General features: G+C 41.4%; 2 protein-coding genes across 6 annotated transcripts; one reads left to right on the forward strand and one right to left on the reverse strand.

The window, feature by feature from the left end:
- Positions 1–1,301: 1,301 nt before the first annotated feature.
- LOC125460862 (doublecortin domain-containing protein 2-like) lies at positions 1,302–168,837 on the forward strand. 2 transcript variants are annotated; one of them, XM_048548998.2, is made up of 10 exons: positions 1,302–1,762; positions 5,118–5,169; positions 27,292–27,368; positions 31,658–31,789; positions 38,221–38,367; positions 42,517–42,571; positions 67,071–67,260; positions 126,289–126,386; positions 150,208–151,218; positions 163,084–168,837. In XM_048548998.2, exons 1-10 carry the CDS (start codon positions 1,476–1,478, stop codon positions 163,201–163,203), a joined length of 2,169 nt encoding a protein of 722 aa, XP_048404955.1. In that variant the 5' UTR covers positions 1,302–1,475; the 3' UTR covers positions 163,204–168,837. The 2 variants fall into 2 exon arrangements, with proteins under 2 accessions (XP_048404955.1, XP_059509058.1); XM_059653075.1 differs by lacking the exons at positions 67,071–67,260; positions 126,289–126,386.
- A 1,273-nt stretch (positions 168,838–170,110) lies between these two features.
- Positions 170,111–179,907, reverse strand: nrsn1 (neurensin 1). 4 transcript variants are annotated; one of them, XM_059653081.1, is made up of 3 exons: positions 179,791–179,907; positions 173,220–173,429; positions 170,111–170,827 (listed from the first exon to the last, which is right to left on the reverse strand). In XM_059653081.1, the coding sequence occupies exons 2-3, from the start codon at positions 173,406–173,408 to the stop codon at positions 170,423–170,425; spliced, it is 594 nt and encodes a 197-aa protein (XP_059509064.1). In that variant the 5' UTR covers positions 173,409–173,429; positions 179,791–179,907; the 3' UTR covers positions 170,111–170,422. The 4 variants fall into 4 exon arrangements, with proteins under 4 accessions (XP_059509064.1, XP_048405934.1, XP_048405944.1 ...); XM_048549977.1 differs by lacking the exon at positions 179,791–179,907 and adding an exon at positions 179,556–179,731; XM_048549987.1 differs by lacking the exon at positions 179,791–179,907 and adding an exon at positions 179,305–179,731.
- Positions 179,908–288,358: the final 108,451 nt, after the last annotated feature.

Here is a 288,358-nt window from a genome sequence, read left to right on the forward strand (position 1 = left end):
ATAAATTTGCTCAAAAATTCTGCCCATAATGCCTCTGCTGCAATTTTTATGAAAAGTATGTTATCATTTTTGAAGTCTGCTCTGCAACCATTCAGACGAAAAACAAAATCAGTTACGATAGTCTGGAATGAACACTGTGTCTTAAATGTTGGAAAGCATCTTCTTCACCAGATCTCATTCCCTCAACTTCCAAATAGCCAGTGTTCCAGGGAAGAAAAAAATATACATTTCAAAGATACTTTGAATCTCTCTTTGAAGCGTGGCAGCATTGACATTAATGATTGTGAACCGCTTGCTGTCAATTGTTCAAAATGTCAACCATTGTCTATCAAGTTGTATCTTGCTTTGCATACAAATACCATTATGATGAAGCAAAGTGGTAGCAGAGGAATGAAAAAGAGGCAAATCCGCATCTCAGGTTCCCACTACTGGGTGGGACATTCTGCATTTGGTTTTGTGCTCAAAAGATTTGTGGCTAAAAATTGGGTCTGACTAGTCACATGGAGTTCCATAGGATGACCACATGCCCTTGCATAAACCCAAACCATGAGTAGCGACAGTTCTGGATGTTTTAAATGATGAGAGTAGCCTTAAGGTGGTTGTGACACTGCACCATGTGGACCAACTGTATTAGCAGGCTGTTTCCTATTTGAGAGATATAGGAACTGCAGATACTGGAGAATCTGAGATAACATTATGTGAAGAAGGATCTCAGCCTGAAATGTCAGCTTTCCAGCTCCTCTGATGCTGCTTGGCCTGCTGTGTTCGTCCAGCTTTACACATTTTTAACAAGGTGTGGAGCTGGATGAACACAGCAGGCCAAGTAGCATCTTAGGAGCAGGAAAGCTGACATTTCAGGCCTAGACCCTACACCTTGTTATCTCTGTTTCCTATTTACGATACTTAAGCCAGATGATTTTAGAATGCAAGATACATGCAAACATTTTCCTAATCAACCTGTTCAGCGATGTTATTGACACACCTTTGGAGCAGGTGGGGCTCGAACCCGGGGGGGGGGGGAGCTACTACACAAGAAATAGGAACACGATCTCTACACCCAAATGAGCCCTCACATACAATATGCAGATATTATCTAAGCCATACGGCTGGAAGCGAGCCTGAAAGGGGCGGGGCCGCGGCACGGATGCGGGACCAGATGTGAAGGCGGGGCCCAACGGTAATGGGCGTGGTCTCATGTGAGGGGCGGGGCCCGTTCTCAAACACACGTGCGCCTGGCCCCTCCTCCGCCCATCCCCCAGTCGCCTTAGAAACGATGGAACGCATACAAAGTTTCCCGGGAAACGACAGCATGTTACAGTTCAAAGCCACTACCTGCAGTGGCTGCAGTTGCCATCCAACCGTGTGTTGATTCAAGATTACCCCGAGGAATTTGGAGGCTGAGTGCTCCATCCCAAATGTAAAAGTTGATTTTATTTAAAATTAAACAATTCGTTTTATTGCATTTCTCCCGTGTCATGGCAACGACTAAGCCGACTTTCCTGGCGCAGCCGGTGGTGAAGTGCGTGCGGGTTTACCGCAACGGGGACCCCTTTTACGCCGGTAGAAAGTTCGTGATCAACGAACGCCAGATCTCGACCTTTGAAGCTTTCTTGAAGGAGGTTACCAACGGTTTGGAGGCACCATTCGGCGCCGTCCGCAACATTTATACCCCGCAGCAAGGCCACCGTGTCTTCCAACTGGAGGAGTTGGACACCGGCAAGCAATACGTGGCAGGAGGCAAGGAGAGGTTCAAAAAACTCGAGTGAGTGAGCATCAGTAATATTATCATTATTACTAATGCTATTTAAATATGACTGCAAATAAGCAAAACTATATGTGGAACATGTATCTTTCGGTAGTTATACAATCTTCGGTGACCGCACTATAAAAATAAACAACTTCTTTTATGTGCAATCACACAGCATGAGTTTGTTTGGCAAGTTTGCAGGAGTACACGCTGATTTATCGAATTCCAGGTGCATGCAGAAAAAGATCTGTTACAGTTGTGTTTTTTCAACGTATAAAATCACATCAAGAACAACATAAAATGATGAATTCTCTTCGTCCTTTTGTTATCATTTAATTAGATCCCGCTATTAGAATTAAAGGTAATTTTAAATATTATTTAATCGTACAAATAGAGAAAACTGGTTTTAAGTATTATTTTATTTTAAAACACTAATCTAGGTTGCCTGAATTGCTGGATTCAAATCATCTGATCAGTTAAAGCATAAAACACTAAACTTTCACTTAGCTGTACAGTTTTCAGAGCAAAATGAATTTTGAATTTTCAGAAAATGCAGTTATGAAGAGTTTTCCACGTTTTCTTCCATGAATACAATGTGTACGTAATATTAAAGTAATATTTAATTAAGACAACATTGTTACAAAGACTCTTAAAAGTTACGAACTCAGAGCAAGTGTAACATTCGCCCTTTCCAGATTTTAGGCTACAGTATCCTACTTTGATAGGTGTGAGGAGAATATACATAGCTATATCAAAATCGAGGTTCCCACTCCATGGCATGCTACAGAAAGGCATTTCGTCTGTGTCTACTAACGTCCATTATGAATAAATTATTCGTTGCTACAGAATTTAATCAAATACGGATTCAACCTCATTGGCAAGAAAAGTTGATTTTTTTTCTTAATCGTAAAGTGAATGAAAACAATTAAATGTTTCATTTTGCAGTATAATCTACCCCACAGAAAAAAATCCAGCGAAGACGATTGTTAACGTGTTGTCTATCCTTTGTATTTCAAAATTAATTAACTAATGATGCATTTTTCTTTCCCTGGAAATATTTCAAATGAAACACCCTAAAATATTTTTTTTCTTCAGGACTATTTGAGGCTCAGAACCAGTTCTCTATTGGTCAGTTAGAAAGCAATGATATAAATTGGTTTAGGTATTACATCAGTGCAAACTGTGTAGTGTAATTTGGGTGTGAATCAATTGAAGTACGTGATTTTGTACTCTTTCTGTCACAAATATAGTGCAACAGGTGAGAAACATTTTTGAAGTGCCATAGGACTCACCTTACAACTTTTATAGAATTAATATTTAGTCCGAATGTAAATAAAATAGTGTCCCTCTTCCCATTAAGTTGTATCTTGATACTATTGTATGGAAATTGGTTCATGTAAGGAAATGCATACATGTTTTCTTTGGTTGGCAAGTAAGGTAAAGCTTTAGTATACCTATGATCTCAGTGTGGTACCTTTAGTATGGCAAAGCCCTTGGATGGATCAAAGTAACATGGAACAAGGGAAAAAATAACTCACTGACCTTCCTACCCAATGCCCTTGTTGAAGACTAATCTCTCTAACTTTTGTTCTGTCCTACCCATCCCTGTCCCTTTGGTTTTGCGGAGTTGAACAACAATCACTTCCCTCTCAACATTTCTTTCCAGGAAGCCCTTACACTCATAGGCAGGACCCTGTCTATCTCATGTTCTATTGTGACAGAATGCTTGACCTCTTAGCTTTGAAACTCAGCTCACCGGTTTCAATTCTTCAGTTCTTAAGAGTCATGCTGGACTCCAAATGTTTATTCTGTTTTGCTCTCCACAGCCGCTGCCACACCTGCTTGTTTTACCAGCGCTTCCTGTTCTTATTGCCATACCTTTCCTGTTATTTGAGCCTTCCAGCTAGGTGATACAGTCCACCACCTGCCTTATCCATGCAACCAGTATGATGGTGTGCCCCTCTCACCTTAGCCTCTCCCTGACTGCTCTGGTATCTAATTTTCTTTTCTAGTGCCTTGAAGTGTTCCACTTCTCTTGATGACCTCTGCCACCCTGCAAACCCCATTCAGAGGTTCTCTGTTATAGCTTTCCTCCTGTACAGTGTGAGACCTGGTCCTTCTCACATAATTTGAATCATTATCTCATAAGGTAATTCTTCAAATACTAAGTTTCCACTTTGCTGTTCTGTTTACTTTGGTTTATTCAGCACAAAATTAACTTTCAATCAGAGAACAGACTGCCCTAATGTTTATCATTGCATTTACTGATTTACTTCTTGATTTTTTTTCTACGTGGCGGAACATTCTTGAATGGCAAAAATTTTTCATTGTACTCATTAAGTAAATGTAACTGTATTGGCAGTGTGGTTAACTCTGTATTTGACCTAATTTCTTAGTAAAGAATAATCACACTTTATGATCACTTCTCAACAATGTATTTTTAAAATAGAAAAGGCCACAAAGTGAAAACCTCAATCTGAATATGCAGAGTCTTCCCGCATGTTTCAAAGCTGTATAGGATAAATAGACCAGTAAAGGATTGACATATTCATAACATTCTCCCTAACTTTGCCACATACTGTCCAATTTATGACAATGGCCCTGATTCAAGATGTGATCATTTCTGACAATGTCTTCTATTCCTGACCAGCCGTATTCTTCATTTCTATTCATCCTCATGTATTTCTACATCTGCTGCCAAGTCGTTTACCATTGCACTTTCAAAGTGCTAATTGCTTTGAGAACCAATACAAGGAGCATCTTGATGCCCCCTTATTCTGTTCAAGATTGTTTGGAGACCTCTGCTGTTCCCCATCATCTCCTACACCAATCACCCCACTGCATCCTTCTTCATATTAAAATTTGCTTTTTTATCATGTCTGTCCTGCAGCTCAACAACTCCCAGATTTCTGTTCGTCTGATTATTTCTGCTCCCTTTACCCTACTATCGTTTACTGCGGCTTCTTCCTCCTTAACCCCAGACTTTGGAATTCTCCTAAGGCTCTCCTTAAAAGACAGGTTATTGACTAAGCATGTTGTACGCCTGTCCTAAATGCCTCTTCCTTTGCCAAGGTATCCATTTCTAAGATATCGCCTTTGTCTCTGTGAAGAACCATGAAATATCTATCTGTGGTAAAAATACAATTATAAATGTGAAAGTTCATTAAGTCTCTTTTTGGCTCTTTGACTTTTTGTTCCTCTCTGCTTATTTCTTGACAGATTTCTTTTCAGTCAGCCTATGGTCCAAAGTTAGCATCACAAATGGGAGAATTACAAATGTGACTCTTAGTCCTTTACTTTTTTTCATCATTTTAAAATTAATCTTTGTCAACGATCTGAAGAAAATCAAGTAACCATATTTTCTTTTCAGCTATATTCAGATCGGAATAAAGAAAAAAAAGCCACTGCCAAAGGATGTTCAGGTATGTCCCAAAAATATATTGCAGTTTATTTTCAATGCATTTCAATTGTCACTGTTAATTTTAATCTTATTGTTAAATAAGTATTGTTGAATTCAGTTTTTTAGAGAATGTCAATATTTGCTGTGAAGTTTGTGGTTAATTTCTGTGACTAAATCACTTCTGTGCTTTACAAATCTCTTTTTTAAAAAAAATCATTATTTAATGATTCCTGCAGATAATTTACAGACAATTGACATCAATACAATTATCTACATTACAAATGCTACGGAAATGTGTTTCAAGGAAATTAATCCATAATGTTGCATGTAGATGACAAAATCTGTGGCCCATGGAGGGGTTGTAAAATACAATCAAACAGCTATTATAAAACTGCAGGCAGTGTTTTGTTGTGACCGTAGACAACATAAACTCTTGGTTTGCGAAGAGTGTGTCATTTTAATGACAAGAAAAGTGAGACTGTTGCTAAAGGTGCTGTAAAATCTATTCAGTGGAATGACTGTAATTATCTGTAATTATATATTCAAAAAAAAACAAACCATTGAACACAAGAAACTTTTTGGGTTAAAGCAAGAAATTGATTGCAATCTATCAGTACTAAGAAAAAAGGTGAGTGAATACATGAAGTAATGACCTTTTGAGACCTGCAAATTTAGCATGTTCTTATTAAGTGTACTTGGTATAAAAGTCTATTTACAATGTAGTCTAATTTCATCTCACCAAGCCAAAGATGTACTCCTAAGAAATGTTGAGTTTGAGCATTGAACAAATTCTGAAAAAATGAATCAGTTTTAAATGGCCAAGACTGGCAGTGAACTCAATCAAAGAAACTTATCCAATTTAAATTCAAGGAGGACAAATTTGAATACAGTGTATTCTGATGATGGCAAGAAACTAGAAACTGTGGGAATGCAAAATAATTCATTAAAAAGATATAATAAGAAAATTAATGCAATATTGAGTCTTGAGAACTAGGAGAAATACTTTAAGGATTCAGACCCATCTCCTAAAGGGCCATGGAGATGGTGCAGCTCAAATTCATCAGAGTGATGCCAGGCTTAGGACATTGGCATGTTTGAGGGATGATCTAATTGAAACATTTAGAATGATTGAGAGGATATAGGAGGACATTGCAAAATTTTTATCCAGTGACACTGTGGCTTGGATGAGAACTTGCAGGCAGTGGTATTCTCCTGTATTTGCAGCTTTTGTCCTTCTGTATGGTTACGATTGTGGGCTTCAAAGGTGTTGATTCATGAAATTTTGCAACATGTTAAGTTTTCATTTGCTGTCATTTCAAATGGTTAATCTGACAATCTGCAGACCTGAAAATCTGGACAAATGTACCAAAGCATGACATTGAGTCGCAAAAGGAGGTAGGAGCCAGAAGCCTGATTGAAGAGGTGAGTTTTGATGAGAGCCTCTGAAGTGAAAAGTGGGGTGAAGAAGTGTAGTGAGGGAATTCTAAATCGGGGGGCCTGGTTAACTGATGGTCAGCTATGGTGGGAAACAGTTATGACTGGCAATATGTAAGAAGTCAGAAGTAAAGGAGCATGTAGAGTTTGCTTGTTCTACCCATACCTGCATGGGTTTCCTCTGAGTGCTCTGGTTTCCTCCCACACTCTGGTTTCCTCCTACAGTCCGATGATGTGGAGGTCTGGTAGATTGGCCCTGTTAGATTGCCCCGTCGTGTCCAGGGATGTGGAGATTAGGTGGATGAGCCATGGGAAATGTGGTGTTGCAGGGATAGAGGGGGAGGTTCACTCTGGGTGGGATGCTCTTCGAAGGTTTGCTGCAGACTTGACGGGCCACATGCCCTCTTTCTGCATTGTAGGGATTCTGTCACCGTGAGCCATTGCAAGAGCAGTGCAAGTACAGTAGTCCATTAGATGTCCCATATCCATTTGAATGTTGTGAATTGTCTGCTGCTTTGCTATAGATAGCACAATCAGTTGCACATGAAGGAGGTGTTAGTTTCTTTGTGTTGTGTGCCAGTTATCCTGCCAAGTAGTTTTAAGCCATCACTTACTAAAGTTGATACACCTTACCTCTAGCAGACAGGCTGCTCCTTCAGATCAGTACAGTTTCTTACACTGCCTTCCTCTGTTATTCTTCCTGTTTCTGCCATGCTCCATTTTGGACAGGAACAGGCTTCTTACAATACATATCAAATACTGCAGAGCTCTCAATAATAACTAATTACCACTACTAGTCACAGTAAACATAAAACAATATACAGTACTAAATCACTATTTAATCGCTATTTTTGGTGAAACAATGACTGTAATTTTGATATACAATAGCAAGAGAATTACTGGGCAGGTCCTAAACCCTCAGCCAGCAGGAATGTTCCATTGTAACAGGTTTATTTATGATATGTATGTAAAGCAGATAAGGTGCAGAGTTTAAAGCTGCTGTTCCTGCTTCTTTGTTTACCTGAGGAAAAGAAGAAAGCTTCAATAAATGGTTCTGTTTAGTTGCTCTAAATATTCTTTGATCTTTGACTGTACTCATTCAAAAACATGGCTGTGGAAAAGATTACTCAAAAGGCTGTTCAACTTTCATAGCCGCAGTCTAGTTACTACAGAGGAACGGGAACCTATAGTCAAACGTGCATGTTTACAGTTCTGATACACCAGTTTTCTGTAGATCATGTGTATTATACAGAATCATGTCACACCGCCTAATCCATGTATTAGGTGAATATTCCAAGTAGTTTGAAGCTGCTTTGAATGTATCCTGTTTAGTTTGAAGAAACTGCAGAATCCACAGCTAAACAGGGGGTGGCACGGTGGCACAGTGGTTAACACTGCTGCCTCACAGCGCCAGGGACCTGCGTTCGATTCCAGCCTCAGGCGACTGTCTGTGTGGAGATAACAAGGTGTAGAGCTGGATGAACATAGCAGGCCAAGCAGCATCATAGAGCAGGAACGCTGACGTTTTGGCCTAGAGCCTTCACCAGAAAAAGGGAGTGGAGTTTGCACATTCTCCCCGTGTCTGCCTGGGTTTCCTCCGGGTGCTCCGGTTTCCTCCCACAGTCCAAAGATCTGCAGGCTAGGTGGATTGGCCATGCTAAATGTTCAGTGTTCAGGGAGGTGTAGATTGGATGGGTCTGGGTGGGATGTTCTGAGGTTTGGTGTGGACTTGTTGGGCCGAAGGGCCTGTTTCCACACTGTAGGGATTCTATGATTCTATTCTAAGTCAGAATCACATAATGTTCAGTAGCCTGGCAATTTCAGATGGTGGCTCAGCATTTGACATTGAGGTAACTGTTGATGGTGAGTCGGAAACTAGTTGGGCAAGTCAGTGGGCTTTGTACATTTTTATGTTGCAAAAAAAGTTGGAAAATGCAGTTCTTGCAGACTTAGCATGGTGCCTCATGCTAACAGGAATTATGATTGTTGTCCTCACAGAATTATACCACAGCCTATTCTAACCTCAACCCATTGTCCACCTAGCAAAACAAGGGCAGCAGATTTATGAGAATGTCATCACCTGCAAGTTCTGCTCTGAACGCACACCATCCTGACTCAGAACTATGTTGCTGATCCATTGTTGTCGCTGTGTCAAAATCCTGAACTCCCTCCCTGATGCATTGTGGGTACACCTGCACCATGTGGACTGCAGCTCATGAGTCAGCTGAACACCACCACCTTAGTTAACGATGGGAAGTAAAAATTGTCCTTGTTGGTGATGCCTGCAAACTATGAATGAATTATTTTTAAAAAGAGGACAGAATTAGATGTGTGCGGATATTTTGGAGAATAGTAGGGAAGAAGTTACGTAAATCAGGAGGGGCAAAGTTGTGGAAAGATTTGTAAACAAGATGAGGAATTTTAAAATTGAGACATTGTGACGAGTAGCTAATATGGGTCAACAAGAACAGGCAGGGATGTTCAGTGGAATGATATTTCTGGTGTTTAACCCTTGTAGCAAAGGGAATACACCAGAAGTTTTACAATGTGTTGCAAGTAAATGTAAACATTTTCCTTCTACTTTACAATATTGATCTTTTTCTAATTCAAACTTTATTTCATATCCAAACCTTATTTCCAATCCAAACCTTGTTTATTTCCGATTGAAACTGCTTGTCCTTGTGAGCATTTTCAAAACCTGTCTTGCATAATTATGTTTGGTCTATAGCTTGCCTTTGTTCCTACTTAATTGGAACATTTCTATTTGTAGGTATACACCTAAGTGTTCAATTGAAATTCAGTGTTTATGCACACGAATATGAGCCAATAATCAAGTGTAAGACATGCTTACATAGCTCTACATCGTGCAAATGTGAGATCACAGAAATGTGACAACCAAAATATTCTGTGTTCAAAATTTATTTTGTCAATTGTAAATGAAAACAGAGGCAAGATATTAATGGCAGTGAGGGTACTTTATTAAAATGCTTAAACTTTGAACGACATTAAAATGTCTTGGGCTGGATTTTGTGAGGAGTGACAGTCCTGTGTGCTTTAGTACTCTGGCCCTTCCTTGTTATGAAAGAAGGGAGCTCTGCACTGCTGAGAGGCTATTCCATCCCGGTCTGCTTCAGAAATGCAGAGGCATGCTTCATTTGTAATAGTTCTTTTGTAGTGTAGAACTGAGAGGAAGGCAAACCAGATTCCCTTTTCGCAGCATTCAGCTGCTGTATTCTGAAATGCAAAAGGTCCTGACAGTCAGTTTGTCAACTGCTGTCTGACAGTAAATGCAGCAAAGTGATGCTGGGGTGCTGTAGGGTGCCAGATGAGTGGAAAGCAAGGATATTATTGAGTAGGTGTGAAGGGCATTGAGTGCCAGGGTGCAGGTGGCAAGGGAAGTGATGCAGTGTTTGGGGTAAGAAGGGGTGGACGGAAGAAATTGGGTCCAGCTGGTAGGCAGATTGGGTCAGCTCCAGAGGGGATTAGTGGGTAATTAGGTTTTGCCCAGTGGGTGGTGTCAGGTCACCTTGAGTTTGATGGAGTAGGAAGAGGATATATGTTGGGTTGAGTAGGATCCAGTGGCAGTAGTGGACAGGGTCAAGAACAGGGCTGGGTCCAATGTTAGATGGGATTGCATGCATCGGGTTGGGTTTGGCGAGGGGATTGGGTCGGATTTAGCTGTGTTGGGTAAGGGCCTGGAGATGGGTGGAAAGGGTTGCTCGATTAGTTCCAATGCTGGATGATCTGGCTTGGCTAAGAGGGCATGTGTTGTTATGTAAGTATGGGGCCAGTCTATTTATTTTCATTGGAACCAGCCAAAGGCTCCCATTTAAGTGGAGACTTTTGGAGGTTTCAGTCATAATGGAATTCCCTAGTGATTATTTAAGGTGTGTTTTGACAGGGATGCCATTCAGTCCCTGTACGTAACTCCTGTCAATGTTGGCATAATGACTGACTGGCTAGTGGAAAATCTGGGCCCGTGTTCTTTAAGAAACAGGAGAAGGCTTCATCAGAAGTTGCACATGGAAGGAACACTCAGACTTGTAGTCAGATCCATGGAGACTTGATTCAAGTCTGATATTGAATGGAAATCTTGGATAATGTATTGTTAAATGTTTAGATGAGACAGAAGAAATTATTTGGGGAATAATGTTGCTCGCGTGATAACAATAAAATTATTGAGAGGATTTAACCTCAGCAGATAGTAAGATTATTTACTTTGAGCCTGTTAAATTGAAGCTTGTGACATCAATAATTCAGCATTATTATTGAAAGGAAAGGATTGATGTGAATTTACTTTATGACAATCTAATAACAACAAACAGGAGATGTGAACTGAGTGATTTTAATTATCTTAAATTGGAGTGAAAGCATTCAAAACATTTAAGATTCAAGTTTCTATGCAATGTCTTTGAATTGAAACTCTCTCATCCTTAAAACCTCACAGTACCTTAAGCAACATGTTTTATATTTGACTTTGTGCCACAGTAATGTCTACCTTTGATGCAAAATGGTTAACATTTAAGTTATTTGTCTGGCGACCCTGAGAATTGTTGGTATATCGTAATTACAATACTGACTCTCTGCAACAGTCAAGTAATTAACTAACAGTAGGCACACTGAAACAATTTTGAAATAAAAATGTGATCAATGGACTAGAAGGTACAAATGCTAAAAAATCCTTTCCACTCTTAGGATTTGGATTCAAATGCAGCTCAGATTGATGTACTAAAGTCATCTCTCTTATTACCGAAAAGAGTCATGAACTCATATAGCAATGAAACAGGCTCTTTGGCCCAATTGTTCCATGCTGACCAGGTGCCCTATACAGAACTAAACTTGGGTTTGGCCCATATCCTTCCAAACCTTGTATTTCCATGCATCTATTCAAATGTCTTTTAAATGTTGCAGTTGTACTGACCTCTACCACTTCCTGTGGCGGCTTGTTCCATAGACGTACCTCCCTCAGTGTGAAAAAGTTACCCCTCCATCTTAGCTTTATTTTGCACCAGCGCCCCAATTACTTTATCGGCCTTCCACTCTTGCTCGTTACATTTCTGTCTTTGTTTCTGCTTTCTGACTCCCTGCTCAGGTTCCCACACCCTGGCACTATGATTAAAGATAGTATTACCATTAGTATTTAAAAATTCCATAATGCCATCTCTTATCAAGCGTTGAGACATCTCCCTTAATGATTTTAGATTTGATGAGCATCGATACTGTACTGCTTTTCCTTCACTCTTCTTGAAGGAAATGTATTTTTACATAAGCAATGCTCCAGCTCCACAGTATAATTCTCATGCTTTAGGAAGGCTAAGATATATGCCCAGAGTCTGTGAAACCTTCATTTGAACAGCCCAAACTGACAGCCTTCAGACTGCAGTGACTTATCTCTATACTCTGTGCCTACACCAACAGCTTAAATTTATGTGGCTTGGTTCCACAACATTTATCACCATTGCCTTAGAAATCTTTGCGATCTCTCATTTAATTTTTTCATTTGAGCTAGCCTCAACAAGATTTTGAGGGACATAAAGTGCATGACATTTTAACAAGGAAAAACTATATAATTTCTTTCTAAACTTTGCCTGAATTTCTTGTTGTTCAATTGTCTAGAATTTATCTGTTCCCAACTTCTGTAACTTTAAGACCAAAAACAAAGTTGCTGGAAAAGCTCAGCAGATCTGACAAGAATCTGTGTAGGAGAAAACAGTTAAGGTTTCGGGTCCGGTGACCCTTCCTCAGAACTGTTGTTGTTGTTGTTGTCACAGAATTTGCAGTTCTTTTGGTTTTTATTTTTGTAGCTTTAAATTCTGTGTATGTCACTCATTCTTTGCTGAATGATTTGTTACTAGTATTTTAGCCAATTTAGTCCTAAAGTTTTCAAAGTCTTTTTGAATTGCGCCCTCCGTTTGTACATTTTGTTTACACTTACTTTTTATGCACAATGGACTTTCCTTAACTTAAAGACTCTGTATTCTTACAAATGTGCATTTGAATTCTAGGTAGTAATTAGATGGAATGAATAACCACTTAAACCAGATTGACATAACAAAAGGAATGGGCGTTGAGGGATTTGAGCTGCTGTACATACTAACTGGTTTTTACTGCTGGAGTTTCTTTGTTGCCTGTTTTTTCCAGTATGTTTTGCAACATGGGGAATAAACTGATGGTAATGAACTGCTTCATGGAGAGTAACTTAAGTATTTCAAAGTGCTGTTTTGAAATGAGAGCTCAATTGAGTAACCACATGCTTCACAAAAAATACGTATAGTGTTGTCTGAAATTTGCATTTTTAAACAACCAGCAATTCTTTTCCTATTATTTGTGAATATTTTTGAATAAATCTGCTATCTGATTAAACAACAGACAGTTTTGAAATATAAATTTCATGATGGCATCAGGAAGAATGAGTTGGGCCATTTTCTGACTTTGGAAACCCAAACTTATTACCTTCATCAGAGATGAAGGGTCTAGGCCCGAAACGTCAGCTTTTGTGCTCCTGAGATGCTGCTTGGCCTGCTGTGTTCATCCAGCCTCACATTTTATTATCTTGGAATCTCCAGCATCTGCAGTTCCCATTATCTCTGTTTATTTTTCTTCCCTAGTCTCATTATTTTATAATTTTCCCAAAATGTACCATTTTCTGCACATTGCCCTTCCTTTCAAACTTATTCAGATTTCCTAACATTTGTATTACCTCTTCACTTATTGTTTGAAACCACTCCAAATTGAACAATTTTGCAAATGTAACTAGTTTTGCCATTACTTTAGGGCTGCAAATCATTTTTCTACATTTTAAATTACAATATCGTACGCACTGATTCATATGATGTCTGCCTTCTGTAATTTAGTGGTTTCAGAGGCCCATCTCCTATTCAATGCTTTCTTCCCTTGTGCGGCACAATAACAAAAACCTTGATGTGTATCTGTAGAACTGCTATGTTCTGCTGTCACTTCTTCCCTAACAAATGCCAATAAATTTGCTAATTAAGATCTCCCTCCCTCAATTTCATGTTGACTCCCTTTTAATATCCTCTACTCAATTTGGATGTTTCATGTCCCTTTCTTCAATGTGTCTTCTGGGGAATATATTAGAAGATACATTGTAGGCTACAACAAAAACAGAGGTTACTGGAAAAACTCAGCCGGTCTGTGGACAGAAATCAGAGTTAACATTTCTGGTCTAGTGACCCTTCTTCAGGGGGCTTATGGACTTACTGGGTGATAACTCCACGGATCCATGTTGGTTTTAAGGAAAACGAGCCCTAAATTAATTTTTAAAATCTCCATCCAAGTCTGGTGCTGGAACTAATTGCAGCATCCTGCTGCCTGCTATCTCTTGCTGAGGTTGGCTAATTAGACATTGTCTGGAGTCTGAACCTAGGAGAGATTTGGCCAATCTAGTTCAGTGTTGCATCACATGCTGCATCACCCCTTCAACCATCAGAGGAAACAGGTGACTCACAAATTAGATCTTTTGACACATTAACATGAAATTGGATTATCAGAGTTGAATGCATTTTCTGGTTTGATGCTATAAAGTTATGACTATTCCCTCCTCAAGTCAAGTATATTTGCTGCTCAACTTTTATAAGGGTTTGAGGTGGCGTTTGGAAAGCTATCTCTTGACAAACTTTGATCAAATAGTTGTTTTGTTTAGTAAGTTTGCACTTGGGACCTCAAAATTGGAGGTGTAGTGGACAGCGAAGAAGGTTATCTCAGAATACAATGGAACCTTGATCAGATGGGTCAATTGGCTGAGGAGTGGCAGATGGGGTTTAATGTAGATAACTGTGAGCTTCTGAATTTTGGAAAGGCAAATCAGGACAGGACTTATACACTTAATGAGGAGTGTTGCTGAATAAAGAGAACTTGGAGTGCAGGTTTCTTGTTCGTTGAACATAGAGTCACAGGTAGTTGGATAGTGCAGTAGGCGTTTGGTATGCTTGTCTTTATTGGTCTGTGCATTGAGGAGAGGAGTTGGGAAGTCATTGTTGAGGCTGTACAGGACATTGATTAGGCCACTTTTAGAATACTGTATGCAATTCTGGTCTCCCTGCTATAGAAAGGATGATAGGAAACTTGAAAGGGCTTAGAAAAGATGAACAAGGACGTTGTCAGGTTTGGAGCATTTGAGCTTTTTTCCTTGGGGTGTCGAAGGCTGAGGGGTGACCTTATAGGGATTTATAAAATCATGAGGGGCATGGGTAGGGTCAATAGCCAAGGTCTTTTGCCTGGGGCGGGGAAGTCCAAAACTAGAGGACATAGGTTTGAGGTGAGAGGGGAAAGATTTAAAAGGGACCTAAGAGAAAACTTTTTCATGAAGAGGATGGTGTGTGTATGGGGTGAGCTACCAGAGGAAATGATGGAGGCTGGTACAATTACTACATTTAAAAGTCATCTGGATGTGTATATGAATAGGAAGGGTTTAGAAGGATATGGGCCAAATGATGGCAGATGGGACTAAATGAATTTAGGATATCTAGTTGGCACGGATGATTTGGACTGAAGGGTCTGTTTCTATGCTGTACATCTCTATGACTCTATTACCCTTGGGTTGGTGATCTTGTGAATTTTCCTAATAAGTGCAAGATGAAATGCTTCAACAAAATGTGTCTTTCTTCAGCAATGCTCTAGTTCAGTCCAACCAAACAAATATTTATTATGTAGGTTCTGGACCGTGTTAACCAAATAGTTTCCATTTTTCATCTTAAAACCAAAAGTCACTCTGTGGATTAAATCTTTGAGTCCATTGAGTGCTGTTTCTACATCTTAAGACTGTGTTAACTGTAAATCTTTGTAGACTTTTAAGGGTTGCAGTCGGCCTGGGAAACTATCATATTTCAAAACTTCCTGATCTTTTGAAACAATCCAGCTAGGATTCCTCTACTGATACAATGTATTAAAGACTAATAAAGAAATAATCTCTCAACTGTGCCCTTTTCATTACAGAATTACACTCAATTATGCCTCCCAGTTTGATGGTAAAAATGATTAATTTGACAAGCTGTTTGAAAGTACAAGACCCAATGAACATGAGTATCAAGTGTTAATTTGTCATGCATTAAATGAACTGTACTTTGTTTACATTTTGCTTTCTGTTCTGGATAATTATCTTTTATCAGCCACCCTTTGGCATTGATCACGATGATCTAAAAGGCTATGTGCAGGGTGGGGCTAGAAATAAAATAGAGGTAATATATGAAAAGTGATAGGCGGGCAAAGACCTCCTGCCAATCTGGCTTGAACCCTGCAATTGTGATGTATTGCAATGCAAAATATACGAAATTTACACTTCCCTCTCCATTCTGCAATTTAATCTTTGGAGAGGTAAAAACCTGGCTTTAAAAACCTGGGCTAATTCTTAAATTTGTCTCTGACCCCCTTACTAATCACAATTAGTCCAAGAGACCTCTATGCTCTCTAATTTTAATGTTATTTGATGTGTATGCTTCCCTTGGCACAATTTGTTCTCTGCCTTAGCAAGAAACTGGTCCAGTTTTTGCCTGAATGAATCCAATGAATAAACCTTCACTGCATGAATTGGCATTGTATTCTCTGGGAAAATGTGGAGAAGTACCATTATCTTGATTTCCCATCTGTTCTACAGTGATAAATGCCAAGAAATTTTAAAACATAGGCTTAAATCAATTTGCATCCTTTCTTCATTATCAAAATTTCTGTAACTGTGCTCAACCTTATCAAAATGTTCTACTTTCCATAATGTTTAATTCCAACTTTGGGCTGGTATTTGCTGAGTTGGGAGGCTTTAAAAAATGGTAGCAGGGCCTGATCTGAAATTTCCACCCCATTCTCTTTATGAGCAGTTTTTGTTGATAAAGAATTAAGGGTGCAGTTGGCTGGCCTGTACCCAGCAATCTTCCTCTTGCTGACTGAGTTGAAGGTGTAGCTATTTGAAACAAGCTGACCATTTTGATGCAATTGGGTCTGTTTGAATAATAATGTGGTTCACAACCTTGGTACTTCTAGAGGAGTTGTGAACAATGTGGAACCCTAGTTTTGAGGCACCAACCAGGATGAGCCATTCAGCATTCCCAATGAAATGTATTGTTCCTCTTTCCTTCTCAGAAAGCTTTTGTTTTTCGCAATTGTAACCATTCACAGTATTAATTTCATAAGTCTTATCCATTTTACCTTTCTCCAAATAAATACATAGGCATGAAGAAAAATAAATCAGAGAAAAATTAAGTAACAGATATGTCAATCAAATAAATCTTGCACTGTCCTTCATGCTTTATAAACATTGACTAATGCACTTAGTTCAATAGGCTTTCTTGGAGGTCAGCCAGGCATTCATCTGGCAACGTCATCAACAGAATACACGAATATAACATAAGGATAAAACAATGGATACAAGCTGGAGGTAGACCATTAAACCATTGAAACTGGTCCTTCAGTAGAATAAAATCCATAGTTGATCTGATTATGGCCTTTACTTTTTTCTTCCTGTTTTTCCATAATCTTCAACTTGCTTGCTGGCTTCAAAAATAATCTGTCTAACTCAGTCTTGAATATATTCAATGATCAACATTCACTGCTCCCTGGAAGAGAATTCAAAAAGTTAACAAGTTTGAGAGGGAATTCCTCCTTATGTCCATCCTTCATGGGTGACCCATTATTTTTAAACAAATCTCCCTAGTTTTTGACTCTCCTAAGAGGAAACATTGGCCCAATACGTACCCTGTTAAGGCCCCTCACTCTTATGTATTTCAGTAAGGTCACCTTTCGTTCATTTAAACTCCAATGAGTACAGGCCCAACCTACTTAACCTATCCTCAAAGGACAGTACCTTCATCTCAGGAATCAGAACAGCAAACTGTCTTTAATTTTAGCCTGTGGCATGTGGATATTGCTGGCTACATGAGCATATATTGTCTGTTCTGAATTGCCCTGAAAAGATAGTGGTGAACTGCCTCCTTGACCTCCTGCAATCCATGGAGATGTAGATTCATGCACAAAGCCATTGGAAGGGAATTTCCAGATTTTGACCCAGTCACAGTGAAGGGACAGCAATATAGTTCTCACGTCAGGATGGTATGTGGTTTGTGGTATCTTGCAGTTGGTAGTGTTTCTGTGTCTGCTGCCCTCCTCCTCCTCCTCCTAGCTGGTAGAATTCACATGTTTGAAAGGTGTTGTTGAAGAAGCCTTAGCACTGAAGATGCATTGCAGCAACTCGCTGTGAACCTTTTAAGTGGAGAAAAGCTGTAGAAACCTGCAGCACTAAGGAACTTGTCAGTATTTGTGCACAAAACACAAAAAGCTAGCAAGCAGCAGATAATCAGGAAGATGAATGGAATGTTGGCCCCTTATTTTAATGGGATTGGAATATAAGAATAGGGAAGTCTGATTGCAAGTGCACAAGGTACTGGTGAGACCACATCTGGAGCAGTGTGAGCAGTTTTGTTCTCCTTAATTAAGGAAAAACATTATTGCATTGGATGTAGTTCAAAAAAAGTTTACTGGGGTGATTTCTAGCATGGAGGCATTGTCTTATGAGCAAAGGCTAAGCAGATAGCGAGGGGCTCTACTCATTGGAATTTAGAAGACTGAGAGGTGATTTCATTGAAACATGTAGCATTCCTAAGAATGTTGACAGGATAAATGCTGAGAGGATGTTTCCCTGCATGGGAGAGTCAAGGACCAGAGGGCATAGCCTCAGAAATAAGGTGTACCAATTTAAGACTGAGATGAGGAGAAATTTCTTCTTTGAGGATTGAGAGTCTTTGGAACCGCTTGCCACCAAGAGCAGTGAGGCAGACTTCTTGTGTGTATCTAAGGCTGACTTGGATTCTTGATCAGTAAAAGAATCAAATGTTACCGGGAAAGGCAGGGAATTGGAAATGAGGAATATTAAATTGATCATGATCCAAGAGAAATGGCAGGGCAGGCTCAAGGCTGTTGCTGTTTCTTATGGTCTTAACTTTTTCTGAACTGTTTGGGAAACATGCCTATCCATCCTTAAGTAAGGAGATTAAACCTGTATGCAATCCTCTACCAGATGTGGTGTCATTATGCTCTCTGCAGCTGAAACAAGACATTTAATACTCCATTCCCCTTGCAACTAAGGCCGAAATTCCATTTGTTTTTCTAATTAGATGCTGTATCCGCATGCACGTTTTATGATTGCATTTTCAAGTTGGGGCAGCACAGTGGCTCACTGATTAGCATGGCTGCCTCACAGTGCTAGGGACCCAAGTTTGATTCCACCCTCGGATGACTGTCTGTGTGGAGTTTGCACATTCTCCTGGTGTCTGTGTGGGTTTCCTCTGGGTGCTCCAGTTTCCTTCCACAGTCCAAAGATGTGCAGCCTGGGTGGGTTGGCCGCACTAAATTGCCCATAGTGTCCAGGGATGTGTATATTAGGTGGGTTATAGGGGAATGGGTCTGGGTGGGATTCTGTGAGGGTCGGTGTGGACCTGTTGGGCCAAATAGCCCCGAATCACGCTGTAGGGATAACAATGTCCAGCAGCTTTCCCAATCTTCCCACTGAAGTGGACAGTTTTACACTTTCCCATATTATAGTTTTTCTACCAGATATTTGTCCAGTCGTTTAATTTCCCTATATCCCTTTTGCAAACTCTTAATATTCTGCATGTAATTTGCTTTCCCATTTATTTTATAGCATCAGCAAACTTGATTACCGTATAGTCTGCTCCAATTATAAATAACTGGGCCCCAGCACTGATCCCTGCAGTACTCCATGAGTTACAGTTGCCACCCTGAAAATGATCTATTTATCCTGTCTTCTGACGGGTAGAGTTTTTTATATATATACATGCTAATATATCACCCTTAAGACCATGGACTCTTACCTTGAGATAAGCTTTTATGATGAACCATATTGAATGCCTTTTGGCAATCATTTACACCAAATCTCAGGCTCCCTTTTATCCACATCCTCAACAACTCTAGCAAAACAAAATTGACTCTGCAGACCGTATTATGATTTACTAAATGACATGCTGCTTCCTCCTCCATAACTTAATCGAAACATATGAAATAATCAGAGGGTTAGATAAGGTGGATAGGGAGAGCCTTTTTCCTAGGATGGTGACGGTGAGCATGAGGGGGCATAGCTTTAAATTGAGGGGTGAATGATATAGGACGGATGTCAGAGGTAGTTTCTTTACTGAGAGAGTAGTAAGGGAATGGAACGCTTTGCCTGCAATGGTAGTAGATTCGCCAACTTTAGGTACATTTAAGTCGTCATTGGACAAGCATATGGACGTACATGGAATAGTGTAGGTTAGATGGGCTTGAGATCGATATGACAGGTCGGCACAACATCGAGGGCCGAAGGGCCTGTACTGTGCTGTGATGTTCTATGTTCTATGTCCATAATGAATTCCAGCATTTTCCAAATTATAAGTATTAGAATGACTAGTTAAATTTCAGGACAATACAATGAACCTGGTATCTCTGGCTGAGACACCTGGGCAAAATAGGCAAGGCAAGGCAATACATTGTTGTAAGCATCCAGGTAGGCTGAGTGAGTACTAAGAAAGCAAATGAAGATCCTGGAGATGCTGTTGGATCCAGTCCATGAGCTAGGTGCCTACCTGTGAATCCAGACTTACTTGCTGCAGCACTGCAGTGACGGTTGGTGGTCCAGCCTGATGCGCAGAATTGAAGTACAGTAGTGTCCTGTAAGTGGATTGGAGATTGCCATAAGAATTGTTAAAGGCTGGCACATGTTGAATGCCAATGTTCGTCATAGAATAAAGAACAGTACTGCATTAGACTAAGCGCTTTGGCCTGCAAAGCCCATGCTGTCACATGATGTCTTTCTAAACAATAAACCTTTTGCCTCTGCATTGTCTGTATCCCTCTAATTTCGTTTGTATCTGTTAAGGTGCCTCTTAAATGTTGCTACGATCTCCTCTCGCAGCGCTTTCCAGGTACTTACCAACTTCTGTATAAAATTAAAACTTGCCTCTTATATCTCTAAACTTTTCCCCTTTTACCTTAAACCAAAATGCCCCGTAAGTGACGTTTCTACCCTGGGAAAAAAACTTGAACTATCTATTCTATCCAAACCTCTTAGAAGTTTAAAAAATTATCAGGTTGCTCCTCAGCCTGAGATATTCAAGTGAAAACAAAACAAAGTTGTCCAATCTTTTCTGGTAGCTAAGGCCCTCCAAGCCAGGCAATAACCTGGTAAACCTTTTCTGCATCCTGTCCAGGGTCTCCACATCCTTCTGGTAGTGTGGCGACCAGAACTTTACACAATATTCCAAATGTGGCCTAACTAAAGTACTACACAGCTGCAGCATGATGTCAAGTTTTATACTCTATTTTCTGATGAAGGTAAGCATGCCATATGCCTTCTTGACCACCTTAAACACTTATGTTGTCACTTTCAGGGAACTGTCAACCTGTGCATCCAGACCCCTTTGTATGTTAATGCTTCTGAGAGTTCTGTCATTTGTACTTTGTACTTTCCTCCTACTTTGGATCTTCTAAAATACATCACCTCACGTTTATCCAGATTAAATTTCATCCTCCATTTCTTTGCCCATGTTTCCCACTACCTATATCCTGTTGTATTCTCTGGCGATCCTCCACCACACTATCCATAGCTCCTCAAATCTTTGGTTAGTAAGTTTTGCAGATGACACAATCAAGCCACCTATACTCTCTTTCAAAACAGGGGTCCCAGCCCGGATCCCTTTAGAACACCACTGGTCACAGATCTCCAGACAGAAAAGTACCCTTTCACTGCTACTGTCTGAATTTTAGGACAAAGCCAGTTCAGTATCTGTTTTATTGTTCACAGTGGATCCCATTTGACTTCATCTTCTGTATCTGCTGGCTATTAGGGACCTTGTCAAAATTCTTGCTAAAGTCCATGTCAACAACATGCTTCATCCTCCCCGTTTTAGTCCTCCTAACTCCTAGTTTAAATTCTTTCCTACTTGCTTTGTATTTTTTGAGGGCCCTGTCTTCAGTTTCCTACATCTTATGAATGCCTTTGTCTGTATGGCTTAGCTCTCAATTTCTCTTGACAATCCTTATTCATTTTGACAGGAACATGCTGGTTCTGAACTCTAATCAACTGAGCTTTTGAAAGATTCCCATATGATGGATGTGGATTTACCCTCAAGGTGTATGTGTGTGCGCATGTGTACATGTGTGTGCGTGCGTGTGTGTGCGTGTGTGTGGCCCCATATGGCATGCCCTGAGATGTTGGTATATGGTGTCCAAATTAGAGGCCCTTCAGAGAAGGTGCCGAGCTGGAGTCATTAGTTCCAGACTCCGACTTCTGTGCCTGGAATTCTCAGCATCTAAGCTTTGAAGTGAGATCTACAGTTAATAAAGTAGTTAGCAAGTAATAATCTCCTGTTTTAAAGGCCAACTTCCTATTCACTAGTTAGAATCTCTCACTTTGAAAAACTGAACTTCATTGTTCTTGAAGATGAGGTAGGCTGGAAGCCTCATGTTATATTCTGCCAAAATTCTTTCCATAGCCCACATCATTCAGGCCCCGATAAGATTCTCGCTACTGTCCTTTCTGTTTTGCACTTTTTGATTTTGTTTCTTCTGTTGTCTTGTTTGATTTTGTGTACTTGCTGAAGGCCAGCATTTGTCTATCTCCAAATTGACACAGAAGATTTAGAGTCTATGATTTTACTTTATTCTGATCAATATATCTATTCAGTTATTCTTTAAAAGTAACATGTTTTTGCTGTGAAGACAATGTTACGAGTTTCATTGTCACATTTAATTTGAATTCAATAACTCAAGTGTCATTGAGGATAAAGTAATGCTCTTCAGGCTCTATTTTTATGTTTTATGTTTCGTGTTTAATACAGAAAAGTTTTTATTCTAGCTATGATAGAAATAGTTTATTAAGAATTCTTGTTATTTTCATGATGTGTAGGTGTCAGTGTTGGAGTGGGTGGGCAATGTCAGAAGTCACATGACATCAGGTTATTGTCTAACAGGTTCATTTGAAGTTGCAAGGCATGGAAACACTGCCCCTATGTCAGATGAAGTGAAGAGAAGCACACAGGCACACAGTTTATAAGCAAAGGTATTAATTGGCAGAGAGGTCAACAGATCTCCACAAAATTGTGTGAGCGGAATGTCGATAGATTAGATTAGGTTCCCTACAGTGTGGAAACAGGCCTTTCAGCCCAACAAGTCCATACTGCCCCTTGAAACATCCCACCCAGACTCAGACCCATCCCCCTATAACCCACTCACCCCTGAACACTACAGGCAATTTAACATGGCCAATCCACCTAACTTGCACATCTTTGGACTGTGGGAGGAAACCGGAGCACCTGGAGGAAACCCACGCAGACACAGGGAGAATGTGCAAACTCCACACAGACAGTTGCCCATGGCTGGAGTTGAACCTGGGACCCTGGTGCTGTGAGGCTGCAGTGCTAATCACTGAGCCACCGTGCCGCCCCTACAATAGGAAAAAGGGCTAAGTAATAAGTCTCTGCCGGTGATCAAAATTGTCAGACAGTGTGAGTAAAGTGTTAACAGCTAAATAGTTAGTGAAATAATGGCCTATAATCTGATTAAATGAGGCAGAGAGATAATCTCAACAGTTAAAAATAAAGTGGTGCTGGAGACAAACCAAATGGCTGGAATAACATGATAGGTATGAGACGCATGCCGAAGGTCTAACCAAAGTAATGTGATCTTGAACAGTACAAACTAAGTAAGGTGGAGAGATTGTTACAGGTTATCAAGGTGATGGTGTCAAAACAAGACAGAAAGAAAGATCTTATAAATACACAGGAAAGTATGGCAGGGTTACATGTAGCACGACATGAACTCAAGATCACGGTTGAGGCCACCTTCATGGATATGGAACGTGGTTATCATCCTCTGCTCGGTGATTCTGTGTTGCTGTGGATCTTGTAGGCCACCTTGGAGAATGGTTACCTGAAGATCAGAGGCTGAAATCCCTTCACCACAATGTGTTCCCCATCTGGGAGAGAATGCCTCTGTCTGGCAATTGTTGCGCAGTGTCCATTCATCCAATGTTGTAGCATCTGCATAGTCTCACCAATATACCATGTCTCAGGGCATCCTTGCCTGCAGTGCAAGTGGTAGACAACACTGGCTGAGTCACATGACTATCTGCTGTGTTCATTGTGGGAGGTGTTCTTATGTGTGATGGTAGCATCCGTGTTGATGATCTGGCATGTCTTGCAGAGGTTACCGTGGCAGGGTTGTCTAGCATTGTGGTAGATGTTGTCCTGAAGCCTGTAGTATTGTGACAGAAGCTGGGGTTTCCTTGCACAATGGGTTTCATGGTGCCCTCGACACAGCCAGAGAGGTTCTCAAATAGGATCCCATTGCCTGATATGATGGAACATCCAGATGTGGTGGCTTTGTGTATCTTCAGAAGGTAGTAGAAGTCTCTTTTGTGAAATGCACTCTCATCCTGTGTACTTCTCGCATAGGAGACTTCTACACCTCCATTTCTCATCTTCAAACAACCGCTAAAACCTAAGCAGACCATTATTAGCAGTGAACTACCCAGCCTTCAGGACAACATTGACCACAACACCACACAGTCCAGCTATGGCAATCACTGCAAGACATGTCAATCATTGACATGGATACTATCATCACACATGGGTACATCACCCACTACGTACATGGCACATACTCGTGTTACTCGGCCAATGTTGTCTACCTCTTACGCTGCAAGAATGGATGCCCCGAGGTATGGAATATTGGCAAGAGCTGGCACAGGCAATGCCAGTGGATGAATGGACACCATGCAACAATTGCTGGTCAGGAATGTTTCCTCCCAGTCGGAGAATACTTCAGCAGTCAAGACAGTCAGTCTCCAAGGCAGACTTTGATCTAGACAACAAGGCAGCATCGCTGAGCAGAAAGTTGATACCAAGCTCCGTACCCACAGAGACTGCCTCAGCCGTGATCTTGGGTTCATGTTGCATTACATGTAGCTCCACCACACTGTTCTGTGTATTTGTAAAAATCTTCCATGTTGTCCTGTTTTGACACCACCTATGATCTCTCTACCATAATTACTTTGTACGGTTCTGGGTTGCTTGTTACTTTGGTTAGACCCTCGGCATGCAACTCTTATACCTATCATGTTATTCCAGCCATTTGGTTTATCTCCAGCACCACCTTATTTTTAGTTTGTGTAGTTATCTCTCTACCTTACTAATCAGACTATAGGTCATCCCTTCACTTACTATTCAGCTTAAATCACACTGCCTGACAAGTTTGATCATCTGCAGAGACTTATTATTCAGCCGGTCAACATTCCACTTGCACCATTTTTATGATTTTTTTGGCCTCTCTGTCCGTTGATATCTCTGCTTATAAATTGTGTGCTTTTCTTCACTTCACCCGACAAAGGGACAGTGCTTAGAAAGCCTGTGATTTCAAATAAACCTGTGGGACTATAATCTGGTGTTGTGTGACTTCTGACTTTTTCATTTGTTGGTGAGACATTTGAAAGCAGCAGATCATAATTTACTGCATGACTGACCTTCCATGCTGCTGGTCATAAACCTGCTTAAAAATCTTGCACATATTGGAGCTGTAGTCTTGTGTTTTGAATTGCATTAACTGATAGTGATTGGTCCAGGAATATGTATTTAAAATTGCATTCTAGCTCAAGGGTTCTGACATAGACATATGCCACCAGTAAATATTGCAACACAGTTATGGAACATAAAATATTATTTTACAGTTAACACTAATAATGCAAACAATTGTCTTGATTTCAGTACTTAAGTTGTTTTTGGAGGTTTGTGTTCAACTTTCGCCGAGTAGTGTTCATACATGCAAATTGTTTCCTTCTGTTTGCTGGGCCTGTACAGCAGGAAGTCCACATCAGAATACCCTCCACCCTTCGCCCACCAGCTGAGGCAGAAGCCTTGGCAAAGAAGCGGGATGCTATTGTGTTTGCTCATGGTTGGCATTCCTGCCAGCTGGGTGTGTGCTGCGGAGCTGCAAGGGGTGATTCCATTCTATCCAGGTGGGTTCTGGGAATAGTGATGGCATCTGGGTGTAGTCCTGGGGAAGGAAAGAGAGAGGAGTGCTGTCAGGTGGTGCAGCGTTTGCAGGGGTTGGCTCTGTTTCTGCCTGGTCCTCTGGGGCTTCTTAGTTGTGGAGGTTGAGGGGCAGTGGGGTGTGGGTTGAGGGGGGAGCTTGCGATCCACAGTGCAGGCCTTGGGGAGCTCTGCAGCCTGAGGAGAAAGATCAAGTCTGTGTAAGAGAGACAGCGACAGAGATCGCGCCAAAGTAGTGCCAACCAAGTGCCGAAGTAAACAGCACAATTAATGTAGTAGATAATAAAGGATGAATTGTGTGTGCATTACCTTGTAGGGGTTGGGAGTGGGGTGGTGGGGTTGCAGGGTGAGGGAGGTTGGTGGTATTTTGTGATTGGGGGCACTGTAGGTGAATGACATTCACAGATTCTAAATCCTCATACCACACACAATATTTAACATACTTTAAAATGAATTGCTGTCATCAAAAGGATTGTTTTCATTTACTGCAAATAGAGAGCTGATTCAGTGCTGAATGTGTCCTTTGGCTGATTTTATGACAGTGTGCCCACTCTACTATTATTGGCTAATTAAATAGAGCCCTGTAAATGATTTTAAGAAGTGCCTTCAGGTTTCAAAACAGTTATATATATGTGAGTAGCTGAACATCACAACCTCAAATGGCTTAGATATCATAGTCATTATGATGGCAGTAACTTAATTTTAATAATGTAATATTTTTGACAGTCATTGCATTTTTAATCATTTGATTGCGGAGCTAAATGGTGTGATTTTGTTCATCCTCCCTTAGAGATTTGGCTGCTGAATTCCTGTCAACAGCTAGCACCTACTTATTATTTTGCACTGGTAGTACATTTCTTGCCATTGACGTTCAGGCCAAAACATTGGTGTGCAGTGCTTATGCCTAAAACAGGTATTAGGACCACGTATTTACACATATGAAGTGCCTAACACCTTCCTGAAATTCCCATTGCAAATCATCTCAAAACCAGACTTCCACGTGACCTATTACCTGATTTGCTATCCTTCCTTGTATGCTGCTTCTTCTTTTTTTTTAGAGCTCAGTCTTCAAGTGAGTTGCCCCACATTATAGCTACCCAACTTCATGAAAGTGAAGTTGAGATTCTATACCAGGAGTGCCTTGGGCCTCACTACACTAATGCATGCACTCCCCCACTACCACCCAAATTTCTACGTCCATGGGTTTATGTATATATTGAGAGAGAGAAACCTTTTGAATTGTAAGCCTGTTTTGTTCATACACGTAGTGCACAAACTAATTCTTTCCCCCTAGTTATTAATTTTCAGGCCAGTATCCATGCCCATACAACTGTTTCTTGGTTATTTTTTAACTGAGTAATTTACATTCTATTTAGTCTGGTTCTCTTCCCCGACCCAGTGATTACTGCATATATTTTTGGGGGGTTTATAGAGGACAAGGCATGTAGGCCTTAACTGTATGTAAGTGGTATATTAGCAATATAATCTGTACTATGCACAGATACTGTGCAGGTTTCAAGGATTAAAATACATCTCAGTAATTTTACACCAATTTTATAGTCATAATGAGCAAATTTTAAAAATTGTAAAAAAAATTTAAGAGTTTGACTGGAAGTCCTTATTCGGAAACCAATGTGACAGATGACACCCATGTTTTCTTTGTTCAGATCAAGCCAGTTGCTCACAGCCGGATAATAGCATCAGCAAGATTTCGAAAGCCTGCTCAAGAGCCATGCATTATTTGGTGAGTACAGAACCAAGACTGTTTTAGAGTCATTGGTTAAGTTGGAATGATATTGCATACAATTATCATACTCCATGGATTGATGATGTGCAGATGGATCGATGGTGCCAAACACATCTTATTTTTTTTCCACAAAACTGCCATTGGTAGCATTTGATTAGTGTGAGCACGAGATGTGACATCCGAAGCTAAATCACCACAATTTATTATATTTGTTTGCCGAATTCTGGTCAATAGGCAATTTTGAACTGGTTATGAGTTGGGTGTTGCTTTGAAAGGCACGACTGATTTTTTGTTTGTGTTTGTGTTGTTTCAGAGTTCTTTTGTGTCCTAGTTAGGGGTCTCCTACCTGGAAATTTCATAGAATCCCGACCAATGTGGAAACAGGCCATTCAGCCCAACAAGTCCACACCGGCTCTCCGAAGAGCTTCCCACCCAGACTCAACCCCTTCCTCCTTTAGCTCCATCCCTATAACCCTGCATTTCCCATGGCTAATCCACCTAACCTGTAAATGCTTGGATTGTGGGAGGAAACAGGAGCACCTGGAGGAAACTCACGCAGGTACAAAGAGAATGTGTGAAAACTCCATGCTGACGGTTGCCCAAGTTTGGAATTGAACCCAGGTCCCTTACGCTGTGAGGCAGCAATGCCAACCACTGAGCCATTGTACTTGGGCCACATTTTTGATGATCCTAAACCTGATGACTGAAATCATCCAAATATTCAATCCTAACATTAACTCTGGGAACAACTGGAGTGTTACACCAACTTCAGGCTCATGCTGCCTCTAGATGAGAGTGAGTCATGATTGATAATAGAAGTAACCTCTCCTCAATTCTGATTATAAATTTAGTTCATTGGTCTGGCAAAGCACTGCATCAAAAGCTGAGCTAAAAGGGTTGAACCAAGGGCTCAGCTTGCATTAGATTAGGCTTGTACTCTCTTAAACAGGGAAATGAAATGGAGATCTAAGCAGAAATGCTTTAAGTGGTTTTAAAGGATTTCATAAGTTAGTTGGAAAGAAGTTATTTTCTCTGATACAGGAGTCCAGAAAGATAAGGCATTATTTTAAAATTGAATCCATTAAATACAGGGTTATTCAGGTACTTCTTCGTAAAAGGGGGAATAGAAATCTGAAACTCATCCCACAAAAAACTAGGTCACTTGAAAATTTTGAAGAGTGGATTGTGGACTTTTCTTATCAAAATATTAGAAGACATGATAGATTGAGATGAGATGCAGGTCAGTCATGATTTAGTTGAATGGTATGACAGATGCAAGGGGTTGAAATCGCCACTTTGTTTTTTGTTGGAACAGTGAAAGTAAACACTTTAACAGAGTGAAATCTTTTAAATTACCAATAGATATTATCTGCTAATTCTGGCATTTGATGAACAATTCAGTTGAAAAGTAAGAGGTGCCAACCTCACTTTATTTTTTTCTTGACTACTTTTTGGTTATTATGTGTTTAAGACTGGAGTTATCTTGTAATTTGTATTAAATAATGTGAGCAATGAAGAATTTTTTCATGATTCAGACTTGAACTTGAACACATAATTTGCATTAAATGACTTCGAAATAAGTGCTTACTTGGGTATGTCTGGGTATAAGTTAATCTTGAGCGATGGTGCAAGATGGCTGATATGAGCTGTTTGTACTATTATGTGGTACCTGATCTTCTTTATATATTTTTGATGGTGAATTGAAATGAGAAATGGATGGCTTTATAACTAAGGATTGTGGAAGGAGTTGTTGTACTTTTTAAAAGCTAGTTGCTGAAACATATTGTATGCGGCATTTACATTGATGTTTTATGCAACCAGTGTTAAAGACTGATTGCCGGCTGGGTGGTGTCAGCAGGTGCATAAAAAGTGAGATTTGTCCAGCAAAACATATTTGATTTGTTTGATGGAGTGGTGATCAGTTATCAATGACAAGATCAACCTTCCAACAACTATGTGCTCGGTCCCTGGGTGCTGTGAGTGATATTGTGAGAAGCCCTTGGAACTCCTGAAGGTAAAGATGGATGTCGCTCTACAGTAGAAAATACTTGAAGCCTGAAAAAAGCCAGTTTATTTTCCCTTGTCAGTTGCTATAAGCTGTTGCTTTTAACCAATAAATCAGAGAATTTATGATCTCTGAACCACTCCTTTTGTACATTTCACAAGGAAGTGAAAAGTACCTGGTGAAGAGAGACTGAAGAAAACAAGTCCTGGCAAGCAAAAAGATCACCTCGGCAAATTTTGTTAACAGGAACTTTTGAACTGCCTTCCCAGTCTTTTTTCTGTTCCCACACCCCAACACCCTTGTCTCTGTGTGCATGTGTGTGTTTTTGGGGAAGGGGTTTACCAGAGGACTACAATTTAAGAGAGTTATATGTCAACAGTTCATATTTGCTTATCTATCGGCAGAATCTATGCTTTCAGTTCACCTGGTTCTAAACAAGCTTGTAAATTGGAGAACTGTTGCAATACCTCGATAAAATCTTAAACCGTTGTGATGGCTTCAAGAATAGCATATATTGGTTTCCCAGTAAGCTAACCCGAGTGAGGTGTGACATGTACCATTGACTGCAATAACCCCCGTTATACTTGGGAGAGTACAAATCATGCTGGATTTGGGAAAAATTGTTTGTAGTCCACTTAATAATGCACCTTCAGTGGAAGAAGTGTTGCAGGGGGAGATTTTGGTTGAGAATTACCGTTCACTTCATTATCTACCTGAGGGAAAATAGTCACAAAAATGACCTTTCTTGTGGAACATTATCATATGCCGTGTTTGCACAAACCCACCATTTCCAAACTTTTTATCCTTTGAGTTGCTCCAGGGTTCTTGGTGACTTTGTGAAATCCTATACATCTGAATAGTTCAATTAATTTCACTAAGAAGTTATAATTTATCCAACCTGAGAACAAGAAGGTGCCCCTTGTTAAAATATGTTTTTGATTTTATGCCTTTCTACTTTTCTTTATGATACTCCCAGTGAGTTTGTTCAGTTATCACTGCAACAAAAAGCCTCTGGTGTTAAACAAAACTCTATGTTCATTCTGCATTTTGCATTGACTTGGTCAGTTGAAAATGTCTGCTGTGATGCCCCTTTACTCTAATGGAAATGTACATTACATAAGCACACAGGATTTTACTTTGGGTCACAAAACCCAGTGATCTGTGCTCAGCTAAGTTCCACACTGTTACCAGGTCACTGCCTGTTTACAACAGGACTTGTTTTTCCAACTCATTGACCCCATTCTAATGAATGCATTCATCGCTCCCACATAAAATTCTCTCTGTTGTATCTGTATGCAGTTAAAAGCCTATATGCTGCCAGGGCAAGTAAACACCACCTTCATGAAATGGCATTATTTCTTTCTGCATTTGGTGAATGGACAGTTTATCACCACATGCATGTGTGCACACTAGGGTGCAGACTTCCACACCAAAGCCAGGGAGTGTACGCTGAATAAAGGGGTGCCAATTTAATACTGAGATGAGGAGAAATTTCATCTGAAGGTTGAGAGTCTTTGGAACTCCTTGTCACAGAGAACTGTGAGAGCAGAGTCTGGTATATACTTAGGTTTGAGATTGATTCCGCTACCGCTCAAGAATCAAAGGTTATAGGGAAAGGTAGGAAAGTGGAAATGAGGAATGTTGGATCAACCATGATCCTATTGACTGGTGGAGCAGGCTCGAGGGGCCGAATGGCCTACTGCTGTTCCCATTTCTAATGGTCTTAAAATCAATATTTCAACTTTAGTTTAGAAGTTTAAAATTTGAAGGAGAAGCCTCCTTCCGATTTCCATGGAGGCAAGTTGGGAAGCGACGAGATGATCCGTTGCATGTTTTAATAGGGCTGAGTGCCTACATTTAAACAGCAGTTGTTGCTTGTCAGAATTGGCCAGGTCTCCCAAGCCTGAGTAAACCTGGCGGTATAAAAGAGACTAGAAGGGTAGAATCCAGAAGATAAATGCCTTTACAGCATAGCTTGTGGGCAAAGAAGAACAGAAGTGCTTCCTCCAGTCACTACAAGTTTTGCCATAAAGCTCCATGCCCATGATCCCTCTGCTCCATCACCACTATGATCTGATTTACTTCTCATCTGAGCCGCAAACCCTGACCAGATAATAGCTAATCTTCAGAGAAAAGAAAATTGTGAATTTTGGATTACAGAGCTATGAAATAGGCATAAATTTTGTGGTGTAAAGATGTAATACTGACATTTTGTCCTTTTTGTTGCGATATTCTGAAAATTTGTTTTCATTCTTGCATGTTTGCCATTATTTAATTACAGTGTGTTCTCAAATGGGGACTTCTTAAGTCCTGCTACTCGACTGCTGATTCCTAAGAGAATACTGGGCCAGTGGGAACAGGTCCTTTCTAGCATCAATGAGAAAGTGAACCTTAGAACTGGAGCTGTAAGAAAGTAAGTTTCATCTGTAGTAATTATTGAATATACTGATGCTCAGGGTTTTGGTAGATGGAAGATGGTTGTTCACTAGTGATGTGAAATTGTGTTGCTTTGTTTGACTGAAGAGTTGTACTTTTTCTAGCCTCAATTGTTGCCAATTCATTTGGGATCAAAATCAATAAGCTGTCCTTTGCCAATTTTTGGCAAATGTTTTCTTGAGTTAGACTTACGGCGCATAGTCCACTATTGACTATAATGACTTTTCTCATGTATTTTTTGCTTAACATCATATCAACTATGCAATCAGTTCTTTGGTGACACCTTGTGAAATTGTTCTGCAGGAGAAGTGGATGTGCTTGTTGCTGTCAGGAGTTTGCAAGTTTCGTCCCAGTGGCATTATATTTAAAGCCATCTGTGCGACAATTCAGACACTCTAAGCCAGGGGCTGCCTTTCCCACTGATGTTCTGCACCATTATCTATGGAATGCCCCCTTGAGCCTGCTCCACAATTCAATAGGATCATGGTTGATCCAACATTCCTCACTTCACTGACAAGGGCCTGGAGGTACTGGTGGATGGGATGATGAAAAGGAGGGCAATGAATTTTTTATCCTTTGAATTGGCAAAGGAGGCTACGTCACCTGACTCAGCCAACCTGGACTATGGCAACAGTCCAGAACAGCACAGAATCTCGGATGATATACAATGCATGCCAATGTGGGAAGAGTAAACACTAACATCTTCTCTCTGCCTCACTCTAACTGCCACTGCAAAAGCCTGCAGCAGGACTGATGGCGTACAACTCTCACTGTTGTATGTGTCATGTTCATTCAATGCCTTTCATCCACCTTATCCTCCCAAACTGCTAACCCTGATATGTTGTGCTTTTGACTCACTCACCTGGGGATACTTCACCACCTAGGCTGCTCCTGCATCATCACTGCCAGCTCTCCTATCCACTTCCATCATACACAATGCACATGTCCACCCTGCCAAAAAGAAATTTCTCACAACCAGGCTGAAAAGGCGAAGAGGGATGGACATAAGGCTCTTCACACTATATAAAGAGAAGAAGAAAAGGATCTGGCTAGAGAAGAGTGCTACCACTTGTGGGGGTGACCTCCAGGGACAACCTATCCAGTGAGTTTCTCACTAAACTAAAACAAAGAACTGTGGATTCTAGAAATCTGAAACAGAAACAGAAATTAGCCAGACCTGCTGAGTTTTTCCAGTACGTTTCTATTTGCTGTGTTGTGCTATGCTGCACTGCTGTCCCATTACTACCAATGCTAAGCCATGGTTAACTTGCACTAACTTTTATCTAGGACACTTAACTGCCTGTCTTGTCTTGTGCAGTCAACAGTGGCACCCAGCAAAGCTCTATTCTCAGGAGGCCAGTGCTGGATACCCACCTCCACCCCAGCTCAACCTCCACCTTTAAAGAGGAAACCACTGTTGGAGGTGGGACACTAGCCCATGAGGAGAGGTCTTACACACTGCAGACTCCACCAATGAAGCGATTTGTACTGCTTATCCATGAACCAACTGGAATTTAATGTGGCTCAGTGTTTACATGCAAGTGGTGTGTTTTCTTTTGTTACTACAGCCATCAGTTTTCATTCTTTTACAACAAAAACTGGTTGATGGAGCTAAACACAAAATGCGGGAGAAATTCAATGGGTCTGGCAGCATCTGTGGAAAGAGATAATGTTTTGACTCCAGTATGACTTTTTTTAGAACAGTCATACTGGACTCGATGTTAGCTCGATCTTTCTCCCTCCACAGATACTGCCAGCCCTTTGTGTTTTAATTTCAGATTTCCAGCATCAACAGCATTTTAGTGATTTGGAGCTATTGTACTCATCATAATCTGACACAAAGCATCCATAAACCTGGTTTCAACTTAAGCAAAATATTTGCAACAGGATCAGTTAGACTGATGTTTGTTTGTGTTGTACAAATCATCAAGTGTTATTTAAACAAAACATTCTATTTGTGAAATATTTCATAAATGCTGACACAAGGTTGATGATGGTCATAGTCATAGAGTCATAGAGTCATACAGCATGGAAACAGACCCTTCGATCCAACTAGTCCATGCTGACCATGTTCCCAAACTAAACTAATCCCACTTGCCTGCACTTAGCCCATATCCCTCCAAACATTTCCCATTTACGTACAGATCCAAATGACTTTAAATGTTGTCACTGACCCCGCATCCACCACTTCCTCTTGCAGTTCATACTACACATGAAACAGTATGTGTAAAATGTTACCCCTCATGTCCATTTTAAATCTTTCTCTTTTCACCTCATAACTATGCCCTCTTGTTTTTAACTCCCCCACCCTAGGGAAAAGACTACCCATGATGCAGATTTCAAAGAATTATGTACCTGAAGCTCTAGGTCTTTCTGCTCTACTATGCCACCTAGGGCTTTATCATTAATTGTATTAGTCCTGCCCTTGTTTATTTTACCAAAATGGAATACTTTGCGGTTATCCAAATTGAACTCCAACTGCCACTCCTCAGCCCATTGACCCAATTGACCAAGATCTCTTTGTAACCTTAGATAACTTTCTTCTCTATCCACTACACCAACAAGTTTGATGTCACCTGCAAACTTACTAACCTTGCCTCCTATATTCTAAAGCAAATCATTTATATAAATGACAAACAAATGTGGAACCAGTACCGATCCCTGCAGAACATTGCTGATCACAGGCCTCCAGTCAGAAAAACAACCTTCCCTCACCACCCTCTATTTCCTACGATCAAGCCAATTTTGTATCCAATTGGCAAGCTCACCCCAAATCCCATGTAATCTAATTTTTCTAATTAGTTTATCATGCAAAACCTTGTCAAAGACTTTACTAAAGTCCATATAAGTAATGTCTATTGTTCTGCCCTCATCAATCTTCTTGGTTACTTTCTCAAAAAAGCTCAAGTTTGTGAGACACAATTTCCTTCACACAAAACCATGCTGACCCTGCTTAATCAGCCCTTGCCTCTCCAAATGCATGTAAAATCTTATCTTTCAGAATCATCTCCAACAACTTACTCACCACTGGTGTCAGGCTCCCAGGTCCATAGTTCTTTCCCCGAGTTGTCTAGCCACTGTTTCTTTCTCCACAGTAAAAACTGATGTGAAATATTCATTTAGTATCTCTCCCATCTCCTGAGGTTCAACACCTTTATCTTTGAAGGACCTTATTCTCTCCTTCTAGTTGCTCTTTTGCTTTTAATGTACTTGTAGAATCTCTTTGGATTATCCTTAATCTTATCTGCCAAGGCTATATCATATCCCTTCCTTGCCCTTCTGATTTCTCTCAAGAATTCTCCGACACTCTTTATACTCTGCAAGAGATTCATTTGACACCACTTGTCTATGTGATTTCTTATTCTTGTCTAGAACGTCAACATCTTTACTCATCCATAGATCCCTACTCTTACCAGCCTTACTCTTCTCTCTAAGAGGAACATAATGCCTCTGAACTCTCATTTTCACACTTTTAAAAGCCTCCCATTTGTCTGTTGTCCCTTTATCTGCAAATGGCCTGTTCCAATCAATTTTTGAGAGTTCTTGTCTCATAACCATTAATATTTGTCTTTTGCCAACTAAGCACTTAAACTTTTATGGAAGGCTTATCCTTTTCCATAACTATCTAAAAAAATTAGAATTAGGATCACTCATCCCAAAATGTTCCCCTACTAACTTTTCAGTCACTTGCTCTGCCTTATTTTCCAAGAGAAGGTTAAGTTTCCTTCCTTCTCTAATAGCCATATTTACACATTGATAAAGAAAATCTTCTTAAATGCGCTGAATAATTTCTCCATCTAAGCCTTTAACACAATGAAAGTCCCAGTCAGTGTTTGGAATATTAAAATCCCTGCCAATTACAACCTTATTATTCTTAAATGTATCTGAGGTCTCTACACATTTGGTCCTCAATTTCCGTCTGATTACTAGGGAGCCAATAGTACAACCCCATCAAGGTGATCATCCCTTTCTTATTTCTAATTTCTAACCATATAGTTTTATTGGATGATCCCTCAGAGGTATCCTCTCTAAGTACAGTAGTAATGTTTTCCTTAATTAAAAATGCCACCCCGCCACCTGCTTTTCTATCTTCCTATCGCATCTAAAACCCAGAACATTGAGCTGCGAGCCCTGTCCTTCCCTCAGCCTAGTCTGTAATAGCTATGATATCCCAGTTCGATGTTCCTATCCATCCCCTAAGTTCATCAGTCTCACCCGTAAGAAACCTTACATTGAAAAAAATGCAGTTGAATTCTTCAGAGTTAGCTAATCTTTAACTTGCTCTTGTCTGCCTTTTTTAAATTAAATTGCTCTTTTCTGATTTAGAACCACTCTAATCCTATTTCTATTTTTTTGACTACTTCATAGGAAACAACCCTATGCCCTCCACCCACAACCAAACACATGTTTCAAGGTTCTTGAAATAGAACTGGCAAATCTCACCGCCAGGATATTGAACCTTCTCCAGTTCAATTCTTTTCTGCCCCGAAACAGATCCCATTCATCCAAAAATTTGAATCCTTGCACATTGCATCTCTTCAGCAATTTATTTATGTGCCTTTTTATTCTGACTGTCATCAGTACATCACAGTGAGAGTAAACCAGAGATTACGACCTTTGAGGTTCTACTTTTTAAACTTACTTAACCTCTTATATTACTTCTGCAAATGCTTAACTTTTTCCTGGATTATGTCATTCCTACCAATATATACAACAATTTCTGGCTTCTCACAGTTGCCTTTGACAATATGCTTCAACCATTTTGCAGTCCTTAACACTGACGCCAAGAAAGCAACATACTATCCCAGTTTCTCACTCACAGCTGCAGAATCGCCTGTCTGTGCCCATTACAGGAGAGTCCCCTACAACAATGATTCTTTTAAATTTTGACAAACCACACTTAACTTAAGATTCATTCTTAGTGCCCAAGTTCTGACTGCCACTTCTAGTTTCCTCTGAGAGAATACTCCCTTCCAGCGTACCCAAAACAGAATGTCTGTTTGTGACACGAATAGCCACAGGTGACTTCTGAACCACCTTGTTTTCTTTCCGGACAGCCACCCACCTATCTGACTGATCCTGCTGTGTAACCAGCTCTCTAAATCTACTAACCATCACACTGTGTATCTTGAATGCCCTCTGTGACATTAAGTCTAAAAAGAAACTCTTAAAGGTACCTTACATATAAATAAAAACTACCCTTCCTTACACTTAGATTTTAATCTTAAGCATGCAAATGACAAAAAAAATTAAAATCTAAAAAAAGTCACTCAGCTGAAACTCTCATCGACTGAATAAAAAGTCTCCTCCTCATGTCCTCTATCAGTCAGCTTTCAAATCTCCAGATAAACAGAAATAAAAATCTCCCTCTACAGCTGTTGAACAAACATAGACCTCTCCCACAAATGCCTTGTGTAAAAACAATCTCTTCTCTTTTGTATATTTATTCATTGAGGATATTTGATGTTTTTGAGATTTGTAGCTTGGGTTTTGGATGAGGTTGCAGACTTGCTCACTGAGGTGCGTTTGATTGCAGACATTTCGCCACCCCGCTAAGGCAACATCGTCAGTGCCCCTCTGATGAAGCGCCGGTGCTCCGTCCACCTGCCACCCATATGCCTCGGTTCGCTGGGGCGGCTGGTATCACCTCCGGCTCTGCTTTTCAATGTCTTGCACACTAGGTCAATTCATATTAGCCCCGTTTGGGACCTAAGGCCTTATTGTTTAGTTCATAACTCCATAGCTTTATTGTTTTAACACTCACACTTCTGGGCTGGAAAACTGCAAGTAGAATGTGTTTTGTTACCCATTGACCTGAGCACTTGAAAACTATCATCTTCAGTAATTTGAAAGACATGAGGATTGTGTACAGAATTCTTCTTATCTTGTGATTTAAGATTGTATGCAGCCTATGACTGGTAAGATGTATGTGGTTTGCAGTCCTAGATTGCAATTGACCTGTGTCTGGTAAGTGTTCTAGTTGCTCTCATTTCATGAGTAGGTATTGAGAAAATATAAATATCTTGCAGAAAGCTGTAACTGTGTACACCAGATTTCTGAAAATTGTCACATTTTTGAATGAGCTTTTAACAGCTGACTGAAAAGTCTAATTTATGGGATGTGAGTGCATTTTAATCAATCTTCTTCAGAGTTCTAATACTGCTTTTTTGATGGCAAACATAGCAAGCTAACTGAACATAGAGCAGCTGAATGATGAGGCTGTTATTACACGCTCTCTAGGTTGCATCTGTAATTCCAAATGCTAATTAAAAATGTAACTATTGGTGCATTTATTTCATTATTAGTGCTTGCCAAGCTTTGAACAGGTTCACTATAATGCAAAATCAGAATGTACATTATATTATGTTTCACTATGATGACTTGATGCTTCCACTTATTTTCTTCTAGGCTTCATACGTTGGATGGAAGGTCCATCAGTGATGGCACAGAGCTCGAAAATGGTGGCTATTATGTAGCTGTGGGCAGAGATAAATTTAAGAAGTTACCCTATGGTGAACTTATTTTCAGTAAACCATGCCGAGGAAGATCTAATGGGTAAGTTTAGCCCTATTTGTCTACTGCTTATAAGCTTTCCATCTTTTGATGGAATTACCTGAATTTGTATCTAGGATAATTGTTATTAGTCCAATATAATCATAAGCTACAAGAACAGAAGTTGCAGAGAAAGGGTCACTGGACCCAAAATGTTAATTGTGATTTCTCTTTACAGATGCTGCCAGACCAGTTGAGCTTTTCCAGCAAGTTCTGTTTTCGTTTCTGATTTACAGCTTCTGCAGTTCTTTTAGGTTTTTAATTAGAGGGTAGTTCCTTTGTTGCATTTTTTTGGGGCATGTTAAATATCCAAAAGACAACCTGGTAAAATATTAGGCACTGGATCCAGGTCGGAAGGACCAGGTTATTGAGATAGGCGCAAAAGCAATTTTAATAGGGAAAGTTAACATGGATGAGGATTTCTTTGCGATGTGTTCCCACCCTTAGCAATTTAGTGTGAAAGACTTCTTGCCTATCAAACCAATAAACCATTTAAGTAGCCCATCACACATTGTATTATAAAGGTGGAATTATTAGGAAATAATATACACTTTGTCCTGCAGGGAAATTTGGTTTGTCCAGTACCTACATTATGATAATGGCATAAAGCCATAAGACAATTTTCGGTCAAAATTGTGCAGGGCTGATCTTCATAGGTTATGGGCTGAATAGTTATACGTTCAAGCTCTCCTATTCTGGAATTGGGTGATTGGGTCAATTTCCAGAATGAGGACCAACAAAGTGATAGGAAAGGAACTGGCAGGGGGAGGGGGGAGTGTGGTTCACGGGGGTGGGTGACAAAATTCTGTGCATCATCTGTTAAAGGGCTAGCATTAAAGCCATTTGGCCAGCTAAGCTGTGCACTTGCAGTTTTTAATCAATTTTTAAAGTTCTTTCCTAAAGATTCTATCATGAAAAGATAACTCAAATAACTCAAATAATTGTGGGAACGAGAAATTGAGACAATGACTTTTTAAACAAAAAATTCTATTAGCCAATGATTTGGAGATACTGTAGAACAGGATATGATTGAGGGGCACCGTCCCGTTCGTTCTCTAGGATACACCTCAGAGGTAAGAGCTCATGTGGCATGTCTGATGGTGGTGCTTCACTCTTTTCCATAAGATCTGTTATCAGATTTGGAAGTTGTAAGGTTTGATGAAACCTGTCAGGATGAAACGAACAGTTAGTATTATTTCAGTGATAATGGGAACTGCAGATGCTGGAGAATCCAAGATAATAAAGTGTGAGGCTGGATGAACACAGCAGGCCCAGCAGCATCTCAGGAACACAGTATTATTTACTAGCTACATACCCAAGTAGTCACGCTGAAAAGTGATGGCTGTTGGCCTGTTAGGTACATACTGCTGTTCATCTGAAGCACCATGCACAATGCTTGCAAATCTACTTATACCCGCACTCCATGAAACTGCAGTTGAAAATCTCTGCATTTTAAATTTTTCATGTCAAATTATTGCAAACAGTCAAGTTGCTTCATACATGTTTGCTTCCTGAACCACAAAATCATGTGTTTTGTCTTGTGTGACTCTTCCACATATCTGATTACTGCTGTTTTATGGGACATTTGTCTGTTAGCTAGTTGCATGTGTATATATTTTCTTCCCCACTGATAGATTTGCAGATAACTAAATAGTGATTAATGACATCAAATACAAATTAATTTGCAGCTGCTTAGGCAGCAAAGTCTCCCAAGTGGAATTAGAACAGAAAAACTAGCTGATATTTTCAGGATAGAAGGCATAGAAAAAAACTTGTGGGGAATTAAAACATCCTTTTTATTCTTTTTCAAGATTTGGGTGTCACAGGCAAGGCTAGGATTTATACAGATCCTTTTTGCCCTTGAAGGTGATGATGAGCTACCACGTTGGACTGCTGCACTCTGATATGGACGTGGAGTATAGAGAACTCCAATCCCTGTTCACCTCCCCTTTTCTCCATTGGCAATGTCTTGTTTTAAAGGACGATGTGCATGGTTCATAAACACCCCCAAGTGTGTGGAGATTTTGATACCAGCATTAAGTTTTTGTAGGTTTATTCATTCTGACAGTTTGTAATTTTAACACTACATCATATATGCATGGACCCACATGCATATGTACATTGGAGGAACAATGCAGTCAAAGAGAGTAGTTATAAACAAAAACATTTATAATTGAAGTGATTGCTTTATCTTGGAATGTACATAAAAATAAAACAAAGAGCTGTGGATGCTGAAGGTCTAAAACAAAAACAGAAATTCTCGGAAAAATGTAGCAGGTCTGGCAGCATCTGTGGAGAAAAAACAGAGTTAAGCAGGTTCGAGATGGGGGTGCTGCAGTGGAGTGATAAAGGATTGAGGGAATAGATGCAGATGGAGCCCGGAGAGGGAGACAGAAAGTTAGGCAGACAAAGGATTGGTTAATAGTAAGACATGGAGGAAGAAAAGCTGATAATGAAGGTAATGAGTAGGTGAAAATAGGCTGCTTTCAACAGAGCTAAACTATGTGACAGGGCCTGGGGTGTGTGGTTTGGTAAAGGATCTGGAAGGAGGTGTTCAAGTTCAGGGGAAGGGTCATAATGAGCTTGGAATGTTGGCTTGGATTTTCCAGATCCTGCTATCATGAGAAAAATAGTTGGTGGGAGAGTCTATTAGTTAAGAGGCCAAAAAAAGTTTCTTGCTACTGATTAGGTTCTCCCATTCAGGTGGCAGCTCCTGTACATTGTTAACAGGTAGTGAGAACTCCATCTAGTATGCATTTGCAACTCACTCCTGTCAAAACTCACTGGAATTAAGAGATAACAAGGCGTGGAGCTGGATGAACACAGCAGGCCAAGGAGCAATTTAGGAGCAGGAAAGCTGACGTTTCGGGCCTAGACCCTTCAGAAGGTGCTGCTTGGCTTTCTGTGTTCATCCAGCTCCACACCTGGTTATCTCGGACTCCCCAGCATCTGCAGTTCCTATTATCTCTCACTGGAATTAACTTGGCTTTTCCAATTAAATTGATACATTTGATAAACTTGATGCTTCAGAGATCCAATGGCAAAGAGCACCTGTGTACCTGAAGAACAGCTCTTTCTCAGCTACCTGAGTGTAAGCACTTGCTGTTTAGTCCTTGTAGCAATATTGCTCTAAATGATGCTCAAAGTCACTTGCACTCTCATTTCTCCAAGAGCAGCTGCCACACTTGAGCAGGCCCAGACGCACTATCTCTGTACCAAGCACATTTGATATAGAGCAGATAGGGGTCAGCCTTTGACTGAAAAGAATGGAAGTACAAAAACAATCAACAGGACAACGCAGCATAAGGTTGTGCTCCAGACGTTCTGTGGGCTGTGCTTCAGTGTGCCTGGGTCTTGTTGGCCTGCAATCATTTGGTGAAGAGTTTGTGTAGAGAGCGTCAGTATGGATGACAAACTAATGCCCAGGCCTCAGTTTGGGTTAGGGTTAGGGTTAGAGTTGGTGAAGTGGAGGGAATTATCACAAGAATAGGGGATATTCACTGATGTAGTTAGAGATTCGGAACTGTAGGGGCAGGGAGCATTTGGTTTTATTGGGGAGGGGGATCATTAAAGAGCAGGTACCTTTGATCATGAGACATGTAAGGCTCAGCAGGGCTATGGGGATCGGTTAGGCGTCTCACTGGTGACAATGATTGCCAGCACACCAAGGAGGGGACTATGGAGGGTGACAGGTCAGCAGGGATAGTGAACTGGTAATGATAGAACAGAAGGTGGTAGCGAAATGATGGGTCACTGAATTGATCTGTCTGCAGGTGAATGAAACATGATGCACAACACTTTATTGAAGCAGATTGGCTGCAGCCAAAATGGGAGAAGATTTCGTGGGGATGTACAGTGGAATTGCATCTTGCATGTTTTGTCCATCCATCATGACCCCTATTATTCATGTTCAACTGCCGTCAATTGCAGCAATAGCAGCCACTGAACAATACTGAGACTCTTGTGGTGCAGTGTCAGTGTCCCTAACCTGGGCTTAGAGGTTTTGGTTCAAATCACCCCAGTCCCAGAGATATGACAGAGGAAGTTGATGTTGATAATGTTTTTATTTATCAGCAGTACTCAAATGTGAGATATCTTGAACTCATGAAGCCCTGCAATGATCTAAGAGTTAATCTTTGGTTTCTATCTTAGATCAAAGGCTGCTTCACTTCCTCCAATTCTGGGATCTAAGAAGAGTAAGGAACACGTGAGTTGCTGTGCTAATAATGCAATAAATTTAACTTATTGTCTTTTTATTGAAAGATGATAAATAGGAATTGGAAACACATGATTACATTAATTGTAACGTGGAGTTACTGGTGTTGGACTGGGGTGGACAAAGTCAGAAACCATATGACACCAGGTCATGGTCCACCAGGTTTGTTTGAAATCACAAGCTTTTGTAGCACTGTTCCTTTATCTGGTGAAGCTTGTGATTTCAAATAAACCGCTTGGACTATAATCTGGCTTTGTCTGACTTCTGACTTTGTCTATTACTTAGTATTTGGGAGTAACTGTAAGGTTGCTTTCAAACTTATTATATCTGTCTGTTTAGTTGGAATTCCAAAGGCACAGAGTAACTGTGGTTAAAAGGTTCAATGGGTATCCTCCTCTGACCTCCATCAATGCTGTTCTAAAACTGGATCTCACCAATATATGAGAATGGCAGTAATGACATGTGTTTCACTCGGTGGGATAAGACGAGCCTACATTATTATATTGCCAGCCTTAACCAATTGCTGAACAGAAAACTGGATTACAGTCATCATCTGAGGTTTCACCAATTTGTGGCATTTCGTCAAATTGTATTGGGAGATTTACATCATTTTTTTTAAAGGTCAGGACCTAAAACTGAAGTCTAATATCTGAGGAGTTTACTGATAAGGGTATGGTGCAAGAAGAAGTAGTAGTGATGTAAACAATCAATTATGACTGTATTGAATAGGAAGCCCTAAGACTCCAATGCCTCACTCCTATTCTTGTTTCTTGTTTACTTGTCCTAAAGTTTAAACAACTGAAGATGAAATTACACCCTTAAATTAATTTTTTGCTGTTGGAGTCATTCTGAAATACTTGTTTCTGGGTAACGATCCTAACCGTAGCATTATTGCCCATGACAATTTTGTTGTAATTCTTGACATGTCAGATCCCAGACTAATACATGGCTTGATAGACAATAAATTTTTTTTTATATTTCGCTCTGTGTTTACCATGATGGTCAGCCAATGAATGTTTTCGCAAGTGGCTGCCAGTATGCTTTTAACAAAAGAGCATCACAGTTTTTCTTTCATGTGTTATAAACTAATGTTAGACTATCCAAGAACTATTCCAAGTGGTCTTATTACAACTAACTGAAATGCATGTGAACCTTTTTATTCTTGACAGCCTTACGGACATTGGTGTGATATCAATGGTTTTCTAAAATTAATGTTAAAATTCCTTTTTAATCAACATGGCTGTAATCAGTTTCTTTTTGGTAAATTTCTTTATTCACCAAATACTATTTTCTTTGTTTATTGTCGCTTCCTCAGACCCTTAATCTGTGAACACAGCACAATTACTACTTAACATAGATCCTTAAACTTGTGTCTTCTAAAACTTTCTGCTTCAGGAGTTTTTTTTGTCAAAGCCACTCAGGACGTTCTTTAACCTCAGCCCTGACTACTTTGGAGACTTCAAATAATAGCATTTCTGCTGCTGAGGCCCTCTTCTATCTGCCTGAAACATGCAAAATTTTCTCATCTTCTGGATAGTCCTGTCTTTTGATAATATTAGACTCCTATTGCTAGGAAACAGCAAGTTTTGTTTGTCTGTGCTTATTTTCTAATGGACTGAACTATTATCTCAAAGTTTTAAAACCTTTATTGAATGAATATATAAAAAAAATTGTCATCACCACTCTGAGCTCAAAAAGCAAATTCAAACTATTGTCTCCTTAACTCACAATACAGAAATACCAATGAGATTTAGAGTTTTACATTGTTCTGCTTTAGAGTTGACATTTTTTACATAATTATATATCATGAATCTTCATTTCATCCTTGTACTGGTGTTATTGCCCCCTCATTAATATATATCACATGTAAAGATTGGAGATACTGTAGCCTTTCTTCATTAAAAGTGACGTTCAAATCAAAGATAAATATATATTTTTCAAGAAGTTGATTCTGATTAAGCTGAAATTACCTAAACAAAATTCAATGTTAATACGAGCGCATTATTTTAAGATGAGAGGCAGGAGATTTAGCAGGGAAGGAAAGATTTTTTTTCAGCCAGACGATGGTGAAAATCTGGAATGCACCTTGACCTTTGAAAGAATGCTTGGAATATTAAAACATTAGAGGCAATGGGCCAAGTGCTGGCAAATGGGACTGGTGTAAATTTAGAGTAGCACTTTGTCAGTGCAGAGTCGATGGGTCAAAGGGCTGTAGCATATGGTTCTAAAAGCAATCCTGGATTTTATGTGGATGGAAAAGTTCCTGGTTTCTTCTTTACCATTTGTTTAATTCTTTGAAAGCAATACTTACTTTGAAGAGGGAACATTTTTCATTAAAAATATTTAATTTTATCTTTGTACGTGGTTCATTTGCATTGTACCCAAAGGGAGACAGTTTAAGTGTAGCAAGAAGTATTGGGTTTAAGTTTAATTAACAGAAGCAGATTAAAGCTAACGCAGGATTGAGAATTGAACAATCTTGATTAAAAATATGTACTAGGGCTAGAGTAGTCAAATTTGAGGGAGGGATACGGAATTAATCAACAATTGAATAGCACAGGAAGTTACTATGAGCTATTCAGATTTACAGGAAGTTACCATGAACTATTCAAGTTGTAGTGAATAAGAATAGTACTGAACAACGTCAAGGAATGTGGTCAAATATGTAAAAGAATTGCAAAGTGCAGGTTAGAGTTTTAACATTTTATATAAATGAAATGGAAACACTAGAGAAGATGGGGGAAAATATCTACTGAAGTAATTTCCAAGCTATGACATTTATTGGAAAAATATGAAATAGGGGAGTCTTTTTTTTGACTCTTCCCTCCCCCCCACCTCGCTTGGAACACTGAAGGTGAGAGCCGACATAATTTAAAGGTTTTGAGATTGTGAAAGGTTTTAGTAGGTGAAACACAGAAGTTTCCATTTATCACGGAGACCAAAGTTGGGGGAGGGCATTAAATAAGATAGTTGCTATTAAAACCAATTTGGAATAAGATAGTCGCCATGAAAACCAATTTGGAAGTTTGGAGAAATGTCTTTTTACCAAGATCATGGATAGAATGTGGGCTTTGCTCACAGGAGGAACAGAATGGTTTCACGGGAAATTGTATAAGAAAATTCAGGGAGAAAAGAGTAGATCGTTATACTGATGGGTTAGATGAAGAAGAATGGGGAAGGCTTGTGTAGAGCTAATTGGGACTGATTGGACTTAATGGCCTTTTTATGTGCTCTGTGTTCGACATGATTTCATTTAATGTCCTATTCCCTAATTCAGTCTGTTTTTTGCACCTTTGCAGGCAGTGCATTCTAGATTATAAAATCTCAGTGCCCAAAAGATACCTTGCCTCATGTCATCTTTTGACTGATTGACTCTTAGCATAAATCATTCCCCTGTTTACTGAGCCTGTTAATGGATGGAAACATTTTTCTATATTTACTTAATCAAAACCTGTCTCCTATTTAAGCACCTCAATTAAATCTCTCCTTATTCTCCCTAGAGCGGAGAAGATTAACCGTAGCTTGTCTTGTCTGTTTACATTTCAGTTCGATGATCATAACAAACCAAGATCAAAACCTCTAACTGACATCACTTGAACTTTGACAGAGTATCTTGTCATTTGGCCTTGATCTATATATAAACATAATGGAATTAATCAAGTTGTGATATTCAGCTGAGGTACATTTGATTACAAGTAAAAGGAGGTTGTTACAAAATAAAAACGAAAAGAAATGTGGATGCTGGGAATCAGAAACAAAAACAGAAATTTGCTAGAAAGGCTCAGCAGGTTTCGAAACATCTGTGGAGAGAAACCAGAGTTAATGCTTTGGGTTCAGTGACCCTTCCTCAGACCAGCATCCACAGTTCTTCAGGTTTTTATTCAGTATTTATCTCTTTGCCACATCTGTTCCTGATATGGAACATAGAACATTACAGCGCAGTACAGGCCCTTCAGCCCTCGATGTTGCGCTGACCTGTGAAACCAATCTGAAACCCATCTAACCTACACTATTCCATTATCATCCATATGGTTATCCAATGACCATTTAAATGCCCTTAAAGTTGGTGAGTCTACTACTGTTGCAGGCAGGGCATTCCACGCCCTTATTACTCTCTGAGTAAAGAACCTACATCTGACATCTGTCCTATATTATCACCCCTCAATTTAAAGCTATGTCCCCTTGTGCTAACCATCACCATCCGAGGAAAAAGGTTCTCACTGTCCACCCAAGTAATCGTCTGATCATCTTGTATGTCTCTATTGAGTCGCCTCTTAACCTTCTTCTCTTTAACGAAAACAGCCTCAAGTCCCTCGGCCTTTCCTCATAAACCTTCGCTCCATACGAGGCAACATCCTGGTAAATCTCCACTGCACCCTTTCGAATGCTTCCACATCCTTCCTATAATGCGGCAATCAGAACTGTACGCAACACTCCAAGTGCAGCCACACCAGAGTTTTGTCTAGCTACCACATGACCTCATGAACTCAATCCATCTACCAATAAAACCTAACACACCGTACGCCTTCTTAACAACCCTATCAACCTGGGTGGCGACTTTCAGCGATCTATGTACGTGGACACCAAGATCTCTCTGCTCATCCACACTGCCAAGAATCTTACCATTACCCCTGTACTCTGGATTCCTGTTACTCTTATCCAAAGTGAATCACCTCACACTTTTCCGCATTAAACTCCATTTGCCACCTCTCAGCCCAGCTCTGCAGCTTATCTATGCCCTTCTGTAACCTGCAACATCCTTCCACACTACCCACAACTCCACCCACTTTAGTGTTATCCGCAAATTTACTAACCCATCCTTCTAAACCCTCATCCAGGTCATTTATAAAAATGACAAACAGCAGTGGACCCAACACCGACCCTTGGAGTACACCACTAGTAACTGAACTCCAGGATAAACATTTCTCATCAACTACCACCCTCTGTCTTCTTACAGCTAGCCAATTCTGATCCAAAATGCTAAATCATCCTCAATCCCATGCCTCTATATTTTCTGCAATAGCCTACTGTGGGAAATCTTTTCAAATGCTTTACTGAAATCCATATACACCACATGAACCACTTTACTTTCATCCACCTGTTTGGTCACTTACTCAAAGAACTCAATAAGGTTTGCGAGGCACGACCTACCCTTCACAAAACTGTTTGACTATCCCTAATCAAATTATTCCTTTCTAGATGATTGTAAATCCTATTTCTTATAACCCTCTCCAACACTTTACTCACAACCGAAGTAAGCCTCACTGGCCTATAATTACCAGGGTTGTCTCTACTCCCCTTCTTGAACAAGGGGACAACATTTGCTATCCTCCAATCTTCTGGCACTATTCCTGTAGACAATGACGGCATAAAGATGGAAGCCAAAGACTCTGCAATCTCTTTGCTAGCTTCCCAGAGAATCCTACTTTAAATCCCATCTGGCCAGGGGACTTATCTATTTTCACACTTGCCAGAATTGCTAACACCTCCTCCTTATGAACCTCAATCCCATCTAGTCTAATAGCCTGTATCTCAGTATTCTACTCGTCAACATTGTATCTTTTTCCTGTGTGAATACTGACGAAAAATATTCATTTAGCATCTCTCCTATCTCCTCGGACTCCACGCACAACTTCCCACGACTGATCTTGACTGGCCCTAATCTTACTCTTGTCATTCTTTTATTCCTGGCATACCTATAGAAAGCTTTAGGGTTTTCCTTGATCTTACATGCCAAAGACTTCTTATATCCCCTCCTGGCTCTTCTGAGCTCCCGCTTTAGGTCATTCCTGGCTAACTTGTAATTCTCAAGCGCCCTAACTGAGCCTTCACGCCTCATCTTTACATAAGTCTCCTTCTTCCTCTTGACAAGAGATTCAACTTCTCGTTCTATGTTCTATTAGTAAACCATGGGTCCCTCGCTCGACCACTTCCTCCCTGCCTGACAGGTACATACTTATCAAGAACACGCAGTAGCTGTTCCTTGAACAAGCTCCACATTTCAATTGTGCCCAGCCCCTGCAGTTTACTTCCCCATTCTGTGCATCCTAAATCTTGCCTAATTGCCTCATAATTGCTTTTCTCCCAGCTATAACTTGCCCAGTGGTATACACTTATCCCTTTCCATCGCTAAAGTAAATGTAACTGAATTGTGGTCACTATCACCAAAGTGCTCACCTACCTCCAAATCTAACACCTGGCCTGGTTCATTACCCAGAACCAAATCGAATGTGGCCTCGCCTCTTGTTGGCCTATCCACATACTGTGTCAGGAAACCCTCCTGCACACTCTGGACAAAAACTGACCCATCGTAAGTACTCAAACTATAGCTTTTCCAGTCAATATTTGGAAAGTTAAAGTACTCCATAACTATTACCCTGTTACTTTCGCTCCTATCCAGAATCATCTTTGCAATCTTTTCCTCTACATCTCTGGAATTTTTTGGAGGCCTATAGAAAACTCCCAACAGGGTGAACTCCTGTTTCTAATCTCAGCCCATACTACCTCTGTAGACGAGGCCTCATCAAACATCCTTTCTGCCAAAGTAATACAGTCCCTGACTAATAATGCCACACCTCACCCTCTTTTTCCACCTTCCCTGATATTAGTGAAACATCTAAACCCCGCAATGTGCAACAACCATTCCTGTCCCTGCTCTATCCATGTCTCCGAAATGGCCACAACATCGAAGTCCCAGGTACCGATCCATGCAGTAAGTTCATCCACCTTATTCCGGATGCTCCTGGCGTTGAAGTAGACACACTTCAAACCACCTTCCTGCCTGCTGGTACACTCCTGTAACCTTGAAACCTTATTTATGACCTCACTACTCTCATCCTCCTGTACACTGGAGCTACAATTCAGGTTCCCATTCCCCCTGCTGAAGTAGTTTAAACCCTCCTAAGAGCATTAGCAATTTCCCTCCCAGGATATTGGTACCCCTCTGGTTCAGGTGTAGACTATCCCGTTTGTAGAGGTCCAAGAATGAGCCCCAATTATCCAGGTATCTGAATCCCTCCCTCCTGCACCATCCCTGTAGCCACGTGTTCAACTGCTCTCTCTCCCTATTCCTTGCCTCGCTAGCAAAGGTTACTGAACCCAGACAGTGGGCTGGAGACACAGAGAGGGAAAGGACAGGACGGTGGGTTGGAGACCTGGAGTGGAATGGGATGGTTGGATGGAGACACGGGGTGGGATGGGATGGAGGGTTGGATATGGAGATGCGGAGTGTGATGGAATGGGACGGTGGGCTGAAGACGTGGAGCGGGATGGGACGGGATAGTGCGTTGGAGACGCGGAGCGGGCAAGGACAAGATGACGGGTTGGAGATGCGGAGCGGGACGGGATGGGACAGCAGGTTGGAGACGCAGAACGGGACGGGACGGCGGGTTGGAGATGCAGGATGGGATGGAACGGCGGGCTGGAGACGTGGAGCGGTATGGGATGGGATGAGACAGCAGGTTGGAGACCCAAAGGGGGATGGGAGGGGACGGAATGGCAGGTTGGAGACCTGCATGGGGACGGGTTGGGATAGGTCGGGACAGCGGGTTGGAGACCGGGGTCGGGACAGTCGTACACTAATTAAACTAATTATAGTGCTCATTCAATAATGAACTTAAGAAATCCTTGGCCTAATGTTGGTGTGAATTGTACATCAAAACACATAATAGCACAAAAAATTCAATTCCTCATCATATCAGGATAATACCTTGACTGTCAAGTGTTGATTTGTTATCTGTGAAGGACTAGGATTGACTTTACATGAGATATATGGAAAATTCCAGTTTGTTTGGCCAAAAATAGATGGCCGACTTTTACATGAGATTGAGTTTTACTCAAGTATATATGTAAATAGCTTATTAAATGGACAGCATGAGAAAATGCAAAACCTCAAGAATCAGAAAGAAAAGTGCTCTTTGGGGGACATAAAATCTTGAACCTTTGCTGCTTTAGGCTCTTCCTCTTTTCAACCCATTAGAACCTGCTAAAACCATCTGGCACTGCAAGGTGGGAGACTCTGAACAGCCAATCGTAGCTGGCTGACTGTCTGTTGTATTCTTGCTTATCCACGCATGTACACTATTACTTAAAATTCAGGAATTACAATAATAAAATACATCTGTCATGCAGTTGACTCAATCTCAGATTTGCTCATTTATCAATCTCTTCAAATTCCCTCCCCAGTACAATTCCTCCTGTGACTTGTCTGGAATTTTGCATTAATTTGACAATGCAAAACAAAGACAAGCTTGACCAAAGCCCACGTGAATTGCAACCATAATTCGACTGCAATTTTAAAATTTACCCCAGGGCAAACTGCTGTACTATCTACAATCTAACAGGCAACATGTGACTGCTGCTGTTGATTTGTGTAAGTCTGGATCTAGGGGTGACCAGTTTCCATCCTCTATTCCCAACTGTAGTGACCACGATTCAATGTTGGCATCCTTCTATGATGATTGATTACACAAATACATTTCCTGTTGTCATCTTGTTGAATTGTCCAGTGATTGACAACCCTTTTATTCTTGACACATTTCATCCCCTGGTCTAGACAGGACTGGATTGACATAATGTTGTTTCCATAGCAGAAAACAATGCAATCCCTACCCTGTGGTAAGGGATTGCAGTCCAGGATTGATGAATGTTCCTTCTTTCACATTTTTTTTGTGATATCGCATTTGGTCTCTTTAATGTGCTCAGTGGTGTTACCCAGCTGTGGGGTTACATGTTACTCCTTCATGCCTGTTTATCTAAATTGTTTTCATATTATTTTGAGGTTTGGTTATCCATATTCCACAGTTTGAGGTTGTGTCCATGGAGTTGGTGTGGCCAGATCTTATGATCTTACATTTCTGGAAGGTCATACGCTTCACTGTTTTTATTTGTTTCGGGTCGACACGTGAATAACAAGGTGTAATTGAGACACAGAAAGTAAAAAATCTAGGCATCAGATTGATGCTGCTGGGGAAGAGCTTGACTCTTGATTTGTATCTCATCTGCCTCAAACTTTCTACTGGTTCAAATGTACCCTTATTGTCACTTTGTGATAGAATGGGTATTTCCTAGTAGAAGCAACATTTCCAGCTCATGTTGAGTCCCTTCAAAACAGGATCTACTTCAATATTTGGGCAAGGATGAAATTGAAAAGTAGAAATATTGTTTCTTCCAAGTAATATGGACTAAAATTGTCATGCATTTTTTTTTGATCTTCACTCTTTCTGGAGCCTCCACAAGTTTAGAAGTTGTTTTAGATTAGATTCCCTACAGTGTGGAAACAGGCCCTTCGGCCCAACAAGTCCACACTGCCCTTGAAGCATCCCACCCAGACTCATCCCCCTATAACCCACACACCCCTGAACACTACGGGCAATTTAGCATGGCCGATCCACCTAGCCTGCACATCTTTGAACTGTGAGAGGAAACCCATGCAGACACGGGAAGAATGTGCAAACTCCACGCAGACAGTGACCCGAGGCCGGAATCAAATCTGCGTCCCTGGCACTGTGAGGCTGCAGTGCTAACCACTGAACCACTATGCCGTGTTGTGAATGAAGTGGGAAAGACTCCCTTACAGTTCAAGGCACCAATATCCATCTGTTAGAGTACTGAAACACATAACAGTTTTGCGAGCTATGTTGTTCGTCCGAGTACTCAGCCCCATTTTTCTGCCCACGTCCCACAATTCCCTGTGAGTATTGGCCATTCTTGGCCTTTCTATCCCTGATAATGACTTCTGGAACTGCTTATCAGAGGGCCAATGCAATTCTGTAGATAGCTTGATTTCTCACCACTCCTCTCTGATCTTCACTAGCAACCTGTTGTAACCACTCTATTATGATTAAGGTATAAAGCCCCATATTGTGGATATTTTGGATTTCTTGTCTCTGGATGGTAAGCACAGATTTTTGATCAACTGTATTTGGAGAAGTAAAATTACTTGCTTGGTGTAATCTCTTATGGCTTATTTCAATTACATTAAAGCCATCAGAATTTATTGGCACATTTTTAAACTGTTTTTGATTTTCTTTAATGTGACCTCACTTCCTTAGATTTGTGGAATTTAATTAACAATTGTGTTATCTTTCGGACATAGCCAAACTTTTGATGGATCCCATTTGAGTACTGTACTTCTCAAGGAGCCCAGAAACTGCAGAAAGTGATTATTATTTAATTGTGACTGATAGCAGGCAACCATGTGGCATTTTTAAGAATGAACAATTAATCCAGTGTTGCTGACAAACTGATGTCGTGGCTGCTGCAGTATGAATCTTCAATTGCAAAACATCAGTGTTTTTGTTGCATGACTGTGTTGCCCTCTGGTGTTCACTATTTGCTTATGTATATTAAGAAATGTCATGACTTTCCTATTAGAGTCAAAATCAACGGTGATCATTGCAACCTCAGAGAACAGAATCTCATAGAATCACTACAGAGTGGAAGCAGGCCATTCGGCCCATCACTTAGATGTCTGCTCACGGTACCATGTAGCTTTGATGGTGCCCATAAATTTTGTTGGCTCTCCTGTTCCTGCTTCATTCCAAAGGTCAAATACAAGGGTGGCTGCTGGGTATTAGCTATTCTGTCCAACTGTGGCTAATAATTCTGCTACACAAACCCGTGACTCTGGTGGACAGGAGAGGATAATGGATGTGAGCTCTGCTCTTGGTTCTGAGGTTTTTCTCAGTGCTCAGCTGGATTTACTCCCTTCCTTGGGGCTGTAATTGCTGTTTTTTGTTTACATGTTTTGTGTTGTTTTTGAATCTTTTAAAATAATTTGAATGTCCCTAGAGACTAGGCAGGAAGTTAATAAGTAGGTTCTCAACTGGACTACTACTAGTGCCACATGCTAGTTAAAGTAGGAACAGGAGGATGTAACAGATGAATGCGTGGTTGAGGAGCTGGTACAGGGAGCAAAGATTCACAGTTTTGGACTACTGAGATCTTGTCAGGATAGAACTGATCTATTATAAGAGGGATGGGTTCTCCCTGAAGTGGAAGGAGACTGATACCCTTGTGGGAAGATTTGCTAGTGCTGCTCGGGAGGCTTTAAACTAGTGAGGGGGATAGGAACCAAAGCAAGAAAAGAGTGAGGCTGTTCTAGTAGATAAGGGGGAGCAAATCAAATAGTTAAGGCAGATGAGAACTTGGCAAAGAAGGAGTTAAAACTGCATTTACTTCAGTGCAAAGGCCTGACAGTTATAACAGACGAAATTTAGGGCATGGTTGGGAACATGGGACTGGGATATCATAGTTATTACAGAAACATGGTTCAGGGATGGACGGGATTGAAAAAGTGCAAATATAATGCCCTTATTCAAAAAGAGAGTAGGTAGAAAACAGGAAACTATAGAGCAGTTAGTTTAAAATGTTGCTGTTGGGAAATTGTTAGAATCCATTATTAATGAAATAATAACCAGACATTTGGAAAGTTAAACCAGAATCCATCAGTCAACATGGTTTTATGAAGAGGAGATTGTGTTTGATTAATTTACTGGTGTTCTTCAAAGATGTTTCAAGCAAAATGAGTAATGGGGATCCCGTAAAAGTAATATACCTAGACTTCCAGAAGACACTTGATGTGGTGCCACACAACATGTTTGTACACAGGATACGATAATATGGGTTTAGGGGTATTTTCTTAGCTTAGACAGAGGATTGACTAACCAACAGGGTCAGGATAAATAGTTGCTTTCTGGTTGGAAAGGTTCAAGTGGAATGCCTCAGGTTCCCAAAAATATATAATCTATATAAATAACTTGGATGCACAGATAGAATGTAATGTAGCCAAATTTGCAGATGACTCTAAAATAGGTAGGAAGGTAAATTCTAATGAAGAACTAAGAAATTTGCAAGTGGATACGGATAGATTAGGTAAAGGGACCAAAATGTGGCAGATGGAATTAAACATAGATCTGGGTGCTTATTATCTAAACTGAGAGAAATGTCAGAGTGCTTCAGTGCTCGGGGCTCTGGGTGCCCTTGTACATGAATCGCATAACTAATAAGCAGGTAATAAGGAAGGTAAATGGATATTTGGTACTTAGTGCTAAAAGAATAGAGTATAAATGCTGGGAAGTGTTGTTGCAACTCTAGTGAGATGGTACCTGGAATATTGTGTAGAATTTTGGTCATCATACTTGAGGAGAGATATTGTTGGATTGGAGGAACTTCAGAAGAATTCTAGAGGTGACCAGTTTGTTTTATGAAGAGAAATTGAGCAATTTATTTTCCATACTTGCTGGAGTTTCAAAGTATGATAGAAAATCAAATTGAAGTATATAAGATGCTAAAGGGGATTGACAACGTAGATGCACAGAGAATATTTCCTCTTCTGGGAAAATCTACAATGAGAAATCATAGTTTTAGGATAAGGGATAGGAAATCTGTAACAGAGTTGAGGAGAAATTACTTCTTGCAAAGGTTCATGAATGCTAGAACATCGAGTAAATGTAAGGAGGAGACAGATGGATTTTTAATTGGTGATGGGTTGAAATGTTATGACGAGTGGGCAGGAAAGTGGTGTTGAGACCAAGATGAGATCAGACATGATTGTACTGACTGGTGGAGCAGGCTCATGGGGGTGAATTGCCTACTCCTGCTCCTAGATCTTATGCACTTATGTTGATTCTACTTGATTACCTGGGAATTTTTTTTAAGTGCCGCAGTATAACTTCTTTAATAATTACTTCCAGCAACATCCCTGCATACAAAAAACTACTAGACGCTTTTCAGCCCAGCTTGAACATCACCCAGTTGTGACAGCATGCGGACATGAACTTCTACATCAGGAGGAGTTGTGAATGGAAACGACCCCCAGTTTTGATTTTATGATGGAGGGAAGATGAATAATGAAGTTGCTGCTGATGGTTGAGCCAATGCCACTACCCTGAGGAGCTCCCGCAACAATGATTTAGAGCTGAGATTATTCACCTCCCACAGGCCCATCCACCTTGCTTTGTGCTTCAAGCCGGAGGAGTGGAGAGCTTGGACACAATTTGGTCTGTAGTTTGCTTCTTTTGACCATGTTTGAATCAACGCTCTTATTGTGGTCAGCAGACAAATGTTTTAATTGAAGGAGATGGGAGGTGATAGCCCAGTGGCATTATTTGCTATTAATTTGGCTCAACCCAGATTCAATGGACATGCAGGAGGACTTAGCAGGAGCAGGACAAGGCACACCTGAAAATGAGGTGTCAACCTGGTGAAGCTACCAAAAGAGGACTACTTGCATGTTGAACATAATAAGCAACAAATGTTAGACAGAGCTCTCTCTGCATGGACGCTGCCTGACCCACTGTGATTTACAGCACTTTTTGCCTTTAGTGCAGACTCCGGCATCTGCAGTAATTTTCTCTTCCCAATCTGTGGACTGTAGATGCATCTGTCGAGGACAGTATTGGTAAGAGTGATCACTGCATGAAATCCTACCTCCCCCACCTCCACATTGAGAATACCCTGTATTATACTGTGTGACACTATCACCATGCTCAATGGCTCAGACTGTGAACAGATCTGGTAAGTCTAAACTGGGCATCCATGGGATGATGTAGACTATCAACTGCAGCAGAATTGTACTCCACAATCTGCAACATTGTTGCCTGGCATATTCCCCACTCAACCATTACCATCAAGCCAGGGGATCAACCCAGATTCAATGGACATGCAGGAGAACTTAGCAGGAGCAGGACAAGGCACACCTGAAAATGAGGTGTCAACCTGGTGAAGCTATCAAAAGAGGACTACTTGCATGTTGAACATAATAAGCAACAAATGTTAGACAGAGCTAAGTGATCCCATAACCAACAGAGCAGTTCTAAGTTCTGCAGTCCTGCCGTGCCCAGTCACGAGGGGTGTTGGGCAATCAAATAACTCACTGGAGAAGGAGGCTGCATATATATCCCCATTCTTAATGATGGAAGAGACCAGGATATCAGTACAAAATATAAGGGTGAAACATTTACAGCAATCTTCAGCCAGAAGTACCAAGTAGATGATCCATCTCAGCCACCTGTAGTGGCCTCCAGCATTACAGATACCAGTTTTCAGCCGATTTGCTTCACTCCATGAGATATAAAGAAACGGTTGGAGACACCGGAAACTGCAAAAGCTACGGTCCCTGACAACATTCCAGAGCTTGCCACTCCCTTAGCCAAGCTGTTCCAGTACAGTTACAACATTGGCATCTACCTGACAATATGGAAAATTGCCCAAGGACGTCCTATACATTAAAAAGCAGGACAAATCCAACCTGGCTAATTGTTGCCCAGTCAGTCTACTATCGATCATCAGTCAAGTGATGGAAGGTATCATCAACAGTGCTATCAAGCAGCACCTGCTCAGAAATAACCCGCTCAGTGATGCCCAGTTTGGGTTCTGCCAGGATCACTCAGCTCCTGACCTCATTACAGCCTTGGTACAAACATGGACAAAAGAGCTGAATTGCAGCTGTGAGTTGAGCCATTGATTGCAGCCGAGTGTGGCATCAAGGAGCCTGAGAAAACCTGGAATCAGTGAGTATCCAGGGGAAAGCTCTCTGCTAGTTGGAGTCATACCTGGCACATTGGAAGATGGTCATGGTTGTTGGAAATCAGTCATCTCAGCTCCAGGACATCTCTGCAGGAGTTCCTCAGGGTAGTGTCCTTGGCTCAACTGTCTTCAACTGCTTCATCAATGACCTTCCCTCCATCATGAGGTCAGAAATGGGAATGCTCACCAATGATTGCACAATGCTCAGCACCATTTGCAACTCCTCAGATTCTACAATAGTCCATGTTTAAATGCGACAAGATCTGGACAATATCCAGGCTTGGGCTGACAAGTAGCAAGGAACATTCATGCCACATAAATGCCAGGTTATCACCATTATCAATGAGACAATCTAACCACTAATTGGCTGCAAAGCACTTTGGTATGTTCTGAGAATTTTAAAACTACTATATGAATGTAAGATAATAAAATGTGAGGCTGGATGAACACAGCAGGCCAAGCAGCATCTCAGGAGCACAAAAGCTGACGTTTCGGGCCTAGACCCTTCATCAGAGAGGGGGATGGGGAGAGGGAACTGGAATAAATAGGGAGAGAGGGGGAGGCGGACCGAAGATGGAGAGTAAAGAAGATAGGTGGAGAGAGTGTAGGTGGGGAGGTAGGGAGGGGATAGGTCAGCCCAGGGAAGACGGACAGGTCAAGGAGGTGGGATGAGGTTAGTAGGTAGATGGGGGTGCGGCTTGGGGTGGGAGGAAGGGATGGGTGAGAGGAAGAACCGGTTAGGGAGGCAGAGACAGGTTGGACTGGTTTTGGGATGCAGTGGGTTGGGGGGAAGAGCTGGGCTGGTTGTGTGGTGCAGTGGGGGGAGGGGACGAACTGGGCTGGTTTAGGGATGCAGTAGGGGAAGGGGAGATTTTGAAACTGGTGAAGTCCACATTGATACCATATGGCTGCAGGGTTCCCAGGCGGAATATGAGTTTCTGTTCCTGCAACCTTTGGGTGGCATCATTGTGGCAGTGCAGGAGGCCCATGATGGACATGTCATCTAGAGAATGGGAGGGGGAGTGGAAATGGTTTGCGACTGGGAGGTGCAGTTGTTTGTTGCGAACTGAGCGGAGGTGTTCTGCAAAGCGGTCCCCAAGCCTCCGCTTGGTTTCCCCAATGTAGAGGAAGCCGCACCGGGTACAGTGGATGCAGTATACCACATTGGCAGATGTGCAGGTGAACCTCTGCTTAATGTGGAATGTCATCTTGGGGCCAGGGATAGGGGTGAGGGAGGAGGTGTGGGGGCAAGTTTAGCATTTTCTGCGGTTGCAGGGGAAGGTGCCGGGTGTGGTGGGGTTGGAGGGCAGTGTGGAGCGAACAAGGGAGTCACGGAGAGAGTGGTCTCTCCGGAAAGCAGACAGGGGTGGGGATGGAAAAATATCTTGGGTGGTGTGGTCGGATTGTAAATGGCGGAAGTGTCGGAGGATGATGCGTTGTATCCGGAGGTTGGTAGGGTGGTGTGTGAGAACGAGGGGGATCCACTTCACCAACACCTTCCACCCCAACCTTCAGTTCACCTGGGCCATCTCCAGCACGTCCCTCACCTTCCTGTACCTCTCAGTCTCCATCTCAGGCAACCATCTTGTAACTGATGTCCATTTCAAGCCCACCGACTCCCACAGCTACCTAGAGTACACCTCCTCCCACCCACCCTCCTGCAAAAATTCCATCCCCTATTCCCAATTCCACTGCCTCCGCCGCATCTGCTCCCACGATAAGACATTCCACTCCCGCACATCCCAGATGTCCAAGTTCTTTAAGGACCGCAACTTTCCCCCCACAGTGATCGAGAACGCCCTTGACCGCGTCTCCCGTATTTCCCGCAACACATCCCTCACACCCCGCCCCCGCCACAACCGCCCTAAGAGGATCCCCCTCGTTCTCACACACCACCCTACCAACCTCCGGATACAACGCATCATCCTCCGACACTTCCGCCATTTACAATCCGACCCCACCACCCAAGACATTTTTCCATCCCCACCCCTGTCTGCTTTCCGGAGAGACCACTCTCTCCGTGACTCCCTTGTTCGCTCCACACTGCCCTCCAACCCCACCACACCCGGCACCTTCCCCTGCAACCGCAGGAAATGCTATACCTGCCCCCACACCTCCTCCCTCACCCCTATCCCAGGCCCCAAGATGACATTCCACATTAAGCAGAGGTTCACCTGCACATCTGCCAATGTGGTATACTGCATCCACTGTACCCGGTGCGGCTTCCTCTACATTGGGGAAACCAAGCGGAGGCTTGGGGACCGCTTTGCAGAACACTTCCGCTCAGTTTGCAACAAACAACTGCACCTCCCAGTCGCAAACCATTTCCACTCCCCCTCCCATTCTCTAGATGACATGTCCATCATGGGCCTCCTGCACTGCCACAATGATGCCACCTGAAGGTTGCAGGAACAGCAACTCATATTCCGCCTGGGAACCCTGCAGCCATATGGTATCAATGTGGACTTCACCAGTTTCAAAATCTCCCCTTCCCCTACTGCATCCCTAAACCAGCCCAGTTCGTCCCCTCCCCCCACTGCACCACACAACCAGCCCAGCTCTTCCCCCCCACCCACTGCATCCCAAAACCAGTCCAACCTGTCTCTGCCTCCCTAACCGGTTCTTCCTCTCACCCATCCCTTCCTCCCACCCCAAGCCGCACCCCCATCTACCTACTAACCTCATCCCACCTCCTTGACCTGTCCGTCTTCCCTGGACTGACCTATCCCCTCCCTACCTCCCCACCTATACTCTCTCCACCTATCTTCTTTACTCTCCATCTTCGGTCCACCTCCCCCTCTCTCCCTATTTATTCCAGTTCCCTCTCCCCATCCCCCTCTCTGATGAAGGGTCTAGGCCCGAAACGTCAGCTTTTGTGCTCCTGAGATGCTGCTTGGCCTGCTGTGTTCATCCAGCCTCACATTTTATTATCTTGGAATTCTCCAGCATCTGCAGTTCCCATTATCTCTGATATGAATGTAAGTTTTGTTTTGCTTTATTTAATTGCAAAGACATCCTCCAAATTGTTTACCAGGTCTCAAAATTCTCATCTGCTGACCATAATACATTTCTTCCTTAGAGCACTCAGTCAGAAACCATTTGTATGAACCACTTCCTTACATATGACTGCCAAATTCTAATTAAATACTGATTTAGTTAACACATTAGGGATTCAGACTCAATTGTCATGTTTGAAATTTATGAAATAAAGCCTAGGTATAGGGTTACTATTGAATGACAGAGCTGGAAGTGATTAATGAAAGAAATCCAGAAATATCAAAGCAAAACAATTCACTCATTCATCAAGACAGCCCTAGATCATCTGCTGTAGCTCTGATTAACCCTTAATATGTTTGTCTATTCCTCCAAATCCAGCGTTAAGATACTCATGTTTGGGAAATTTAACTCGTTGTGCTTTGTTGACATGAACCAATGGACATCAATGACTGTAATGATTCCACTTCACTTTTAGGTCTGCCAGTCAGCACCAGCCTTAAACTCCTCCATTTTAGATATCGGCAAATTCTGTATCCACAGCTTGCATCAGTGCAAATCCCTCCAGTGCAGCGGGAGTTGTTCAGAGCCTGTAGCAGCAAGGAGACATTTCAAGCAAAGCAAAAAGAGTATGAATTGATTTGAGATTGGCTTCAGGATCATGGAGGAAAGAGACAGAGAAACAATGATGAGAATGTTAATCTGAACCCAGACATGAAAAGGAGGAGCAGGTGGAATTGAGTGCTAATAACAACAGGGGACAGAACAGAATAGCATTGTTAAATTCTAGGGGTGAGATGGTAGTTGCAGCTGAGGGTAACATGCCAGCATGGAGTGGACATTTAGTATGGAGAACAGGAAGGTCAAGGATACACTGCAGGTCCTAAAGGACATAGCTTCTAGATTGGTCTGTGGCAGGGTTTTCAAGACATCACTGTGGAAACCATTGACATATGCATAATATGCCATGATTTCACCCTGTCACATGAGGGATAATGTTGCTAGTTTGTCACAATTCTTGACTAAACAAGGGGAAAAATGCTGCATGCAAAGGTCACTTAAGCAATCCTGTATCCATTCTCCAATCTAATTTAAATGTGAAGGTGTGCTGTTGACTGTAAGACTATATTGGTTTAGTTTAGAAGTTTTAAAGAGAGAATCATTTTTTCCAAAATTGGTTACACTTTGTTATTTTTCTAGGGATGGCATGCATAAAGCCCTGGGGTGAGCGGCAATAAAATTGTCCAGGAAAGTAGATAAATGTCATAATAAATGCAGAACTGGATTTTCTGACCAGGCTTTAGCACAAAAGGTTTACTGCATGGATAAACATGTGAAAATGACAAAAGGGAAAAGAGCTAATGTTCGCATGTATCACAGAATCCTCTTCCCCTCCCCCATTTCTGAAGAAGGGTCCAGGCTCGAAATGCCAGCTTTCCTGCTCCTCAGATGCTGCTTGGCCTGCTGTGTTCATCCAGCTCTACACCGTGTTATCTCTAATGTTCCATCAAGTCTGTCCCAGACAGTTGTGATTCCTTATGAATCATGTGCATATATTCTGCACCTCACCCAGAGACTAGTAATCCCCAGATAAGGCAAACAAGATTTTAAAGGATGGACCAATTTACAATGTTTGTAATGAAATGAGACTTTTTGCTTACTTTCATGAGGAGACCTATGAATGTTTAACTTTTCTTGGGGACGCCATGAAAAGAACACATTGAAATAAAGAGTTTCATTATTTAAAAGGTATTACCTACAGGGTCAACGCGGACTGATGTAAGAATGAATATTTCCTGCAACAGTGCCTCAAACATCATGCACTTCAGTGATCACAGTATCTGTGTTAGTTAACTGGCCGCTTTTGTTGACTTAAGCCAACTCAGTTTGCACACAGTCAAGTAATCCATCACTATTTTCTATTGAATCTCTGGGCTGAACAGATTTATAGGCATTTGGATGTTTTGATCTGAAATACATGTTTGCAAATGTACTATAATGCTCACCGTAAGAGTGTTTTGAACAAGTTCAAAGCAGAACATCCTTTTAGTACAGAAATCTGAAAATCACTGCCACCGCCTAAAGCGTAAGCAACTTGAAAATAAAATGATTTTTGAAATTAGATTGCATGCTGAAAGGAACTCTGCCAGAGTTTTCAAACCAAAACTTTGCTTGAAATTTTCAAGTTAAAGCGAGATTTTCCACTTCAGCATTCACAGCATGGCAGCACACATTGCAAAACATTGCCTGCCTGACCATGACTTTCTCTTCATGTTAGACTGTTTTCCAGTCAATATTCCCAGCAGATTTGACTCTGTGCCTGCCATGCAGAAGTATCAAGATCCAGCTCAAATGCCACCAAACAGAACCTGTTGTCCTCCAATTCAAAATGGCAAGTTTAATAAAAAGATGTTCAAACTACTCCTTTCTCTTTTGTTGTTAATCTTGCTTTGATTGAAATGAAGAACGTATTCATTTAGCATCTTTCAGTGCTTAGGGATGTCCCAAAGGTGCTTCACAGCCAATGTGGTTCTTCTGAAGTGCAGTCAAGCTTACAGTTAAAGGATTGCCACACATTTAATTTGTGTATTTAAGCGCTTCAATTGCATTCCAAACATAACAAAAGTCCTTCCATATGGGTGGTTTATTATGACAGTGTACATTCTTTCATAACATTCAAGAAATTCATCCAGATTGATTGATTATTTTGAGGTGTTATTGCAAGATCAGTGGTACAAATGTTTCAACATAGCAATTTTTCTCAAATATTAATATCAAACCTAAAACCACTTTCACACTGGGGTTTAGGTTTCAGACAGGAAATATGGACATTCAGTTTTCCTGCATATTACTGCATTTTTAGTGTCAAAGTTTAAACTTCAGGGTTGTGATTGACATAATTTATTTTTAATAGGAGAGATTTTAGTCAACATTTTGTGACTTTTGTTTCTTGGCAGGAACAAAGTGAGCCCAATTGACAGGCTTGACCTCCAGTCAGCTGGGGAGCATTCCAGTGCAGGATGCAGCTGGGCACTTGTACAGAGAATACAGGGTTCGGGGATGACCTATGGAAGGATTAATCTCAGAAAAGGAATTTAACTTTAGCAGTGAGAGAACTTCATCTTTGACTCTAAAGCAGTTGCATTTTTATTGGGATATTGGTACCACTGACTGGTCCAACATTTATTGTTCATTCCTATTTACCCTTAAGAAGGTGCTGGTGAGCTGTTGAGCTGCCACCTTGACCTCCAGCTGTACTTGGGTAAGTGCATCCATCGTGCCATTAATAAGTGAGTTCCAGGACTTTGACCCTGCCACTGTGAAGGAACGACTATGTATATTTCCCAGTCTGGGTCATCAGTTGCTTGGAGGAATACTTGCAGGTGATGGTGTCCCCATGTATCTGCTGTCCATATCCTTCTAGATGCGAGTGATCATAGCTTTAGAAGATGCTGTTGAAGGAGCCTTGGTGGATTTCTGCAGTGCGCCTTGTAGGTAGTACATACTGCTGCTACTGAGTATCAGTGGTGGAGGGACTGGATATCTGCGTATGTGGCGCCAATCAGGTGGGTTGCTTTGTCCTAAATAGTGTCAAGCTCTGTTGTTGGAGGTGCAGTCATAAAGGGAAATGGGGTGTATTCTATCTAATTCCCGAGTTGAGCTTACAGAGAGTGGACAGCCATCAGAGAGTCAGGAGGTGAGTTGTTCACTGCAAGATTCCTAGCCCCTGACCTGCTCTTGTAGTCACAGTACAGATATGACTAGTCCAGATCAGTGGTATTCGCAGAATGTTGATAGCATCAGCAGTGTTGATGCAATTAAAGGTCAAGGGATGATGATTAGATTTTCTTTTGCTGGAGATGGTCATTGCCTGACACTTGTGTGGAGCAATTATCACTTGCCACTTGTCAGCTCAAGCTAGGATATTGTGCAGGTCTCACTGCATTTGACATGGATCACTTCAGTATCTGAGGAGTAATGAATGGTGCCGAACATTGTCTAATTACCAACAAACAACCCACTCCTGATGTTATGATTTAGGGATTGTAATCGGTGAAGCAGCTGAAGATGCCTGGGCTAAAGCCTCTACCTTGAGCAGCTCCTGCATTGAAATCCTGGAGCGGAGATAGCTGACCTCCAAAAACCACAACCATCTTACTTTGTGCCATGTATGACTCCAACCATCAGAGCTTTGTCCCACTGATTTCATTTTTGCCAGAACTTCGATTTAAGTGTGGTCTTGTTGACAAGAACAATCACTTGCACCTCAGCGCTGGGTTCAGCTGTTTTGTCCATATTTGAAGTAAGGTTATAAGCACCACTTAAGCGATTTGGGTGAGGAGAAGTGACAACATATGCTGGCTTTACACCTCCTGGGGATTTGTATTCTTTTTGCTCTTCTGTGCAGTGAGGGCAAAGCAATCATTTATGCCCATTTTTAGTTGATCCTGAGGAAAAAGTCTTTGTTGAACCATTGCCGCTCATATGATACAGGCACGGCCCAACAGTTAGAGAGCAAGTTCCAGTATTTTGCCCAGTGCCAGTGCAGGAACAGCAGTTATATCAGGATGATGCATAGCTTGGAGGAGGACCTGCAGGGAATGGTGTTCCCAGATTTCTGCCAGCTTTGTCCTTTGGAGTATTTGAGACCATGGGTTTGGAAGATGCTGCCCAAGAGCCTTGGGAAGTTGCTGCAGTTTATCTGGCAGATGATACGTTCTGCTGTCACTCTGCATCAGTGGTTGAGGGAGTGAATGCTGAAGGTGGGTTCTGTTGGAAAACCATTGATGGCAGAAAAAATATGCAGTATGATAGTCCACCTGGTGCTTGCAACCTACAAGGGTGCCAAGAAGAGAACCTTTTGTCTTAAAGGACAGTACTGGATTTTCAATCAAGTCCGTATAAATCCTTGGAGGCAAAAGGACGTTGTTGCAGCAGCAGGAAGTTGTATAAGATGATCAATAATATAAAGAATGAAAGACAACACTGTAGCTATAATTTACTGAATCCATTAGAGAATGATGACATTGTTTGGCAGAACTCTTCATCGAGCTAGATTATGCCTTTTTTTTGTTAATGGCATTGCTGATGGTGTACTCGAAGTTTGTTATGACATTAGGTTTTGAAATATGAGCAGTTGTGGCTAATTTAGTGGCTGTCAATACAAGTTAGATAATCACGTTTCATGGCTTCAAATATAACAGGCCCGAACATCTGCCTGTGCAAATCATAGGTCTCAATAACGCTTTCATTGATAAAGGGTTTCTTTTGTAATCTCTCACCAACAAGGTGATTCAAAACCAGAATGGGAGTAGGAGTTTAGGCAGGGATCCGGCAGGAAAGGAGAATGATAATCATTGCTGAATCTGATTATATCTTCAGACTTCCCTCGGAAGCAACTGGGAATGGGAATCCTGGTTGTCCAACTCCTTTGTCTACCCAACTGCTCTTCTGTCTCCTTTGGACTCTATCCTTTATCCTATTGTTTACTCCCTGCCCCAACCCATTCCCTTTTTTATGCATACAAACAGCCATTTTCCCAGCTATCATCAGTTCTGAGGAAGAGTCATTCGACCCGAAACGTTAACTCTGATTTTTTTCTTCACAGATGCTGCCAGACCTGCTGAGCTTTTCCAGCAACTTCTGTTTTTGTTCCTGGTCGCCCATTCCTTTTTCTGTGTTTCTAGGTATGTGTCACCAGTTCATGAACTGGAGTTAAATTCATTCATGTGAAGCCTCAAAATGGCGGGCAAGAAGCTTGCACAGCTTTCTAGTGAAAAATATGCCCTAGTGGGAGAATTGGGGCTGAGGGAGCAGCAACAAGAATAAATAAGAAAGATATAAACAGGTCACACAATTGGTGCCCGCTCCTAAGTTCTCTGAGCACCTGCCCCCCCTTTGCCCTGCCTATGACAACTAGTCTCCTGGATGTTCCCAATTCACTTGCATTGGTCCAAATCTGTACCACTACCTTCCCAGTGCTGTCCCATCCTGTGGCCGTCTCTTAGTTGTGATGTGATATAAGGCTCATTACCTGGGGCTAATCAAACTCCACCATTTGTGAGTGATGGGTTATAAGAGAATTTAAGTGTTGGCATTGTGGGGATGGTGGTGGGCATGGGCATGAGATTGGGCATGGACATGTGGAATTGTGGTTTCTTTTAAACCAAACTGTTGGAACAACCATTCCAGTAATGTACAAGGGTTGATTTGGCTTATTATCTGTTTGCAAACCTATAAAATACGGTGATGATAATATAAAAAATATTCTGTTATATTAGGTACGCACACATACACGTAAACTGAGTAAGCTTATATTACGTTGAAAAATTGTTGATTCTATTATATGATTACTCCAGCAGTTCAAATATCCAATCTTAATCTTTTGTGAGCATTGGAAACTAGTTGCCGTCGTTGTACTAGACCATAAAGTTGGTCTCTTATTAGGGAGAGATGTCTAAGTCATGATTTAACTTGAGGGTGACCACACCTCACACAAGAGGAGAGATTGAGAAGGAGAGTCCTTGACGGTAAACTCAGTATGAGAATTAAGCCCACACTGTTGATGTTACTCTGTATTGTAAATCAGCCGTCCAGCCAACTGATCTAACCAGCTTCCTATTGGAAACTAACTAGAAGTGCGGACCAGTTGGACTGAATGGTTTTGTTTGTTTCTATTCCATTGTTTTGGCCCTTGAATTATGCTCCATTATCATTATTTTTACTGAGGTTATGACTTCTGGCACTGCCCAACAGCTGAATAGCAAGTCTGTAAATTGCTTGGGCATGCTCAGAACTGCCAGCCACAGCCCCTGCTGTTTCTGAGCAATAGGCTTCCCTCAGCCTGTGCAGAAGATAGCCTTCAATAATTTGCATCCTTGTAGATGTAAATTTTTTTTATTGAAAAGCTAGTACAGATTCCAGTGAAATGACCATTGATTTCACTGGGGTTTGCTCAATTTAACAGGCAGATCGCCAAGTTCGTTCGACAGGGACCACAGGTGAAGTATATCCAATGACTTCACCACAGCCAGCAAAGAGGAAGGGAAAGAAGGAACAAGTGACAACTGGAGGAGAATCCGTGTTCCATGCAAAACCCATCAAAGTGAGGAATGTGAAGGAGGATATTGGAAACTCAAAACTTAGTCAGCACGATGGTAAGTTATTCTTTAATATTTTACATTACATTTTGTGCAGAGTTTTGTCACAGCATTCGAAGAGAGTCTCAGAAATTTAACAGTGCATGTACCAATCAAAGATAGCAAGAACTGTACATGTTGGAGTCAGAGATAACACAGTGTAAAGCCGGAGGAACACTGCAGGGCAGGCAGCATCAGGGGAGCAGGAAAGTTGACATTTCGGGTCAGGACCCTCCTTGAAAAAAGGGTCTTGACCTGAAATGCCAGTCATCTGGTGAAGGGTCCTGACCCGAAACATCACCTTTTCCTGATCCTCTGTTGCTGTCTGGTCTACTGTGCTTCTCCAGCTCCACACTGTCTTATCTCTATCAATCTATATATTTTCACCACAGCCACTTCTGTCACTCAAATTAAGTCACACTCACTGAAGCAGTAACATGTATGATGGAGGCAAATTGTGCTGGGGCAGATAATGGACCCCATCCATAAACAAGATTTATCTCCACTTATTATATATCTTGGTTGTCACTTTCTTGAATTCTCTGTCTAAAGGCAGGTCTGACCTATAACAGCATGATCTCCAACACCAGGTGGGGAAAGGTAGCAGCTCCAGAAATCTACCTGAGCCAGAATTGGGATTAAATCCCATGTGGTTGGCATCAATGTGATCCACACACAGCCATTCAATCAACTGAAACAACAGCCTCCTCCTGCCCTCCCCATCCCAGAGGAATTGAGTTGCTCTCGCAACGTACACTTTTAAACGTGTTTCAAGCCATAGCTGTGAATTGTGACAACGGAGACTCCAATTTCTTAACATCATATTGTTGACCAGGACCAATGCCCTCTCTTACCACCTGCTACTGGTGTATGTTGGAAATATTTGCAAGCTGATTCTTGATTTGTCTGTCCATGTCATGAATGTGCCCTCCTTGACTAATGGCCCTTAGAGGGGGACTTAAACCCAGAACCTCTGGATCAGAGGCAGTGACACTACCAACTGCATCTCAAGACTTCTTTATATCCCATACATTGGGCTGGATTTCACAATCAGAGGTGAAGCAATAGATTTTGCTGCTAACTTTAAAGAAAGCTGCCCATAGAGACCTAACAACCTAATGGTATGGACTTGCTTTTTCCTATTGCCAGTTTGAATGGGATGTTGAGCTAAATGATCTCCAGGTTTGCTCTCATCAAGCAAAATAAATGACCAATCACATTGCAGTATTTCTTACAGCCATCAAAGCAAGAAATTGAAAACTGATTAATTCCTTTGCTTCAATTTTAAGTTTTACAGTTCGTGAAATAAATGATTGGGACATGCACATGGGATTAAAATCAAACTAATGTATCATTCCTAGCTTGTATAATATGTTTAATGTGGTATTTCTGACAATACTGGAAAAATTTGATATTCAACAAATATACATCACACTTTCAGGGCTGGTCAGCATGTATAACAGTCATTATGAACTCAGCCCATTGTTAAAGTCTTCAGCTACACTTCATTGGGCACAGTGTAACAGAAAACGGGAAACTCACACTATCGTGTGATAGCCATGTTATTTGCTCCTTCTTAGCCTGGGCTTAAATGTTATTCAGGTCTAGCTGCATGTACAGTTTCTATGGAGTTACAAATTGCATTGAGCACGCTGTGATCAGTAAATGCCCTCCCTTCTGAATTTTGATTGCTGGGAAGTTCATTGATAAAACAGCTGAAGGTGGTTTGGCACAGGATGCTTTCAAGGTTGAAATGATTATCCTGTATTCTTCCATACCAGAGGAAACTTTTTCTCGCAATTTTTTTTCCCAATTGCTTCAGCTTCAGTAGGGGTCCTCGTTGTCAAACGCAGCCAAATATTACATTAACTTCAAGAGTAATCAGTCTCATCTCACCTCTGGATTTCAGCCCTTTTGTCCAAGGCTCTAATGAGATCTGGAACCAAATGGTCTCGGAGCAACCCGAACTAAGCAGGTTATTGCCATGGAAGTGCTGCTTGATAACATTGTCAGTTACACCTTCCAGCACTTTTGGTGATTCACAGTGCTCTGATGGCATGGTAATTTGCTGGATTAGATTTGTCATGCTTAGTGTGCACAATCTCCTGCCTTGCTGGGGAGGTACCAGTAATGTAGCTGTACTGGAACAGCTGGGCTTGGGATGTGGCTAATTCCGGAAAATGTCTTTTGCAATACATGCGGATGCTGGCCAGGCCCTTGGCTGTTGTTAGATCCAACACACTCAGCTAATTCTTCTGATCATGTAGTGTGAATTGAATTCATTAAAGACTGTTATTTGTGATGTTGGAGACCTCAGAAGGAAGTTGAGATGGATCATCCACTTGTCACTTCTGACTGAACTGACACAAACATGTCAGCTTTCTCTTTTGCACTGATGGGATTGGTTCTTCCAACCTTCAGGATGGAGATATGTGGAAAGAAGCCTCTTCTTGTTCGTGGTTTGACAGTCTACTATAATTCTCAAATGAGTATTGCAGGACTGCAGAAAATTAATCTAATCTGTTGGTTGTGGGATCACTTAAATCTGTATGCTGCTTTTTCTGTTTTGCACCTCCTGTCATCCTGTGTTGTAACTTCATCGGGTTGATGCCTCATTTTTAGTATGCCTGATGCTGCTCCTGGCATTTCTTCTGTGCTTCACATTGAACCAGTGTTGATTCCATGGTTTGATGTTAATCATAGGGGAGATGGACCTAGTATGCAATTACAAACTATAGTTGAACACAAGTCTCTTGATGTATTTGCTGGCCAATATCACCTCAAGAATGATCAGTTCTGAGTTGCTAGGTCTACTCTGAATCTATCCTGTTTAGCACAGTCATATTACTGCACATGGTAGAGGGTTTTCTCTCTTTTGAAATCTGAACTTTGTCTCAACAGTGACCATGATCAATGGGTATCCTGCTGGTACTCTTGTAATTAGATGAATCTATGATGGCTAGATTGGTGAGGATGAGGTTGAGTAAGTTTTTCCCTCTAGTTGGTTCTTTCATCATCTGCTGTAGACACAATCTGGCAGAAACTTCTTTCAGGACTCAGCCAGGTTAGTTAGTACTGATGCTACTGAGCTACTCTTGGACATTTGAAGATTCCCATCCAGAGTACACTCTGTATGCTTGTTACCATCAGTGTCTTTTCTAAGTGTTGTTTAGTCTGGAGGAATGGTCAGAGAGATGATAGAATCCCTACATTGGGCTGAATGGCCTGCTTCTACATGGAGTGCTGAATCATCAGCTGAGGGTGAGCAGTAGGTAGACATCAGAGGCTTCTTTGCTCATGTTTGAATTGGTCCTATGAGGCATCATGGGATACACACTCAATTTTGATGGTTTCTAGTGCCACACCTTGTTGACTGTGTACCACTGTAGCAGTACCTCTGGTTGGTCTGACCTGATGAAACATTTTGGGAAGTCCTCAATGGCACACTTCTGGTGAAACGCTGAATCGTGCACAGTAACTTCTGGATTTAACTGTTATGACTGTGGATCTGTGGACTCCAGCAGTTACTTTCAGTTTCTGAAGAGCAGTGACATTGAGTCATTATATCACTGTTTGTGAGAGTTTGCTGTGCAGAAATTAGCCCCTTGTTTTCTCCATTACATCAGGAATTACGCTTCAGATGTGCTTAGTTGGCTGGAAAGTACTTTCCACCTTTAAAAACCAAATCTTCCAATAACACAACTCAGCTGCCTTATCTCTTTCCCTCTTGCTGTATCAAAGTCCTATCATTTACTTTGGTTCTCTTTTGTGCAGTTCCCTTCATACATCAAAATCCTATTTACAAGTGGTTGGTCTCTTTACCTATCATGTAACGCAGACTTGAATATACAAGTTAGTTCATAGTCCATATCTTGAATTTTATTTCATTGCTGCAATAGTGACAATTTTCAGGAAAGACCAGGACATCTTTGTTGAAAAAACTGCTAGCATTTTCAGAAAGCCTTTGTAAAAGACTGAAAGAGACTTGTGTTGTATCATGAAAAATATTCAGTGAAATTAAATATCCCTTGGAACTTGTATTTATGTAGCATCATTCATGGCCTCAGGATATCTCTGTCATATGGAGGACATGTATTAAAGGAAATACAGTTGCCAATTTGTGTGCAGCAAGATCCCACAAACACAGATCTTCTGACTGTTATCTTGTTTGAGGGGTAACTGTTGGCCAGGACACCAGAAATACTGTCCTACAGGTTGGAATAGGAAGAAATTATTGATAATTAATGCCCACGTGAGGGGTCAGAATAGGCCTTGACTTAATGTGACTTCAGAAAACTGAGTCTTTCAAAATAATGTGAACTGGCCGTATGCAGGTTCCTTTCCCCATTGCTTTCCAACCTGATTATAGTAATCGTTTCAAGGTTATAGTATTGTTCCAAGTCATCATATAATTTACAAACTTGTAGATAGTTTTCTTTATCACCTTTGTCATAGTAAGAAGTAACGTTATGAGTGTCAGCAGTCCTGGCAGGATTTCAATGTTAACTAGTTTTAACACAGACCCTTACTGTTAATAACCACCCTGCACCAATGAGAACAAAACCAATTGCTTATCCAATTCAAGCACTATTTCATTACGTTCTATTTAGTGAAGGAAGATGTGTGGAGAATTTTATTTTAGGTTTAAACTTTGAATGTTCTGTCAGAAATAATTGTCGGAGCAAAATGCATACAATGGCAGGTGGTAAATATTTAAAAGAAAATTGGAAAAGAATACTAAATAAGCGGTAAGGGCAGGAGTGGAAGATGAATGATGGGATCTTTCCAGGAATTAGCACAGACACTTTGGACCAAATGACCATATTCTGTGTTTTAAAATTCAAATGAATGCCTTTAAAAGATGTAGTATTGAGATTCGTCTGAAGATGGCAGTGAAGAACTGTTAAATGTATTGGAGACATCCAGGACTGTACATTTGCAAGCAACTGTGAATAATATTCTGAAAATGACAAACTAGAAGTTAACATTTGTGATTGATTAGAACATTCATCTTGCTTTCCTTATCTGAATATTTAAAAATTTTATTATTTCTTTTAAAATCTGCTTTCAACACCATTTGCTCTACATGTACTTGAAGTGACCATGGTACCTCCAAGACCAGGCAGTGCTTGCATCACCACACACTGCTGACCTTGCAGTTGAGTGCAGAATTGACCAAGACAGATGGCAGGCACCCTGGGCACAGTCTCTAGCCGTCGCCTGAAAATGTGTTTTCAATCAATGGCTGAGGCTGTGTCTGACAGAGTACTGAAGTGAAAACAGCTGGGATGGTTAGTTTGGGGGACTACTGTGCCGCTGCAGAACTTTAATATTTAATTCCCTTTGCTGTGTGAACAGCTCATAATCATTTTGTGTGCCCCTGTTCAGCTGCTGGATGGGGGTAAAAGAGACCTCTGATGGAATGCAGATAAGAAAACGGGTTAGTGAGGCAGAGTGAATGGTACGATGTTAGGTATGTTTTCAGTCTCATTTGATAAATCTACGTAAACACCTTATAAAAATTTGGAGGGCAGTGGAAATGCTTGGAAAGAATACATTTAAAACAGGAATGGGCAAGGGAGCCTGCTATTTTGTGCTTTGAAAGTCTGGCTGGTAACTTTCGTGATCTGGATATGTGCCTCAGAGTTGCTGGTATGTTTAGTTAGATGCCAAATGAAATTGAAGGTCTTTTGTGTCTGTGGGGAGAAGAAGTGTCCTTTTAGGCAAACACGTTAGGTAATGGTTGCCATTGGTGATAGTGACATTGATTTATATTGACAATTCAATTTTGTGGGGAGAGTGCAGTGGGAAACCTACTCCCATCCTTCATCTACCGAAAGCATTTTCATTTTCTTCATGGAAATCAATTGTACTCCTTTCAGACTTTTAAAATGTTACATGTCATAATTAATATATTTAACTGCATTTGTTATTGTATTATAAACTTTGTAAAAAAGAATTGTGCCCTGTGCTTTTTGTTAAATTCTTAGTTTAGACAAAAACAGAGTCCTTTGGTAAGTATTTTGAACCATGAACTTCAGTGTTGTGGAGAAATCATAGAATTCACAGAATCATGTATCACAGAAGGAGGCCCATCATGCCTGTGCCATTTTGAAGAACTTACCGGCTAGTCTTTTTCTTCCCCACAGTCTGTAAAGATTTTGCATTAAGTATAGACTCAATATCTTCTAAGGTTTTGGAAAAAGAAAAGAGGAGAAGTGGCTGGTGAATGGGAGTAGTCAATTTGCCTTTTCAGGGCCTGACAAAGGCAGAAAAGGTCAAATTGCCTCCTCCTGTGCTGTAACTATTTTATAATTCTAAAATGAGGCCGAATGCATAGAGGTAAGTCTGTTTAATGCTTGTACCTATTTGCCAAAAATAGTGAGCAAAGGAAACTGTATTCTCAAGTTTTCAGAATTCCATTTTATTTCTACAATGCAGCTGCATCTCCTTCACACACTGCAGAAAAATGGCCTCTGTGTGTTTCATGTACAATATCATAAATTGGTTTATAAAGAATGTCATCAAATTAAAATTATACTCACCTTTCAGCCATTTTTAAAATGTCTTGGACAAGATCATTGCAGACCTACAGTTCCCTCCGTAAAGGGTCATACTTTTAGCCCCAGCCAATGGTCTACATTCTGTTTTGTTCATATTAAATGGTCCCTGACGTATGCAGGTCTGTACCTCATTGTTTTTGTATCCCATTATAGTTAATCATCACTTCTGCTTTCTTATATTAAGTCAGTTTTAAAACCAGCTGGTTTAATTTCCTTGCCAATTCTACAGGCTTTTTAGCTTTTCTGGCTAAATTACTCCTCTGAAATACTGAAAATCGGATTATATAATCCCTGTTTACCATTTAAAAGAATTTGAAGAGATTTGTGCGGCATGGTCTCTTGCCTTAAAAATGTATGATCAAACATGGATTCAACATTCCTTAAATCAGCATTGGTAATGTCCTACAAAATGCTTTTTAAGCATTTTCTTCCCTTGTAACATTTGCTAGCTGACCTGTGTTTTTTTTATTCGTGCCTCATTACTTCTGACAGCATTGGAACTACATTCACTATACTGCTACCATAAGGGACCATACCACTACAGCTGCAGCATTGATCTGAAGTGTGTGAAGTCAGACTTGGAGACAAAACTGATGCTGTTTCAATCCAAGGTAGACAAACAGGAGGGTGGAAGAACACAGCAGGCCAGGCTGCATCTGGAGGAAAGGAGCTGTCAACATTTCGGGTATTACCCTTCTTTAGGACTGGATGTGGGGATAGGGGAAGCTGCAGATAAAGAGATGGGGGGGTAGAGGTGGAATGGTGCTGTTTCAATCTGCTGCTGCTCCTGTTTCGCTTTGTTGTTAACAACTTTGTACCAGTGTAATGCTTGCAGCATTAAAAATGTACCTTAAAAATTGTTAAGCAAAGCAACATAAATTTCTTCACCCAATTACTTGAGATTCTGGAATGTATTGAGCTTGGTTCAGGTTCAGGTACACCTTCAACATTTGAAGGTAACTTTCGTATGTTTGTGCTTCACAAAAGCCCATGCTCCGCAGGCACATCACTGGAATCTGATTGTGAAGTTTACTTTCCCTGTGGAATTTTCCATTCAGGAACTTTTATGGAGAGAGAATCCTGCAGGGCCCTAAAGATGTTTTTGGATCCACTGTGCCTGAATTCTTGATCGTAAACACCTAAACCACTCAATCTTTTAGCAGCTTGAATCATTTTTCATTTTGATTTCTTGCTTGTGTTAAAGATTTCCCAGCCAACTTCAACCTGGCCTGGAGAATTCATGTATTCACTTGTGAAACATTTGACGCAGTAGACATTTCACAAAATCACATAGTTGATAGAGAACTGAAGGGGATGATTTTGGCCCATTACATTTGCTTTAAAACCAGCATTATGACATTCCACCATTCACCCAACTTTTCCCCAATCCCTCCACCACACTTCCAGGCAGTGCATTCCAGTGGTGAGACACTTACTGCGAAAAAATTCTTGCACTACATTTGCTTCATTTGCAAATCACTTTAAATCTGTGTGCTCTGTTATGAACATACAAAACCTTAACAGAATCACAGAATTGTTAGATATTGTAATAGTTTCCTGATCATTCATTAGTATTTCCACAATAGTTAGACCTTGAATAACACTGAATATGTTTCTTTCTTCATAGCAAGATAGAATTTTATGATACAGAAGGAGGCCAAATGGCTGAATCTGCTAAATTGAAGACAGTGTCCAATTTAATCCCACTCTCCTCTTTCTTGTTGACCTTCAAATGTTGTCCGTTCAAGTATACAGCCAATTTTCTCTTGAAAGATCCCGTTAAATCCCCTTTTACCACCCTTTGAAATAATGCATTCTAGGTCAGAACAAAACAAAGCGGTTTGAACAAAGTCTTCTCATCTCACCCCTGGTTCTTTTCCTAAATGTCTGCTAACTGTGCCCTTTGATTTCTAGCAATTCATCCACTAATAGGAATTTCTCCTTATTTACTTTGTCAATTCCCTACCAAATTCAAACTCCTCTAAATCACCAGTCTATGAATTTGGTTCTGTTAGCAACAGCAGTTTATATTTGCACAGCAGGCCAGTTTAACATAAAATATTCCCAACATTACAAAACAAAAGCTGGCATAGAGCTTCGTAAGGAGATATTGGGTCAGATGAGCAAAAGCTTTGTTAAAGAGTTCGAAGGAGTATTTTAGAGGAGCAATGTGAGGTGTAGGTTGCACATTACAGAGCTTAGGGCTGAGGTAACTGAAGTAAGGGAAATGGATGACGGCAGGTCAATCAACATTCCTTTTCAGCAAGGGAGTCACTTAGTTGGTATAAATATTGAAACGATTGTTTAAACTGGAACAGAGTGTGAAATTTTCATAAAGAATGTCTGAGTGTGAAGTTTCATTTCAATAGTCAGGCCCTACGATTGAGCTGTGTTGTTACAAAACCTGTTGTGTTCCCCTCTTCGTTTTCTTCAATCTTTCAGCCAACAGATTGGATTTATGAACTGTTTGAGGCTTTGGTGTTTTGGAATCTTTTGTTAAAGCTGGCTAGCACTAGGTTTGAAAAAGAATAACTAACTTGTCTTTGTTTTTGTCGCGTTTCTTTGAGGGTTTCTCCCTGCAAGGATCAGTATGTTTTCTCGTGCCATCTTTCCAAACGTGCCTCATTGTCTGAACACCGTGCCCTTATGTCACCCCACTTTTCATGTTCTCCCACTCCCTGTAGGGAGTGTTCTCCCACTCACCATGGATGGGTCATCCTGGAATTCCTGGTGCAGGTGCCATGTGTACAGGCAGTTGCACAACTTGTTCATTTCTAGCATACTATAGCTACCAGCACATTGTGTTTTATTTGCCTCTGACAAGATAGGCAAGGGAAAATTGGCATCCTGCTTTGTGGACAGGGACCCAGTGGTCCAGATGGATGCGGTAGTGAGGACCAGCAGAGGAGAGCATGACACCAGATGCTGCCATGCTGGCTTGAGCTTGGGTTGGTGTGATGTCCATTGTTTGAATAAAGGCTCAGCAGTGTTGGAAGAAGGTTAAAGATGTTCTCTGCTGTGTCTAGTTAAGTGCCACCATCTTCTCATTGCTTCCCAGGCTCATGGTTTACTGTTCTCACCATTGCATGCAACATCTTCCCTCACTTGCTCTCATTCACCTCCTCAGATCTTTACATTCGTAAGCCTGCATAGACTCTGCACTGCCTATTCATTCAGTCAGGACACTTAATCACCCTTATCCAACCTCTATCAATCCTGACAGCTGTATCACCCACTTTTTTTTTACTCAATCCCTTCCCCCCAGGAGAAAATGATTCATAATAGGATGAAGAGCACCAAGACAGATAGTGGAGCACCTGATATTTGGCCCCTCATGCCTTACAAAGAGAGGATTCTGTGAGGTTGGAGACTGCCCACATGGTGATTCAGAAACATCAATTTCCAACCAACAAGTAAGAAGCATTACCTGTTGCTGTGCCATTTTCTCATTATTGCCATTGTAGAGTATTCCTAATGGGCTTGAACTTCTGCCCCTTGTTGGTGATGCTTTCTCTCTTTCGTTTCCTGCAGTCACTGATAGCATCAACACAGTCTCGAAGTCCAACACGCCAGCCCCACAATACACCACCTCCTCCACCTCTGAGAAGAGTACATAGAATCCTCAGATGCACCAGCAAGGCTGCCTCCTGACCCTCTACTAGCTCTGATGCTGCCACCTTGGTCAACGTTTTAGCTACATTAGAGTCACAAGCTTGGGCAGCCACCCCAGTGCAATAGGTTGAGGAAGAACCGCCCAGGTTGTGGTACTCAGAGGACATTCAGAGACCAGGCACCTGCTCAGCCCCAGGCAGGAGAGTACTCCATTGTGCTTCATCAACGTACACAAGCAGACAAGGGAGCAGCAGGCAGGCTTGTGAGAGACAAACAATGGGAAAGCTGATGGAAATGTTACAGGACTGCATCAGTACAGTTTATACCATGTTGCCTCTGGCATTTGAATGTCTGGGTGCCTGTCTGGACATGTTGAACTGCAAGGCTCAGTGCTGTTAACAGCTGCTGGATCTATGCATTGCATGTGCAATCCACTGCTGAGCTCCAACAGAAGATAGCAGGGAGATGATGGATCTTGACCTCAGTTTAGTTGCCCCTTGCTCACAAGGAAACAGGACAAATAGGCACAATTCAACCCACTGCTCCCCCCCCATTATATTGTGTGAAGTGCAAGTAAAACACTGCTTCACCTGGAGGGTATGTTTGGGCCCTTGGACACTGAGGAAGTATTAGATAAATGGGCAAGTGTTATACCTTTGGAACCTCCTCTGCCTGGCTGAGCTTGACCTCACCCTTTACAACTTCTCTTTTAACTCCTCTTGTTTTCTTCAGTCAGAGGAGTGGCCATGGGTGCCCACATGGGCCCTTGATATGCCTGTGTCTTCATGGGGTACATGGAACATTCCTTGTTCCAGTTCTATCCCAGCCCTCCCCCACAACTCTTCTCCGATTTGTCAATGATATCATTGCTGCTGCTTCCCTCTCTTATTCTGAGTTGGAAAGGTTTATTGATTTTGCTTCCAATTTCCACCCTTCCCTCCATTTCAACTGGTCCATCTTTCATTCCTCCCTTCCCTTCCTTGACATCTTTGTTTCTATTTCTGGGAATAGACTGGTCACTAATATCCACCATAAATCTACTGACTCCCACAGTTACCTGGATTATACCTCCTTGCACCGTTTCCTGTAAAGACTCTGTTTCATTCTCCCAGCTTCCCCTTGTCCACTGCATATGTTCCAATGATGCCAATTTTGACAAGACAGCCACTGAAATGCCGACATTCTTCCTCAACCAAGGATTTCCCATCATTGTTGTGGACGGGGCCCTCAATCAGGTCTGACCTATCTCCCTCACCTCGGCCTTCACCGTCCCTTACCCTTCCATAACAGCAATAGGGTTCCTCTTGTCCTTACCTTCAATCTCATCATCATCCTCATCCAGAAAATCATTAGCCACAATTTCTGTTACCTCCGACAAGATGCCACGACCAGACACACATTCCTGTCCCCACTTTTGTCCACCATCTGCAGGGACTGTTCCCTCCTGGACACCTCTGTCCACAGCTCTTCCACATCATCCGCGTCATCTCACCCTGCAATTTCTGAAGGTATAACAGGTGCCCATTTTCCTCTTCCCTCCCCAGCATTCAAGGGCCCAAACATGCACTTCACCTGGAAAGTCTCACACGATCTGGTCTAGTGCGTAGAGTCTAGGAGTCTCTCCCAGTTTTTTGTGCCCCTTTCATCAGTCAATTGTCTCTCTCCTGGATTTGAAATCTACCAATGTTAATGGTGAAGTTTCGAATCTTAAAGTAAGTCAATGAAACAAAACTTGAGTAACTACAGTCCTATTTGTCATACAGCGTAAATGACAAAATAGCATCATTGTTCAAAGTGAGCAAAATTGACAGCTACTAGCCCAAAGAGTGTTATTGCCCTTGCCAATGTTGTTATCTGTGTAAATCAGCTGGATTCAGAAATGAGAATTAATTAAATGATACTGGACTGAAGAGGTCAGTGGAGTTTGATAAAACAGTGGAGAAATTATTGGAGAATTGAAACCACCTTCTCAAGTGCAGAGATTAAATTTAATGTAGATGTAACTGGAAAACTTTTACGTATTAGAAAGACGATGGGGGTGGGTTGTATTTATGGATAAATTGCATTGACTTAGTTCAAGAAGAGACTGTCTCAGACTGAAGACTTTCCACTGTGGTCGGGGTGCACCTTGATATTTTTATGGTCAATTCTGATCATTGAGTCAAGGGAAATATTCAAGACCTGGAAGCAGTGTAGCAAAGAGCTGTGCAGTGATTCTAATCCCTTGTGTTAGATGACCAGGAAGAAAGCCTAGAAGAGAAACTGATGGTCTTCAACCCTGCGAGTAGGTCAATTAGAGAGACCTTTGTGGTATGTAAGCTGCTAAATGGATCAGGAAACATTAATCCTGAACATGGTTGCAAGTTGTCCATAATAAAATTTATTTGTAACCTGTCTGGACATGTTATGACATATCTTCAGGAAAGATGAGCTATCTATCCAGATAGGGATACCTGCACAATGCCACATGACATCCTTACAAGTTAGCCAATTATGACAGAAGAAGAACACAGTAAAATGTCACATTCAGCCTGAGAATTGTTGGCTATGTTAAAGTGATGTTATGATTACTTAACTTGCATTACAAAAATAAATGATTTGGTTTGGAGAGCTTGAGGCTTCATAATGCAATTTGAAGTTAATTTACTTTAGAAATGTAGAAAGTGGTTGTGCAGTTGCTTTAATTTTAATTTATTCTGTTTAAGTTCATCAGAAAAATAAAACATCTCTGTTATCCATCTGCTGTACAAAAGGTAAGGGCAATGCTGAAAGAATTTTAATCGATTTTATAAAATTGTCACTAAAGAGATTTCACTGGTGCAAATAATTATGAATTGGGAACATTAGTTCAGTTAGGTGGTTGGGGATTTGTAATGCCTAGATTTGCGTTATACTGTTATAAATCTACATGAACTAAGTGATGCATAATAAGCAATCCGAACTTTCCGAGGTAACAGCAAATAAGCTTAAAGCTGTCAAAAGCAACATACCTTAATTATTAATGGAAAACAGAGCTTTTGATGCCAGTATGTGTAAACATTTTGCCTGTATTTTTCAGGAAGGCGTAATATAATCATTTTTGAATCCCCTACTCTGACTTTATTACCTGGGAGCTATTAAAGCAAACAGTGGACAAAATTGGAATTCTGGGAAGGGATTGGGAAGTCTGTGTATGCAAATGTAGTAGAGATGGATCAAGCATGGGGAAAAGTGACAAGGACAACCTTAAGCCAATTGGTTCTCAGTTGGAAAGCTCAGGGAGACAGTATAATCTATAAAGAATCTATAGCTGGTAGCTGTGAAAAGTGCTGTATAAAATATTGTTCTGCTTTCCTAAATTGTGATCTTAGCAATTGGATTTTGGATTGTTTTGTCATGAGAAACCAGGAATGCACTCAATAGCCCCATGCAAGGACCATATGTGAATGACTCCATAGGGAATAATGTAGAACTGAAGCTTTTCTGATCTTACATGCTGATCAGGAGGTGTGTGAGCCAAGAAATCATTGTGGGTTGCTTCCATGCTGTGTATCCAACTGCTGCTGTACTTCCTATCCTCGATGCTGGCTGATCAGCATCTAAGGCCAGAAATTAAACTAATATACATTACTTCCTTTGGAACTGATGTCAACTATGTGGTGAAATTTCTCTGCAGGGAGGGAGCAGGATTTAAAATCTCTAATATCTTTTGATGTTGAATGTTTTTCTGTTTTAGCTTTATAGCATGATCAAAAAATGTTGGAACCATGCATGTACTAAATGTGCGAAGATTGATGCTTGCTACACATTGCCTTTATATTGACAAATTTGGAGCATTCATAGTCCAATCCATTTAAGTATTAATTCTATTACTGTATTGATGTGTGTATGTATCGCACTTGGGATTATAAAGTGGGCTGATTGATCCTAGTGGCAATCTCTCATGAGGGCGAATGCTTCATTGCTTCAATCACGCTGCTGTCCTACTTGCCCAGATATTTCACAAATGGAGTGGATTATTACATTTCGACTTGAACCTCTCGAGTTCGAGAAAATTGGTGAGTTGTTTTGTTGTGACCTGTAGTGACACATTGAATGGACTCAGCTGTTGATAAGGCATAATTCATTTTAACTGGGGTCAGCTGTAAAATCTTATCCATTATTGTGTAATGTTGGCGGTGTTTTTATTTTAGTACACATCTAACAACATTTGTACAGGAATGGAATTTTGACCTGTCCCTTTGGAAACCTCCATATAACAGAAAGCAAATTGACGAAAATAAAATGACATCATGTTGTGAAAATGCCATTTTCTATGCTATTTTGCTTATGCGTCTGCCTCAGGACATTCCAAGACATTGGACTGCTGTCCCATTGCATGAAAGCACTGACTCGTAATTCTCACAACTGAGCATGCAGCAGATCTAGGGGATCCTGCCCCTGCTCTGGATTCAATATGTTAGCTTGGCAGAAGGTTGATGGTGCTAGACAAAAGTCTGTCTCTAAACCTTGCCGAGGCTACACAACAAAAAATAATACAAAGAAGACTTCACCCTTAATGAGTGGAAAAGACACTTCATACTTACTCCAGCCATCAAAACATGTGCTGCAGATGATCTCATCTGGACCTCGCCAAGGTTCTATGGCAGCATTTCCATCATCTTTCACTAAAAAAGGATATTAACCAATCAACTCATTCACTACTTAACTCTCAAACTCTGCCTGTAAGATTTCCAGCTTCTTTAGCTGGTTAAATGCTGCAAGTTGTCTGCTTTTGCCTTGCATCATGTTTGCAATCTATCAGTAACACTTCATTTATGTTAAGTGGAAGATTGGTAGCAGGTCTGGGGAGGTATGAAAAAAGATGACTTGGAGTATGTATGGAAGAGAGAAAGGTGGGAATGAAAGGGCGATTTATGTGAAGGCAAGAAAGAGGAAAAACACAAAGAAATGAAGTTTAAAAAAAGTAACAATTGAGGAAAGCCAAGAATCACTTCACCGGCTTTGTGAATGAGCATCCCCCAGAAGACAGGAGATGTCCTGTGCATCGATAGTTGCAGTGTGTTTAGCTTCGTTCACTATTCTTCCAATAAAGATGCAAATCATGCCAGCATACAGAAGACCTGGATAATATTTAAGCATGAGCAGGCAAGTGCCAAGCAATGCAATTCATTCACGTGTTAGGTAATGACCATCTAAACCTTGAGAATCTTCCAAAGGGCCCATTCCCAGCAATGCCTTGGAAGTCATCATTGGCTAGAAGCTGAACTGAATCAACCATATAAACACAATGGCCACAAGAGGCAGAGACTTGGCATTCTGCAATGGGAGCCACAGTCCAAATTCCGGTAGCCTCGCCATCATCTGCAGAGCTTAAATCACGTCAGGTGTAAAACAAATCTTTGCTATGATATGGCAAATAACATTCAGAAGTTAACAATAATTCAGAACACATAGGTTACTCAATATTTGGTTGCATTTCCAGCATCTCCACCACTCTCTCAATATGTACAATCTGCAGAATGCACTCCAGTATGTTGTGGTGAATATTTTGACAGCAGTTGCCTTCCCTTCCACTTCTGCCACTGAGAATTATGAACAGCAATGTGGGGACTCTGCTGCCTCCTGCGACAGATCACCTTGACATGGAGCATTCCTTCATCGAAAGAACACATCTTTGGGAACAACATCAGCTCAAGGTCTTGCGACCACCACTTTGCCAGTGTGGCTTACCTGAAAAATGAAAAGTGCATCTGAGAAATGAAGAGGAGAAAGTAAAATGTTGAGATTTTTCTTCATTCAGAGACTTCCCTGTAACAGGAATAGATCCGAGCCCAATAGTGTTTGTAGAAGCCACATGTTAAGTATTCAGGTGCAAACATCATTGCTGCATTTCAGACTAGTGGTGCCACACATTAAGGATTAAATTGGATAGTTCTGGAAATTGGGCACAGAATTAGCAGTCATTCAATATGCAGGCAGCATGCCAATTCTTCATGCTGTCTGATAATTAGCATTTTGTTTTGTAGCTTGTGCTGTACTGTCCATTGACTAGACATATCAGTGGGGTTTTGATATTGATGATAACTTAAAAATTAGCTACTAAAAGTTAGCCCACACTACTTAATACTAGGTTGCACCTCTTTTATAGTGAGTTGTATTGAAAATAGAGAAAGTGCAGGGAGTTTTTCTGCAACTGAATTGACCTGGGGCGAAGGTGAAAAATAGTTGACTGGAAGAAAGTTTTCAGATACTTCACTACACTGGCTTCTTTCCAGGCGGTCCTTAAGATTGCAATGAGAAGGTTTTGGGAGAATTTTGTGTCAGGAGGTTCATGCCCAGGGTGTAAGAAGTGTAATAATCCCATGAGTGGTCAAGGCCAACAAATGTAAATTTAATCGCCATAACTTTCACCATTAGCTCAATTCATCACACCCATATCAGTAATCATCAATTTATTCTTTCGGTTCCTGTTGTATTTCCCCTTCTTCACTTTTAGCATCTTCCCTTGTTGCTGTTCGAAAGAGCTGGTTTCTCATGATGGCAAGGATGTGCTGCATGTAGCACACCACCATAAATCTTCAGACTAGCTCAGCAAATAAAGATTCTTCCAGAGGATTTCAGTCAGTAAAATTACCATTTCAGTACCAGTGATGGTCTGATCTTACAGATTACATACAGCAGTTTGGCTTTCACTGGACGGGTGCTACTTGCATGTACATGGGTTGCAGGTTAGTGTCAGAAGCCATGTTGTCAGTGGACAGTCCTTGTGTCTCATTTGTCTCCCTCTGATATACTGCAGTTGTTAAAAATAAAACTGGCACAGGGGACCAGTTGTCACAATGAAAGCTACTTTACTTCATGTTCAGCTGTGAGAGCCCAAGTTTGGAGTTTGGAGTTCCAAAATGGCAGCACCAATACCAAATTAGCTCTGCAACCACAATAACTGCTTGTGCTGCCTACTTCTGGCAGATGTTCAAGTATGCTCGCAAACTGCTTTCCCAAAATAACATCTGGCGCACTTCACATCAGAAGTTTTTGTAGATAACGTGTCCATCTTTTTTTTAGAACCCTGAGAAGTCTTGTCATTCCTGAAAGATGGTTGGTACTGACCCCATTTCATCTCTTCTATCTCTCACTCTTTTATTGAATCTAGGCATCGCTGGCAAGGCCAGCATTTACTGCCCATCTCTAATTGCCTTGGAGAAGATGGTGGTGAGCTGCTTTCTTGAACTGTGATAGTTCTGAGATGTCGGAACACTCATAAGTGCTATTAGAAAATTAATGCCAAGTCTTTGACTCAGTGGTAGTGAAGGGATGGTGATATATTTCCAAGCCAGGTAAATATGTGACTTGGTAGTGAGTTTGCAATGGTGTTCCCATGCATCTCCTGTCATTGCTGTTATAGGTGGTGTGTGTTGGTGGAGCAGTGGTGGAGTTACTACAGAGCAACTTGTAAATAGTGCACCCTGCATTCACTGTGTGTCAGTGAATATTGAAGGTAGTAGATTGGATACAAAGCAAGCAGGCTCCTTTATCATGGATGGTGTCAAGCTTCTTGAGTGTTGTTGGGGCTGCACTCATCCAGGCAAGTGGGGAGTATTCCATCACTCTCCTCTCTTCTGCCAGTGTGGAAACAAGTGGTGAGTTACCCACTGCAGAACCCCTAACATCTGACCTGCTTTTATAAGACAGAGTACTTATATGACTGCTGCAGTTCATTTTCTGTTCAAAGTAATCCATTCCTAGGATGTCAATACTGGAGGATTCGGCATGGTAACACCATTGAAAGTCAAGGGCTGATTGTTAGATTCTCCCTTGATGGAGATAATCATTGCACGGCCTTCCTGTGGAGTGAGTGTTACATAAGAGCTTAAGTCCAGATATTGTCCAAGTCTTGCTGTATTTTGACATGGACTACCTCGGTATCTGTAGAGTAACAAATGGTTTTGACTGTTATGTAATCGTTAGTGAACATGTCCACTTCCGACCTTCTGATGAAGAGAAGGTCATTGATGAAGCAGCTGGAAATGGTTGGGCTTAGGAGCGACCCAAAGGAACGTTTGCAATTATATCCTGGGGCTGAGATGATTGACTTCCAAACCCCACAAGCATTTTTATTTCTGGTATGTATGACCCCAAAAACATGGACTACCTGCACCTCCTCCCCCAGTTTCCATTGACTCAGTTCATGTTCTATTTTTGAACTAAGGCCACATGGGACCCTGTTGGAACCCAAACTAAATGTTAGTGAGCAAGTTATTCCTTTGCACACGTCACTAGTTAACATTTCCGACAATCATGTCCATCATATCACTGATAATTGACAATAAATTGATAGACTGGTAACTTGCCACTTTGGATTTGTCTTGCTTTTTGTGCACAGGATGCGTCTAGGCAATTTTCCACAGAGATTGAGTAGATGCCAATGCTGTAACAAAATTGCTTTTATGCTATCAAGGTATAATGAACACTAGCGCAACTGTACCTGGGAAAGATTGATCCAATAATTGTTAGTTGAAGCAGGAGTCATGGAGAAATCGGTCTTTCTGTGGTTGTGTTGCCACCATCTACATCAAAGGAGATTAGTTCGGCTCCCTAGCTTTGTAATAGTTAGCGCACTGTGTCTCTAAAGTAGAGTGTAATTTAAATCATAGAATCTCTGCAGTATGGAAACAGGCCATTCAGCCCATCGAGTCCACACCAACTCTCCGAAGAGCATCTCACCCAGACCCATCCCATCCCTGTAATCCTGCATTTCCCATGGCTAATCCACTTCGCCTACACATCCCTGGACACTATGGGTAATTTAGCAATCCACCTGATCTGCGCGTCTTTGGATTGCGGGAGAAAACCAGAGGAAACCCACCCAGAGATGTGGACAATGTGCAAACTGCACCCGTATAGCCACCCGACGGTGGGATTGAATTCGGGTTCCTGGTGCTTTGAGGCAGCAGTGCTAATCACTGAGCCACTGTGAAGTCCCTGGAAGAAAGGATTCACGTCTTAACTCTGTAAAATCCCTTATATTGTCTCAAGCTTAGCTGTAGCAATAGTGATTGTGGCTCCACTTGTGTTTGAATGTCTCAGTATGAGCCGCAATCAGAGTGAAACTATATCTGCTGAGTAAAGCAGGCGATAATGGCTTCAGTCCCCATAAAGAAACCCAAGCAAATGTATTTAAATTGAACTCAAGCTGATAGCAGCAAGGATTATTAAATACAGAATTATGGTGCAGTCACGTCTGCTTATCAAACCTCCATATGGGGGAAGGCAGAAAGAAGAAATGGCAGGAACACCAAGAAACGAATCTGTTCATAAATGACAGGCAGAGAAGACATCTCATTGGCCCTCAGGAGAAATTAAGCAGAATATTTTCTTTTCTCAGGTTTGGGTTGAACATCTGCAAACTTGATCAGCATTTGTTATTATTCATGTGGGGATTTCAGTTGTAAAATTTTAACCAAGTGTGTCAGATCTTTCACACAAAAAAGAATTAGGGCACTGCACGTGTTCTGCATGGCTAGATCAGGAACCTAATCTCATGTGTGCTCTAAACGACAACTCAATAAAACCACTGCAGAGTTGCTGCTCTGTCTTGTTGAGATAATGGCCTTAGGAGATTTAAACTGTGTTGCTGATGCACGCCATAGAAATTGGTGTTGATGAATCTTTCACAGAGCTTTATGTGTAATTATTCCTATTGGCTATGTTTATGTAATTCTTTAATGGTATTGAATAGCTCTCTTTTGAAAAAGTGCACAGCTTTTAATAGGAGTTTCAGTGCTATTTTATTCAGTACACTTTGTTAATTTCAATGTCTTGGGCTAAGCAGAGGAAAATCTAAACAAAATGAACTTCAATAAATTTGCAGTATTGCTAGGACTTTAATAGCAAGCAGGAAGAGGTCAGGAAGCTTCATCGATTAGCACAATAACCGTGTGGCTGTCCTTTACTGGAATCTGTGAGTGAATGCACGACCTGTGCCAGAACAGTGACAACCCATTTGTCACAGCTTGTCATTGGCTAGAGAAAGAGAGCCTGCCCTATTCAGTATATAACCCAAATCCCAGAGGACCCCAGCATGGCAGCCAGTGCGACCCTAACCCGAGTTGGGCCCCACAAACACTCTTAATCAGCCAATGGCTGCAGAAGCCAGTCACAATTTAGCTCTTGGGAGGCATGTTCTGATTTGTTCCCCTGTTGTGACATGGTAGCAATTTAGGAATTTAAAAATGAATGCTCGCCTTAAGAAATTGCTTTCCGCTGCACGATCTTATTGTTAGAAATGGATCCTTCATGTGAAAGCGTTAAAGGCATTGCCATTCTGTTATTTTATCGGGAATACACCTCCCCCAACCTCCCAAAAAATTTCAATGCAGTACAATTAATATCTGTCAGAGGTAATAAATTACACTTTTCACACTGTCTGAAGCTTCTGCAAATGCTGCTTGTATGTGTCATAATTATGCACCATGCTATATAATTTGACCTTATGCCACAATGATAGTTTTCTGTGCACAGATGTACTTATTTGTCACAGCTCCACAAATGGAACACTGCTTTTGTGTCCGCTTAATTAACGTAAACCTGGTATGCAACGATACCGATGAAAACCTGGATTAAGAGCTTGTTGCTGTAATGTGGGTTAGGTTCTGTAGAAGTTTGGAAGAGAAGCGTGCGTTTTCCATCATTACATGTGCAGTAACTGCTTCTTACAAAAGGAGGAAAATAAAGATATGATTTTAAGGAAAATCTTGTGCTGGTTTATCTTAAACTGCTGGACTGTACTTTTTAATTTGCACTTTATTCTACAGTACAGATCGTAGCAATCAAAAGTATTTGGTTTTCTTTTGCTCTAAGCAAAAATGCATTAAAAGATTGTTGCTGAATCTAGTTTTTCAGTGATTGATTTGTTGTTCATAGTACAAAGCCATAGAATTGATTTTGACTTGTTTTGCAGCAACATTGTCACTCACAACAATTTTAATTTAAATAGTACCTTAAATTTGTAGGATATTTGAAGACACAACATAGGAGAGTTAAGAGGGAGATTTTAAGGAGCAATGTGCAGGAGATGTGAGTGGTAGAAAAGCAGAGAGATTTAAGGGAGGAATTCCTGTTTTGGGGATCTACACAACTGATGGGATAACCATCAGCAGTGATGAAAACTGAGACGTACAAGAAGCCATACTTGGTCTGACAAAATAGAAATGTGCAACGTTAACTGCCCCCCACCAGTCAATATTGATGTCAGCCAGTTAAAAATGGTTTGACATCTCCAAAGTGTGCATATTGTCACATGACATACCAGTCTGTGCCACAGCTGTGTCAAAAACCTTGGGCCAAACTTAATGAAAAATCAGCTAAGAACAATTTCTGGTGCCTTCCTGGAGGGTTTCATGCTACTCTCTGCAGCTTACCTGGTTAGCTGTGCACTACATCTGTGCCACCTCATTTGCTTTTGTTCAGCAATAGTGCAAGTGCTCACTAATGACACACCATTCATGGTTCCTGGCACCATTTTTAAAGTCCAGTCATGCACCAGGTCAAGGGTTGCTAGCCAGGAGCTGTCTTTCACAGTGCGCATAGCGGGAGGGGAATGAAAAAGAATAGTTTCTGACGGCAAATAGGTGGGGATGGTGGACTCATCACTGCAAATGCAAGCTTACATTCAGAAATGTATTGCTATTTTACATCATTACCTCTGTGATCAACAATCTTTGTAACTGTGACAAAAGAATGAAAGTGCACAGGTTACCCATATTTTATAGTTGTCTAAGAATCCCATCACAGGGATCACTGCTGTTTCCTTAATGCCTAGCATACTATAACATCATCTTGTTCAATGTGGAACAGTCACATACTGGAAAGTTCTCAAACAGTTGAAAACAACAGCAAAAGCGAAGAAAAGCTGTGTTTGCATCTGGGAAGAGGTTCTTGCCTTTTGAGCAGCGATCAATACATAGTCAATGAGTGATCGCTACATCTATCTCACAGCTACTGGAACAAGGTGTCAATTAAATCCTGTCTGGCTTTATGCATACAACTCCGCAGCACGCTATCATGCTTCATATCCTCATATTCACTCTCAGAAACCTGGTGCTGTGCTCTTTGCTCTTCAGTGTCCATCACATCCCCTTTGCATGTTCTAGTTGTGCATAGCACAGAATGCGTTCTGCCTGGAATGCATTGCAAGGCATCCCCAATCCTACACAAGCATTGGAACCTCACCTTCAGTGGGCCTATTAGCTCTACCTTGGATCACAGTGGATGAACGGGCTGGGTTGTTTCTTCACTCAGTTTAAGTAAGGTGATATGGTGCTCTCAACTTGATGTGTACACACGCAATAGCACTCTGTACCTGGGAAAGCCAGCAATTAGCAAAGTCAACTGCTATTGCAGCAATAACAGGAACTGCAAATGCTGGAGAATCTGAGATAACAAGGTGTAGAGCTGGATGTACACAGCACGCCAAGCAGCATCAGAGGAGCAGGCAAGTTGACGTTTCGGGTCTAGACCCTCCTTCAGAAATGGGGGAGGGTAACGGGGAGGCGGATAGAAGATGGATAGAGGAGAAGATATTTTTTCTCCCCCACTCTTATCTGCTGTACTTTGGGGGAACCAAACGGAGGCTTGGGGACCACTTTGCAGAACATCTATGCTTGGTTCGCACTAAACACCTGCACCTCCCAATCGCTAACCATTTCAACTCCCCCTCCCTCTCCCTGGATGACATGCCCTTCCTGGGCCTCGTGCAGTGCCAGTACGATACTACCCGAAGGTTGCAGGGACAGCAACTCATATTCCGCTTGGGAACCCTGCAGCCCAATGGTGTCAATGTGGACTTCACAAGCTTCAAAATCTCCCCTCCCCCGACCGTATCCCAAAACCAGCCCAGCTCGCCCCCACCTCCCCAGCCTGTCCTTCCTCCCAACTATCCCCTCCTCCCACCTCAAGCCCCACCCCCATCTCCTACTGCCTAACCTCATCCCACCCCCTTGACCTGACCATCCTCTCTGGACTGACTTATCTCCTCCCTACCTCCCCACCTACACTCATTTTTACTGGATCCATCCCCATCTCTTTGATCTGTCTGTCTCCTCTCCACCTATCATCTCCTCTATCCATCTTCTATCCGCCTCCCCCTCTCTCCCTATTTATTTCAGAACCCCCTTCCCCCCACCCATTTCTGAAGAAGGGTCTAGGCCCAAAATGTCAGCTTTCCTGCTCCTCTGATGCTGCTTGGCCTGCTGTGTTCATCCAGCTCTACACCTTGTTATCGCGATTGCAGCAACATTGATTTCTTCAAGCAGGAATGAAATGGTTTGATCTGGCACAAGTTGCATTGGTATAGTTTTGATACATTGTGGGTGAGGATTAAGAGATCTTACACAGGCCCCAATATGTCCTTTGAAGCAACCAGTTGCATAGAAGTTTAATGCGACAATCATCTTGACAGCCATTGGGAAAGAATAGGCACCTCGTCCTTCAGGTCATCAATCCTGCTTCAGCACCTTGCATATTTGTATGATGGTTGATCACTTTCTGGCTTTCATGTCAAAATGTGTCCCTACCTACTTACTTTCTGACCTGCCAGAGAATAGGAAATTGCATGTTAATGGGGAAACGTTATGTTCTAATGGCATGCTAATACATGCACTTAGGTGTCTTGCTACTCACCATCCAGATTCTCATCTTAGCATTTGATTGCAGAATCTGACTTCTTTTTCTTTTTAATGTCAAAAATCTCATTTCTGCTAATCTCACCACATTTTCCCAGCTGACTTGGTGGAAGAACAGAATGATTAACTGTGTTAGAATTGATTGGGAAGCGTGAGAGGATAAGGTAAGATGTGGATGCACTTGCACAAGATCTTGTAGTTTAGAACAGAGTCAAAAAGCATGGGTACTATGAAAGAAGATGGACAAAACATGCTGTCCACCTGGTTAATGGGTAAAGCAGATGTGATTGACTTCTTTTAGCTTGTAATACAATAATCAGATTTTACAGAAAGAGAGAGAGCTTCCATTTATATATTGACTGAATATTAGAGTGTATTATTTTTTAAATCCCAAGCCATTGAAGCTTGAATAAAGGTCCATGTTAGCCAAAGTGACAGGGCTGACCGAAAGCTTGATCAAAAAGTAGATTTTACAGAGAGTCCTGAAGGAGAGGAAAGACTGGGAGAATTTAATAAGTGAGTGATCTCATGTGGCTAAAGAAGACGAGGCTCTGGATGGTGGAGAGAGAACAGTGAGGGATCCATGAGGCTGTATTTTGGCAATTGTAAATTTTAAGGAGAATGGACGATTAGAATGAGTGCTGTAGCAGTGAAACTTTTGAACAATTAGATTCCAGCTTGTAGGTTCTGAGAAACTGAGGTCCATGTGATTCCATGAGGAAGAGGGTGTTTTGGATAAGATACAAGTATCAAATTCTTGGATGAGCTGAAGCTCATGGAGCTTGGAGCTGGGAGACTAGTTAGAAGAACATTCAGTCTGGAGCTGACAAAGACGTGAATGAGGTGATAGTCTGAAATAGGGATGCAGGTGGTTTAATAAAAGAAATCGAAAGTAAACATTTGTGATGAACATGTTAAGAGTTTGCATCTTAGTTTGAGATTGAATGGGATGCTGAAGTTTCCAACAAACCATTTTAAGCACAGAGTGTCGGACCTGATTCAGTGGCAGAAGAATGTGGTAGGGACTGAAACTTATGGCTTTAGTCTGACTGTTGTTTATGTGGTAAATGTTTGAGCTCATTCAGAGCTGAATATCAGACTCGTAGCCTGAATAACAGTGATGAGGTTAAGAAATTGATGAAGTACTAGATGTGTATGTCAACAGGACTTCATTTTGTTTGATTTATTCTAGTTGCGTGTACCTAAGTACAATGAAAAGCTTTGTCTTGCGAGCAGTACAGATCATAGCAAACAAGGACATACAGATCATAGGGTGCCGAAACAGAGTGACGCGTACAGGTTACACTGCATGGGTGCATAAAGCAAGATCGACATTATTTGAAATTGGAAAGGTCCATTCATCAGTCTAATGACAGTAGGGAAGAAGCTGTTCTTGAACCTGTTGGTGCATGCGTTCAAGCTTCTGTATCTTCTGCCTCACGGAAGAGGGTGCAGGAGAGCATGACTGGGCTGAGTGGCGTCTGAGATGATGGCAGCCTTTCTGAGGCAACAAGAAATGTAAATGGAGCTCATGGATGAGAGGTGGGCTTCTGTGATGGTCTGGGCTTGCTCATAATCTTCTGTAATTTCCTACAGTCTGGCTTAGAGCAGTTGCCGTACCAGGCTGTTATGCAACCAGATAGCAGGCTTTCTGTGGTGCATCTGTAGAAATTGGTGAGGATCCTTATGGACATGCCAAATTTCCTGAGCTGCCTGAAGAAGAAAAGGTATTGTTGTGCCTTCTTGACTGCCACATCTATGTGTGAGGTCCAGGACAGGTTGTCGGTTATCATCACTCCTACGAACCTAACACTCTCAACTCTCTCAATCATCGTGGATGGGGGTATGTCCTCATCCTTTCTTCCTGAAGTCAATGATCAATTCTTTTGTTTTGCCGACATTGTGAGAGAGAGAGAGAGAGAGAGAGATTGTTATCATTGCACCATAACACCAAGCCCTCTACCCTTACTGTATTCTAACTCATCACTGTTTGATATCCATTCTACCATGGTGGTGTCATCAGCAAACTTATAGATGGCGTTCGTTTGGAATTTCGCAACACAGTTGTGGATGTACAGGAAGTGCAGTAGGGGGTTGAGAATGCATTCCTGGGGTTGGGGCTCCAGTGTTGAGAGTAATTGTGGAGGAGGTGTAGTTCACTGCGGTCTGTCAGTCAGGAAGCTGTGGATCCAGTTGCAGAGGGTGAAGCCAAGACCTCTGTCTCAGAGTTTTGAGATTAGTCTGGAGGGGATTATGGTGTTGAAGGCTGAGCTGTAGTCAATGGGTATGAGTCTGAAGTAGGTGTCCTTGCTATCTAGATGTTCAGCGAGGAGTGTGCTAGGGAAATGGCATCTGCTGTGGACCAGCTATGTCAGTAGGCAAATTGCAGGGGATTGAGGCAGGCTATGAAACTAAGGTTGATGTAGGCCATGACCAGGCTCTAAAAGTATTTCATGATTATGCAGGTCAGAGCCACTGGGCAGTAGCCATTAAGGCACATTGCATGTGCTTTCTTAGGTGCCAGAATGATGGTGGCCTTCTTGAAGCAGCTGGGGACTTCGGCTTATAAGAGGGAGTGGTTGAAGATGTCAGTGAATACTTCTGCTGGTTGGTCCACAGCCTGTCTGAGCCCATTGCTTTCTTTGGGTTGACTCTCAGGAAGACTGATCTGATGTCTGCAGAGGAAACAAGTGCATCTGGGGCAGTTGGGGCAGGTGACAGGACGGCGCTGGCGTTCTGCTCGAGCGGAGCATGGAACATTGAGCATGTCAGGAAGTGATGTGTTTTCATGATCTATGGATGAAGAAGTAACAGAAAATGAGGAAAATAACTGGGCCAAGAAAGGACTTGTAGGACACACCTCGGGCAGTGGTGTATGGGTATGAAAGAAGTGGCAACATGATGGCTCAGTAGTTAGCACTGCTGCCTCATGGTGCCAGGACCCAGGTTTGATTCCAGCTTTGGTTGACTGTCTGTGTGGAGTTTACATGTTCTCACAATGTCTGTGTGGGTTTTCTCTAGGTGTTCCAGTTTCCTCCCACAGTCCAAAGATGTGCAGGTTAGGGAGATTGGCCATGTTGAATTGCCCATAGTGTCCAGGGATGTGCAGGCTAGGTGTGTTAGCCATGGGAAATGCAGGCTTACAGAGATAGGGTGGGGGGGCGGTGGGAGCCTCTTTGGAGGGACCAGTGTGGACTCGATAGGCTGAATAGACTGCTTCCACACTGCAGTGATTTTATGATTACTGAAGATACTCATGCTACATTTGGATTTTAATAGTGGGGTCAAATCTGTTGACCCTTGGACTGAGGCATCAACTGACATGCCAGACAAAGGGACACTCAAGCTAGTGTCTAGCAGAACTTAATCATTATTAGTATTTAAATCACTGATAACATACAAGTATCTCATTAATTCTAGACATCTTTGTAGTCAACTTACTACTCTAGACTGCTACATGTTGCACCATTCAGCATCATGACTTGAACTTCAACATTACCCATGTTTGATGAATTGGCTAGGCTTTCTCCAACTTACAGTATTCCCTTAGTTGCCTTGATGTCTCTGATGTCCTTTTAGAATGTTTGATGACATACCCATTGATCAGAATCCCCATGACTCTGAGATTCCAAGTGTCATGTAAAAGGAGACATCTGCTTCTATTGTTTCTCTGATCATTTGTCCCTTTTTGCAATTACAGAGGTTGAATGACTCTTAGTGCTAGCCCTTTGCCAAGTTTGCAACCCGTTTTACTACTTGCTTTCTCAGAAAGCTGACTTGGTGTTTGCATAAAGTTAACATAATTTCCTAACATGCATTTAAGCATCAGCTCTGTTAGCCAAAGGGTCACAAGCCGATGACAGTCCACAGACCTGGACAAGTGAGCAGACATTGGGTAGCAGAAGCAGTAGAAACACATCTTTAAACTTGCAAAAGTGTGCACTGAAATTGCTGCTCAGCAACAGAACTTAGTCCCTTAGTAACGTAATAGTGTTCAGGAAATATTGTATCAATTTGAAGCAACCACTTAAAACAAATGAGTTGAAAGCTAAAATCATGTACTGTACCAAGATAATTGAAGAGCTCAGTAGTGATTTATAATGTTCACATCTTAACATCATGACATTCTTAGATCAAGTGGGTGTGTCCTACTAAATTACTTGAAGGGAAGTCAAGTTACTCGTGTTTCTTTTAAACATAAAATCCCTGGTGTTCTGAGGCTGACTTTCTCTTTTTCATTAACTGTTTGTGGTTTAGTATTTTTTAAAAAATTGTATTGGTGGATCTGTATGTGAGATGGAGACGATGTGTGAATCTGAATTCATGTGAGTACTTAGTACTGACAAAGGCACTTATATGATTTCTTATTTAAAAAATTGCCACTTTATTCAACTTGCTTTGTAATTAATTTTCCACCAGATTTTGTTTTTGCATCATCGATAGAAGTCAGATTATTTGATCAGCCAAATAGGCTGTAGCAAGTAGTGACAATAAATAAAAGTATTTTTTTGTTTACTAACTGCCAACAATTTTCTCACTATCTTCCATTCATATAACAAAATTACATAAAGATTGTACTAATTTTGTTTTGTTGCTTCATTTGTGGTCTGTAACTGTCTTGCAAAAACATGCCAACTTTCCTTCACATAGTTACTATTTTGTGATTTAGAAAATGCCTGGACTTGAAGTGATTTCAAAGTACAAAGCAGAGCTTTGATATTAATCACTGCACAGCTCTTGTCCAATCTTGAGACTTATTTTGTCAAGCACCTGACACTAAAAGGTATGTTTGCTTGTGGGTTTTTTCCCCTGCCCAAAGATTCTGTGAGAAGGACAGATGCTTGCAGCATGCACTAGTATTTTATAAACAAGGCAATTATTAATGCTCCAAGTGAATTTTAGTTTGAGGCATTTAAGACAGAAGTGACCATAGTTTGCTTTGTTTGCCAGCTGTAGTGAAAGAGTGTACCTAATTTAAAAATGTTGTGGTAGGAAATACTCATGGGCTGTTTCCTCCAGAGTAAAGTTGTGCTCCAGGACTTTGATAGTAAGAAGGACATTGCAGGCCAGGGTTTGATGCTTTGGGCTTACATTCTGCATGCTAAAATCCTTGGGATCGCTTTTGCATTTCAATTGTTTGACAAACGAACGCGACAAGTTGTGAAATATTTGACTATTTGAGAGGAAGTATGCCCATTCCTCCCTATTGTTACAAAGAAGTGATTTTTCCTTGAGATAGTAAGAACTGCCGATGCTGGAGTCAGAGACGACACAGCGTGGAGCTGGAGGAACACAGCAGGCCAGGCAGCATCAGAGAAGCAGGAAAGTTGATGTTTTGGGTCTGGACCCTCCTTCAGATTTCAGAGTTCAGATGTTAGTGCTGCAGAAAAGAAAGACAGAATTAACTGGCGGAAGGACAGGGGATGCAATGGCCAAGTGGTATTATCGCTGCACTGTTAATCCAGAGAGCCAGGTAATGTGCTGGGGACTTGTGTATGGATCCCACCATGGCAGCCGGTGGAAATTGAGTTCAATAAATATCTGGAATTAATATCTAAAAATGGCCATGAGCCAATTGCCGATTGTTGGAAAAAAACCCATCTGGCTTCCCCTTTTGGGAAGGAAACTGCCATCCTTACCTAATCTGGCCTGTGGGTCTGACTCCAGACCCACAGAAATGTGGTTGACTCATGACTGCCCTCTGGGCAATTAGGGATGGGCATAAATGAGGGCCTGTTTTTGCAGCCTTAGTTTTGCTGATGTACCACACTTTTTGACAAAAACCATTTGGCAGTCTTGCCAGCTTAATGTCACGAAAAATTGCTTAAAATGCAATAAGCTGTTGCTCACTGTATGAAGAATTATCAAAGTCTCACAGAATTCTTTAATCATGAATTAAAGCTAAGCTTCATTTGACCCAAACCTATCTTCATTCCTGCTCTTTACCTCAATGGTTACTTATAGCTTTTTTGTATTAAAGATTATGTTACATAAGTTGTGGCTGGTTACACCACAATTGGAATGCCATACGCAGTTGTGGCCACTTCATTTATGGGAAAGATGTGATTGCACTAAAGAGGATGAAGAGGAGATTTGCCTACAGTGCTGTCTGGTCTAGGAGCTCTGAGTTATGCTGGCATTGTTTTTCATACATTACAGAAATACATAGTACAGATATAAGTTAAGAAAATAAAAAATGAAGCTTAAAAAAATAGACGTGAGTCTTTCTATAAGGTCTCCCATGTGGTGCAACTGGGCTCCACTGGTTCCCAAGTAGAAGTCATTATTGTTCTTGTCCTGCTGGCTGCTGGTTTGACTGCTGGCTATGCCCCACTTCGCTCTAAGCCATTGGCTGTACCCACTCTGTGTAGGCTATTGGCTGTCTTCTCCCCCCTCCGCTGGATTCCGTCTCCCCCCTCCGCTGGATTCCGTCTCCCCCCTCCGCTGGATTCCCTCTCCCCCCTCCGCTGGATTCCGTCTCCCTGTTCCGCTGGATTCCGTCTCCCTGTTCCGCTGGACTCTGTCTCCCTGTTCCGCTGGATTCCGTCTGCCCACTCCGCTGGATACCGTCTGCCCGCTCCGCTGGCTGTCCCTGCTGTGTTCCAGGCCTCTGGCAAAATAGGAAAGAGATGAGAGAGAGAGAAAAAAACATGAGGGAGAGGAACGATAGAAAAGTAACTGATGGAGCTGGAGGAGACCCAGAGGGTACATGCTGCTGTGTTGCCATCTTGGATCTAGGTATGTGGTTCTGCATGGCCCTACCTCACATCTTAAGTTGGACCCCTGATTTGTTACCATCCAGAGGCCAGAATATTTGGGTGCTATATGATCCACCTCTTATTTAATGAAAAAGAGGAAAAGCCTTCATTTTCTTTTTACTTATTTCCTGACACCTGACTGCCCCTACCTTATTTCCCAGCCCACCACACTATTTTTAAGGGGAAAGCCTCCTGTAGCTGCAATCTCTCTGCAATTATAAAGCTTTGGAAGCCCTCAGGTTGGATTTTTTATCTCCCTGATGTGGTGTGAGAAATGGCAAGAAAGGTGGCAATATGCAGAGAGCAGAAAAAGATCTGAATCTCATAATTGTCAATTTCTTTTCCGATTTTTCTCATTAAAGCTTTAAATAGTAATTTCAGAGTCTTACCATTCAGCGATGACTATCTTATTTCCATTCATTTGCATCTCATTAAAGCCCCCCAACTTACTTCATTAACATACTAGGCTTTAATTCTGGCTTCAGATGGGTGACTGCTGGAAGGTCCTCTGTCCCTTGAGCTGTGCAATTCCTTGAAAGGTACTAAAGAGCTCGGGTGTATAATTGATGATATGAAGAGTGAATGATTGAAGGGAAAAACATGCTGCAAGCCATGGCTGGTCGGTCACCATGAGTCTCACTCAACAGGATACATTAACTGAAAATAGGAAAATTCCATCCCATGGATCGGTCACTTGTGATTATTGAGTGCTACACTTAACAGGTAATATCAGTCTGCCATGTGTTACAATGTCTAACCAGGATGTTAGAAATTGAAACAAAAACAGAATACACAGGAATAATGCAGCAAACCAGCTAGAAACTGGAAAGGTGATAAATTTCAACAGCTGGCTCTTTCATCATGAGTTGGCATAGTTTGCCGAAATCCTGAAGTAAGAACAAAGGCTTGTAGCCCTTGTTTTCTGTTTACTTTATATTTACTACTAGTGTTAACGTACTCATTTAATAAATATCACACAAAATCTGGGCTCAGCAATATTAGTTATTTCCACGCAGTGATACGTTAACTGGTATATAAAATAGGACATTTCTAAAGTTATGATCTAGAGGAAGATCAGATACAAATATCAGGGGAGCTTGGAACATTCAGTCCAGTGCACACATATTTCTCATCCTTTGCCTTTGAATGGGATACTGGAGACCAATGCACACCACATAAATGATTAATTATATTTCTGACTTCTTTAAAAAGCTTGTGGATCACTGTCACTTGGACTGGTTCCCAAAGAACATCATCATGCTGTATTTCCTGTAGGTTATTGAATTATTGCTAGTCTGATCCTACTGTACAATTGTTCTCATCCTATCTGTTGCATGGCTAATATCATTATTGTCTTTTCTTGAATATGTTGTAATGTTATATCTTTGTCCATATCTATATCTGGTTTACAATTCAATGCACTCAGTATGCCTCTTTTTTAAAAATTGTATTTCTCTATGATTTTACGTTATTACAGAATTGCTTCATTTTACAAGTGTGGCACTTTCTAAATTTTAAAATCTCTCAAAACAATTACATTGGTTGAACATTTGATAATTTTATGGGGTTTTCAACACATTATTTTCTTCTCTTTATCGGGAATTTTAGGGAAAAGATTGAAGCTTTCCATTGTATTTTGATTTCTGAACAATCTTACAGACATTTCTACTTGAGATTTCTTGTGGTTTTCTGGGAACTGATTTGTACGTTATGAACTGAGAAAGGCATGCTATTAAAACATGTTGATGTAAGGTGAATGCAGTAATGTAAGACTGATGCAAGGAGGATTATATTGCCAATTTTGGGCCAGTTCACTTGGATTCAAACCCTGCTTGCTCCAGAGGGGTATGATAACATTCCTGAATAAGTTGTTGACAATATCTATTACATTTTTAACAACTTGGCAAAGTGTCACGGAGTGCCTGGGTTTACCCAAGATTTACCTTCCACCTGATAAACTAGCACAGCTTAGTGCCATTGTGGAGAATACTCCTTGTTTTCTGCTCCTGTGGTTACTTAGGAGTTTAGCAAATACGAATTCCAATAAAACTTTCTTGTTTTGGCCAAACTCACATAAGGTTAATGCTAAAAACACAATAATCATGGCACAAGTAAACTTTCAAGCTGATATTCTTTAGGGGAGTTTGAGAGTTTAATTGTATTACTTAACATGCTAAGCGAATTGTTGCTTAGCCTATTGGAGCAAATGTATTTGTCTGATAGACAGGCATAACCATGGTTATCTCATTGAGCTACTTATTGTAATGTAATTGCTGGCAAAGTGACCTGTTCCTCTCAAACTATCAGACCTAAACATCGTCATCATGTTTGTCCAAGAAACTATTTCTTTGATTTTGTTTTTTCAAGCCATGAAACTACTCTTTTCTGATTGAATGATAGAAATTGAAACGTGAGTGAACTCCTCATTTGCAGTAGATGTTAAGCGGAAGCTTCTGTAATGCGAAGTGGGACATTTTATTAAGTTCAGTTTGCTACATAAATATGAGATATCATTGATGTCACATTGCTAATTTTGGCACCTTAGTGTCCACAAAATTTGCTGCTGTGTTTCATATGTTACAGCACTGACTTCAGTTCCAAAGCACACTTCTGTAATGTGTTTTGGGACACCTTGAGAGTCCAAAAAGTGTTGCATATGTTTAAGACCCCCTCCCTTGCTTCCATCCAATTTTCCTGTCAAATTATTCCAATAAAATACAAACACATTTTTTACGATGGCGATAAATTATATTGATTTAAAGAACAATGAGGGCAAGTACGAATTGCTGAATAATGTGATTACCCCTAGGTTAGAGACAGCAAACATTCTTGATTTGTCCTCAATCTTAACTTGAGAAATGCATCCGTTGCTGTAGGATTTTTTTTTAGCTGCTGCATTTTCTACATGTTTTTCTGTGGCTTCTGAGTGGGACAAGAATTGCTGAATTAATAGAGTTTGTGGGATCGTGTTCAATATTGACTAAAAATGGCTAAAAGCCTCTTTATTGAGCATCCACAGTAGCACAGTTTGAGGCACTGATGGAATCCAAAGACAATGGGAACTGCAGATGCTGGAGAATCCAAGATGACAAAGTGTGGGCTGGATGAACACAACAGGCCAAGCAGCATCTCAGGAGCACAAAAGCTGACGTTTCGGGCCTAGACCCTTCATTTCCCCATCCCCCTTTTCTGATGGAATCCAAAGTATGGTTTTACAGTAGCCTCTTCTATTCACAGATTTTACATACATTAAAATTTTAGCATTATAGTGTCACATAGTTGAATCTTTTGTGTACAAGTTGCATGAGATCTGTCCTGGGGAAACAGGAGATAGTCTAAATACTTGCTAAATGCTAGTTAGTCCTGATGGGGTTAGAATATCTGTCCAATCTGAGTTTGCATAATTAAGAGGTGTTAATCCTTTTGTCTTTAATGTTAGTAATATTAGTGGAAATACTAGAACTATATGATCTAAATAAGTGAGAAGTTATATGTATACTAAATAAAAGTACAGAGGATGTTAAAATGATCTCCTGCAGCTGAGTCATAAGATTCCATGTATTATCGCCAGTCTTTGACAGCATTCGTTCACACAGTTTAACAGAAGTGCTGTTTCGATAGTAAGTTCCTCAAAGGGGATAATGGCCTGATTTGATATGTATTTAAAAAGCACTTATCCGTATGTTATTACAAGATGGTACTCCTTGATAAAAGTCAGAAGTAGGAATTACGGTGTTATAGGACCAGGTAGAGTATAAGGAAATTTCAAAGCGATAAAAAGCAGCAGACTCTGTAGGGACATGCTGGTGGAGGAAACTGTTTGATGTCATGCAGCCTTTTCAGGTCCTGAGAGACTGTTACTTAATTAATTAATATTGTAGTCTTTCCATAATTTCAAGTGAGCTATGGAGCCATGATGGCAGGAATGGCTTTATTCTAAGGAGGTTACAGTATTAACACTTATTCAGGAGTAGCCTTTGATACAGAAACAGGTCTAAACAGTGCTTGCAGCATGAGGCTGATAAGAATTGAAAGATGTAAAGAAACAATAATGTGTTGGCACCTTAGGAAGGGATGTTTAATTTAGTTTATCTTTTAAGAGTAAACTGTGCTACAAAAACTTGGTTTTATGAATGAATGAATGGAAATGCGGTATAGTAAACATAGAGCACTAAATGCAGATTTATGAATGAATAAATGAAATGCATTATGGGAAACATGGAATGATTTTGAGTGAGTTAGTCAAGAGAATCATTATACAATATCTCACAAATTGTAAGCAAATCATTTTTTCCTCAAACCAAGCCATTGTCATTTTACTTCCTAAGTTAAAATCAAGTCATTTTTAAAATAGAAGTGTCTCTATGACTGTCAATGAATTTCGATAGCATTTGCTTGCTTTAAGTCAGTCTTCGGAAATGAAATGAAAGTTGCCATTTTTTTTTAAAACTCACCCATGAGATGTGGCATTGGCCACAGTTTTAATGCAAATCTTGAGTTTCCTATGACAATGGTGGTGGTGAGCTGTCTTCTTCAACCACTGTAGTTGGTATATATAGGTAGATACACACTACCATTATGGAATGAGTTTCAGGATATTGATTCAGTGACATTTAAAGAATGGCAAAATATTTCTAAGGCACGATAGTGAGTGGCTTGGAGAGGAGCTTACAGGTGGTGGTGTTCCCATGTACCTACTGCCCTTGATCTATTAGATGGTAGCAGTCATGAGTTTGGAAGCTGCTGTTAATGATCCTTCTTGAATTTCTGCAATACGTCTTGTAGGTGGTGAACATGACTGTTACTAAGTGGTGGAGAAGGGAGTCCATGTTTTTGGATGCAGTGCTAATCAAGTGAATTGCATTGTCCTGAATTGTGTTAAACTTGTTGAGTGTTGTTGGAACTGCATTTGTCCAGGGTATTTCATTGAATACCTGACGTGTGCCCTGTAGATGGTGGACAGAATTTGGGAGTAAGGAGGTGACTTACTTGCTGCAAGATTCCTAACCTCCAACCTTCTCTTGTACTACCATACTTATATTTGCAAGTCCAGCTCAGTTTCTGGCCAATTACTTGGGGATTCACTGATGATATCTTAATTGAACAGCAAGGGACGATGGTGAGGTTCTGCCTTGTTACAGATGACTATTGTCTAGCATTTGTTTGGTGCGAGTGTTATTTGCCACTTTTCGGCCCAAGCCTGGATATTTTCCAGGCCATGCTGCATTTGGTCATGGACTGCTGTATATTTGCAGAGTTACAAATGGTGCTGAACATTTTCCAGTCATTAATAAACATTACTTTTCTGACCTTACAATGGAGGGAAGGCCATTGATGAGGCAGCTGAAAATATTTGGACTGTGGACAGTCCTCTGGGGAACTCCTGAAGAGAGGTCCTAGAGCTGAGAAATCTGACCTCCAGCAATCACAACTATATACCTTTGTATCATAAATGACACCAACCAGCAGAGGAGTTTTCCCATGATTCTCACTGAGTCGGGTTTAGCTAGGGCTCCTTGTTGCATTTACATGAAGAGATGGGTGACTTGTACAGTATCGCTCAGTCATGCATTCACAAATGTATCAGCAGAGTATCTGATAGAGAGTTTTGAGAAGATTTGTAGCTCAGGTTGAGGTTCTGGATGTGAGATTGCTCGCTGAGCTGGAAGGTTAGTTTTCAGACATTTCGTCACCATTCTAGGTAACATCATCAGTGAGCCTCCGACGAAGCGCTGGTGTTATGTCCCGCTTTCTATTTATCTGGTTAAGTTTCCTTGGGTTGGTGATGTCATTTCCTGTGTTGGTGATGTCATTTCCTGTTCTTTTTCTCAGGGGATGGTAGATTGATTTGGAGCCAATGTGTTTGTTGATGGAGTTCCGGTTGGATTGCCATGCTTCTAGGAATTCTCGTGCGTTCTCTGTTTGGCTTGTCCTAGGATGGATGTGTTGTCTCAATCAAAGTGGTGTCCTTCCTCATCTGTGTGTAAGAATACGAGTGATAGTGGGTCATGTCGTTTTGTGGCCAGTTGATGTTCATGTATCCTGGTGGCTAGCTTTCTGCCAGTTTGTCCAATGTAGTGTTTGTCACAGTTCTTGCAAGGTATTTTGTAGATGACGTTCGTTTTATGTGTTGTCTGTATAGGGTCTTTTAAGTTCATTAGCTGCTGGTTTAGTGTGTTGGTGAGTTTGTGGGCTACTCTGATGCCAAGAGGTCCGAGTAGTCTGGCAGTCATTTCGGAAATGTCTTTGATGTAGGGGAGAGTGGTTATGGTTTCTGAGCCTGTTTTGTCTGTTTGTTTGGGTTTATTGCTGAGGAATCGGCGGACTGTGTTCATAGGGTACCCATTCTTTTTGAATACGCTGTATAGGTGATTTTCCTCTGCTCTGCGTAGTTCCTCTGTGCTGCAGTGTGTGGTGGCTCGTTGGAATAATGTTCTAATGCGGCTTCGTTTGTGGGTGTTGGGATGGTTGCTCCTGTAGTTCAGTATTTGGTCCGTTTGTGTTGTTTTCCTGTAGACGCTGGTTTGAAGTTCCCCATTGTCTGTTCACTCTACTGTGACATCTAGGAATGGCAGTTTGTTGTTGTTTTCCTCCTCTTTTGTGAATGTTATGCCAGTAAAGGGTGTTATTGATGGTCTTGAAGGTTTCCTCTAATTTGTTTTGTTTAGTGATGACAAAGGTGTCACCCACATAATGGACCCAAAGTTTGGGTTGGATGATTGGCAGAGCTGTTTGTTTGAGTCTCTGCATTACTGCCTCTGCTAAGAACCCTGATATCGGAGATCCCATGGGTGTACCGTTGGTTTGTCTGTAGGTTTAGTTATTGAAAGTGAAGTGGGTGGTGAGGCATAGGCCCACTAGCTTGATGATGTTGTCCTTGCTGATGAGGTTGGTGGCGTCTGGTGTATGTGTCTTTGGTTCTTCTAATAGTGTAGTCAGTGTTTCTTTGGCTAGATTGATGTTGATGGATGTGAACAGGGCTGTTACGTCAAAGGAGACCATTATTTCATCCTCTTCTATCTTGGTGTCTTTGGTGTTCAGGAATTCTTGGGTGGAGCGAATGGAGTGGCGGGAGTCTTCTACTAGGTGTTTTAGTCTTTGGTGTAGTTCCTTGGCTAATCTGTAGGTTGGTATTCCAGGTAGTGACACTATGCGTCTGAGGGGGGCTCCTGGTTTGTGAATGTTTGGTAGTCCGTAGAAGCGTGGTGTGTTGGATCCATCTGGTTTCATTTTTTGGAAGTCTCTCTTGTTTAATTCTCCAGATTTTTGAAGTTTTTTGAGTAAGGCTGTGATTCGGTTCTCTAGTTGTGGGGTCGGGTCTATCGCCACCTGTTGGTAAGTGTCGGTATCTGCAAGCAATGCGTTCGCTTTCTCAATCCTAGAAGCATGGCATTCCAACCGGAACTCCATCAACAAGCACATTGATTTGGAGCCAATCTACCGTCCCCTGAGAAAAAGAACAGGAAATGACATCACCAATGCAGGAAATGACATCACCAACCCAAGGAAACCTAACCAGATAAATAGAAAGTGGGACATAACACCAGCGCTTCGTCGGAACCTCACTGATGATGTTACCTAGAATGGTTTCAGACGAAACATCTGAAAACTAACCTTCCAGCTCAGCGAGCAATCTCACATCCAGAGTATCTGATGCTATATGTGTACGATCAAACCAGTTCATTCCAATTTGCAATGATGTCAGTGTTGCAGCCCAGGTCATAGGTTTCAGTAACCTAGCTGTGTTTCTCAAGGCGCTGGATGCAATCATTTAATGGGCAACAAGGAAGGCAAGTAGAATGTTGGCACAAGTCAGACAAGAACTGGAATAATGTGAGAAATTTCGCTCCCCTTATGTAAGTAAAGGTATACTGGCACTTAGGCAGTCTGAAGAAGATTCACTGAGCTGATACCAAGTTTGGAGGGACTGTCTTATGAGCAGAGGTCGGGTAGATTGGGCTGTATTTGTTCGAATATTAGAAATATGAAACATGACTTTATTGAAACATTCAGGATTCTTTGTCAGCTAGACAGGCTAGAGGCTGAAAGTTTGTTTGTTCAGTGGGAGAGTCTAGGACCAGAGGGCCTAATCTTAGAGTAAAGGGTCATGCAATTAGGACAGAAATTAGGAGGAACTTTGTGTCCCAGATGGTAGGGAATCTGTGGGTATTCCTAATTACAGTGGGCCATAGAGATAGGGTCGTTAAGTGTGTTCAAGTCTGAAATAGACAGACTTTTAATCAGTAGGGGAATCTAGGGTTATGTAACAAAGGCAAGAAAGTGAAGTTGAGAATTATCAGCCCTGACCTTATTGTGTTGCAGAACAGACTCAGTTGGTTAAATGGCCTAGTTTTGCTTTATGACTTATGGTCTTATTATGATTGAGGATAGACTGATGGGGCAACAATTGGCTGGGTTGGATTTGTCTGCTTATTGTGTAAAGGACATATTTGGACAGTTTCTCACATCGTCGGTCACATGCTGGTGTTGTAGCTGTACTGGAACAGCTGGTCTTGTGGTTCAGCAAATTCCTGAACATATGTCTTTAGTATTAATGCCTGAATGTTGTCAACGCCCATGGCCTCTGCAGTATCCGTGCCTTCAGCCTCACTTTTGATTAAGCCTGGTGTTGCAACAGGTATGCCCTGAAGCATTGAAGACTTCATTGCAGCTTTTACTTTGCTCCCTTTGTCAACTGAGCAGTCATAGTCTGAGTCTAAGAGTCTATTCCTGTGATTAGATGAGCTTTGCATATGTCACAGACACAAATTGTCTTACATTTCCAGGGTGTTTTTTTTGTATATTAGCCTGATCATTAAAAGGGCCTCATGCAATCATTCACGATTGAAAATTCCAGTGACAATCATTAAAACTAATGCAGTATTTGAAGTTATTCAAACCTGTGCATTTGGAACAGACAGCATTTCTTCAGACTATAAACCAGTGGACAAGGGAGGCGCAGTTGTGGTATGGCGCACTGATCTCTACATTGCCAAAGCAAGGTGCTAACTCTCCGACACCACCTCCTACTGCCCCTTGGATCGTGACGCCTCCCCTGAGCACTAAACCATCATCTCCCAAGCCATCCCCAACCTCATCACCTCAGGTGACCTCTCACCCACAACCTCCAACCTCATTGTTCCCCAACCCTGCACCGCCCACTTCTATCTCCTTCCCAAAATCCACAAGCCCGCCTGCCCTGGTCGACCCGTTGTCTCCTCCTGCTCCTACCCCACCACACTTTCCTCCACCTATCTCAACTCCATTTTCTCCCCCTTGGTCCAGGAACTCCCTACCTACGTCCGTGACACCACCCACGCCCTCCACCTCCTCCAGAACTTCCAATTCCCCGGTCCCCAATACCTCAGTTTTACTATGGACGTCCAGTCCCTATACACCTGCATTCCCCATGCAGATGGCTGAAAGACCCTCCGCTTCTTGCTGTCCCGCAGGCCTGACCAGTCCCCCTCCATCGACATCCTCATCCGCCTCGCCAAACCTGTCCTCACCCTCAACAACTTCTCTTTCAATTCCTTCCTCTTCCTACAGACAAAGGGGGTGGCCGCGGGCACCCGCATGGGTCCAAGCTATGCCTGCCTCTTTGAAGGTTACGTGGAATAATCCCTCTTCTGTACATACAATGGCCCTAAACCCCACCTCTTCTTCCGTTACATTGATGACTGTATCGGCGCCACCTCGTGCTCCCAAGAGGGCTCGAACAGTTCATCCACTTCACCAACATTTTCTCCCCAACCTTAGGTTCACCTGGACCACCTCTAACACGTCTCTCACCTTCCTGGACCTCTCTGTCTCCATCTCGGGCAACTGCCTAGAAACCGATGTCCATTTCAAGTCCACCGACTCCCACAGCTACCTAGAATACACCTCCTCCCACCCACCTTCCTGCAAAAATGCCATCCCTGATTCCCAACATCCTTCACCTCTGCCGCATCTGCTCCCAGGATGAGGCATTCCACTCCTGCACACCTCAGATGTCCTCATTTTTCAAGGACCGCAACCCCCCCCCCACCTCCTCAGTGGTCGAGAACCCCCTCGACCATGTCTCCCGCATTTCCTGCAACTCATCCCTCACACGCCATCCCCACAATAACAACCAAAAAAGAATCCCTCTCGTCCTCACGTATCACCCCACCAACCTCCGGATCCAATGCATCATCCTCTGACACTTTCGCCATCTGCAATCCGACCCCACCACCAAAGACATTTTTGCATTCCCACCTTTGTCTGCTTTCCAGAGGGACCACTCTCTCCGTGACTTCCTTGTCCGCTCCACACTCCCCTCCAGCCCCACCACACCCAGCACTTTTCCCTGCAACCGCAGGAAGTGCTACACCTGCCCCCACACTTTCCCCCTCAGCCCCATCCCAGGCACCAAGAAGACTTTCCACATCAAGCAGAGGTTCACCAGCACATCTGCCAATGTTGTATACTGTATCTGCTGTGTCTGTTGTGGCCTCCTCTAAATCGGGGAAACCAAGTGGAGGCTTGGGGACCGCTTTGCAGAACACCTACGCTTGTACAACTGCACCTCCCACACGCGAACCATTTCAATTCCCCCTCCCATTTCTCAGACGACGTGTCCATCCTGGGTCTCCAGTGCCACAATGATGCTACCCGATGCCAGCCGAAGGTTGCAGGAACAGCAACTCATATTCCACTTGGGAACCCTGCCGCCCAATGTGGATTTCACCAGCTTCAAAATCTCCTCTCCCCCCACTGCATCCCAAAACCAGCCCAGCTCATCCCCACCTCCCTAACCTGTTCTTCCTCTCACCTATTCCCTCCTCTCACCTCAAGCCGCACCTCCATTTCCTACCTACTAACCTCATCCCGCCCCACTTGACCTGTCCGTCCTCCCTGGACTGACCTATCTCCTTCCTACCTCCCACCTACACTCACCTTTGAATTGCCTGTCTCCTCTCCGCCTATCTTCAGAACCCCCTCCCCCTGCCCCATTTCTGATGAAGGGTCTTGGTCCGAAACATCAGCCTTCCTGCCCCTATGATGCTGCTTGGCCTGCTGTGTTCATCCAGCTCTACACCTTGTTATCTCGAGGTCTGGATAGAGTAGATATGGAGATACTATTCCCACTCGTAAAAGGACCAAGCTGAAAGGACACAGATTTAAAGTATTGCAAATATAGCAAATGTGATGTAGGGAACAAACTTTTTACATACGGAGTTGTGCAGGTCTAGAATACACAACTCAGAGGTATGGTTGAGACAGAGTTAAATGTAGCATCTGCTGTCTATTTGAAGGGCAATAGTGCGTAAGATACATGATGCTCAATAGAACTGGTACAGACACAATGAGCCAAATGCCCACTTCCTGTTCTGTAACAATTCTGTCATTCTATGTACTATGTGATTTTTGCCCTGTGAACTGCCAGAGATGTTTGGCTTTGGTGAAACTATATTCTTAAATGAATAAATGTCATTGCAATGACTGAGGACAAGGGGTGGTTGGTTTGTGGTGAAAATGGATGATATCAGGTTGGTTGAACATTATGAACTTGACCTGATTCTCTTTCCTGTTGAAGAAATTAAAATGTCTTCCTGCCGCCATATCCAGCTGCCTGCTGTGTATCCATCAGGGATACATATATTAAGAAAGGTTAAGGAAAGAGGTGTAAAATATAACTTGCACTTTTGAGAGCCAAAGCACCCACTTTCATAATGAAAAGTGTAAACCAGTTTTCTCATATGAAATATGTAGATCTACTTATTTAGATTATATTATTGTGACACAAGGAGTGAAACTTTGTTTACATCTCTGGAGTACAGCATAGGGGATGTGCTGTTTACTTTTCTATCGACCTGACTATTCAGCTGTCTCTGATTATATTTGGTAAATTGTTATTTGTAAATCCTTCCTGTGATTGTCTCTTCCCTATTTCAGCCCTACACCGAACAATGATTTCCCAACATTTCCTGATTTCCTTATCCTGAGCAAATGCTGAATTTGTCCAATAGTCTTACTAATTTGATTTAGAATTTCTTTAAAAGTTCAACGCCAATTATTGCATTCAGTGGACAATATATTTCACTTTTGACAAATCAATTGTTGTGGTTAGGAAGAAACTCTGAAACTCGGGCTAATGTAGGGATACTTTACTACACATGCACATTGACTAAGGACTGGTGTTGGTTAGGCTCTTCATTCGGAGCCTCAGCTTGTGATGAGATCAACCTCTAAGTCAGGCACTATTCTTATTTGGATATATATCATTGTTTCTTTGTTGCCAATGGCACAAAACTGTGGAAGTGCTGGCCTGAGGGGAATATGATAACACTTTTATCTATCAGACTACTGCAATTCAAAGACAAGGCTTTCGCAAATTGGGGAGTTCGGACATGCAAATTAAGAGGCTGATTCAGCAGAATATAACTTCTGCAAGTCCTCTCCCTATAGACTTCTGTGAGATTTAATGTACTAAAGGATTTATTTTTGATTTTAGTTCTTTACACTTGATCTTTCAGAATGTTTTTAGTTAACATTATCTTCAAGGAGTATGCTCCAGTACTTGGGAAGCAAGCTAATAAATATGAATAGTTTAAATAAAATATTCATAGGAGTATTGTTTGAATAATTTTTCTTCATTTTTAAAAATAAACTTTGCTATTGATGTTGAAGTGTCAAACGTCCATATAATATTAGAATATGTGCTACAGTAAGCCTCTAATTGAAGTTTGGTTTAGAACAGAATGTCAACACGCTGAGTAATTCTTCATTGTGCATGATTTAAAAGCTGCAGACTGCTCTGAACTCAAAACCCATAAGGCATCTGTTCAGTATTTCATACATTTAAGTAATTAAAATTAATCGGAACAATTTTGAGAGTCTGGTGAGGGCATGCCAAAGCTCAACAGCTTTTGAAAGAAATGAAGTTTGGATTTCATTCCCAAGTCAGGAGTGCAAAGCCAGTCCATTTCCGGGTCCTCAAACCCAACCTGGGAGAAGGTGCCCCAGAAGCTGGAGTGACGGATTTCCCTTGAAGTCAGGCTGGTGACCCTGAAACACAAGTGGAGGATGCTGGATGTGGTGACAGGCTTAGTAGAAGCCTTTTGTCCACACATCAGCACTCTGTTGAAGTCTATTTAAGAAGATAAAACAGCCATCACCCCAATGATCATCTTACCCAACCGCCATGCCAACACAGCTTATGCTCTGTGTCTGGGTCTCACATACCTTATATGCCAACCTATTTCCCCCTACCTGCTAACCTTTGCACCTTTCATGCCAACTCACCCAGTATCCACTATGGATAGATTTCAGAACCCATGCAGAGCCAAAGCAAAATAGAGTTTGTGTATACCGCAGACCACTATATTTGAAAAAAAAATTCATAAAAAATCCAATTACTATATTTACATTCATTCAACTACATAATACCTTCAAGTAACAAACATTTCAATCAAATGTATAATCTCAGAACAAGAAGTATTGGAATTCAGTTGTTAGTAAATCATAGTCTAACTTTGAAGAGTTTATAAGTGCTTATATCTGTCAATCAAACTGTGAATTGTAGGCATCCTTGTGTCATTATTGGATAGTTGTAAAATCAGTCAGGCAGCACTTATCTAGTAATAGAACCCCTGTGGTATAGATAATCAGACAGAGTGAAATAGCAAGCAGATTTTTTTTAATATCTTCCAGAATTTGGATTTAAAAACTTAAAGATATCTCCCTTAGAAAGTAGCTTATGACAGTTTTGTGTGACACTTTTGTTAGGTCTCTTGGCCATTTTTCTTCACACTTTTTACAAAAGTTATTGACAGATCTTATGTGCTTCACGTTTTTGATTAGTTTATACAGTTTTTGCACACCTTTATACTTTTGCACAAACATCTCAAATCAAATAGTCAGATTAAAGGGCAGCTTTGTGGTGTAGCAGCAGGGAGATTCAGACCCCATTCTATGCATGATTGCAATATGAACTGTACATCCATGCAGTCAGAGTTGATGGCTTCTATAAAGGTTGGGGAGCAAGTCATCTCTGGCCAAATATTAGAGCTGCATGATTAGATGGGTATGTATAATGTATTTAATAGGAAAACAATGCAGAAGGAAAGCAGATTAAAATAAATAAATGCCTTGAAGTAGAAACATGAGAAATTACAAAAAAAAAATTCCAGTAGTCATATTGTAACCCAGTATGGCCAATATCATGTCAGTTCATATTGGACATGTTCACCTGAAAGGGAACTTCATTGGGGCTGAGCTAACTCTAGGCAGAATCCATTGATGCCATTGGCCTGGAATTTAATTCATGAGGTATGTGTGCAGAGTCAGGAAATATGCTTTCTTCTCAAACCTGACTTGGTTTAAGAAAAGGCTGGATTTTTACTTTGGGAGGACTGGATAGTGTTTGGAATGCTGACCCCAGAAACTATACCAACGCAGAGGCAGACCATGAGTAATGCATCTTTGCCCCAATCAGAATAGAGTTATTGCTCTGAAACAGGACATGGATGTGAGAGTTGCTTGTGCTCAGATGGCATAGCTGGAGATGGTCTCTGCTGTGGGCACAGCAGAGACCATGCCTGAAGGTGGATTCAGTGTAGGAAGGGGTTCCATAGCCTGCTGCACTCTAGCAAGATGAATTATTTGGCACAATCACAGAGAGGTCCAAATGATGGTTCACAACTGAATTCTGCACCTACATCATTCTAGAAAAATGCTGTGACAACATAAAAGCCTAAATTTCTTCTAATGGCTCACACAGATCTTGACACCTCCTGCTTTCACTCACACATCAGGAGGAGGGACAGCTATCTGAGGAGGTAGTGTGTCACATCTGAATAGCTCACACTCCACCAACTCAGCACTGGCACATTCGAGGGATGTGGTGCGTGTCTAATCAGTGACTGCACCAGGGAGCAGGAGTAGTATCTGAGTTAGAGACGTGCTTTCTCAGTGAGTTGGAATTTATGGTCTAAAGTGAGCCCCACTATTCCCAGAATTGTCTCAAAAAATATTTATAAGGTACACAAAGTTCTCCAGCTTACATGATTTTAAGATGCAGATTGATAGAAAACACGCACCTGGTTTCTAGTCTGAACAAAAACACTGCTTATTGCAAGTAATTATACCCTCGCGATTATAAAGCATTACTAATTAAAATTTCTTTCTCATTTCATTCCACGGTTTTTAGAAGCACAAAAATTAAAACAAAAACATGGTCCTTATACAATTAAAAACAAAGTTGCTGGAAAAGCTCAGCAGGTAGCATCTGTGCAGAAAAAAACAGAATTAACGTTTTGGGTCCAGTGAACCTTTCCTCAGAACTGATGGTGGCTGGGAAAACATCAGTTTATATGCAGAAAAAAGTGAGGGGGATGGGTTAGGGAGTAAACGATAGGATAGAGCCTAAAGATAGAGAAGAGCAGTTGGACAGAAAAAGAGTTGATGATGATGGCTGGGAGGGTGATTAGTTGTTAGTGGGAACTATTAGTGACTAATAACATGTAGTGTGTAATGGCGGGCTATGTGGTAACAAGGCCTGGTGTGTGGGGTAGGGGCCTGGGTCATGTGAGAGTTTAGGCCTTAAAATTATTGAACTCAGTTTTGAGTCCTGAGGGCTGTAACGTCCCCAAGTGTAAAATGAGGTGTTGTTCTTCTAGCTTGTGTTGAGCTACACTGTAGGGGTACTATGGTAAAAGTCTCTAACTCCCTTATAAACTCCCCCTTGCACACAGTTGCGAAGTTGGTATAGAATAGAATCCCTACAGTGTGGAAACAGACCCTTTGGCCCAACAAGTCCACGCTGACCCTTAGAGCATCCCACCCAGACCTATCACCCTAGAACACACCTAACCTATACATCTCTGAACACTATAGTGATTTAGTATGGCCAATCCATCGAGCCTGCACATGCAGACACGGGGAGAATGTGCAAACTCCATATTGACAGTTGCCTGAGGGTAGAATTGAACCCAGATCCCTGGCGCTGTGAGGTAGCAGTGCTAACCACTGAGCCACCGTGCCAACCCACTTGTAGATTGGAAGGCAGGATGTTCGAGTTTGTTTGTAAATTGATGGAGTGGAGAGTGCATGGTCTCTTTAAAAGGTGTGATTTTTTTTGGCCTGGCGTTTAATAAAAGTGTTTGCAGGCAGCAGCAGATGCACAGAGTTCTTGAAATTGAAACATTGTATCAAAAACTATACAGTTAGCTGGCGAAGCAACATTTTTACCAAGACAACAGTTTTTTGAATTTAGCTAATTAATTTGAAGCAGGCCCTAGGTATTAAAGCCCAATTAAATTTAAATTTGATGGTTTTGACAATCTTGGACCAATCCTATTATCAGAAATTAACAGTTCATCAAGGGTATTAAAGAAGAGGGCATTTGAAAATTGGTGTGAGAGGAAACTGCCACCTGTTAAGAGAACAGCTCTCAACAGCCATCAGTTCGAAAGAAAGAGAAAGTCGCTGGCTCTCACAAAAACCTCTAAGATCTCAGAGTAAGCACCATCTAAATAAAGGTGCTACAGCACTCTTAGCTAATATTCCTGACACAAGAATTTGACTGAGGATGACTGGAGGACAACAGAGAAGACAAAGAACATTCCAGAAGACTCATCCTGGCTGTAATTTTGAGAGATCAAGCTTTAATTTATTTTTATTAGTTTGGTTTGTATAAGTGGGTTTTGTAGCTATTTGAGCAGTATACCATGAGAATTTAGTTTTATTCGGGAATAGTTATCAGTTAAGGGGGAATTGTTCGGTTTGTTAGTAGCTCAGTTAATTTGTTAACTGTTAGAGTTAGATAAATAAATTGTTACTTATTGATTATAAAGTGAGTATGAGGGATTTCTTTCACTTAACCACCTCTTTAGTAGATTATAAGGTATGGTGAGCTTCTCTGAGTGTTTTGGTTTTAGTTATGGGGGGGGGGGGGAGGGTGTTGACCACTCCTTTGTAACACACACACACATAGGCAAACACGGGCAAGAAAAAACACATGGGTGTTATTGATGGAAGGAAAAGGTAGGAAAGCAATTCAGTGTTATCTGTTTGTAGGATCTGCTGAGATGGTTCGTGTTCTTGTTAGCACTGCTTTATGGTCTTCCTTTTGTGGATGCTTTCACTGGTTTATAAGTGGCACAGGACAGCTGATTCATATTTATAAAAGATCTCTGGTTTACTAATTACAAGTCATACTTATAGCAACTGCTGAAGGATGAATAAACCTTTTATTTCAAGCTTAAGGAGGATTTTGCTGCAGAAAATAGTCGCAGTCCCTGAGCTAGTGGAGATATGATCGCTTCTCCCTAACTTGTTCTTAACTCCAAGCTATTCAGCTACTTTTCTAAAATTCTTTTTTATTCATTCATGGGATGAGGGCATTGCTGGCCAGGCCAGCATTTATTGCCCATCCCTAATTACCTAGAGGGCAGTTAAGAGTCAGCCACATTTGCATGGGTCTGGAGTTACCTGTAGGCCAGAGCAGGTAAGGATGGCAGTTGCTTTTCCCTGAAGAACATTAGTGAACTAGTTGGGTTTTTCTGATGGTTGATGATGGTTTCATGGTCATCTTTAAACTTTTAATTCCAGAACTTCTTAAAATTGAATTCAACTTCCACCATCTGCCATGATAGGATTCAAACCCTGGTCCCCAGGACATTACCTGGGTTTTTGGATTAACAGTCTAGTGATAATACTGCTAGGCTGTCATGTTTCCCAGTGACATACAATCATGTTGTTGGCAGGCAGAAGGCCTATGTCATTGACATCTGGTCACTGGTTCATAGACCAGTCAGCTTTTATCGTCAGCTAAGTCTTTATTTGTACATACTCTTGGCTCCATCTTGCCTGCACCTTCTCCTCCTACTGTTTAAAGCAACAACTTGTCAACAGTGCTTGCAATGAGAGTTAGGTAACTTACAAACTTTCAAAAGCTTGCAGCAATCCTCCAGCAGTCTTTGATTTTGAAATTGTTCTTTTCCAGGTTCAGTCCAAAAATTAAAATTATGGAAAAATCAAAAAATATGTCCTTGCAACATCACTTTTGACAAAATGGTTTTCCTCTGCTTTGGTACCCTTAATCAGAATGTTTACAGAATGGAGGTGGTTCTTATCAGTGACAGTGAAGACTGCATGCTGAATACCACTTCTCATTGACTCACCCGGAGCAAGGATTTCACCTTGCAGGTCAGGCAATGACAGACCGGAAAAGGTCTGATTTTCTTCTCCAGATCTTCAGTTGAGGTGCACTAAGGATTATGAATTGAGATGTTCCTTTCTGCATCTATTGTCCATCAGTTAATATCTTTAAGAAAGGATTAGTCAATCAGCTTTTCAGGTGCACTTCAAGCACGAGTGCTCTGCTGAAGGTAGTCATCTAAATGACTGTGTTCCACAGTCACTCACTCAACTGGATCTTTCACATAATAAAAAGCAAAAGAACTGTGGATGCTGTAAATCAGGACCATTCTGAGGAAGGGTCACTGGATCCGATACGTTAACTCAGAATTTTTTCTTCACATTTGCTGTCAGACCTGCTGAGCTTTTCCAACAACTTCTGTTTTGGATCTTTCACACGTCTCAACATCACTTATCCTCCAGGAAGGAAGCCTGCGTTGTCTCGACTACATTTGATGCCTTTTCAAGATGGTAGACACCAAGGGGTCACTATAGATGGAGTTATTTGGCAATATTATATGCTATGGATGTCTATGGATAACCTGCAAAGTACTAGAAGGTGTTGTTCTATGTCATGCAGCACAGTTAGCACATCCGATTATATAGAGTCATACAGCACAGAAATAGACCCTTCAGTACAACTCATCTGAGTCAAATGAGTTTTCCAAACTAAACGAGACCTATTTATCTGAAGGTCCTGGGAATAAGGTCACGCTACCTACTAACACTCATGGCATAGTTGGCATAGTTTGACCAAGCACAGGATAGTGTTTTCTTCAACTCATTGACAACTTCTAGCATGTATGTGAATTGCCCAGAATGTGAAAGAATGCACTTGTGCAATATGTTGAAGTGAAGGGTTATGATCTTATGGTTTCAGTCATGACACTGGCTTTCAGTGTGTTCTATTGGTTTTCACTGGAGACAGGCATTTTCTGAGCAAGTGTGGCTTCCATATTAGAGGTTTATTATGTGGAAGCAACCCAGTAGCTAGTATCTGATGTAACTGGTGACATTCAAAGAACCTAGGATTATCCACTCTGAATTAGCAGGCTTCTGCTGAAGACCCCCTCTTATAAAGAATCAGCCATAGGTATGTGTATTTACCCCACAGCTGGTCACTTATTGCCATCCTCTGATTGTTGTATTTTTCTAGTGACAGTTCTGAATTCTGACCTTGTACATGACAGCTTTTCAATCACAAATGCATATGCAGTGTAGCCTCTCCAATCCAACATGCTTTGTTAATGATTTTGGAATTTTCTGGATTGTATAATAACATTAGAATACCTATTCATAAGTCTAAACTAGAAATAATTATGTACCAGACATTACAAACTTTTCAACGCACTCATCTGAGTGCACATGACAATAATGGAAATTCTATTCTATTCATGTACTTATCAAAATGTCTTTTAAATGTTGTAACTGTACCCACATCCACCACTTCCTCTGGAAGTTCATTCCACGCATGAACCATCTCTTTGGAAATAAATTCCCCCATGTCTTTTTTAAATCTTTTTCCTTTTGCCTTAAAAGCATGTATCCTGCTCTTGAAATCCCCCACACTGGAGGAAAGACACCTACCATTCACCTTCTCTATGCTGCTGATGATTTTGTAAACCTCTGTAAAATCACCCCTTAACCTCTTAAGCTCAGTAAAAAAATGCATGCCAGCCTATTCAGTCTCTCCCCATAACTCAAACCCTCCATGCCTAGCAACGCCCTGGTAAATCTCTTCTGAACCCGCTTCAGCTTAGTAATATCTTTCCTGTAATGGAGCATTCAGAACTGGACACAACACTACAGAAGAGGCCACACCAGTATCTTGTACAACCTCGACATGACGTCCCAACTCCTATACTCAAAGGCCAAAGAATTATGTATCTGAGCCCCTAGGTCTCTCTGTTGTACAACACTACCCAAAGCCTTACTTTTAAATGTATGAGCCCTGCTTTTATATGTTTTACCAAAATGCAATACCTCACATTTATCCAAATTAAACGCCATCTGCCACTCTTCAGCCTATTGACCCAATTGATCCATGCACAGGGATTCTGAATAAAATTGAGTAACACCTGAGAGTGAGGAGCCCACTGTACAACAGCTAGGCAGAACAGAAACATAGCCAATTTTGAAGATGCCTCTCATCTTTCTGCTCAGATACACCGCCTGCTGGTTTTTCAAGAGCCCCAGACGTGTCAGTCCATCACTGAGTTACACTTGCCTGTCTCTTCCACTGCACAAAAGGCCTAGGCCAGCTCAACACTCACTGATAATACTGTTTCCTAAGGTTAAAGTGCATTTTGGGTTCACCACCTGACCCTTGTTATTTGCTGGCATTGATCCACTGGGCCTAGGACTCGTACAATGCCATGAGTAGTGAAACTAAGAATTGTATAGGGCAACTGGTGCTTCTAGATTTCATAGTTCCAGACTGCAGAAGCTACATCAACAATAGTTTCCCAATTTAATTGTATTTTGATATACTTTAGAGAGAATAATTACCTGCAGTCAGAAAATTGAAATGTTGAAGCCAGGGCTATTTGGAAAACCCCTGACCAATCAGGCTAAGATTACTTTTGGGGACAAGGATAATTATATGCTACTGATTGCTTCTGTGCAGCTACATGATGATAGAATGGGAGTTGTTCCAAATTTGGTATGGCTCCTGAAATGAAATTTTAATTATACCTTTTGTGTCTCATGTTGCTACTATATTTGTGTGCTGTCTCTTTGGGTAGACATGACCACAATAGGAGAGGATCAGAACACACAGTTAGTAATCTGTAGCAATTTTCATGCAATGGACAATGAAGTAAATGCAATTTTGTACACCTACAGGGTCAGCAACATCGCGACAAGCGTACAATTTACTTACAATCTTCTCTGCTTTGAGGGCTGTCTTGCTTTTTTTCCTTCTGACCTTGAACACACAGAGTGCTCTTCACATACTTTTATGGTTGTAAAAGCTTGGATTGCTTTCTTTTTTATGTTTTTATCCCCTGTGCTATGATCTGCACTTTATTTGTTTAGCGCATCTCGCTCAGTATGCAAAATTGCAGAATTACCTCTTCCTTGCATTCTTCTCTCACTCTCTCTTTCCGTGTTGGGATAACTGGAAAGGCTAGCAATTGTAGTCCAGCTCTAGGTATCCTTGAAATAAATGGCTTTTTAGCCCATTTTGGAGAGCAGTTAAGAGTTGACCACATTGCTGTGGGCCTGAGTCACATTTGGGCCAGACCAAGGAATGTTGGCCATTTTCCTTCCCTAAATGACACTAGTGAACTGGATGGTTCTCTACAAAATCAACAATGACTATACAAAATGCATTAGACAAGCTTTTAATTCCACATTTCATTAAACTCAAATTTCACAAATGTGCAATTCGAAGCCATGTCCCCAAAATATTAGCCTGGGGCTTTGAATTACTAGTCTATAGGCAATACCACTACAACACCACCTCACCCTGATGTAGCTCACAGATAGAGACAACTGGGGAACTTTTGATTTAGTATCTACTATTTTGTTACCTTCAATGGCACTTTATTCACTTCAGCATTCAATTGTTCATGATATTCAAGTGAATTCAAATAGAAATGGACAGGTGTGATTTTGAACAATAGTGTAAACCAGGCAATATTGGATCAACTGCTGTTCAGACATAATTCCTTATCAGAAAAATGGAGTTTGCAAGCAACTGTAGAACTTTGGTGAACAACTTCAATAGCCCCCAGAGCTGGTGCAGAGATTGTGGTCTGTTCCGTCCGATGCAGGTTGCAGGCAAACTTACTGCCTGTTAATTTACATGATAGTTGCGTGCAGCCAACACTAAATGCACAGTTGAGTGGCTGAGTACCTCTGGCCAGAAGTTAATGCAAGGTTAATGACTTAAAAGCTAAGCTAGATGACTTAAAGGCAGGAGCCACATAATGGCTAGGTAGTGCAGTGGAAGCTCAGACACATATCATGTATGTTTAGCCTGCTGCCATGTTATCTCAACCAATTGCCAAAGTAGCTGTAGATACCAGTATGTAAAGCGTCTTTCAGGCTCTCACAGCAGTCCAACAACCCATCTCACAGAAGTTTGCTGGGATTGCTGCAGAACTGTGCTGTGGCAGTGTTTGATGTAGCACAAACCTGCTGCACTCCCTCAAGATGATAATATTTACCCTCCCATCACCACCACTGCAGGAATGTCTTTGCTGTGCACTCTTATCCAACTAGACTGCTGCCACTGCTTATAGGTATCCTGCCAGTCACATTCCACTGCAAGTCAGTCTTGTTGGACCATGTTGCAGCCACCAGGATAGCACTGTATAGGAACACCAAGTCAGGCAAATGTACAAAGAAAGTTTGCATTGACGGAATGCACAAAAATGATTTTGGATCATTTTCAGTTGAGATCATTTTGAAATTTGGTGGCTTTACGTTAGCATTCTGACCAGGAGATGCTGTAATGTCAGTGACAAAAAGATGTTAAAGTGTAAGATGGTTGTTGGACATGGAATTGGGATTTCATTCACTGATACTGCTATCAATTGAACCAGTCACGACAAGGCAACAAGAAAAGGGGCTTGTGGGATGTTTTCCCCATTTGTCCTCCTCCCTCCCACACACCACTTTCATCTTACTCCTCCTGTTCTTCTTGCTCCTTGTTTGCCTTGCTGTTCCTCTTTAGCTGCTTGCCATATACCTGGTGACACTGATAGAGTCTGCATGGTGACATTCTTTTGCAGCATGTAAAATACCACTGTGCATTATGGCAAGTGCTATGGTGAGCTCCATAGTGGCCCATGCCATATATCATGGCCAAGTGGTCAGCACGTAGCCCTGGTCCCCAGTAACACACCATCTGAAGAAGGGTCCAGATCCAAAACGTAAGCTTTCCTGCTCCTCTGATGCTGCCTGGCCTGCTGTGTTCATCCAGCTCAACACCTTGTTGTCTCAGACTCCAGGATTGGCAGTTCCTACTATCTCTAAGACGCCCTCTAGATTGTGTTGTTGTTCAAATGGAAATGGAACTGTGGGCTACTGCAGAATGAAGGGTTCTTGACCCCAGATATTGATCTGCATGAGACACTGATTATGATTACATATTATTGAAAGAGTGGAATCCTTTCTGGCTTTAAGAGACCTTAGAATTGCTACAAAGTGACTTGTGTGCCATCTATATTACCTTGCGCCACCGGGAAGCTTGCTTGCTTTGCAATTGTGGTAGAAGTTCTACAGGAGGCCATTCGGCCTGTCAAATCCATTCTGATCCTTTGAAAACCACCCTTACCAGGCCCATCCATCTACCCTATTGTGTAACCCTGCATTTCCCATGACTAATTCATCTAGCCTGCACATCCCTGGACACTATCGGTAATTCAGTGTGGCCAATCCAACTAACCTGCACATCTTTGGATCGTGCGAGGAAACCAGAGCCCGGAAGAAACCCACGCAGACACGGGGAGAATGTGCAAACTCCACACATTCACTTGGGAGTGGAATCGAACCTGGGACCTTGATGCTATGAGGTAGCAGTGCTAACCACTGAGCTACTATGCTGCCCTAAATGTGTTTACATCTTCTGCAATTGAGGTGAAAATTCTTGCCCATGCTATAATCGAGGTAAAGATGCTTGCTGACTCTGTAATTATGTTAAGGTGTTTTGCTTGCTCTGCACTTGAAGTGAGGATATTTACTCATTCTGTAACTGAAGTGAAGATCCTTGCTCACTCTGTAATCAAGCTGAAGATCCTTGATCACTCTGTAATCGACTTGGAGATGTTTCCTCACTCTACAATCGATATGAAGATGTTTGCTCGCTCAGCAATCATGTTGGAAATGCTTGTTCTCTCTGCAATCAAAGTGAAGATGCTTGCTTGCATGGCTTGCTTCTCTCTGCTGAGAAAGGAATAATGATCTCTTCTGTCATCCTTAACTGGTCTGGGCTACGTGTGACTCCAGACCCACAGCAATGTTCTTGACTCCTAACTGCCTTCTGGGCAATTAAGGATGGACAATAAATGCTGGCCCAGCTAGCAGCACCCACATCCATGAGCAAGCATGAGAAGACTCCAGAAACTCCCATGATTTAAGCACAAAATGTAGATATTTTAATTGGGTAGTGTTATTAGCTCTTGTCATTAGGGTTACTTAGAACATGGGAAAATCTTTGGGTGGCTTTTGTGTGATTAACTTGCCCAAAATTCTGTATCTCATTCATTTGGTTCTAAAGTGTCAGTGGAAGAAAAGCCATTCTGGTGTTAACCTGGCATCTTGACCCAGATTTTGCGGTTGCTGGTAAAGCAATACTGCTCACAGCTGACTGTGAAGAAAATTGCCAGCAAAGATCAGGCAATCATTATTGTATGGATTTTCCATTTCCTCATAGTTTGAATAAGGTACTAAGTTAAAGGCATCTTCAAATGTTTAGCAACACTGATATTATTAAAGTGAGTAGGCAACCAGTCACATTGAAGAACTCTCAGAGACAGCAAATCAGGAGAGGAGAAATAAAGATTGGGACCTAACTCATTTATATAAGTGAATGCAATGAATTCTTTTAAAACATTTCTTCAAAATTATAGAGACTTATCTCATTATTTGGCATTATACAAATATAAAATTAATTTTCCAACTCCAGAGAGGTTGGTTAGAGTAGTTATGATTTTTTGATTAAAAAGTCATTTATATTTCAGCAACAGTGCCTGACTCTTACAGGTGCCTCTAAAAGTGATACTAGAACATAAAATGGAAAGTTCTAGACGGTTCATAATTTTGAAAGATTGCTACCCAGGAGGCACTCAACAAGACAGCATGTGGAACAATAGGAAGTCAGTGATTTAGAAGTAGCAACTTCTTCAGTTCCAAGTTTATTACAGTTGGACAATTGGACCAACAATTCTTAATCCTATGAAGATATCATTCACTGGGAGCTTTTAAATAGAAAAGGAAAACAATTAATGATGTTGTGATATGTCATTGCTCATGCTTGCCTGTTGGTCTTGAGGGGAAATCCTGGAGGAAGTCAAGGTAATCAATTTAAAGTTTACCATCCTTGAGAGGTGGTGTTTCAATAGAATTGGTTTGCATAAATTAAGGTGGCTAGGATTGCAAACTGCTGTTCAATACTGGCAAATATTTTGACATCTGTCAAAACAAGGCTATCATGCATTAAAAAGCACACAATAAGACTTTTAGATAGCTGGAAAATTTGTGTGTATCCTTCAATGAGATATAATACTGAACAGAAACAAAGGATGATTGATGAATCAAGGGATATGATTTATATTCTATACTGAACTATAGTAAATATCATATGTGAAACAAAGACCCGTTCACGTCACCCAACGAGACTTAAGAGGGAAATTGGGAGGGCAGAAAGGGAATGTGAAATAGACTTGCAGATAAGGTTGAGGAGAATCCAAAGACATTCCACAAGTATGTTGAGAGTCAAAGACCAACTAAGGAGACAGTAGGGCCCCTTGTATATTGATGAGGCTGTTTGTGTGTGGAACCACAGGAGAAGCGTGAGATACGAAATGAATATTTTGTGTCAGTATTTACTGTGGAGAAAGACATGGAAGCTAGGGAACTTGGGGAAATAAATATTGATGTCTTGAAAACAGTCCACCTTAAAGAAGAGGAGGTGCTAGACATCTTGAAATATAAAAAGGTAGATAAATCCCTGGGACCTGATCAAGTGTATCCCAGGAAATGTGGGAAGCTAGGGAAGAAATTGCCAGGCCCCTAGCAGGAATATTTTTATTATCTACAGCCACAGGTGAGGTGCTGGAGGAGTGGAGGTTGGCTAATGTTGTGTCTTCATTTAAGAAAAGCTGTAAGGAGAAGCCTGGCAACTACAGACTGCTGAGTCTGAAGTCATTGGTGGGAATTCTGAGAGACAGGATCTACATGCATTTGGAGAAGAAAGGAATGACTAGGAACAGTCAGCATGGCTTTGTGCATGAGAAAGCGTGTCTCAGAAACTTGATTGAGTTTTATGAGGACATGATCAAGAGGATAGTTGAGGGCAGAATGGTAGACATTGCCTACATGAACTTTCGAGAAAGTTCCACATGGTAGATTGGTTAGTAAAGTTACATCACATGGGATCCAGGGAGAGCTAGCCAGTTGGATACAAAATGGGCTTGACGGTTTGAGATAGTGTGGTAGTACACGGTTGTTTATCGGATTGGAGGCCTGTGACCAGTGGTGTTCCACAAGGATTGGTGCTGGGTCCATTGTTGTTCATCATTTACATAAATGATTTGAATGAGAATATAGGAAACATGGTTAGTAAGTTCATGGGTGACACCAAAATTGGTGGTATGGTGGACTAGTGAAGAAGGTTATCCAAGAGTACAATGGGATTTGATCTGCTGGGCCAATGGGCGAGGAGTAGCAGACGGGATTTAATTTAGATAAATGTGAGGTGTTATGTTTTGGTAAGACAAACCTACACAGTTCGTGGTAGGGCCCAGGGGCGTATTGTTGAACAGAGACGCCTAGGGGTTTGGATACATAGTTCCATGAAAGTGGCATCACAGGTAGATAGGGTTTTGAAAAAGGCATCTGTTACAGGTGTCGTCATAAGTCAGAACATTGGGTTTACAGGTTGGAATGTCATGTTGCAGCTGTACAGGACATTGGCTAGGCTACTTTTGGAATAGTGCATACAGTTCTGGTCACCCTGCTATTGGAAGGATGTTATTAAATTGGAAAATGCACAGAAAAGATGTTACCTGGACTAGAGGGTTTGAATTATAAGGTGAGGCTGGATAAGGCTGGGATTTTTTTCCCTGGAGCATAGGAGGTTGTGGGGTGGCTTTATAGAGGCTTATAAAATCTTGAGAGGCAAAGATAAGGTGAATAGCAAAGGTCTTTTCCCGAGGATAGGGGAGTTCAAAACCATAGGTTTCAGGTCAGTGGGGAAAAGTTTAAAGGTGACCCAAAGGGCAAATTTTTCACACAGAGGGTAATGTTTATATGGAGTGAGCTGCCAGAGGAATTGGTGGAGGTGGGTGCAATTACAACATATAAAAGATATTCGAACAGATAAATGAATAGGAAAGATTTAAGATGGATATGGGCCAAAGGTAGGGAAATCTGGTCTGCGTGGATGAGTTGGACCAAAGGGTGCGTTTTTGTGCTGTAACACTCTATGACTGTTGTAGAAATCAGTCAGTGATTGATCTGAAAGTAGTTGATAATCCATATTATGGCACTGGGGGGAAATCTTTTCTGCTGCTGACTGCATGTGAAGCCTTGTGAAGTTAGGAGCGGACCTTAGCTGAATTGTTCAGCAATGACATCAACTTACCATTACACACCATGATCGTTCTTTGTTGTGTGCATCTGTTGCATTGGGATGGTGGTGGCCTGATGATATTATTACTGGATTACTAATCCAGAGACTCGGATTCTATTATGGGGATCTGGATTTGAATCCCACCCATGGCAAATATCTGGAATTAAGAATCTAATGATAACCATGAAACTGTTGTCGATTGAAAAAGCCCCATCTGGCTCATTAATGTTCTTTAGAGAAGGAAACTGCCATCCTTACTTGTAACTCAAGACCCATAGCAATGTGGTTGACTATTAACTGCTTTCTGCTAGCAGATCACATGCTGAGAATGAGTTTAAAACAACTGTTCCTGTACTAATGTTTAATGCCCTTACCAAAATGGTTACCTGTGCCACCAAAATACAGGCACTATACAATCAAATTTTGTGATCACAGCGACAACAGTGATTGAAAGTGTGAGAGGTAAAGAAAGCCATAGTGGGAAACAGGCAAAGACAAGGCAGATGTGGAGAGTGGCCCCAATGCACAGACACAATTGCAGCAAAAGTGTAAGAGTTTCCAATTTTGCCTAGCAATGTTGTGTACTGCCCATTTTTACTAGTTACATTCAGAATGTTTCAATGTTGTGATAACAGCCTGCTGTTGTGATCATTACTGGTTGGATCAGTTTGATAATGTATTTTCCATTCTCACTGACCCATATTTCTTCAAATAATAAATAACAATGATGTTCTGTCAAACATGAATTGGAAATTTACACATTTGTCTCAATCCCAGCACCTTAAAAGATCTTTTCTTTATCCAAGTTCGTTCAACATGATCAAACTGCTGATCAGGTATCCTTACGAAACGTTTTTTCATCTGTTGCTGAAAGCTGAGGTGCAGTTCTTGCCTTACACCACAGATAGCCACTGTTGTATCATTTTACATTCTCTGGCATCGGCCACATTTCAGCTATTTTCACTTTCTTTTCGCTCCTAAAGGCTGTGTGTTTAAAGCTTACGAGGAAAGAACAGAGACCATGGGTGCAACAGAAGTTCAAGAAGATAACCAAACGCAGGTGGAGCTGCCCATTGATCAGGTTAGCATGAATTAATCCTACAAAACGTATATTCATGGTTGACTTGGTAATATTGGTAAAACAAATAAAATTTGCATTTATTAGCACTTTTCACTAATTTCTGGACAAGGGGTTTAGCATGCTTGCCTTCGTTGCTTAGACCATTGAACGTATGAGTTGGGACATCCTGTTGTGTTTGGACCACTTTTGGAGTACTGTGTACAGTCTCAGCCACCCTACTGTAGGAAGGATATTATTATATTGGAAAGGATTCAGAACAGATTTACATTATACAATATGATAGGCGTAGGCAGGGTGATAGCAAAGGCCTTTTCCCAAGGGTAGGGGAGTTCAAAACTAGAGGGCATATTTTTTAGGAGAAAATTTAAAAGGGACCAGCAGGGCACCATTTTCACACAAAGTGGTTCATATGTGGAACGAACTGCCAGTGAAGTGGAAGATGCCTGCACAGTTACAACATTTAAAAAGATATTTGGACTGGTACATGAATAGGAAAGGTTTAAAAGGGTATCCATATACAAGCAAGTGAGACTAGTTTAACTTGTGAAACTTGGTCAGCATGGACTAGTTGGACTGAAAGATCTGTTTCCAGATTACATGATTCAATGACTGTATGCCCCAAAACACTTTACAGCCATTTAAATACCTCTTGAAATGTAAAGTCTCTATTATAACATCCAATGTGCAACAGTATTTATGTGCAACTAATTCCTATAAACAGCAGTATGATAATGCATTCCCAATAGAGTGGCCTATTTTAAGAATGCCAGTTATCAAAATGCCATGACACTGACAGAAGTGCCACTAATTTTCTTTAATGTATTCATGAAGGATCATGAGGGTTTTTGTTATGCCATTTGGAAGTGCAGGCAGGGTTCCAGTATAACGTCCAATCCAAGAGACAGCAGATAGAATCTTATGCCCTCCACCATGGTGACTTTGTTGGCAGACAGGCTATTCAATCCAGCAGGCAGTTGGCAGGTATGGGTACCCCTCTGTCTTCTTACCTAATTAAACCTGTGGACAGCCTTCCTACCCCACTGTCAACCAAGGCCCTCATACAACCCACCACTGCTGCTATTCATCCAGTGTGAGATGGAGACTTGTTGTACAGAAAGTATAGCAGGCAAAACCCAGGTAGAATTGCTAGTACATTCCTGGGATGTGTGAGGAGAGGGGAGCAGGGAGAATTTCTTGTTCAAGGAACTTGGTGCCTGATTAAAGCACCCTGGCTTAAGAAAATGTGAGAGTTACAACGCTGTATCTTTGTTGCCAAATCCTTCCCACCTAGTCCCCAACAACAATCACCTGTGCTTTGATCTCGCCTCAACCCAAAGCCTTAGGTGGCCACTTCACACTAGAAAAAGCTACTGTCTTTGTTGTTGCAACCATTGTTCAGTAGAATCAATAAACTGTAATTGACTGGCAGAAACCCGAGTTGGCAGGGCATACATCCCTGGGCACTTGATTGACCTGTCAATAGCTTGATTGGCACTTCTTAATGGCATGGAACTCTCATCAGCCCTCCAGCCAATGACTGAGATCTCTGTTGCCTGCACAAGAATTGTCAGTATCTTGGCAGTGTAGTATGCCGCTGAGGAATCTGTGTACTCCATTGGCCTTGTCCATTGAAAAGGGTCTGAATGCATAATCTTCCGGCACAGAGGTGAGAATGTTCCCACTGAGCCATGCAGACATACGGTGTTGCCGGTTCAAATAGTGACCAACTTCTCTCAAGTAACATTGGTTTTCAAATTGAATGGAGGTGTGAACACACATTATAGAGTCAACCTTAGCTGGCCCCCACCAATGTGATCTATTTATATTGAGGAACGTAGGTGCTTATAACTACTCACTTCCAATTTATTGCATAGTCTTCCTTTGGCCTACAACTTCTTTTTAAATTAAAAGAGAGTGTTCTTGACAGAGATAGGATCACTGAATTCATTTCGTCGGTGTAATTTATTCATAGAAGGAAAAGCTGCATGGCCAAGTTTAACACTGTAGAACTACTGGAAGATCCTTCAGTGCAAAGTAACTGATATCCTCCAGGGAGTAGTTGCCTCATGTGTACTCAGTGGGAAGTAAATGTTTGGCTATGTGTGGAACCAAAGTTCTTAAATTAAATTACACTTGATTGACTTTCAATCTGTATTGTCTGTGATGTGGGATGAATCAATCTATTTTTCACCGCACTGTTCTGGTCTCAGTGTTCTATAAATCTTTATCAAAGGTGAGCATGATTCAGAAATGACTATTTCTCTCATTAGTTCTGGGAGAGAATTTATTAATAAAAATACAACAATAAATCAGTGTAACTATTTAAAGGTATCAGAGATAATGGGAACTGCAGATGCTGGAGAATCCAAGATAATAAAATGTGAGGCTGGATGAACACAGCAGGCCAAGCAGCATCTCAGGAGCACAAAAGCTGACGTTTCAGCTTTTGTGCTCCTGAGATGCTGCTTGGCCTGCTGTGTTCATCCAGCCTCACATTTTATTAACTATTTAAAGGTGTTCCTTTTAAAGCAAAGTATTTGTGGCTTTATTGTCATTCTACTTTCTGCTATCAAGATTAAACTTTCGAGTTCCGTGTTCCTCTCTGTCCTGTACTAACAAGATATTTTAATACAAACGCCCCATTGTATTGATTTGAATTTCTTCCAATTCCTGCACCAACCATCATCATTAACCTCAAACAGAGGTTGTCTTTTGTTATCCATTTGTGTGCTGTAAATGCTGGTGGTTTATTGCCTATCCCTGGTTTCTCTTAGGAAGGTGTTGATGAACTTCTTGAACTGCTGCAATCTATGAAGGGTAGGTACACCCCCAGAGCTGTTAGCAAAAGGACTTCCAGGATTTTGACCCAACTAAGGCAAACTGAAGCAATAGTGAAATAGTTCCAAGTCAGGATGGCATTTGGCTTAGAAATGAAATTGCGGTGCCAGTCCCAATCTCAGTTTTAGGCAAGTCTTATAGGACGGACATCCAAATTGTGAATAAAGCTGGAAGCATGAACATGACAGAGCTGGTTGGAGAAACACAACAAAAGTTTCATTTTGCTTAGCTGCTTTGTTGACTCTCTTAATCTAATTCATTGTTACTGGGCTCTGGCACCTTTGTTTAAATACTGAGTCAATAAATCGCATGACCTAACTGATAACTTAATCGCTAACTTCAGGACAAACATACAGAGGATAACATTCAATACAAATACAAAACTGTTCAAATATGAACAGAAATTGACCAGAATTGGCCAAAAAATTTCAAGTTAATAGCTTTAAGTGGACATTAAAACAAATAATGACAAGGTAATACATCTCTCTGTTTGAGGCACTGCATTGTTTTTTTCCTGCTGTGGTAATAAGGGATGTGCAGGAGGAATAAATGCAATGTAATCTTTACCTTTCTAGTTTCAGCAACACCATATTCCACAGTAGCTCTCAGGGCACACACACATATACTTATCTGGCTCTGTCCTAAATTTGCTGAAACAGCCCCTATTCTCTGTATAGCAAGGTCGGCAGGGAAGAGGGATAGGATATTCTGTACATTCACTAATCTTTGTAAATTATGATTAAATCTTCTTATCACCCTTTTTATAAAATTGAGGCAAGGTAGCATTTGAAGAACATGATAAACACCATGAAATGTAAACCAGAACAGTTGAAAGGGAGTGTTATTATTTCAGAGTTTTCTGGTGGCTTGCAGATACAATATATGATCGACATTCTAGTCTTTGACCAGTTTTGTTTGGATTGGCAAGTGCTTGCAATTCAATGTGATACATTGAGCTGCTTAGGATTGGCACTCTGAGTGTTGCAAAGCTAAACACAAACACTGGGAAATAGAAATATTAATTCAATGTGATTCAGGAGAATGTGCAGTTGTAGCAGTATCAACCAGTGATGTGGCAACCTTTTTATAACTTGCGCAGGTAAAATTGAAACAAAGTTGAAACATTTTATTGAAACGTATTTCCAGAATAATGTGCTACTTGTTCTTTCACTTACATGACTGGAAATAGTTATCTCAAAGTGAGCAGTTGTATCATGATGACATTAAACAAAAAGAAGTCTCCAGGGCAGTGGGTAACGCACTGTTTGGGTGCTATTCATTTACCTCCAGGAACTGGCTTTAAATCAAGCCAAGACAGATGGGCTTAAAATCTCCTGCTCTCCAATGGCTGATAAGGTACTAAGTGAAACAAGTTCTGGCAGTCTAATTCTGCTTCCCAGTGGGCATGACTTCAGATCACAAAACTGCCTTCACAATCACAGTTGGATGGAAAAAGAAACAAAGAAAAACTAACTACCTAAAAGGCACTAATTGTATCCCTACTGACACGAGGTACGGCTGCCTCAAGAATGTCACAGACTATAGCAATCTTCTAATGCTATATTTTCTGGTCACACAAATCTTAAAGCAGCATTTTTCATAAAACTTTTTAAGGATGTGAAGCATTTGTTTGACTTAGTGTGATGAACCACTATGATCTTAATGCAGGGCACCAAGGATTTGTTTGTGTCATGACTAATAGAGCAGCATCAAATGCCAATAGATGACTGATCAGTCTGTTGAATTTCCGCATTTTGCAATGGCTTGTCAACACAAGATTAATGGCCTTGGAGAAACCATTGTTCCAGATTGTCTGATCCTGTATAACCACCTTTAACTGCTCCTTATAGAGACAGGTTATATATTAACAGTACCATTGATCTTCAGGGTCAGATAATGCAGCAACAAAAGAACAAAACTCAAGTTCCTATTTATCCATGAACACCCAACATTAGATTGAAATGGAATATACTCATTACCACCTCTCAAAGACAATTAGGGATGCAGTAAAAAATGCTGCCTTTGCTAGCATTGCTCGCATCCTTCAAATGATTGAGGAAAATTGTGAAAGTAAAAGGAATAATTTTCAGTCATAACCATAATAGGAATAATTTTCAAATTCACAAGCATAAAAAGCTTGCAAATCAGGATCCCACAGTGATTCTGATTCTACCAGTGTCTCCCAGATTTCACTATTGCTAGAATTGATGATCTTACAAATGTTTTATCTGGAAAGCAGGTACATAATATGTTGCAACAATGTAAATGTGCCTGCTTTCCAGATAAACCATTTGTAAGATCACCAATACAGACTGTGTATTTCTAAATTTGATCCTTCTCCTATACTGTGCTTCTGCTCCTGAACAGGATAATAGTGGAAGTGCTAAAATTAACCTTGGATTAGGACAAGGAAGAGTTAGCTGCGGTTCCTCATCAGTGTTGCTATTGTTCAACATTAAGCTGCACTTGAGATAGACTGAGCTTGATAATAGCTATTAACTTTCATTGCAGAGTTCACATATGAGGACTATTTGGAGGGCTGTTAGTGTCTGTAGCACCACACTATTTGCTATTCTCTGCCAACCCCCTACTTCATCTTCCCATCTCCACATTAATACACCTATAAAAGAAGGGGGAATTGAAAAAGAAAAAAAATCACTTCATATCATTTAATTATGACATGATTCTTTAGTTTCTACAATCACTAAGCACACTCTAAATCTATCGCAAAAACCTTTTAAGGCACGACTGCAATGCTTTTAGTAGATTTTGATCAATATCAAAAATGATAAAATAAGACAAGCTGTAACTGACTGGCCTTGAACATTCAATATTTATAATTTTGTTAGTGCAGCATATGTTCTGTTGTTCAGATTGCCAGCTAAAAATTGGGTCCTGAGTAGATAAACTCAATTTAGTTAAGATTTTTTCATACCTGTTTGTAAAGGGGAAGAGGTAGGCTCTGTTTCTAGAAATTTCTCATGCTATAATCCAACGAATCAATTTTGCACATCCTGAACTGTGAATCAAGATAAATTTTTGTATTTAAAATATCTACATTGTGTGACTACATTTTAAGATGCCAACATATATTTTGTGTTGACTTAATTATGTAATTAATGCAGTAATAAAAGGTGTTAAATATGCCCAGGTACAGAACACACAAGAAGCTCAACCGATGTAACTACAGCAAACTTTGTCTTTAACTGGCTCCTTTTGAACTGGCACTCTTGATAAACTGGCAAATATTATACACCTCAAAAATCGCAAAGTTTACTGTATTATTCTGTCCAGTTGTTATAGTTTTTAAAATTTATTTACCTCAATGTAAATGTGTTTGTTGCTCAATCAAATGGCCACACGAAATATCAAATTGATTCAATTTCGAGTCAATTTCTCCTCAAATACTGCAGGGTACAAGTGAGAAGGCTCTCTGCTGCAGGAGCAGTACCTCATATTCTGCTTGGGAACCCTGCAGCCCAATGGTATCAATGTGGACTTCACAAGCTTCAAAATCTCCCCTCCCCTCACTGCATCCCAAAACCAGCCCAGTTCGTCCCCGCCTCCCTAACCTGTTCTTCCTCTCACCTATCCCCTCCTCCCACCTCAAGCCCCACACCCACCTCTTACCTACCAACCTCTTCCTGCCCCCTTGACCTGTCCATCCTTACTGGACTGACCTAACTCCTCCCTAAGTCCCCACCTATGCTCACCTTTACTGGCTCCATCCCCGCCTCTTTGACCTATCTGTTTCCTCTCCACCTATCTTCTCCTCTATCCAACTTCTATCCGTCTCCCACTCTCTCCCTATTTATTTCAGAATCCCCTTCCCCTCCCCCATTTCTGAAAAAGGGTCTAGGCCGGAAACGTCAGCCTTCCTGCTCCTCTGATGCTGCTTGGCCTGCCGTGTTCATCCAGCTCCACGCCTTGTTATCTCTGCTGATAAGTTTTATTTAAGGCAAAGTTTCATTATTATTCAATTGACTTATGCTGTAAATTAAGTATAGAAGTGATGTGTATACCCCCTGCATTATGTTTTCAATCCTGAATATGTGTTTTTACATTGATAATGTGGACCTCTTGATTATTTGGAATATTTGATGAATTAGCACACTCTGGATAATAAAATGCTTACTGTATGTTATTTGCATAAAACAGTAAAGATTTTACCATAACCGCTTCAGGAATGTTGCAAACACACAATTGTTAGCTTGTCCCTAATTATTTTAGCCTACAGCCTGAAATTTTGAGTGTAATTTAGTAAAGTGTAATTCAGAGAGTCGTAGAGGTGTACAGCGTGGAAACAGACTCCTCAGTCCAACTTGTCCATACCGACCAGATATCCTATATAAAGCCAGTCCCATTTGCCAGATTTAGCCCATACCCCTGTAAACCCTACCTATTCATGAACCCATCCAGATGCCTTTTAAACATTATAATTATACCAGCCTTCACCACTTCCTCTGGCAGCTCATTCTGCATGAAATAATTGCCCCTTGGGTCCCTTTTATATCTATCCCATCTCACTCTAAACCTATGCTGACTAGTTTTGGACTCCCACCCCCCCTCCCCTGGGTAAAGACCTTGCCTAATTACCACATCCATCATCCCCCTCATGATTTTATAAACCTCGAGAAGATCACCCCTTAGCCCTCAACGCTCCAGGAAAAATAGTCCCAGCCTAATCAGCCTCTGTAGCGCAAGCCCTCAAACACTGGCAACATCCTTGTAAATCTTTTCTGAACGCTTTCTAGTTTCATAACATCCTTCCTGTAGCAGGGAGACCAGAATTGCACGGAATGCTCCAATAGTGGCCTAACCAGTGTCCTGTTACAGCCACAACATGACCTCCCAACGCCTATACCAATAAAGGCAAGTATACCAAATGCCTTCCTCACTGTCCTATCTACCTGTGACTCCACTTTCAAGGAGCTATGAACCTGCATTTCAAGGTCTCTTTATCCGAATGCCTTATTTTAGTAATGGAGCAGAAGTGATTAGGGGATAAGCTAAATAGGTTATTTTTTGTTTACAATTTGAATTGGCGCAATTATTTTTCTGATGGGCATTAATAGGCAAACACATGAGAAAGAAAGGCAATGAATATTTGCCTGTTATTCCTGCTAATCTGCGTTTTGCAATGGAATGCCTGGAGAAGAAGAGAGAAAAAAAAACTTTTGAGGTGGCGGTCACTGAGAAGGTCAAATGTGAACAGTGCGCTTGAACTCACAGGCAGGATAGGAATCTGGTCCTCCTAATAAAAGTCAAGATTAGTAGCTAATATTTGTAGCTGAAAAGTAATCAGTGCTAAATGTACAAGAATACAGTTTCTGGCTGGCGGACCTGATAGTCACAGAAATGGTAGGAACTGCGGATGCTGGAGAATCTGAGATAACAAGGTGTAGAGTTGGATGAACACAGCAAACCAAGCTGCATCAGAGGAGCAGGAAAGCTGATGTTTTGGGTCGAGACCCTTCTTGAAGAATGATGTCCACCATTAATAACAAATTCATTGTGATAAATGAATTAGATGAATTAGATAGGGTGTATAGGGAGAGCCTTTTTCCTAGGATGGTGACGGCGAGCACGAGGGGGCATAGCTTTAAATTGAGGGGTGAAAGATATAGGACAGATGTCAGAGGTAGTTTCTTTACTCAGACAGTAGTAAGGGAATGGAATGCTTTGCCTGCAACGGTAGTAGATTCGCCAACTTTGGGTACCTTTAAGGCGTCATTGGATAAGCATATGGACGTACATGGAAGAGTGTAGGTTAGATGGGCTTGAGATCGGTATGACAGGTCAGCACAACATCGAGGGCCGAAGGGCCTGTACTGTGCTGTAATGTTCTATGTTCTATGTTCTAATTGTAATCGGCTTTGGTCCTAATATTAACAGGGAAGGACCTCCTTAGTAGGTAGTGTGGGTAGGGGCAGTGGGGAAAGGAGTCTGAGGTGAGAAATTTGATATTTTGGTTTCCCAAAAACTGTGGAATTGCAGACGTATATCAGTTTTCATTTTCCTTTCTCCCTTTTTAGCTTGGAAGACAGCAGATTGAAGTCTTGGACCTTTGTCAGATAGAGATAGTTCCAGATGACCATGAGTAACTCCATAGCTGGCAAGGTTATGGGCCAAGACCTGGAAAATGGGGTTAGAATAGATGGAGGCTTGATGAGTAGCACTGACATGATGGGCTGCAGGATCTTTTTCTGCTCTGTATGAATGTTATGACTGTGAAGGTGCAAGAGCAAACAAGGAATGTCCTACTGTGTTGATGGGAATGTGCACGTCTGACAGCTGATGAAAGGTTTCTTCAGTGTCTTTGTATAGTGGTGATTGTGTACTTAATACATGCTCAGATGGCGGAGTTGAAGTGGCATGGGAGAAATCAGATGCATGGGGTGACAGCTATAGGCGCCTATAAAGCATGCATATAACTTGGGTTGATGTACCAATACATGGAGATGGGCCTTCTAAGCTGCCAGTTTCACCAGTCACCCCATTGCTGCCTCTGACCTGTCTACCACCCCAGGATAAAAAAGGTAGTTGGACTCTTCCAGTTTGGAAAGGGTTGGAAAACTTCCTGACTCCTGATGCCCAACTCATTGACAAAATTCCAGCTCATTGAGTCTGGAGATGGCAAAAGCACCAAGGAGGCATTTAATGCCAAATGGGCTGATGTTTGACAAGATGGATGATGCTCCACAGCTGGAAATAGGCAGTGTATACAACTGGGAATGTAGGATTGGAAACTTTTGGATCAAGCTGGATTCTGAGGATGCAAACATTGTAGGCAAAATCTTCCCTGGCTTCTGAAAAATGTGGCCCCTGGCAAGAAAGTTGGAAAGTTCATGTGATACCCACCAAGGACCTTCTTAATATTGAGAACAAAAGAATTTCCATTTTCCACAAGACAAGATTCTCACATGAGCAATGAGAGGCCTATTTCCATGAGTTATTACTTTTATCCTATCACCTCATTACTACCAAATCTCACTGCATTCATATACAGTTTCTCATTCTCCCAACTCGCAGATGGAAACTGGATACTGAGATTCCGAACATGAAAGTCAGAATGCTTACCTGGTGACTCCAGCTCATCATTTAGTCCTCCAGACCTCCACCTTGGACACTGATAACTTTAGGCACGGAAAATAGCTGCATGCACCCCATTTCCTTGGACATTGACATTACACAGACAGAAGCCTCACGTATTATCATGGCATATCTCTGGTCCACTTCCAGTATGGTTCTTCACTTTGGAACACACCAGCACCTATCATTGGACTGCAGCTGCAAGAGCACTTTCTATGACAGGGACAGGGTCAGGGGTACCAAGTTCATGGTTTGCATCTTGGTGCTCCTTATTTCCTCGCTCACTCACTTTGTGCCTAATTTGATGTTCACAGCAGCCCTGCCTTGCCTTGCATTTTTGTGATTTGCTCCCATACTTCTGGCACAAAGCCCGAACGTTTGTTATGGTTGTCAGCTGTCATCAGTCACTGGGGTGGACAAGTTACTACAATACCATGCAGCATCATGGTGAGCACTGCTGCTTCGCAGTAAGCTGTCACCAGTCCTAGGCGTCCATCCACTAAAAGTTAGGGGGCTTTGTCAGGGACCTCTGCTGTGGAAGGGAAGCTGGGAAACTTAATTGCAGAGATTGGAGGCAACATGGTGGATACAGAGAGGAATTCAGTCATGAAGGCAGGCAGCTCAGTGTATAAGTGGGTCAGGGGGAGATATGAGAATATAGAGCATTGAAGCAAAAGAGGTAATGGGGTGTAACATTGACACTCAGCAACCTGGGCTTCCACGGAGGGACAATGCACTACTATATTTGGCATTTTTGTGTGACATACCTGGGGCTGGGGTTTTTTGTGGGAAAGGATTTAAAGTAGGGAGTTGAAGGTTTGGAAAGACACACTGACTGGGGAATTGGGAAGTTCAAAGCCAATTGGGTTGACAGAAAGGCCTACCAATATGAGAATATGTGCATTTAGGGTTTCACCAAGGAGAAGAGGCTGACTCTGAAACTCACTGCGGGAGGGGTGATCACTGACCACTTTTGCTGTAAATAACAAATGTACAATGGAGCTTACAATGCCTGTGACCACAGCGAAATGGGTGGGGTAAGTGCTTCATTCTGTGAGGGCGGGGAGGGGGGGCTTCAAATTTACGTGATGTGAGGCCTTTCAAAGGGGAATAGCATGACACAGACACCCACACTGAAGCTAAAATATACCTAAGAGCACTACATGCTTTGTGAACCTTGAGCATTAACCTTCCATGTGCAGTCTAAATGATTGCTCCGAGCTTTCTTGACCACATCAGGAATCCATTCTACTCACAGCTGTAATGCACAATCAAAGTTTTGGAAAAATTGACTACGGCTGCCAAAGCAGCAATCACCTTCCACATTCCCCATCACCTGCACTTTGTACAGGAGTTAGTCACCATTCAAGATATTGTGTAACACGACGGGTGGGTAGGCTCTGTACATTTAGCGTTCTTGTTACAACTAGACTGACATTTTCGCAGAGAGCTGATGAACAAAAGTGAACATATATTTATTAGTGTGCTTCTGATGTATTTCCCTGTGCCACATTTGTGCCCTTCTTCTTACTTTCTCTTTCACTATATTTTGGCACAGTCCCAGGCACTGCAGCAGTGGCAAAGGGAGCCTGCTGTGCAGTAGAGCCTGTTGACCTTGGAGTTTAGGTTGGGAGACCCCAAGCACGTTAGTGGCTAGAGGGCCCAGACACGCAGAGCTGACCCTGACTCTCATCTGGCTAACATTCCTCCTGATGTGTTGGTATCTGAGCGTGTGTTGGTGTGTGTGTGTGTGTGTGTGTGTCTGTGTGTGTGTGTGTGTGTGTGTGTGTGTGTGTCAGTATCTGTGTGCGTGTTAGTGTGTGTGTGTCAGTATCTGTGTGCGTGTTAGTGCATGTGTGTCAGTCTCTGTGTGTGTGTTAGTGTGTGTCAGTATGTCTGTGTGAGTGAGTGTCAATGTGTGTGTCTCAACATGTGTATGTTTGTGTGTGTCTCAGTATGTGTATGTGTGTGTGTTAGTGTGTGTGTCAATGTGTGCGCGTCAATGTGTGTATGTTAGTGTGTGTGTGTGTCAGTGTGTGTTTGTGCGTGTGTGTTAGTGTGTCAGTGTGTGTTTGTGCATCAATATGTGTATGTTAGTGGGTCAGTGTGTCTGTGTGTGAGCCTGTGTGTGTGTGTGTGATACAGTGAAAAATACTGTTTTGTGTGCCCTACAGGCAGCTCGTACCAGACATTGTGCATTAGGTGGCAGAACAGAGTGCAGAATATAGTGTTACAGCCACTAAGAACGTATAGAGACAGAGATCAACATTAACATTTGAGCTGTTTGTTCAAAAGTCTGATAACAGTGGAGAAAAAGCTGATCTTGAATCTGTTCATACGTGTACTCAAACTTTTATATCTTCTGGCTGACAGAAGAGGGTGGAAGAGAGTACAACTGGGATGGAAGGGACCCTTGATCATGCTGGTGGCTTTGCTGAGGCAGCAGCAGGTTTGGATTGAATCAATTTTCCTGTGTCTCCACAGGACTGGTTCTGGTGGTTCTCAGTGGCTGAGGGCCGAGATCCTGTCCCCAGTAGGAGGTGATTTGTCAAATGTTGAGCAACTCACGAGTTCTGGCTTTCTTGGCCGTATTATGGGTTATTTTGTCCTGGAATGTGAGAAAGGGCAGGATGGAGTGAGATGAATGTGGGTGGTAGTGCTGGTGCATGTGGGCAATAGGTGGTTAGTGAGTGAGTAAACAGTGCAGAAACCATGCAGTTTTAGTAGTGTGGAATGGTCGAGTTACACATGAGTGAAGGAAGAGGCTGCATGCAATTGAAAGATTGGTAGCGCATGAGATAGACTGAGAATGGAGTATCAGAGAGATGTTGGCCACACTTACCCTGGCAGAGTGAAGGAGGACCTTGACCTCCTTATGGCGTTGCTGCATATTTCTCCGAATCCGGAGACCACACTGACCTGATTGGCGACTGTAGAGTAACTGGCTTGGTGTGATGCCATGGCCTCTTGTCCCTGTCCTGACAAAGATGGCTCTGTCCTGCTCTGTCTTGTCTGGCAGGTGCCCATCTGCAAAGTGGGAGTGACAATTTCCCTTTGCCTGCTGCGTCTGGGTCAAATATCTCAAACTGTGCAAAGCAGCTTTGGATTGCCAGGTGCACAGTAGCCTTTTAAATGTGATGCTGATGTCAGGGATCCTGAGATATCATGGTGAAGGCAGGGATTTCCTTCTCCGGTGATTGGGAGAATTGGGCTAGAATTAGATAAATGGGGTGTCATAGTAATATGGTACTGAGTTAATGAGATGAGTTTGGAACAATAGCATAAGAAAATTTACCATGACTAGTAGAAAGGAACCTCCTGTGAAACTTGACAAATATGACAGCTGATTTCTGGTAGGTTTACAACTCGAGTCAGCATCAATTGTGGGAGGTGTGTACTCTGTGATGGTACTTGTGTTTCTGACAGGGGATGGAGACAGTGTATTTAGTCTTTTATGTGTGGAGATTATTTTATTCCAAAATTGGAATCTTAGGAGATGGTTTCTTATCCAAAGTCCGTGGAGGTACCCATCAGTCAAGGACAGCCTCCTGTACAGGACCAGGAGATTTGGCCATGATCAGGCATCTGGTCACGGTGATTTCGGTACAGGGTCCGTGCCTCTGCGACCCAGCCTTTAGTGGACATTAGTGAACCAGATGGGTTTTTCTAACAATCGACGATGGATTCGTGGCCATCATTAGATTCTTAATTCCAGATGTTTATTGAATTCAAAGTCCACCATTTGAACCCGGGTCTCCCAGAACATTATCTGGGTCTCTAGTTTAACATACCAGCAATAACACCACAAGGCCATTGCCTGCCTGTCGGTCATGACTGTAGATCAGTCATGGTCAGTCTTGTGGCCCCACAATCTGGGGAAATAGGATTGTTAAACAATCCTAATAACTCTTTGAGTTAAGAAGTTTCTCTTCATCTCAAGCTTAGCTTTCTCACTCATAGTCTTAAAATAGTGATCCCTAGTTGCTAACGCACCAACTAGTGCAAACAGAATATCCTTCTTTTTGGGTGGCATGGTGGCTCAGTAGTTAGCACTGCAGCCTCACAGCACCAGGGACCTGGGTTCAATTCCAGCCTCGGGCAACTGTCTGTGTGGAGTTTGTACATTCTCCCCGTGTTTGCGTGGTTTTCCTCCGGGTGCTCTGGTCTCCTCCCACAGCCCAAAGATGTGCAGCCTAAGTGGATTGGCCATGCTAAATTGCATGTAGTGTTCAGGGGTGTGTGGGTTATAGGGGGATGGGTCTGGGTAGGATTCTTCAAGGGGTGGTGTGGACTTGTTGGGCAGAAGGGCCTGTTTCCACACTGTAGGGAATCTCATCTAACCTATCAAAATTGTTCATCATTTTGAACACCTCAGTAAAGTCACCTCATAATTTTCTTTGCTTTACCGAGAGTCTGCCCAATTTCTCTAATCTTTCCTTGTATCTAAAATCCCTCATTGCTGATATCAGTGTAATAAATCTGCCTTGTACCCTCTCCAGGGCTTTAATATCCTTCCTAAGCTCAAAGAAATCTCAGAGTTAAAGAGGGTCAACAGGACTAATCATTTGTGAAGGAATTAGCAAAATAAGAATACTGAGCAAATTATTACCAAATCAGTGAAGTACTAACTTGTGATTATTCTGCTGTAGCTTTAACTTATTCCAACCAGACAGCACTTTTGGCAGTATTCAGCTCTTGTCACTGCAACAGGAAGGTCAATGGGACTAAATTGGATTGGGATATCTGGATGGCTTGGATGAGTTGGATCGAGGGGTCTGTTCCTGTGCTGTACTGTTCTATGAATCCAAGGTGCTGGTAAAGATATAGATGCTCATTGTAGAGATGTGAGGATGCTTTGGAAAAGTTTGTACTCCTCGCCTTTAAGTACTGTAATTTGTGATGGATTGTGACAAAGAAGGTAAGATATTGCAGTAATCAGGAATGATTAATTCTGATCGAGTGCGACAATGATGACAGAGCAACAGGAAGTAGGCATAAACTGGTAAAAACAAGCTGAGGATCAATGCTAAGAAAGACATCTTCATAGAGATTATGATTAATATCCGGAATGATCTTCCATTTGGGAAAGTGGAGGCAAATACTTAATTATTTGAAGACGCAGTTAGGCACAGTGACTGCAGTTTGTGTTTTTCAGCAGAAAATAAGATGGGTGGGAGTGAATAGACCTATTCATGTATACTTTATTTCTATTTGTGGGAGAAAAGGGTGGAATATTACAGGAGTCTGAATGACATGGGCTATGGCAGAATTTGTGGCAGAACTGAATGGGATATCAGCTGAGACCTACCTTGATACTGGAGCACCTTGCAGAATGTTTTATGCTTTTCAAATATAGCATAGCAGGTTTCTCATTAGGCAACAGCAAAGCACTAATTAAAGGGGGTGGGGTTGTAATTTGTTGAATGCCTTATTGACAGCCAAATTCACCTCATTAATATTCAGCTTTCTCCAATATCCCCAAATAGACTACAGTTTGAGAAAATTTGCTATGGAAACCAGAATGAGTGTTTGGAAGATGTGGCTCACAATTGCTCTGAGCAATCTCTGCGTTGCATACTGGGAACCGAAGTCTCAGGGCATGCTGTTGGGTCATTGGTCACATGCACCCCACCTCCACTTACATTGGTATCCGATACGTGCCACCCTCTATGTGTTCTCATAACACATGTCCAGTCCATTTACTGGAAATTGTACCCAACAGTGCCACAAATCAGGGAGCAACAGCTTCTATCATGATAATGCTGCAACAAGGACACTGTGTGTTCAGGGACAAGTAGCCAGTTGAAGGACTGGACCAGGCTGCATCTCCAGGATCTTTGTTTACTGTCATAGTGCTCACTCACTCTGAGCCTACCTGTATGTTCACAGCATCCCTTCTTTGTTTTGCCTTGTGTTTTTGCATTTTGCCCTCTCAGTCAGAGATACGATGTTCATGTTACGTATGTCCTGCCTTCCCTTTAACGCATACACAAAGGAGGGAAACTGTTAAAGTTGTCTGTAGGTGTCACTCAAGTCAAGTTCTGAGGAAGGGTCACTGGACCCGAAACGTTAGCTCTGTTTTCTCCTCCACAGATGCTGCCAGACCTGCTGAGCTTTTCCAGCAACTTTGTTTTTGTTCCTCACTCAAGTCAAGAAGGTTATCCTTCTCCCAGGGCAACCCAACACGCAGAGTCATGGGCTATTGTTAACTATTGATAAACTGACTTGACAGACGATGAGTGAATGATCTTCAACTCCCACAACAGCATTAGAAGTTGTACAAGTAATGGGTTGCCTTTGGCCCAACTGGCATTTTTTTTACATCATTCATGTTATCCTCAGCATTATTGAGATGCTATTGTTCAATTTGCAAGTGCCAGTTCATGTTGAAAATTGTCTCTTGACCAGCGTTTGACTCCTAAGCATGTTCACTCTTCATGCAATGCAAGTGGGCAATGAAATAATTACAAATGAAATGTTGCTGAAGTTCACAAATGCGTATTTCATGCATTTGCCCACTAGTTATCCTAGCAGATGTGTAGCTTGTGCTTTCACCCATCAACATGACACTGACGCTGTCCACCCTAGGCCTTGTCCCAGCTATTTCCCAATTGCATTTCACAGCCTCAGAACTGCAAATGATAACAAGAATTTCAACTCATGGAGGACAGTCAGCACCGGACTCCACCTGGTCACCAAGTAATCCACCCTTCCCCCAAAATCTCCATGTACTCTTTACTTCGTACTCACCTCCCAACAATTGATTTCCACCTAACCCTGTCACATGGAGACCTGACATATTGAACCTAGCCTTAAACTGTGCTCCCTGCCCCAAACTTTAGCATTACATCTTAATGATGTCCTCTTTTTTGCCTCTATGCTCTCCCTGTGCAGACCACAATGGTGATCACATCCAGTGAACACTCTCTTGGCCTACTATGTCCTCTCATGCTTTTCCATGTACCACCCCTCTCCCTATTTACCAACACTTTGCCCAATCAATGTGCATGTTTGCAACTCTACAAATGCCTCTGCTTCTCCACCCCCACCAACTCAACAGCCCCAGCCTTTTTGGCAGCAATCCCCTCACTGCCCCTACAGGATCCCCTTGCACATTCCTTAATCAATGCTCAGACCTCCAACACCGTATGCACCCAAGACCTTTGACCGAATTTAACAAGCAGATCATAGCTGCACTGATGAGACCCCTGACATCTGACTTTGCAGCTGCTCCCGGACTGGCAATGAGTGATCATCCTGAGGGCTGGTGCTGGCTGTCGTGAATTCTTCTGCCCGCATTTGGATCAGTCTCCTGACCTTGAGTGTCCCAAGTGGGTCTCTGACTATGGTAAACTCCCTGGATTGTATATGGACTGACCAACAGAGGCCTATCCTCTTGTATGAACTGAAGACTAGCCCCACTACTTTTCATTGTGGCAATTTGATTGAATAAATGTGCGGTGTGTTTGCCATGCAGGCAACTAGCACATACTTTAGTTTGATTGATATTGTGTGCTGTATAGCAAGATGTCCCAATTACCAACACACTGGATAGACAGATCTATATTGATAAGCAGCCTGTGTATGTGTCTGTGCAAAACAGCATGCCAACACACCTTTCGCTCTGGCTGAAGCACCATTGTGCTAACAAGCATTGTGAAGCAATGCATGAAAGCTGTGATTACGTAGTTGGGCACTCAGTGAGCAAGGGCTGTGAGAGCAAGCAAGCATCCCTGAAATGGTCCAGTCCATGAGCTGGGTTTCTGTCCCTGTGAGTAAAGTTTCCCTGATGTAGCCTTTCAATGCGAGTTGTTGGTGTACTGTGCAATGCCAGTGTATGCTTTGTAGGCAATCTCCAAGTAGATCGGAGAGGTGCCATGATAGATGTGTGACATTGGCAAATTCTGGATGCAAATGCCCATAGACAAGGGGTACTTACGGTTGGTGCCAATTGGATTATGCTCTGAGATGCTGTTTGTTTGCTGTGCAATGTGGAGGTTCCTCACTACCAGTGGTAAGCAGAGGTTTCTGGGTACCAACTTTGACTTCCACGTCAGGAATTCTCAGCATCTCGCTTGTTTGGCAGGTTTCGTGAAATAGGAAGCTGAAAATTAATAAGGTGACTTGTGGCACTAATAAAGCAGTTGTAAAGATATCAACAGCTCACCACTGCCTACTGAGAAACTGACTTCACCGCTTGGCAAATGCATAAAGGATGCAGCGATTTCTTCCTGACATCAAGATAGGCCTCGTCAGACATCTCGTTCGATTCTACCACAAATGTCCCCAATAGCCCATATCACTCAGACACCTGTAAGATTCCGTGCTTCAATTGTTTTTACTTCCACCAGTGAAACGGAAATTGTTTCATATTAGTTCCCATGATGGTCCTCAAACTAATCTGTTATTCTGATGTGCAATCTTAATTTGGTAAAGATGTTATATAAATGGAGTTATGCTACATTCTGTGTCTTTGTAGTTTGATTTTAGTTGACTATGAAGTGCTAATTAGTTTATTGTTGTGCGATGTGGGGAGGTTTATACTTTGAACATGCTCTTGATGAAATTTTCAACGGGAAAGTAATTGAGTAATTTAAGTAATCAGTATAATGCTGTATACATTAAATATGAAAAATATTACTCAGATGAAAATATTGTAGATTGCATAAACTTAGCAATGTTGCTTAACATTCTTCCTTCCAGTTCAAAATTGAAAATATGTTGTGCAGTAAGTGGAAAATTGCAGCACTGAAAGTGCAATATTCATGAAAAAAAAGCAGCGTCATTGGTGTGACGGTCTAAATCATTTCAATCTTTTCTATAACAATGGTGTTCCAGAAATGATAATATCAAAACTTGTGTGAAGGCAGACCAAACTAGTATTCTCGTGTGATGTCAGTGCTGGTGTTTAGGTATTGCTATGGATTTCCTTCCCAATGGCATTAAGAATTCTATCATCATTGATTTTTTTTTCCTTCAGACACCATCTATAGTAGTATTTCTTTATATCCTCATTTTCCCAGTCAAACCAAGGATTGAAATTGCTCCAAACAATCTGACTGACAATGCTTCATGCAAAGGACATGAAACTCAATGTTGGTCAAATTCCAGTGCTGCCTATTTGTAAACTTCTGTTGGTCATATGGTATATCACAATAAAGGAATATAGTTATCTTTGGGAGGGAAAAGAAACCACTCAGGAACAAGAACAGATGTTGTTGGAAATGCTCAGCAGGTCTGGCAGCATCTGTGGAGAAACTGTCAGAGGTAACGTTTCAGGTCTGGTGACCCTTTCCTCAAATGGAAACCATTCAGTCTCCACTCATTGTGTGAATACCTGTTAATGTTCATGATTCGGCAATGTGGTGGTTGAGCCTAATTTATTTTCATGGAAAATCAATCAGTGTCAGAACATACAATAGGCTAATTATTTGTGAGAAAAGAATTGTATTAAAAAGATCTAGAAATTTCTCTGCATGGACTTTATGAATACATATAAAAATAACAAAGAAATCAAAAGAGATCCAAAAGTATTAGTAAAATTAATGCTTCTAATGACTGCATTGTATAGTGCTGTGGTCAGTCTCCACTGTTAATGCCATGTGCAGCTTCTGTAACTAAGACAAAAGTGTGGTGTTTGATGCCTGAGGGCAAATTAACAGTGTTTTTACAGAAAAAAACCCCATAATATTTCAAATCTATAGAATAAAAATGATTGTTGAGCCAAGAAAACATAGAAGACTGATCTTTACCATGAGGGAGAAGTAGGAAAAACGTGGGGTTAATTTTACATTTAAGTGAAATTGAGAAATTGGAGCAAAATAACTCTCAGAATTAATCTAGAGAGAATATGCTTCAAATTCATACTAAAATTATTTTACAGTCACAAATGTAAAATCTGAAAAAATCAGCTCATTTGCGAAGTGTAACAAAACTTCTTTCTTTTAACAATTATTCTCTGATGTATTTAAGGATGTAACCCACAGTTTTATGAATACAGTTGAAAATAGGTTTAACACCAGAAAGTAGGAGTTTAATGAGGATTAGCATCCAACGGTGAGCAGCCTGAATTAAAAATTATAGAAAATTACTTTGAACAAATGTGCAGAATTGTTGAACAGTTTCACAGTTGTCCTATAGTTTAGTTTCTTATTAAGCAAAATATTTGGTGTGAAGTTGTTGAAACATGCCTGCTACATGCCTCTTGGGCTTAAGAAAACACATGTAGTGGAAAGGTCCTTCCGGAGCCAGCGCAGTTGGAAGAAACTAGCAATGCTGATTGATCTGGAGTGCAGTCTGCTGCTTTGAACAATGTTATCTGGATTGCGCTGATATCGCTATTGGAAACAGCAAAACCTCTTAACCCATGACTTCAACACTCAGAGCTGAATCTTACATTTTATAGCTCAGTTTGAGTTGTGAAGTTTTTTGAAAGAATTTCCGCCAAAAGGCCTAATGATTTTTCTTGCCAAACTTGCCTTGTTGACCACCTGCCCTGCCCCATGTCTTCCCACCGATTCCTAAAACTTCATGCAGCTCAGCAGACAACCTGAATCCACAGGCATCCATTGCACCATTTCTAAGAGCCTGTTGTGTACCTGGTTAAAAAGTGTCAGTCCAGCATTGCCTTGCTTGTATCCTGATATTTTCCCTAGATGTGGTGGATGAGTGGTGCCTACTGAGTAGGCAGAAAGGACCTGGAGCTTCTGTTGAGTGGGGGGTTGGGGTGATGGAGGGAGTGGGGGGTGTGGTGCAGTGGAGGTTGGCAGGGGGGATGGTGGTTTGTAAAAAGTGGGACTTTGTATTGCCAGAGGACTGGAGGCCAGGACACCAGACTGATCTGAGGTTGACACCCATGTCAAAGCAGTGTCAACTGTCTGCAGTGTAGTTTCCTGGTTTGTGATCACCCCCAGATCCCTGGATCTGATATTCAACTTATTTAGGAATATGAAATAAAGAAGGCAGTAGACAGGTGTTTCAGGGCAAAAGAATCGCTGTGTTAAATACAAAAAGTAAGTATAATACAAGAACTAAAGGGAAATGTCGTAAAACAGTGAAACCGATACAATCAGCTGTACAGAGGACAGCAATAAATACACTTTAATTTAAAGATAACAAGGCGTAGAGCTGGATGAACACAGCAGGCCAAGCAGCACCAGAGGAGCAGGAAAGCTGACGTTCTGGGCCTAGACCCTTCATCAGAAAATCCTGATACACTTTAAACACAGATTAAACACCATTAGAAGCTAAACAGCAGTCTTGATAACAGAAACTTTAATCAGGCTTTCTACCCTTGGGGCCCCTGCGCTGTCACCATCCGCCTTCATCTCCCTGATAGCTAAGTTGTAAACTGAAGAGTCTTGGGAGTTTCAGTTCAGCATTGATGAAAATACAGTTTTAAAGTGTGTCTGTTTGCTGAGGTTCTGGCTGTCGGCTCTCTTGGTCTGGAGCATGTTTGTGTCTGGAAGCTGTTTTTGAATAGTGCTTGGCTGGCTTCCCTGCTCTTGGATGTCCCTTGTTGCGATGATGCTCTTGGGTTGTCTTCCCAATTCAGCTTCCCTATTTGGCCTCTGTGGTTCTTTATTCTGAAGCTCCTTGTTGGGGCTGGAGCCTGTGGGGAAGCTGTTTCTGCAGGAGCTTATTATTGAACAGGGTCTCCCTCTCTCCCAGATCAGGGCGAGCAGCTATACAGACTTTGTGCTCCATTATGTCCTCTCAAATGTGTTTCTGGTATCCACTTTGAGGTCCAAGATGGTAGGAACTGCAGATGCTCGAGAATCTGAGAGAGAGCAGGAAAGCTGATGTTTTGGGTCTAGACCCTTTTCTGAAGAAGGGTCTAGGCCCGAAATGTCAGCCTCCCTGCTCCTTTGATGCTGCTTGGCCTGTTGTGTTCATCCAGCTCGACACCTTGTTGTCTCCACTTTGAGGTCAGTTAGCTTCCTGATAGTTAAGAGTACATGTAAATGGGATCTGATTGAAGTTGAATGCCTGATATTTCTGTGAATGAATATTGATTGAAGTTGCTGTGTTAGGTAGCCAAAGATGTTAAAGTTAGTTTCAGTGGAGAGTGTTAGGTCTGGTTAATTGTTCTCTTGGAGTGGAGGTCTATATTGGAAATCCAGCGTGAACATTAGTCCCTGACTTTAGTCCCTGACTGAAATCTTTCTGGCTCTGTGTGTGTGTTTTTTGCAGCCTGAGCTCAGACTTTTGTCCAGTATTTTAGATATTAGGAAAGACCAGGGTTTTTGCCAGTATTTTAGATGATGGGGATTTTTGCTCAATCCTACATTAGGAACACACAGCAGTGCAGGAAGAAGATTAGTGACCTTCTCCACCCTTTCAGCGTTTGTGCTACTATCTTCTCTCTGATACCGCACACTCACTCTATCTCTGCTACCGTATGCACCCCCACCAAGGCTCATGCTCAACCGGTCTTACCAATGTCAGTAAAATCTTCTGTCACTTTCTGTCACCCATCCCAACCGCTGACACCACGAACTCTGCATATCCTCTGTGTTATTCCCACTCACTCACTAGGGACACCGCTTCACCTGCAACAAAGGTAACAGCAATACCACCCACGTTCATCTCCCATAATACCTGCTTCTTCCTCATTCCAGGAAGAAAGCAGCCCCCAATATGGTGGACAGACTTGGACGGATAGTGGGCTGCCTGACATTCAGTTCCTCACCCCATTCTGTGGAGAGCACCCTAACTCTGACCTCTCTGAGTGGCTGATTTACTGCGTGGACGTAGGGCCAAAGTGAGAGAGTACTTATGAGAGTAAACAAAGAGTCCCAATCAGCAGCCTGGACTAGTTCAAGCCGTGGGTGTGTGCCCCTGAGCACACAGTGTCCTTGCTATACAATTAGAATGATAATTGCTGGTGCAGCCTTGAAGTACAGAATCATCCTGTCAAGTGAATCAAAGATGGGCCATAAGGATCCTTAGAGTCTGGCACATGTAGGATGGGATGCCCATCTCCGTGGACATGGTGTGTGTCTGTGGCTGTACCTTAGAAATTGTGCTCTGAGGTATTGGTGCCTGATGTCCAGCATGGAGACTGTTTGGAGCACTGGTGAGTTAATTTCACAAAGTATCTACTTTAGTTTCATGCCATCACTGTGGAGTTTGGTCCTTCACTGTTGCCAGTGTATTGTGCTACAGTTCTGATTCCCCAAAACCTTACTGTGACTGCTCACAATTCCAGAGGCAGGGGTTAGCAACTTTAAACCTGATTAATACTGGTTCCTCATCCACTGCATCAACTGTGCTATGTGCATGGCACCATTTTTAATTGGAGCGGAGAACAGCTTGGTGCCCATTTAGGAAGGAACTGCCAGTTTGGTACCAACATCTAGGGCAGACAATGGCTGTAATGGGGCCTGTTACTGCATGCTGAATACAGCAGGCAATTCTTCAGAGAGGCAGCAGCATTAACACAGAGGGATCTGGTCATGCAGGTAAAAGAAGGGTGCTATGGTTGACTCAGTACAAGATGCCACATGAAGTAATGTCCTGGATGCAGGGTTTCCAGTTCAGGAAAATTGTAACTTGGCATCTTACCCTGTTAAAACCTCAAATAATTCTATATATTTCATTGAGATCATCCCTCAAAATTCTACTATCTAGAGTGCGCAGGCCATTGCACTGAAACCCCCCTAATAGGGCATTCCTGTCATCCCATGAATCAACTTGAGTTTTCGAGAGCTGAGGCCATGTCCGTTTTAACTTCCTTGTGCATCCCTGATTTCTGGTGTAACACTATTTGCAACAGTACTTTGACCCGATTAGAAAATTATTTGTCTCTTTTGCTGCTGACCAGAAATGCAGATGAAATACATTGGCTTGTTATGCGTGTGTCTTCTAACTTTTCTTTTATTTTGCTCAGAGGCCTGCAGAGACTGTTGATGAGGAGGAAGATCTACCAGAGCTATGTAACGAACAAGGTAGTCATGAAGGACGTGAAGATTCTCCAAATGTGGAGCAAGAAACCTGTAATGATGCATTTAATGAAGAAAATATCCTTAAGATTGCTCATGTAGAAGATAATCTTCATCGATTTGATCTTCCTCACAGAGAAATCAAGACCAGTGAGAAAAGTGAAACTGATCAACAGGAAGAAGAAATTGCTCATCTTACAGAAGAAGAGGTGAAAGATCAAACGGAGGAAAATCAAGATGATAAATATTTTAATCAGAATAGTCTTGCTCATAAAGAACAGATGATGAGTAAAGAAAGTGAAATTGATCAACAGGAAGAAGAAGAAATTGCTGACCTTGCAGAAGAAGAGGTGGAAGATCAAACAGAGGGCAATGAAGAAGATAAATATTTTAATCCGACTAACCTTCCTCATAAAGAACAAACGCCAAATAAAGAAAGTGAAATTGATCATCAGATAGAAGAAGAAATTGCAGACCTTTCAGAAGAAGAGTTGGAAGATCAAACAGAGGGGAATGAAGAAGATGAATCTTTTAACCAGAATGATTTTCCTCATAACGAACACTCAACAGGTGATGAAAGTAAAATTGATCATCAGATAGAAGAAGAAATTGCTGACCTTGCAGAAGAAGAGATAGAAGATATTGATCAAATGGAAGAGAATGGAGAAGATAAATCTTTTTATCAGAGTGATTTTCCTCGTAAAGAAGAGATATTGAGTGAAGAAAGTGAAATTGATCATCATGTAACTGAAGACATTTCTGACCCCACAGAAGAAGAGGAGCAAGATGTCGATCAAATGGAAGGGATGCACGAAAATAAATATTTTCATCATAAACAGGATGAATTTCAAAAAGAAGACTTAGATCAAGAATTAGAAGACAATCTTGCAGATGGAGAAACCCCACTGGAAGAGCCTGACAAAGAGATTGAAGTGATTACCACAGAAGAACTTGGCAAGGTAATGAGTTTTTGATATTTCTGTTGAGTGCTATAACCCTCAGATGTGAAACATCCTGTGACACTGTTCAGGAGAGAGTGAGAGATTTTCTCAGTGACCTAGGCAACATTCAGCCCTCAAAAAACACCACCATAGTAGCTAAATTAGAAAAATAACTTCTGTTTGTGTTTTAAAGCTTTATGGAAGTTTAATTATACAGCTGTGATAAACCTTCAACAGTAATTTACTGGTTGTAAAATGCTTGAGGATGTTTAAAGGTTCCATTTAAATATAAATTCCTTCTTTATTGTCTTTTTGCACTGAAATCTTTCCTTCTGGTTTGCTGATGTCTTGTGGAAAGTAATCATCTCTTTTCCTAAGCTACATTACTGGAAATTCTCTTCAATATGGTCTTTGTTCAATTTACAAAACAAAATTAATCAATCTCCACAATTTGATGAAACCAACAATTTAGAATGGTACGAATATCCACCCTCCATTGTTACATAACAGGGACTGAGTTTTGTTTCATTTATTTGTTAAGATGTATGCATCACTGCCAACACTGTATTTATTCTGGAATCCCCAGTTGACCTTGAGAAGATGGTGGTGAACTGCAGCCTTGATCTATTGCATTCCATATGGTGTAAATACACCAATGGTGCTGTTGGGGAGGCAGTTCCAGGATATTAACTTACTAATGGTGAATGATATACTTCCGCTCAGGATGGTGAGCAAGTAGAATAGGAACTTGTAGGTCATGATTTTCCAATGGGTCTGCTGCCCTTGTTCTTCCAGGTGGAGAGATTTAGAAAGTGCTATCATAGGCGGTTTGCGTGTTGCTATTAATCTTGTATGCAGTACATGCTGTTATCATTGTGCAGCAGTGGTGAAGGGAGTGAATGTTTGAGTTGGTTTATGACATGCTGATCATGCAGGCTGCTTTGTCCTAGGTGATGTCAAGCTTCTTGAGTGTTGTTGGAGCTTTATTTGTACAGCCTTGTGGAGAGAATTCCACAACCTATACTTTATAGATGATGAATAGGTTTTGGGGAGTTCATGAGTTACTTGCCACAGAATTCCCAGCTCCTGACTTCCTTTTGTAGTTGCAGTGTTTACTTGGCTGGTCCTGCACAATTTCTGGTCAATATTTTAGCCCAGGATGCTGAAGGGCAAAGTTGGGTAGGATGAATCAATATCCCAGCTTACACTTTGCAACATCTTTCTTTTCCAGAAAAAGAAATGAGTTCAGCTGCGAAACAGGGCACTAATTTATTATAGATAATAAAATGTGAGGCTGGATGAACACAGCAGGCCCAGCAGCATCTCAGGAGCACAAAAGCTGACGTTTCGGGCCTAGACCCTTCATCAGAGAGGGGGATGGGGTGAGGGTTCTGGAATAAATAGGGAGAGAGGGGGAGGCGGACCGAAGATGGAGAGAAAAGAAGATAGGTGGAGAGGATAGTATAGGTGGGGAGGTAGGGAGGGGATACGTCAGTCCAGGGAAGACGGATACGTCAAGGAGGTGGGATGAGGTTAGTAGGTAGGAGATGGAGATGCGGCTTGGGGTGGGAGGAAGGGATGGGTGAGAGGAAGAACAGGTTAGGGAGGCAGAGACAGGTTGGACTGGTTTTGGGATGCAGTGGGTGGAGGGGAAGAGCTGGGCTGGTTGTGTGGTGCATTGGGGAGAGGGGACGAACTGGGCTGGTTTTGGGATGCGGTGGGGGAAGGGGAGATTTTGAAGCTGGTGAAGTCCACATTGATACCATTGGGCTGCAGGGTTCCCAAGCGGAATATGAGTTGCTGTTCCTGCAACTTTTGGGTGGCATCATTGAGGCACTGCAGGAGGCCCATGATGGACATGTCATCTAAAGAATGGGAAGGGGAGTGGAAATGGTTTGCGACTGGGAGGTGCAGTTGTTTATTGCGAACCGAGTGTTCTGCAAAGTGGTCCCCAAGCCTCCGCTTGGTTTTCCCAATGTAGAGGAAGCCACACCGGGTACAATGGATACAGTATACCACATTGGCAGATGTGCAAGTGAACCTCTGCTTAATATGGAAAGTCATCTTGGGGCCTGGGATAGGGGTGAGGGAGGAGGTGTGGGGGCAAGTGTAGCATTTCCTGCGGTTGCAGGGGAAGGTGCCGGATGTGGTGGGGTTGGAGGGCAGTGTGGAGCGAACAAGGGAGTCATGGCGGGGGTGGTGTGTGAGAATGAGGGGGATCCTCTTTGTGCGGTTGTGGCGGGGGCGGATTGTGAGGGATGTGTTGCAGGAAATGCGGGAAACGTGGTCAAGGGCGTTCTCGACCACTGTGGGGGGAAAGTTGCGGTCCTTGAAGAACTTGGACATCTGGGATGTGCGGGAGTGATATGCCTCATTGTTGGAGCAGATGCAGCGGAGGCGGAGCAATTGGGAATAGGGGATGGAATTTTTGCAGGTGGGTGGGTGGGAGGAGGTGTATTCTAGGTAGCTGTGGGAGTTGGTGGGCTTGAAATGGACATCAGTTACAAGCTGGTTGCCTGAGATGGAGACTGAGAGGTCCAGGAAGGTGAGGGATGTGCTGGAGATGGTCCAGGTGAACTGAAGGTTGGGGTGGAAGGTGTTGGTGAAGTGGATGAACTGTTCGAGCTCCTCTGGGGAGCAAGACACACCACCCCACCAACCTCCGGATACAACGCATCATCCTCCGACACTTCCGCCATCTACAATCCGACCCCACCACCCAAGACATTTTTCCATCCCCACCCTTGTCTGCTTTCCGGAGAGACCACTCTCTCCGTGACTCCCTTGTTCGCTCCACACTGCCCTCCAACCCCACCACACCCGGCACCTTCCCCTGCAACCACAGGAAATGCTACACTTGCCCCCACGCCTCCTCCCTCACCCCTATCCCAGGCCCCAAGATGACTTTCCATATTAAGCAGAGGCTCACCTGCACATCTGCCAACGTGGTATACTGTATCCATTGTACTCGGTGTGGCTTCCTCTACATTGGGGAAACCAAGCGGAGGCTTGGGGACCGCTTTGCAGAACACCTCCGCTCATTTCACAATAAACAACTGCACCTCCCAGTCGCGAACCATTTCAACTCCCCCTCCCATTCTTTAGATGACATGTCCATCATGGGCCTCTGCAGTGCCACAATGATGCCACCCGAAGGTTGCAGGAACAGCAACTCATATTCCGCTTGGGAACCCTGCAGCCATATGGTATCAATGTGGACTTCACCAGCTTCAAAATCTCCCATTCTCCTACAGCATCCCAAAACCAGCCCAGTTTGTCCCCTCCCCCCACTGTATCACACAACCAGCCCAGCTCTTCCCCCCCACCCACTGCATCCCAAAACCAGTCCAACCTGTCTCTGCCTCCCTAACCGGTTCTTCCTCTCACCCATCCCTTCCTCCCACCCCAAGCCGCACCTCCATCTCCTCCTACTAACCTCATCCCACCTCCTTGACCTGTCCATCTTTCCTGGACTGATGTATCCTCTCCCTACCTCCCCACGTATACTATCCTCTCCACCTATCTTCTTTTCTCTCCATCTTCGGTCCGCCTCCCCCTCTCTCCCTATTTATTCCAGAACCCTCACCCCATCCCCCTCTCTGATGAAGGGTCTAGGCCCGAAACATAAGCTTTTGTGCTCCTGAGATGCTGTTGGGCCTGCTGTGTTCATCCAGCCTCACATTTTATTATCTTGGATTCTCCAGCATCTGCAGTTCCCATTATCACTAATTTATCATCTCCTTTTTTGTTTCACTGTACCAAAAGTTAAAATGACCCAAAACCTCAGTCACACATGCTTTCTAGATTGTACATTATGCCAGGACATGTTTGTAAAAGAACAGGAAGCAGATTCATTGCAGCATTCATTATGAAATTGAAAGGAAACATTTGCAGGATTTTAAGTGTGAGAGAGTGGCACAATGGGCTACAGGGCCAGCTTGTCCGCCATGGAATTTATGATGAAAGCTAATTTGCTAACTCACCATGTGGTACAAATGAGCCTCCTTCAATTGCGTCAGCTACTCTCGCAATGTCACATCGATATGTACTTCACCATTTTCAAATTGAAGGTGGCCATTCAGTCTACCGTCTCTACTCTGGCTCTCCAATGAGCAATATGACTTGTGCTATTCGCCCACCTTTTCCTTAAACCTTGTACCTGGTTTCTATTCAAATAAATCAGTCATTGTCAACTTTAATGCCTCAGTTGACTCTGCTTCCACTGCACTTCCAGATAATGCATTCCAGATGTAATTTTTTCTTCTTGGATCACATTTGCTACGTTTGGAAATCTTTTTAAATTTTAGATCCGTTTGCGAGTAAGAACAGTTTCACTCTGTCTATGCTATCCAGATCTCTCATGATTATGAGAACATATATTTGATCTCTTAGTTCTTTTCTTCGATGGGAACGAGCCCAAACTTCTGCCATCTGTCCGCATAACTGAAGTTTATCATCCTGGAAACCATTCTTGTCAACCTTCTTGCATTCTCCAGCGCACTCACATCATTCTCATAGAGAAAATAGAAAAATAGTTCATTATTTAAATAGAGATGTATTGCATAAGACTGAGGTATAGAGGGATCTGGCTGTCTTAATACATGAATCACAAAAGGTTGGTATGCAGATACAACAAGTGATAGAAAGGCAAATAGACAATGTCAGTAATTGTAAGGGGATTGAAATATAAAGATAAGATGCTTTGCTGCAGTTATTTAGAGATTAGTGTGACCACATCTAAAGCCCTGTGTACAGTTTTGGTCTCCTTATCAAAGAAAGGATATAATTGCATTAGATGCATATAGCGAAGGTTCACTTGGTTGACTCTCGGAATAAAGGATTTGCCTTAGGATGGAAGGTTGAGCAACCTGGGCCTCTACCTGTTCGAGCTCAGAAGAGCAAGAAGTGATCATACTGAAGCATTTAACGTCCTAAGGTGACTTGACTGGGCAGATGCTGAAAGGATGTTTACTGTTATCTAAGAGTATAGATCTATGAGATGTGAGAATGGGTTCTGAGAGGTGAGTTTTTTTTTAAATTAAAGGGTTGTTTGTCTGTGAAACTTTCTTCCCCAGAGAGCAGTGTAGGCAGGGTGATTTTTTTCAGGCAAAGTCAGATGGATGCTTGTCTCTCAAGAAGATTGCAGTGTATAGGAGAGGGACCACAATCCTTAGCAAATTGCGGAACAGACTCAATGGCTCATTCATCCTCCTAATTTGAGTGTTTGTATGACAGTCCGGGCTTTTCATTAAATATACTATTGTGCCAACAATTTTTTCAATGTAGCACAATGTCTTGATTTACAGTTTTTTCCACTTTCACAAAGCATATTGTAGATTTCTGTCAGCTCCTTCCTTTTATAAACAGCATCAACATCTCTTCACTTGCATTCCACTCTTCTTAACCTTGTGCTCCATTTCTACTACAACTGGGAATCAGAATTTGTCTGCCCATTAGGGACAGTGATGGCCTAGTGGTATTATCTCGAGACTATTAATACAGAGACTCAGCAAATATTCTGCGGTTTGAATCCCACCCTGGCAGATTTTTAAAAAAATCCTGGAATTGAGAATCTACTGAAGACTATTGCTGATTGTTGAAAAAACTCATCTGGTTCACTAATGTCCTTCAGGGAAGGAAATCTGCCAGCCTCACTTGGTCTGGCCTACGTGTGACTCCAGATCCAAAGCTATGTGGTTGACTCTCAACTGTCCTCTGAAATGGCCTCGCAAGCTATTCTGTTGTGCCAATCACAACAAAGTTTCAACAAATAATGAAACCGGGCAGACCACTTGGCATCAAGCTAGGCATCAGAAAAGACAGCAGCAGAAACGGCCCTGTTGACCCTGCATAGTCCTTCTTACTAACCTCTGGGGGCTAGTGCCAAAATTGGGAGAGCTGTCTCAAGGGCCAAGAAATAGCTTGACTAAGCCTCTTGAAATAGCCTCTCTAAGGTATGAATTCATAAGTATGACTTTGTCCCAGATACCACTATCTCCATCCCTGTAAATGCCCTGCCCCATTGGTAGGACAGACCCAGCAGAGATGGAAGCACAGAGGTATACAGCTGGGAGTGAACTACCTGGGAGTTCCTATCATTGATTTTAGACCCCATGAAGTCTCATGGCACCAGGTTAAACATGGGTAAGGAAAACTCCTGCTGATAACGATGTACCAACCTCCCTTGGCTAATGAATCAATGCTTCTTCAGGTTGGACAACACCCAAAGGAAGCACTGAGGGTGACATGGTCACAAATGTACTCTGGGTGGGGGAATTTAAAGGTACACCACCAATAGTGGCTTGGCAGCAGCACTATTGGTCAACCTGGACGATCCAGTAGGACATAGCTGTTAGACTGGGTCTGTGACAGGTGATGACAGAAACTACAAGAGGGAAAAACATACTTGACCTCAGCTTTACCAATCTGTTGGCTGCAAATGCATTTGTTCATGACAGTACTGGTAAGGTTGACCACCGCATAGTCCTTGTGGAGACAAAGTCCTACCTTCACATTGAGAGTACTCTTCATATGTAGCACTATCACCATGCTAAATTAGATAGACTTCAAACAGATCTAGACTTGGCACATAAGACACTGTAGACCATTAGCAGTAGCAGAATTGTACTCCAGCACAATCAGCAACCTCACAGCCTACTATGTTACCCAATCAACCATTACCATCAAGCCAGGGATCAGCCCTGGTTCAACGGAGAATGCAGGAGGGCATGTCAGAAGAAGCACCAGCAGATGTAAAAATGAGGTGTCAACCTGGTGAAGCTACCAAACATGACAACTTACATGCCAAACAGCATAAGCAGCGAGTGACAGACAGAGCTAAGTGCTCCCAAAGTCAACAGATCAGATCTAAGCTCTGCAGTCTTGTCATACTTGGTGGTGAGTGGTGGTAGATATTTAAACAACTCACTGGAGAAGGATATCCCCATTTTCAATGATGGCAGAGCCCAAGATGTCAGTGCAAAAGATAATGGTGAAGTATTTTAGCTAGAAGTGCAGAGTGGATGATTCATCTTGGCTTTCTCCTGTGGTCCCTTGCATCACAGGTTCCAGACCTCAGCCAATTAGATGCACTCCACGTGATATCCAGAAATGTTTGGAACCACTGGACAGTGCAAAGGCTATGGACCCTGACAATATTCCAACAAAAGTACTGAATCCTCGTGCTCTAGATCCTGCTGTTCCCCTAGCCAAGCTTTTCCAATAAAATTACAACACTGGCATCTAACTGACAATGTGGAAAATTGCCCAGGTATGTCCTACAGATGAAAATAGAACAAATCTAATTTGGCCAATTACTGATCCATCAGTCTACTTTTGATCATCAGTAAAGTGATGGAAGGTGTTAGCAACAGTGCTGTCAAGCAGCACATGCTCAGCAACAACCTGCCCAGTGACGCCCAGTTTGGATTTTGCCAGGACCACTCAGCTCCTGACCTCATTACAGCCTTGGCTCAAACATGGACAAAAGAGCTGAATTCCAGAGGTGAGGTGAGGTGAGATTGACAGCCTTTGATATCAAAGCTGCATTCGACCCATTGTGGCATCAAAGCAGCCTGAACAAAACTGGAATTAATTGGTATCAGGGGGCAAACTCTCCACTGATTGGAGTCATGCCTGCCACTTTGGAAGATGGTTTTGGTTGCTGGTTGTGTCAACTGTAGAATATCTCTAAAGGAGTTCCTCAGGGTAGTGTCCTAGGCCCAAACGTTTCAGCTGTTTCTTCAATGACCTTCCCTCCATTGTGAGGTCAGAAGTGAAGTGTGAAAGTGATTGATACTGGTAAGGACCAACTTGAAGGCAAAACAGAAACATGTGACATGACAGAACACTAACTAATGAGATCCAAATCAAGGGGCATATTAAACCATTTTTTAAAAATAAGATTGCCAACATTGGTTAGAAATGTTCTAGGAGATGTTGTCCACTCTTAGATTCCTGCTATTGGTTGTCCTTCATGTGTGCCATCACAAAACCCAGCCTTCTGAAGGCATTTCAATGTGTCCCAGCCATGACTTTTGGAAGTCTAGTCACTCTAACTTTAAATTATGAGGTGTACCTTCAAAAAGGCAACCATGAACCAGTCTGACATGTCACAACAGATGGTCTCCAGTAGACTCAGAATAAAACTAATTAACATGTTAATTCCCTTGAGAATGACATATGATTGTGCACCTTTAATTAGAATTGATACTCCTCTAAATTGATTCCTGTCAAGACCTTTCTGATTTACTCTGTTTAATCATTAAATGTTAGGACACATGTAAACCTTCAGCCAGGATTGATACACTAGACTCACTTCAGTCAGTCAGAAAAACTGTAGAGAAAAAGCCGAACTAAAATTCAAAAGATTACCTGCCTTGGTGAGAATAGTTTCTGATCTTGAATTCAGCAGCATTTTACAGAATAATCCACAATGAATAAAGATCCCCATCCCCAACAGGCTGGTTGAGAACAACAATAGTAGTGGTTAAATCTGTATTTTCATTTGTGTCTCTTCCATTTATTTGTCCAGTCTCTGGTCTTTCTCAAATTACAAACTCCTTAGTAATGCAATAAACATAGAAGAAATGACAGTGGAGGCAGAAAGATATCATAAAAATAATCTAAATGTAGCATTTCAATTATTTTTTAATTAGATACCACTTTCCTCTTACTTAATTGTATTAACCCACTCGATTGTTTTTAACGTATGAGGTCGCTGAACTGTGAAAGAACTGAGGAATTTTGTGCATATAAGTAAGAAATCCAATCAATCAACTGAGCTGTTTCGTTGATTTCTGTGTTCCAGTTTTTAATAGTTTTGTGCTCTCTGAGATTAAATGTCATGTCCTGCACCTTACCGCTAGTGTCATTTTTGTGTTTAAAATTGTTGTGTAGTTTTGTTTTGTTTGAAGTTGGGTTTGGTCTCATTGATGTACAGCTAATTCTGCCTCACTTTCTACTTGATTTTCGTCTATACTCTGTGATTTGATTAAAGTGAATATGATGTATTTGGAAGCTAGTAATTCTTGCGGTATTGCAAAGTTGGCTTATGGCATCAAGGAAAGATTGCATTTATGTAGCATTTTCCAAAATGCATCAGATTGACCTTTTATGCTCACCTGAAAAGGGGTACAATTTAGAATTTATGTTTGGGTGATCTTTGGACACTGATAGTCCAATGGATTCTTTCCATAGTGGAGCACATGGCCAGGAATCCACCCCATCATGTTTCAGTGCTTCACTGGCTGCCTCCTGTGGCCCATCGCAAATAAAGGATGGCACCTCTGACAGTGCAGCTCCCCTTCGGCGTGGAGTGTCAGCCTTGATTTTGTGTACTCAACTACAGTGTGTCCCTTGAATCTAGAATTCTGATTTCTTTTTATTCATTCATGGGATGACAGCATCGCTAGCTAGGCCATTGATAATGCCCCGAGGGCAGTTAAGAGTCAACTCCATTACTGTGGATCTGGAGTCACATGTAGGGCAGACCAGGTAAGGAAGGCAGTTTCCTTCCCTAAAGGACATTAGTGAACCAGATGGGTTAGAATGTTAAACTCAAATGAGCCTGGATGAGTTGCTATAAACAGTGTACAGTTGCTGTAAACTGTTTAGTACAGTGCTGCCAGTGAGCTTAAGTAGTAAAGTGAGTAGATTTTAAAGGTGGTGCCTATCAAATGGGTTGCTTTATCCAAGATGGTGTCAAGCATCTTGACTGTTTTGGTGCTGCATTTGTTCAGGCAAGTGAAGAGTTGTGTTGGATAGGCATTGAGGTGAGTTACGTGCTGCAGAATTCCAAGCCTTTGACCTGTTTGTGAAGTCACAGTAATTAAATGCTGGTACACTTCAGCTTTTGGACAATGACAACCATCATGACATTGATAGGAGGGCATTCAAAGATTTTAATTCCATTGATGTGGCAATATGGTTAGATTCTCCATCGTTGGACATGGTCATTGTCTGGCATTTGTATGGGGCAAATGTTATTTGTCACTAATCAGCCCAAACCTGAATGTAGTCCACGTCTTGCTGCTCATGGACAGCAACTCCTTTAGATTGTGAATGGCACTGAACATTTTGCTATCATCAACTACCACCCCAACTTCTGACCTTATGATGGCGCGAAGATCATTGATGAAACAGCTGAAGACGGTTGCCCTGAGGAATTCGTCTAGTAATGTCCTAGAACTGAGATAGTTGACCTTGTCTATCACAACCGTGTCTCTTGATGCTGAATATGAGTCTATCCAGTGGAGGGTTTTGGCCCAGTTTTCATTGATTGCCTTTAAACTAGGGCTCCTTGATGCCACACCTGATCAAATTCTACCTTGATGTCAGAGGCAGTCATTCTCACCTCACCTCTGAAGTTTGCCACAATTGCCCATGTTTGGACCAAGGATGTAATGAGCTCAGGAGCTGAGTGGCCCTGGCATAACCCAACCTAGTGCCAGTGAGCAGGTGTTTGTTGAGCAAGCGCCACTGTTGATGTCCCCTTCAATCCTTCACTGATGACTGAGAGTGGACATGATCGGATTTGCCCTGCTTTTAGTGGACTGGTCATACCTGAGCATTTTTTCACATTGCCAGGTAGAGTTAAGCTGTACAGGGACACAGGTTGCACCATTGCTGGAAAGTTGTCAGGGCCTCGTGTGACTGCCTGTGGAGAGTTTGCATGTTCTCCCCATGTCTGCATGGGTTTCCTCCGGGTCTGGTTTCTTTCCACAGTCTAAAGATGTGCAGCTAGGTGGACTGCCATGGGAAATGCAGGCTTACAGTGATGGGGTAGGGGGATAGGTTCGGGTGGAATACATTTTTGATGGTCAGTGTATATTTAATGGGCCAAATGGTCTGCTTCCACACAGTAGGGATTCTATGATTCTAGTCCAGTTACTTAGACAAGGCCCGTCAGAAGCCATTTTGTATTTATTTTTGATCTTTGCTCTTGTTTTACAAATTGTTTTTGATTATCATAGATCATATCATCATCATAGAATCCCTACAGTGTGGAAACAGGCCCTTCGGCCCAACAAATCAACACCAATCCACAGAGCATCCCACCCAGACCCATCCCCATCCCCCTATAACCCACACACCCCTGAACAGTATAGGCAATATAGAATGGCCAATCCACCTAACCTGCACATCTTTGGACTGTGGGATGAAATCAGAGCACCTGGAGGAAACCCAGGCAGAGACAGGGGGAATGTGCAAACTCCACACAGACAGTCGCCCAAGGGCGGAATTGAACCCGGGTCCCTGGCAATGTGAGGCAGCAGTGCTAACCACTGAACCACTGTGCCTCCTTAGGGTGAAAGGTGTGCTGTGGAATACCAACAATTAAATGTTTAATGGAATAATCCAGAATTCCAACTGAGCTTAACAGAGGCTTAAGTAGCAAAGTAAGTAATTTGAGAGTAATGTATTACATGTATTCACGTGTATCTTACAGCATAGAATCAAGGCCTTTGTCCTTTTAATTAAATTTCACCCTTTGTTTTCTCACTCAAATCTTGTTTCAATATTTGCACAGTGGCACATGCGGGCTTTGTGCTGTTGGTAAATTATTCTAAGTGCTGTTTTGAAATTTCTATGATAAAATGTGCATTTCTGTATGTTAGTGCATGGATTGTGTGCCAGAGAGACATACACTCAACGTACATTTATTTTAAAATATGTTGGTTAATTTTGCCTTGCAATTAAGACCGAGGTGATTAATTGTGCGGTATAATATATGTAGACTAGTAACTTAGTACATACAGTGCTTATATATAGCCTAATATTACATTAATTGAAACATTATACCCGATGTAGAGTGTCACTGCAAATAAAATGCATCTATAACTATTGATTTTGTGCTGTTTCTTTTGTTTTTCCTTTAAACAGGATGTTGACAATCTGGGAGAAGTATTATCAAGTCGTGCGGAAAGTATACCAAGTCCACTAGAGAGTGATGGAAATGAAACGATTCAGCCCGCTACTGGACATGCTGTTTTGGCTCAATGAATCTTGAAGTCATTGCAAGTTAGCAAATGTAGCACAGTTCCTTATCTTTTATTTTGTTATCCTCTCTGGTGTTGTTATGGTTCCACCCCTAGTTTCAATAGTGAACAATTGTCTGGGCAAAAGTGTTTCATTGGTTGTTGGGGTTTTTCTATAGTTGGCCAAAGCACTTGCTTATAATTAAATACAGTACTTTTTAAATGCAGGCTAGGGACTAATTTGACCAGGCCACATGAACATAACATGAAAATAATACTGTTTCTAAAGACCTACATTTCTACTATAAGCTCCAATGTCCAAATTTCTCTACAGTCTTGCCATGTATAATTACACCTTCTCTTCCAGAAGTGGAAATAATATGGCTTTTAAGAAGGAGGATGTAATTGATGCAAGATCTGTTTACATAAGCAGTTTTCATCATAAATGGGGATTTAGAAATTAGTAATGGTGAAAGTTGGCCAAAGTTTGCCTGGGCGTACTGTTTACTTCACATAATTTAGATGTCCTGCTTGTGAGAGGTCCACTCAAAAACTAACAAAAGTCCTATTACTAATCAGAGACTGTAAATTGAAACAAGTAAGTGCTTTGACCCTGGAACTCCAAGCCAGTGAACATGTGGTTCGGATGTTTGTATTTGGCTTTATGAACAGTTGGGCCACCAGGTATGCTTGCTGTGAATTCTTACAAATATCATTGGCATTGGCTTGCCAAGAACACATTTAATTAGTTTTACCCAGCGACATATGAGTGAGCTTTTTAGTCTCATCAGGATATTGATTACCAGTCAAATGTGTTGTGATATTTTGACAGCCATGTACTGCACATAGGCACAGGTTTAAGCTCAGAGGCAATGCAAGGAACTAAAGGTTTCTGACAAACATGCAGAATAACAATATTGATTGCCCAGTTGAAAAATTAGCTGATGGTTTTGAACAATTTAAAACACAGTTGCTACCAAAGCCTCACCTACATCTATTGGAATCATAGTATGTAAAGGCAAGTGCAGGACAAGCTGCTATAGCCCTGTGGAGGGGGTTCACCTGCAGCAGTTGTAATTATTAGGGATCGAAAGATAATCTCAAAATATTGAGTGCCGTGGGACACTAAAAAAAAAGCCTTTTTATACCAAAGGCTACAATTAAATGATTATTATTAATATAAATGTACTATACAAGAAATTGAATTTGATCAAGCCCCTGTCGGTTCTATAACATTCGTTGATTCTATATAAATTAAAGCAGACTGACTGTTACATAAGCTTTGATATCTTAGATCATTGTGACAAAATGTTAAATTATTTGCTGGTCTTAGACCAACACATGTCCATGAAGCAAAATGTTATTTTGAATCCTGCAGCTATCAGTGTACTAGTTTCTAGCATTTCCCTCACCGTATGCATTTGGCATGATTGGGATTAGTGGCTAGTGGAGTCCAGGAGGCAGAGTATATTCAGAGGTGTACAGGAAGTACTATCTGAACTAACCTTGGTGCGCAGTACAATGAAGTCAGAGTCAGGGAATAAATGCATTGCAATGACAGGGATAGCACTGAGAGGAAGTAAGTGGTATTAAAGACAAAACTCTCTGAGCCCCTGTGTTAACAGTGAGTTCCTGCTCAAATCCCCCATTAATTTTCCACCCATTAATGTCAATGAATGAAACACCACAGGAATGACGGGAGAATTCTGAAGTTATGTTTTATTATGATCTGAAGTGGAATTTCTGAAAATGGTGGCAGAAGCAGATTCAATAGTAACTAACAAGGGAGAAATTAAATAAATACGAACATACAAACATGCAAAATTGGAAGAGAAGTAGTCCGGTTGGCCCTGTAGGGGGCCTAGTCCACCATTCAATAACACCGTGGTTGATTTGCTGGTGTTTCAAATTCCACATGCCTATCAACCTTCGTAATCTTTGATTCTCTCACCTAACGCAAATCTATCTACCTCTGCCTTACAAATATTTAGTGATTCCACCTCTACTGTCTTCTGAGATAGAGATTGTGCCCTCTTAGAGATAAAATTCTCCTTTTCTAAAAGATGACCCCCTAATTTTAAAACCATGCCTTTTAGTTCTGCACTGACTTACAAGTGGGAGCATCTTTTTTATGTTCACCTTGTTAAGACCATTCAGCATCTTATATACTTCAATCAAGTCACTTCTCACTCTTCTTAACTTAGTGGAAACAACACCCAATCTGTCCAATGTTACCTCATAAGACAACTTACTCCTTCAAGTTATCAGTCTAGTAACCTTTCTCTGAGCTGCAATCCAATCTGCACATAGCATTTAAGATGTGGCCTCACCAATACCCTGTTCATCCGAAGCTATAACTTCCTTATTTTTATGTTCAATTCCTTTTGTAATGAAGGATGGCATTCCATCAGCTTTTTTGTGCTGCAGCTACATACTAACTTTTTGTGACTCATGAATGAGAACATCTTAAGCCTTCAGCACATCAGAATGCTGCATTTACTTTCTTTATAAATAATACTCTTTTTTTCATTCTTCCTTTCAAAGTGAGCAACTTTGCATTTTCCCACGTTATACTTCAACTGCCCAATATTTAACCATTCGGTCAACCTGTCTATGTCTGTGTGCAACTTCTTTATCTCTTCTTTGCAATATACTTTCCCACCTATTTTGATGTTGTCAGTAAATTTGGCTACCATGCTTTTGCTCCCCTTCTTTAAGTCATTTATGTAAACTGTAAGAAGTTGAGACTCTAGTACAGACCGCTGTGTCATTATCATATTGTTCCAGTCAGAGACACATTAATGCTGATTTTGTCTCAACTAGCCAAACTCTTTCCATGCTAATATGTTACTCCCTGTGCCATGAGATGTTGTTTTCCACAGAAACCTTCAATGTGGCACATCATGAAATACCTTCTGGAATTCCAAATACAATACATCTACAGACTCTCCTTGATCCAGTGTATGTTACTTATTTGAAGGAACTGAAATAAACTGGTTAAACATGATTTCTCTTTGACAAAACAAGGCTGACTCTTCCCAATTATATGGAGTTTTTCTAAGTGCACAGCTATATTCCACATCAGCATTTTGAAATATCCCCTTAATTATCTGCCACTGTTTCTACATTTGTCTATCCCTTATCCAAACATGCTGGTTCACTTCAGCCAGCTCAGTTTACATGGCCACATAGTTGGTCTTATTTAATTTAAAACCTTAGCCTTAGACCTGTCTTCTGTTTGTGAATAAAAGAATGAACGGGGGAGCAGCGGTTATTTGAACAGTTCTTTGAAAGAATCACCACATACATGTCGGATAAAATGGCCTTATTCCATGCATTTTGAGCCACATGTGCTCACTGTGTGCTGATGTCATTGTGTTGGAGGTCTGGCCAGGCTTCAGGTTTTCAATTCAAATGTTTGAGAGAATTTAATTTTGAAAAATAGTTTTTCTGCATCGTCCTGCAACGACTTCACTCTTTCCACACCCTCAGCCAACACACAGAACCATGGCCTACTGACTGTGTATTGCGAGTTCCCATGCTTCCAAGCAAAGACACACACACAGCTGATGGAACTTATGATTCTTGCTTCTATTTGCCATGATTATACTTTCCTTGCCAGTTTCAAAATCTTCCTGCTATATTGTTAGTAGCTAACACAAGATAGAAAAGAACTATTCCATGCTTTTAGTCTCAGTGTAGCATTGATTGTATTGCCTGCTCCTACGGTGAAATACTATAGATACAGGAAGAACAATTATAATCTATTTGCTAAATACATGCAAGTTTATAGGATTATTTATTCCCTGCTTAAATTCCTGAGTAGTGAGCAGTTACCAATACGAACATAAGAACATAAGAAATAGGAACTCAAGCCATTCTGTTCCTTGAAGCCTGCTAAAATCATAGCTAATCTGATTTCAGCCTTAATGCCAGATTTCTGACTATTTCAATATTGTTTGTCTTCCCTATAGTTAAAAGTGTTTTGTCTATCTCAGCTTTGAATATATTCAGTTCCTTAGCTTCCACAGCTCTCAAGGGTAGAAATTTCCAAAGAATCACCGTCCGATGAAAGAAGAAATTCCTCCTCATCCCTGTTTGAAAAGGGTGGCCCTAGTCCTGAATCTGCACCATCTAGTTCTGGATTATTCCATGAGTTTGTTTCAAATGCCAACATATGCTTGGTAACCAAATTTCTCAAAATGCAATATTCTACAATTATAGGAGATCCAGCAAGAAGTAACAGCTTGACTTTCTGGGCAGTGCCCTTCAGAATTGATGGCTGAACAGACAGCCTTTTAATAATAGGAAGGAGAAAATTTCAAGCAGGGCGAGGAAGGACCTTCAAGCTGCTACAAAGGATAGGAACAGATTTTGGATGATGCAACAAAATGTTTTATTTACACTGAAGTACCAAGTTTAAAGGAAGTTAAGCACCTTAACGAAAGAAAAACACTTGCAAATAGCTAAAAAAGTAACCCAAGTAAAAAGGCAAGTAAGTGGGAAAATAGAAAAAAAAGTGCTGGCAGCCTCTAGGTGCAGAACTGAAATGAGAGCAATATGTGGGAAAAATTGAATGGAGTAAATTTTATCCTGTTGACACTTTTGGAATTTGCCTGCAGTTGACGCTTATAGCATTTCATGCAGAGGTCAACAGAATACATAACTGGGAGCTCTCCTCCTCAAGAGTGGTGGGAATAAGGGACATGAAAATGTGTTCTGTGTTCAGAGTGTCTCAGTGTCATATTAAAAATGTGTTCTTTCTTTCACCTAGTAACTATCTTAACATTATGCCTAAAAATGAAAATTGGACGAGAATGTCCAGTGACTTCCTACTGCAGGTATTGTCCTGGCCTTTCTGTATGAGAGTTAGTTGCACAATTTAGGTAGCACCGTGCTGTGCATGCTGGGACCTAGAGTGGGATTTCAATGGTGTATCCACTTTCAAGAGTTTTGGCACAGTTCCAGAATCTGAACAATGGTGTTCTTCTCCTGCACCTAGCCAGGAAGACCTTTTGAATTTGACTGAATCATTTCACTTTTGACTGTTAACCGTCGCACGTGTAATACTGACTCTCTGATTTTTCAGCTTATATTCTAAACCATTATAACTTTTATTTCAAATCCTTTTTCTATGACTTTGGTGTATATCCCTATGTGACTGAGGATGATTTTTTCATTTGATGAAAATGTAAAATGTCACTTATTCATTCCAGTTCTATCTAAAACCCAGACTTTTGATTCCCATGGCGAGAGTGAACCTTGGATGGAATGGATTTCAAGTATTTTTGCCAGTGGAATAGGATCTCTTTGTTGCAATGGATTACTCATCAGAGAAAATAACAAGCCACCATGGGTGCAATATCCTTACACCCTCAGTTGAGGTCTGGACTGTGGCCATTGATGGCCTGTAAAAGATATGACATCTGAAGAAGTTGGAGAAACTTTGTCAGTTTGACAGCTGTGAGGAAAAACTGATTCATTTCTTTGCACATATTGTTCATGTTAATTTGTCCACATCATACGCCTTGAACTGAAAGTACATGGATCATTGAGGCATTTTTGAAACTGTGTAAATAACGCTATTATATCAGTTTCAAGGAATTCACCAATGTAAAATATGTCATTGCATATTAACACTTTATCAATATTTGTTGGCCAGGTGATTACAGATGTTGTACTATATTTTACTTTATGTTTCTGTATTAAAAATGAAGTGAATCAATGCTGTTTTTGTTTCCTTATGCCGAGGACAGTGAGTTGGCAAAATTAAAAACTACCTTTCCACTCCCAGAAGACTTGCTGGACAAGATTATAGGGAGAGGGAACAAGGCAGAGGAATGAGCTTTGGATTGCTTTCAAAAAGGTCTGACAAAGGCATGAAAGGCCAAATGACATCCTCCTGCATTGTAGGTGTAGGGGCCACAATGCTGTGGGTCGAGCACATTGCTGTACAGTTTCACAGTTATTTCTTGGGATTGTGTTCATTGTGCACATTATGTGGCACTCAGGAAGCTTTGGAATTGTATCTTAAATGGTAATCCATGGAACAAATTAATTGTATGAAAAAAATTACAATCAATTCCATTAAGCTAAATAAACACATTTGATCTCCAGCTCCATTGGGCACACATATAGCGCACTACTTTTATAGTCCTTGTTTGGATATTCTCTTAAGATATCCTTTGTTTTATAACACTCCTGTGAAGCACTTTGACACACTTAATACATTAGAGGCATCACATAACTACCAGTTGTCTTTTTAAACTGAGAGCAGCTGAGTCTCAGCTATTCTGAGTCTCAGTACGGTAACATTTGCATGTTAAGCACTGTGTCAGCATCAAGCTTGTGAAAGCAAAAGCATAACACAGTTAAATGCAGCTTGCAGCTCTCTCTACTCCTCTCCAATGGTGTGGATTAGTCATAACCTGTGAAAAGCACCTCTGCATCAATCGATATTTTCACTTCGCTGTTCTTGTTCAGACTTAAAGCAAATCCAAAAGTAGGGACAGATGGTCCAATGTACCCATATCCCAAGAATGGGGTGAAGATTGCCTTTACAACCAGCAGAGAAAAAATATTTGAATCCAGATCCCAAGGTTAACCCAGTGAACTAACCACCTGTTCACAGCCCCCAGCTATATTTCATTCTTACAAACGTAGGAGCAAGGACCAGGAGCAGGGCATCCAGTCCCTCAAGCATGTTCCACCATTCTGATCTGATCGTAACTTCAAATCTGCATGCCCATCAATTCTGACAACCCTCCACTCCCTTGCTATAAAGGCAAAGATAAATAAATTCTATTTTCAGATCACTGATCCAATTTTACTTCTGAATCAACTCTAGAATTCCCTGGGCTGACTAATAATTAGAAAATAATACATACAAAAGTAGGAATCAGAGATACTAATAGAACTTCAATTATGTCATCAGTTATACTTTATTTAATTTATTTCAAATATACATAAAAGCCATTTCACATTAGACTTGGAAACAAAATACATTGCAATTTGGCACTTTCTAGAGCTTGTGAATGTTAGAATGATATTGGTGAATGTACAATTGAGATGCAAATCAGAATGTCTCATTAGATTCTTATGTGATTCACTGAATGAAGGCATGAATCTGAAATTTAGGAGTTGAGCACTTATGCTACTTCTTTTAAACCTCTATAAAATGTGATAAAACATTTACAAAGATTTGAGCTGGTCTAGCTAATTTACAATAGGCTAATATTTGCACTTCAGGTTTCCGATGTGGGCTGTACGTTGTGTACTTTAGATAAAGTGATGGGGATTTTATGTTCACCTGGTGCTGGTATCTTAGTGACAGGCTGGAAGGAAGCCTGGGCTTCTGCAATTCTCTCTTTAAACTTCTGCTGAAGGTATTTTTCTTCCTTAGAGTAACTCGTGGCAAAGGTGGACATTAGAAGGCAAGCAGCTATTATTATCCCACCAATGCAAAAGAGGATGGCCCCTGCCAGCTTACAGGTAGCCAGTGCCACATTGAATTGAACAGCATGACTATCCACTACCAGAAAATTTTCATTCTCCTCTCCAAATTCTTCAATCTTCGGTGGTACCAGATAGCCAGCTGCAATCAGTGCCAATCCTATAAGAAGTATGGTAGTCCCAGACGTAAGTCCAATCTATAAAATCACAATAAAACATTGTACAGCTGATTAATGCTTCACCAATTCAGCAAGACAGTTTGCAGTTACAACTTCCTCAAATATTGCCAGTTCCAGAATCAACCTCAAAATACAGCATATTAAATAAATTACTTTGCTGTTGTAATTCAGTGCCAATTAATGTTCGGAATGTGGCTTAAAAGGGTGAGCTGACTTATTTTGAACTATAAAGGCTCTTTTGTATTCAAAAGATCATGTTAATTTACATCGCTATTGGGCATATTCAAATATTAGTGAAATGTGTGTTGCCTTAATATGTTCGTACCTTTGGGAATAAGTAGTTTTCCCTGTTCAAGGAAAGTAACTACTGCAAGTTTTCTGTTTTTTGAAAACATTACATAGATTCTGACATGAAACGTGGATCATTTACCTTTGGGTTTCTGTCCTAAATATATTATAGATATTCTACCATATAATGGCAGTTTGTTCGAGTAAGTTCCCACATAAGCATCATATATTCTATCCGAATATTTTATATAGTGCATTGATTTTGTACCGTTATTGCCAAATAACTGTGGTCAAACCGAAAGCAAAGAAATAAGACTAAGGTGCTTAGAAATGGAAAATGAAGGTATCGTGCTGCCAATGCTGGTAAGAGCACAGATTGCAAAGTAATACTAAATAGAAAACGGAGACAAATGGAACAAAAAGCTTGATATGGGAAGTGCACTAGTATTTAACACTTTAATGCAGAAATATTCTGTTTTGCCCAGAGACTAATGAAGCATCACATCTCATAGTGTTTTTTTTTAACCTAATCCATCAGTTCAAGTTTTAAACCATAAATTCAAACCAATTGAATTGATAATGATCCAGTGATGCCAGTGGATGCCTGGAACTTCCTGAACATTAGGACCAATGCTCTTTAAGCAATAATATTTAAGGATAGGAAAAGAAGCAGCAAATAATGGAGACGAAAATGAGATGAATTCTAATCAAGTTAGAGATGGAAAAGCAAATTAAAAAGTATTGAATTAAGTATTACGCCACATAAGGTGGCCATTTGGCCCATCATGACTGCTCTGGCTTGTTAAGGAGCATCATTACTGAGTGCCATCATTACTGCTTGCTCCCCATATCTTTGTATGTTTTTTCCAACCAAATAACTATCCAGTAAAGGAAGTGAAAGCAACAAGAAAAAAGACAGTAAGGAAAGGTGAGAAAAGAAATTACATTTTAAGTTTTCAGAAGTTGCAGTAACAAATTATGATCAGAGGAGTGTGATGCCTTACTTTCATTGCTGGGCCTCCAAGATTGTGTTTTATGTCAGGATCGCAAATCATATAATTGTCTTTATGATGTTACTTACCAGGCAGAAACAATTGATATTTATTTTGTACATTCAGCAATTTAATGACACAATTAGAAAATGCATAGCTGGATGGTGTTTTTTTTTCTCAGTTTTGGAAGAATTAAGCGTGGAAATTTTCCAGCAATATATGGCATATCAGAACACAGGATGTATCTTTTCCCTTTATTATCAATGAATATTAGTAGTTCCTGTGAACTTACAATTATCTTCCTGTAATTTCTGAGCCATTATGCTTAAAAATTGAAGAAATATTGAGAACAACACATGCACAGTGTGGGAAAATGTGAGATTATGCACTTTGACAGGAAGAACAGAAGAGATTAATATTATTTAAATGGAGAAAGACTGTGGAAGCACTGAAAATTAGGGGGCGTGGGGGTGGTTCTAGTGTGTGAATCACAAAATCTAGCATTCAGTGGGTATTGGGAAGGCAAATGGAATGTTGGTCTTTACTTCAAAGGGAATGGAATATAAATGTTGCTAAAACTATACATGACACAAATCAGTCCACAGCTGGAATACTGTGAAAAGTTTTGGCCCCCTTGACTAAGGAAAGATATACGGGCATTGGAGGCAATGGAGAAAAGCGCCACGAGGCTGATCCTGGAGATGGAAGGATTTTCTTATGGGGAGAGGTTCAGTAGGTTAGTCTTGTACTCATTGAATTTTGGAAGAATAAGAGGAGACCATATTGAAACATTGAAAGATTCTTAGGATACTTGGCAGAGTAGATGTAGAGATGTTGCTTATGGAAATACGTAGAATTAGAGGGCAGAATCTCAGAGTAAGGGTTGCTTGAGGGGAATTTTTTTTTCTCTCACAGGGTAGTGAATCTGTACAGTTCTTTACCACAGAGGGATATAGAATTTGATTATATTCAAGCCTGAGATAGACAGATTTCCAATCATTAAGGGAATCAAGGATTATGGGAGAAAGTGCTGAGGATTTTCAGATCAGCCATGATCTCATTGAATGGTATTGTGGACTTGACGGGCTGTATGGCCTACTGCTGATTTGTCTGATAGTCTTATGACATACCTTCCAGACAACAGAAGTCCACCTGCTTGGAGACCTCTTAATCTGAAAATCATCCTCATGCTCCCAGATCGATGCTGTACAGTCTTCATAAAACTGATGCAGATATGATCGTACTCCATAACGGTGATGTAACCAATCAGCATTATAGTTAGAGTTCTCCGACTGGCAGTTCTCTGCACACAAACTCATCGTTTACAACTGCATTCCAGCCTGTAAATCACAAAAGACTGAAGTTTGATAAAAAGGGTAACCCAATACATCTATTACGAAAAATTGAATAATCTGAAGCTACATTTAACTGGTCTAATTCTATAATTGCATCATAACTCTTGAAGATATGCTGCATACTACTGTTATTTACAATGTAACCTGTTTTAATATAGATCATTATCATTCTCAGTTCTTGCTCACAATAACATGACAGTCATAAATGCTACTGATATATGAGAAAAAATCAGAGTTAAGTATTTGCACTTTGCGCTTCCCCTGACAGCATGTTCCATATACACACAATCCACTGCATGAAAAAGTTACCTCTGTGGTTCTTTTTAAATCTTTCCCCTCTCACTTTAAACCTATGTCCTCTAGTTTTGGGCTCCCCACCCTATGAAGTAGAAATAGTTTTCTATTTAAGAATAATTAGCCTGAAAGACCAACAATCTTGGAACAGAATAGTGAATTCAAAGTTGTTGATTTTTGATCAATTAGTTAAGTGGAACCAAATTTGGACATTTTGACATTAACATGATCATTTAGTACATATAATAGAACATAGAAAAGTACAGCACAGTACAGGCTCTTCAGCCCACGATGTTGTGCTGTGGAATAATCCTAATTCAAAAATAAAATAACCTACACCTCAGTTCACTGCTGTCCATGTGCATGTCCAGCAGTCGCTTAAATGTTACTAATTACTCCACTTCCACGACTACCACTGGTAAACTATTCCATGCGCTCACAACTCTCTGAGTGAAGAGCCTCCCTCTGACGTCTCCTCTATACCTTCCTCCTAACACCTTAAAACTATGACCCCTTGTGGCAGTCAATCCTGTCCTGGAGAAAAGTCTCTGGCTATCGACTCTATCAATGCCTCTCATTACCTTATACACCTTGATCAGGTCACCTCTCTTCCTCCTTCTCTCCAGAGAGAAACGTTCTATCCTCCATATGGAAGATTAACACAAACAGCCTGTTCATATTGTCTGCCACTATTGACTATTATTAATTCCCCAGACTCATTTTGCAATATGTAAAGGATTTGGTGTTCTCACAGAAGCAGATCTTTGTTCCCCGTTCTAGTACAAGGTTACAGCTGTTGAAGCAAATGGTGAGAAAGAAAGAAATTTTCTAATTATCTCCCTTCCTCTCTTCATTTTAAGACCTTCATTAAAATCTAATTCAATCATTTACCACTCTTCCTCATCTTTCTTTCCTTTGGCTGTGCAATTATTTTTCTTTTATATCTTTGTGAAGTGTTATGGTGACTTTCTATACTAAAGGAACTATTTAAATGTAAATTATTGTTGTTTGGAGATTAAATGTTCAAATGAAACTGCCTCTTTTTTTTTCTATTTAACAAAGTAGAATTGTATATTATATGTGCGCTTTTTCAATACGAGAGCCCACAGCTTGCATCTCTTGGATCACATAATGGACAGAATATAAGGAAAAGCTTACAGTGATTTATTTCAATGCTGAGTTTAACCCTGCAGCTCAAATGCCCAGTGTGATCCTCATCTACTCCCCACATCAGCGTCCTTTTGTTTTTTGAGTAATGTTACACATGCTGGTTTAATTATCATTACTCCAGTGATTTGGGCAAAATCCATCAAAGCTGGATTGAGTCTGTTTAAAATGCTTTTAATGTTAGCTATTACAGACAGCAGAGAGAATAAACTTTCTTTTCATCAGTCCAAGCTGGCATTCTGATATATTGCAAATGATCAGCCTAGTCATACAGAATTTTTTTTGCCAGCTCACAAGACAGAAAGAAAAGCCATCACAAATTTATGCAATCGTGGAAATAAATTCTGTTTTGCTTGTATTTGCAATTATTTGTGATGATTAAAGGTGACGATGAGACAGCATAGATAGAAATAGATTACTTTCTCCAATGGAGCGGTCTGGTCCAAGGAGATACAATTTTAAAGTTAAAGCCAGGCTGCTCACTGATGATGACAAGAACTACCTTTTCGTGTGGATGGTTATAGTGATCTGGAATTCTTCCCTGAAAAGCTCAATTGAACATGTAAGAACAAATTTTTTTTAGATTTTATTCAGCAATGGTATGGGAGATTAGAGAGTCAAGATGGATAAATGGAGGTCAGATGCAAATAAGGCATGATTGAGCTTAATGAGATACTAGACTTGAGGGGCTGAATAAGATACTTCTATTCCTATGTTTCTACTTTTATATACAATGAAGTATCACAAACAGCAAACATTGCAAACTGCACGCACACAATATGAGATGCATGTGCAATGCGTACTTTCTACTCCAGAAAGTAAGGTTATTCTAAAGATTTGAATTTGACTCCTTGTGAATGAAAAGGTGCTTAGTATATTTTGCCTGGCTAAGGAAATTTGTAACAGGAAGAAATGCATCAGCGGGTCTTTGTAGGAATTATTGCTAAATTGTGTTGCTGTTCTATTGATTTTATGCTAAATTTGACATTGTACAAAATATCAAAAGCTCTCCATCTGGGTCATGAGTTCACACTTCATAGTGAAATAAGCATATCATTTAGACTGATGCTTTTATTGCGATATGGAAGGAGTACTGCAAAATGGTTTGCTTTTGGCCAGCTGGCTGTTCAGTAAACACAAAAATCTGAGTAGAATGTGAAGAGTATGAATTCTTTTTGGCATCATTGCTAACAGTTCAACCTTAACAGGTACCACTAAAAACATATGGCAGATCATTTATTAATTTATTATTTTTACAGTCATGCTGCACCCATATTAAGTTACCATATTTATCTACACAACAGTGACTCCACTTTAACAGTAATACATTTCTGTAAAATGTATTGGGCTGTCCAAATATTTATTTGATAGACTCATACCTAGCACAAAGGAAGATGATTGTAGTTATTGAAAGTGAATCATCTCAGCCACAGGGCATCAATGGATATTGTCAGGAGTTCTGCAGCTGAATTATCAATGGCCTTTCCTTCACCATAATGTTAGATGTAGGTTATTCACTGCACAATTATCAATTTTCAGTACCAATCCTCAGATAGTGAAGCAGTCCAAATCCAAATGAAGCAAGACCTGGACAACATTCACACTTGGGCTAATAAATGGTAAGTAACAGCTGTACCACACAAGTGCCAAGCAATGACCATCTTCAAGTGTTCCAGCCATATAACTACTGTGGCTACAACAGCAGGCTGTGGGTTAGGAATTCTGAAGCACGCAACTCACCTTCTGACTCTTCAAAGTATGTCCACTATCTACAAAACTCAAGTTACAAATGTGATAAAATATTCCCCTCTTGTTTGGTGAGCGCACCTCCCACAACAGTCACGAAGTTTGACCCATACAGGAAAAAGTAGCCTGATTGATTGGCATCCCACCTAACATCTTAAACATTCACTCCACCCACCAGTTAAGCACAGCAACAGCAACGTGTACCATCTATAAGGTGTACCTCAACAACTCAGCAAGGCTTCTTAGACAACACTTTTCAAACATGTGGCCTACATGACCCAGAAGGGCAAAGGCAGCAGAGAAATGGGAATGCTATCACCTGTAGTTTTGTCTCCAAGACATCATCTTGGCTTGAAACTATACCACTGTTCCTATACCATCAATGGGCCAAATCCTGGAATACCCTTGCTAACAACACGTTGACCTATACCGCATGGGCTGCAGCAGTTCAAAGAAGGCAGTTCACCACCACCTTCTCATAGGTAATTAAGGATAGGCAAGAAATGCTGGTTCGGCCAGCTAGGCCATATTCCATGAATGAATCGTAATTTTAATTGCAAACTCACAAAACAACTGGATCAGTTGAGTAAACAGTACCAGATTTCAATCCAGGAAGTTAAAATGCATTGCCTATCTTTTGCCATGGTAGAATATCATTAACAAATAACATTTTGCTGTCAACTAAATATTATGTTAAAACAAATTTTAACTATTTGATTTCTGTTTTCTCCTGCATGTACTTGAATAGGGAATCAGATTGCAATGTTGCCTCCAAGATTTTCCCTGGTTGCAGCTAATTACTGGAATTGTCAGTGATGGTCTATGGTAATGATCCTTCCAGCTTTTCACAACTATATATCAAGACATGTTTCACTTGTTCTTGCCATCCTCCTTTTACATTGTAGTTGCTACTGGGAACTCAGTGTCTAAACAATAGAGTTTTCTAACTCCAGTGTTATATTAATAGTTTTCTGAGGTGCTGTTATTGAATGACATAATTTTATGGGAAGCAAGATCTATATTTACTTGTGCTAATGACAATAGCTCTACTTCTCTCCTTTACTTACCAACTATTTCTATACTTATCACTCACCAGGTAATGTATAAGCAAAAATCCAGTGATTATCTTAATGTGAGCAAGACTGAAATCTGTTCAGTTTCAGTCAAAACCCCCACAAACTAATTACTGTTTCCATCCCTTGTAGGGTTGAACCTAACAGTGATCTTGTTTGAAATAAACTAGAACTTCAAACCCTACCACACGATGATCAACTCCTTCCAACCTCTGTAGTCACAATTCCTCTGACCTTCCTTTAGTTTTACAATTACAGAGATTCTCATTCACACTTACATCCTGTCCAGGTTTAAGGATGTTTTAATTACCATTTTCTCCACTACTTACCTCCATAAAGTGCAACACTTCTAAAGTTCCATTGTTTGCACACTTCCATCTATGTTCTTACCAATCAGCAAATGTTCTTCATTCCCCGGTGTATTCAATACAAAATGCTTATCCATTGCTGAAACACTTGCCCATTTTCACTTTTAAGTGTCCTGACATTGACTTATTTTGCACAGTCTCCTCCCACCACACAACCCCTGCCATTTCAGCTTCAGACATCTCTGTTTCAACTGAAATTCTCTATCAGACCATTCACCTAATTTTCATACTTTGTCAAATAATTTTCGATTTTTGGATCTTTCCTTCAGCCACTTGTCCTAATTCCTTCAACAACAATGCCAGGTTATCATCTGGTGTAGCACTATGTGACAAGTTGTTAATTAGTGATGATAGTTGCAGTTATTTTGTCACAAATACAGCAAATTCTTATTAAATGCATCAAAGGTTATACCATGGTTAACGCTTAAAAACAAATCCTTCTGAAGAGCCCGGCTAACTCATGAGAAAGTTAAGACATGGCAACATTTATGCATACAGATGACCGCAATCCAGAATATACATTGTTCTGATTTTCATTCTGACATGTGACAGCATGTCTGTAGATTTTTAAGGTAATATTTCTCCATGCCTATATAATACAGAAGATGGATAGTGTAGCCAAGGTTATTTGTATTGTAGCATTTACGTCTGGCTAACTTTTTAAAGGTTAAATTAAATTGCAAACATTTCGAATATAGGGGGTTAAAATTTTCTTCAAAGTGGAGAATACACGTGTAAACCATCTGCGAATTTCCGAAGCAACTATACTTCAGGCTCAAATGTTAATTTGCAGAAGTGATTGGCATAAGACGCATAATGCATGAAACCTTATCTCTGTCTTGCTATTACAGTTACCCGATTGCTGTTTATCTCCACGGTCCGCACAACATAAAACTCTAGAAAAGGGGGAGAGCCGATTACCTGATGAACTCAAAACACAGGGAGCTGCTGATGTATCTGTCCAAGGTGCTGAAATTCCCATGGAACGTGTGATGGCCGGAAAATTAACCGGCGACCTGCAAACATGCCATTCAAATGCAATGCAAGCTCCATACACAGCACTCTAAAATCAAATGACCGCTATTTCACCTTTGTTCCTGGTAATTACTAAAACATTTTCGGACTCCACCTTATGGTTATCTCCATATCGTATTCAAAGTGAGTAAATGTAATTTACAAACAAGGGTGTAAATATTAAACATTTAATGTTACCAGTAAAGTCTGACACGGATCAGTTTTCATGGAGGCTGGAGAACTTGTGAAACAGAAACGATGCCCACGTTTCCCAGGCTGTGGACGTGGGCATCCTGCCATAAGCCCAGAGATCTCCTGGAAACAGCCCCTCGGTCACAGCACACCGAAGCCCGCTTCTCAGAAGCAATCCCTCTCCAACCAACTAATAGCCACTCGCATCGCGGCCCGTTTGGAGCTGCTTTACTTTTTATTTGCACTTCTTTTTTTACCTGTTCCCCACAAAACGTGACTTTGCAGGGGTTGGGGTGGAGGACTCCAGTGTGTGTGTGTTGTGTGTGTGTGCGCGTGTGTCTCCGATCCGCCGTCGTCCCCCTCTTCTTCCTGGTCTCTTTGTTATTGCCTCGGGTGCCCTCCAACCCGGACACCAGGCATTCATCCTGCATCTCAGCACGCCTGCGCCTGCACTGCTAGGGGGCGGGTTCCCGAGCTAGCTTCCCTACTCACCGTCAGGGGCTTCCAGTGCAGCAGGGCAAATAGGGAGGTGCTTCTTTCTCTGAATTGCCCCCTTCCAATTTAGGATCTCCATATGCATTGGCAGCAGCTGCAGGACCATTCAGCATCCGTCTCCTATCGTCCATCTGGAACATAGAACTTTGCAAACGATAGTTTATTAATTTGGAAAGTGCATTGGAACAGAATAAATACTATACCCAAAGGCTAAAGCAAAATATAACACTGGGTCACATGAGGAGATGTTAGATAAAATGATCAAAATCTATGCGGAAGAGATAGTTTCAGGAGGATCCTAAAGAAGATTTCTGGGGAGAATATTTCCTTGACATCCTCTTACCCAAAGGTAAATCATCAAAAGGTGGATGTTAGGGTGCAAGACAGACAAGAATTACCACAGACATATTTGGCAGATTATGGGGCTAGAGAAGATGAGAGAAGCTGGGAGGGACGACATTGGGATTTGAAATTAAGGGCGATAATTTCAAAACAAAATCATTGCTTGGCTGTGAACCAGTGAGAAGAGGGGTGGAGGAGGGAATGGATCTTGCTGTGAGTTCAGACAAGGACTGCAATAGCTTGGATGATCTCAAGTTCACAGAGGTTAGAATGTGGAGACCAGCCAGGAGAGTGTTATGTAGTGAAGCCTTAAGGTAACATACTTCTGAAGGACGGTTTCAACAACCAGGATCATGTCATTCAATGTCTCAGTGGTGAATTTTGGTAGTTTTTTAGTGATGGAACACCTATGTGGTCAGAAGCTCAGTTTGGGGTCAAATATGACAATGTGATTGTTTACTGACTGGTTAGAAATAAAGTTTTAGAAGTTTGTTTAAAAAAAATCTAAAGTTAAAACTCTTTAAAAGTTTTTTAAACTAAAATTCCAGGATGGTTGTGGTGGAGTAGCAGTGTTCAGGCTCTTACTGGTCTGCTGCTTTCTTCTGTTCATTTCTCATTTTCTTTGTTTCTTCTTTCCTTTTTTTTTACAGTTCTCTCTTACCTTTTGCTGTTGGGGAGCTCGGCTGTGGGTGTGGCTATTTCGACACTGGTGGGTCCAGCCCAGGGAGCGGCAGTGGCACCAGCATCAGTGGTGGCTCTGATGTTGGCACTGGTTCGGGGGTTATGCTCTTCCATTTGTTCAGGAAGGTCGTGGACTCTGATACTTCAGTTGATTCCAAGATGGCATCGGTGTCAGTGAGGTGGGTCCTGCAGCAAGTGATGGTGCTGGAGCATGGCACCTTTCATGTTAGTGGGTCTGGCACAAGTGGTGGCAAGACACAGACTCGTGGCAGTGGTGAGTCCAGTGCAGGGCGATAACCTCTTGTTTTTAGTCCTAACTGTTGTATTCTAAGATGGCACCAGAGAATGGTGACTCTGCACTTTACATTGTACTCCTGTACTCGGGTACATGTGACAATAAAATCTAATCTAATCAAAGGTTTTGATTATTTCACTGGAATTCTATCCTCTCCTTGAATGAAACATGAGGCAGAATTAGTCTGTCGAGCACACAATACACTGCTTGTTCAAAACACAGTACTGAATGAGCAGGGAATATGACCTATTAAACAGACAGAAGACTGAAGCCAATACCTTCAGTTCTCAACATGAACTTTGTTCCCTCATAACCCACTCATTTCCTTTCCTGACCCAAGATGAGAATCATACTAGACAACTACATTCACCGTTACAATATCACCCATTGATGAGCTTCTCAGCTTAACTACAGTCACAACCCTCTCACACATTGTTTTGAGATTAGACTGGGTCATGCTCTCCTCATTAACTTCCAATTTTTAACCACCATAAACTTGAATGTATGCAAGACTCTGTCTAAATTACAGCAATTTATGTTCGTCCATCGTGGTTGGATTATTTTGACTCCTGCACTGACAGCACCTCAATTTTTAAATTCCCTGTCCTTATTCTAAAATTCCTCAATGCTCTCTAAAGGTTCCCCAACTCCACCACACCTCTGTAACAGCCTAAAGCCCTACAACTGGCTATGATTTCTGTGCTCCTTCAATTTTGGCCATATATTTATTTTGGTTTTTAATTATTCCACCATCAGTAGCTGTGACATGAACAGCCTAAACTCTAATCTCCAGAAACCCCCTCCCTATACCTCTCTATTTCTGACTCTCTTTCCCTTGAAAATGCTTTGCAAAACTTACATATTTGATCATGTTACACATCTTAATGTGTCTTTAAATGTCAAATTCTGTTCAATAATACTTCTGTGACGTACCTCATGTTAAAGATCCTACATAAATGCAAGTTGTTTTTGTATAGTAATACCATTTGAGCAGCTGTTAAGTTTTACAGACAAAGCAAATATAGCTTCAGATGTTTCTTTATTTCAGAAGTTTTTTTTTAATTTGAAAGATAATAGTGATTTTGAATTCTACTCTGGTTATCATCCTGAAATTCTCAACATATCTATATCAAATTCCTCTGCTATTCTTGAAAAAAGGTATCACTCTGTTTAAAATTAGTGAAGATAGTGACATGGTGATCATGTCTCAGGATTAATTACCCAATGAATCAGATTTTTATTTTGTATGAATGGGTTCAAATCCCACCATAATTCTGAAACTCAATAATTGTAAGCTCAGTCTTACTAACATTATTGGTGATGCCCATATTTCATGAAATAATAAAATATAAATAAATAAAATGGGGTGGATGCCTCTGGTAAAATGGAGAACAGGATACTTCTTTCACATGATAATATGAGTCACTCCCCCAAAATCTAATGTAGGCATTACCCAGGTCAGGTCCCACTAGAAAAACTTATTTCCAACTCTGCAACATTAACCTCTACCTGAAAAAAAATGCACCAGTTGGAATTCTTTCACTTTTTATCAGCAACTGCCCTCATCTAGATTGTCAGCCTGATGTCAAAATGCACTGATGATAATACTTGTTTGAATTATGTGTGAATTGTTGTTGTCTATAATAGAGCTTGATTAAATAATTCTTCAACCCGTCCACTTATAACTTTAACCAGCTTTCCTGATATTTTTGAAGTTTCAAACAATATACACCTCATGTCCAAACTATATCACTGAAACCAAATCAACTTGAACAGATTATCTGGGTCATTACATCATTGCTGTTTGAGGGGTGTCACAGAGCACAAATGGATTACAATAGTTCCTACTTCACAACAATGCCTCATTAATTATGAAATGTTTCCTGATATCTTAATGCCATAAAAGTCATTATATGAGTGCAGGTCTTTATTCCTTTCTTTATTTTTAAAGTTCGCTATCCATTTTGTAGATAGGAACAAGATTTTAAAATGTGACTTAAGATTTTTTGAGACAATTTTTGCATTTGAACAGAAAGGATGCTGCGCAAGAAGTTGTCTTCTCAGCCACTCAACTGTGATGCTTAAAGTAATTGTTTCTTCCTTTAGGAACGTGAAAAAGAGCATGTCTTTAATATATATTCTCTAAGTTCACATGATGTTCTCTTGAATTTGTTTAAATTGTGATGCATTTGTCATCTTCAAATTCTAATAATGGGAATGAGGTGTTTACTTTATTATGCCACTGTAGTGTGAAGGAAAGAAATTAAGTGGCGAATAATAAGGAGGATGCATTTAAGAAAAGAAAACTTGGTGACAACTTAAATAAATGAAAGGATACTCAAATTTACTGAGAAGCAAAGTACAGACATGGATGCCATGTGGGCTGAGGAAGTACTGTTGAATTTTAATGTGGATAAATGTAAGGAAAAACACATTGGAAAAGGAAGTATGGACTCAATGTGTGGGTGCACTTTAACAATAATGCATTAAGAAAAGTGTTTGGGTATGATTCACTAAGTGGGTGAATATTAAAACAGAACTAAACTAGACTGTAGATCAGCTAATTACATATAGAAATAGACTGTGTTAACCCTGTTTAGCTCATTAAATGTTGGTGTCTATAATGACATTGAATTCATCATATATTTCACATAATGCCATGTGTGAATTTTGTTGATCGAAACTGCTGAATTTTCTAAGGAAGATTACTATTCCTAGATAACATCACCAAAAAATAACATCTAAATTATCTCTTTCTGATTCCTTTATGCAATTGAGTAATGTTGCTTAGAAATTACAAATAATTGCTTTGTGGTGCAGAACTTAATCTGTGCTGAAAAGGGGTGTGATGTTAAAGCTTTCGTCATGCACTGAGCTGGACTGAAACACAAGAGTAAGTCAACTTTAGGAAGGCAGCAACACTTTATACAAGGTGAGCAGAATGTGGTGAATGGTTGGACAGTGGATGGCATGGAGATGCAGCGGGAACTGTTATCAGTTTTCGTTCATTGAGTGCAAACCAGGAATGTTGACTCTGATTGGTCAGAACATAATCACAGGGATGCAGCACAAATTGGCTGTTCATTGCTCTTCTTAGCTTGTTAGGAAGGTGCAATATGTGGACATATTACTGTGTGTGAATAACTGTAGTTTCTAGTATGTGTGAAAGAATTATACACTGATAATTTTACAGTGGCAATGCCCCAGCCTATCAGAGTTGGTGTCCCTGGCTTAAACTTACAGCACAAAAATCACCCAACGTTTGTGTTGATATTTCACATAAGTGTCCTCCTATCGCATATTCTTCATTTTCTCTGTCATGTACTCATCTAGCTTGTGCTTACATATAGGTGCCTTATTCTCTGCTACATCTGCACATGGTGTAAAATTTCACATTGTAACCATTCTCTGGATGAAAAGGTTTCTCCCAAATTCTCTGTAGGAAAATAGTGTAGTAAACTGGTAAGCGACCACAAAGTTGAGTCCTGCTCGCAGACAGAGCAGAGGTGTTTCACAAAGTGCTTAGCCAGTCTGTTTTTGGTTAATTGCTGGCGATGATAGAACAGGGTCCCTTTGGAATGTTGACGGGGAGAAGAGGAGAAGATGTATTTGGTGTTGGCATCGTGCTGGCACTGGTGGAAATGGTAGAGGATAATCTTTGGCTATGGAGGCTTGTGGATTAGACTGGAACAACAAGAGGAATCCTATTGTAGAGATGGGGGTGTGAGAAGTGATGAATGCCGAAGTGCTAGAAATGGACACTCAAAATCCCAACTCTCGGGCATTTACCTTCTGTTTATTGTAGTTCATGAACTGTTCGACCATACCTTCACCTACAAAATCAATGCTTTCAACCCCATTAAAACTGTTGTCTTTCTCAAACTCCCTGAGATGGCATTCATCTTCCTTCCCCTATGTCCAATGATGCAGAATTTAATGGATGTGGTGGACAATCAGTTGAGCCAAATCTAGCTGGACCACTTGGATCCCGCTCTCGTCTTTCAAAATGACTTTATCTGCAATGCAAAGTTAACCACACACTTTTATTCTCCACTTCAAGCTGCCTTCTTGAACTCCTTTCCCTTGACTCCTCCTCCAGCAATGTGTGACGAGCTCATGGAATTCTTTTGTTGTCACGGGTGAACTACTTGATGAACTGCCAGCACTACCTCTTTCCCTTCTACTAACCCACTGGACCAAATTTCTTCTACGGCTTCCCCTGACCCAGCCATGAACTGTTATCTTCCTTCAATGTGTCTCCTTTCTCCCTTATGCCATCTCTGCGCTCATGTCCAAGAAATCACCTCCTGCATCTCTTACGCAATTTGACTCACTGAACAAATGACTATTTAACATCCCTCCTGGCTTCAATATTAGCTGACATTGTGAACAGTTCTATTACCTCAGGTTCTGATTCTCCTCCCCTTCAAACCTGTTGTTTTTACCTCTTTCTCTTAGCCCCTTGTTCCTTGCAACTACCACCACGTTTCCAAGCTCCCTTTTGTTTCCAAATTCCTTGAATGTGCCATCAACTTGCAAATTCATGCCTATCTTTCCCAGAAGTCCATGTTTGAATCTGTTCAACCAGACTCCTGCCTCTGCTGCAGTACTCAATCAGCTCTAAATAAAACCCACAAATAGCATCCAATGTGACTGTGATAAAGGTACAGTCCTCATTTTTTGCGACCTGCTTGTAACCTTTGATACAATTGACTCACTATTCTCGTCCAATGCTTCTTCACTATTAACTGACTAGTGGTACTGCTCTCACCTGATTTTATTCTTATCTAACCTGAGAATCACCATTGATGTTCTTTCTTTCTGCTCCTACACAGTTATTTCTGGTGTTGCCTGAGAATCTAGTCTTTGTCTCGTTCTACTTCTTATCTACATGTTAGTGACGTCATCCAAAAACACACAGTTTATGCTGACAAAGCCCAGCTTTACTTCACCAACCCTTGACCATTGTAGTGTATGGTACCAAAATGAATTTCTGAAGCAGATTACAAAGGGATAATGGAAAATGATAATAAACAATAGTGCTTCATGTATGTGAGAACAGGCAGTTTTGCACAAAATGGGCTTGTTTACAACAACCAAAGATGAAGGAATGCTTGGGAAAATACTCAGAAGATTAAGAGTATAAGCAATTCAGCACATGACATTGAATTGAGCGGGCTATTAATATTGAGACTTTTTAAAGTTCGTAATACTTTGCCTCCAGACTGAGTTACGAATGGTGCTGAGGGCAACAAAAATTGAGCCTCCAGGCCAGGCATCATTGTGAGATTTCCAAAGGGCAGAAAGATGTGAGATTCACTAGTTGCTTTGTGTATCTTTTAATATGTGACATTTGAATTATTAAAGTTAATCATCATAAAAAGTTAATCATCACCATGTCCTTGGTCATTCCTCCACCTGATCCAAAAGAACTCCCCAGATAGATAAAAGCCTTAACATAACATTTGACATAGTCAGCAGAATCTGAACGAGAATGTAGAAGTAGAAAGGAGAAGAGGAAGATTAAGGGAAGAGTTCCCTAATACCTTGGCTGGAGAGTAGAATACTGCCCCCACCACTTTAATGAGACTGAAACATTCCGTGCCAACAGTCTGTTTGTCCTCTGGTATCAGTGAAGCATCCCCAGTTGTCTTGGTTGCACATTTACTTTGACTTAGCTAATGCATCATATTGAAACCGCTGCTTCTTAGCAAACTGAAAACTTATCAGGAAATTGCATAAACAATCAACTGCCTGACTCAGATCTTGAAATCCCTAAAATAATTTGGGGACGAGGATGGGATCACGTGAGTAGTGGTTTAATTGGCTTTAAGCTTTAAAAGCTGTGAAAAGCAGCAATCTTTGATTGAAGTCACATGTCAGTGGAATATTCTAAAATGTGACTGATAGTTTAATAGAAAAATTAGGATTGTCAGTGGGAGCTGTACTGGAAATTGTAGGAATATGTGATGGTAATTAGGGGTGTGTCCTTGATAGACTTCCAAAAGGGGTTATGAAAGGAACAACCGAATTAAAGACTACCTGGAGTAAGTTATCTTATGATGCCCATTTGTGTGCTTCCCAGTTGGACAGGATAAGTATGAAACTGTGGGAACAGGTGGAAGAGCTGCAGGGTAAAAATGTTGCCGACAGGAAAGCATTTACCCATTGTGTCCAAGACAAGGAAAAAGCTGCAGGTAGACCTAGCGTTGCGAATGGACAAACTGGATATTGATGTTGAAACCAATGATGAAATGAACATCTCCCTCGATACAGCAAAAATCCAAAACATGCCAAAAGAAACTTGTGACAGATAGCAGCTGGGTCTGTTATCTTGCAAGACAAGGCAGATAACATTGAGAATGTAGTTGACAACATTTCCTTGATTGTTCCATTCCTGTGCAGTGAGGAAAAGCCAGTGTGTAATGTCACTCAGAGGTAGAAGGGATGGACAAAGGATTAGGACCCTGAGGCAAAATTAAGGAAGACATCAACAAGCCCCTTCCTCCAGTGAAGTTAAAGAAACCCCCAGTGAAAATGGATTGTATTCTCACAGAGTTCCCATAACTCTTATGAGAGCATCTTCAATAATCAACTGAAATGAATACTAAAACAATGAGTGGTCTGAAATCATCACAGGTTCAAAACTTTCAAATCTTATTTAATTGAAAAAGTTAAAAAGTATTTTTTCAGACTGTTGTAGGAAAGACGAAGCTGTGGGAAAAATGGTTTAGCTAGTTCTCAAAACAGGTAATCTTTTTGAAAGACATTCAATTTGGAATTCAGAATTTGGAACAAGGAATGTTTTGTCTGTTTACTTGTATTGTTAATTTTTGAAAGGTGGTCTTAAAAGAAACACCTAGGAAAGGTTTTCTTTAAGGCAATAGAAATTTAAAATGCTAGTTTGAAATTAGCACAAGATTTTAATAGATTTTCTAAACGGAGTACATGAATGTCACCTGGTGACTGGGCCCTGTCCTTTTTCAGACCAGCACGGATAACTCCTTCTGTTAGTGGGTCTTTAAATCCTATCACACCGCATCTATTTGGTGAGATATCTGATTTTGGACACGATTAGAGTTTGAATTTCTAAGTTTACATGTATGTTTGATTATTTGGAGCCTGGGCTCTTTGTGGCCTTGGTGCCTGGGGCAAGGAGCCCTGGCAGAGGTAGGCCCAGAGCCTGGACACTTTGCAGCAGCAGTGTCCATAGCAGAGGACTTGCGAGGGCAGTACACCTAGAGCCTGGACTCTTGGTGGCGTTGATTTGGCTGCGGTGGCAGCAGAAGAGCCAGGGTCTCCTGGCAACAGCATCTTCATTGCTGCTCCTGAAACAGGACACGTTGAGGACTGGAACACCCTGCAGAGACCTTGTAGAAGCCCTGAAGCTGTGCTTGAGACCCCAATTTGAAGAGAAGATGAACTCTTATTTAAGTCATTTCTTTTTAGTCTTGTTGTCTCACAAAATGGCACTGGATTGCGGCAACACTTTTCGCTGCAACTTCAAGATATATGTGACAATAAAAATCATTCATTTATTCATCATTATTAACCCATATAGATCGACAGTGGAAATTCTCCTATTCATTTTCATTTCATTTGTCCATTCACAGGATGAGGGTGTTGCTGGCCAGGCAGCATTTATTGCCCGTCCCTAATTGCCCAGAGGGCAGTTCAGAGTCAACCACATTGCTGGTGGGTCTGGATTCACTTTGTTTATGTATATTTTGGATGTTTCAAGAACACAATGAGGGAGTGGAAATCTGGTTGAGACAAAGTCTTTGAAAACAGGACAACCCTGAAGTGACTGTGATCACTTCAATCTTCACCGTAAAAGCACTGTTCATAATCACCAAGATATTGGGATGGATAAAATCACTCAATACAAGTTGCCAGTTTAAGCACACGTTGGGAAATTCAATTAAAGTTTAAAAGGCAAATTCATTTAAATCTTAAATCTTTAACTTAACAACAGGAGATAGTAGACATAGCCTTTTGTATCAGAAACCATTGGAACAGATTATTTGGGAAGAAATTGACCACCAAAGTAACCTGTCAGCCCAATAACACTACTGAGGCTGTACACGAAAGAAACCCTTAAGTCACTCACTATTATATTTGAATTTGGGATAATATTAAAAGGACAAAAAAGTCAAGTATAATCCAACAAGTTAGCTTTGAAAATATTGTATTTTTTTTTGAAAGAAAGAACAAACTGACAGAATTTGGTAATGCTTGAAACCACACAGTAATAATGTTTCTTGGTCTATTTTAAAGATATTATGAAAGCATGTTTCTTCTTTTCTCCTATGGTTTCTGCAGCGTTCCTGAATCAGATCGTAGTTAATGGGCACCACACTTAGAATACAATAGTAATGATGGAAAAAGTGACAGCATCGAATGGAAATGGGAACAACTCAACTTAGGAGAAGTTAAAAGGAGAATATAAAGTGAAATTCAAGTATCGCTGGAATTAAATATTCACAGTTTTCTCTTGGATATATGTGTGCCTTTGCCTTATGAGCCTTTTCTATTAAAGAGAACTGAATTGGATGATTTGGACATCACCTAGAATGTTGGGATCAGGCCAAGGGGTGCAGAGGTACCCTGCCCCAACTTTTGATCTTTCAAAAAGTTTGTGTGAAAGGCATGATCTTGGGATGCGGACGTAAGTGCAGAAGTGTTGTTACAACTGAAGTAACTGATATGAGGGAATATAAAAGGAAAATGCACTGAAGAATGGGTCTCAGATACGTATGCTTACCTGACAAAATGGTTATGGAGGCCTAGAAGAGCACAAAGACATAGTTTAAAAAGATTAGGCACTTAATCCATTCAGAAACTGACTTTAAAACAATTGAAGTAATACAGATAAAAATTAAAGTAGAATTAATTTTGGGCTGGGGCTATTGTTAGTAGAAATTGGAAATTAGGGCAATCACCTCTAAGAATGTAATTATGGTTGAAGTATTTTTTAATTGTTATAGTATACTTTACTGTCACTTACATTGACAGATGTGATATTAAGCATTGATTTTAGGCTGACATTACATCAGACTGCATTTGGATAAATGAGGTGAAGGGTACAATTTCTGCTGTTTTCCATGTAAAAATAGTCCATCCATATAGTAAGAGAATTGTTGATCATGTGGGTTAATTGGATAGCTACCAATGTAAAATCAGATTATCTCACTACTGATGTCAAAAGAAAAATTATGTATGTTACAGTTTAAATTTCTCTGGGATTTTTAAAAATTAACATGGTTATGTAAAATTCCTTCATATTTTGTTTTAATACAGATGCAAGTTCATTGCTTTTGAAAACGTAATAACTGTGTTAATCTAAGATGCAAAAGAATTTTGTCTGGAGTTCGGATGAATGAGGGGGGACCTCACTGAGACTTATAAAATTCTAACAGGACTGGACAGGGAAGATGTTCCTGGTCCAGAACCAGGGGTCACAGTATTTGGATTCGGGGTAGACCATTTAGGACGAGATGAGGAGACATTTCTTCACCCAAAGAGTAGTGAACCTGTGGAATTCATTACCACAGGAAGTGGTTGTTGCTAAAACATTGAATTTATTCAAGAGGTGGCTAGAAATGGCACTTGGGGCAAATGGCATTAAAGGTTATGGGGAGAAAGTAGGATTAAGCTATTGAGTTAGATGATCAGCCATGATCATGAAGAAGGGTGGAGCAGGCTCGAAGGGCCAAATGGCCTCCTTCTGCTCCCATTTTTTATGTTTCTATGTTTTCAACCAGTGCATTACAAAAGGAAAGTTAAAACTCCGAGTCCCCTGCATATTTGCCCAATACTGTGTAATCATCTTAAGAGCAGATAATTAAATCCTAGGATTTTCACCTTGTGAAAGAATGGCAGTGTATTTCCATGTCAGGATACTGTGGGACTTGGTGGAGCACTTACAACTGATGGTGTACATATGTATCTGCTGCTGTTGTACTTCCATGTGGTAGAGGTCACAGTTTGGAAGGTGTTGTTGAAGGAGCATTGGTGAGTTGCTGGTAATCTTTTAGATTACATTGTAGGTGGTACACGCTACTGTCACTGTGCATTAGTGCAGGAGTGAATGTTTAACTAGAGACTTAGGATACCTATCACATGGCTACCTTGTCCTGAATGGTATTGAGCTTTTTAAGGAGATGCCCTCGTCCGGTGCAGAGTATTCAAGTATCCCATCACACAACTGACTTTTGCCTTGTTAATTATGGACAGATTTTGGGGAGGCAGGAATTGTGTTCCTCACAGCAGAATTCACAGCCTCTGACCTGGTCTTGTAGTCACAGTATTTACATAGCTATTCCAGTTTAGATTCTGGTCAATTGTTACTCTCAGGATGTTGATGTTGGGGTAAGGTGGTAGTGGCGAGTATAAAGAATTCAGTGATTTTAATACCACAGAATGTCCAAACTGGTCATAGGCATATTTGGAACACAATTCACACATTTGCCTTTGTTCTGCCTGGGTAAAGCTATAGAGGCAAACTACAGTGGGGTATGCTGCCGATGGGCATCCTGAGACAGCTGACTGTTTTAGGATATAAAGCATTATCCATCTGGGATACTGGTGGCATTTGTTGGCCATGCCTGTGTAGTGGTTGCCAAAGTGAAATCTTAGGTTGACAGCAACCTTTAGTATTTCCATGAAGCCTGGAGAATCAGAGTAAATTATTATTTAATTTATTATCTATGTGGCAGGATAATTGTTCCAAGTGATAAACTTAGTGCAGGTAATTTTTAAACTATCTTTTCAATTAAAAGGATAATACTAATAGTGCATCTGCCAATCCCTAAAAATTAAGCAGCTCCTAGATGCAACTAGGTTAGAGAAAAAAAACTGCAGTAGCTAGACTCTAAGTTAGACAAACAGGAGGCTGGAATAATGTAGCGAGCCAGGCAACATCTGGAGGAAAGGAGCAGTCAATGTTTTGGGTATTATCCTTCTTCAGGGGTTATACCCGAAATGTTGACTGCTCCTTTCCTCTAGATGTTGCCTGGCTCGCTACATTATTCCAGCCTCCTGTTTATCTACCCTGGATGCAACTACTTTGCTAATCAGCAAACAAATGTCAGTTAATGCTCTGTGTATTCATAAAAGTCAGGGATTATTGCTTCAACAACCCAGTGCTGCTTTTTTTCCCAGGTTAGCTGTTCTTCGTTACTGAGTAATTGTGTTTTTATAGGTTTACAGGTTGTGATCACAGTGAATAGGGTTTGATAGGGTAACTGCAAAACATGGTCACTTGCGTCAATGAGGAAAGGACAATTTATCAGTGTTGCAGCAGAACTAATAGGTACAATTTGTTTTTGGAAAACTCAAAAAGATGACTAAAGAACATTTTGGGACAACTCTTGCTAGAAATTGGCAAAGTGTTGCTTTCATTGAGTTTAATGGATTTCTCTCCATGAGACCTCATGAGTTTTGATGTGCTTTTGCTATTATGTCTGAGCATGTTGATTAAAAAGATTTGCGCCTGATAATTGATTTAGGGAATTGATTATCCAGGATGCTGCAAATCAGAGATGAAAGTCGAAAGTGGCTGAAAATGAAAGATTTGCTCTTGCCTTGGGTGGGATCTTTCATCAGAACGATCAGAGAGGAAAGGGGCCACAGTATTGACAAAGTGTAACACAATATTTGCTATCATTATTTGCAGGACATTTTAAAAATAATTCTACCTTATTAGAATAACCTTGATTTTGTCCTGATTTTCTCCTTTTTTGAATTAGGCAAAAACCTAACAACAGTCCTCATGATGAATAACGTTTTTCCGTATCAGTTGCTGATTTACCTGATAGACATTTCCAGCAATTCATTTCCTGTGACTAAAGTTCAGAAGTCTAGAGTGTGACTGTTGCCTGACTCCACACCCTTTTGAGGCTTAATTTACGAGACCAGTTAGGGATTAGGCTGGGGCATGAGATGTGTTATGGTTATGATGCTTTAAAGGTGGCTGGGCAGGAGACTGAGAGAATTCCTGTGGGATTTCAGGGCCTTGGGGCTGGACATGGCAGTGAGCGGGACAGCAATTGGCAAGAGAATGTTGCATTGAATCCCACCTTTGCACATCCAGCAGGCTCAATAAGACATTAAAGGACCAATTAATAGCTTCCAGGTGAATTGATGGTCGATAATTCTATAGGAGAATATTGTAGAACGCATGATGTCCCTGGCACTGATCTGGTGCCAAGAGTCCCTTAGAATATACATCTCCATAGTCTCACACTTCAGTGCAGGAGAAGAGGGCACACAATCAGGCAGAGGAGCCATACAGGAGGCTAAGTACCTGACCAGGCCTCATGCTTGTTGAGAGGGAAGTTTTGGAGCTTTCTCTAATTTACAGGAACTGTGCCATTGCAACAGGCAAAATTGAAGGAAGACAGTCAGCTGTTGAGACGGCAAGGGATTTTATCTGCACTTGGCAGATAAGAAGTTTAAAGGGATGCTGTGTGATTTTCATAAGGGCAACCCTTTGCTTACGTGTGATTTTCAGAGCTCTAACATGTTGCTAATTTGAGTATGTGCGTGCTAGATGTTGTGAAATGTAAAAAATTAAGAATATCTTAATCTGCTTCTAGGTGCTGTCATTGAGGGGTGTTGCACACTTACAATAACCATGGATTTGGATTACGGCTTTAACCTTTCCTCTTTTTGCCTCCTGTACAAGTGAACATTGGTCAGCTCTAGTCATTAGATGCAATGGATCTGTAAGGACTGTGTGTTTTCATTTTTCTGCAATTTTAAATGTGAACTGAAATGGGAAAGTAACAGTTTTAAAGTCAAGGAATGCTGAAGGATTTTTACATGATGTTGTATTGAGACCAAGCAACCTGGCACTCACTGTGAGTGCTGTTTACACAGCTGCTGGTTGATACAGAAGTAGGAGAAGTTGCAGATGGGGCCTGAGCCAAGGGTGTATACAAATGGAGATTTACCCAATAACAAGTGGTTGAATGGGCTGTGGAGTAATGACTGGTTATCAGTGACAAAGGCCTTTGGCTTGTAAAAAAACCATGTGATTATTGCTCAAAATGTTGAACAATTTGGGGCTATGAACAAAATTGAGAAGCCTTCTTATTTTCACCAACTCAGGAAACCAGTTAATTGTGCCACCCTGTGACTTCTGCAAACCAGTGAGAAGCAGCATCCTAATCAGCACAAGAGTCAGCTCAGCAGATCCTGTGAACAAGGCTTTATCAGTTTCCTTCCATCCTTTACACTCATTTTTTTTCTTTCTCTTTGTGTCTGCCTGTCTTTGTGTGTAAGGGGAATTTCTAAAGGAATTACAGTTTTATCTAATACATTTGTGTGCCAATATTTATTGCTATTTACTTGTAGCTGGAGTCTAATTACTTTTAATAAATAATAATTCTCATCACGTACAGAAACCTGATCTACACTTTCTGTGTCTGAAAGATAGTTAAATTGGAGAATTTTTGCATACATTTTAAAATCATGTTCTAATATGATGACTCTAGGAATAGTGGGCTCATTTTCCAATGTTTTATCAAAGTGAGGTGTGACAGACTGAATATAACCTTTGAGGTGTGAGAGGACACATCACAGTAGTCCATGCAGCTGCTAGAAAGTGTGATGGAGCTGGCCTCAGGCAGTCAGAGGATGCTGGAGGGGGGCCTGAGACTGAGTCCTGTTTGGATAATGAGCCTTTGGGCTTGTCTATAAGGCAGCTAGATACCTAACGCAAGACAGTGGCGATGTGGTGGAGTTGCCTGAAGATATACATGTCCTGGCAAGGACTTTGGAAGTCAGGCCATGAGGCAGTGTGATAACTCACTCATTGGAGTACTCTGCTGCCCCTTTTGGCAAGTTAACCACTGCCTTGAAAGGGCAGAGCCAGCCAATTGCTAAAGCATTGCCTTGTTTCTCTGCTCAGGGGCCCGGAGCCAGGGCAACAGAGTGAACTGGAGGTTGGACTTACATCCTACTCCTGATCCCTCTCAGGAAAGCAAGGGGCACTTCTGATGGCTACAGCTTTTCCTCCATCTCTGTGCCATTGCCAACGTGGACTGTCCCTGTGACTGCCCTGCCACTGCCAGGAAAATTCTACCACAAAATGTGTGCTCCCAGCCTCAGTTCAGGCCAAAGATGCCTCCTGAAATCTTCCAGGGCAAGGGAGAAACAGATCAGCAGCCTTTCTATTCCTCTTCATGCAAGGGGGTGGCAACAGGCCACAGGAGGCAGGAGACAGTCACATTTTGTTTCCCTTTCAGATGTACAAAGGCACAGTTGACACTAAATTTTCTTTTCTGTTGACATCATGCAGAGGTTTAGTTCTGAGTGGAAAATATGTCGGTGAAGTCCACAAAGATTGTTGAATAGAGACTGAGTCCAAATGTGATAGGGCTGATGGATGTCAATGTTGGCTGAAATGTGGAGCGAGTTTTCTGGGGAGGAGGAATGGAAGGAATGTAGCTCAGTTACAGGCAGTTTAGAGGCTTTTACTGTGTGACTTGCTGAAAATGCTGCAATATTAATGTTTCACATGACTCATAGACATTAAGCTTCTCCCTTTTCATGTGCATCTCTCCAGACAGTGATCTGCCCATACCTTCATGGATATCTTCATCAGAAGATGCACTAGTGCCCAGTGGATCCCATTTCTCCAGGGCACTCCTTCTCTGCACCTCTGGGTTGTGCAGGGTGTAGCATGGTAGTGGTCGTCGTAGACACTGTGGAGAGACTGTACTGCAGAGCTCCTCATGATCTGTTAAGTTATCAAAACCTCAACTTCAGCAGACCCATTGTCTGTTCAATCATTTACCTCATTGTGCCATGGCTGTCTTTGTACTTTCACTTCACGCCAATCTGAGGAACCCTGACAGATATCATGTGATATTTTTCTGGGGTAGACCTTGTCCCCCTTTCTTCCAAGGCATCAGGCCAAGATTAAAAAATAACCTGGTACCTGACAGTTCCTTAAACTTTTGGACACCTAGCTGCTACCTTGGTACCTGGACATACCTACATAGTGCTTTGATAGTAGTAACACACCAAATGCCCACTTATACAGTGATAACCTTTCCTGTTAATAACCGTGTAGGGCTGGCCTGTTGGAGATTTGCTGATGTCCTGCATGCAGTCAAACACACCCTGAATCCTTGGGAGTCTCTCATCACTGCATTAGATGTTTGGATTTACGATGAAGTCTATATATTGCCCCAACAATTTATATCTTCTTATCAGTAATGATCTTTACACTGTTATGGGCACGTCTACGTCACCACATGCAGTGATAGTGGTTCAGAGCAATCATTACCATCAGTGCTAGCAACATTGGATGGTCCTATGTGGATGGAAGTAATTTTCCCAGCCAACTAACATGCAGAGATGTCACTGTGAATCATGAGAGTCTGCGTCTCCTCTGTCACTGTGTCTCCAACGTTTGTAACTAAGTCAACCTAACCCTGTAGTCAAGGTTTGATGCATGGGGCCTACTAGAATGTCTGTGTGACTGAAGCATACTGTTCTCTGCAGCTTTTTCAACCTGTGCAGCTCAAACAATGTCAACCAATTCAGGTGGCTCTTTCATCTTCTCATTGTCGTCCTCATTCTCCTGCGCCCTCTCCTCCTCATTGGAAGTTGTGCCTCCCACCGAGACCAGTATCCCCACCTTGGTATAAACACAGACGAAGCTGCAATTGCACTAACAGGCCTGCAGCCTTTTGTAGTTCTTACATGTGACAATAAAATCCAACCTACCACAGAAAATGATCTCACACCAGCCGGCAGCTGAACATTGAACTCAAACACAGCCTTGAAAACACAGCCTGAGAAGCAAACAGTGAAAAAAATGTGCAACCTACTTTGCTACACTCTGCCCACATTATTGGATTTAAAATATTTCATTGCCGTTTATTTGACTTCTGATGAGGTTAAGAACATTAAAGTTGCCTCTTTGGCTCTTGTGGCACAGTGATACTGTCTTATCTGCACCGGGGTGTGTAAGAACACCTCTGAACAGGGTTGATTAGAAAATGTCTAAAATTGTCTCTGAATATCATGAGCAGATTTGCAAATGCTGTATTATTGTCTTTGAAACAACATCGGAGCACAACAGATCAGATATTGCATTGTTGCAGGCACTGAACCGTCTGATTAAGAGAAGATAATATTCAGGCCTTGGTAGGTTAACAGAAACAGCCATGTGGTGAAGAAGCTGGCCAAATCCCAAATGGCATGATACTGGGAAGTGGACATTATGTTATAATTCACTGAAAGTAGATTGATGCTCATATAACTTACATTTCCCACACCACAGTGATTAAACTTCAAAAAAGTACCTCACTGACTGTGAAACTATGGCATATTCTGATGTTATTAAACGTGCTATATAAATGCAAGTCTTTTCCTTTATATAAAATCACAGAATGCTACAGCAATGAAGAAGCCAGTTTACCTTTTGTGTCTGTGTTGGCTGTTTGAAAGAATATACAATCAGTCCCACTTTCTGTGCTTTACCCATGTTTCCTCTCAATTATTTTCCTTTTACTATTTATCTTATTCCCTTTTGGTAGTTTTTTTTGAGTCTACTTCTACAAGCTCTTCAAAAATTGTAGATTATAACAACAACCTACATTTTAAAGGAAAAAAGATCTCAAACCTCCTTTAATTTTCCTTTTTTAAAACACCTTAAATTTGTTCCTGAATATGTACCTTTCCTGCAAAAAGGCAAGTCGACTGAAACAAATTTCAGACAATTCTGTAAAATTGGTCTTGCAGATTTGGAACTGTCCATCAAATATTTCAATCCTTCCTCATTGTACAGCCATACCTGTTTTAAAAAAAAGAGACAAGAATTTGGGATGATCCTGCTCATTGAGCAAGCACTTAGTTATAATCATGAATTAATTCTTTTGCATCATGAATTTTATAAATGATCAGCATTTTATTTTTTTTTCACACCTAAATTAAGCATGTTTCAGTCTTATGATGAGATGAATTGTGAAAAACTTGTAAGATAAATTGAGAGACTAGGTGACTAAACTTGGCCAGATTATCAATTTAAGTTGCTCAATGGGAAACTGGTCTTTTGCAGGTTTTAGTGGGGTCTTGCTTGTCAGTTAGAGGGCTGATGAGAGCCTAATGTTACCTCCTTCAGTGAAGGTCCACTGAATGAATCAATCAGGCATTTAACTGGTCAGCAATGGGCCTTCCTCACAATCAAAAATTCCAGGGGAGAAATTCCGACCTCCTGAGAACTGCCAGCCGATCTGAGACCAACAGCTGAAAACTTCTTGGCAGTGGCATCAGGAGCATTGGCTGTTGTTGGAAAGGTACCCTCCAGAGGCCCAAGATCACTAAAGGAGTCAGATCACAGGCGTGTGATAATGGGATATGGGTTCTTTCTTTATTCATTAGTTGAGGGCGTCGCTGGCCAGGCAGCATTTATTGCCCATCCCTAGTTGCCCAGAAGGCAGTTCAGAGTCAACCACAATGCTGTGGGTCTGGAGTCACATGTAGGCCAGACCAGGTAAGGATGGCAGTTTCCTTCCCTAAAGGTTAGAATCCCTAGTGAACCAGGTGGATTTTTTCTGACAATTGACAGTGGATTCATAGTCATCATTAGATTCTTAATTCTGGATATTTTTTAGTTACTTCAAATTCTATCATCTGCTGTGACAGGATTTGAACCTGGGTGGTCACAAGGTGGAGGTTGATGGGGGTTAATCTCCAACAGGGTGTCTTTATATGTTGCAACAATGCTAATATTATCTCACATGACATATCTTCCTATTGAAAGATCCAACAGACCTTGATTACAGTTCATCAGTATATACAAATGTTACACTTACAACATGGGTGCCTGGGTGAACATTAAGGTAATTGATTACAGACAATTACACATATCCACCAGCATTCCATGCTTCAAGTGATCCAAATAAAGATGGCGTCTAAGACCTTTATACCCTCAGGTCACATGCTATGAAATAGTAATGCTATTCTGAGCATGTCTTTTAAAGGTGAACAGATATGCTAACTGTGAGACACAACACCAGTCATGTGAGAGGGTGTCATCAGCAAGAATGGAATGTCGCCCTCTCTTTCATTGCTGAGATCCTCAACCAGTCACTGAGTGCCTTTCAGTGAGGGACTCCCCACCAGAAGCCCGCAAACACTGCCAATTAGGCTTTTGAAAATTTTTTTTACTATGCAGCCCCCCTTCATTTCTCCCACCACCATGATAGTACAAATAGCAGTGAGATGAGGCCTTTAAGGGGGCGGTAATGTTAGTTTACAAGCTTCATTTCATGATGGGTTGGGAAGACCATCCATAAGCCTTCCCATCCAGAAGGAATCAGCCCAGATGTGGGAAGGCAGCAGGCATTCTACCTGCCAAATTCCTGCCTGACTAAAATCCACCACACCCACCTTTGAGGGGAATATTAAATTCCGCCCATTGTCAGATTTACAAATCCACATTTACTTCTTACTGACTTCACAGTGGTTCAGATTGCAGCATAATTTTATCAGGATATTTGGTTAAATTCATCCATTAAAACCACTCAGTTGTTACATGAGGGAAAACCTGAAGGCGGGAAAGAATATTTTAGAGTCGGGAAGCCTGCTTTGAATTAAAAGTTCAGAAGTCATTATTTAATTTAAAATTAAGAAGCAATTGGAGTGAATTTTATTTTAAATATAACCTCAAATGATAACAAGGACAGCCCAGAAAAGTGTTTGGCAATTATGTAATTTGACTCCCCTCTGGTGTCCGCTGTTTTCCCGGCTGCAGTTATTGCAATTTTGCTACCACAAATTTGATTATTTTTACATAATGCACAGCAAATTTGATGCAGAATGACTTATGTCTGAAAGAAATGAGCGTGACCGCTCCAGCTATGAGTCTGCAAAATCACCCTGGTATTTATTTCAATGCAGCAAACTGTCTAATTTAGTCATGACTATTGCTGCAGCCAATCAGAGCAATGTAAAGTAATTTAATATGATTTGTGATTGCTTCTTTATTAGAAAAGTAAGGTCCAGAACTAAGGCCTGAAATCTGATTGAGTTTATGCTTTAAAGCTGCTGTGATGGCTAAGGTAATTATGTGTTCCAGACATATGTTGCAGCTTAATTTATCCTTCCGGACAAATGAATTGACATCTTTATCTAAAGCAAATTCTGAGCTAGATTTATTGTGAGCATTTCACCAAAATATGATTGAAAAGCAGCATAAGAAAGACTGATTGACAGATCAACAAATAATGTATATCCAGAAGATGATAATCTGAGAATAGACAGTCATACATTTTGCTCATTACCTGAAAATGTGTTAACCCATATTTTCACAAACATTTGTGACAAAAATAAATTGAACGATATCTTCAAACAATAGAGGATGAAGATGTAAATATAAATGACGTGTTGCTAGTGAAAACAAATGATACGTCTGTATTCTATACTGATTTCCCCATTCATAACTCTCTAATTAAGTTAGAAAGGTCAGTAAAGAAAGATTGCTTTTAAAAGACTTTTGAAAGCCATCAATAATGATATGGTGCCAAAGTCAAACAAATGTCAATCCAGGTCAGACATACTTTAACAAAGAAGAATTGTTTCACAGCAATGAAAGAAGTCAATACATGGTACAGGAGGAGAGTTTATTATCCAGAGGGTACAGTGGGTGCCTATTCAATATTGTCATATCTCTCATACCCTTAATTTAAGGTGTCTTAGGATAGTCACTTTATCACATGACCTTGTGTCAATATACTGTTGGAAGGTCATTTATTCTCTAGTTTGTGTAGGCCTAATACAAAGATCAAGGATAAAGAAAGCATAGATTTCTGTTTAATATCCTTTGTTTCTTAAATCAATGATACAGCATGACTTTACATATGCAGCATCTACAAGACTGGTGTTGATTGTAATTCACATGCAGGGGAAGTTTTGCAAATACTGCAGAATCAGTTTTTAAATATCTAAGTTTTGTAATAAAAAACACAATATGAGTACTCTGAAAAAAAATCTTATTGGATTCAAAATGTTAGCTGTTTCTCTGTCTACTGATGCTGCTAAAGCTTCTAAGTTTCTCTATCACTTTCTGTGTTTATTGCTGCTACTTTATATGGTGTACCCGTACTTACAGTGTACAAACTATTGGCAAGTACAGGCAAAAATTACTACTCATAAAAATGGGTGCAGTGCAACGGTGAGAACCAGCTATTTGGATTTAGCAGTAGTTCCTCTCCTTCCTGAGCAGACACCAGGGATTATGCATGACTTACACTCACTCTAGTTTGCTGGGTTCTGAGATGACTGATAAGTTCAATATGTGATCTTGTACATTCTGCCACATATGGGACAGGTTGGAGGGTTCGGTTGATGGGTTGTTTGAGGATTGTGTGCATCCCTGGTGTGCCTCACCATTGCCTCTGCATGTTTTCAACAGACTACCTCGAAATGTGAGCCTTTTTTATTTTGGTCAAGTACATGTCAGGTCTCCTATGAGCTCTTGGGAATGTTTGACTTCATTAGGGGTACTTTGAGGACTGTCAACGCGGGAGTCTCCTGACATGATTGAATTTAGAGCAGGTTAGTTGTTTCAGGGGTCTGGTGTCAGACATGTAGAGTCATAGAAGTCTACAGCATGGAAACAGGCCCTTCTGCCCAACTTGCCCATGCCACCCAGTTTTCACAATTAAACTGGTCTCATTTGCCTGCATTTGGTCCATATCCCTCCATCCCTATCCCATCCATGTACCTGCCTAAATGGTTTTTACAGGACAAAATTGTCCTTGCATCCATCACTGCCTCTGGCAGCCCATTCCAGAGACTACCAGTTGTGTGAAAAAGTTTCCTTTCTGGACCTTTTCTATCTCTCCTCTCTCACCTTAAACCTATGCCCTCTAGTCTTAGACTCCCTTACCATGGGGAAAAGCTATTGACTATCTACCCTATCTATGCCTCTCATAATTTTATAGACCTATGAACAACATTTCCTGCCCATTGGGGGTGGTGTTAAGTGATTAGAGGCTTAATGCTGTGAAATCAGCTTGGGAAAGAACAATGTTTTTGGATCTCCTCATTTGCCCCTCGAGTTTGAGGACCTTATGAAGGCCTTACTGGGAATTATTCTCTTGTGCTTTGAGATGCTTTTTGTAAGTTGTCCAAATTGCCAAAACATACAGGACTGCCTGACAAATCATAACCTTAATCTTAGATTTGAAATCCTCACATTAAATGCTGTTTTACACAGTTGGCCAAAGGCTGAGCTGACACGTTGGAGGCCATGATGAATTTTGTCATCTACATCTGCTGTCATTGAAAGAAGGCTCTCAAGATACGGAAGATGGTCCCCATTTCCCAGGATTTTGGTTGGAAGAATTCCTTAGTTTTCCTGGTGTTAATTAAAAAGACTCATTTTCTTGACTTCTTCAGATAAGAAGTTGATAATGACATGGAATGCGATTCATGGGTCAGTGTACACAAGCATCACCTGGATGCTGGAGGCTGTGTATCTGAGCTTTGAGTGGTTTTGGATTTGGATTAAAAGTGCTGTAGCTTAACAGTTTTTCTTCTGATCTGTCGATTGTCTTATTCTTGTGGATAACTTGGCAGGGGCATTGCAGGAGTGCCAGGTTAACCCTGACATGGTGTCTCACTTGATACATCAGAATGTGTAGCTTCCAATAAGGTTAGCAATACCACCAGGATATTACTTTTGTGGCATTGTGGTGGTGTTCGTACCTCTGAGCCAGAGGTCTCGGTTCATTTTGCACCTGCTCTGGAGGTGTGTAATAACATGTCAGAAAATGTTGATTTAGAAGAAAACAACCTTTGTACCAGATTGATCTCAAGTGCATGGATGATCACCAGAGCAAGTCAGCATGCTTGCTTGGTTTCTGAACAATCATAGTCTATTTTTGTACAATTATCAGATTAGAACATTTGGGCTTCATTATGGAGAACTAGCCGCCGTCCTTGATTTATAGTCTACATGACTGATACTTCAAGCAGACTAAAGCAAAGTCTACTTTAACACAAGTTACCTGAAACATGGACTGCTGTGAAGCCCCTTTGAACATGACCATTTTTCTTGTTGCCACACTGTTGTACAACTGAGGCATCAAAGAAGACATTCTCACCCAGTGAATATACATTTGCTGCGCATGCATGCATATACACACTATATTTCAGTTGGGTTAACTGGATAGTGACCAAGAACAGAAGCCCTGGCTGATCTCTCTCCTAGCTAGACTACAGAGAACCCAGTTCTAGCATTCTGACCTCTAAATCAAAGGATATAAGGGCCTTAGTATTGCTGTATCAAAACCATGACCTTCTCGTCTGCATGGCAGGGTATCAACAGGTGGACAAGGAACGAGACAAAATTGCTGGTAAAACTCAGCAGGTCTGGCAGCATCTGTGGCGGGAAATCAGGTTCAGCGACTCTTCCTCAGTTCTGAGGAAGTTTTGAGGTGATATTTGCTGAAGGGTCACTCAACCCAAAACGTTAACTCTGATTTCTCTCCACCAATGCTGCCAGACCTGCTGAGCTTTCCCAGCAGTTTCTGTTGTTGTCTCTGATTTACAGCATCTGCATTTCTTTCAGTTTTTAACAAGGAACAAGAATTGGCTGTTCGGCCCTTCGAGTCTGTTCAACCATTCAATAAGATAATGACTGATTTTAATCTCAACTCTACATTCTTTCATATCCGTGATAATCTTTTACTCTCTTGGTAATCAAGAATCTATCTACCTCTGCCCTAAAAATATTGAAAGATTCTGAAATTACTGCCTTTTGAGGAAGGGAATTCCATAGACTCACAACTCTGAGAGAAAAATTATTTCCTCGTTTCAGCCTTAAATGGGTGACACCTTAATTTTAAACTATGACCTTTAGCTCTATATTCCACCACAAGAGGAAATATCCTTTTGATAGTCATCCAATCAAGTCTCCTCAGGTTCTTATTTATTTCAACTAAATTATCTCTGATTCTTCTAAACTCCAGAGGATACAGGTCTAACCTGGCCAGCCTCTCCTCATAAGGCAATCCATGTATTAGTCTTTTTTCATTCATTGTTAGCATTCTTCCATAAGTATGGTGACCAGTACTGTACACATTTAGATTAGATTAGATTCCCTACAGTCTGGAACAACAAGTCCACACCACCCCTTGAAGCATCCTACCCAAACACATCCCCCTAAAACCCACACTCCCCTGAACACTGCAGGCAATTTAGCATGGCCAATCCACTTAGCCTACACATCTTCGGACTTTGGGAGAAAAACAGAGCACCCGGAGAAAACTCATGCAGACACGGGGAGAATGTGCAAACTCCGCACAGACAGTTATCCGAGGCTGGAATTGAACCTGGGTCCCTGGCGCTGTGAGGCTGCAGTGCTAACCACTGAGTCACCGTGCAGCCCCAGATGCAGTCTTACCAATGCCCTTTATAACTGAACCATAACCTTTCTATTCTTGAATCCAATTCCCCTTAAAATAAACCATAACAATCTATCTTTCCTGAATACTTATTGTACCTCCAGACTAAATTACTGTGATTCATATACTAGGACACCCAGGTCTCTCTGCGTCACAGAGATTGCAACATCTCACCATTTAGATAATATGCTTTTTTATTCCTTTTCCCAAAATGGACACTTTTGCACTTCTACACATTGTACTCCATCTGCTAGATCTTTTCCTGCTCAATTAACCTATCTGTATCCTTGTGAAAGTTTCTTTCATCCTCCTAACAACTCACTTTCCTACCTATCTTTGTGTCATCAGCAAATTTAGCTACCATACCTTTGAACCCCTCTTACATGTCATTTATATAAATTGCAATGGTAGCATATTAACCTAATTGAATGATCCTACAAGCTTACCATTTGTATAACCTTCCCTCAGTAGCAAAACAATGAAGAGTTTCAGCTTAACAATTGGTACCTACTTTGTAATATGAAGAAATGAGTAATTAATAGCCTTAGGGATATTTGATATGAATATAGTGCTCAACAATGTCACCTTGTTATAAAGTAGTTGTCAAATACAATGGAAGATCAATTTTCCTTGACGAGCCTAGCTTAAATTCTTGATGACCTAAAAACTACAGCATACACAGTGGAGACTAGTATTAACTTTGATTAGAAAACAAGCAGTCTATTCTATTCAGCTTTGAGAGTAAGAGTAAACAATGTAGCTCAGTGTTCAAATCTACCACATGGGCTCCTTTAATAATGCAGCCATCCATGTCATCAACAAAAGGAAGGTACTTCAGAATTAAGTACCAAACAAATGATCGTTGTGCCACACAAGGAGGTTGTAGAAGGGAGGAGGTCCCTGTTTTGGTTGGAGATGAAGGATGTTGGAGAGGGTGATGGAGCAAAACTCCAGAGCATGTGACCTGTGCATGTGACAGCATGGCTGGAAAGAGTGGGGAGAAAAACAGACAAATACATAAGCAACCAAAATAAAATGATAGGGAGTTTAGTCCTTCCTCATGTCTGTACAATTCAACTTGCTGTCTAAACCTCAAAGTACCTCCAGAATCCTTTGTCCTATTCTCTTTGATTCAAAATCTCTTTCTATTCAGAATTATCAATACATGTGGAAAACGTCATTACCACAAATTCCCCCAGTCATCAGAAATGAAAGATGGCTCAGAAGTACTGTACTATTATCCAACTGGCGTTCATTCATTAAAACTATTCTTCACCACTCCTGACCGAGCTGGTTAAATTATGTGGAATTTAGTTTGCTGGGATATTGTAGTCATTTTAAAGGCTAATGCAGAGAAGAGGTCACAAAATTATCAAGTTAATCACATTTTATACCTTTCATAGAGCCCCTACATTGTGGAAGCAGGCCATTTGACCCATCAAGTGCACACCAGCCGGAGGAAACCAGAGCACCTGGAGTAAACCCATGCATACACGGGGAGAGCGTGCAGAATCCACACAGACAGTCACTCAATGGTGGAATCAAACCTAGGTCCCTGGCACTGTGAGGCAGCAGTGGTACCCACTGAGTCACTGTGCCACCCAAATCCTGGTATTGTTTCGCATGAGATTCCAGAAGGAACCATTGCAGCAGTGATATAACAGCCCCTCAGTAAAGGGCAGTGGATCACTGCTGTGTGATGGGCATGCCCCAGTTGGAGGGATTGGCTGGCAGGGAGCTTTAAGGAATAATGACCTTAGGGTTTAGGCAACATGGTACTGGTGGATGAGCTGAGAGAGTGCATTGACTTTATGGGTGACATGATGGTACAGTGGTTAGCACTGCTGCTTCACAACGCCAGTGACCAAGGTTCGATTCCACCCTTGGGCGAATGTCTGTGAGGAGTTTGCATGTTCTTCCCATGTCTGTGTGGGTTTCCCCCAGGTGCTCTGGTTTCCTCCCACAGTTCAAAGATGTGTAGGCTAGGTGGATTGGCTATTGTAAATTTCCATAGTGTTTGGGGATATTTAGATTAGGAGGATGGGTCTGGTTGGGATGCTCTGAGGGTCAGTGTGGACTTGTTGAGCTAACAGAACTGTTTCCACACTATTGGGATTCTATGACTTCCCCTTTATATATATGCTGCTCAGATAGTGCAGCTGTGTTATTCAGTGGCCATCTCATTTACATTAATATCAAGGACCTTAGATAATCGAATCTATGTTGAAAATAATGATAATTACACTGAAGCCGCACGGTTCTAATTTAGTTAAAAGGTTCATTATGAAATACTGATTACAGTCATTCCTAATTAACAGTAGGAAAGCACTTTAAAGTGCAGAGAGTATAAAGCATTACCAAGTTAAATGAGTGTCAATGTATTGTACCTCATTTTTCATACAGACTGCTATCCGATCACAACAAATAAAGCTGCCTGTTATACATGCATCCATCAGTCACTCCTTCATATTGGTTCAGGCGCTTGCATAATTTGTGCTGCAGCTGATGGGCAAAGCCAATGTACAGGGCTTGCTGGAGAGTGAGCATGTTGTGTTGCTAATAACATGAACTCAATGCCAAAATTAAAACAGGCACATTGGGATCATTAATAAATTGGGTGCTTTGACCAGCTGTGTGGCACCGTTGGGACATTATCTTTGTATATACATCTTTGAGGACAGTTTCATCTTTAAACCAAGAATAAGTACAGCATCAGAAGGGAGGTGGATTGAAAACAAAAGCAGATCTGAAATAAAAACAGAGTGTTAACAATATTGAGCAAGCCAGGCTGTATTTTTTGAGAGGAAGAAAAAGCTATCTATTCTCATGAAAGGTCATAGACCAGATTTGTTCTTTTATTTACAGATGCTGTGTAATATATTGAGTTTTTCCAGTATTCAAAAGCAGCTTATATTGATATATTACCCATAATATAACACAATACTCTGAAGTGCTTCACAGAAACATTATACAAGAATGGCACTGACACATAGTAAAATACTAGTTAATATTTAGTTAAAGGACTAAATGTTTAGTCAAAGAGGTAGATTTTTAGAACCAGTTTAAAGGATGAAAACAGGAAGGAGAAATTGAGAGGTTTAGGGCAGAGATTTCAGTGCTTAAGGTCTAGGAGCCTGAAAGCAATGCAATCAAAGGTGGAACAATTGAAATCAGGGATATTCAAGATGTCAGAATTATTTTGGAGGAATATGGGGCTGGAGGTAATAAAAATAGAGAGGGAAGGGGCCTGAAAACAAGGGCGAGAATTAATTTTCCAGACAATGTTTTGTAGCCATTGTGGGTAAGCACAGAGGTGATGGATGAGCGGAGTATGGTGTGAGTTAGATCATGGGCAGTAGAGTTTCTGATGGTCTAAAATTTATAGAGGATAGAAAGTGAGAGGTCAACCAGGAATGTATTAGAATGGTCAAGTCTGGATGAATAAGGGTTTTAGGAGAAGATAAGTTGAGGCAGGAATGATATATTATCAGAAAGCAAGCAGACCAACCGGAACCTTTTTTAGGTCAAAGATAAACAACTACTTTCTTGAATTGTCACAATCCACTGTGATTATATCATTGTCCAACAAAGTAATAACAATTAAAATGCACAGTAACAGTATATGAAACTAATAAAATTCCTCCCTTCATAAACTCTGTCCAGATATTATGTTGCAAGGTAAATTCAGGGACACTTTGGCAGGCCAGGGCATTGGTGAGGGGTTAACAGGGATGGTGATGCTGTAAGATTGAGAGCGAGGTAGGGGTTGGGGGAAAAGGGTCTAGCAGTAAGACTATAGGAATTAGTGGAGAACCTGTAAGCCCAGGGGAGGCAGGGTGGGTGGGGTGGTAGTTCTTTTTAAGTGGGATGGGGGGTTCATTCCAAGTTTTGAGAATGAGAGGGAAGGTTGAAGTTGTGCCACATTTTAAGAGCAAGCAGCCATGAGGATAGTGCAGAAAGTGTAAACATGTGGGTTTTAAACTGTGGACAATCTGTATCCTAGCTGCAATCATTGAAAGACTGTACATTGCCCCTGAAGGAATAAGTGGTTCTATGGCTTTAGAACTAGGCTGAATGTTCATAATGGCCTCAGCTGTAAAAACAAATCATTGCATCTCACTGACATTTTGGATTTGACATACTATGGTGACCAAAATATGGAGGTAGGACCAGCTTTTAGTGGCCTAATGCTTCTTTCTGGTGGGGTCCTGAATCAGGCTCCAAATAGCAGCCCTCTCCCCAGCCTGCACACAGGCAGGCTGTCAACATGTGCCTGGTGAACTGTCCACATATTTTATGCCCACACTGTTGGAAGTCTATAAGTCGTGGTGGGATGATGCCATTAAGGAGCTTTTAATGGGTCACAGCAGAACCTCAGCTTGTCTAGCGATGTGAAGGTGACCCCAAACTTCCCTGTACCTGACTAAATTGGGGAGACTCAGGAAGGCAACACCTAATTAAATACTCTCTGCCCACCTCCCAGATCATTCCTACAAGAATGGAGTATTAAATTCCATCAGTTGAGTTAAAATAGCTTTCAATTCTGCTGAATGTGGCTGCTTTGAAAAGCAGGCATACTTGAAGGAGGGTAATTTGTTAAACTAGATAAAAGTAGTCACCTACAGGAAATGCTACATAAATGCATGATCTGTCTTCACTGAATATATACCCACATCCTACTACAGACTTTTCCAGAAACATCACCGAAAGCTCATTATACATTTTTCTTTTCTGCAAGGAGAAAGATTTTTTTTTGACACTAAGCACAAAACTAGCAAGTAAACTGCACATGGATGGCACATTGGAATGGAATGAAGTGTAATTCAGGTAACACTTTGCTCAGATATCCAAATCTACAATACCAAACCTGATATGGCTGATGGGCATTTCAAAAACTAAAATACAGTTATGTGCAAAATTTACCAGATTGAATAAATCATGACATAAATGGTCATTTTGTAGCATAGAACTTGAATACTATTGGGAAAAGAGTCATTTCATTAGGCTTTTCATTTGAAACTCATTAGTTAGATTTGTAAGGAATGCCAATGTAAAGGGAATATAATGTTTCTAAAGTATAAGAGAAGACTGCTGATTAGTTGGCCTGTGGATTGTATAGGCATTGACATGTACACCAGTTAGATTATGATGGACAGTTAACTGCCATGTTTTGCTTTTTATACTACAAATCAAACAGGTTGACTCTGACTGGTTAAGATGTGGAAGTGCTGGTGTTGTACTGGGGTGGGCAAGGTCAGAAATCACACGACATCAGGTTTCTGCCCAAAAGGTTTACTTGAAATCACAAGCTGTCGTAGCTCTGCTCCTTTGTCAGGTGGAGTGAAGAGTAGCACACAAACACAAAATTTATAGGCAGAGAGATCAAAAGATCATACAAATGATATGTGTACAGTGTTGACAGGTGAGTCTCTGCAGGTGATCAAAAGTGTCAGACGGTGTGAGTAAAGTATCGACGCTGAATAGCAGGTGAGAGCATCACCTATAAACCAATTAAATGAGGCAGAGAGATAATTACAAATAAGTTAAAAATAAGGTGGTACCGAGGACAACCTAAATGGCTGGAATAACATGATAGACATAGGAGGCACATGCTAAAGGTCTGATCAAAAAAACAAGTCATCCAAAACTGTACAAACTAATTAAGGTGGAGATATTGTTACAAGTTATCAAGGTGATGGCGTCAAAGCAGGACAGTAAAGAAGATTTTACAAATACACCATTGTGGTGGGGTTACATGTAGGACAACATGAAGCCAACATCACAGTTGAGGCTGACTTCATGGGTATGGAACTTGGCTATCAGTTTTTGCTTGGTGATTCTGCATCATTATATATTTTGAAGGCCACCTTGGAGGATGCTTACCCAAAGATCAGGAGCTGAATGTCCTTGATCATTGAAATGTTCACCCACTGGGACGGAACATTCCTGTCTGGTGATTATTGTGTGGTGTCCATTGTCATAGTGTGTACACGGTCTCACCAATATATCATGCCTTGGGCATCCTTGCTTGCAGCATATGAGGTAGACAACATTGGCCAAGTCACATGAGTGCCTGCCGTGTATGTAGTGGGTGTTCCATGTCGATGATCTGTCATGTCCTGTAGAAGTTACCATAGTTAGGTTGTGTGGTGTGGTCACTGTTGTCCTGAAGGCTGGGGAGTTTGTTGTGAACGATGGTTTGTTTAAGGTTTGGTGGTGGTTTGAAGGCAAAAAATGGAGGCATAGGCATGATCTTGGCAAGGTACTCATTGTCATTGATGACATGTTGAAAGCTGTGAAGAATATGGCGTAGTTTCTTCACACCAGGGAAGTACTGGACAATGAAGGGTACTCTATCGGTCGCGTCCTGTGTCTGTCATCTGAACAGATCATTGCGGTTTTTCACTGTGGCAAGTTGGAACTGGCAATCGATGAGTTGAACATCATATTCCATGCTTATGAGGGCATATTTCAGCATCTTTAGGTGTTTGCCACATTCCATCTCATCTGAGCAGATCCTGCATATATATGGAGCTTGTCCATAGGGAATGGCTTCTTTAACATGTATAGGGTGGAAGCTAGAGAAGTGCAGCATGATGAAGTTATCTGTGGGCTTGTGGTAGAGTCGGGTACTGAGGTATCCATCCTTGATGGAGAAGAGAGTGTCCAAGGAATAGACTGATTCTGAAGAGCAGTCCATGGTCAGCCTGATGGTGGGAAAAAAATTGTTGATATTGCTATATATTAGAGATAATAGGAACTACAGATGCTGGAGAATCTGAGATAACAAGGTGTAGAGCTGGATGAACACAGCAGACCAAGCAGCATCATAGGAGCAGGAAGGCTGAAGTTTCGGGCCTCGACCCTTCATCAGAAAACTTGATACTCTTTGATATTGCTATATAGTTGTTTCAGTGATTCTTCAGCATGAGTCCAAAGGAAGAAAATTTTGTCAATGTATCTGGTGTATAGCATTAGTGAAGGCCCTGCACAGCAGTGAAGACTTGTTCAAACTTGTGCATGAAAATGTTAGCATATTGTGATGCAAATCTGGAACCCATGACTATTCTATGTCTCTGGATGAAGCATTCTCAAAGGTGAAGATGTTGTGGTTGAGGACGAAGTGGATGAGTTGTAGGATGGCTTCTGGAAATTGGTAGTTGTTGGTGTTGAGTTCTGAGGCTGTTGCAGCATTGCCATAATCGTGGCCAATGCTGGTATAGAGTGATGAAATATCTATCATGATGAGGAATGCTCCTGGTTCAACTGGTCTGTGTGTGTTTAGTTTTTGTTAGAAATCTGTATTGTCATGACAGAAGCTGGGGTTTCCTTGCACAATGGGTTTCAAAATGCCCTTGACACAGCCAGTGACGTTCTCATACAGAGCCCCATTGCCTGATACAATGGGAAGTCCAGGTGTGTTGGCTTTCTGTATTTTCAGAAGGCAGTAGAAGTCTTCAATGCAAGAAGTGTGTGGGACGAGAATGCATAAGATACTCTGAAGGTCTCGATCAAAGGCCTTGATCAGTCTGGTGAGTTGATGTGTGTGTTCTTTGGTTGGATCGGTAGATAGTTGTCTGTAGTGTTCCTGGTTGTTCAGTTGTTGGTATGCTTCTTTGCAGTAGTCCATTCTATTCTGTATAATGATGGATCCTCCTTTGTCTCCTGGTTTGATGATGATGTTGTGATTGGCCTTGAGAGCATGGATGATGCTGCGTTGTGCTAAGGTGATGTTCTGTGCTATCATGAGAGCTGCTGATGAATCTGGCGTTAATGCATCCCCTGATGGCTTGAGCATACATGTTGAGCCTAGGGCAGTGGCCTTCCAGAGAAGTCCAATTTGAATCTTCCTTCTTTGGTCTCTGCACTGCGGATCTCTCTGTTGAATTTTCCGGTTTGTTGGTTGTCTCATTAGGCTCGCTGTTGAGATTTTGGTGTTTATGGAAGAACTCCCACAGCCTTATTCACCTAATAAATTCCTCTGAGTCTGCCATGAGAACATCTTGCCAAGGTCATCCCTATACCTCCACTTCTCACCTTCAAACAACCACCAAACCTTAAACAGACCATTGTTCACATCACACTACCCAGCCTTCAGGACAACGTCAACCACAACACCACACAATTCTGCCACAGCAACTTCTGCAAGACATGCCAGATCATCAACATAGATACTACCATTACATGCTATTGCAGCATTGCCATAATCGTGGACAATGCTGGTATAGAGTGATGAAATATCTATCATATGAGGAATGCTCCTCGTTCAACTGGTCTGTGTGTGTTTAGTTTTTGTTAGAAGTCTGTATTGTCATGACAGAAGCTGGGGCTTCCTTGCACAATGGATTTCAAAATGCCCTTGACACAGCCAGTGAAGTTCTCATACAGGGACAGTGTCACACTTATCACAGACATGGCAGATGCTCATATGACTCCACTAATGTTGTCTACGTCTTACGCTGTAGGCAAAGATGTCCCAAGACAAATCAACTGTCCTTACCTGATCTAGAGTACATGTGACTCCACAGTAATGTGATTGATTCTCTGGGTAATTACAGATGGGCAATATACGATGGTGGAGGCAGTGATGCCCATATCTCAAGACTGAAAGAGACTCCAGATTATTTAGCAAGTGTTTTCTGATGATGGAATCACATCTAATGTATTATATTATGTTGCAAATTTTACAAAAATGGGCTGTTTAGGTACAGTCAGCACCTTGTCTGTTGCAAAGAACTGAAATGATTTGCTGCTTGATATGATCCACTTGTCTTTGGAACATATAGCCTGCATATTCAGCGTCACATCAGCTCTGAAATTCATATATCACATTTCTCATTTGTGTGATAGGTTGAATATCTTTTTGGCTTAACAGCAGTATCCTGCTCATGGCAAACACTACTCATGTGGCTATTGAATAGAAACAGTATGAAACAGTTTGCTTTATGTGTTGTTTAAACCTCTGTGATACCTTACCATTCCAGGGTAATCAAAAGTAGCCTGGGCACTTTTCATGAACAAGGGTGACCCTGTTAGAACTTTTCATGTCTTTGCGTTATATACAGCAAGAAATGATCTAATAAAGTAGCTATTATCCCACAGCATGGCTTTGCTATGCCTATTTCAAAACCATTGTTGCATGGTGAACAAATGTCTCAGGCTTTGTTTATGAGGCTTCTGATAAGACCAAACTCATAGCACATGAAACTGGGAATTCCAATGCATATATTGACAAGGCTGCACTGTTGATAGCAGAGAACCTCCTGCCCAATTTCTAAATTCAAACATTGAGGAATGACATGGAACTTGCATGCTCCATACAGATCATTTGGGTGCTTCATTTCAAATATGAATTTGAACATGGGATGGAACCATTACTGGTGGCTGCAGGTTCAAATATAACACTGGTCAATTTATACTTTGGGATTCCTACAATTGCACCAATCTAAGATTGCCTTGACCAATCCATGTCCTTCTGCCTGGTTATAGATGGAAACAAATCTTGGCACATACTTTGGCACTCTATGATAGTGCTTTTACCGATCAGAGTCTAGTTGCCAACTAATCAGTACTCTTCTCTTGTACACTATATATTATTGTTTTCTCTTTACATTGGTATCTCTTGCAAATTGTTTTGATAAGCCCAAAATGAAAAGCTTTGAAAAAGTTTAATTTTACTTTGAACAATACAATCAACAATACTTAAACACTCCATATAGACTGATGTGTACAGTTTGGTAACCAAGTAAAGGCAAAACTGAAATCACACTTTAGTAGGAGCTGACAGTTGATAGCAACACAGGTATAAGAACAGGATTGGAATATATTGACCTCTAATTGTAAGGGAACATGTTGCTCCAATTTTAGTAAAAGTGGAAAATGACACTGCTATTGCACTTTGCAGGCAGCGGAATGAGTCTTGATTCAAGCACGTCTATTTGTTTCCATCCCTCAATCCTCCCCGTACTGTTTTCTGCTGTATGACCAATCATACAATTATTTTCGACCATTCCGATAGGATGATGTTGTAATCAAGCATTGAACTCTTCAAGGATCTCATTGAACCTTCAAGTGAGTTGGACAATGGTCATACTCTTTTCCTTTTGCTCGATTACTTAACTTACACCGGGCACCAGCTAACATTTTGCTGAAGGTTAGCCAAACAATTACTGCATCTCAGTGCACTGTCTTAAACTACATTTACCAACTGAAAGTTTTCTCACAGAATAGCTGTGCACAACAACCATTTTTTTTCTTATTCTTTCATGGGATGTGAGGGTCATCGGCAAGGCCAGTGTTTGTTACCTATCTGTAATTGCCTTTGAACTCAGTGCCTCCTTGGGTAGCTAAGGATCAACCCAATTGCTGTGGGTCTGGAGTCACATGTAGGCCAGAGCAAATAAGGATGGCCGATTTATTTCCCTACAGGACAATAGTGATTCCGATAGATTTTAGATGGCAATCCATGATAGATTTGTGGTCACTGTTTTTGAAACTCACTTTCAATTCTGGATTTTAAAACATAATTACATTTAAATTCCACCAGCCTCTGGGTTACTCTGATTTGGAACTAGGGCGGCACGGTGGCTCAGTGGTTAGCACTGCAGCCTCACAGCGCCAGGGACCTGGGTTCGATTCCAGCCTCAGGCAACTGTCTATGTGGAGTTTGCGCATTCTCCCCGTGTCTGCGTGGGTTTTCTCCGGGTGCTCCGGTTTCCTCCCACAATCCAAAGATGTGCAGGTTAGGTGGATCGGCCGTGCTAAATTGCCTGTCATGTTTAGGGGGATGGGTCTGGGTGGGATGCTTCAAGGGGCGGTGTGGACTTGTTGGGCCGAAGGGCCTGTTTCCACACTGTAGGGAATCTAATCTAAAGCTCTTGTTGCAAATAGAGAAAGAACCTGTCGTCAAAATGAGTTGTTTTCAAACTTCAACTTGTCGGTCGTTAACAAAGGACACATTTCACTATACAGGCACTCCAATCTAATCTCTGCAGCACACTGCTATTAATAACTTGACTGATTCTGACTTCATCAAATTTGCATTTAAAACATACTTCCAAATGTGGTGGCTTTACAACATAGTAATGTCAGTACTTCATTATTGAAGGACAATCACAGGCAGAATGTTAGTAGTCTCACAGGCCATTAGTTAATCCAAATTCTATGGATGGAAAGGGACAATTGGCTGGCAAAATCCTATAAACCAATTTCTGCATTGGCAAACATTTCAGAACAACGCAAGTCTGTTCGATGACAATTAAAGCTTCATTGTAAAAAGTATGTTAAATTAATTCCCCTTTCTGTGAAATATTGATTAAAGAAGTGTTTTTTTTTCAATCGAGTAGAACGGCAGTTTTCAAATTACAGAGAAGAAAGTAGAGAGAAGAAGGTTGAGAGGTGACTTAATTGAAACATATAAAATAATCAGAGGGTTAGATAGGGTGGATAGGGAGAGCCTTTTTCCTAGGATGGTGACGGCGAGCACGAGGGGGCATAGCTTTAAATTGAGGGGTGAAAGATATAGGACAGATGTCAGAGGTAGTTTCTTTACTCAGAGAGTAGTAAGGGAATGGAACGCTTTGCCTGCAACGGTAGTAGATTCGCCAACGTTAGGTACATTTAAGTCGTCATTGGATAAGCATATGGACGTACATGGAATAGTGTAGGTTAAATGGCCTTCAGATTGGTCTGATAGGTCGGCACAACATCGAGGGCCGAAGGGCCTGTACTGTGCTGTAATGTTCAATGTTCGATGTTCTATGAAAAGAAAAGCTTTGATTACTACAGTACACTGTTAGCACCTGCATATCATTAAAATTTAATATCTTACTGACAATTTAGGGAATCATTTTGACTGCAAAGTTATATTAATGTTATTTGGTGTAGAATGTTGTTTGGTCTTCATGATCGTCAGGCTTCTTCTTCTCCAGGAATGCAGGAATTCACGAGATGAGCTTGTCTGCCCCTCCTAAATTTCACACAAGATACCAATGTTCCATCCAAGCACCATGCTTGCTAATAAATACATATTGTATTGACTGTTCTGGGACTGTTGGCTGACTGGGGAGAGATGATGCCAAGGTGGGTGGGGATGGAATTCGGAAACTAAATTGTTCTATTACACATGTATATATTGTGGCATTTTTAAAAAACAAAATGCATTCTCTTAACGTCAAGAGGTTTTTAATGTGATTTAGTTGCTATGCGATGGTTAATTCAGGGTAGTTGATGGCCTTAGTGGGTATTGTTGTTAGATTATTAATCCAGAGACTGAGGTAATGTTGTGGCAGCCTGGGTTCAAATCCCACCATGCCAGATGATGGACTTTGCATTTAAGAATAATCTGGAAATAAGAGATTGTCAGGCAAATTTCATCTGGTTCACCAATATCCTATGGGCAAGGACGTTGGTGACCCTTACCTGGTCTGGCTTACACATGACTTCAGATCTACTGCAAAGTGGTTGACTCTTAACTGCACTCTGGTCAGTTAGGGATGGGAAATAAATGCTGGCCCAGCCAGTAATGCTCTCATTCTGTAAAGAAATCATTTGTTGCTTGGATAGCTAACGGTAATGAAGTAACAAGGTTTTATTTTTGAATTGTGCAACATATTACAGAGTCAAACTAGCTCAGAAACAGCACAGGAAGGTCCTAAGCACTGACTACTCAAAGGGCACTTTTACAGACACTTTGAGAATAAGTTGATGTTTGACTTTTGGTTCAGGCATATTTATTTTTTTGATCTGAAGAGAACTTTTCAGTGATTTGTTTGACATTGTATTAACATTATTTAAACAGGTTAATTAAAACAATCTGCTTTTCAGGGTTGGGACAGACTTTGAGCCTTAAGAATAATAATTTGAAGTTTTGAAGTTTCATTTCTTGGCTTTATAGGATCACCACCACACAGCTTATGTTTAGAAAATGCTATTACTGCTAAGGTGAAGTTGATTGATAATCAATTCCATACATCAAGCGGATAAAAGATGTAATTGAATATAAAGGGAACAGGCTAATTTACATGAGGGCCAAATAGTGAATGGTTGAAATATATTTGAAAACAGGTAGAGATTAGCAAAAGATTTGAGAATTATTTAATTTGGGGACAGGAATAGATCATTCAACCCCTTTGAGTCTGTTCAACATAGAGAAGTGTTTGGTGACGGGATTGAACTTGATGATAGTGAGACCCTATATTAGAACAATTGACAGTATTAGTTAGGTTCAAACATAGCAAATAGCCAGAGGTTCTGATGCCTCCAATTCACAATGTACTCTGCAGTTGTTTTGAAGCTGACTGCTTATTTATTTTCATCAGACTGTGATAGAAATTTGCTTCTTCCGCACTCACCTGAATTTTCCATCTGTTCAAGAATACCAAAAACCATAGACTGGCAAGCTTAGAAAACTGCATCTGTGTCAATCCAGATTTTATGCTCAATTGTTGAATTACTCATTGGTTGTGGTTTAATTGGTAGCTATTGTAGTACAATGTGGATTGCAAACCAGACAGTCAGTGTATCTTTAAGACAGTTACATGACAGGTGATAATCTGGGTTATGTGTATATAATACACGGTAACAATAATAAGTATAGAAGCCAGACTGTATGTAAGTCTGTGATATTGTAACTGTTTATTGTTAATGCTGCAAGTAAATTTCAAGATATCTGACACAACAAGAAGCTATACAGGAGATGTCATGCACTAAACAATAGAATACTGCAAACTTCACCAGCACCGTATTATTCTTTTATAAAGCAGATAGTTCCAAGTTTAAAACCTACTCCAGCACAAAAATCAAGGCAGGCACTCCAGTGTTATACCATGGGTGTACTGTGATGCTAGAGTCACTGTCTTTTGGATGAGCCTTCAAACCGAGACCCTGTCTGGCCTCTAGAAAGACTGTAAAAAATGGCCATGATACTACGTTGGAGAGAAGCAGGGGAATAACAACTAGTGTCTTTGTTTAAGTTTACTTTGCAATGAGCATCACAAAAAAAAGTGATAACACTGCTGCTTTGTTTCTTACAATACAGCAGTGACAATACTTTGTAAGTACTTCATTGATTGTGTGGTGCTTTTGTATGGCCAGTGGTCATGAAAATCCAAATTAATATAAATTTTAGGATATTAATGCAAATCTTAGAGCTCTTGTGACACAGTTCAAGTCTCACCTGTGCCAGAAATATGTTCTGACATGTCATAGGGTCCTGTAGCACAGAAACAGATCTTTTGGTCCAACTTGTCTGCACTGACAAGATATCCCAATCTGACTTAGTCCTATTTGCCAGCATCTGGCCCATGTGCCTCCAAACTGTTCTTATTCATGTACCCATCCAGATTCATTTTAAATGTTGCAGTTGTACCTGCCTCCACCACTTCCTTTGGCAGCTCATTCCATACACAGACCACGCTTTGCATGAAAAGGTTACCCTTCAAGTCCTTCTTAAATCTTTCCCATCTCATCTCAAACATCTGTTCGCCAGCTTTGGACTCCCCTAACCCAGAGAAAAGACCTTGGCCATTCATCCCCTATCCAAGCCTCTCATGATTTTATAAACCTCTATAAGGTCACTCCTCAGCCTCCAATGCTTTAGGGAAAAACAGCCCCAACCTATTCAGCCCCTCTCTATAGCTCAAACCCTCCAGTCCTGGTGACGTCCTAAATCTTTTCTGACCCAAATCAAGTTTAACAATATCCTTCTTATAGAAGGGAAACCAGAACTGTTCATGGTATTCCAAAAGTGGACTCACCAATATCCTGTAGAGTCACAACATGCCTTCTTCACCATGCTGCCTACATGTGATTCCACTTTCAACGATACATGCGCCTATACCCCTAGGTCTCTTTATTTGGCACCACTCCTCAGGGCCCTACCATTATCTGTATAAGTCCTGCCCATGTTTGTCTTACCAAAATGCAACACCTCACATATATCTAAATTAAACTCCACCTGCTACTCCTTCGCTGATTGGCCCATCTGATCAAGGTACATTGTGCTCTGAGATAAACTTCTTTACTATCCACTACACCACCTATTTTGGCATCACCTGCAGATTTACTCACCATACGTCCTATATTCACATCCAAATAATTTATACTAATGACAAAAAGCAGTGGACCCAGCACCGATCCTTGGGGCACATCACCAGTCTCAGGCCCACAGTCTGAAAAACAACCCTCCACCACCACCCTCCGTCTCCTACCTTCAAGCCAACTTTGTATCCAATTGGCTAACTCCCCCGGATCCAACGTGATCCAACCGTACTGACCAGTCTACCATGCTGAACCTTGTCGAACACTTTGCTGAAGTCCAGAAAGACAACGTATGCTGCTGTGCGCTCATCAATATTCTCTGTCACCTCTTCAAAAATTCAATCAATTTAGTGAGACACAATTTCCCGTGCAGAAAGCCATGCTGACTATCCCTAATCAGTCCTTGCTCTTCCAAATGCATGTAAATCCTATCTCTCAGAATCAGCTCCAACAACTTTCCCACGACTGATGTAAGACTCACTGGTGTATAGTCACCTGGCTTTTCCTTACAGCCTTTTATTAAACAATGACACTGAATTAACCAACCTCCAGTCTTCCAGCACATCACTCATGGCTATCAATGATACAAGGGGCCCAACAACCTCTTGCCTAGCATCCTACAAAGTTCTGGGAAACACCTGATCAAGTCCCAGGGATTTATCTACTTTTGAGCATTTTAAGACTTCCAGCAAGTTGATTTAAAACACGTATATGTGCAAGTCTTTCTTTTATATGAGGCTACATGTTATATTGACAGTGAATATTGTCATTTATACATATTGGAAATATGAAGAGACAAAAGAAAGTCTAACATTTATAGTATCAGAGATAATGGGAACTGCAGATGCTGGAGAATTCCAAGATAATAAAATGTGAGGCTGGATGAACACAGCAGGCCAAGCAGCATCTCAGGAGCACAAAAGCTGACGTTTCGGGCCTAGACCCTTCATCAGAGAGGGGGATGGGGAGAGGGAACTGGAATAAATAGGGAGAGAGGGGGAGGCGGACCGAAGATGGAGAGTAAAGAAGATAGGTGGAGAGAGTGTAGGTGGGGAGGTAGGGAGGGGATAGATCAGTCCAGGGAAGACGGACAGGTCAAGGAGGTGGGATGAGGTTAGTAGGTAGCTGGGGGTGCGGCTTGGGGTGGGAGGAAGGGATGGGTGAGAGGAAGAACCGGTTAGGGAGGCAGAGACAGGTTGGACTGGTTTTGGGATGCAGTGGGTTGGGGGGAAGAGCTGGGCTGGTTGTGTGGTGCAGTGGGGGGAGGGGACGAACTGGGCTGGTTTAGGGATGCAGTAGGGGAAGGGGAGATTTTGAAACTGGTGAAGTCCACATTGATACCATATGGCTGCAGGGTTCCCAGGCGGAATATGAGTTGCTGTTCCTGCAACCTTCGGGTGGCATCATTGTGGCAGTGCTGGAGGCCCATGATGGACATGTCATCAAGAGAATGGGAGGGGGAGTGGAAATGGTTTGCGACCGGGAGGTGCAGTTGTTGGTTGCGAACTGAGCGGAGGTGTTCTGCAAAGCGGTCCCCAAGCCTCCGCTTGGTTTCCCCAATGTAGAGGAAGCCGCACCGGGTACAGTGGATGCAGTATACCACATTGGCAGATGTGCAGGTGAACCTCTGCTTAATGTGGAATGTCATCTTGGGGCCTGGGATGGGGGTGAGGGAGGAGGTGTGGGGACAAGTGTAGCATTTCCTGCGGTTGCAGGGGAAGGTGCCAGGTGTGGTGGGGTTGGAGGGCAGTGTGGAGCGAACAAGGGAGTCACGGAGAGAGTGGTCTCTCCGGAAAGCAGACAGGGGAGGGGATGGAAAAATGTCTTGGGTGGTGGGGTCGGATTGTAAATGGCTGAAGTGTCGGAGGATGATGCGTTGTATCCGGAGGTTGGTAGGTGGTGTGTGAGAACGAGGGGGATCCTCTTGGGGCGGTTGTGGCAGGGGCGGGATGTGAGGGATGTGTTGCGGGAAATGTGGGAGACGCGGTCAAGGGCGTTCTCGATCACTGTGGGGGGAAAGTTGCGGTCCTTAAAGAAGTAGGACATCTGGGATGTGCGGGAGTGGAATGTCTTATCGTGGGAGCAGATGCGGCGGAGGTGGAGGAATTGGGAATAGGGGATGGAATTTTTGCAGGAGGGTGGGTGGGAGGAGGTGTATTCTAGGTAGCTGTGGGAGTCGGTGGGCTTGAAATGGACATCAGTTACAAGCTTGTTGCCTGAGATGGAGACTGAGAGGTCCAGGAAGGTGAGGGATGTGCTGGAGATGGCCCAGGTGAACTGAAGGTTGGGGTGGAAGGTGTTGGTGAAGTGGATGAACTGTTCGAGCTCCTCTGGGGAGCAAGAGGCGGTGCCGATACAGTCATCAATGTACCGGAGGAAGAGGTGGGGTTTGGGCCCTGTGTAGGTGCGGAAGAGGGACTGTTCCACGTAACCTACAAAGAGGCAGGCATAGCTGGGGCCCATGCGGGTGCCCATGGCCACCCCCTTAGCCTGTAGGAAGTGGGAGGAGTCAAAAGAGAAGTTGTTGAGTGTGAGGACGAGTTCAGCTAGGCGGATGAGAGTGTTGGTGGAGGGGGCCTGGTCGGGCCTGCGGGACAGGAAGAAGCGGAGGGCCTTGAGGCCATCTCCATGCGGAATGCAGGTGTACAGGGACTGGACGTCCATGGTGAATATGAGGTGTTGGGGGCCAGGGAATTGGAAGTCCTGGAGGAGGTGGAGGGCGTGGGTGGTGTCACGGACGTAGGTGGGGAGTTCCTGGACCAAAGGGGAGAAAATGGAGTCCAGATAGGTGGAGATGAGTTCGGTGGGGCAGGAGCAGGCTGAGACGATGGGTCGACCAGGGCAGGCAGGTTTGTGGATTTTGGGAAGGAGATAGAAACGGGCCGTGTGGGGTTGGGGAACAATGAGGTTGGAGGCTGTGGGTGGGAGGTCCCCTGAGGTGATGAGGTCGTGAATGGTGTTGGAGATGATGGTTTGGTGCTCGGGTGTGGGGTCATGATCGAGGAGGCGGTAGGAGGTGGTGTCGGAGAGTTGGCGTCTGGCCTCGGCGATGTAGAGGTCAGTGCGCCATACTTCCAGTCACGGTCGGACATAGAGCAGTTTTTCCGCCGTCTTCGCCTCAATGCCTACTTCTTCAACCGGGAACCCAACCCTCCTTCCACTGACCCCTTCACCCGCTTTCAACACAAGTCCTCCTCCTGGACACCACCCCCAGGCCTCCTACCCTCCCTCGACCTCTTCATCTCCAACTGCCGTCGAGACATCAACCGCCTCAACCTCTCCACCCCTCTCACCCACTCCAACCTCTCCCCCGCAGAACGGGCAGCCCTCCGCTCCCTCCGCTCCAACCCCAACCTCACCATCAAACCCGCAGAGAAGGGTGGCGCAGTGGTAGTATGGCGCACTGACCTCTATATCGCCGAGGCCAGACGCCAACTCTCCGACACCACCTCCTACCGCCTCCTCGATCATGACCCCACACCCGAGCACCAAACCATCATCTCCAACACCATTCACGACCTCATCACCTGAGGGGACCTCCCACCCACAGCCTCCAACCTCATTGTTCCCCAACCCCGCACGGCCCGTTTCTATCTCCTTCCCAAAATCCACAAACCTGCCTGCCCTGGTCGACCCATCGTCTCAGCCTGCTCCTGCCCCACCGAACTCATCTCCACCTATCTGGACTCCATTTTCTCCCCTTTGGTCCAGGAACTCCCCACCTACGTCCGTGACACCACCCACGCCCTCCACCTCCTCCAGGACTTCCAATTCCCTGGCCCCCAACACCTCATATTCACCATGGACGTCCAGTCCCTGTACACCTGCATTCCGCATGGAGATGGCCTCAAGGCCCTCCGCTTCTTCCTGTCCCGCAGGCCCGACCAGGCCCCCTCCACCAACACTCTCATCCGCCTAGCTGAACTCGTCCTCACACTCAACAACTTCTCTTTTGACTCCTCCCACTTCCTACAGACTAAGGGGGTGGCCATGAGCACCCGCATGGGCCCCAGCTATGCCTGCTTCTTTGTAGGTTACGTGGAACAGTCCCTCTTCCGCACCTATACAGGGCCCAAACCCCACCTCTTCCTCCGGTACATTGATGACTGTATCGGCGCCACCTCTTGCTCCCCAGAGGAGCTCGAACAGTTCATCCACTTCACCAACACCTTCCACCCCAACCTTCAGTTCACCTGGGCCATCTCCAGCACATCCCTCACCTTCCTGGACCTCTCAGTCTCCATCTCAGGCAACAAGCTTGTAACTGATGTCCATTTCAAGCCCACCGACTCCCACAGCTACCTAGAATACACCTCCTCCCACCCACCCTCCTGCAAAAATTCCATCCCCTATTCCCAATTCCTCCACCTCCGCCGCATCTGCTCCCACGATAAGACATTCCATTCCGCACATCCCAGATGTCCTACTTCTTTAAGGACCGCAACTTTCCCCCCACAGTGATCGAGAACGCCCTTGACCGCGTCTCCCGCATTTCCCGCAACACATCCCTCACACCCCGCCCCTGCCACAACCGCCCTAAGAGGATCCCCCTCGTTCTCACACACCACCTACCAACCTCCGGATACAACGCATCATCCTCCGACACTTCAGCCATTTACAATCCGACCCCACCACCCAAGACATTTTTCCATCCCCTCCCCTGTCTGCTTTCCGGAGAGACCACTCTCTCCGTGACTCCCTTGTTCGCTCCACACTGCCCTCCAACCCCACCACACCCGGCACCTTCCCCTGCAACCGCAGGAAATGCTACACTTGTCCCCACACCTCCTCCCTCACCCCCATCCCAGGCCCCAAGATGACATTCCACATTAAGCAGAGGTTCACCTGCACATCTGCCAATGTGGTATACTGCATCCACTGTACCCGGTGCGGCTTCCTCTACATTGGGGAAACCAAGCGGAGGCTTGGGGACCGCTTTGCAGAACACCTCCGCTCAGTTCGCAACCAACAACTGCACCTCCCAGTCGCGAACCATTTCCACTCCCCCTCCCATTCTCTTGATGACATGTCCATCATGGGCCTCCTGCACTGCCACAATGATGCCACCCGAAGGTTGCAGGAACAGCAACTCATATTCCGCCTGGGAACCCTGCAGCCATATGGTATCAATGTGGACTTCACCAGTTTCAAAATCTCCCCTTCCCCTACTGCATCCCTAAACCAGCCCAGTTCGTCTCCTCCCCCCACTGCACCACACAACCAGCCCAGCTCTTCCCCCCCACCCACTGCATCCCAAAACCAGTCCAACCTGTCTCTGCCTCCCTAACCGGTTCTTCCTCTCACCCATCCCTTCCTCCCACCTCAATCCGCACCCTACGTACTAACCTCATCCCACCTCCTTGACCTGTCCGTCTTCCCTGGACTGACCTATCCCTTCCCTACCTCCCCACCTACACTCTCTCCACCTATCTTCTTTACTCTCCATCTTCGGTCCGCCTCCCCCTCTCTCCCTATGTATTCCAGTTCCCTCTCCCCATCCCCCTCTCTGATGAAGGGTCTAGGCCCGAAACGTCAGCTTTTGTGCTCCTGAGATGCTGCTTAGCCTGCTGTGTTCATCCAGCCTCACATTTTATTATCTAACATTTATAGAGTACTTTTCATGACCACGGAATGTCTCAAACCAATTTACAGCCAATAAAGTACTTTCTTAAGTGCAATCTCTGTTAAAGTATACAAAACAAGGCAGTCAATTGTTATTTTCGAATCAATATGTTCAGAGATGTGATGAAACCCTTCTGGAGCAGGTAAGACTTGAACACAGCTCCCCCGGCAGTAGAGGTAGTTAAACTATCATAGTTCCCCTATGAGACAGTCAAAATCTTCAATATTATTGAATTAATGTTGTGAAGACTCATAACCTTTACAGTAACTATTGCTGTCAGCATTTCATGCTTTCATATGGAGTGAATCAAATTGGCTGTAGACTGGCATCTCAGATACTAGTGGTCTCAGGAAAAGGCCAAAATGGATCATTCACTTGGTACTTCTAAGTATATTTTTAAGGCAAAGATAGATAGATTTTTGAACAGTAAAAGAATTAAGGGATTATGGTGAGTGGGCAGGTAAGTGGGCCAGAGTCCATGAAAAGATCAGCTATGATCTTATTGAATGATGGAGCAGGCTTGATATGCCAGATGGACTACGCATGCTCCTATTTATAGTCATAGAGTGGTACAGCATGGAGACAGAACCTTCAGTCCAACTCGTCTATGATGACCAGATATTCTAAAATAACCAACATTTGACCCATATCTCTCTAAACGATTCCTATGCATATACCCATCCAGATGATTCGTATGCCCATCCAGATGTGTTCTTATGTTCGTATGCCGGCTGAAGAGGTTTGCAAATACTATAGCCTTGTCTTTTGGACTGATGTGCTGGCCTCTCCCATTACTGGGAATATTTGTGAAGATATCTCCTCCAGTTAGTCATTTAATTATCTCCACCATTTACAACTGGATGTGGCAGGACATTGGAGCTTATTTGATCCATTGATTGAGGAATTGCTGAGCCCTGTCTATTTCATGCTGCTCACACTATTAGCACACGTGTGCTCCCGTGTAGTAGAACATTCACCAGGTTGATACCTCAATTTAGGTATCCTTAGAGCTGCTCTTCATTGAATGAGGCTTGATCCACTGACTTGATTGTGATGTTACACTCGGTACATAACAGATATGATATTACGGACTGTGGTGTGGCAAATCTGCTGTTAATTGCCACTCCTAAGTTGCTAGATCTGTTTGACATCCTATTTAGTATGATGGCAATACTGTCAGGAAGAGATGCATCTGTGTCAGGTAGATTGGTGAGGATCCAGTAGGGTTTAGCCATCTTGAATTCTCTTGCTGCCTGCTATGGACGCAATCTGTGTCCATTAGCCAGTAAAGATGCTGACAAGGAACACATGGCAATGGACATTCATGTCCCCACCCAGAGAGACTTTGATTAGTTCTTACATTCCAGATTAAAATTCCAGCATTTGCTATGGGTGTGATTTGAACCCAATGTCCCCAAACCGTTAGGCTAGGCTCCGGAATGGTAGTCCAATGACATTACCACTACACCACTGAATCTTCCATGTTGTTTCCTACAATGTAACCTTTCATTATACTTGTGTCTATCCATTTGTTGTTCTTTTATTTTCTCTTGTATCCCTTTGCACTTTGACCACACAAATACAACAAAATGGGCTCAGAGCAAATCAATGGTTTATTGTAAATCTAGCCCATTGACAGCAAAGACCAAGAAAATTAGGCATGTTTATGACTTGCTATACTACTAGTGGTGACCAGTTTTGCACTTACATCTTTTGAACTTTGGGTGCAAAATGATATCGCTTAAACTCTCAGTTAGTAACTTGGCAAGGTATATACTTAAATTCTTGTTGTGGTCTCACCCCACCCTTGAAGTGTGCTGTACTGTGGGCAGTACTGCAAAATAATCTCTTGATCATAATGCAATGTTTCAGAAAGAGAAATTGTTAAAGGGATATATCTGAAATTGTGCAATTTCAGGAAAAATGTTCGGCCGCTTTGTCATAAATAATCAGGCCACTTTATCAGCATGAATTGGGCATTGTAGAACACCCACATAATAGGTCCCCTCTTTCTCAATGAAAAAAAATAGAATTTTTTGAGTTATTTAGCATTATTTTCTGCATTCACTTTGACTGCTCTTAATGCACTATTTAGAGGAGACTGGATGTGAAATGAGAATTTTCTGACATTTGGACCATGAAGTGAATCATTTTCTGGGCAGTTTCTGCTCAATTTTCAAACAAAAAGCTTTTTTGCTTCAATTTTCTTCTCTGCCTTATATTGAAAGAGCAATCACTGTTTGAGTGCTTTTGCTTGTTCCTGAACCATTTTCTTTTTGGTTCTGGAGTAATTTTGGAATATGTGAAGATTGATGTTAAAATTGGCCATAGTTTCATCAGAGAGGCTCTCATTAAAAAGCACTGATGGGTCTCATCAACAACCATGCTTGGCATTGACTTTAGATGGTCTTTATCACTGCAATTTTCGTCAGTGCTGTTGAAATTACTACTTTCCATCACAGCTAAGAATAGTTTAGTTGGTCATCATGGACTGTCAGTTTCATTTTACAAGCATTCGTCACTGCTTCAAGTTTCTTCTTATTGCCTTCTTGTGAGATACATTATACTGCCAAGTAACAACAACAAAAGGTGCTGGCTAAAATTCAATGTTTTGGATAATTGTAGTCAGCGACTTCAGTATCATGGCCTCTTATAAAGACATCTCAAGCATTGTAGAAATAGTTCACTACTTCTCCAAAGAGGAACCACAGTCATTGTTTGTTTGGGACCCATCCATTGCCTTCAACTTCACACATCCCATAATTGAAAGTTCCAGCTCCTGGCATCTAGATCTTCTAACCAAATTATTCTGCTCTCAGCATACTCAAAATGAATCTTTGGTTTTCAGATATATCTTTAGGGTGAGACGTTAATCGCTGTCCGTATCGTAGGTGGTGTAAAAGCTCCCAAAACATTATTTTGAACCAAAGCCTTCAAGCTCCCCAGTGTTCTGGCTAATATTTATCCCTTAATCAACATCATAAAAACAGATCATCTGGTCATTGTTACATTGCTGTGTGTAGACAGTTGTCTACTCTGTTTCCTACACCACATCAATCACTAAATGTCAGAAGTTAAATTTTTCTTCATTCCTCCTTCCTTCCCGGTTTCTGTTCTTCACTCATTCCCTAATTCTCTTCTTCTTTCTTTCCTTTTTCTCCTTCCTTTGTTTCGTCCTTCTGTACTTCCTTCCAGCCTTTGATTCCTTCTTTCATTCCCATTTTCCGTCCTTCCTTCCTTCTGTCCTATCTTCCTTTCTTCTTTCCTTCCTTTCCTCCTTTCTTCCCTACTTCATTTCCTGCTTCTCTCCTTCTTTCTTTCCATCTCTCCTTCTATCCACACTTCCCTTCTTCGCTACCTCCTGCCTGCATTCATTTTTTCGTCCTTCCTTCCTCACCTCCCCCTGGCATTACCTCCTTTTCTTCTTTTTGCCCACCTTTTCCTTTCAGTTACATAGCCCTCAATTTATCACCATTTGCCAGGCTCAAGTAAGAGTAGAGTGGGTTACCTACAACTTCAATAATGAGCACTTATATGGCCCTTTTAACATAAGAAGATATCTCAGAGGAGAGCCAAAACAAATGACATAGGACTACATAAGGAAATATAAGAATTAGTGGTCAAATGTTTGGCCAGATAAATAGTTTATAAGGAGCACTTTTGAAAAGGAGATGGACATGGAGAATTTTAGGAAAGGGATTCCCTAGCAGTCTAGACAGCTGAAGGTATGACTATCAGTGGTGGAATAAGGAAATTGGGGTAGGCACAAGATGCTAGGTCTAGAGGAGCACAGAGCTCTTGGACTCCATTTCCCCTACATTACTAATGAAAGCAGCTCCATTAGCAATGAGGAAACCCAGCACCATCCAGGACAATGTTGGATTGCTGCCCTTGTCTGTGGTTTCAGATTCCGTCTTCTTTACAATTGGTGTTCTGCGGAGGTAGTGTGTAATGTGTACAGAGTTCACTGCGGCAACTCATTAAGATTATTTCAGCTAATATTTATTGCCCCGTGACTGCTGCCAGCTGGAAGGGTAACAGCAGCAAGTCTATTGGAACAGGATTGCTTCCAAATTCTCTTCGGAATCACAATGCCATCCTGATCAGGTACGCGCAACTTAACTTAGATCATGCTCACAATGATTGTAGTGATTTAAGACAAAGTTACACCATCACCATCTCAGGCTAACATGGGATGAGCAATAAGTGCAGTCTTTCCAGACCCGACCACACCTTAAGAACAGTAGTTTAAAATACTGAGTGTAGGAATCAGCATCTCCATTCCTGGTTTTCCATCCATTATAACTGGGAATGTGTTGGATGGTGCAGTGATCCACAACTATCCTCGTCGTCTTTTGAGGAAGACTCCATTTCTATCATATTGTTTTGACTCTTCTCCTATACTTCCCTACACTTTTCCACCCTTTCATTACAAGGCTATTGGAATTTCATAAATATTGACCACACCACAGCTTTGAAGGAAACAGACATAAAAACTTCTGAGAAGTAGAGTCGCTGATGAAAACCACTAGTGAAATCACCTTTCTGTGTTTATTATGCTCAGGAGCACAAGCATGAAGGGCATAATTGATATGCATGTCAAATAATTTTTCACAACTACACAAGAGCTGTCAAACATGGAAATTAGGAAATTGATGTTTGAACTGTATTGCTCCTCCAAATGTATGCATTTAATAGTGTGCCACTTACAGACTCAGCATTCAAATACATTGAATGGCATGAGGTTCATGTACGTCCCTGATATATGCAAACTAATCTTGCCAAGAATAGTTAGGGCTTGCCTGTTACATTGGAGGTATCTTTTAAAACAGTGTAACTAGACTTAACTGCTGGCAAACAACCTGTAAGGAGGTGAAAATGGGCAGTGTTTGTTCATAGAGGGCCAGAAGGTCACCAAGGGTTGGTTTCCAAAAAGTCGTGTGAACCTCCTTTTATGTCAAATAACCATTGTGCTCTCTACTGGGGGCGTGAAATGTGCCCCAGTGTTGTAGTAACCCATCTGGATTGTTTTCATGAGGTATCTCCCGATGCACTGTATCACCTCAGTGTACTTTGATTGGGTTGAGAACTGAAGTCACTGTTGTGTGCAGCCCTTACACTGGGAAACGTACCGCAGCATTCTGTACTTTTTAGCTCCTTTCAATCTTTTGGTGCTGTACTGGAAGATTTGACACTTTCCATAGATTTTATTTTTAAACTCAATTCCAAGGCCAGTAGGAATTGGTATCCAAGTCAGGCAAAACAATTGAAGTTGTGGTTCAGGCTCCAATTACCATCATGTCACAGCTAGATTCTCACTTGAATAGTTGAGTCAATGGTTAGCAATAGCTAATAAGCCTGGGAAACAATGGCAAATGATGAATTTACTGCTGGCATCATTAACCTTTTTAAAATTCCATTCTCAGAATGTGGCTATTGCAGCACTTACTGCCCTCACTGATGATTCTGACTGATGGGCTTGTTAGGCTACTTTCAATGGCAGCTGAAGAGTCAATAAAGAAACCACACTTATATAAGACTAGACAAAAAATATAGCAGTTTTCTTGCAATTTGGACATGAACCCAATTTTTTAAAATGACAATCACATGCCCTGATGATAGCTTTTTATTTTTGAATTTTTTTAAAAAACTGCATCCATATTCTGAGACAAACATGGTGGGATTTGAATTCACGTAATTTGGATTATGACTCCAGGCCTTTTGTAATAAAACTAACATTCTACCATACCTTCCACTGGTTAACGATAATATCCAGGCCATTAAAGTTGCACATCCATACCACAAAACCTGATAGGTAAGATGGTAGTAACAGTTCAGATAATTATGATACTAGTTGGAAACATCAGCCATGGCCCATACTCCCTGTCACACCATGAAAATGTCTACTATAATCTTGTTCTCTCCACATTAAATATAGCAGAAGGCGATGCTGACGTGCCCAGTGAGAAGATTGATTATAACTGTGACATCTGGACTGAACTTTCTGACTGAAAAGCTGGAATGGAATATTGCAGTGACAAAAAGCTGAGGTAATTATATTCTCTTACCTCACTGAGCCAAAGTTGAATTACAAACCTGAAACCAACCACCCCCATCCCCCCACCCCAACATCCGACCCCCATATTTTCTCTGGCAGTACGAAAGCATTGCGTAGCCAACTTTGTGCCAACTGTGCCATCTGAAGGGGAAAAAAAAATGCACAAGTGTTGCCATCTCCTTTCATCTGTGTGCTCTGAGCTTAGAACAGATGGAGGAGCTGACATTTTTGAAAATGTCCCTGCTGCTTCTTTTGAACATAAGGCTAATGTTCTCCATCAGGTCCTTGGGAAGGGGCAATGTCTGCCAGTAACTTGTTCCAGTTATCTCATCAGGATCACATCCCGGACGCACAAGGGTGACAGCTTGCTTCATTGTGTTAGAGTGCTGTGGCCAAAGGGCGTAAATGCTGTCAAGGGAAAGCAACAGCACTCTTATTCTGCAGCCTTTTGGGAGAAAAGGGTTTACATCAACAGAAGCAGCATTTTAGAAGCAAAGCTAGAAATACTATGAAGGAGATATGTATTGATAAAGAATGGAATTTTCCCAGCCACCGGATAACACAGGGTATGGTGAGAAATTTCAGAGTATCGCGTGAGAAGCCAAGTGAAACCTTTCTCAATGTCAGCAGCACATCTGAAGTCACATCTGTGAAGAGAGTTCCAGACCCTGAGAAGACATTCTCACTAGTGAGCACTGAGAGGGCTGTTAAGGGGAATTACCAAAAACTTTCACTCTCAGTGCCACTGAACACCACCTTATTAATATGCAGGTTGTGGTTCTACCATGTGCTGGATAGAAACTAGACTCTGAGGATTCTTGACAAGTAAGTATTGTCAAGTCCCTCCAGAACACCGTCAAGATCTCCCAACACCAACGTCTCAGGGCAGGCTTTATGGGCATTCCATATCCTGGATTGCTGGCATCCAACACATGCTAGCTCTCCAAACCATTGTGGTACATCTCCAATCCACTTGCAAATGATTGAAATTGCTGGGAGTTGAGTTAAGTGTTGGAGTTTTGGCATATGGGAGAGGGAGGCATTGATGTGTCTTGTTCAGGCCATTTTGCAAGGGGCTGCTTTGTGGTCGAGGTGCTGCTGTTTAGACCTAAGAACAAGTGTAGGTGGATACTGGGCTTTGTTGAGGAGGATGAGCAGCAGCAAGGTAAGGGCAAGGTAAGGCTTCCCCCCACCCCTCTCTGCCACCCCCCCCACCCAACTAGTTGTTAAAGGGGCAGAAATGGCAGTTGGTGGAGTGGTATGCTCCTCCTGTCAGATGTAGAAGATCAGCAAGCAGTTAACTATCCCTGACATTTATGTCTACAGGATGTGTGTCTGGCTGCAGCAATCTTCAGACTGCATGGATCGGTTAGAGCATTGACGAGCATGTAGGAGGCGGAGAGTGTAATAGACAATAGCTTCAGGGAGGTGGTCACACTGCAGTGATAGTCAGGTAAGTGGGTGACCACCAGGAGAGGAAGGCAGAGACAGCTCAATCTAGGTATGTGCCAAAGCTGGCTGCTCTGCAAAGTGCACTTACCCACCCAGCTAGCAGGAAGGAAATTCTGTGTCACTTTGGAAAACAGCTTCCTTTGTTTGCTCATCTGATTTTGTGAGAGAAAATTCTTGAAGGATCAAATAATGTCAATGTAGTTTTGGTTTGAGCTTCTTATCTGGTTGGTGTCTCAGAGCCCACCAACAGTAAAAGTAGGAATGAAGGTGGTTTTAATTTTGCTTTATGGCCAGGATTCAGATTCTGCTTTAGTGGTTTAAATCTGTAACTCTAACGTTTCAAATCTTTCATCAATTTGGTTCTTCCCTTAACATTACCACCATCTTCTCAAGGGCAATTGGAAAGGGACTTAATGTTTTGAATCCAATATGAGATTTTCAAAACAGATAACACAGTGTGGAGGTGGATGAACACAGCAGGCCAGGCAGCATCAGAGGAGCAGGAAAGCTGATATTTCGGGTCTGGACCCTTCTTCAAGAAGTGTTTCACTGGGAATGTTTACTGTGGCTCTCTTCACAGATGTTGCCAGACCTGCCGAGTTTCTTTAGATTTCTCTTTTTATTTTGGATCTCCAGCATCCGCAATACTTTGTTTTTATTTGAATGCTTCACCCACAGCCACTTCTCATGCCCACCTGGAGAAGTTAGATTCTTCCCTCTCTGATAGACAGTGAATGCCTAACCAGCAACAACAACATGAATTAATCTTCCTTTCTCTCTATTTCTCTTTTGGTATCTGGTTCAACTAAAATTCACCCTCCTCCTGTGTTTTTCTACCTCTTCTTCCCGATCCTTTAATTCACATCACTAAGGAGATATCGTGTTATCTAAAGTTTCAGATATCCTATTGTCCTCACCACACTCATATAATCTTGCATTTCCAGCAAGTTATTTAAGTTGAAGGTGCAGAAAAACGAATGGCCAACGTCACAAGACTTCCCATTCCAGCAAGATTTGGCCCAATGTTTTTTTGGATTTGACAAGATTTGCAGGATGCTGGTAATACTGGCAAAGCACTTATCAAACATAAGTAAGTGGCCTTGAGAAAGTGGTGTCGAGCTGTCTTCTGGAACTGCTGCAGTCCGTGTGGTGAAGGTATTCCCACAGTGCAGAAAACTAGCACATTCCAGCAATTTGAGCCAGTGATGATCACAGAATGGCAATGCAATTCCAAGTCAGGGTGGAGGGGAACTTGGATGTGGTGGTGTTCCCATGAGCTTCCTGCACTATCTTTCTTCATGAGAGATTGCATGCCGAGAAGGTCCTTTCAAAGAACCCTTAGTGATGTGTTGGTGGTGGAGGGAATGAAAGTTTAAGATGGTTGTCACTATTCGATTGGAGAATATGAAGGAAGCGGGAAGTGTCAACTTAATGGAATTTAAGTAGCATCAAAGAGGTTGTGCCAAAATTATAACTGGTTGGAAACTGATTGAAATAAAAATGGAAATAGATGTAAGAAGGCTATTTGTTATCAACAGCTTTTCACCATCACACAATGTCAACGAATCTATAGGTTTCTATAAGTAGTAAGGTATTCATAAGATAGGTGTTCATAAGTATGCAAAATCACACACATAATTCAGTTGGAATAAAGTGTATACAGTGCCACATTGCCATCTGCTGCTGAAGTAACATATTACACATAAAGATCACATGATAACAATTTCAGTGACAATAGAGCAATCCATCAGATATGGTTCATCTCGACATGTAAATAACCTTGGTGCAACAGTAGTGACCCTATCTCTCCGTCAGAGGTATGGCATAACATGTCCGAACAAATTAATTAAAAATATAAGTAACCTCACTTTAATACTTCTTCGATTTTCTACTCTTTTAAATATGCTGAGAGCTCACTTGGATTGGTTGGAAGTTGGTGGTCCCTGATGTAGTATACATAAGTATAAATATGCTGGTACTACTCGCAAACCACAAATTTATACCTGATTTCCAACCAATAAAAAATGTATTAATCTGCTTGGTTGATGTAACAGCACATTTTAATAACACTTCACCAGGAATAGGTATCCTGCAAGAAATGATTCTGGGTGATCTCAAACTATTGTGAGTGTGAAACCACAGGAACTGGTTAGATGATATCTGAGGTGTTAGCTTAGATTACTTTATGAAACACAGATCAAATCATTTTCCAAATACAGCATGGTGGCACAATGGTTGGCATTGCTGTCTCACAGGGCCAGAGACCTGGGTTTGATTGCAACCTTAGGTGACTGTCTGTGTGGAGCTTACATGCTCTGCCTGTGTCTGTGTGGGTTTCTGTCGGGTGCTCTGTCTTCCACCACCAGTCCAAAGATGTGCCAGTTTGGTGGATTGGCCGTGGTAGATATGGGTTTATGGGAATAGGGTGAGGGACTGGGTCTGTGTGGAATACTCTTCAGAAGGTCAGTGCAGACTTGATGGGCCAAATGGCTTCTTCCTGCATTGTAGGATTTCTATGATTTATTTTAACTGTTTATTAAGACCATTAGAGCAAAATTAGGCCAGAATCAAATCTGCTCCATCATTTGATCATGACATATGTGTTTCTCAACCCTATTCTCCTACCTTCTCCCTGTAACCCTCTAAGCCTTTGTCAATCAAGAACCTATTTGTCTCTGTCTTAAATACACTCAATGACTTGGTATCTACAGCCTTCTGCACCAATGTGTTCCATAGATCCACTAGCCTCTGGCTGAAGAAGTTCCTTCTCATCTCAATTTTAAAGAGTCATCCCTTCACTCTGAGGCTGTGTCCTCAGGTCCTAGTCTCTCCTACTGGTGGAAACATATTCTCCATGTCTACTCTATCCAGGACTCTTAGTATTCTATAAGTTTCAGTTAGATCTCCCTCATCCTTCTAAACTCCTTGAATACAGATCCACAGTCCTCAACTGCTCCTCATATGACAAACTCTTCATCCCTGGGATCATTGCTATAAACTTCCTCTGGACGCCATCCTTCCTTAGATTTAGGGCCCAAAACTGCTTGCAATATTCCAAGGGTGGTCTGACTAGAACCTTATACAGGCTCAGCAGTACCTCTCTGCTCTTCTATTCTAGATCTCTTGAAATGAATGTGAACAATGCATTTGCCCTCTTAACTTCCTAACCTGCATGCAAACCTTAAGAGAACCCCGAAGAAGGACACCCAAGTCCCCTTGTGCTTTCAATTTCCAGAAAATAATAGAAAATAATCTTTGATTATATTCTTCCTGTCAAAGTGCATTACGTCCTCCCACTTCCCTACAGTGTATTCTATCATCACTTCTTTGCCCACTCTCCTAGCCTATCCAAATCCTTCTGCAGCATCCGCACCTCTTCAACACTGCCTGTCCCTCCACCTATCTTTGTGTGATCTGCAAACTTAGCAACAGTGCCCTCAGATCCTTCATCCAGAACATTAAATATAATATGAATAGTTGTGGTGCCAACACTGACCTCTGGAGAATTCCGCTGGTCATCGACTGCCATCCTGAAAAAGACCCATTGATACGCACTCTCTGCCTTCTGCCAGTTATCCAATCCTCTATCCATGCCTGTACCTTGCCCCTAACACCTTATTTAGCACCTGCCTATGTGGCACCTTATCAAAGGCCTTCTTGGAATCCAAATAGATCATGTCCCCTTGCTCTCCTTTGTCAATCTTGCACATTACCTCCTCAAATGGCTTTAACATTTTTGTCAGGCATGATGAAGCTGTGCTGGATCTCCCCTATTTTACCATGCACTACCACATACTCCACAATCTTATCCTTAATAATGGACTCTTAAAAATGTACCAACGACCAAAGTCAAGCTAACCGGCCTACAGTTTCCTGTCTCCCTTAGGCTGTGTCTCACTCTGGATGTGATCTCTACTTCCTGACCATGTGAAGCTTACTGAACCAAGAAATGCTTTAGGCCATAGAACTCTTGACAGCTGGTTGTGAGGCTTCCAAGTCTGAATATCTCAATTCAAATGGTGGTGTTTCTTACACATGCTGCCATGGCATGCAGCTAAAAAAACATGACAGATCCAAACTTCATTTGAGTAATCTGCAGCTTCAGCACTATGGGTGCCATTTCAGTTCAGAAGCAGCAGTTGGGCTGCACATGCACGATTCTTGTTTTGGGCCAACCTGGACACCATTTTAATGACGTTGTTATTATTTGCTCTAGGCGTATGCACCTAAGGTTTGCTAAGTAGGCCCTGCATCCACTTTGCAAACTCACCAAAATCCAAAGCTGAGATTTCAACTTTCTAATAAAAAGGACAATGTTGATTCAACACCCTCTATACAGGCCTTCTAAGTTTCATTGCCACTGAAGTTATATCCTTTCACTTAAAATCAAAATGATGCTCCTTTTGCTGAAAGAAATACAGCTCATCTCAGTGTAAGCTATTCCTGGAGAAATATGCTCAGAATAGCCATATTCAGTATCCTTGAAAATGGGCTACACTTGCAATATGTTGTGGCAGCACAAGGTGGAGAATCAAATGTAACACACAGGCATTGAGGCAATTGTGACTCAGAAAGAAGTAATACAGCAAATCATTAATGCCAAAGGCTTCTTTGGTATAAATTATGCAAAAATTCCAAGAAAGCTATGGTGGAAACTCTCAGGTGATTGAACTGCAACGACAAATACAGTTCAATATGGATACTATCAAAGGCATATTTCCAACAAACTTCCAAACTTCTTTTCCGATGCTTTTAGCTATATCCTCACTAATAACTGTCTTAAATTGAAATTTTGCTCTTGTTTGCTCAGTTCTTTTTCTCTCTTTATATAAATAGTAACTTCTTGCTTTTTTCGGCACAGTGTCCCCTTTCCAATCTGTTGCAGTAAATGAATCAACACCCTCATCATGCATAATAATTCTTGAATCCATGCAGGAAGACCGTCTCTCATCGACTCCAATCATCAATTGCATTTACAGCACCACACCATGGCAATATTTCTGCTTTAAGGTTACACTGAACTAACTTTAAAGTAAAATAAATTGCAAGCAATTTCCCTATCACAGGTAACAATCTGATTGGTTTGGGCCTCCTTGCACATTTAATTCATGTTGGAAAAGATTCAATATTTATTGTTCGGGACTGGTCAGAACATCAAGGAGAGCTTGAGTTGGTTGACAAGTTAACTATACTTGCACATCACCATGGCATGTAGGAATAAGATATCTGTGCCCTCATGTCTAATTACTTGTACTGCCATGGATAAGAGAGATGGCCAATGACTGAGCACTGTTGCATGCAAGTGTAGCGATGATTTAGATGGAATTTGGCTAAGAATCTATAATTTAATAATTAGTGACTGATGAGTATCATCTCCCTTCCAACTATTATGAATTCCACTGCTGTTAATTATATTTGAGGCCAGTTGCTTAACCAGCTGGTCTAGGAACATATTCCAATTGATTGTAATACAACTGAACCAAATACTGCATGAGCCGAATACTGCAGATGTTGGACATTTAACCAGCTGTTCTAGAAACATATTCCAATTGATCGTAATACAACTGAACCAAATACTACATAAACCGAATTCTGCAGATGTTGGAAATTTAAAATACAAATAAAAAATGCTGGAAATGATCAGCAGGTTGGGCAGCATCTATAGAGAGGGAAACTGAGTTAGCATTTCACTCTGATGTCCTTCTCTTTGAACTAGAAAAGATTAGAGATAAAACACCGTTTAGGCATGGCAGAGAAAGGACGCTTGGGGAAAGAACAAAATCAAAGGTCAGTGACAGAGCAGAAAGTAGGAGTGATTAAATGGCATAAGGGATGAAAGTACAAGGCAATAGATGTAGTGAGATAAATAAATAAACAAAAGATATGTCTTGAGAAATTGAAAAATGACCGAAGCAAAATCATTACAAGTAATTACCATCTGAAAGGTGGGAGCAGTATTTCTGAACTGAAATTATTTAACTTGATGTCGAGTCCAGACGCTGTAAGGTTCCTAATTAGAAAGATCAGCTACTGTTCATTGAGCTTATATTGAATTTCATTAGAACAGTGTAAGAGCTTGAAGAGAGAGGTCAGGCTGGGGGATGGAGAATTAAAATAATAAGAGACTGCTCACAATGCTCTACTTTAGGAAAACCAAATGTAAATTGGATAATTGTTTGAAGAGCAGCTCCCTCAGTCTATAAGTATAACCTTGTGATTCTGGTCACCTGTCTTTTAAATTCTCCATCGCACTCATGATTTGCATCAATAATAACAAATACTTGTATTTCTATAGTGCTGTTAGTTCAGTTAAATGTCCCACAAGATGTTGCATGAGTGCGATCAAACAAAATTTAACACAAAGTCACATAAGGAGATATTAAGATGGGTAACCAAAAAGAACGACAGCTGTAGCAAATAATAATGACTATAATGGAATATATAATAGGGATTGTATGCACAGTGTGTTTACATCAGTGCTTCCTGTTACTATGGTAACATGTCACGCCATTATTCACAATGTACAATTTGGTTGTTCATTTTTTTCTGTTGTGCAAGTGCAACTCAGAACGTGCTCAGAAACGTTTATCTCTGTTGTATCCATGTTTTGTTCAGCTTACACACACACACACACACACACACACACACACACACACACACACCAACAAACACACACACACACACACATACACACACACACACACAATGAGCAATCTCCGGTCCATTTCCATGGCAACAGCTACTGAAGCATTTATCAGGCAAGAAAGTGTTAACATTCAAAACCTGCATGACAAATCTGAAATAACTCATGAAGAAAGTTAATTTCTTTGAACTAAATTTTGATTCACTCCATTTGCATGTTAAACACTTTTTTTCAGGTAAGAGCTCCTGAAAATTTAATGCATTTCGTATATTCCAGATAAATGTGTCAAAGGTTTTGTTTGTTTCTTTTGGTACTGTTGCACTGGAATTATCGAACTGAACCTTTTCTGTTTGTTTGACTTAATATGATTTTAAGTGCTGTCGTTGCTCTAGTCAAAAAGTAATGTGCATAATAAAGTTAAGATATGTTTACATTTTCCACACTCTGTGACCTTTTATATAAGATAAACTCATATTTTCACATTGAATAAAGATAGCTTTTTTAAGAAAAGTTATCATTTAGGGTATTAATGCTTACAGCAGTGTATTAGGGATGTACTTTCCTTGAAGAGATGGGTAAATCAAGTTAGAATTGTTCCCAGTCTGGCTCCTGTCTCCTGCGAAAGGTTTTCTTTAAAAAGTTGGTCATATTTTTGTTAAGACAAAAAGACTGTAAAGTGCAGGAGCCAAAATAGGCTGATTATCCTAAACTCTGTATTCCCGCTTTTACCAAATAACCCTTCATTGTTCACTGATTAACAATTTGTCTATCTCACCCTTGAATATACTAAATGACCCAGCATTAACAGGTGTCAACAGTAAAGAAGTCCATACATTCACTGCCCTCTGAGAGAAGAAATTCCTCTTCAACTTTGTTTCAAATCTATGACCTTTTCTAATCCAAACCTATTCTGAGATAATACCCTCCGGTCTTAGACTCTCCACAAGAGGCAAGAACATTTTTGCATTTAACCTACCCAATCCCCCAAAATCTTGCATGTTTCAAAAAGATCTCTTTTCATTCTTCTGAGTTCCAAAGAGTCCAGGCACAATCTACTCAAACTCTCCTGATAAGACAGTCCCTTATATCAGATTTTTCTGGACTATCTCCAAAACCAGTATAGCCTTCCATACATAAGGGGCCCAAAAACCCCTCAAGGAATTCCAGCCATGATCTGATTATTGCCTTGTGTGACTTTAGCAAAATGGTCTTATTTTTATAATCTAATCCTTTTGAAATAAAAGTCAATATTCCATTTGCCTCTCCTATTACCCATTGAACCCGAATGCTTGGATTTTGTTATTCATGAATGAGTACTCCCAAATCCCTCTGTTCCATTGCTTTCTGCAGTCTTTCTTTATTTAAATAATATCCAGCTCCTTTATTCTTCCTGCTAAAGCGTGTAATCTCATTTCCCCCACATTTTATTCCATCTGCTAAATTTTTTGTCTATTAACTCAACCCATCTACAATCCTCTGCATACTCTTTGGATCATCTTAGCTACTTGCCTTCCCACATATTTTTGTGTGATCCACAAAACTGGCTACAGTGCATTCACATTTCTTATCCGAGTCCTTAATATATACATGTAAATAATTGTAACTCCATCATCAAATCCACTAACACAACACGATTTATAGGTTGCCATCCTGAAAATGTCACCCTTATCCTAACCCCCTGTTTTCTGTTGGTTAACCAATCCTCTATGTTCAGGGAGTTCTGGACTAATAATGCTTATCTGGGAACGCTTTTTAAGGATGGCACTGGTGCTGAGGATTTTTGTCAATTCCCTGATCACCATGAGTGTGGGTTACTCCAGGAGTCGCATGTGGTAATATGGGCAGAAATGGGGCATCATATTGGCAGCAAGGACTCAAACAGGTATTAAAGAGGCAAGTTTGGTAAGGTATGATGAAACATCTTGCTCACCTCACGGCAAAGAATCAGTCCACCAAACTCAACATGACTTGTCTTTAGCCAAAAGATATTAAGATTCTACCCTGTGTGCTTGAGTCTTGGGTATAACTTGAACTGCCAACTTTCTGACTCAGAGTTGAGAGTCGTACCAAATGAGTGATGCTTATCACTTAGGCAAGGGAAGATCTCTGTCGAGGCTGGGAATATAATTTCTATTCTATTGAAGCATAGAAATAACTACTTCAAATAGCTGAAGCATTGAAACTATAACTAACTTTACTGTGCCTGGCACTTCATACAGGCACACTCAGAGAAGGCTGAGAGAGCTAACAAATAAAAACTTTAAAGTTTGACTTCCAGGATTGATTATGCAATTGCTGTCACTTTAAAATGCACAAGGAGTTTTAGAAGAGCTTGGTCTTTTACAGTGTATTCAATTCCACAAAATAGTCTTTTCTGCCTGTCCTAATTACCATGTATAAAAATATCTTGATTTTCTTATCCTGAAGAGGTCAGTATCATGTTGTTGAGAGTTTATCTGCTGATTTAACTTACTAACTTTTACTTACAGCTTCAGAGTGAGATAAATTTTACTGTATTCCATGGATTACAGTCATTCAATGTACTTCACTTGTGAAGTCCCAAGACACTTATTGACATTGCTACATGCAGTATAGTCACATCAACAATATTGCATTGGTCTGAACTGAACAAAGCAGTGGTTGCCAACAAAGTTCATTACTTAATAATAAAAGCCTACATTCATGATTTTATATCAGGAAATCAGTTAAAAGAAGGCCATAAAACAAAATAAACTGGAGCTGGTATAGGGATCCATCACAATGCTGAGATATTTTCAATTGTGAGATAGTAAGAACTGCCGATGCTGGAGTCAGAGATAACAGTATGGAGCTGGATGAATACAGCAGGCCAGACAGCATCAGAGGAGCCGGAAAGCTGACCTTTCAGGTCTTCAGAAAAAGGGTCCCGACCTGAAAGGTCAGCTTTCCTGCTCTTCTGATGCTGCCTGGCCTGCTGTGTTCCTCCAGCTCCACACTGCATTATCTATATTTTCAATTGTGTTGCCTAAAGATTGACATTGACAAATTCGCTGGTTTTGCACAACTGCTCAGACTCCTGACTGAAATTCAATACAACACTGGAGAAATTACTCAAAGGAAGGTCAGTTAATATCTTAATTCCATAAAGAAGTTAGGTATGTTGTGATGTCAGTTCGAAGCCAAATATTTACCAATCTTCTCTCTAAGTCACAGACAATCATTGCTTGGACAAAACATTCTTTCTTAACCATTGTTGGGTCAAGGTCCTGGAGGTCCCTTCCTAACAGCTATGTAAATGCACCTACACCACATGGATTGCATTTGTTGAAGAAGGCTCAACACTATCTTCTCAGAGGTAGAAAGGATGGACATCAAATGATGGGTACTTACTAGGAATTCTTATGAATTAATGAAATAAAATAAATCAATGTGCAATGCTGATATGATACCAGTGTGCCATTTCCAAATGCTAAAGGTCCAGTCTGCATCATCTCTTGAAAGCCTGGGTTCTTTCTTTCCCCAATTCCATTTTCATTTAATCCCCTCCCTCTTGCCTTACCTTTCCCATTTATAATGGTTGCACTGCTCCTGGTGACCAGTGCCTGTTAAATGGTATTTTAGGTAGTGACACAGGTGATTTGGTGGTGGATTTAGAACAGAAAAAGAGCTAAGTTCTTCTAAGATGCACTATGTCTCCCACCAACACTATTTGTTTTCATTCCCTCCCTTTTCCTACCCTTCTTTCACTTTTGTTATCATTTCACTGACCCTGGTGGTTAGCGCTTGTAACTTACTTCCTTAAGTAGTAAAATGGGAGATTTGGTGGTGAGTTATAGACATAAAGAAATAGCTGAGTGGGGCAGTGCTAGTTATTTACTAAATCTGGTAATTGGGAAACTAGGTGGTGGCTTATAAAATTTAAAAGAAAAGAGCTGGGCTCTTCTTCAGTGGCAAATTGGCTTCTGGGGTTGGGGAATGTGGAAATGGTCGAGAAGGCAAAGATGGAAACAGGTATAGACTGTAGGCTTACAATAAGACCTTTGTAAATCTCTGCAAGTCTAATTCATCAGATGGATATCAGTCATGAAGTGTCCTCTTTTTGCACTACTCCAAAGGACCAAGAATTACGTAAAATTTAACTTTTAGGTTATTTCTTCCTGGCTGCTGGTGCAATTTGAAAGTTTTTTGAGCTTTTCTAAACTTGTCTGAAGTTTCAATTGTCTATCAAAAGTAGTCTGATGAATCCGGAAGTGAATCTGTGATTTAACAACTAGTGCTGATGAAACAAGCTTCTTCTAGACAAGGGAGGATTGCTAGAACTTCTTCCATGAATAGAACATGACTGATAAAATGAAAAGAAGCCCTTCAAGCAGAACAGGCTCTGGGAGAAGACTAGGAGAAGTCTAAGAGAGGTCTTATCTTCCCAGTGGCTTTGGGGAACAACTGTCTTCATCTGAATTTCAGTGAGACCCAACACTTGAGCCATCTTTGCTTTAATAAAGAATTGTAACTGAGGTTTGCCTAATGCTGCAGCCAAAAGCCTGCCTGTACAAAAACATCTTGCATTTATGTAGCCTCAGAGAAAATGACAATGAGCCAAACGAAGGAGATATTAGGATGAGGGACTAAAAGTTTGGTCAAAGAAGTAGGTTTTGTGGAGTGTTTCAATGGTAATGAGTGAAGCATTGAGGCAGTGGGGCTTTGGAAGGGAATTGGAGAAGACAGGCCGAGACAGCTGAAGGCACAATCACCAACATTGAGGCAAAGATGGCCAAGAAACCAGAGACACAGGAATGTGACCATGTTTGAGAAAATTACAAAAGCAGGCAGGAACAAAGCTATGGAAACATTTGAATCTGCATGCTAGCTTTGGCTATCTTCGTGACAGAATGACAGCTTATAAGCTTACTCTATTAGAACATGACAAGCTGGACCTTTATCATTTGCTCTTTATAGAAACATTACCTCAGTTGTTTATCATTTAATTCCAATACCATTTGCAGTGACAGAGAGATTTATTCCTTGCAGTTTTAGTTTAATCGGATGATATCAAGCAGTTTCCAAACTGAACTGACTCCAGAGAAGCTCACCATATGTCTAATCTGCTTTCCAAATTGTTTTATGTGGAATGTGACACTAGCTCATCATTTGGTGTGAAAGATTGCAATAAAGATGTTCTCATTATTCCAACTCTGTTTCTCACTGAAAACTCATCACAAATGCATCACATAGAAAATACAATCAAATGACTGCAGTTTCATCCCAAGGCAGTCAGATATTTTACAAGATTGGTGCAATTTTTAAAATTTGCTTTTAAGATTTTACTTTGTTCTCATTGCTTAATTTGAATTATAAACAAATCAGTCAATATTCCAAAGAGTTCCCACTACTTATTATGTGGCTGCTAGCCTTGTTTTGCTTTGCTTTAACTTGGCTATTAAATAGACACTAATAACTTATAGCCACTATCTTTAATGTGGAGTTTTTGGAAAGATTACATCTCTTTATTTCCAGTTGGGATTTTAATTTTTTTTCTTAGTAGTTCCCATTATGTTGTTCAGTGGAATACTGATGGGAATACTGCAATGTTATGGGTGCTGTCTGTATGGACAGATTGTTCTGAGTGCCCACCTATCCCTTCAACTGGGAAGAAAGGATCCCATTGGATTATTTGCCCAACAATGGGGGAATTCTCCCAATGTCTTAGCTAATATTTATCATTTAAACAGCAGAATACTTGATTATCTGTCTAATCTAATGTTGGTTCTTACCAAGTACAAACTGACAACGTATTCACCTAAATTACAACCATGACTGCACTTCAAAAGTACGTGACTAGTTATATAAAAAAAGAAAGAACTGTGCATGCTGTAAATCAGAAACAAAAATAGTAATTGCTGGAAAAGCTCAGCAGGTCTGACAGCATCTATGGAAAGGAATCAGTGTTAGCATTTCAGGTTGAGAGACCTTTCCTCAAACTGTTCAGAGGAAGAGACACTAGACCCAAAATATTAAAGCTGATTTCTTTCCATGGATGCTGCCAGACCTGCTGAGCTTTTCGAAGAATTTCTATTGATTAACTACAAAGTGTATTTTGGGTGTTCTGAGGTGCAGCAGGCACTGCACAAACACATTTTAATTTTTAATTTATTGTTACCTGGCATTTCACCTCTATATGAAATGTTTCCTTGAGTTATTAATGTCTCTATTTCTTTTAAAAAGGAATGTTCAGGCTATTGATTTCATAGTTGTAAGCAGTTCCATAAACTGAGTAGGAGAATGCACATTTTATCAAATCTGGTTGATGATACTTTTACTATTCTTTTGTAGGGCTATCAGTAATTACTAGTGCCTTTGACAGATTCAGAGATTTCAAAGAGATGCATTAAAATCACTGCAGAAGAGAAACAGACCAAATCAAGTGAAAGCAGAAATGAAAGCAAAGGCCAGGGAAAAATAATGAGGATTATTAACAAAAACCTGCAACAAATGTTGAGCAGACCTTAGGTAGATATAAACCACTGCATTTATAATATAATGCCCCATTTACATTTGGCAGTCATTCTTGGATTTGTGCCAATTCCTTGTCTATAAGATCTCCATTTATTTTGTGCAAATATAGTTATCCCAAACACAGGACTAGCACGTTTAGGTTTGTGTCCAATGTTACATTGACACAGTTGCTGCAAATACAACTTGATCATTCTGTCTAGTGGACTTCCCAGTATTGAAGGAAGATTGCTGTCCATTCAAAGGATTGGTTTGACCTTACAGCTACCAGACCACAAGAATCAGTGGCATTCCTTATAGCCACTGATATTGACATTGTGATTGGCAAACTCCTGAGATTGTTCTGTAACTTCCAGGAAAGAAAGATTAACCCTCTAGATAATGTCATGAAGAACCCAGGAGAAAACCTATCCACATATTGTGTGTTCACAAAATGTGAGGCTGGATGAACACAGCAGGCCAAGCAGCATCTCAGGAGCACAAAAGCTGACGTTTCGGGCCTAGACCCTTCATATTGTGTGTGTTTTATTCCTTTCCCCGGAACACCTTTGACTATTAGTTGTAAAAATATTGTCGATGGGACTGGAGAAATACCATGGAATAAAGGTAAGTTTACCATAGTCTTACCAGGCTCTCTCTCATTAGGAAGGGACAACTTTCGCGAACCATTTACACTCCCCCTCCCATTCTTTAGATGACATGCCCATCATGGGCCTTCTGCAGTGCCACAATGATGCCATGCGAAGGTTGCAGGAACAGCAACTCATATTCCGCTTGGGAACCCTGCAGCCCAATGGTATCAATGTGGACTTCACCAGCTTCAAAATCTCCCCTTCCCCCACCGCATCCCAAAACCAGCCCAGTTCGTCCCCTTCCCCCACTGCATCACACAACCAGTCCAGCTCTTCCCCTCCACCCACTGCATCCCAAAACCAGCCCAGCCTGTCTCTGCCTCCCTAACCTGTTCTTCCTCTCACCCATCCCTTCCTCCCACCCCAAGCCGCACCTCCATCTCCTACCTACTAACCTCATCCCACCTCCTTGACCTGTCTGTCTTCCCTGGGCTGACCTATCCCCTCCCTACCTCCCCACCTATACTCTCCTCTCCACCTATCTTCTTTTCTCTCCATCTTCAGTCCGCCTCCCCCTCTCTCCCTATTTATTCCTGAACCCTCACCCCATGCCCCTCTCTGATGAAGGGTCTAGGCCCGAAACGTCAGCTTTTGTGCTCCTGAGATGCTGCTGGGCCTGCTGTGTTCACCCAGCCTCACATTTTATTACTTAGGAAGGGACAACAGTTTGTTTATTAATCTGAGGGTCATCATGCCTCAGGCAATGGGAGAGGTTGAGAAAGAGAGTTCTTATGGTAACCTCAGGCAGTGTGGGAATTGAACCCATAGTGTTGTCATCATTGTACTACAAACTGGCTATCTAGCCAACTGAACCCTGGTTATTTTGGGGAGGGGTTGCATGGGGTGGGTGCTGCTTGGGGTTGTGGGGGGCTGGAGTAGTTGTCATATGATGAACATCCAAGACTAAATCTTAAAGAATTGGCAACTGTAACAATTTGGGATTCCACTTTTAGGATGTTGGTGATGGAATGTTGTTGCTTTTATTGCTCCAGTTAACATTTGAATTGAATTGAAGGCTGTTTTCTTTGGAGCTGTAGGCATGCCTAAAGTCAAATCTGTAACAAACAATGAAATGGAGAAAGATTTGCAAACTGGTTGCTTTTATGTGTGGTTGAGCGGAGGCCCTGATACAAGTGTAAGATGTTTGATGGACTTGGCAAAGCCAACTTGAACGATGCAGGGAATCAGGTTTAAACTCTTATCCAACTCTTTCCCTTTGATGCAGATTGTACATAGAATAAACAAATAAATAATGTGCAGACACCAAAATAATTGCTGTTCTGGCCTTCCATCTTCTCATTTATTCAGTGCATTCTGATTAATATGCAGAAACAGATGTACATCAAAGATTACGCATTCTGTACAGCTGTTCAGCATTACCGCTGAGACAGCAAGTGGCTCTGACAGTGTCAATAAAGCTCTCCTTGGTGAGCCTGATCATTAACAAAACGCATGCCTTGTTAACAGCCAGTGCCTCTGAAATCATAGACAGCGTGTGTTTTGTTTGACAGAATGCAATAACTATAGAAATGAGCTACCAACCTGAAAAGAGCATTATCCAATACAACAGAAAATGACAGGGGCTTGTGCGGTGTCTTCTGGTAGCCCAAGATCATCAAGAAAAATGTGCAAGCCTCGTAGTTCAGAATAATAGTTTGTTAAAACATTAGCATAATAATTGTGATGAAACTGTCAGACACATCAATACGACGTTGATAGTTAATTAAATGAGGATGGAAATGGCAGGCTGAAGGAATGATAAGCTCTGAGTGTTATTAAACACACTGAATAATTCACAAGCCGTGCAATCAAGTGGTATTTACAGCAGTTTCCACACAAGCAAAATGTCACTTATTAACATCTTTCTTTGAGACTCAACATTTTTTCGACATAGGTTGGAAAATAAGAGAGTGTTTTGACAGAGCTGATGAGAATTAAATGCCTCCAGCACTCTCCCAAGAATGAAATGGAATGAGAAAAGCAAACTAACAAGATGTCACTGCAAAAATTTCGGTTTCCATGTTTTGACCCATGAAAGACAGATGTTACCCCTATGGTGAGTGGGCCTACAATTATTACAAGCTATTTCTAGCTAATCTACAATATGTTTTCATCTGTGCAATAAAATATATCAGTAATAAATATTTAGGAGTATTTGTACTTCTGAAAATAACATTCTCCTTCACAGCCCACAGCAAGGCAATTGTTACATCTCTGAATTAGGATGTTAGGTTCTAGACCAATTTCATGGATTGAGGATAAATTAAAGGCTGATACTTCAATGTATTACAGAGTATATGCTGCACTAAGGAGCAGTCTTTCAGCGGGGGAGGGGAAGGTCAAATTAAGGTCTTACAATGTGAATATAAAGATGAAAAGGCTCCACTGTACATTTTAAGTAGCAGAGCTGGGGATTTGTCCCTAATGTCTAATATACATCTCCTAATAAACATGACTGAAAATAAGATTGCCTGAGCAATGTGTGAGCCTCGTGCAAATTGGCAACAGTAAATTGCAACACCGGCTGCACTTCAAAAACAAGTCTTTGGTCATAAAGCACTGTGGGTCATCCTGAGTTTGTAAAAGGCTAGAAATGATTGCAAGCTCAACTTCGTTTTGTCTTGCTTTGTGAGATTTCTTTGCGCAATGTGGAAGCAGCTGTTGTGAATGTTTTCAGTTACTTAGTAAGAGCGAGAAATGGTTGAGTTAGTTAATTAGGTCATTTTCTGCTATTTTGCATGCAGCCATATTCATCACTTTTATTGCTGTTTCAATTCATTTCATAAATGTGGAAAAAATAGTTTGCCCTCAAAATTTGAGCATTGTTGAAAAGAATAGGTGGAATCACACAGCAATCTGAGAGATGTGGGCTTTGGCAGGACTTGTGACAGAAATAGATATGATGTCTACCAGTGCCTATCTTGACATTGGGAATATCTCACTTCATCATAGAATCATAGAATCCATACAATGTGGAAACAGGTCATTCAGCCAAGCAAGTCCAAAGAGCATTCCCCCCGGACTCATTCCCCCTACCCATTCCATGTCTAATCCACCTAACAACCCAGGACACTTAGGGCAATTTAGCATGGCCAATCCACCTAATCTACACATTCCTGTACACTATACCTAATTTAGCATGGCCAATCCACATAACCTACACATCCCTGTACACTATACATAATTTAGCGTGGCCAATCCACCTAAACTGCACATCTTTGAACTGTGGGAGGAAACTGGAGCACCCAGAGGAAACCCACGCAGACACGGGGAGAATGTGCAAACTCCACACAGACAGTCGTTTAAGGGTGCAATTGAAATTGGGTCCCTGGTGCTAGGCAGGTTTCTCACCAGGCAGCAGTGAGTAATGGGAGGTGTTGGCTTAGTGGTATTATCGCTGGGCTGTTAATCCAAAGACCCAGATAACGTTCTGGATCCCAGGTTCAAATCCTGCCGCGACAGATGGTAGAATTTGAATTCAATAAGTATACGGAATTAAGAGTCTAATGATGACCGTGAATCCGTTGCCAACTGTCAGAAAAACCCATATGGTTTACTAATGGCCTTTAGGGAAGGAAACTGCCATCCTCACCTGGTCTGGCCTACATGTGATTCCAGACCCACAGCAATGCGGTTGACTCTTAACTGCGCTCTGGGCAATTAGGGATGGGCAATAAATGCTTGGCCTAGTCAGTGACGACCTGATCCTGTGAATGAATAAAGAATAAAGGAGTTATGGGCGATGAAAACTGGTTAAACACCTTAAATGTGCCATATAAACTAAATGTTAGAAAGTCTTATCATGGAAATCACAGTAGGTACATGGTAGTACTAGCTGACCACTTTCTCTAAGGGACTTACATGTTGCTTTTGGTCAACAATATCTCAGTATACAATCCATAAGGACCAGCCACATGCACACTTCATCCATGGGCATCCAGAATTTGGCAATGCCTCCATGACCATCATCCTTTCATCTACTTACAGGATGCTCTGCAAGCACAGGCTTCTAATGAAGGGTGCAGTGGTAACCAGTTTTGAAGGCTGATGCAAGGACACTTTGCACATAGGCGCAGGCACCCAGCTTATGGATTGTACCAGACTGCATCTCAGAGCTGTTCCTTTGCTTTTTTAGCACTCACTCACTCACTTAACACCTACCTGCTTGCCAGTACTATCCATGACTTGCCTGGTTTTGCTTCATGACATTTATCATCTTTTGGCTGAACTTTGATACTACCTGTCTGTGTTAGATTTGAATTCAGGTCCCAGAAGTAAACGTTAGGATTTCTATATTTAGTAAAGAGATATTTCTCAACAGTGAGACATTATTTAGAATGTGCATCAAGAAAAGTTGATAACAGTGGAGTCTAGTTGTATGTTATTGTTTTATCAGGTATGTTAAAGTTTGTTAAATCTATTGAGAAATATTTGCATCTTCAAGCTTTCTGTTTCATTGAGCAGAAACCAACAGGGCATCTGATATCCACAAGGTGGTAGTTTCCTTTCTTTGTCAGCCATTTTAGAAGAAAATATAAATCTGATGTTTTATTTAAAAAAGGGTACATTTACATTTTATGGGTATTTCATATTTTCTTGCTGTTCCAAAGTATCTCATAGCCTAAGAATTAATTTAGAATTACTATCACTTATTGTTTTGTAGGAAAATGCTGCAGCTAATCTATGAACAGTAAGGATCCCAAAACAACAAAATAAACAATCAGATGTTGATACACAATTGCTGGACAAGACACAAAGATAATTCATTAACTTTGAATTTGCCATCTAGTAAGAGGACAAGAGATCTTAGATAGATACTAACCCTGAACTTGATAATGTAATTGGGAAATCTTTGAGATGCTCATAAAACTGTCAAATTAAGCAAAAGCTCTCTCAGAAACTGCTTCAATAAGTTTAATCATGTTAACTGCTTCTAAAACAATCATTCAAGGCAAATATTACAGTCTTCTTGGCAGATGCATCAATAACCGCTGTTGTGCTCAATTTGATGGCGAATTTGTACCTCCTTGTTGGATTAAATTGCATAGCTGTGTGAGCAAAATCTACAGACCCAAATGCATTAAAAAATACGATGTCTTTGAAAGACCTGACATACATGCTTAGGCTTTGATACAGGGTAACTGATGGAAATCTGCTCCACTGCTTCAAAAGACTTCAACAGATGGCTAGTGTCACAGAAAGGATCACATCGTGGTGGAATTGTCACATTAAATGATTCAATTCAATATGAGTCCAACAAGGTAGAACTCACAGAATATAAGCTCCCTGAATGGGGCTTTAACCTAGTCCAATAAGGGAGCCCCGGCTGACAGATATAAAGAGGAGGGTCAGACATTTTGACACTCTGAGAGCTGGCTTTGAGGAAGCTGGACCAGTGTCAAAATCTTTCCATGTGTAAATAAAGGGTGACTTGGTGATGCAATATCAGCTTCTGTGGAGTTATTTGAGTATTGAGTGTGCCTCTGAGCCAGGAAGGCTAGGATTAAGTCCCACCTGCTCCAGAGATACATCATAACATCCCCGAACAGGTTGTTTAAAAATATCCATGACGCAAATACAAGAGTACATCAGATGACTCAATATAACATGGCCAAGTGTTCTGATGATGCAAAGTTAAGTGGGAAAGCTGTAGAAGGGCTTTACAATAGTGCAGAATCATGCAGACAGATTCAATGAGTGAGCAAGTACATGATGAATGGAATGCAGTGGCAAAGTGTGAAATTTTCCACTTTAATATGACAAATAAAACTGCAAAATATTTTTTGAATTGTAAGACACTGGAAAATGCCTCCATTTCAAGGGACATGTGTAGGCTGTACTCGAGTTACAGAACAGAGGACATAGAACATAGAACATTGCAGTGCAATACAGGCCCTTTGGTCCTCGATGTTGCACCAACCCGTGAAACTTAGAACCTGTGAACCTATGAAACAAGAAAGTTAACAAGTAGGTATGGCAAACAAATATGAAGGCAAATTATTTTCTGAGGAAGAGCTATCCAACGCAAAACATTGACCCTGCTTTGTCATAAATGCTGCCAGACCTGCTGAGTATTTTTCTGGCAATTTGTGCACTTCCTTCTGATTTCCAGAATCTGTAGTTTTTTGTTTCTGTTTTGGAAGGCAAATTGTTTGTTAACTCATGCCACAATGGATTGAAATATATTCTTATTACAATTCAACAGGTGCTTGGTTTAGCCATGCCTGGAATACCTTGTGTGCAGTTTTAATCGCTTCATCTAAGGAAGGTCACAATTGTCCAGGTGGGAGCAATAAACATTTAGTATGAGTACAGGGATCGTTTTATTAGCAGAAAAGAAGTAGACTCGGCTTATATTTCCTGGAGTTCAGAAGAATAAGGGTGATCTATTTGCAACATCTGCATTTCTGAAGGGGTTTGAGAGGGCAGATGCTTGGAAAATATTTTCCTCGGCCAAGGAATTTAGAACAACAGTTGCACTTTCAGAATAAGATGTGGGATATTAGGACTGAGACAAGGAGAAACCTCTTCACCTAAAAAGCGATGCTTTGGAAATTCCATCGAAGGCTATTCAGAGAATTCAGTATTGAATATATTCAGGATGAAGACCGATGGATTTTTGAACACTAAATGAATTTAGGGATTTGGAGATAATGTGGCAAGGTGAAGTTGAGATAGATTAGCCATGTTGAATGGTTCAGCATTCATCCACTGTTGAACGGTAAGGCAGACTCAAAGGAACACAAGGCTTGCTCTTGCTTCTATTTTTATATTTTTGAGTTTTAATTGATTAAGAGTGAAGGGGGGACCAATATTAACTGCTTTGAGATGACTTGGTGAGACGGTGTTTCTGTCAGTGATCAGGCATTCGATTTGTGCAAAAGACCCTGAAGTGAATCATGCCTGTGAATGCCAGCGTGATGATGTCCTGTTCTCAGCCAAGTGTTGATGTGAGGTTGTCAGGGGGTAACGGGGAATCATTGCTACCTTAGCCAAACTTTGAACGCCAGTTCATTGAGGAATCTGGGGAGTAATTCATGATCCTGCCCTTCTATGCTGTGCTTCTGTAAGTGGCATGGGCAAGAGCAAGAAAAAGGATAAAATAAAATTCTTCCTCTCACAAGAAAAGTGCTCTAATAGTACCCTGGGGCTTTAAGTTAATTGATTTTCGTGTTTCAATTGGTTTGTGTGAACTGATGCAGTCAAACCCCCTTTAGTTACAGCACAGCTTGGCTATATCCATAAAAGTGCTAACAGAGGCCTGTGGGCACAACACACAGACACATTTATATCTTGCTGCACTTCAACAGTTTTAGTAACACCATGAAGCTCAGCATTATATATCCTGCTGTTGAGAGTAAGCCTGACTGGATATGCAGTAAGGTTAGCAAATCAACAATTTCTATCTTTCTGTCTTGCCTAAACACACCTCTGACTGTTTCCTGTTAAGCAAGTCAGTTAGAGGCTTCTTTTGCAGATATTCAGAAGGTTTTGGCACTTGACCCCCTGCTTCCCTAAAAAGATCCTACATCCACAATCTCCTTTAATCATTAATCATACATAAATGGCATTAAAAGAATGAAAAAGAATTTTAATATTCCGGTGATACTTCTCCCAGGCTTGCTTACATATCAGTGACCAGAACAATAACCTGTAATATGTGGTAACTCCAAAAAATCTGAGAATTCCTCTGCTCCAGGCCTCTCATTGTTTCTATGTTGTGTAAGGTACAGACCATTATCATTCTAGCTACCTGTCCGGCAAGTAGTGAAGAACTACCCCCAAATCTGACCACACAATTGATTTTTACTGTCAGCACTTTGCTGGTATGCTCAATAATTATTAGTGTTCTTTGCAGTTCTCTCACCCAGTAAGCAGTGAAGGATGGGTCACTGAATATGTTCAAGTTGAGTTAGACAGATTTTTGATTCACAATGGAGTCAATTTACGAGTGTACAGGCTGGAAAGTGGATTTAAGGCCATAATCAGATCAGTCATGATCTTATTAAAAGGTGTTGTTAAACTTGAAAGAGTTCAGAAAAGATTTACAAGGATGTTACTGGGGTTGGAGGGTTTGAGCTATAGGGAGAGGCCGAATAGGCTGATATTCCTTTTCCCTGGAGCATTGGAGGCTGAGGGGTGACCTTACTGAGGTTTTTAAAATCATGAGGAGCATGGATAGGGTGAATAGCCAAGGCCATTTCCCCAGGGTAGGGGAGTCCAAAATGAGAGGGCCTATGTTTAAGGTAAGAGGAAAAATATTTAAAAGGGTCAACATTTTCACGCAGAAGGTGGTACATGTAAGGAACAAGTTGCCAGAGGAAGTGGTGTGGGTGAGTACAATTATAACATTTAAAAGGTGTATGAATTAGAAGGGTTTAAGGGATATGGACCAATTGCTGGCAAATGGGACTAGATTAATTCAGGATATCTGGTCAGTGGAGATGGATTGGATCTAAGTAAGTATCTGTTTCTTTGCTGTGTAATTCTGTGACTCTGTATGCCAGATGGACTTTTTTCTGCTCCTGTTTCTTCTCATGATAGCTACCCATTTAGAATCCATATCATAGAATCCCTGTAGTGTGGAAACAGGCCCTTTGACCCAAAAAGTCCACACTGACTCTCAAAGCATCCCACCCAGACCCATCATCCTAATCCACAACATCCCTGAACCCTGTGGGCAATTTAGCATGACCAATAAACCTAACTTGCACATCTTTGGACTGTGGGAGAAAACCAGACCACCCGAAGGAAACCTGCGCAGACACAGGGAGAATGTGAAATTCCACACAGACTGCCACCCAAGGGTGGAATCGAACCTGGGTCCCTGGTGCTGTGAGGCAGCAGTACTAACCACTGAGCCACTGTGCCACCCTATGTGATTTCCGTTGTGCCGTTCCAGTGGATCAGTATCATGGCTCCCGACAAGTATCATCAGTCACATGTCCTATGAGGAGGCATATACTGACATTTTGTGGAGGCATGAAAACTTCTGGGAATTTGACTGATGCAAAATTAAACTGTTCTGGCAGCTTTCTGGGTATCTTGCACTGACATGCTTAATATTTTTCAAGTGGTTTACACGCCAGTTAAACATTAACAGAGTGAACTTCCTGTCAATTGGTAAAGATTGCTGGGTGATTTATTGGCACCTTCATTGTAACACATGTGCAATCTATGACATGCTGTACCTGTTGCAACTGAGCGAGCATAAAATCCAAGGCTCTTCTCTTTCGACCTGGCCTCATTATTAACAAAATGCGTGTAAGTGACTATTCATGAGCTTCATCACTGGGAGATGCACTTGTGCACAGCAGATACTGAGATTCTACAGCAGATCTCTGCAAGGTACCAGAGGTGAAGGAAGTGAATGCCCTAGTATACTTGACTGCTACTGGCAACACCCACCTGGATCATTTGGTGGATTTAAGTTCCCTTTCAATAAGTCAGTAACTGTGCTTGGAAGTGCTTAGTCCTTGAGTGCAATGGGGTCTGAAATGATATGCAGTGCACGTACATGCATGCTTCAGTGTGAATTTTGTGTGATATCACCCTTGTGAGCATGTTAGCTTCTTCTGAGAGTGAACCCGAAATGAGTGTCTGTGTCTCCTGAGCCTCTAAGGCTCAGTTATGTCCAGAGGGTATCACATCCTGTAATTGAGAGTTCTATGAACATCTCCTCTCTTCTGATGGTCTGGCTGTTGGCTGAGTTGAGGGCCATTTCTGTGGTTGCTGCGGCTGGTGTTACTAGTACTGTTACATACAAACATACGGAATATGAGCAGAAGTAGACTATTTGGTGTCTTGAGCCTCCATGTTGTTATGTTCCTTCACAGTTACTGGGTCAAAATCCTGGAACTCCCTTCCTAACAGAATGCAGCTCACCACCAACTGTTCAAGAGTAGTCAGGAGTGAGCAGTAAATGCTGGCTTTGTCAGGAATATCCATGTCGAATGAATTAATAAAACAAAAACGAAGAATGTATGTATAATCAAAAATACCTTCCAAAACACCTTAGAATAATGAGGTATATTTCAAACTGTACTGCCTGAACAAATCAGATAGTTTATGCATAACAAGGTCCTACAGCCAGCTGAAAGATTATACCCAGATAATAAATTTTTCGGTTTTAATTGAGGGACCAGCAGAACAGTTGCTCCTGACTCACAAAGAACCTTTAAAACTGAGGCACAAAATGAATTTTACCGGAGCCTCCTGTGGCCAGGAAACTGTTGTGCCAGGTTCGAATGGGTTTTGTAGCTCTTAATGGTTACATTACATTACATTACGTTATAGTCTGCATTAACCATTCTGCAAATTTCTTCAGGAACTGTTTTGCCAAGTGTGGGCTGAAAATTGTGTTGGCTTGCTTCATTGAAAAATGTCAGTTTGTCAGTTTTATAATGTGTGCATATGCGCATGTGTGTGCGCACAAAACTACTGAGTGGAAAAGAGGAATTCTTCATGAGAGCTCACGCAGCAACTCTATTTGGGTCATTGGAGGGCAAACTGTTTACCAAGGACATCTCTTATGCTTATGAAATATAGAACTAAATATACATTGTGGGCATTGATATACCATTGTCTGTTTTCGTTAAAGCTTGTTTAATATATAATAATTTAATTGAAATTATACTCTTGAACTCTTTGGTTGTGAACAGTGGAAAAGACACAGTTGAGACTGTAGAACTTGCTTGTAGAAACTGAAAGATAGCTTGACTGTTGAAACTGCCCATTTACAGACATTGAACTATTAACAAAAATGTGTATATTCAAAGATAACAAGGTGTAGAGTTGGATGAACACAGCAGGCCAAGCAACATCAGGAGAGCAGGAAAGCTGACGTTTCAGGTCTAGACCCTTCTTCAGAAAACCTTTGTAAAAATCAGAGAGCCCCTGTAAATGCATGTGAGTTATAGGGAAGGGGACCCATGGGCTATTAATGACATCAAATTGATCAAACTATGGCCTAATATGGTGCGATGACGATCTGTCAGTGGAGATTAGAGGGTCTACTTGACATCATTAGTGCACATCTAGAAGCAAACAGACTATGGTGAATGGAACCCAGAAAGTAAACAAACGAAGACCATGTCGCCAAGCACTCAGAGTGAGGAACAGTTGGAGCAAAGCCTCTCTATATATCCATTACAGTTGTTAAGTATTAACACTGTGTGTGTTTGTGATGCTTAATAAACTAAATTTTCTGATATACCTAGGTGGAAGGTGAGAGTGGGGAAGTTTCCTGGTCAACCAGATGCATATAGTAGACACAGTTCAATTGCTTCCCCCATTCACACCCATATAATGAACTCTCCAACTTTTTTGAACAATATGAGAACAGACCTTGCAAGTTTGACTTGGTCAAGGATCCCAAATGAAACAGAGTGGACTATCTTTCATAATCTTCTGGACATAATCCCATCTGGGTGTCTTTCACTTCATGCTAACTTGCGCTGTCTGTGTTGGAATTGAATTTGTGTGTCTCTCAATCAGGCTTAGGGTTAAAATGGTGTGTGCACCCTGATGACATTGGTCAAATGAAAATTTGCCATTTAACCAAAGCCCTCACTTCACTCCAGTGGGATTCTTCCTATGTCCAATTTTATTCTTGCCAAAATAGTGGAATGAAGGCAAAATACTTAGATGCAGGAAATCTAACTTCTAAAGAAGATTCATACTGGACACAAAACATTAACTCTGTTTCTCTCTCCACAAATGCAAACAGACCTGCTGAGTTTCTCCAGAATTCTGTGTTTGTTTAGAGAAAAATATGATGGTTTGTGATTCGGAAGTTAGTATACTGTTATGGTTGAGATAGGAGAAGTGGAGTGAAGGAGAATGGTCTTAAGAGGGTGTTCCAAAGAATAGCATGTACTGACTTAAAGAATGAATTGAATCTCAAGATTTTTTCCGGATTAATGTCATACAAAGCCTTTGAAATGTTCAGAAAAAAAAAGAAGCACCACAGCCCAGAATTTTGCAGTCCTCTGCCTAAAAGTTTTAAGTTCCATCATGATCATAATGAGAAGATACATTTCTTGTGAACTGGGCGAAATGTGTAATGATGCAGCGACAAAAGAAAGCTTCCCTTCACTTGTGACTGACAGCAGTTGTGTGACATTGTTGTCTATTCCAAAAGACAATCTAAAATGCAGTCAGCTGGCAGCTTTGACAGCAGTCAACAAGATGTGTTTTTGATCTCTGATCTGTTTGATGGATACTGCCTAGTCTAACAGAATGTGCTGAGAGGAAAGGTTTAGCCAAGTGGATAATGAATACAATTTGTGGCCTCTGGTCACTGTATAGTATAATAAGGAGCCCAGAAAGACATTAATGTAGTGTCTGAATGTTTGTCAATGTTGTATCTTGTCGCCACTGATAAAAGCTCTCGTGGTGATCTGAAAAGTTGAGAGAAGCAAGAATTGGTTAGCCCAGTGGACTAGAACATAGCACTTTCTCCATGATCCTAATGCAGATGGACAACAGTCTTCTCATGGTCTCCTCATGTATTCCTGCGCTCGTATCATCAAACTGATCATAATTTGCTACAGTTGGCACTAAATTATCAACCGTTCTCAGAGACACACCTGGATGTTATTGGTGTAGCCAGTGAAAAAATGAGCATTGTGCAGCAGAATTCCTCTCTGGGGCTTGGTTTAAGACAAATGGCAGCGTGAATATAATGATCTTTACTGTACTACCTCATTGCATGTACCTGAATTGATGGGTATGCAATGGGCAGTTGAGTTTCCTTCTCCACTTCAACCAGACCTCTTCAGCAAATTTCGACAATGTTGGGGTCACGGAGATCCACTTTGATGCTAAGTACTGCACACATTGTGTTATCTGTTGTTCAGGTCTGGTGTGACCAAGCCAGCAGTGGTAATGGAGGGCATTGACCTTTCTGTGCCCGGGGCTACTTCAGCTTTCTTAGAAGTTGAAGTATAAGAGTAGAGAAGTCTTACCACAGCTGTATTAGATGCTGGTTGGACCACATCTGGAGCACTGCAAGCAGTCTTGGTCACCTTATAGAAGAAAAGACATCATTTCATTGAAGGTAGTTCAGAGAAGGTTCACTTGAATGAACCCTGGTATGGAGGGAATTTTTTATGAACAAAGTCTAAGGTTGTGACTCTACTCACTGGAGTTTAGAAGAATAAGATTTGATTTCATTGAAAGACACAGGATTCTTAAGGGGCTTGACGGGGTAAATAGAGTCATACAGCCCAGAAACAGACCCTTCAGCCCAACTCATCCATGCTGACCATGTTTTCTCAACTGACCTAGCCTCATTTACCTGCATTTGGCCCATATCCTTCTCCTTCTAGTTGGAAGTGGTTGTGGGTCTGCAAGGTGCTGTCTGAGGATCTTAGCTGAATTTCTGCAGTGCATCGTGTAGATAGTACAGACTGCCACTGCTGCTGAGCATCGGCATTGGAGGGAGTGGATGTGGCGCCAATCAAGTGGGCTGTTTTGGATTGACTCAACCAAAGTAAAGAGCAACAGAGCTAAGTATAGTCTTAACATTAATGCCTCTTTGTCAACTAAGGCAGCAACAGACATGCTAAGTCAGCATTGATTAGAGTGTAGGGATGTCAGCCCAAGTTCCCATACCACAGCGTTGCTGGATGAAGCATTGTGTGGCCATCAAATAATAACTTTTATATATCGCTGAATAGTCTGTGAAGGCTCACATATTAATAGAGAACTGACAACTGTGAAATCAAATCGCTACAAAGAAAAAAATTAGAAGACAAATTCTTTGAGCATGAGTTCAGACAAAGAACAATATGTCCATCAAGTTAAGAACTGAAAGAACTGTGGATGCCGTAAATCAGGAGCAAAAACAGAGGTTGCTGGAAAAGCTCCGCAGGTCTGGCAGCATCTGTGAAGAAAAAATCAGAGTTAACGTTTTGGGTCCAGTGACCCTTCCTCAGAAATGTTCTGAAATGTTAACTCTGATTTTTTTCTTCACAGATGCTGCATGTCCATCAAGTTTGTCCCCGTCACAAAGCTGGAGAAATTGGAATTCTATTTAATAAAAAACTACTGACCATCTATGCCAATTTGTGTATACACGCATATCTGAGAAACCATGCTTTTCAATTTACATATTCCTCTGACAGATGCTGACTCCAATGAAAATGTTGGCATGAAATCCAGGGTCAGATTATCTGACCGAGCTCAGACACACATTTAAACATGCCCATCTCTACCACTTTTTTTTTTAGTAACAAAAACAGTCGGCAAAGTACAGAAAACAAACATCAAGGAAATTAAAGAAAGTGGCCACATTATAAATGTAGAGGAGGATGATACCATATGACAAGGAACTGTGATGGATGTAGCAGTAAATGTTAATTTAACAAGCCTACAACTTCAACAGTATCAAGGTATTGTGTCATTTCTGTGAAGCTTATTTACTCTTCTAGTCGACAGAAGCAAAGCAGTGCTATTTACTACTCCCACTCATGCAGTCACTTTGGACAGACAATGACTCCCTTCCCCTGAGATTGTGACTGTGTCTAATCAGTGCTGAATCCACAGCCCATCACAGGTCACACAGGTAGTATTTGTTGAAGCCAGGATGAGGAATGCTTGGTTTTCAATGTAGTCCTTCCACTATTTGCACTTGGTCTCCATCTGGGCCTAGCAGAGACAAAATGATTGACTTCTTCAGGGATGCTTCTTCTTGACCTTAGGCAGTTCTGGGCTCTAGACTCCTGCAAGTCCTTGGGGATATTGAACATTTTCAAGTCATCTGCACTAGGCTGCAACTCAGTAGCTGAACAAGGAGGTGCAGGCAGGAACCCTTATCATATTTAAAATAATGGGGGAGGAAGGATGGTAAGGGGTGGAGAGAGAGGAATAAGGGCAGTAGATAAAGTAGTAAGGACTTGAGAGAGGGGGTAAGGGCTGGAGAGAGAGAGGGGTGGGGACTGGATAGAAAAGGGAAAAGGGCTGGATAGAGCGGAGCAAGGGATGGAGAGAGAATAGGAAGGGCTCAAGAGTGAGGGAGTAAGGGTGGGAGAGAGAGAGGGGGGGTAAGGGCTGGAGTGAGAGAGGGAGAAAGGGGTTAAGGACTGAATGCGGTGGGGTGTAAGGTTTGGAGGGGTGGAGGTTAGCCACAGCCAGTAGGAAAACGAGGGGCCAAATAGCTTTCTTCTGTGCAGTGAGTTGCTTATAACACACCTTCTCTCTCCCTCTATCCCACTTACCTACCTGGTCACACACTTTACTCTGACAGGAGATAGTGTCTTATCCACTTGGGATACTCCTTCGGAACACAGCTCCTGTATGTCCTGCAGCCATTAAACCTGGGACAATTCAAAGCCTTTCCCCAACCCTGTCACTGAGAGGACATTTCCCATCATGAGAGAGTTTAGGACCACAAGGCATAGTGTCAGAATAATGAAGCACCAATTTAAGACTGAGATGAAGAGGAATTTTTTCTCTTCGATGGTTGTGTGTCTTTTCAACTTCTTGCCAGAGAGAACTTGTGGGGACAGAGACCTTATGTACATTTAAGGCTGAAATAGATAGTTTCTTGTTTAGCAGGGGAATCAGGTTATTGAGAAAAAGCAGGAGTGCGCATGTGAGGAATGTAGGATCAGCCATGATCCTATAGAATGGTGAAGCAGGCTTGAGAATGCCCTACCCTGTTTCTATTTCATGTAATCCTATTGTTTCATGAGTGGCTTCTGGTGGATACAAAGAGGTGGGTGGAGCTTTGTCCCACAGTATGGGAAGGACTGTTATAACTAGCTGTCAATAGTACTATCAGGTTAGTTTAGCTAGCTGCCAATGCTTTACTTGGTCCATAAAATCTTAACCGTTCAGATTTCTGAATTATCAAGCAACATTCAGCTTCTGTAACAATTGTCTCCTGATCTTAGCCCTTTTTTGATGTACTTAAAATGTTTAGAGTAAGTGGAATAAAGAGTAATTGAATGGCAGTCTTCATGAATTCAGTGTGCTTTTCCAGTGTTACATGTAACAGAGGTAAATCAATTTGAATCCCTCATTTTAACGATACAAACATATATTTTGAAGGGAGGAAAGTTTTTTTTAAGTAATGAATCATTTCCCCCAGTTTCATTTTATCTTGGGCCCAGCTATGAGGGCTAAGGTTCTCTAAAATTAGTCCTTGACCCCATCTACATATTTCGGATGATGTTTCGCTGATGTTCACACCTTCAAAAGCAGCCAACCTGACAGGAAGCTGCAGAGATAGTAGGAAGTGCCGATGCTGGAGAATCTGAGATAACAAGGTGTAGAGCTGGATGAACACAGCAGGCCAAGCAGCATCAGAGGAGCAGGAAAGCTGACATTTTGAGTCTGGACCCTCCTTCAGAAATGGGCAAGGAGAAGGGGATTCTGAAATAAATAGGGAGATGGGGGGAGGCCGACGGAAGCTGGATAAAGGAGCAGATAGGTAGAGAGGAGACAGACAGGTCAAAGAGGCGGGAATGGAGCCAGTAAAGGTGAGTGTGGTTGGGGAGTTAGGATGGGAATTGGTCAGCCAAGGGAAGATGGACAGGTCGAGGAGGCGGGGATGAGGCTGCTGGGTAGAAGGTGGGGGTGGGGGTTGGTCAGTGAGGTGGGAGGAGTGGATAGCTGGGAGAAAAGATGGACAGGTCAACGAGGCAGGGACAGGTACAATTTGTCACAATCGACTGCACCCCCCAGTCGTGAACCACTTCAATTCCCCCTCTCACTCATTGGAAGACATGTCCATCCTGGGCCTCCTGCAGTGCCACAATGATGCTACCTGAAGGCTGTAGGAACAGCACCTCAGATTTCACTTGGGAACCTTGCAGCCCAATGGTCTCAATGTGGACCTCACAAGCTTCAAAATCTCCCACCCCCAACCTCATCCCAAAACCAGCCCAGCTCGTCCCCGTCTCCTTGTCCGTCTTTTGTCCCAACTATCTGCTCCTCCCACCTGTGTGCCAGAAGGCGTTTGAAGTGGCCCAGGGCTTGGCCAAACAGATGAGGGAAATGCGAAATCCTCATTGTGTTAACTGTGGTGGGTTCTAATTAAAAGAAAGATATATTTTTATTGGTGGCCATGGGCTCTGCTGTAGAATCTAGGGCAGGAGAGGTCTAAAGTGTGTTTGATCCGGGATGTCTGAAAAAAAAGAACTTCATAAATTTGACAGTGAGGCCAATGTGTAGATTGCTCTAGGCTGGGTCTCTGTACTCTTCTATATGAAGAAATATGGATGTAATGGGCCAGTGAATTTACAGATATACATAGCCTGATCTAACTCTACATCATAGAAAGTATGTTTACACCCCCTGATAAACGTAATGAAGGTGAAATAAAATATTTTTTGTCCTCTGGCTGGTGACTGTACATCCTCTGATAATATGTGATTATGTTATATTGAGATATTTGCCACTACCCACGGGCATGTAATGCTGGTTTCACGTTTCGCTGCCTGTTCTAGTAGCTGCCCAATTTGATAACAGATTTTTGATGGCAGGTTCTCAATGCAGAACATCAGTTGCGTACTCTTACCAGGCTTTAAAGAAAACATCCTTACTGCTTTCTTCTGGGCATTTATGGTCACCCTCGCCCACCCCAGGATTGCCAGTTCTCTCATGTACACCAAAAAAATTACAGTGAAAAGTTTTGCTGTACATTTATCCAATTCAGAAACATCAACTCTGCAATCACACGGGGAAAGATACAGTTCCGCTTCTGAATATCACAGAAGATCAGGTGCGGATTTTGTGAGACATGGATTTTTTCACTTTGTGAAGAGCACTTCTCACCTTGGATGCCAGTGCAGGAAGCTTTTAATAGCCTGACAGCCAGCTTGGAGGTGACACTCCGGCACAAGTGGGAATAGTTTGCATTCCATTTGTATTTAGGCACTTTTCCTAGAATTTCTACCCTATTGATATTCATTTATGATTTTTATAGTCTTCAGCACTTGACTGATCTGCCCCCACATTCAAAGATGCTTCCCTATACATTTTGAAGCATTTGTGTCGACATGTAAACCTGCCTTAGAGAGAGTTTAGAAGATGGCACAGGGTGAAATTGTTTAGGGACTTATTGTGAAAAGGTTGCTTGGTGAAAATGCTGTGACGCAGAGACACTAGGCTGAATGTTCATGATATAGGTATAAAATGGACATTGGTATGGTCTCTTGGTCCTGAACTCTCCTCATGGTTAAGTAGATTAAAGCAACAATTTTTGTGCGGTCACTAATTGGATTGGATTTGGGTTTGGAAGCCAATGGGATGGGAACGGAGCAGGAGCCTGATAAAGTGCTGCTCTGGTTTAAATCTTGACTTACATCAGTTTATTTTTTGACATGAGAGACTCAACTTGGTAGTTAATTCAACAGCTGAAGTATTTCAGCACATGATTTAGTTTGCACTTCAAAGTCTTGAAAGCATGAACATCAGTAATGACATTCTCATCTACAGTTACATTGAAAATGGATTTGAGACACAACTACCCACAAGCCTTCAAGATCTTAGAGAATATGACTTCACTTTAAATAAGATAAATGCTCGGTGAAAGCCGAACTGAATTCTTTGGTCAGCTATTCAGTTGCAAGGGCATACCACCTGATTTATGAAATGTCGAACATTGTAAATGTTGCAATCCTGCAATGTAAAGGAAGTCCAATATCTGCGAAGACATGTCGCATACTGCTGTCAGTTCAATCCTGAAATCACTACATTATTTACCATCTCTGTGACCGGACAAAATAAATGAAAATGTGGATTCAACTAAATCACACAAATTGGCTGTGCACCAGATCAAACAACAGCTGTCGGCAAATGCCTACTCTGAACCTGAGAAAATGGCCTCTCTCTTTAAGTTTCTTTTGTGTCCTGGAATCTTGACATAAATTTCCCAAACCTGTTTGATTTAAGGCTGTAGTGGCTGTCAAAGATTTTGCGCTGCAGTGGTAGTGCCCCTACCTCTGGGACGGGTTCAAGTCTTACCCTAGAGTGCTGTCCTTGAAGAAGATGGTAGAAAAATCTCTCTAGCTGTCATTGAGACTTTCATCTGATCTGCAGGACTTGAATACAACTCCTGAAGATAAAAAGGCAGTGTTCCAAATCTTAATGACTTTTTGCAATGGTGCTTTGTTTGTTTATTGTGACCCTGTTGCCATTATTGATTTCTGCTGCCTTTATGTCAGTTTAAATAAACTATATAACATTTAGCTGTCTTACGGAGCTGCCAGTTTACTGATAATAATGTTGTGATTCCCAAAGTGTGAGCTTTTGTTTAGTTTATTTAGATTTTACCTTGTGGTGCATCAACCTTCAGTTTGTACAATTGCTTTTCCCTAAGTGACCCTGGAGCAACCCAGGGTCAACTGTCTTGGTTTCATTAAAATAGACAACTGAAGTTCCTCCTTCTCTGCGCACTCAACGTTAAATATAAAAATACATGATATTATCAGACAATGTTAGACCTCGAGAGGACAGCTTTTGTATTCAGAGATAAAACTAATGCCATGTTCCAATGCTAACTTTAAGTACTTTGAAGTGAACACGCATTTGAGGCTTGATTCCTGTCCAGTTGGGGGCTTTACCTGCTGCAAGGTCAGATGCTGAACTTGTAATTTTGTCATCCTTTGGCCCACGGTTTGTTGTCTCATGCTCGTTCCCGTCTCTGGAACGTGCTTTGGAAAGTTCCCCTTCAGGGCCTTCGGGTGGCTATTCAAAAACAGAATTAAACAATACTGGCTAATGGGACTAGATCAATTTAGGATATTTGGTTGGCATGGATGACTTGGACTGAAGGGTCTGTTTCCATGCTGTACAGGTCTACGAATCTATGCCTGTAATTCAAAATTGGACAGCGGCCAACCCAAGGTTGTCAAACCTAAGGTTTCTGAAGAAGGCCCGAAACATCAGCCTTCCTGCTCCTCTGATGCTGCTTGGCCTGCTGTGTTCATCCAGCTCTACACCTTGTTGTCTAAGGTTATCAGCTCTGGGTTAGACAGGTTCCTCGATGTTTCACCACATGGCTTGTCTAAGCTCACTTCACCCTTATACTTCTTCCAGCACTGAACAAAAATAAACACTTAACACTTTGCAAAACCAATTAGAAAATTAGGTGACTCTTCATTGCCTGACAGCCTATCTTGTCCTGTTCATTCACAGGATGTGGCTGGGCCAGCATTTATTGCCCAATCCCAATTGTCTGTCAGAAAATAGTGTGAACACTGCAGTTCATGTGGTGTAGCTAGTGTGCTGTTAGTATTGGATTTCCAGGATTTTGATCTCGGGACAGAAAAGGAACAATTGTATAACTCCATGTCAAATGTGCGACTTAGACAGAACCTGCGAATGATCCTAAATGCCCACTGTCCTTGCTCTTCTAAGTCATAGAGATGTGGGTTAGAATGATGCTGCTTCACATGCCTTGGTGAGTTGCTGCAGTGCATCTTGTAGATGATAAGTACACTGTTGCCACTGTACAGTGTTAGAGAAGGGAGCGAATATTTAACATTGGGGTTAGGGTGTCAGACTAGCATTTTGCTTTGTCCAGGATTGTCTTAAATTTCTTGAGTGTTGTTAGCATCAACATCATCCAGGTAAGTGAGGAATATTCCATCAAACTCCTGATTTTGTCTTGTAGATCGTGGACAGGCTTTGGGAATCAGAGGTTGGTTTACTTGCTACGGAATTCCCAGCTTTCGACCCACCCTTGTATCTGTATATTTACATAGTCTGTCCACTTCAGTTTCTGCTTCAGGATGTTGAGGATAGGAGATGCAATCAAGGGAAAGTAATTAGATCCTGTCTTCTTGGAGATGGTCACTGCCTGATACTTGTTGGCTTCAAATGTAAAAATTAATAACAATCAAAATAAAATTAGTAACTTTAATCCTGTGCAACTTCCTTCATGCTCAGGTTTTGCTGTATGTGGACATGGATTGCTTCAGGATCTGAGGAATTGCAGGTGATACTGAGTGTTGTGCTATCCTCCATAAACACCATTACTTCTGACCTCTTGATGGAGGGAAGGTCATGGATGAAGTTTCTGAAGATGTTTGTGTTCAGGACTCAATCCTGAAGAAGTCCTGCAGTGATGTATTGCAGAGGAGAAAGTTGATTTCCAAAGATCATTACCATCTTTCTTTGGGCTAGCCAAGGTTCCAACCAGTAGGCATATTTTCTCTGATCACCAATTATTTTAATCTTGCTGGGGCATCTTAATGCCACATTCACTCAAATGCTGCCCTGATGTCGAGGGCAATTACTTTTGCCTCATCATTTGAGTTCAGATTCTTTGTCCATTTTTTTTTGTCCTTAGTGCTGAGGCCAGGACCTGGGCAGCCTTGTTGGAATCCAAACTGAACATCAGTAGGCAAGTTAATGCTGAATAAGTCCCTCTAGATAACAATCTCAACTGCACTTTCTTTCTTTTTGTTGATGATTAAGAGTAGATTGATAGGGCAGTAAAATAGCTGGATTATATTTGTCCTGTATTTTGTTGACAGGACAGATCTAAATATTTTTCACAATATTGATTTAATGCTAGTGTTGTAGCTGTACTGGAGGAGTTGGTCTACTGCCAAATCAAGATTTAGAGCACCAATTTTTTCGAAAAATTGCCTGAATATTGTTAGGTTCCAATAACTTTACAGTATCTAGTGCTTCAGTTGCTTCTTGATACCATGTGGAGTGAAACAACTTAACAGAAGACCAGCATCTGTGATACTGGGGACCTCAGGTAGAGTCAGAGATGGATTTGAGATAATGGGAACTGCAGATGCTGGAGAATCCAAGATAATAAAATGTGAGGCTGGATGAACACAGCAGGCCAAGCAGCATCTCAGGAGCACAAAAGCTGACATTTTGGGCCTAGACCCTTCATCAGAGAGGGGGATGGGGAGAGGGAACTGGAATAAATAGGGAGAGAGGGGGAGGCGGACCGAAGATGGAGAGTAAAGAAGATAGGTGGAGAGAGTATAGGTGGCGAGGTAGGGAGGGGATAGGTCAATCCAGGAAAGACGGACAGGTCAGGGAGGTGGGATGAGGTTAGTAGGTGGATGGGGGTGCGGCTTGGGGTGGGAGGAAGGGATGGGTGAGAGGAAGAACCGGTTAGGGAGGCAGAGACAGGTTGGACTGGTTTTGGGATGCAGTGGGTGGGGGGGAAGAGCTGGGCTGGTTGTATGGTGCAGTGGGGGGAGGGGACGAACTGGGCTGGTTTAGGGATGCAGTAGGGGAAGGGGAGATTTTGAAACTTGTTCGCTTCACACTGCCCTCCAACCCCACCACACCCGGCACCTTCCCCTGCAACCGCAGGAAATGCTACACTTGCCCCCACACCTCCTCCCTCACCCCTATCCCAGGCCCCAAGATGACATTCCACATTAAGCAGAGGTTCACCTGCACATCTGCCAATGTGGTATACTGCATCCACTGTACCCGGTGTGGCTTCCTCTACACTGGGGAAACCAAGCGGAGGCTTGGAGACCGCTTTGCAGAACACCTCCGCTCAGTTCGCAACAAACAACTGCACCTCCCAGTCGCAAACCATTTCCACTCCCCCTCCCATTCTCTAGAGGATATGTCCATCATGGGCCTCCTGCACTGCCACAATGATGCCACCTGAAGGTTGCAGGAACAGCAACTCATATTCCGCCTGGGAACCCTGCAGCCTAATGGTATCAATGTGGACTTCACCAGTTTCAAAATCTCCCCTTCCCCCACCGCATCCCTAAACCAGCCCAGTTCGCACCACTCCCCCCACTGCACCACACAACCAGCCCAGCTCTTCCCCCCCACCCACTGCATCCCAAAACCAGTCCAACCTGTCTCTGCTTCCCTAACCGGTTCTTCCTCTCACCCATCCCTTCCTCCCACCCCAAGCCGCACCCCCATCCACCTACTAACCTCATCCCACCTCCTTGACCTGTCCGTCTTTCCTGGATTGACCTATCCCCTCCCTACCTCCCCACCTATACTCTCTCCACCTATCTTCTTTACTCTCCATCTTCGGTCCGCCTCCCCCTCTCTCCCTATTTATTCCAGTTCCCTCTCCCCATCCCCCTCTCTGATGAAGGGTCTAGGCCCGAAACGTCAGCTTTTGTGCTCCTGAGATGCTGCTTGGCCTGCTGTGTTCATCCAGCCCCACATTTTATTATCAGAGATGGATTCTATGACTTAGGCTGAAGATGGTGGCTAGTGCTTCATTCTTGTCTTTTACACTGATGTGCCGGACTCATATATTACTGAGAATGAAGACATTTGGACCGTCTTCCTCTTCTTTGTTATTTAATTGTCCACAACCTGTTGTAGCAAGACCACAGAATTTTAAGTGGGACTGTTAGCTTGAATTACTCTATCCATCATATGCTGTTGCCATGGTTTGGTATGCATGTAGTCTTGCCCAATAGCTTATTCTGACTGGCAAATCAATTTTTGAGCATAAAAATCGAATGGAATGTTCTCCACATTCGTCACTGAGCTAGCATCTATCTCTTGACTTGATTGTGAGGGATATGCTGGCCCATGAGTTCAGACGATGTGGTTGAACACATATTCGCAACCATTGTAACAGCATTGTGGATGTTTAGTTTGAGATGCTAGAACTCTTGAGTCCAATCCATTTAGCATGGTAGTAGTGACACATAACTATTTTCCACAGGTTCTATAATTCTTTGTGGGGTACATTATAACAGAGGTTAATTAATATTTGCAATAGATCAAAGTGCCTCATCTGCTGTTATAAATCAGCAAATAATACGTTTTTGACTTTATATAGCATTTGGCTACCCCAACCTTGACCTTTCTGAGAGTTCCCTGTCATAAAGGTATAGGGAGAGAGAGCAGTTGAACTTGTGGCTACAGGGATGGTGCAAGAGGAAGGGACTCAGATACCTGGATAATTGGTGCTCATTCTGGGGCAGGTAGGACCTCTACAAACAGGATGGTCTACACCTGAACCAGAGGGGTACTTATATCCTGGGGGGGAAATTTGCTAATGCTCTTCGGTAGGGTTTAAACTAATTCAGCAGGGGGACAGGAACTTGAATTGTAGTTCCACTGAACATGAGGCTGAGAGTAGTGAGATCATGAATAAGGTTTTAAGGTTGCAGGAATGCACCGGCAGGCAGGAAGGTAGTTTGAAGTCTGTCTGCTTCAACGCCAGGAGCATCCAGAATAAGGTGGGTGAACTTGCAGCATGAGTTGGTACCTGGGACTTCGATGTTGTAGCCTTTTCAGAGACATGGATAGAGCAGGGATAGGAAGGGTTGTTGCAGATTCTGGGATTTAGGTGTTTCAGTAAGATCAGGGAAGGTGGTAAAGGGGGGAGGCGTGGCATTGTCAGCCAAATACAGTATTACTGTGGCAGAAAGGACGTTTGATGATGTCTTGTCTGCTGAGGTAGTATGGGCTGAGGTTAGAAACAGGAAAGGAAAGGTCACCTGCTTGGATAAGCATATGGATGATGATGGGATAGTGTAGGGGGAGGGGCTTAGATTAGTTCACAGGTCGGCGCAACATCAAGGGCTGAAGGGCCTGTTCTGCGCTGTATTGTTCTATGTTCTATGTTCTATAAATGGGACTATTGCCATCAGATAGCTAAAATCCACCCAAAATATTGATGTTTCTTGTGTCTCTTGATACATTTAGTTGATACTTGAAAGAATGTATTACTTTTGTATAGAGCTTTAAACATCTAACGACTGTTTAAAGCCAATTATTTTACAGCCAGTTAAGTACTTCTGAAATGTAACCAGTGCAATTCGGGCAACACAGCAATCTACAATAATGACAACACAGTGTAAGGTATTATCAATCTGAAGGCAAGAATCATCTCCACAAGGATTGTACAGTGGTCACTCTTACCAACATTACCACGGACAGATAGATTTATGGTAGGCAATGTAGAAAAATCCCATGTCCATCCTGACAAACAGGTCTTCCCACTTACCTGGGATACCTTTAAGTCAACACCAAAGCTGAGAAAGGCCTTTGGAAAGATCTCCTGATAATGAATGACAAATTTCATTGAGCAGCTGTGGTAGTAATTAAAGCTCCATGACAAGACATGAACAACAAACGTTGATGGGTGTCAGGAGATCAATTTCTGAGGAAGGATTAGGAATATTCACCTTTAACATCTCAACAATCAATTGTCTCTATTGTATCGAAGGTCAAGGTCAGGAAGTTCATGAGAACACCACCACATAAAAGTTGTCCTTCAATTTAGACATCATTCTGACCTGAACAGATGTCCCCAGTCTTTCATTAACACTGCAACACAATTGTGGAACTTCCCTTTGTAACAACGCTGTGTCTTCATCAGACATACTGTAACATACTACCATGCTGTCAAGGGCAACAAAGAATGGGAAGACGTGTTTGTCTTATTATTGATATCCATATGAATAGAAGAGTTTTTCAACATTTTATGAGCCCAATATTGGAACTGTGAGCCTGGGGAGCTTGCCACAGAATATGCCTAAGTTTTCCTCTTTGCATGTGATGTTCAGAACAGCTTTATGAAGTGGTTCACTTTGGTGAGAAGTAATTTTGATAATCGAGGAAGGCTTCAGTTTGTTGAGACTTGAAAGGAAGCCTTACATTTGTAAAGAGGAAACACAACAATCTACAACAATTCCAACGCAATGTAAAGTATTATCAATGTGAAGATGGCAAGATCTCCATGAGGACTGTACAGTGGTCACTCTTAACAATACTGTCATGGACAGATGCATCTATGTTGGGCAATGTAGTAATTTCTCATGCCTAACATGACAAACAAGTCTTCCCACTCAGGAAGGTACCCTCAAATCAATACCAAAGCTGACAAAAAGGCCTACTGAGTAAAGGATGACAATTTTTGTTTAGACCCACTCACCAACAACTTCACATGGTTCGAGAGCAGCTTCATTCCGTACCAGGTTTTGAATCGTGGAGTGTGGTTTTGTGAAAAAAAAATCAGATGCCTTGTATACCCTGATCTTCTGGTGCTAACTACAACAACACACCAACTAATGGCTGAGACAGGAGCTGAGAAACCACAGAGAAGCCGTCTGGCATGTGTTGATGTTCCACAACTTCCAAAAGAACTTCGTACATCCTCAGGGATTGTTGAATACACCCTGCAGACCTTCCCTTCAAACCTCAGATTTTTGGGAAAGAGGGATGTACAGAATAGTATAAATAGCATAGGCAGACAATAGAGATGAAGACTTTGCAGAGAAGTAGAGTAAAGGGTTAACAATGCCTTTTTCAAAGAACAACTACTGAGCATGTGCAAAATGGCCTCTGTCATAATGATGTCAGATCATGTGGAAATGGGTGCTGAGCCTTGCAGAAGATATCCCCTCCCATGATCCTTTATATGTATTGTCTTGAATAAAACCTGTTAATATTCACTCATCTGGTTGTAAAATTCGTCTGACTTAAAATATCATTTATTTGTTATTTATGTAAAATAACAACTATCATCACATTTACATTCTTGAAGAATATCCAGCAATGTAAACGTTATATTCCCTTTGCCAATATAATGCTACTGTGTATTGAATTCAATGCCTGAAATTTAGGAGAGATATTTTTATAACTTAATTCAAATGTTGGTAGCACAAATAAGAAAGTAATTATTGACACTTTGCAATTCTACAGTAGTAATTTTTCTCAATTCACAATCATGTTGTTATTTGAGACCTTGGCTGAAATATTTATTTTTCTTCGATGAACTAGTACACATTGCTGTGCAAGAACTGTCTTGTGTAGCTGATGTTCAGAGGTCTGTAACCATGGTAACTTCTGTAAAAAGGTCACCTTCAAGCAATTCTTTGTGAAAAATAATGCAGGCAATAATATAACTTCCTTTAGGAATAGATAAATTTCAGGTCTCATTAACTGACGTTGTAATTATCTGTGAGATGTTTGAAGTCTGTTTATTATAATGAGTTATATATACTCAAAACAGCATAACAGTGATGTTATCTTTTAGCTCGGAGGCAGCAAGTTAAGTTCTCAGAGTCAAAGGCATACTTCAAGAGTGCAATTATCTGGATAATTTACAGAACATCCTCCATCCTGGCTGAGGAACAGTGAATTGAACTACTCTGTCTAGTAACTGCAGGCCTGCACTTTCTCAATTTCTTTGTCACAAAACTCACCCAGAGGGAATGCGCATATGTTCAAGTATGAAACCCATATGAAATCAGATTAACATCTCCTGGCGTATACTGGTTTGATCTGGTCAGATCTGTATGTGAATACATGAATATATGAGCAAGGAACAAGAACAGGCCACTTGGTTCTTTGAGACTGCTCTGCCATTCAAAAAGATCATGCTTGATCTGATTTTAGCCCCAGCTCTACATTCCTGCTTATCCCCGATTAATCTCACATTCCCTTGGTAATCAAGAAACATCTACCTCTGCCTTAAAAAATTTAAAGGTTCTGCATCTGCTACTTTTTAACAAAAAGATTTCCAATGACTTACAACTCTCTGTCTTTATAATTTTAGTGATGAACCCTAAACTGAAACATATCAGAGCTGCATATCCGTTCCGGCGTTTTTCAAGTTATTACTGAATGAAGAGTTGAAGAATCATGTACAAGTGACAATTCACATTTCCATATATGGAAGGAGTAGGTGGCTAACCTGCAGGCTTTACCTGCAAACCGTATCATTATTTCAGAGTCACAGGTGAGAAGAAAAAAACATCTTTGTGGAATTCTGACTTTTATTGCGTGTTGGTGGATGAAATGACCGCGCAGAGTCCGATAATCAGTCAACTGTTATTAAGGACATGGGCTGTGACCAGCCAGCTCAAAGACAGTCTCTTGTCTGAGGAGACCTTCAGAATCCCCTGTTTATACGTGTCTGCCAGGGCTCCCTGACTGTCCCAGGTTAACAGCTCAAATCAAGGATTTCATTGTCAATGTGATTGCAAACCGTGTCATTATTTCAGAGTCACAGGTAAGAAGAAAAAACATCTTTGTGGAATTCTGACTTTTATTGCATGTTGGTGGATGAAATGACCGCGCAGAGTCCGATAATCAGTCAACTGTTATTAAGGACATGGGCTGTGACCAGCCAGCTCAAGGACAGTCTCTTGTCTGAGGAGACCTTCAGAATCCCCTGTTTATATGTGTCTGCCAGGGCTCCCTGATTGTCCCAGGTTAACAACTCAAATCAAGGATCTCATCGTCAATGTGATCCACCTGGACCTGGTTCTAATCACTACAATGAACCAAGAACTTTGACCTCTCCTTTGTAGCATTTCAAGCCGGGAGCAGTAATTTCAGTGGTTGCTACTGAGTAGCCTTCCCTGCCCTACCCATATTAATTTTGAAGGCAGACGCTCAGCAGAAGTCCTGGAGGATGAGGAGCTGGGCATCAAATTCTACACCTCCATTGGATGAATAAATGAATCAGATGTCATTTAATCAGACCCATCCACACCTCTGTGACATGCCAGCCACACATGACTACACAGTGGAACAGATCTGGATTTGTTAGCAATTTTATTTCCAAAAAATAAGCTTTTAATTGAGCAGTTTTGCATCTTATCCATTTCACGACATAAAAACATGAGAAGTAGGATCAGGAGTAAACCAAATAACCCCTCGAGTTCCTGCTCCACCATTCAATGAAGTCATCGCTAATTTGATCTACTTTAATCTGACCTTGGCCTCAGTCCACTTTGCTGCCCTATAATTGTTGACTCCCATATAGTTCAAGGATCTGTCTCAGCCTTGAGTATACTCATTCATTCAACCTCCATAGCACTCAGTTACAGCATTCAAATGATTTACAATCCTCTGGGAGAAGAAATGCCATCTTAATTGAGCAAATCCTTAATCTGAAACTATGCTCCCTAGATCTAGATTCAAAGGAATACACACCTCTGAAATACATATGATTTATTGTGATAATGTACACTGATCTGTCCTGTGAACAAATGAGTAACTGAGAGCTGGAGCAGCATATACATGCCTCTGAAACAATTAATTGTGTCAAGCTTCAGCATCGACCACAGACTGAAGAAAGAAGGGTTTACATTTCTATGTCGTCAATTCTCAACCTTTGTGTAGCCCATAATTAAGTACTGTTAAAATGTAGCCACTATTAGGTATCAGTGATAATAATTAAGACATTGGGGTCCCGTTATTCTATATTACACTCTATAAGAAAGTGTCTGTTCTCTTCAAAAATTGTGCAGAAGATTTAAAAGACAACACTACCTGTATTGTTTATTGCCTATCCCTTTTTGCTCTTGACAAGGTGGTGGGCATTCTTCTTGAACTATTATGTAGTAAAGATACTGTTCAGGACCATGGATTCTGTGACAATATTATTCCTACCAAAATTAAAATGCTGGATAATTGCCCATAAATCATACATGGATACTAGTAAGTGACTTAGATCGGATCTGATGTGCTACTTCCTGTCTAGTTATTGCATCACAATGTATTTTGCTGGAAAAGTGACCAGGTGAATTTTGTCAGAAGAAATTGGTACAGGCTTGCTTGCAAGTTCTGTTTTCTGTATGTCATAAAACTATATTTGAATGGAATCTGCAGAATGTTTACCGTTATGTTGAAACAGACTGACTAATTGGACAATGAATCCTACCCTAAATCGTATCTGACCTCTAACAGATTGCTAGATGCATTGATGTCAATAGACACTTTGAATATTCTCTTTTTTAGGACCTTCGTGTAATGTACTGTATCTTGTGCTGTTAAATTCCGTTGCTCAAGCTTTCTTCAATAGTGTGCATATCTGAAACTCTATTGTTCTTTACAGTGCACTGTATTTTGTTTCTCAATAAATTTGGATATTCACTGTGTTGACATAGATGAAGGAACTTGTACACCCATTTATATCTTCTGGGCATCACAAAATACTTCTGTCATGAAATTGTACATGGGTTATTAATCTTTAATTCCGTTCACTGATTTCTTACCTAGGAATTTTGTTTGAAAGAAACTCCTTTGAGTGACCCAAAGCACCATGTTTCAAACTGGCTGCTGAAGCCATCTCTCCAGAAAATTGCCCAACTTCACAGAAAGTAACAAAATGGATGCCTCACCAAACATTACTAGGGAACTAATTTGCATTAAGATAATAACATACTGAATACTTTTATTGTAGTCAGTAGACCTTATCAAACACCTTCTACCCCGCAGAATAGACCGATTTGAAGCTTTAGGTCTAAGGATTTTAAGATGCTGATTACAACTCGCTGCATTGGATCAGTCTTATTGGCTGAAATTATGACGTGCTTGAGCTTTTGTCAGCCAATCTAGTTTGCTTTGCTTTGTTGTGTTGTGGCTATTGGTTAGCTGGTGAAATAAATGTTTTTGCTATGATGTGTTGATCATTTTCTCATCTGATCCAGGAAGAAAGTAATTATAATTAAACTAAATTCGGCCTAAGTTTCTGATAAAGCATCATAATCAAGTGAAAAGTTCAGACTGTTCATGGAGGAACCCTGGGGAAATTGAACAAATAAATTCTAATCAAAATGATGTTAAGAGCTATAGGAACTAATACAACATTCATTACTTCAGCATCATGTCTCAGACTTTTATTAAAATTGGCACATCTGTGTCCTATGGAAAACTACTTTATAACCATGAGACATTCTGAAACTGAATCAGTAAGGTAGGGTATTTCTGCTATCTCCCTTCACTCTTTGCATTGATAAGACTGAATCAAGTATTATTATTTTCCCAACTTTTGGTTTTATTAACATTAAGACACGGCAAACTTAGAGGTGGATATTCATGTAGATTTTGAGTCAGTAATACAACACAAAACTTATAATGGCCTATTCTACTGTTTCAGGAGACTGAAAGATGAAATCACCATAGACCTACTCTCTCCTTAGCGCAAGATGACGGATTGTGTTTTAACCTGAGAGTCACCACGCTTCAGTTGAGGGTGTGAGGTTGAGAAGATGGGATCTTCCTAATGACTTCAGCCAGGATAGGAACTGAAGTCATATTGTTTGCATCACAAGCCAGTCATCCAGCCAACTGAGCTAACTGACACATGATAATCATGAGCTATCAAAATCCTTTAAATGTTCTGTACTGCCTTGTTTAGCCTACTTCCTTGAACTTATTAAAATGGCTAATTTTTGTTTGCTGTTGCAAAACAAGCTTGCACAACTTTCTCCCGATATGTTGTATCATCAGATGTTCATAACATCTTCTCAAAGGTTCAGGAGGTGTCACAGTTGCCACTTTTAAACGTCTAGTCATTCTACCTAATGCAATTTTTCCAATTTGGCCAACCTTCCCAGTGTATTGCTTTGAGCAGTCAGTTTAATTGTTCTTTTAAATTATCTCAATTTCATCTGATAATATTTCAGAATTCTAGCCAATCATCATTTCCTTAAAACTGTGCTTTTGGCTCCTTGTTGAAAAGTTTAAAATCTTTCAGTGATCCTTCAAGTTTCTACATGAGATTGAGCAACTCATTTTACAGCATTCTTTGATTCATCAGAGTGTGTTTTACAAGGAGCATAATGAAAGTTAACAACTTAAAAAAGCATTTTCCCAAATCGACACTGACAGCTACATCATTCCTACTTCTGCCCCATTACCTTATTGTCCAAAACTTTGCCTTCACTTTCTTACTTAATTAGCTCATTAGCTGTATCAACATAAATCAATGTAACATATAAAAAATAATAGTGATGGTTATAGTGAGACCTGAAGAATAATGAAAGCTTTAAATTCAAGATCAAACAATGTATTCTCAATTTATCTATTTATAAATATGTGTAATCTCCTTTATGGACCAACTTATTCATTCACTAACCAACATGTGCTTACCATTGCTAATTAAAACAACAGGGATGTCTTCCTTGTTAATGGCTTTAATAACTCCAGTGAGAGGGACTAAATGGCATGTCAGAATTGAGGGTAAAATCTTTGGGGGTCTTTGCACTGTTCTTGCTGCCTTTGATCAACTAGGGATAATGACAACCTTTGTGATCATGACCTTGTAATGGTCATGAGGGAAAAAAATTGGCATTAACACTAGGCAATTCATAGGGAAAAGCAAAGATCTTTATACTGGTTACTGCATTGTATTGTACTTCTGTATAGTAAGTGACTATAGGATCTATATTAACAATTAGGGCAGTTAATGCCAATGCAATGAGATTTTGGACCCATTGTAAGCAGTTAGCTTACCCTATGTGGAATGCAACATGCTATACCAGTTTCCTGAGTGTATCTTGTCTTAGATGCCTAATTGGATGATGTTTGCACTTACACTAGTGTCCGTCTTGGTTATTAGCACATGTTGTTCATTCTTTTTATGATATATCTCTCAGATGGAGGTAAAGGTGTCAGCTTTACTGATGGTATCCAAGTTGACAACATGTATTGTCTGATTGTAGGCTGTGGCTTGCTCTTTGATTTTGTTGATATGCTCGATTGCCAATTTTGAAGCTTCTTTGACATTGCTCGTTGGTTGGCTCTTCTTCATATGTTGCTGCGCAGTATGTTGTAATACCTTGGGTTGCTCTGTGTAATTGGATTTCTTACATGCTTTGGTCCATCGTCCTCTTGCAGAAGGTCGTTTTCAAAAATGTTGGACATTGTTTTGGTGAGTGAAACAAGCTGCATCTCAAGGAAAATTTGAAACTGTTGATGTCTGTAGTAGTTGGTCCAGAATCAAACAATTGCTAGTGCTGCTGGCTCTTCACAATTGCTTCGAACCAGAATTACTGTTTGGAAGGATTTGACAGGTGTAGAGACAATGACAAATCCTAAATAAAGGGAGCTGGTGAGGCCACACCTGGAGTACTTTGTATAGTTTTTGTCTCCTTACTTAGGAATGGCTGTATTGGCACTGGAGGGATTGCAGAGGAGATTCGCTAGTTGAGTGGGTTGGCTTATGAGGAGAGATTCAGTGGCCTGGACGATACTCGTTGGAATTTAGAATAATGAAGGGGGGACATCTTAGAGAAATATATAAATTATGAAGAGAATAGATGAGAAAGAAGCAGGGAGATTGTTTTCACTGACAGGTGAAACTAGAACTAGGAGGCATACATAGCCTCAAAATAAGGAGAAACAGATTGAATTGAGGAGGACATTCTTCATCCAAAGGGTTGTGAATCTATGAAATTCCTGCCCAGTGAAGCAGTTGAGGCTACCTCGATGAATGTATTTAAGGCAAACATAGATAGATTTTTTAATAGTAGAGGAATTGATTGTTGTAGTGAGCTAGCGGGTAAGTGGAGCTGAGTCCATAAAAAGATCAGCCATAATCTTGTAGAATGGCAGAACAGGCTCGAGGAGCCAGATAGCCTACTCCTGCTCTTATTTCTTATGACTCTAAAAGCTAAGTTAGATTTGATAAAAGCATATTGTTACACAGACTCCTGTCTAATGTCAATATGAAATGTACTCCATAGAATCCATACAGTATGGAAACAGGCCCTTTAGCCCAACAAGTCCACACCGACCCTCAAAGCATTGCACCCAGACCTACTCCCCTAATCTACACATTCCAGATCACTATGGTGATTTAGCATGGCCAACCTACCTACCCTGTATGTCTTTATATTGTGAGAGGAAACAAGAGCACCTGGAGGAAACCCACACAGACACAGGGAGGATGTGCAAACTGCACACAGACAGTCACCCAAGGGTGGAGTTGAACCTGGGCCCCAGTGCTGTGAGGTAGTAGTGCTAATCACTGAGCCACCGTGCCACCACTAGCAAGCCTGTGTATCTTGAAATTGACTCAAAATTCTTCTAAAGTCTGAAAAATATTGGTTGGATTCAGAAGATTTTACTTTCTGAACATTTTGATGCCCAAAGTGATAAGAAGCTTGACTGTCTGTCATTCTTTCAGATATTTGCTGATTCTTAAATTTACAGGTTTCTTAAATTAATGAAAGAGTGGTTTATTTCTTACAAAATCTGAGAACAAATAATAATGCAATACACATAGATTAGAAATGACAAGTGAATCAAAAAGATTAAAGTTAAGAAAGATTCAGATCACTCTCTGAGTTCTGTGAAAAAATGTCAGGATGTTATGGCCATAAAATCGGACGATATCTATAGTGTTAATGTTGTTGCATGACAAGTCAATTTCAAAATGCTTGGCTTTGCAGAGTAGCTGAAAGCTCTAGTCCAGTTTCCTCTCAACTGCAGTTTTGCTTGTGGTTTTGGTTTTCAGCAAAGGAAGAGAGGCTTCTTATCTTTTCACCCTTTCTGCAGAATGACTCAATTTTGATTTCACAATACACACTTTCACCCCAGCAGCACACACAGACCAGGATCGAAACTGACCTTTAACCCCTGTTCTTGTGCATCCTTGAAAGGGAAAATGCAAATAGGTCTCTCATCCAGATGCTGCTTGGCCTGCTGTGTTCATCCAGCTCCACACTTTGTTATCTTGGATTCTCCAGGATCTGCAGCTCCCATTATCTCTCATCCAGGCTTAGTGGGAACTGCAGATGATGGAGAATCTAAGATAACAAAGTGTAAAGCTGGGTGAAAGCAGCAGGCCAAGCAGCATCATAGGAGCAGGAATGCAGCTTTCCTGCTACTATGATGCTGCTTGGCCTGCTGTGTTCATCCAGCTCTACCCCTTGTTATCTCTCATCCAGGCTGCTGTCTTTGCTCCCATCACGTTCGCAGTCTGAGCTGAACTGATTGGACACTGCAGTTCAGTTTGATCTGGGTTTCTGTCTTCGAAATTGTTCTCTTCCATGTCCCCAATCAGGTGTGACATTCCAGTGTTTACTTCAAGGCTGAGGATAATCCACAATGGCCGTTCAGACAGTTACTAAATTACATTGCTCCGAATTTACATTCTCAGTCATCTTTTGGCTGTATGCCAAGTTTTTAAAAGTGGTTGTTCGAATTGAATGTTTGATATATCTCTAGGTAGCCTAGGGTTATGATCTGTTGTCTTGACAACACAGACTGACAGAACGCGAGGCAGATTATTTTATACTGAAACTTCACACTTCATGATGTCCTTAAAGGTACAGGCATGTATAGAATGAAATCTATGCCGCAATACAACAACCTATTGTCAACCACACTGTACCTGCTACAGTTTACATGGACCAGTTTCTGGAAGGACTCCGTGGCATCTGAGTCATGTTAAGCACATTGAAACAAGTCACATATCTGAACGTAAACTGCAGTTCATTGCCCTTGATGGACATTTTAACAGTAATGACGATCGGTTTGCTCTTCGTTTATAAGCACCATTTTTAAGGACTCCAAATTAACAGACTTTGGCCAGAGTTAGTGAATATGAATATTTCTATGATTTCAAGTAGCAAGGATAGTTTGGGAAGCTGATTAGCTTAGATGATAAGAGTGTGGTGCAGAATAATGTAAACGTGCTGTTTTTGAAGGGTGTCCAGATGAGGTTTACAAGAATGATGCCAGCAATGAAGGGCTTGTCAATATGAGGAACGGATGAGGACTCTGGATCTGTACTCAGTGGAGTTTGGAAGGCTGAGGAGGGATTTGATTGAAACTTAAATAATACTGAGAGGCCAGTATAAGGTGGATGTGGAGAAGATGTTTCCACTAGTAGGAGAGACTAGGACCCAAGGGCACAGCCTCAGAGTCAAGGAACAATCCTTTCGAGCTGAGATGAGAAGGAATTTAGAAGACTATGGAGGCTGAGTTATTGAGTGTATTTAAGAAGAGATATATAGGTTCTCGATTGGTGAGAGTCTCAAGGTTTAAGGGAGTGGGCAGGAGAATAATTTTGAGAAATATAACAGCCATGATCAAATGGTGAAGCAGACTCGATGGGCTGAATGGCTTAAATCTGCTCCTATATCATATGGTCTTATCACAGCTTACTTCAAATTAGAGTTTATTGACATTTGTTCTCCTACTGTATACAAATCCGATAGACAAGAACATAATACTCAGTTGATTTAATTTATCTCTCTAAGCCCCCAGTTTATTTTAAATAACTCCCAAAAGCTACATCTTCCTAGTCCTGCTTAGTAGGGTATTCCAGAAATATGACTAAATTAACTTTTCATGCCATCAATTCTGGGTTTAATTTCACCAGATTTAATTTGGTTTTTGCAACCCACTTTCTGATTTTATATGCACCAATTGGAGCATGTAGCTCTATAGGTTTTTCCTTCAATCTATAAATTTTGAAAAACCAGTATTTCCTATTTCTTCAGCTGCATTCGGTTGATTTCATGACTGTGCTCTACCACTTTATATGTCTATACACCTTTACAGCAGAACTGAAAACACTCCAAAAGTGCTCTCTAATGCTCGGTACAGCCAGAAAATCATTTTGCTGCATTTCTCCACCACATAAGAAAACCACTTTGCTGGGTTTCTCCATCACATACCTGTGCAATCAGCTATTATTTAAACTGTTTTCCACAGTGATACAAACATACAGAGTTCAAGCCTATGATTTTTCCAGATTCTTTTGGTGAGGCCAGCCTTCTTGACTAGCTATGATGATGGCATTGATTTGAGCTGTGATACTTCACCAAGCATCCTCTACTAGCACAGACATCATATTTACCAGAATGTGCTGTGACAAGCCCTAGGCTGTTTTTAGTGGGCACAGATGGTATTTCACATCTATCCTGCCTATCCACACAATACCATCTCTTAAGATTCTTATTCTTCAGTTGAACTGTGCTGATTTGTCTGGACCCATTATGTGCAAGTTTATATGAAGGCTGCTGCACACTCAGTTGACAGTAGCTTGTAATTCCTTGCTCTCTCTTTTGATACCATTTCATTGAGTCTATTTTGTGGCTCGTTGAACTTATGAGCATCATTGTGCATTACAGCATGAGGAATGACTTGGTGTGTAGCATGCACAATGATGCTCATAAGTTCAACGAGCCACAGACATCTACACACCAAGTCATTCCTCATGCTGTAACCCATCAACCCCTTGAACAATCAGCCTGGTCACACTGTTGATAAGGCCTGTTTCAAAATATTATAGGTTGTCTCCACGTGGCCCCCAGTTCTGTCCAGTTTCAAACTGACAATGCCATGCAAAATAGACCAGACACAACCTTCACATTCCCATTTACAGACAGTATGGTGGCTCAGTGGATGGCACTGCTGCCTCACAGCGCCAGGGTCCTGGGTTTGATTCTGGCCTCAGGCGACTGTCTGTGTGGAGTTTGCACATTCTCCCCATATCTGGGTGAGTTTCCTCCAGTTTCCTCCCACAGTCCACAGTCCAAAAGATGTGCAGGATAGGTGGATTGGCCATGCTAAATTTCCCAAAGTATCCAGGGCTGTGCAGGCTAGATGGATTATCCATGAGAAATTCAGGAAAGAATAGGGACTGGTTCTGGGTGGGATGCTCTTCAAAAAGTTGCTGTGGACTCGATGGGCTGAATGGCCTGCTTTCACACTGCAGGGGTTTTAGATGTTCTAACCGAAATACCTTGGTTCACAATTTTCTTTAATCCCCTTGTGGATCCCCATTTTTCCTCTAATAAATAAGGAAACTGCACGAACACTGACATGAATGATGTGCATAGTTATAATTAGCACAAGAAGAAGAATGAATCACTATGGGAATATGTATAAACTGAAATTAACAACCAAAGAGCCTGCAAGTAGGGGACCAGTCAAAACATGTTTTAGACAATCTCCTCCAATCAGGAATCCCAAGGATACACATTCCCTAACCCGTGACACCATCAGGTCACCTCTGTCACTCGACCGCATCTTCCCTGCCTGCTAGGGGCAAACATATCGAGCACACGCAGTATGCATTCCTTAAGCAATCTCCACATTTCAATTGTGCTCTTCTCTGACAGCATCTATTTCCATTTTATGTTACCCAGTTCTTGCCTAACGGCATTGTAATTACCGTTCCCCCAGTTATATTCAACTTTCCAAATATTGACTGGGAACACTATAGTTCGAGTACTATAGATGGGTCAGTTTTTGTCCAGTGTGTGCAGGAGGGCTTCCTGACACAGTATGTAGATGGGGCGGGGGGGGTGGGGGCGCGAAGCCACATTAGATTTGGTACTGGGTAATGAGCCTGGCCAGGTGTTAGATTTGGAAGTAGGTGAGCACTTTGGTGATAGCAATCACAATTCTGTTATGTTTACTTTAGTGATGGAAAGGGATAGGTGTATACCACTGGCAAGAGTTATAGCTGGGGGAAAGGCAATTACGATGAGATTAGGGAAGATTTAGGGAGCGTAGAATGGGGACGGAAACTGCAGGGGATGGGCACATTAGAAATGTGGAGCTTATTCAAGGAAAAGCTCCTGTGTGTCCTAGATAAGTATGTACCTGTCAGGCAGGGAGGAAGCTGTAGAGTGCAGGAGCCGTGGTTTACGAAGGAGGTGGAATCTCTGGTCAAGAGGAAGAAGAAGGCTTATGTTAGGATGAGATGTGAAGGCTCAGTTAGGGCACTTGAGGGCTACGAGATAGCCAGGAAAGACCTAAAGAGAGAGCTCAGAAGAGCCAGGAGGAGACATGAGAAATTGTTGGCGGATAGGATCAGGGTAAACCCTAAGGCTTTCTATAGGTATTTAAGGAATAAAAGAATGCCGAAAGTAAGATTAGGCCCAATCAAGGATAGTAGTGGTAAGTTGTGTGTGGAGTCAGATGAGATAGGGGAAGTGCTAATTGAATATTTTTCAACAGTATTCACTCTAGAAAATGACAATGTTGTCGAGGTGAATACTGAGATACAGGTTACTAGACTAGGTGGACTAGGGATTGAAGTTCACAAGGAAGAGATATTAGAAATCCTTCAGAGGGTGAAGATAGATAAGTCCCCTGGGCCGGATGGGATTTATCCTTGGATCCTCTGGGAAGCCAGGGAGGAGATTGCCGAGCCTTTGGCATTGATCTTTAACTTGTCATTGTCTACAGGAATAGTGCCAGATGACTGGAGGATAGCAAATGTGGTTCCGCTGTTCAAGAAGGGGAGTAGAGACAACCCTGATAATTATAGACCAGTGAGCCTTACCCCAGTTGTTGGTAAAGTGTTGGAAAAGGTTATAAGGGATAGGATTTATAATCATCTATAAAAGAATAAATTGATTAGGGATAGTCAGCACTGTTTTGTGAAGGGAAGGTCATGCCTCACAAACCTTATTGAGTTCTTTGAGAAGGTGACCAAACAGGTAGATTAGAGTAAACCGGTTGATGTGGTGTATATGGATTTCAGCAAGGCGATCGATAAGGTTCCCCACAATAGGCTATTGTACAAAATGCGGAGGAATGGAATTGTGGGAGATATAGCAGTTTGGATCGGAAATTGGCTTGCTGAAAGAAGACAGAGGGTGGTAGTTGATGGGAAATGTTCATCCTGGAGAGCAGTTACTCGTGGTGTACCGCAAGGGTCGGTGTTGGGTTCACTGCTATTTGTCATTTTTATAAATGACCTGGATGAGGGCGTAGAAGGATGGGTTAGTAAATTTGCAGACGACACTAAGGTCGGTGGAGTTTTGGATAGTGACGAAGGATGCTATAGGTTGCAGAGAGACATAGATAAGCTGCAGAACTGGGCTGAGAGGTGGCAAATGGAGTTTAATGCAGACAAGTGTGAGGTGATGCACTTTGGTATGAGTAACCAGAAGGCAAAGTACAGGGCTAATGGTAAGATTCTTAGTAGTGTAGATGAGCAGAGAGATCTCGGTGTCCATGTACACAGATCCTTGAATGTTGCCACCCAGGTTGACAGGGCTGTTAAGAAGGCACACAGTGTTTTAGCTTTTATTAATAGAGGGATCGAGTTCCGGAACCAAGAGGTTATGGTGAAGCTGTACAAAACTCTGGTGCGGCTGCACTTGGAGTATTGTGTACAGTTCTGGTCACCGCATTATAAGAAGGATGTGGAAGCTTTGGAAAGGGTGCAGAGGAGATTTACTAGGATGTTGCTTGGTATGGAGGGAAGGTCTTATGAGGAAAGGCTGAGGGACTTGAGGCTGTTTTCATTAGGGAGAAGAAGGTTGAGAGGTGGCTTAATTGAAACATATAAAATAATCAGAGGGTTAGATAGGGTGTATAGGGAGACCCTTTTTCCTAGGATGGTGACGGCGAGCACGAGGGGGCATAGCTTTAAATTGAGGGGTGAAAGATATAGGACAGATGTCAGAGGTAGTTTCTTTACTCAGACAGTAGTAAGGGAATGGAACGCTTTGCCTGCAACGGTAGTAGATTCGCCAACTTTAGGTACATTTAAGTCATCATTGGATAAGCATATGGACGTACGTGGAATAGTGTAGGTTAGATGGGCTTGAGATCGGTATGACAGGTCGGCACAACATCGAGGGCCGAAGGGCCTGTACTGTGCTGTAATGTTCTATATCTATATAGACCTTACACTGCTGTACGTACCTATCTTTCTCTGTGACTATTGTAAAAGTAACAGATTTATGATTGCTGCCGCCAAAATGCTGTCCTACCAACAGGTCTAACACTTGGCCCAGTTCATTGCCAAGAGCCAAATCCAATGTGGCCTCTCCTTGTGTTGGTCTATCCACGTACTGTGTCAGGAATCCTTCCTGAACACACCAGACAAAATCCACTCCATCTAAACTATTACAACTAAAAGGTTTCCAATCAATATTTGGAAAGTTGAAGTCGTCCTGTGACTTCTGCACCTTTCCAGTATCTGCTTCCTTATCCGCTCCTCCACTTCTCTGCAACTATTAGGGGGTCTGTAAAAAGCCCCCAACAAAGTGACTGCTCCTTTCTTGTTCTGGACCTCAATCCAAACTGACTCCGTCGACATATCATTCTCAAACTGCCTTTCAGTAGTTGCTATACTAACCCTGACGAGCAATGACCCCCCCCCCGCCTCTTTTTCTATCTTCCCTACTTCTTCTAAAGCATTCCGGAACTTCCAAAAACCATTCCTGTCCGTGAGTTACCCAAGTTTCTGTAACGGCCACAACATCATTGATCCAAGTCCTGACCCATGCTCTCAGTTCATCCGCCTTATTTCTGATTCTTCTAGCATTGAAGCATACACACCTCAAACCATCTCTGTGTCCTCAGTTAAGCTCCATTGTCCACATTTCTTTATTAGCAACCTCGCTCCCTGTTGTGTCTATTGGAAGGCGGAATACCTCATCCTCTGAATTACAACTCCGGTTCCCCACCCCCTGCCATTCTAGTTTAAACCAGCCTGTGTAGCTCAAGCAAACCTCCCTCCCAAGACACTTGTGCCCTTCTGGTTCAGGTGCAACCTGTCCTTACTGTACAGGCCCCACCTTCCCCAGAATGTGCTCCAATTATCCACTTAATGGAAGCACTCCGTCCTACGCCAGCCCTGTAGTCACATGTTTAGCTACACTCTCTCCCTACTTTTTATCTCATTATCTTGTGGCATTGGTAGCAATCCAGAGATAACTACTCTGTTTGTCCTGGACTTCAGCTTCCAACCTAACTCCCTGTACACGTTTTTCACATTCTCAGTCCTTTTTCTACCCATGTCATTGGTACCGATGTGTACGATGACTGCTGGTTGCTCACCCTCCCCCTTAAGGATGTTGAAGGCATGAGCCAAGACACCACGGACCCTGGCACTCGGGAGGCAACATACCATCCTTTCACCTCGTTCGCATCCACAGAACTGTCTGTCTGTGCCTCTCGCTATTGAATCCCCCACTACAATTACTCTCCTATTCTCTCCCCTTCCCTCTGTGCCATCGGGCCAGGCTCAGTTTTGAGCTGTCCGCTTTGGCCTTCCCCGGTAGGTTGTCCCCACTAACTGTATCAAAAATGGTACACTGATTATTGAGGGGAATAGCCACAGGGGATCCCTGCACTGTCTGCCTATTCCCTTTCCCCTTCCAGACAGTCACCCAGCTATCTTTTTCCTGTACCTTGGGTGTGACCACCTCCTTATAACTCCTCTCTAT

Source organism: Stegostoma tigrinum, chromosome 2, assembly GCF_030684315.1.
Source record: "Stegostoma tigrinum isolate sSteTig4 chromosome 2, sSteTig4.hap1, whole genome shotgun sequence".
Lineage (NCBI taxonomy): Eukaryota > Metazoa > Chordata > Chondrichthyes > Orectolobiformes > Stegostomatidae > Stegostoma > Stegostoma tigrinum.

Bases quoted from the DNA above. Each gene is read 5' to 3' on its own strand.
- LOC125460862 (XM_048548998.2), top strand. From the start codon at position 1,476: ATGGCAACGACTAAGCCGACTTTCCTGGCGCAGCCGGTGGTGAAGTGC. The intron at 31,790-38,220 runs GTAAGTTTCATC...ATTTTCTTCTAG, and splicing joins AGAACTGGAGCTGTAAGAAA to GCTTCATACGTTGGATGGAA. The intron at 38,368-42,516 runs GTAAGTTTAGCC...TTTCTATCTTAG, and splicing joins TGCCGAGGAAGATCTAATGG to ATCAAAGGCTGCTTCACTTC.
- nrsn1 (XM_059653081.1), bottom strand. From the start codon at position 173,408: ATGAGTTTGTGTGCAGAGAACTGCCAGTCGGAGAACTCTAACTATAAT. The intron at 170,828-173,219 runs GTATGTCATAAG...GTGATTTTATAG, and splicing joins GGACTTCTGTTGTCTGGAAG to ATTGGACTTACGTCTGGGAC.